Source organism: Chrysoperla carnea, chromosome 2 (assembly GCF_905475395.1).
Source record: "Chrysoperla carnea chromosome 2, inChrCarn1.1, whole genome shotgun sequence".
Lineage (NCBI taxonomy): Eukaryota > Metazoa > Arthropoda > Insecta > Neuroptera > Chrysopidae > Chrysoperla > Chrysoperla carnea.
The window spans coordinates 43,744,185-43,978,093 of record NC_058338.1 but is presented as its reverse complement, the minus strand read 5'-3'; the positions used below and the strand labels follow the sequence as shown (position 1 = coordinate 43,978,093).

General features: G+C 28.9%; 1 protein-coding gene across 1 annotated transcript; it reads right to left on the bottom strand.

The window, feature by feature from the left end:
* Window positions 1-295: 295 nt before the first annotated feature.
* LOC123293717 (arrestin homolog) lies at window positions 296-136,973 on the bottom strand. The gene is made up of 7 exons (XM_044874619.1): window positions 136,895-136,973; window positions 133,364-133,487; window positions 46,241-46,388; window positions 7,058-7,140; window positions 4,564-4,567; window positions 1,100-1,245; window positions 296-863 (listed from the first exon to the last, which is right to left on the bottom strand). The coding sequence occupies exons 2-7, from the start codon at window positions 133,460-133,462 to the stop codon at window positions 384-386; spliced, it is 960 nt and encodes a 319-aa protein (XP_044730554.1). The 5' UTR covers window positions 133,463-133,487; window positions 136,895-136,973; the 3' UTR covers window positions 296-383.
* Between the last annotated feature and the right edge of the window lie 96,936 nt (window positions 136,974-233,909).

The window sequence follows — 233,909 nt, the reverse complement described above, 5'->3', positions numbered from 1 at the left end:
TTACATTGAACAACAATGTCACTAGGATTATCAACAATAATATCATTTAAGACACTATTTTTTCTTTTAATTTTTTCACTAATATCAATTTTTTCATCACAACTAATAATTTCATCGGGATTGACAATCGATGCACCAGGTGATGGTGAAGATGATTTTCGATTATATTGGACCTTTGTTTGTAATTGACGACTACTACTTGATATTTCTTCTAAATGTGGTTTATTTATAATAATTTCATATTCAGTATTACGTCGATATGGTGATGGTTCTATGGTTATTTGATGTGTGGTAATTTTATTAATATTATGATGGTCATCATCTTCAGACGAACAACATTTTTGATCATCATCAACGGTTGAAGTTGTACCCGGTACCGGATCTCATGTGTCATCAGCAGCTTTTTCTGTGAGAATATTCTCTTTTTCAAAATTTAACGATGGTAACATATTCGCGGAGATGGTCTGTTGAACATCATATTCCATTCCAATTGAATCAGTGCACGTATGCATTAAAGTAAAAGGTAATTTTAAGGACACCTCCGTTACGGTTACAACACTTATGATTAATTTTATTTTCACATAATATGATACGTAAATTGCAAACACGTTGCGTTCACTAGGCGTTCCATCTGATGATGTAGGTGTTACTGTGGATGCTAAGCTTGTGCCCAATTTACTATAACTATCTTCCAATGCGATCCAATTTTTTGTCGAACTACGTACAGGTTTCAATGCATATGTTTTGGTATATGTAGTGTTGGGTTGAATGGGACAACCTTCTTTCGAATCAATATTTGCTACCACATTCTTGAATTTACCATTAGAAAACATACACACATCGACATGTTGAACTATAAATGCCTGTAACAGAAGGAAACTTTTTTAGTCAAACTTTTGCTTGCAGGTAGATTAGTGAAAATACTTTTGTAGTTTGGAAATTGTCCTGGAGAGTGGAATCTCCACAAGCAATTTCCCCTTTAACGACTTTCAATTTCAAGCATAAGAAATTAAATGGTCTGTATAAGAGACGCCACTTCACTTAAGATATTCCACTTCAACATCTAAGTAAATGTATCAAAGATTATGATGGGGCTCACCTTAATTCGTCGAACAGTTTTATGGCTACGATTATTTACTTGAATGTTGACAAACACTGATTCGCCATGTGAATAAATTGACTTGTCTAATGATCCTTCTAGTTCAATTTGACCTTCTGACATCATGAAAGTCTTCACAATTGTTCCTGAAAATGAAATAACATGTATTAATTTAGTGAATAATTTTTTCGTAAAAAGTCCATCATAATAGTATAAACAATTTGAAAAAAATGGGAAATAAGTAACTATTAGTTGATATTTTATTGAATGATTTTGGAAATAAATTCTACTAGGGAAATGGCTCAATCTGCGCCCGACTGCACGGAGGTCATAATTTGGATAACGTCGAAATTGAAGGGGGTGAAAAGAATTTTGAAGAAGAAGTGCTAACAAAGCCATTCTTTGCCCGTTTAATGGGCACCGTAAGGTGAAGGAGAACAATAAGGCAGATAAATTGCCCAATACAATATTCTCACCAACAGTGTATTAAAGAAAATCGTCGTTTTGCATGTCCCATCGCCATTTCCGAAAATGTTACCATGAATGGAATGTTTTTGGACGAAAAAGCATTTGTTGAAGAAAATAAAAGAAACATAATTGCCTTGGATACTGCTTTTTTAAAGGGAATATTTTTAAATTGAAATTAAACACATAATAAGTGAAATTACGTACGTACGACACCCTAAAATCGTACTTGAAACGTATCTTAGAACACTCTCCATTAAACTACCTTTTTCCTTAGATCCTTCTCTAAACTGAACCGGTTTTGAGTATCGTCGGTCGTGAGGCATCATCAATGCGCCAGTCATTAATAGAAACAAAAAAATATTATGAAATTTCCAAAAGACCTCTCACAAAGAATGGACCAATGCTAAACACAATTTAAATAAATTTCGTAACAGAGATATGTTATGAAAAACTGGAGTAGAGAAAATCAGTGAGCTGAAATTGCTGGGACGTTTGCTGGGAATGAATGGGCATCTGACGCGTCTAAATAATGTTAGGTGTGCGAAGATTATTCCTTCATAAAGACAGTGGCTTGACCCAGGAATCGGTTCCATGACATCATAGTTCATAGTTCATATATAATTTTAGTTTGACATAAAACAGGTTTAAAAAACATTTAAAGGTTTATTTAATAACTTCATAATATGTAAATCAATTATATGAAATTTGATATAATTTGTTTTTTCAATAGTGAATGTGAAAGTCATTAAATTTTATGATCAATTTCAAGCAAAAAGTACATATTTATCATACATGTATTACGTATACGTGTATGATATGTTAAATGATAGCATCAGCTCATACTCAACTCAATATTACCCATTATTATATTAAAATTGATACCATAAATTGAATGTGTACTTAATAGACTACAAGCCCATGCAAAAATTTTCGTGTGAAATGATCTACCAGGAATCGTGTTGACAATGATGGTCATATATGCAAAAGTAAATTTAAGCAACATGGCGTTAGCTTTGCGTGGTTTATACGAGTACAGGTGAGAATTGAATGTCACACCTCTTGTACCAACAAATATGTACGGCGTTGCTGTATACTAACTCTATATAAGTATTCGAAGCAAATTACATAAACGCCGTACAAAAATAAATCCGGTAACTTCAATACCGCAAGTTAAAAAAAAAATTTTATCTCCTGTAAATTTCCAAAGCCGTGATTTATATTTGTACGGCATTTATGTAATTCGCTTCGAATACTTATACAGACTTAGTATCCAGCAACGCCGTACATCTTTGCTGGTGCAGGGGTGAGATATCAAGGGGTATGCCGTTCAAATTCTCTTCAGTACTCACCTGTACCTCGCAAAACTGACGCCATGGTGCTTAAACTTACTTTTACATATAGGAGTATTTTTTCAATATTGTGATTCTTGGTGGGTCATTTCACCCGAAAAACTTTAGCATGGACATGTGGTCTATAAATGTTTATACATTCAATAGATATTTGATGTCCTCTGTCCAATGTCTTGTCAAAAATATGAGTCAGCTATAAAATGTACAATAAATTGATACGAAAATCTTTTGTTTGAATACTCAGGGAGTAATAATTTCTAGTTTAAACCTTAGAAAAATTACAAAATCGGAGAGTATGGAAATCTCTGGTTTAAACAAATTTTTAACAAACTATTTAGATTTTTTTTAAATAAAAATTACGCGCCATTTTTTAGGTGTATGTAAATGAAATACTTTAATAAAACATACAAGTGTAATATATAGAAATTCTAAATAAACAAATATAAATCTGTTTAAAATACGGGAAATTTTTTACCGGAGATTTAATTTATCGTCCAAATAACAGTCCAAAACCAGGGAGGTGGCAATCCTCAATTTATGCGACTATTTTCCTAGAGTCTTCACTTTTAAAATTAATTCATGATTAAATCTATATTTATATCAAAGTATCGACTTAAAATTTTCGAAAAATGACATTGGAAACTGATTGACCAAGTTAGGCAATGACCTGATTCAATTCTAATGTTCTCATGTCTGAATATCAAACTCATCAATTTCTGAGCTGTTGTGGAGCTGAAACGTGGGCACATAAAATTGCTTTGTTACAAAAAATAAATAATAAGGCCACAATCTCAACGAGTTTTCCTGTTGGTATATTTCGGACTTTAATAATAAAAATAACTGAAACTGGAGATTTTAATGTTATTGTTTTAAATGTATCAAGTGTTCAAGAAAATTTGTGTTGGGATATGTATTAAGACTACTTTTTTCGTTAATTTTTGTTTCTAAATTAGCAGTTATTTAACTTAGATTTAATAAATGTTGATAGAATAACATGATCTTCCATTATTAAAGCGACTTTTTAAACTAATTCTGGACGGTATAAATGAATATAGGAAGTAAACTTTAAAGCCGTAAAAAACTGAAAAATAGCATTGTTCTAGCTATAGAGTAATTTACTTTTAATAGCATTTTTCAGTTTTAATCAAAACGCATAGAATAAGAAACAAATATGTTATGGAAACAAACTATCGTTTTGTATGTAGCCACTCTTTAATGACGTATTTCTTTTAAGGTAAGTTTAATTTCTTTTAAGGTAAACAAAATGTTTCATAAAAAAGTTATTCGTATTACATATGGCATCTCCGAAGCAGCTTTGATGGGACTTTGACCTTGAAGGTTAAAAGTGAACTCGTTTTCATTTCGGGTAAGCGATAGAAGGCAACTTTAAACTAGAAATATTTTCCATATATCTACACCCAACTAATGTTCTTTCTTTAAACATTTCTTTTGAAATATAAATAGATTTGCAAATTGAATGAAAAAATGTATCTATACATGAAAGTATCTCAGAATTTCATAACTCTGTTTGGTTATGAGATAAGGCTTTCGGGATACCACTTTAAATGTAAATGTTTCTTTTAGCTACAACGTCCCCATAATTAACAATTGGATTTAAAACTTTTAATTTTGGAGCACAAGTTTAACTGTGCTAGGAAATTTTTATATTTGAATAACTGTCCGAAAAAACGTTTAAAAAATGGTTTTTATAAAGAAAAACTTGCTAATATAAAGCTTATCAGCTTATCAACGAAAACAAGTTGACTCTTAACTGGCCTTGAAGTTCAATTCTGTGAAATTTCCTTCCCATTTTGATACGAACAAATTTTACTTGTTACATTTTTCTGTAGCTTATTTACCTTGAAATAAAGATCTAATTAAAAAGTGGCTTAGGGCTTCTGGGACAAACTGTAGTATATTCTATTTAATTTTATAAAACAGAACTCTTCGAATGAGAATACTATAATATGTACGTGATTTATTAACGAAATACCTGTGAAAACTCTTTATTATTATCGCTTTATTAAATCTTTCAACCAAATACACATAGAGAAAAAAGGTCAAAATTTATTACCTATAATAAGTATATTATGTCCAGTAATAAATTCAATCAAAATTATATTTTATTACACATTCTAATAACGATTAATTGTCAAAATAATTGATGGGTAAGTATAAATGCCTTTTATATCATTCTGATATTATTATTAATATCATTTTAATTGTAACATTTCATTACGAAATTAAATTGATTTATTTAATTATTTCCTAATGACCTGGAAAGTGTTTGAAATGTCTGAAATTAGGTATATTTTATTTAAAACGATTTCTCTAAATGTAGACCAATAAAGAAAAAACCACGTATGCCCTTCCGGATTATTTTAAAATTTGAAATGTATTGATTTATGATTACTAGGTAAACAGAACAATAGGTTAAGGATTCATGTCTTTTGAACTTAATGCCAGACAAAAGAAAAAGAAGGGAAGATGTTATGGGAAATCCGGTGTATGTTGTTTTCAAATATGTTTGTTGACAAATTGTTTTGCTATTATTTATGTATTTATAATTTTAAAAAAATTTAGTTTTTTAAAATTAGAAATCACGTCTACGACCTCATTGAGAATACAATTAATATATCAAAATAATAAACTAAAGATCGCTCGGTAGTTGTCACTTTTTTTAGTAAAACCCCATCCGCCAAACACGCGATAAGAAATATAATTCCAAAAAAAATGAATGAAATGCTGTTTCTTGAAAAGTTCATACAAATACTGCAAAAGTAGAGAAAAATGTATAAAAACAACTAAAAAAAAAAAAAAATTAGCCAACGTGAAATGGTTAGTAAGTGTTCTTTGAAAAAATCATTCAATTGGAGAAGTTAATTTCACACTTCGCATTGGACTGAAAGTTTGGGTATACTATTTGAATACTACTTATATTAGCATCAGCTTGAACTACGTTAAAAGATTGTAAAATATGAAAGCATGAAGTATAAAAAATAAGGCAGAAAGAAAAATGTGCGCTTAATTTGGTGAAATAAGAATTGCTGCATTTGATTTAAAAGTAGTATTTGACAAGAAACATTTATAGATGGTTGCAATTATAGATTAGAAAGTCAGGTGAAAATTGAAAAATATTCCAATAATGAATGAATAGTCTAAGATTGTGACCACGAGCGACGAACGCAACATTGTCAAAAATCGAAAAAACCGTGAAAATATTGAAAACTCTTTTTGCAGATTTTTACGATTATAACCCAATAAAGGACCAGTTTTTGATAGTATGTTTCCAAGACGTTTTTAAATTAGAATAAATTTGCAGACCCAAGAGTTTCCGAGTTAAGGCCTTTCAAAGTTTATCATTTTTTCGGAAATTTTGCAATATTCTGTCATTCTGACATAAACCAAAGTAGGCAATTCTAGTCTCATATTGTAGCAAATTTAGTCTTCTTCAAAAACGTCTTGAAAAACAACCATCAGAAACTAGTCCTTTAGGGCTATAATCGCCAAAATCTGGAAAAAGCCGTAATTTTCACTGTTTTTTCGATTTTTGACAAAGATGCGTTTGGCGTTCAAGGTCATAAACTTGTATTATTCATTAGACCAACATCATAAACAAGTCTGCAAATCAGAACTACCGGACTTGCCGCTAGCTCTGACGTATAAAGTTACTGGACTAAAAATAAAACCTTGTCATATTATAAAATACCTACTCACCTTTAGGTTTTGGTACACTATCATTTAACTTTTCAATATCACTTTGTATATCCCTAAATTGTTGTTGCTTATCAGACTTTGTTGATCCAGTCAATGTGGTATTTCGATTTAAATTTGATTCTTTTAATAACTGTTGATTTGTGGATGTTGGCATATTATCAACATTTTTCGTTGGCGTACTATCCGTTAAACATGAATGTAATGTAATTGTTGATGCTTGATGACTTTTTGATTTTTTCGAAGATTTTTTACGTTTCATTGTACTCTCTTTTGAACTAGAATTTTCTATATCGTCTATATTCGATTGAATTTTTTGATCAGCTAAGAATTTTTTCGATTTTTGTTGCGTGGTGCTTGGAGGTTTATCTTCCGTGTTACTATAGAAAACATTTCCCGTTGTACCCGGATTATATAGAGCTGGAGCTGGTGGTATTGCGGCATGTTGCAACACACGTAAGCCCATTCGTACTGTTGAGCGTTTCTGTAATTTTTCATCAGCTCGTTCAGCTGAAACAAACAAATTGTCTAAATGATTGAATTGTTTTGAAGAACTATTATACATAATATTAAATTACGGGAAATCGACAAAACCGAAAAAAAATTCATTTGGAGATTTTTTTTGCAACTTGTGAAGGTTACTTAACCGAACGATGAACCGGTAATGGCTTAAAACGGTTTCGTTATCGATATAGGGAATTAGCTGAAATTATGTCCAAACTGTGAGTTTAATGCAAAAATATTTAACGCCATAAAACTGCAACAAAGTTTCCAATTTATCTGTTATATTGATGAAAACCATATGGTATCTGGTATCTGTTATGTTGACGAAAACCATCAGGAATGATGGTATTCACGTTTATAAAAAACAAGCGTCATGATATCCTGGATTTCGTATGACCCAAAAGAGGAACAAGCAATTTTTTATTGCAAAATGCACACACTTAACTTGGCCCATATGTTATGGTGATCTCCTTATCTTTTTTTCTTTTTTTAATTTTTTTTTTGGTAACGGTGGCACAGAAAATTTGTTGTTGGAAACTTTTTAACCTGAAAATCAAGTTAAAAAGTTTTCAGCAAGAAAATTTTTAACCAGCAAATTCTCAAAAGAGTATAGGTTTTTATTTACAGATTCTTATTTTATATTGAAAAACAAATAAAAAAGCAAACGATTTTTTTAACTACAGATGGGTTTTTTGCGGCAAAGCATAAGAATCTAAACTAAAAATATGTAGTTCCATTTCAAGAAATTAAACTTGGTTCCTGTTTGACTGAGGACGTTCCCATATATAAAAAAAACTAAATACAGTATTTTCATTACCCCTAAAAATGAGTTGCTACACTTTAACGCGTTTTTTTTATTAGCCATTCCTCATTCAAAATACAAGAAATAGAAATTTTTTTAAATGGCTTGAATATTAGGCAGATTAAAATTTTTATATCAAGTGTTGTAGAATAGCATATTACACATCTAGGGGGCAAAAGTAAAGAATGTCTCAGATTTTATGTTCATTGTCGCCCGAGGAGAAGAAGAGGGAGACAAACATGAGATCTTAGACATTCTTTACTTGCTCCCGTGGTGTGTATACAATTTTTCTGCCCGGCGAAAGCAGAAAGTGGCAACTTCGTTTTGCATACCGGGACGAAAGTTTACACTTTCTGCACGGAGGTAAGAAAAATAAAATTATTATAATACCAGAAGTTCTCTTAATATTCTTTCTAATATACGTTCAAGGTTTTTAAAATGCCTCTGTCAATATGAAACTTTAAATTATGTAAAAATTTTTTTTTTCCTACGTTGCTTACCATTAAAAGTTTAACTAGGCTATTCATAATCGAGCAACTGTCAAAATTACAAGCGATAATTTTCATTTCTCTGTAATAGTAAATCGGATTAAAAAATTGTAAAGAACTTTTCAAATCGTATCGCTATATCACCCTGTTCTTCTAAGTAAATAGTTTCGGAATATTCTATATATGATTATTATTAGATATTATTATTATAATCAGAAATTATGTATTTAATGAATTAGTGCAGTTATAGTAAAATAAACAATAAAATTGCCTAGGGCTCAAATATGGTAAAGTGAACGATTGTAAATATAATTTTTGGTTTTGAATGCAAAGTTATTAATTATTATTAGTTTAAATTCGTTATTTTATTAAAATTATTGTTTCAATTTGTAATCATATTATTAATTAGTTTGAAATAATAGCATTAATTAATTTCACAACAGCTGCTCTCTTGTTTAAATAACGTCATTCATCAAATAAGCATGACTTATAAGGGATTTTTATAGTCCGGTATGGTCCGTCTTTCATTTTTCTTTTTCCACACCGACCATTATATTCGATTAGAAAATCTATGAGACCGTTTCCAAGTAGATTTAGATAACCTATATAGCTATTCATAACACAACTTTAAATTAAAAACCTTCAAATAAAATGTTTGCTTCTTAATGTCAATGGTTAAAATTGAGCTAATCATTATTTGCTGACTAGGTATATGACGCTTTTTACCCGACTGTCAAGAAGTGGTTATGTTTTTCACATGTATTTTGTATGTATGTTTATAAATTTCGTTAATATCTCGTATCTTCCGAACGGCTTAATGGATTTCATAATTTAAGGCATCGTTATATTTGCCTCAAAAAACCAAGTGTTCTTAGATTTGAAAACCAAAAGGTTTTTGAAAAACAAAACATAATGACGAATTTCTGAAGCGAAATAGTAATACGTTAATTAGAAATATTAATTATCGAGTAGGGTATCAGAATAAAGGAAATTAAACGGAGATTACAAAAATATATATAAGTTATATATTTAAGTTTAATTAGGAATAATAAATTGATTTAAAAGTTTTAATAGAGTATGGTGAGAGTTAGTGCTGGGACACTAGAAAGTATAAAATAAAATTTAAAAAAACCCGGCTACGTTGAATAAAATCTGAAAAGAGACAAACAAGTCCAGTAAATTACGTAGCGACTTTAACAGTTGGTATCCATTGAAATATAGACCAACTGAAATCATCCCAATAATGGGCCCCGACTGTTAAAGTTGCTATGTAAACTACTTGACTTATTTCTTTCTTTTCAGATTATTTAACGCGGTCAGGTTTTTTATTTTTTTTTATTATTTTATTTACCTTATATTAATTTTAAATGGCTGCTTCACCCAAAATTTCACCTTCTTATGGGTGATATGCGTAATGTATTTCCCCCTCAAATGAGTCAACTTTCGTACATAATATATATATATATTTTTAAAATGTAACCCTGAAAACAAAAATACCACCAGCTGGGTTTATTAAAAAAACAATAAAACAAAAACAGCAGAGCAATGGGAATGTCATCACCCCGCCCCGAGAAAAAAATGTCCAGCGAAAGTGATTTTATTGCAAATATAATTACGTAATACAATGCCCCATGCTTGAGGTTTGTGTGCCAAATTAGAATTTGTCTACGCAATCGTTTTAGCAATATTCACAACAAAATTATTTTCCCTAAGCAACCGTTTTAGCAATATTCACAATAAAATTCTTCTGCCTAAACAACCGTTTTAGCAATATTCACAATAAGATTCTTTTGTGAAATTCCATTGCCTCGCCTCGTTTCAAGAAAAAGACGTTTTCCTGGCTACTATTTGATGAAATTCTGCTGTTATAACTTGGACATATATTAAAAGTTTACGTAGCGCACACGAGTGTAGCCTTAGACACAACTACTATATTGTTTTGTTAATCAAGTGTTTACATTTAGAGTAAATATATTTTAATTATTAAATAGTAGTCAATAATATTAATAATAAATTACTGTTTCTACTCTAGTTATACCATGTATATATGAAATATACATATAGTATATTAAGTTTAGTCCCAAGTTTGTAACGCTTAAAAATAATGATGCTAGGAAAAAAATTTTGTCATAGGTGTTCATAAAATCACCTAATTACTCCATTTCCGGTTGTCCGCCCGTCCGTCTGTGGACACGATAACTCAAAAACGAAAAAAGATATCGAGCTGAAATTTGTACAGCGTACTCAGGACGTAAAAAGCGAGGTCAAGTTCGTAAATGAGCATCATAGGTCAATTGGGTCTTGTAATCTTGTAAACCGTTAGAGATAGAACAAAAGTTTAAATATAAAAAATGTTCCTTATTAAAAATTAAACAACTTTTGTTTGAAACATTGTTTCGTTAACATCACTGTTTACCCGTGAGGGCGCCAATTAGGCGGAAATTTTATAATATGTACTATACTTGATTATCAGTTATGTATGAGTCACATGTTTGTATGTGTAATGTGATAAAGAAATCAACACTGACTATGCATGGTATTTCAACAATTAACTCAGTCAATTGTTTGTTTTCACTTGTTATACAAATAAAATAGGTATAGTATTAGAACAAATAAATACTAATAACGTTTTCAGAAATGCATTAATTTATAGATTGTATTTCTAATTACCATTAAACAAGGTGACCTAAAATTTTTCTAATCCTCTACGTAAGTCAATTGGGGATATTTTAATTATACACGAAAAGGGAGGTGAACGTTGCATCAGGTATTTGTTTTTTTATATTCGCATATTTTTTGTATTCGCTTTGGTTCGGATCATTTTTTCGTTAACATCACTGGTTTTTGAAAATTTAAGAAAAATTATTTTCCACAAATTTTTTTCGTTTTTCCAGAATCTTTTACAAGGCCACTAGTTGAAGCTACCTCCAAACTTTCAAATCACTATCTTTTATTGTTTTGAAGAAAATGAACACCAAAATTTTTCCCTAATTTGCGCCTTCATGGGTAAACAGTGATGTTTACGAAAAAATGTTTCAAACAAAAGCTGTTAATTTTTTTATAAGAAACATTTCTTACTCTTAAACTTTTGTTCTGTCTCTAACGGCTTACAAGATGAAATTTAGCGAAAACTTTAAAAATAGACTTTGAAAAGCTGTATTTCCGAAACTATCGGTTTTATAAAAACCGGTTTGATCTCAAATTGTTGCAAATTTTATCTTTTTTAAAAATATACAAGTTTTTGATGAAAAACCAGTCCTTCCAGATCAAAATAGCCAAAAACTCTCCCGAGGTCGAAAACTTGTATTTAACATTACCTTTACATTGCATACAACATATAAAAAAAAATGCCTGATTTGATGCAAGGTTCAATGTTTAATTTGATTGAATTATAAATTTATTTTTGTATTTTAATTTCATATTTAGGTAGGTACAAATAATGTAATAATCATATTTACAAGTATTGAAAAATGGAATAAACTTTGAAAAGATAAAAGTTATAAATATAAAAAGTTTAAAATCTAAAGTTACTTAGTTAACGAAATTCAAATAAAATTAAAAATGTTTAATTTAAGCAATTTAAATAGAGAAATAATAAGCGGATTCTATTTAGGTATACTTTTTTAAATGGATAAGGGGCCGAAACACTCGAAGGGGAGTTTTAAGTTTTGAGACACCTTGTAAATATTAAAATAGCTCTGTTATTGACTACAAATGACAGGCAACAACACGGTGTTTTAACTATTAAAGCGTGAAATACAGTATTGACTGATTTTGCCATTTTGTTCCCTCATTTTTTCACGTCTGCCATGAAGGGGACTCAAATTTATTTCTGTGATGTTTATTATGTGGATAAAGTTAGTAAAGTGACCTATTATTAACGAACCTAACAATAGTTAAAGACGGGATCTGTAAAGGTACAAGGGTTGCTAGTGACAAGAGAGTTGCTAATTACAAAAGTATACATAAGTGTTGTACAAAAGTGCGAATACTTTCTGCATTTTAGAATTTTGTGAAACTTTAAAATGCATATCCTGAATCCCAAAAACAATATTGGTCAGTGATTTGTCCAAGCCTAAAGGCTAGAAAAATTGAAACTTTAGCCACGCAATTAATTTTCCAAACTTTTCCTAATGTTAGTTAACATTGCAATACCCTTCAATACTCTAGAGCAGAAGCGAGGATATGTTGCTCCCAATTTTTTCAAAATCTCCTTTTTTACTTTTGCCTTAAGCAATCTTAAAAGGCGCAAGTTCGTGCAAGATATTCTTTCACAAGCATATTATAGAATAGTGATATTTTGCTTTGCTACAAAAAATTTTGCCCGACAAAATATGAAACATAAACAAAAAGCTTTAAGTATGATAAACTTGGCACTTTTTTGAAAGACATTGTTGATTTAGATCTTCATTATTTTTCGATGATTTAATTAGAAAAAAATTTACCAATAAAGTAGCACCAACAAAAGAAAAATAAAATGTAATTGAATATAAAACTATCACTGTTTTATCAACGTTCTTTTAAATACCATCTTGTGTTCAATGATGATCGTGAATGAATATGTTACATGGTTAGAAAAAAACGTATAAGAAGCAACAAGTATTAAACCGTAGTAGAACTATGAAATAAGAAGTATTTTCTTCTATAGATTATTATATTAAACTACTATGTTCAGTGTACACATCACAAAAAAAGTGTGGCAAACTAATTATAAATCAGGCGTATTCCAGTATGTTTGTAGTTTTTTGAAGATTGCTTTATAACAAAAAAGTGCCTTAACGTAAACGGCTCCTTTTTTAGAGTAATCGGTATTTCCAAGCAATGCCTAGTGAGCTCATTAACGCCAGCATCGTAACAATTCTGTGCCACTTTGTTTCTTTTGATAGTAATGGAAAGCCAGTACTACTATCATTTTTGATTGTTTCCAAAAATTTGAGAACGTATTTCGTATACGACGTATTTCCTAAAACTTTTATCTCCTCTCCTGTAACTAACGTGTGAGGTTCTTTCTTTCTCCGATTGCACACAATAATTTTTTCATGCGTTTGTCGGAAATTTTAAAAAAGAAAAAATTCTAAATAATGTTAAGATGATTCTTGCAACAATACAAAAGTAAATAATTTGAAATATTCTTTAATACATAGATAGACCACAAATTAAATGATTTGATTATACTTGAACCCTTAAATAATAATTTTAAACCCTTTGTAGGAAAGAGATGCCTTTTTCATTTGAACAATTTGTCGGTGTAGTACATACGAAGGGCCATACCTAAGTTTGGATAGACATTTTTGCTACGCTTCAGAATCTGATTTTACCAAAATTCTTCCTGATGAAATGTACCTTTTGCTGCTTGAGTTAGTACATGTGTAATTTTAATAGAAGTTGCACTAGAATAGACGCATTTTGCTAAGTTTTTAATATTAAAAATAAAAAAACTTCAACCAAATTATTTATACTAATTTAATTAATATCTACAACCTTTTGCGTAACTCACTCACGTACTCATATATTTTGGTATAAGGAACATATGCATACGCATTACAAACTTTGCATACTGTGACGACTTTCTACCGAATTTGGGGTTCCGAAAAGTTGTTTCGAACAAAAGTTGCTTGTTTTTTTAATAATAGTTTGGCTATTTATAGTTTCACTTTCTCTGTAACCGATTGTGAGAGAAACTGACAAAAATATAAAACAGAACTGTTATACAAAACTTCTAAAGCCTATATCTCTGCGAAGGAGTACTTCCGGACACATATGTGTTGTTTTTCACACGGAAATGTTTGTTTTAGTGTACATTATTACCTAATAGAATATAAATAATTTTGCCTTATACAAATTCGCGGTATACAATTTTTAACTTACAAGCTAGAAGCATATAGGTACTGGCTAAGATGTTACAATATGAATTTAACATATACGATAGACAAAACCAAATTTTCGCACAACTCAAGTTACAGTTTCAATTTATTCCACTAATTCCATACTCAAGCCACAGTTCCAGTTTAACTTTATTACAGCCTCAGTTTTACTTTATTACAAAATTTACCTTTATCTATCCCCCAAAATCAAATAAAATTAATATTAATATTTTTATTTCCTTAATAAGACCCTCTTCCACAATCAGGAATGTTTTGATGACATAACATGATGCATACAAAAATGTTCATAGTGTTAATAACAATCGATATTTTTGACTGGTATGCTCGATTGTCATTCTTGATTGACCGGCTTGGTGTATTCAATTAATGAAAGTTCATTTTTACAAAATGCCTAGTCTAATATTCTAAACTAAAAATTATGTTACTATTGGCTTTCTACATAAACACTTGACACATTCACACAATGATTAATTCCCAAAGACCAGCAATTGAAAATAGGTATAGATAGATACATAGATAATATGTCAGAAAAAATGTCTTTTATCTACGTCAGTGAGATAAAAAGTACTTTTCGCACTCAGGATGCGTGGGGAAATAGTTTATTATTGCACTAGGGTGGTAATGAATTCATTATCGCACGAGTATCGCAATGAATTCATTCATTTCCTTACTCCAAATTACTGTCAAAATGTAAACTAATAACAAGTTATTATAGTAACTTGTCTCATTTTCAATTTCTCTCAGTAAGCCATTACAAATTTCAAATAATAATAATTAACGTTTATTTTCACATTTTAGAGGCGTGGGTAAAGTTTTGTACGATACTAGTGTGTTAACTGTCCAACTCGTGCTACACTCTCGTTGAGCAAATTAGGTAGGTATAGTAGGCGTGCGTTAATAATGATGTTATCCCGTTAGTATCATAATAACTAAAACGTTTTATTTTATTTTATTTTATTTCAGATACATCTTATAAAATAATTTTACTATATTTTCTCAGTGGTGGATAGTAAATAAACAGCAGTAGGTATAAGAGCCTTCGATATCCAATTTTGATGGAATGAAAAATTTCTTGCGTTTGTGTAAATCAACAAGACAATGATCTTTGTGTCTTGAATTTAGGCTACTATATGTGTCTTAAACTTAGTATAGAGTGCAATTTTTCAGTTTATATTAGCCAAATGGAAATATTTAGTATGTAATAAATAATGGCGTAAAACTAATTTTAATCATCAACGTCAAACCCAAAATTTGGAATTTCTCGGTAAAAAATTTTAAAATTAAAATATTTTTCTGTATCTAGATATAAAATTTTACTATTCAATGGAAAATAAAGTTCATTTATCATAAGTATTTAGAAATAAACTGTACAATTTAATTCTTTGATCAAATGTTGAAATAATATTTGGAATATCTTTAGTTGAAATTGTTTTTAGAAAAATACAATTTTTAAACAAATTATTATCCATGGGAAGTACTCTATATGGACAGTTTTTGGTCTGGCTAGTTGTTCTATTTTTACAGTTTTACAATTACATCATAACATGAATGGAGCCTAAATTTCCCTGTCGTTTTTACTCTCTTTCTTTAAACTCGTAGTATCTGCGTGTCTTCTTGTTTACCGAAAAAACTTTGGATCGATTTTTAACCCTTTTCCCCGTGATCCAATCGAGCTGGAACTTTGCAGGCAAACTCGTGGCTACGATAAAAATTTTCTTTTAAAAAGATTTAAAAGAAGGGAGTATGATAAAAACTTGATTTTTATGGGTCAGTCTTTTATTCCGCTAAATATCAAAAACAGCCTGTGTATGATTATCATATGCAAGACAGAAACATTGATCACATACCGGAGATACTAAAATAATTTTTGTCACGTTCTTTACCATCGACTGGACATGAAGTTTTCAACACATCGAAAAAAATTTCTAATTTGTAACATAAAACTTATTTTTCTAAAGAATTCAAAAAATAAATTTATAAACGTGATAATAATGAATAAATATTTACAGCCTTGAAGTAAACCCGTATGTTACATTTAATGTTATTAAATTTGACAACAACGTTCACCATTTGACAACATGTATAATAGTATCATTGTGTAAAACAATTGCGGTTTACCGCTCTCCCTCCGACGGTGAATGATACGGTCGATGCGCGATAACCGGCGGCCATTTTCTCTCATACACATACCTGAAGATAATAACAAACAACAACAGTAGTGATTGTAATTGTATGCTAAAATGTTTTTGTAGAAACGGTTGGTGAATTAATTATTCAATTCAATTTTCTATTTATAGAAATATAAAAAGAATATCATTTATATTATTTTTTGTTATTTATAAATTCACTTTATTTTTTTACAGTTAAAAAAGAAAAAAAACATTTCTTTGTACGAATGGTGATGATGATAAGCGGTTAATATAGCGACTGAATTTTATGTTGTATTATTTGTTTTGCTCTTATCTGATTTAATAATAACGTGTGTTTGGTATTAAATAAGTAAACAACACTGTTTGGGTCTTTTTTTTCGAAAGGTAGGTATTTTTTGCTGTGTTCCAATAATATTAATCGCCCTATTAGCTCAGTTGGTGGTTAAGACGTGACCCATTCCGTCCGCGCTTGCTTAGGGTAGCGGGTTCGATTCTCACCGTCGCAACAGAATTAATTTAATTCAAAGTTGTGATATGGGCTGGTGTAGTGCATTGTATATGCATGAAGGAGGTGCACTCAGCCTGTGAAATTGAGGAGCTGATAAATGAAATTATCAGCGGAAAGGTGGTAAAACACATATGGTATCACAATTGGCTCTATAGCCTAAGTTTGCCCTTCACGGAAAGCCAATATAACCTAATCTAACCTAACCTAACCTAATCATAAGATTATATTCCCCAAGTATCCCAAGTATGTTTGGATGAATAATAGTACAAGGATGAATATTAAGATTTACATATTATTAGCCATTACCTAAAAATCGCATGCTTTACTTAACAAAGTATTCTGAGTAGGTATAGACTGAGTAGCCTAGAGTAACAGCCTTAACGTGCGGCGATATTTGAAAGAGAATATTTAATCACTAAGATTTCTATTAATACTATGTTTGCTTCTACTCATTCTGACTCTTGCGTAATAAAACATCTAACTCATATTTAATACAACTTCTGACTCATGTGTAACACATTATTGCTTTTAGATCCAAAATATTCCCCGATTGTTTGATGACCCAATTTTATCATGTACGGCCAGAACACGCGATGGCCTCAGATCTTTGGCATACAAAATCTCAAATACAGCAAGTTAGTTTTCTTCTTTTATAAGAGAATAAAAGCAAAATAAAAAGAGTTTGTTAAAATATCGCCAGTCTGCCGGATACTGGCTCTTAGGCTTTGGATGATATTTTTACCATAGTTATTTCATTAATCAAACAAAACCACATACTGTTGAAGGAGTTCATAATGCGAACTTAGTGGCCACTAAAGCGCCAACTGTACTACGCTGTTGTCGTTACGATCGTTACGAATTTTGGAATACGAATTTGGACGAATTTGGAATGGTATACTTCTAAAAATTGTGAATGATCATTAAATTAATTTTTTTTTCTTAATTGTATAAGACATTTTTATATTAATAATACATGTTTTCTAGAAAGAAGGTGGTGAAACGCGTTACGCCTCTTAAAAATGAATGAAGGACGACGATTCATTGCAGAAGTGAAAAAGCACGAATGCTTATGGCAAACGTCGCATGTAGCGTATGGCGATAAAGATGTTAAAACTAAAGCATGGCAGCAGGTATTAGAAACATTATATCCTGAATGGGATACTTTACCCATTGAAGATAAAATGAATAAAGGTAAATAATATTGTTCAACTAACAAAAATAATTGTACTTGTAGTGTTATAATATTGTTTTCAAAATTTCTTTTACTAATACCTCTTTCTATTACTAAGTAGTGCAAGAGAATTAAAGTCTATATTTTTCTGTCTATCTATGTTTTGTATTTTTTCTAGCTCTAGGATAAATAAAATCACGTATATCGTGTAGGCCAAATGAATATTGTGAAAAGTAGTTTCATAATTTCAAAAATAATAGCTTTTCGAAGAAAACTTTCTTATTTTCTGACTAAATTGTTCATTGTACGCGAAAAAATTATTTCTATCCTCAAACTGTTATTTTTGAAAATGTAAACTAAAAATTTTAAATATGCTAAATTTTGGAAAAATTTTCAAACACTATTTGTCATTCATCACGTAAAATCAATATTTATCGATATAATTTTTGAAAACTACCTACCTACCATTAAAATTTCTGAAAATTTCGTTTTAATGCAAAGCTATGTATAATTTTAGATAATGTATTATTAATTCGATTTAGAATAGAAATAGTCATTGTCGCAAGATATTCATGTCATTGTCGCAAGTTTTAATTCTTTAATTTTATATTCTTAAAACTAGTTGTAAAACAAAATATAATGCAATAAATCTACTAATACATACAAAGATAAATCAAAGTGGCAGACTACATTCTTATTCCCTTTTTTGTATTATTTAAATAAATAAAAAAGAATATAATTAAAAATAAATTAATATTATTAAATAGGAAATGATGTACAACGTAGATGGAAAAATATTCGTGATAGTTTCAAAAAAGAATTAAACAAACAACAGCAAGCCAGTAAAAGAAATATAGAGAAACGGAAGAAATATAAATACTTTGATGATTTACTATTTCTTATTCCACAATCGTAAGTAATCTAATTAGTTCAGTCTATAATGAAAAAATAATCCTTAATTGATTGTAATCACTGGATTTGTAAAATTATTATCATTTCAAGAACAAATACAGTGCAGTGTGTTTAGAATACCGATACTTTAAAACAAGCACATAATGACTTGAAATTTGGTCAGTTGACTGCTTTAATGTTACTGGCTTTTTGTAGACAAACCCTTCGCCAATATTTTTATCAGCCTCACAGAATTTACCATTATATTTATGATTGCTAGAACACTTTTATTGTACTTATAAAACTTATAAAACTTTCTCTAAAACTGAAAAGTTGGAAACAAATGGGCTTTCTAATGTGCGCGAACTTTAGCTGCACCATCTTAGAAAACACGAAAATACGACAAAAATAGTAGGAAATTTTTATTGAAACTGTATATAACGTATAGGTTTTTATTTATAGCCTGATAAATCTTGCTGCTCGTATGTTAACAGTGGCAATAAAGTGTTCAGAAAAGTTTCAATAAGGTCGAGTGATCTAATTTAATTTATAAATAGTGTGGGGACACCTAATCATTTATCGATCTCCTATTAGTCCTTAATGAGTTTTATGAGTCTATTTTGACGGGCATAAAGGAGTGGCTATTTTAGTTTCCGGAACAAAAGTTGGACCTCTGACTGAGTTATGGCTTATATGAAGACTCGGAAAACAATATAACAAGCAGTTCACTTAGTTCAATATTTGATTTAAAATACTATTTTTCAATTTTAGAGCAGCTTCTGAAAAATCAATACAAAAAACATTACTAATCAAACAGGAATATAATGTGGACGAAAGTGACGAATGTGATTCTAATGATACACCACCACCAATAAAACAAATGCATCGCGAAAGGGAAGGAATATCAACACCTAATGATTGCGTGGACACTAATAATATAGCCCCATCTTCGTCGTGCGAAAGTAATCAAAAAACTGAATCATTTGAAAAAATCCTTATAGATTTCTCATCAAATTTTGTACAAGAATGTCAACCGGAAAATGTTAGTAATAGTCGAATTGGTACCCAAAGTTTTGAAGATGTTGCATTCTTTATGTCTCTTGTTCCTTCCGTACAAAAATTAAACGATGATCAAAAACTTACTTTTCGAATGGAAGTATTAAATGCATTGAAAAAAGTACGTAATAGTTGCCGTGATGGATACAGTTAAAATGTTTGGAGACAGTGCAATATTTTGAGATAAATTTGTATTAGCAGTTGATCAATACAAACTCTACGTCACATCCTTTTAAGTATGATTGAATTATTACAAAATGTTTGCTTTTTAGCTGTTATTCCTATGGGAAAACTTAATGTAATCTATTTTTTGATTTAATAAAAAATTATTTTGATAAACTTTTGTAATTTTTTCCTTAAAACATTTTTTTTTTAAAAATCTACAGAGATTGTTAAATTTTAAAATGAAATTTTGAATAATACTCTTAATAGGAGTATTAAAACTCCTATATGGTTAGCCACCCATTTGAGCACGTAAGAGGAAAAGTCACGAGAAGAGTGAGATGTAAGTAGGTAGCTTTTACCTGATAATTGCGCGTATAAGACATAATAAACACGAGAACCGCTGCATCGTTCGAAATTCGGCGGACCTCTCTCTCGATTTGCCATATAGGAGGAGTATATAACATATTTGTTTTTTACTTCCAGTCGACTGAAAGTAAAACTTTGAATTAATGCCAAATTTACTGTTAATAAATCCAAATTCTATTATCTAAAAATCCCAAGCATTGGAGAAATATCCAATAATGCCCCACAGCCATGGTGGATTGTATTTGATGGTGTTTTATTTTGGAAATTGTGTTGTTTGATGTTAATTTAGTACGAGTGATTGTAATATGTCGTCAAATTTTATTGATATAATACGCCAGAATGAATTTTTTGTTTTTTCGTGGTGGATGTATAGTATTGTTATTATACATAGTTGTAGGCTGATGTATAATGTATGATGTCCTCCTACGACATAATAGGAGTTAATATGTGTAGTTCCGTATGCACTAGAATTCAATAGATATTATTTGTTATTTCCATAGAATTGTGAGTTGATATTTTCGTTTAGTCGTAAATGTGGCATCCACAATCGTGTTTTGTTTGTATTGGAAGCTTTGTAGTATTTGAAGAGGCATTTTCTATTAGACATTAGAAAAACAATATTCATATCAAAGAACATAAAAATACACTTCACAAGAATAAAAAACGCAACACTTTTGTCTCATTGCTATTCTTTTGGGCTCTACTAGGGTTATTATTTTATGTAAATAAGTGACCTTAAATATTCGCTATTCCAATGTACTCTAATACTTTTCTCATGGCAATATTAAAATTCCTTTAAATTTTGATGTGTGTTCCCTAGCCGCATGAATTTTCTTATCGATATATGGGCTTATTGTCAGCGTACCTTTTATCTTAGAAAAATCAAAAATTATTATGCAACTTTTCAATTACTATAGATTTCAGTACAAAATATGGTAAATTTTGAAAGATTATTTTTTTAGGAATTTTAGGTTCTTCAAATTTTTCATATTTCGAAACAACACAAATTGGAGGGAAGTTTATAAAAAGTATCAACAGTTTTTATAAAAAAAGTGGGACAAAGGCGGTGCGTTGTGACAAGCTTATGTTAGGTGAGGAGAGGTTAGGTAAGGTTAGGTTATATTGGCTGCCTACGAAGGGCACATTTAGACTATAGAGCCCATTGTGATACGATATATGTGTTTTACCACCTTTTGGGCTGATAATTTCATTTATATGTAGCTCAATTATTTTGATAGGCTGAGTGCACCCACTTCATGTATATACCATGTAGTGGTGTGTATATACCTAGATATTCCACGAACAGATATGATTACACTTTATCCACCTTTGTGGTTGGGACAAATAGAACAAACATTTTTACTTTTACAAATAACGTTAATTTCTTTGGCCATCTACTACAAGCTTACTTATTTAATATTAAAATAAGCTTTGGTAGTACCCAAAAGAGACAAGGATAACACAATTTACATCTCTATAAATATTCGATTGTTTAAATGAAACAAAAATGTCGCGTTTTATTTTTCCGAAGTGTATAATATGATTTTCGATATGAATATGAAAAAGCAATTACCAATACGCTGGATGTGCTATTACTGTTGTTGAGAGTGTTAGAGATTGCAAGCGAAATGTGGGTTTATATTTAAACCACAAATAGAGTAATAATAATGTAAAAACAGTATTGAAGTTACATTACGATACGATATATATATAAATGAACTTTACCCTATTGCATTTAGTCCAAGAGACATAGAGAATCCTATACAGGAAATAAAAACAGGCTAATATTGACCTGAAGCAAGACTGGCTGGATAAAGTTAAACATCTTGCCGAGCTTGGAAACCGCAAATGACCCAATTTCGTATCAGCATCGAATGATAACATCGTTTCAATGCTGAGTGCCATATTTCTTTTTATACATATTAGGTCTTTAGTTTTAATAAGAGTTTGCCATACGCTGGCTTTGGACCATTGTATGAGTGTGCTTGCTTTAAGTCAGACAACTTGGCTAACACGATCAATATCAATACTATCATCTCTATGTACAATATAAATAACGACTGCAATACCATTGCTTGGCAAACAAATTTTGGCCTAACAATGGGCAAGAGGCAAACCAAGGCTCGATTTGTATTTTTCCTAAGAAGACAGAGAGGGAATAACGGCTCTGCAGTTAAGAACTGACTTTTTGTCTTTCCTGTCTATTCTATTATTATTTAACGCCTACTGAAGTTGAGTTTAAGCGGGTTATCATGGTTCCATTTGAATCCTCTGATTGTCGCATGGCCAAATGACTATCCCTATACAACTAGCTATAAGATACGTCTAAATTTCCATTTTTTATGTTCAAAATCTATCATAGTAATATTAGAGCAAAGTCACCTTCAATTCGACAAGTATTTTTCATAACTTTGAAGTTGGAATACCCATTTCTCTCGGGCTATTTTATTAACCTACACAATTTATTATTAGCTACTTGCTCGACCCGTGCTGAATTCAGCAGTACAGTACCCGTACCTAAAAACAGGCTACAAAATTTATAGATATATGAGTGAGCAATTATTTTTATTTATATGCAATTTTATTACAGATCTGATATACAAATTACAATATAAACTCTAGACTGTTTTTTTCCAAGCGGTACATTTCTAGACCATGAGTCTATTTTTCGTTATTAGCCTGCACGATACGCTTGAAAATGAAAGGTAAATCATTGAATTTGATAAAGGAATATAAAAGATATCCCGTGGACTGGAATTAACATGCTAGAGAAATTAAATATAAGGTACATATGATATTTATTCAGGCAAAATCAAATGTCATTATTTATTCGAAATAAAATATGCCAAATGAAATTTACATGACTGTGAGGAATAAACTTCAAATCGCATCAAGATAAATGAGGGATGTTTTGTAAATATTAATATCGTACACTCGGAGTACACCCGAATTTAGTAAATTCAAAAGTACAATTTCTGAGACCAAAACTGGTCAATTATTAGAAAATCATTAACATTATCAATGCACCAATCACGACCAAGACGGAAACAAGCAACAAGCAAAGTGTTTTCACTTAGTTGATATAGAATCAAGGTTTCTATTCGAAGTATGCATTAATGGAGATGACTTCAACTGTATGCCAGTTATGAAAACGGATGGGTTTATTTGCAAAAATGCAATCATACAAGTAACTGCATGTGACCAGTAAAAGAGTCATTTAAAACCGATTATTCCACCAACCTCTCACTTTGCATAAAAAGTAAGCTTTTGGTGACATATAGAGTTTGATGAGTAGAATCAATTAAAAAAGTATATAAATCTAATGTGAACTATACATAAAATTTTTAGACCTTTTCTACCCAGAAATACATTGATAGTAAATATCATCAAAACTATTTGAACAATATTAGTTGTATTGCTTATTACAAAATAATTTAGCATGCAGTTGACACCTGCCTATAAAAACTAAAGATTTGCATGTAAATTTCACTATCTCCGCACGGTCTTATCAACATCCCTGTACGATAATGTGTATGTACTTATTCCCATATATGAAATATCAGCATCGATAACATCAATGATAACATCGTTTCAACATTGGATGCCAGATAAAAAATAATTTCGCTTTTGTTTTGGTTTATGGAACTATCATAACTACATAAAAGATTAATATTTTATAACAGCAAACTTGATGCATTAGCCTTTTCCGTTGCTTGGGTAAGGGTTGGAATACCAAAGTACCGCAAACGGATGATGGCTCAACCTTTGGCAACGGTTATCAAAACCATAAATTATTAGCCTTGATCAAGACTTAGTTAAGAGTTCGCAAGACAAGACTCTAGTCAAAGTCAAAGTACTCGGTCAAGACTGCCAAACCAAGACTTGTTAAATCAATATTACCCTATCCTCATTTTAATCATAGGCCTTAGCCAATCCTACATAATTTGCTGTACTGGTAAGAAGGGACTCACACTCTAATTGCACAATATATTTGTTTGTTTTGTATCCTAGAGTATTTATTTATTATTTATTTATTCTGCAGAAAAAGTCTTATAAAAGTGTAATAGCATTATCCTTTTCTACTGACACCCTTTGTACTATACCGAGGCATAACGATGATTAACAAACCTTTGTGCAGTGTAAGCACTAAGACCACATGGTGATAGTCTAGTGTTTAGACTTTTTTCCAACATTGCTTATTAAATGTTTGAAGTTTCTTCAAACAGTATTTACGTTTGATGTGTGTTGGATCTATATTGCATGTACAGAATGTTCGATTTACATCTAGGCATATAAATATCACGAGTATGACAGAGTATATGCGTTAGGTAATGCATCTAAGTAAGAGGTATTAATGGTGTTATATGAAATTACAAAAGTGTCTTGTATCATGGCTTATCTGTTGTAGTTCATCTATTCAACTAAGAAACTATCACTCTCCAAGGGTCTTACAACTATCTCAACGCATATCGAAGCTTCAACACATGTACATAATACCTCTCACTTAGGTGCATCGCTGAATGCATGTATTCTGTCACACTCGTGATATTTATAAGCCTAGATGTAAATCGAACATTCTGTATACTAGAAACAAACACGATAGCTGGAAATAAATCCCGCGTATCTTCAGTGTATGCTCAGTTATGCTCTGTGTATGTTCCGTTTGGGACGAAATGAAGTATTTAATTTTGTTAGAGCACATCGCTTTAAAATAATGTTTTTTATTGTTCCTATCGACGGTATACTTGGATATACATGATATGTATAGATTTAAATACAAAAATAACCCATGATTACGTGATAGCTGATATCGGGATAAATTGTTTGAAGGAATTGACATATTTGTAGGTCGTGGAAATTCTACTTTTATTCTTTACTATGGATTGCTTACCAATGATCAGGGATAACAAAGAATGTATGAAATAAGGAATAGCCTCTAGTAATGTAATATAAGAATATATGGTATATTGATAAACTATTAAAAAAATCAATGTTATATAGACATTGAATTTTTTAGATGAGGAAGTTTTTACACATATAGGAAGGTCTATATGTGTTTTCAGAGGTTCTTGTCATAACTTCCCTTTATTTTAAAATAACTTCCGGGTGAGGTAGAGATTTCAAATTTGAATATTGATAAGAACTTCTACTAAACTACTAAACGATGAAGGTTGAAAATTGTGCTTTTAAAAAACATAACAAATATTCGAAAATCATTTATATATAAAAATAATATTAGGATTTTCCTGTATACACATACATTTATAAGCCTGTTTACATCTATATATGAGTTACAGGAAAAGTCAATTGTTGGTAAGAGTTGACTCTTACTTAAAACATCAGTAACAGAAAATGAGTAAACACGCTTTTCCTAGAATGAGCTGACTATGCCTGCTTGAAGTTTTTTTTAAACTTCTCTATGTACACTTATTAATAAAAGTCTTTCTTACTTGTTTTTTATTAGCTGGTAGACCGTTTCCTTGCAAAAAGTCAACTTTTTCTACTTCAGGGCAAGGATAGTATACTTAACCTAGCTAAAGTATACTCTGACTAGTACATGTTCATCAAATTTCCACATTTTTGGGTTTTAGTAAACTTTTACTGCAAAGATCAGTAACAGTCGACTTTACCCAGAGAGTGTCAACTCTTACTAGACGATCAACTATCCTGTAAAATATACAAATTTTGAAAATATATAAGTTTGAATTAAAATTTCTGCATTCAAGTGATATAATGATGATAACTTATCTCATTTTTATGTTCTTCTGTAACTACTTTAATTCCTGGCGTGTGATTTCAAAGTATTTGGATAATCAAACTGTAAGCTTCCAACAAAGTTTCTGTTTTTTGATGTCGCACATTGGACATTGAACACAATTACCTATACTAGTCAATTTATTTCCACAGAGCAATGGAATAATGTATTTCAAGTACACGTAGTTCATAAAGTAAGCAATAACATGGTAGATAGAAGTTATTCTTCTATCTAATATACAAAGTTCCAAAATAAACTTACAAGATCAAAATCAAACTTAATTACATATCTATATAGGTACGGTATCTACTTGTTACACATTTTAAACATAATAATTTGAGTAAGCAAACAATTTATGAAATAAATCAAATAATGCATGAACTGTTTTAAGTTCATTTGTAATTACTGCATACCTACATTTTACCGAAAAACTCCGAAATGTTAAAGTATTTACATTTATTGTATCTAATAAAAAAATGTTAACTGAATAGTAATAATAATTTTATACATATCATACCAATATTTAAATTAATTTCGAGCACCTTTTCGTGTGTTGCGGTTGATGTGATTCTAAGAAGATAATAGCTCCCTATTAAATGAATGCGAATAATCTAAATTATTACTACAATATATTTCTTGTTAAAATCCTGCTTGTGTTTTTATATCATGTATATGTATAAATATGAAATATATATCAATGTATACTAAGTTTAGTCCCAAGTTTGTAACGCTTAAAAATATTGATGCTATAAACAACCCTTGCGTAATCAACACTGTCTATACATGGTATTTCAATAATTAATTCAGTCAATTATTTATTTTCACTTGTTTTTATTGATTTATTTAATTATTTATTTTATTCCAGGTGTATTATTCCTACTTAAATTGTTTTGATCAAATTTTGTTGGTTACGATAGTTTTAAATGTTTTAAAAATAATGGTAATGGAATAGTTAAGAATTTTAAGTAAATTTTGATTTTCTGATACTAGGTATATCCACAAAAAAAAGAGAAATTCAAAAAATTGCTTCATCTGGCTTTTTAGCCTGTTCTTTTTATTCGTTTCAATTTCGACTTTTAACAAACTTTTCTAGTACCTTAAGCAGCTACGATTAAGAAATTTAGAGAATTCATTTTCTGCATTTACTAAGTAGGATTGAAGAATATAATTTTTTTGTTTTTCTTCAGAAATTTAGAAATAAACAAAAATGTTAATGAAACCAAATCAGAGTCAGTATTTGCAATACCCGGATCGATTTCAAAAATTTTGTTGAAATAGACCATGGCAATTTAACTTTTGGTACCTAAAGCTTATTTCTAAAAAGTGATCTTTATTAATTAAAGAAAATCGAAACAATAGCAAACATATTATCGTTATTTTTTTACTTTTAAGTGCATATTAATTTGTTTTGGAAAAGTTTTCTTTTGAAGTCGGTTTTATTTTTGTTAAAAGTTTTGTTTATTTCGTGATTTTTAGTGAATCTGATATACTAACTAATTTTTCACTAAAAAAAGAATCATCGAAATCGGTTGGCGTGATATTGAGTTATTCGCCCTTGTGCCGTGCACACTTATTGCAATTTAAAAATTTTATGCTTTTCTCGTGGATGCCGTTGTCAGAACCAAAATTAAATGGGACCACACGGGAAGCACCAGCTTTCAAGTAGATAAAGAATCATCAAAATCGGTTCACCCAGTCTAAAGTTCTGAGGTAACACGCATAAAAAAGAAAAAATACAGTCGAATTGATAACCTCCTCCTTTTTTGTTTGAAGTCGGTTAACAAATAAAAAAGAAGTATTACCTCTCATCAATTAGTGGAGCTATGTCAGAAAATTGCTTAGAAGTTTTCTTAAAACATTTTTTTGTGTCGTTAATAATTTACAAGTTACAGTATTATAATCGAAATCTAATTGAATAGCAAAAATATTTTTCTACCCTCTCAAAGAATATAAAATACAAACGACCAAACATAGATGCGAGCAGTCTCCAAGTCTATTTATTAATGAATAAAATAAAATTATTATAATTTGAAAGATATTTTAATAGAAATTCGGACTAATACTAAAATATTCACGTAGATTATTTCCTGTTCTTTAGTTATCCTGACATTAAAGAGAAAATATTGTCGTTTGTAATTATTTTCACAGCTTTGATGTCGATTGGGTGGTTTAGCAAATCAGCAATGAGGAATAACTATGATATATTTATAAAAAGCATCAACTCAAACGTAAACTAGTTTATTACTTCAATGAATAATTTTCAATACCAATACAATATTTGATTGATTAATTAATATTCGTATAGAAAATTAAATAAGATATGACGGGTATGATTAGCACCTATCATTTCAATAAATTTCTGATTAAGTTAAAATTTGGATTATTTTTGTCTGCTTTTTGTATTTTTATACCACGTATATGAAATATATCAGGGTATAATAAGTTTCGTCCCAAGTTTGTAACGCTTAAAAATATTGATGCTACCAACGAAATTTTGATATAGGTGTTCACAAAATTAAGTAATTAGTCCATTTCTGGCTGTCCTTCCGCCTGCGAACACGATAACTCAAAAACGAAAAAAGATATCGCGCTGAAGTTTTTACTGCGTACTCAGGACGTAAAAAGTGAGATTGAGTTCGTAAATGAGCAACATAGGGCAATTGGTTCTTCGGCCCATTTTGTAAACCGTTAGAGATAGAACAAAAGTTTAAATGTAAAAAATGTTTTTATAAAAAAATAAAAAACCCTTGTTTGAAATATTTTTTCGTAAGCATCACTGTTTACCCGTGAGGGTGCAAATTAGGCGCCAATTGTATGGTATGTAATATATGGGGATATCAGTTATGTATGTGTGACATGAATGTACGTGTAATGTGATAAGAGTCATCAACACTGTCTATACATCGTATTTCAACAATTAACTCAGTCAATCGTTGTTTTCACTTGTTGAGCATCACGAGTTTTTCAATTTTTGGGTTCAAAGACAACCACAATATCTAAAAAATGGCAGGATATCTGTAAATTTTGAAAGGGCGAAAATACGGTGACTTAAAAAAAATTTTTCTTCGTTTGACAGTGGAAAATTTTCTACCATTCGTTTACAAATAGTTTTGTAAATTTAATTCTAGTATATACACGCTTTTATTTACAATAACAAGATAATCGAGTTACAGAATCCCACTTTGTCTATTTCCCCCAACCTTATCAATATCAATCCACCCAAGTGCAGGCAAAAAGAATCACAAAATTGCCACTTCATTATGGATTTATTTTCTATAATTTATTCTGAATAATTTCATTTGGCATAAAAATTTCTTTAACATAAGCCGCAAAACTGAAAATTTTGTTGGAAAACATTAAAGCCGTAAATATTATTGTCATTGATAGTCTTGCAGAAAAAATGATCTATAAATTATGCAGAATATCATTCTATGATATAACCGGAGAAATTCGGGAGTTTGTATTTATTTTCGATATAAAACTTTTGATATGTAAAATATATTTTATATTCCATCTGTACTCAAATCATATCTAATATATTGTAGTTTCCTCTATTTTATTGATTTCTAATTTTCCATCGGAAACAAATATTTATTGAATCACATACGTTACCACTATAAAGAAAATATATACATAAATAGTTTATAAGCTTTGTAAAGCATAACTTTACTCGTGTGCATAAAGTAAATACGTAGACTTGCATAAGTGTATACAGAAAGTAGTAGGTATGCAAAGAGTCGGATCAGAAAATTTGTTTATTTTTTGTTTATTAGATATAAACAACTATAAAATGATATACGTTGTGTTCCATAACCAGGTCCTTCAGAGATTCCTGTTCAGAATATACATAGTCTCAGGATAAAGTTCGCAGTTATTGAATTGGATGTACCAATAAAGAGATACATCTTGGTTAATCATTACTTAGTTTTGAGAATTTTTCGATGAGTATAGGTATATTAGTAAAATTGACGTTTTATAACCAAAAAAAAAAAAAAAAAAATCCAACGTTCTAAATGATTAAATTTTTTTTCGAACGATTGAACGTAAATATTTGTTTATACTAAATAAAAGAGGAAAAATATTACGACGGTAAACCAGTAGCAAGATTTCCGACTAAGCCCTGTGATTTTCCTTCAGTTAACTTTTAAGTTACTTTTTTGGTGAAAAGACAACCAAAAATCTGTGGAAAGTAAGTATTTCTAAATAATTCTATAAATTCTATTGTATAAAAACACTTTCTGTGTTCGATCGATGCATGTACAAGGATAAATGTTTTCCTTATCTGTGAACTACTATCTCTGTCTCAGAAAAACAACCTATTCTATTTTAAATAAATTTTTAATGAGAAAGTATTTTAGTTGATATATGTTTTATTTTCTGAAAAAAATATCATAAACTATTGTATCGTACCGAGATAAATATTCCCCTCAATTTTGCATTTCAACGATACAATTCGAAATAAGAAAAATTCGCCTGATTATGACCAAAAAATAAAAATGTAATGAAATCAATAGGCCTTATAATCAATTAAAATACTTTTTTGGGGATAAGGTACATAAAGAATTTCCTAACAGATGGCAATAGCGAAAAATAACACGTTATAAACGACCTTTTTTTCTTGAATATTCAAACTATAAATATTACAACGAACATGGCAAAGAAGTATGAAAAAGTAGTGAAATTACAAGCGTGGTAATAAACCTAAATCTAGCGTTATTCCCAAAGTTAAAAATGTAACTGTTGATTTAAAAAATTAGCTAGGTAGAGAGGTGTATTGTTAAATTTGCAGTTAGCTAGTGAATGTACTGGGGGGATACCTTTATTTAATTTAATCTACCGTTTAATTTTTGTTATTTCGGAGAACGTATTTAAAGAGCTATAAATCTCTGACATTCATTTTAAAAGTTAGAAGTAGCTAGAAAGTATAGTTTTAAAATTTCTAATAATATTAAAAAACAACATAAAACTTATGGAATATGCAGTAGTATTAAAATAAACTTAAATTGAAAACAGAATTGCTTAAATATGGATACATACACATACGAAGTGGAAATACAGCTTAGTTTCTGAAAAAAATTCTTTCATGGTTAAAACTACAGTTTAGCCTTGCTCTTATATAACCATGCTTATACTACTTTTAAAATGTCTTGTTGAAAATGATAGCCTTATTTGCGAATACACCTCCCCCCCATTTTTAGACAATGATATCATTTAGCCATGTACCTAGAAAAGGAAGAACAAATGCAATTTTCTTTCTGATGACGTCCTGTCAAAATTTATAAAAAATCACCTCTAACTTTCGAGAAAATTACTTTTTAAAAAATGACAGGCTATTCAAACAAATAATATGCAGACATCCTTTACTGTTGCATTCTGAACTGTGCGATGAAAACACAGATGCGGTGCAAAAGGGGAGAACAAGGCAAGCTTTTCACATCGGATATCACTCAATACACGTACATTTAGCACTACATTTTGGCATGTAAATGAAACGGGATAAATTTAAAATTTTTTCTTCAAAGAAAAAGGCGTTGGCTGATACCGAAAATCAGCCATCGTGTTCACTCATTTCGGCCCACTATAGGGCTAGCCATTTAGTACAGTGGCCTTCTAACCAGTGATTTTAAACGCTGCTACTATATACTCTGTAAATGCCTTGTGAAGGGAGATAATATAAAAATGTTTGTTTAATGTAACAATATCAGTATTTTACAATTAATTTTATCATATTGTGGATCTTATAAAATTATTAAATATAGGTAAGATTCATATAATTCATTAAAAAAAAAAATTTGCAATAAATAGAACCGACTTAAAAAAGTAAATAATTTTAAAAGTAATGATTTCAATCAATCATTTCCTTGTGAGCAATTATGCTTTGAAGTTTAAACTAACGAATCGATTTTTAGATATGGATGTAGTTAGCGTCGACTCCAAAGCGTAATTTTTCACATTTTCAAGATATTGATTGGAGTCGGTACTAAAAAATGATATTTTACTTTTTTGAGCCGGTTTTATTTTTGACGAAACATTTTTATTTTGAATATTGAGTGAGTTATGATCTACGTTCGTACACAATAAACAAAGTTACTTACACGTAGTAGTAGTCTATATCTAAAAATAACAGTACCGATTTTGATGAAATAATTATGGAACCGCCTGGAGAGTATACTCCTTCAATTCGAATTAAATATGTGTGTAACTTTCAACAGAATTAGTTCATAGATGAAATTTTTTTGGGAATAATCAATCATTTCTTATTTTATTACGCTTAGAGGCAAGTTATTTTTGGTATCAACTTTCAAGTATACTGTATCCAATAGTCAAAATTGGACTACCCTGTAAAAATTTATGCTTGGCCATACATAAAAAATAAATTTAACTTACGGGTTGAATTAGTAAGCACATCCGCTTTTTCGTTAGTTAAAAAAAACAATCTACGATGCACTTTTTTAATAAAATTATCATTACTGTTTTTTTTAAATTTATAATAATGTTTGTTTTAACTATGTTTTGTTTCTTTGCATTATCAAACTAACCTTCATGGACTCGCGTACAGTCAAAGTCGAGTGTGTCATAATGAGTATTATCTTTTGTATTCGACAATCTTGCTAAGGAAGATTCGATCTACCGATTTTAATTGGAACCTTTCTACAAGTCCCTTTACAGACATCGAATTTTATGATTGTTAATGCTATTTATAGTTAGTGATTTTTGGTTTGTTTTGGTCAAAAATTTTTTTAAATATCAAATAAAAATATACCTTTGAATAAATATTACTGTGTAGTTCCTAAGACAGAACAAAAAGTAAAAAGGAATGGGAAATAAATAATCTGAAGCGAATTTTGAATGGCTAAACTGGCAGCAATGCTCATATTAAGAATGAAAGCCAGTTCAATACATTTTACAAGAAAAAGATAACACGGTAAAGTAAAAAATAAACAAGAAATCAAATTTTAACAAAAATTATAATTATCAACAACACAAGAGAACAATCTTCATTCATTCATTGCCATTTTCAAGAAAGTAAGCTTTCAAGTTCGGGAAAACTTAAAAAAAAAAAAAACAAGTGAAAACCAACAATTGACTGAGTAAGAAATTGAAATAACCTGTGCAGAAAGTTTTTAATGCCAGTGCTTGGATTATTTTTTATAAATTAGAAAAGTTTAAAAAACTAAAACAATTATGGCAGCCTTTAGGTTCACTTTTTAAATAATAATTAAACAATCTAAATATAATAATTAAAATTTTGTTTAATGCCTTATATTTTAATGTGATTTAAAAATTATGAAACTGATACAAGAAAATATTAATAAATATTATTATTATTATTATTATTTTGTTATCTATTTATTAAACAGTTCTTTTGTTGCTACGTTATAATGAGTCTGGTTTTTAACCGATCGATAAAAATTGTTACAGTAATGAGAGTATACGCGAGCTGACGAAGGTTAAAAGAGGAAAAAGGAATAGTACATCACAAATGAAATGGTTCATGTTTTATACACTTTTATATGTATACAAAAGCAAGGCGAATAATAATAATAACTATATATAAGAATTATTTATATTACTAGTAGTAGGTTTTATTTTTTAATATCGTATTTATATTAAATACAGTACGTATATTTTACGAATGATCGACAAATTTTTTATTAAGACAACATTTGTTTGATCGGTGTAAATTGGTATCTATTTAATGCATGGAGAACACAATTCTAATCCTTATAACTCTTTTTAATAGATCAAAAGTACATGCTAAAATTTTTCGGGTGAAATAATCTACCAGGAATCATTTTGAAAAATATGTTCCTATATGTTAAAGTAAGAAATAAATTCGTAGAAAATATTTTAAATCAATTTATTGAGTACTGTTTGTACAATCCATTCGTTTTTATATCAATTACATTGACATTTTCTTTGAATCCTCTGGGGGGGGGCCTGGGGGGCCCAGAGAGAATCACCTAGTGGCTCAGTATTGAATCTACTGGGGGGCCTAGTTTATACATAATTTTACAAAAATGTATGTATTTAAATTTTGTTTTTTTTTTCCTTTTTATGTTAAAAATATTTTAGTCCCAGTAGTTTCGATGTTTAGAGGTCAAAATGATCTATATTTACACATTTTCCTTCAAATTTTCAAAACAATATATTTAAAAACTTAAAATATGTTTGCATTCCTTATTAAAAGCTCTTTTAATGATACATTTTGGATAAGTATCATTGACTATAAGAAATTTAAGTTAGAGTTTTTTGACTTTCTAGCTTATCCCTTGAAATTAACCAGAAAACTAGTCTTCTCGAAATTAAAACTCGGCTGTTTATACGGAAACAGAATGGGTTACCAAATTTGAACATTTTTTGGAGAAAATAGGCAGGGCAGTTAGACATAAGAGTGATATTCATTAATGGCTTTTTCATCTTGATGAAGGAACCATAAAAATGTAACGATGTAAAGGTAGAAAAAGTATCTAGATATACACGCTGTTAAAAGGTCTAATCAAGGCTCTACGAGATATAGTACAGCTAGTTTTACATACCTTTTAGGAATACCCTGTATATGCCTATAAGATCCGAATTATCTCATATCCGAAATTTTGTATAACTGCAATCAGCCTTAAATTTCAATCAACCTGCAGATTCTTTTAGAAAATATTATTTTATTTTCTGCATTCACTCAAAAGTTCCTTTTGAGTGTTAGGAAAAAAATATAATTATTAATTTTTTATATTGTTTCGTCAGCATGAAGAGTAAATAATTACTTTGTTAAATCGTCACAGCCTTAAGGATCGTGAAGTTGAAAACCGTATAGAGAATACAAAATAAACGTACTTTATACTTTGTATATATCGCAGCCGTATAATCAAAACTCATATAAAAGAAAAAAGATTTGCATTAGTGAGCTACCCAAGCATACAATACCTCATAATCATTCTGAATTCACACAAAAGGTACATACATAATATCTGTATTATTTTCTTTATTTTTGATTTGTTTCCATCTTATTTTCTAATTACAGTCTAATTTTAATGAATTACATATTCTGACTGCAAAATTATTTAACTTACAAAGTTAGTGCAGATTTAAAGAAAATAATACCTCGATGTTAAGGTGTTCTCTAAAAGCCATTTATTATATTTATCGATACACATTTTCCACGTATTCGAATCGTTGGGGAGATCCTTTTGTCTATTATGTGGTGTTCTATTCCAAAACATATATGTTACTGCTTCTAAGGAAAATTGTTTGCACGGTGGCCTTCTAATGATATTCATCTGATGACTAATAATAGGGAAAGGTGCAGTTACTAGAATCTAAATTGACTAGAATTTAAATTAAATTTTTGTATATTTTTGAAAACCATTCAATGGAAATTGTCTCTGTTTATAGTACTGCTATTCCTTAACTATATGTTTCTTTAAATTGAGACGTGAAGTATTAATCAAATTTCGATAAAAATGTGTGAACCGTCTTATATGATATATGTAACTATGGTACAACATTATATTGCACCCAGGTTCATTACCATAATGTACTAAAAATCATTTATACTGATTTTACTTGAACGCTACCTTTTCAACTTATAATCTTAACGGTTCGCAATAGGGAACATATTATTGAATGTGTTTTATTGAAGAATTGAAAACCCTGCAAATTTCTCTTGTAAGCGTCACTACTCTTAGTGTCCTGTAATTGCTTTAATTGGTATTTTTAACGACTCGAACTTTTCGCCCTTAAATTTCCCTCATCTATACTTAGCAACCCATAAGACAGAAGAAAAATAAAGAAAAATTTAATACTTAAAAATAAATTTTACACTCGAGGTACATCAAGCTGTTAGATCCAATGTACATTACTTTGCGTATTTGAAGCTTTATAGCTCAAAATTAAACGTTATGTTTAAAGCTGGAACCAATAATTTACCTTGAGTAGAATTTATGAAACAATTATTGCAATGGTCAAATAAATGGTCCAAAAAGTGAAAATATTTTACTAAATTCCTTCTCATAAAATGCCTTCAATTCAATACAAATTATGTCCAGTAAATAGTAATATCTACCGAGAAAGTACAGAAGATTTAAGATACATTTACTAATGGGTAATATGATCTCCCTAATTACTCATCATGTTGCAGATCTTGAACGTGATGATTTGATTTTATTCTTGATTTTTGGGTTGATATTAATCGTTCATGCAACATAAAATACCAATTAATAATTTGTATGAATTGTTTAGAGTTGAATGCAGTGGAATCATTATACTCCTTTATTTTTTCTTTGAGAAAATATTGAATAATTTGAAAAAAGATTAACGATAGAGATAGTAGAAATCTAAAAAATTTTCCATGATAAAGTTAAGCATGACAAGCAAGGATATTTTTGCTGTAATACACATTTTTTCTTAGGGCAATCATTTTCCTCTAATATTCTCCATATATAAATAAAACACTACACAACCAAACAAAGCTCAAGTATTAGACTTTACATTAAACATGAAATGAAAAAACTCTAAAACTTAGTTTATTAAATTTTCGCTGGAGTTATTGTAGTTAAACAGTTTTTTTACAATATATAATTTATATGTTTCATAAATGTTTTATTTCCACAATTTTTATGGCTACAATTTTTACAACATAAAATATTATTTCTTTTTTCCATTTATACCATCTTTGTTTGTTAACATTCGAGCATACTAACAAAAGCTTTATGCTGAAAAAGAAAATTATATGGATTATTACCAACGCTTGGATCTATGTTAACACCAATATAAATTATACAAAAACTGAAAAAAGGAACAAAAAATAAAAAAGATGTTGGCTAAAAACTAGAACTATTTTTGATCGCTAGGTAAATCGGTTCTTATTACCGAAGCCATTTGCTTAAAACCGAAATTCTCGCACAATAGTAGTAATGAATTCGGTTACTATAATAACTGTTTTAATTTTATAATTTAAATAATAATTATCGTTTATTTTCACATTTTAGAGGCGTAGATAAAGTTTTGTACGATATACGTGTGGTATACGTGTGATGAGGCGCATTATTAACGTACTTCTGAGATTGTCCAATTCGTGCTACGCATTTGTTGTAAAAATTTCGGTGGCGTACGTTAATTATGATTTCATCCCTTGTATCTTGTATCGTAAATAATTAGTAAGCTAAGCATGGATACTATTGTATCTGTCTCTATACCATACCATCATTGTAGTAATCGCCATGCATTTCTTACCGTATAGGAACTTATTGGAAATATTGCAAAATTATCTAATATTTAACTTTATAATATTGTAAAGAGTAAAGCTTTCATTTTTACTATGTTTGTTTGTACAAAATTTTTGTAGAAGAAATGGATAAACTCAAAAACTGTACTTAGCCGAATTTACAAATTCTTTCACCCATAGAAAGCTACATTACTTAAAGCATACTTTGCCGGAAAATTTTTACTTTAAATGCAAAGACTAAATAGTTTGCTTTCATAATAAAAGTAACTTATTTCCAGTGTGATGAGAGGGGGGGAGGTTAGTGAAAGCAAGAGTGGTGAAGGCTAAAACGTGGTAGTCTTCAAATTTATAATTGAAATTGTCCTGCAAAGCTGGTAGATAACTGCTAGAAAGAAGATGTATCTAAATACGTCTTATAAATCCTTAATGTACGAATTATAATTACAAACAATATAATTAAAGTTATACAGAATTTAATGTCTATATTTTCTTTAATTATGGTTCAGTTATGACTCATAATTATTAAAATTCTTTTCATTAAAATTCAACACGAGCATATTAATTAATGAAATAATAATGTGGGTTTACAGAATGGAAGGGAATAGACTTCAATATGTAGTAATAAACTACGATAAGCTACGATTTAACGAAATATTTGGGATGTGAATAGTATTTACAGGCTCGTAAAATGGCAAATAATTAAGGTTTTCCAAGTCTTTACCAATAATGAATTGAAACTTTTGATAACCTGTTTTATTTAGTAGTTAGCGAGTAACGATAATTTTTTAAGTCATTTAAGGAACTTCAAAAGTTTGTCCCATCATTACCCTTCCACCTGGTACAATCATAATATTTAAATTAAATTCAAATAATTATCGCACATATTCAAAACAAATTATGTAATAATTAAATTTGTTCCTAAAAAAAAATATTGAGGAAAAAACGAAAGTTCCATGCTTGGTTTGTTTTTAGATACAGCAACCAGCATGAAATATTTTCCATAGAAATTGTTTCTGTGGCTTTTTTAGAAGTTATCGTGCTCAGGTTACTCTACGACTGTTTTGAAGGCTTCAAAAATAACTTAAGTCTGATTAAGTCAGAAATACTAATATATTCCTATGCAATCTCTATAGCAAATGGTTTTTTTTTTTTTTTTTTTTAAATTTTGGTGGATCGAATCGGTTTTTGCATATTTCATTGACATTTCAAGAATCAATCGTCCTCAGCTCATTGCTACACTTAGGTATTTTTTTAATTATTAATTAAAGAGGTTAATTTCACAATTCTTGCTTAATTGTAGTATGATATATATTTGGTTAGACAAAAATTCTAGAAATTTGAATCCCTCTTTCCTAAATATTATGCTAAATTATTAACAAGTGATAATAAATATTAAATTATCAATTAATTTTTCAATATCAAAATTTAAAACTTTCCGCTGCAAATAATTTACATCCAAAAACGGGATTAGTAGTTTGTGTATTTTGTAGATGAAGCAACAATATATTCCTGTACGACTATGTAATTTGTTGATCGAAGCGCCAGCCGTGATCCATAGGAGTTCGGAAATGTGTTCATTCTACAAAATGCGTTGTTAAAAATAGAGTTTCGCAGAGCCTGTTGTGAGTCTGTTTTGCTGATTTCTGTTAGCTGTTTCAAACGTGGGTGTTAGGCATTGAACCACCTCTGGCTTTTGGTTTTTGACTAAGCTTGGGATGAATGCGGTACTACATCTAATAAATTGATTAAAAAGTATTGAAAAAACGGTGTGTGGAAACCACATTCGCTGTTTGAACCAGAATTATGTACTTTCTGTAAATGAAATGTCACGAGCATTCTCTCTATCATAAGAGCAAAAACAATAATGTAAATTAACAACAAATTTGGTTCGTTAGGTTTGACTAAGACTTGAGCCTGGACTGACAAAACGATATATGTATATATGGTTTAAATAATAAAATTTGAAACACTTTCAATAACTTGATTAAAATTTATTTATCGAAAATATATTTTACGTATTATTTATGCTAATGGATGCCTAACTTCTCAGTAATAACAGTGTGTCTGCTATAAAATGAAAATATTTTATTCTGTTTTGAACCCTAAAACTATTATTATATGAGTGATATTACTTACATAATAATGTCATGAATATATGTATGTTTTCAAAATTATATTAATATACATCTAAAAACATTTTGTCTATTGATTTTATTTAAATTGGGTTATGAAATTATTAGTAATATAAACTCATTTATATAAACTTATATAATATACATAGTATCTCTACCTATATACTAACGTACCGTTCTGTTCAGGATCATTGTTCTTAAGGATTAAAATTATATCTAAGGGAATAAAATAAATATTTCACTTCTAATTAGATTGTTGATGAACAAGATAAGCAATAATTATACTGAAATATATAATTCCTTGAATATACAAATTATTTCAATTTATTATTGTTGGTAAAGTGACCCTAATCCTTTTTAGTAAGTAATTAAATACTCGTTTTGAAATGTTGTTCTATAACTGAGTTTCTTTTTGAGTTTTTAAGAACTCTTTTAAATGCCTTTCTTTGGAAAACTCTCAGAACGTTTGTGTCAAGGACATTTTGTCACTACATAAACAGAATTCAAGATTCTTAAGGAATGTCGAAAAATTTATTGAATTAGTTATACGGTATTATTATTTTGTATTTCAATTTATATTGTCTACAATGAAAAAAACAATCTTAATATCAACCGATATGGGATGTATCAACCTCATCGCGAGATCAAATATGGCGAATGAGGGCGACGAATGTGATACAACTACCGTACGGAGTTGATTGGTGAAGTTGACACAAACGTATGAGTTGTTTGTATGCAAGTAATATACTGTCTAACAAATTTTATATATTGTTGTTTTGAAATACAACATTGTGTTAAAAAAAAAAGAATTTCTTCGAGTCGGATTTGAACCAGCGATATATTGATTGTTATTGGTTTTAGCGTCTTGGGTCCACTGCTGTACCGACTGCGCAACTGATGGTTTTTATATATTTTTACGCAAACATGCTATATATTATAAAAATGATCCATAAGTTTATTTCAAACTCACTGTAAGTTAGTAACAACAATCTTTATGTAGTTGACACAATCGCATATGGACTAGACATGACAGCTATGAGCTCCAACCAAATCCAAATCCGTAATAACCAAATCCTATATTTAAAGCAAACGCAAAGAAATTTTCTTTTAATTCATGGATTCGCTTATATATTTTCACAATTATATATTCCAACTAAGTACAAATTTATTTTCCATCAATAAAACTGTACTTGTTCCAATGATTAGGAAATTGTTAGAAAGTATTTTTACTTTATTTCAATGAAACAGCCAACTTCGGGATGAGGTTGTCATTATTTTAATTTTTTTCAGTGCATATATTTCCCAACTTTGAAAAGTTCAAAGTTATAGAACAATGTAATTTGTGCAACGAAAGTACAATTGAAATAGTTCCACCTTAGCAGGCTTAAAAGTTGACATATTTATTTGTAATAATAAAGCGTATACAATGTCATATTATGCTGACGAGCATCGCAACCATGTTATATGGAATTTTTTTAAAATTGTAATGATTGTTACAAATTGTCACGAGTAATGGCCTCTCCATATTTTCATCATCTTGTTTATAAAGTTATGACGTAAAAATGTATAAAAAGAAAAACCTTATGCACACTAAGCACCATCGTAAACTTTCTACTTTGTGGTGATTTAATTTAAAGATAAATTGCTTGATATATGGGTATACTGTAGCTGACTGGAAACATTTACAATCAACCAGAGTATTCTAATATTATTACGATGAAAAAAAAAACATTGTGGTGTTGTAATATTATGCTATTAGGGTCCGTTGATACAAAAATTTCATTTCTATATAAATTAAACTTTTTAAGCTTCTCAAAGAATTTGAACTAATACCCTAGTGGAATCATTATTTGACAAATTACATTCATGCAAAGGTGAAACTCGTTTCATAAGGGTTATCAATGACATAAGCCAAAAAAAATTGGATATTATTTCGAATCTTGAATTGAAACCTTAAGCATGGTTCTCAATTAATAAATCAAGATTATAAATTTTGAAATATTAATTTATTCTCAATTGGAATGTTTTTATTTTACTTTTTATAAAAATAAGGGCACGAGGAGTATAAATAAAATAAAATCTATTCAACATGCCTTAAATCTATCAAACAAAGCCTAAAATGGCATACTCAGGATAAAGTGTACCAAATAACATAATACAATAATATACTTATAGCAACTATTCTAGATACACGGTTGAGCTTTTAGAAATAGCAAAAACTTGACACAAAATGCCTTAAGCATGCAGTTTTGTATAAATCTATTGTATTTTGAATAAAGTCAGTGGAACTACAGTTTTTTCTAGAAACAGGGTGATGGGACACCCATAACTGGTTTTCGTAATTTGTCAACATAGGCTTTAAATCATGAAGAATATTCTTTAAAACATCCTTTTTCTTCTATATTTTCACGATTATAAATTTTCTAAAAATTCTAAAATTTCAAAATTTTGTATCTAGAAAAAGACGCTTTTGCTACTCTAAGTCTTGTTGCTATAATTTGGATCATATTGTCTAGGTAACAAGAATTATAAATCACAGCCTTTGAACATCGTTTTCCAGTTCTTCTTTCTCCAGCTTCAAACTGAGAAAGTAGGTACATTTTTTTGTGAGAAATTTTTAGGAGTTCAACTCGTTTTTTTGAGCTTTAAACTGAAAACCAGAAGTATTCAACATTTGATAAATTATAATATCGATAATGTTTTTACAAATTTTCAAAAAAATTACGACTTTTGATTTTCTAAAAATACGCCACTTAAAAAGTTAAATATATATTAAAAAATAAAGATCCTAACATAATGAACATGCAAAAAGATCCTTAATAAATTTTAACCCCAACGGAAATGCTAGGAAGTTGTAAAATATTCTCATAACACAGATACTTTAAAACTCTCATTACCTAAAAATGATACATACTTTCCATTTTTCAATTATTTTAGTATTTACATGAAAAGCTTAAATCTGAATGTTAGTACGGAGGCTCTAACATTCGAAGCAGGATCTCTTATTATCGATATTACTCTTGTTTTCCATGCTAGAGAAAATGTCAAACAGAATCTTTTGTCCTAAAGTATGTACCTATATGAGTGTATGTCACTAAAAAAAATAATTATTTTGTAAATATTAATGGAAAAAAGAAAGGAATTTTGAGATGAGGTTTGTCAAGCTTCCATTACTTATACCTATAAAATTAGGTATTTTCAGAAAAAAAGCCTAGATGGAACTCATATTGTTCCTCAATTATGAATTAATAACTTTTTGTTTTAAGTAATGTAAAAGTGATATGAAAATATTTTGAGAAAGTCTACTCTTTTATTAAGTACTAGCTTGAAACCCGACCGCTTCACTCGGCGTAAAAGTAAAAACCACCGCTTTAGCCTCCACCTCTCTTGATATCACTTATCCCCCTTCCATAACACTTGAAGGGATTGTTTTACCCAGCTAAAAGATATGCATAGTTTTCAATTTTTTAAATTGTAAAATACTCATAGTTGATTGAGTATATCAGAAAAGGTGGCCATGATTTGTATGACATTTATTGTTTTAAAATTTTACAGAAATCTTTAATTTATGATTCAAAATGATGATCATTTTGCTCCATCTGTGGTCATTATTTTGAACCATAAATTAAAGATTTCTATAAAAATTTAAAATAGTAAATGTCAGATTAAATTTAATTTTTATAATTTATAGCTCATGTGTTATTCTGATGTATGAGCTGTATTGCTATACAGCAGTGAAAGCGTAACAAAAAAACAATTAAACATCTTTACTTTCACATTTATAATATATAGTTATAGGGATAGGAATAGGGATTGCAAAACAACGCCTTATTTTTGCTTGTATTGTATGTTCTTAAAGATTCATTGTAAAAAGCTGTCAAGTATTTTTACTGAACCATTCATGTGTGTAGCCGCAATTATACGTTTTTGACCAACTTTTCTTTCTAGTTCTCTTTTTTTTCATTTTATATATCCTATCAATGTGTGTTTTGTTTATTGTTATAAAACAAAATGATATTCTTTTATCTACATTGACATCGTAGAATTCATGTCGATAATAAAAAAATATAAACCTTTTAAGAGATACAGATATAAATCGTCATTCAATAGAAATTACTTTATAGAATTTTAATTATACAGTTTTGTGTGTGTGTGTGTTTAAAACAAATGGTATATTATCATAATCGTTTTATTTTTATATAAACGTACCTACCTACCTATTTTATTACTGTCTAGTCTTTGAAGTTTTACCATGACAATTTCATAATATCGCATTCAATTATTGTTTGTAATATGAAAATTTCATTCATTCTTTGATGAAAATAATATGATAATGGGGTTAAACCTCTAATTGCAGACTTTAAGCCTTTTCACGGAGGCCACATAATTTTTTTACCTTTATTAATGAAGTATGAACAGTCTCTGCACCCATTTAATCACAAAATGACAGCATATAATGCAATGAATCATCGTGCGCTATCCTTTCCTCTGTTACCAGAAAAGAGAATTGAACACCATTGAACACATTGCTACACAGAAATAAAAACCTAAAAATTGGGACGGTTTATCCTACGGAGAAATCACTACAATGTGAGATTATCACCTATTGCGGCCAAATTTCGGAAAAAATGTGCTGCGAGAAAATCAAATCCAAGTAGCGTTCCGATCGACCACATCTTTAGGGACTATGGTCTTCAATAACAAGAAAAAGATGATGCAATGGAAAAATCTGGTATTTACAAAATGACGTGTGATAATGTTGGGGGATATATATAGGACAAACTGGGAGGTCTTTCAAGATTCGCAAAGAAGAACATATAAATTCTTATAAAAACCGAAAAACGGATTCTACCTTTGCGAACCATTTAAAAGAATTTGACCTCAAACCAAGCTTTAAATTGAATATATTCCACACATAAAGTGAAAAAAAGACTCTTTTTAAATTGTTAGAGGTTCATAAACAAAAAAATGGCCCTAAAAAACTTTTAAATGACCAAACGGACCTTGATATATTCTTCCCTTTATGAAACACTGTGAAACCTTTTAAAATATACTATGCTCCATTGCATTATTTATATTTATATTTTTGTTTATTATTTTGATATGTATGCTTAAATTACATGATTTATGTTTATTTAATCATTGTGTTACATATCATTATTTTATACCAGTTCACATGGTTGCTATATATGATTTTAACCCAGATTATTTTGTCTGTGATGTATTATATTTTTGCCAATTGTTTTTTTATTTATTTATGTCTTTTTCATTTTAAATCATTTGTTTGTCCAGTCCTAATTATCCTAATTGTCCAGACCCAAGGCCCAATTGCCCTCACTTTTTAAACCCTGAGCAGGCTATAAAAATTTTAGATTGATATCTTTTTTCCCCTATACCAAAATTTTGTTCGTAGCGTCAATATTTTTACAAACTTGGGACTAAACTTAGTATACCTTTCATATACTCATACACATGGTATAAAAAGAAGCTAGTATAATATAAATCATAGCTGGACAGGCTTTGATTATATATATATATATATATATATATATATATATATATATATATATATATATATATATAGTATCTCTAATATAAGAAATTGTCCCGGTAATGTACTTTATTTCGTAAACTCATACTCACATACATCTAAATTTTACTCCATGGTACTTCGTCTATATATTATATTCGCCTATAAGTTGCAGTACTTACCAAGGAACAAAATTTATATGTATGTGTCTTTTAAAGTAAATTTTTAAAATATCACAATGGAAATAGTCAATTGACTTAAATTGAATAGGCGAATATAATATATAGACGAAGTACCATGGAGCAAAATTTAGATGTATGTGAACAACACACATATAAATGTACCATGGATCATGGGCATCGTAATGTACATAAAATTACTCCCCCCCCCTTGATTGTACCGACGGTGCTCTCTTCAACATACGTATATACATACCTAAAGTTTCTTTTTCAGGCATCCTTCAACCGGGATGAATGTTCTCACTTTTACTACGCAAACCTATAATTGGTAACCTTTATAATAAAGGAAAAAATAATTTTGAGAGCAGAAATTGTTTCATCCGCCATATCACACTGTGCTTTTTTAAAAATTTTACTTTCTAAACGTTTGGTGTTGTGTTTCAAAATGAAATATAACGTATAAAACTATCCACCAATAATAAAACATAAAATTCTTGTAAATATATTCATTGTAAAAGTTAACTTTTGTACTTAAAAGAAAATAAGAAATCTTATTTATGCACATGGATAATCATTATTTATGTTGCTTGCCTTCTAGTAACTCAACTTTATATCTTATAACAGGAAATTAGAAATGAACCAAGGTACAAATATTATTACGATTCACAAGACTACCGACAATAGGTAAGGTATTTATGTTAAATAATATTAATTTTAAAACAAAGAACATTTATTTTTTAAACATAAAGAGAATAACTTTTGTTTTCTTTGATATAATAATTACTGAATAAATACAATGTAACTTACCAACATAAGCTCTGACGTCATAGCTTGTACCTATTGGAGCACCTCGATATTCTTTAGCTGGAACAAGTTGTACAGATGGTGGAGCTAATGGTGTTATTTCCATTGTAAATGGATATGCGTTTGGCCCCAAGCGTTTTATCAAAGCTTCCTAAAATAACAAAGAATAAAATGAGAAACTTTTTTTTATATACGTAGGTATTTAAATTATTATTATTCAGAGAAAAATGTTTTTCAAATAATTTTAATCCCGTGTTTTGGTTTTAAACATTCAACGTGTTCTTAAACGAAAATAAAATTTCGATCTGATCAACGTTTTCGATCTAAAAGATTAAAAAATCAATATTTTAACACTCGTATTATAGTTTTTCTATCGAAAAGTGTTCATAGTTAATTAAATTAATAATACCATATGAACAGGTTAATCAATATAGGTAATCGCCGATCCATTAACCAATCGATAGGCATAGATATTGTATAGGCATAGATAAAATATTTAGTTAGATTGTAGGTATAAGCTTTCCATGAAGAAATCGTTCATGGAAAAAATTGGTTAACATAGATTTATTTAAAAAATCAATAAAATTGAATAGAAATATGATTCATCTGGTTATCAGGTGGATGAAGATCGACCTTATAGCATCTCTTAGACCAATATACTCAATAGTTCAAACAACTCTCAAAAAATACGAAGAATGTTTCAGAAATGGACCCAATCCGCCACAGAAAATAAAACAACATATTTGACCATAGCAGTCTAAATATTATTGACCATAGCAATGAAAGTTGTAAAGCTCAACAAAATCATCGATGCCACGCATAGTACAAAGATACATATATAAGGATGTTTAGGAGATGGTGTTTTACGTTAAGATGTTCCACCACGTGGAATATGGAATCAATTGTGGAGTCAATAGAAAACCTACAGGCAATTGAAAATCCAAAAGTGAATGATGTACCTATCTGAGATTACGGGAACGTTTCTAGTTCTTGTACTTGCCCACATGTTTCAAACCTAAGCTCTTTTAGACAAGATGAATGTGTATTCATTAGGCCTTCGGAACAAAATCTCTGATAAAAGTACCATTTCTTAAAGAATGACAAAAAGTGTTCGTAGCTTTCATAATTCTAAACTATTTAAAAACCATAGATACAAATAGAAAAAAAACAATATTTGTATGCAACTTAAATGCATGTACACATGCATCCGAAACGATAGCACCATCACAAACCCTTAATAGATATATAATATAATATCTAAAATTTATCTATCATTAAGAATGAGACGCGTAGCATAATTGATTCGTTTGGCTCGTTTTGTTTGATTAAAATTATACGTAGCGTCTCGTTCGAATAATAAAAGAAAGACACTCCAAAATATAAGACGGCCGATAAAGGTGCGTGTGAGTTGTTATACCGGAATTTAAATCTCTAAACGTTGTGAAGCTAAAGTTACTATAAATTATTTACCAACTTTTAACGAGACACTTCATATAATTTTGATCGAAATTCACCGGTCTTCGTTGATCAATCTATCCCAACTACGTCTCAATTAATATTATAATAAATATGCACTTTATTTTGTATACAGCTATAGCCTACATAATATGTACATACGGTTGAATTTATCTGAAAAGAGTCTTTGATAATATGCACACGAATTAGCATTTATAAAATGAACATCATTAAAACTACTATAATAGTTTCTATGTATTATTAAATTTGCAATGCATTCTTACGTGTTAAATCTCTAGACATCAGTTTATTTATTAAACATGGGGATCAATAACAAAATTCCAACTATTGTATGTATACATGCAGATGTACCAATATCATACCTTTACCTATATGTACATATTGAATACAGGATGTAGCCAGTCTTTAAAGTATCTAGATATGTTTGTAAGTTCAGGAGATATGCAATGATTGAAGAATGCTTGGGATTTCAATAACACTTTATGAATACATTTTTTGATTGCCAAATTTTCCAAAATCACAAAAATCCCTAGGTCATCGGGCTTTTTATTTTTATTTTATCGTTCAGTTGGCTGCAAAAATGATGAATCATATATGTTATCCTTTTCAATTGGATATTTCTTTATTTAAACAATCTTGTAGTTTATAATGATACCATAAAAATATAAGGTAGCCGATGGTATAAAAACAAAATTTTAATTTTTGATGAACAGAGACGACTATAGTTAGAATATTAATGTTTGAAGAGCGATATCTATATTATCAAATTTATAAGCAGCATTTGCATACAATATATTATATATTTTTGTAGTTCCTTGGTATTGTAGCTAAAAGCAAAAAATAACACATTTGACTACAAAGCACGTATTTGGTTTATATGTATGTACCGTGCAATTAACTAAAACTGTAGGGTAACAATCACCTTAAGTATCTGTTGATTAAGATCCATTTTTCTTGTTTTAGATATATGTATCTAGATACTTAGACCATTAACAAATAAAAATATTAATACAATATAAAGTTCTAAAATTAAAATCCCGCTAACTACAAAATCACGACCAGCGGACGATCAATTGGATGTATACGGCAAAACAGATATGGTCAGAGTGCAATCGTATGTGTTTTGATTGTATTTGATCCCTTCAAAGAGGCGTTGCCCAGTTAATTAATTATTATTTTAAACTTCTTTATCATTTTAAATTTTTAGTGTTTCTTGGTTAAAGAAATTTTTATAATAAGCAAAATTTTAGACAATTAGCAAGTTCATTATTTACAGAGATGTTGTAAAACAGTTACTTTGTAGTTAGTTTCAACAACTTTGTTTTTTTATAAAATTTTCAACCTTACTAACATTAATCAATAAATTCTCAAAATTAAAACTGTTTATTAACAAATCCCTAGCTCGTTAATGCTATAACAAATCAAAAAACTGCTAAAGATGTTATAATCCTAGTATTTCTCGATCCTAATGATTATTGAGAACCCAGTACATAAAATATAGCGGTTATGACAACGCACTGGCTGGAAGATAAACAAACTGAACCTTGTGCCCACCGATTGAACAAGAAAACTACAGTAGCCACAAAGAAGAAAAACAGATACGCTATCCCTCTTTTTGTTCTACTGGTAAAAATATTATCCATGATTCTGTCTATGTTTTTTATTCACCATCTATTACTGCAAATATTTATGAGATTCCAATGTTTATGTTCATTCTGTATACCAGGTAAAAGTACATATACCACAGGTAAGTGGTATCTACATAGCTAAAACAAACTTTGTTCGTATGCTTAATGCATAAAATTATTCATGAAACAAATTTAGTATCATTGAATAATAAATTGGCTTCTCTATTTATCTCACATGAGCCATAATAAATGTTAAAATGAAACAAATGTTTGAAATTTTTGAAAAAAAGATTTTAATTTCAGGTCGTACGAGCGACAAGGGAAGTTTAGACTTGTGGTTGAAATTATTTTTACTTTATTTTCAACTTGGATGATGAATTTTGTTGTTATTTTGAAAACCAAGTCAGATATCGAAAAATTTTATTCTTATTTTTCATCTACAATCATGAAGTTGATGGTGATATCTTTTAAATGATACCAAAAAAATTAAAATCGGTTCATCCGTTTAGGCGCTACGATGCCACAGATAGACAAACACACAGACACACCACACACACATATCAGTCAAACTTATATCACCCCTTTTTTTAGTTCGGAGGTTAAAAATAGTAAAAAAAAAGGAAAGGGCTAATTTATTGGAAAACGATTGCATTTGTTTTTATTTCATCAAAACTTTCAGTCTTGGCGAAATAAAGCAATTTTGGTTGAAACGAGAACTGAAAATATATTAAATCGATCCAACATAGCTGATTTAATAATCAAAGATGTTAAGTTTCTTATTCTGCTATGTTTTCGGTCTCTATTACCATAGTTGAACAGGCCACCAAAGGTTTTAGTTGACATTGTAACTGAATAAATATTTCATAATATATGATTTCTCGTCATATGTTGAATCTAGAAAGCTTAATTTTCCGTGTGCTTGCATTTTAATCATTGCATATAATATGTACAGTTTGACACATAAATCATATATTGCTCTAAATATTTAATTTTCATCAACTAGGTACGTTATTTTCAAACATTTAAAGAATTTCTGATTAGAAATATTGATCCATAACAATATTTATCTACATTCATTGAATATTTATTACGTTTTAGTGGTTTATAACCAACATAACCTCTTTAAAAATTGCTCCTAAAGAAAATGAGAGAAAACAATTATTACTTTTAATTATAGTTGTTTCTTTTACATACAATATATACACTCGGTGCGACGAGTAGAAAACGATAATAGTCTTATGATACACTATACTGTTTGTAAACTGTATCGTTAGCTATTTATGTTATATGAAGTAAGAAGAGTTCTATATGAACGTTCTTGTGTATAAAATTAAAGAGGGACTTGAAGTTGTACACATACAATACCAATCACACACAGTTACACATTCCCATAACACACATACACCCTCTTTGTTTTATACATGAGAGCGTCCATAAAATCTCTTCTTACTTCATATATTCTATGGCCAACGAGAATGCTTACAATCGGTATAGGTAATTATAACTATTTTTTTCAACCTACACCCCGTGCAAAAAGTGCTGGCAAAAGAAATGAACATTATAAGTATGAATCATAAACATGAATCATATTAATTTAAGTTTCCACATATGTATTTTTAAGCTTGAACCAGAATGAGCTTGTAAAAATAATCCACTAGCATCCTTAAACTCTTGTAAGTAATTTTATGATCACAACATGTTATGGGCCACTAGTATATTTTGTTTTTATAAATAGGATAACAATTTGTTCTCATGCATCAGTTAATAAATAAAATTCTTTTAAGAAAACATCAAACTTGATCTGTCGTGTGAATTAAATAATAATAAATAAATTATTTTAAAGTGATATTAATATTTGATTTAATTAAAACTTCCACATCATTTCCAACAATAAGTACCTACAATTATAACCTAGAACCTAGCTTTTTGTTTCTACAATGTAGACCCATCGGAAGTCTACGGATTGTATAAGTGGTGCCATTGCCTCGGACATCGTGTTCGAGAAATGAGGAAACAAGTTTCTGAAAACTTAAAATTTATGTCTATTTTTGTGTAATTTATGTATGTGTTTTTTGGTTATTAATTATGGTGGATATTGGTGATTTTACTATAATTGATTGTTGTATGTTTAGGTTAGGTTGGGATTTGGATATATTTGGAATAGCAGGAAAGCTTTGATGTCAACGGATTTTGGGTCGTAGAGGTCGTCAAAGAAAAACTGGCTAAAGTGCGCCCATCTCCTCATGGCAAGAGCTGGAGAGTAACAGGGAAGATAAGACATCGCCTCTTCCTCTTCTCCACTGTGACAGTTCCTGCAATAATTGCGATTTACTGTCTGATCCAGGCGTTCAGCATGCCTGTCACCCAGCCAGTGTCCTGTTATAGCCGCAACAATTTTGCTAATAAAATCCTTTGGAAGCGATGTTATAACTCCGGAACGCCTACGAATATACTCAGACTATATCTGTCTTGTAGTACCACAACAACGTTCGTGCCTCCATCTAAGATTGGTCTTTATAAATATATCCTCTTTAAGGAGCAGCTTGCAGTTTGCAAATGGAATATCCGGATACCTATTGATGCTTGTGTTTGGCATCATTGTGCCATTTCGAACAAGCTCGTCGCCTTCACAATTTTTGGAATGTCCCTGTGTCCCTGTACCTTTACCAGGTATACATTAATTTATTTTGTCAGCTCATTTAAGGACTATGACAGTCCTGTGCTATCTTGTTGTATGTTACTTCTATTTACAAAATCCCATCACTGATGACAAGGCAATTTCCTAAATCGTATTAAAATAAGGTAAAGATAATAAAATAACTTAAGCCAGCAACTGATTTAAGCAGATTTAAGCACCATCCATTATACGAGTAATTATTTACGATAAAACGTCACTTAGCCCTTTATATAATTTATACAATAATGGTACAGAGAAATAACGAAGATCAATCTGTAAAATAATAGAAGTATATGTAGTTACTCTTGAAATGTTAAATAACTTGACGTTTGTAATATTTATTATGCAATACAATTGAGATATTTACAATGTTAACCAAAAGCAAGGAAGGATTAATAAAAACAAAATAAAAAAAGCGGTCTACGTGCGACCCGAAAGGTCCACACGACTAAATTCCCAGTGGAAAGGATTTTGTATCAGTAGAATTATTTTATATCGTATTTATTATTATTTTTGTAAATTCGCCCCCCAGACAATTGTTTATTTTCACTTGTTTAAAATAATTAAACATTCGATATAAACTTCATTTGACCTTTATAGTTACTAATCCTCCAAATGATAGTTAAAAATTTCGGTTAATTATGCTCCCGATTTTTACATTGTTCAGATAGAACCTTTGCTTTCTAAAATTGTACTTTCTTTTAAAACACCTGGTTGTATTATCTATATTTACTCAATCCATTATACATACATACTTTATACAATGGACATAATAGTTTCGTGACTTCGAATTATTTATTTAGCCTTCTTACTATGTATATTAATTATTTGAAAATATAATTCCGACATAGAATATTCTAGACGAAATGAAATCATTTTCAATATTCACTTCCTCTCCTAAAATAATAAAATTTTTATACCCATGCATATTTTAGAGAAGGGAATAATTTTTATATAAAAACAAGTGAAAACAAACAATTGACTGAGTTTATTGTTGAAATACCATGCATAGTCAGTGTTGATTTCTTTATCACATAACACATGTATAGACAGTATGTATAAAATGTATAGACAGTGTCATACATTGCGCACTCATTTGTTTTTTTGACGTCACGTAAATAACAAAAGATATTCACTTTTAAACAAACACACATACAACATACAAATACTATAAAATTTGCACCTAATTATCGCCCTCGTGGGTAAACAGTGATGTTTACAAAAAAATGTTTCAAACAAAAGTTTTTTATTTTTTTATAAGAAACATTTTTTACATTTAAACTTTTGTTCTATCTCTAACGGTTTACAAAATGGGTCCTACGGACCCAAGACCCAATTGACCTATGATGCTCATTTACGAACTTAGCCTCACTTTTTACGTCCTGAGTAAGCTGTAAAAATTTCAGCTCGATATCTTTTTTCGTTTTTGAGTTATCGTGACCACAGACGGACGGACGGACGGACGGACGGACGGACGGCCGGACGGCCGGACGGACGGACAACCGGAAATGGACTAATTAGGTGTTTTTATGAACAGCTATGACAAAATTTTTTTCCTAGCATCATTATTTTTAAGCGTTACAAACTTGGGACTAAACTTAATATACTATGTATATTTCATATATGCATGGTATAATAATATACCCTCAAAATTTATTATAAATTCTAGCAGTGTTGTATAAGATATTTGTTTTTAAATATCTACATAATACAAATACAGATACAATGCTAAAAATATACCTAAATATATATAAATTCATTTTTGATATTTAAATAGAGCGCCTCCAGCATTTATGAACAGCCGTATATAGATGACTCATAGAAAAAATTATTTTCTTCTTTTGATTGTAAGAAAAGCTTATCGTTTAAGAAGTATTTTTTATTAAAATTTTTAATTTAAAACTAAAAATGGGAAAATCAGGACGTCACTAGGTATTGTCATCTAAAATAAACGTGTATACAAAATTTCAGCTCAAAAGGTTTCAGTTAAAAGCTTGCAAAAAAGAAATTTATCAATATTTTTTTGTAATCTAGTACATACATGCATTGAAATAAGTTTTGGTATAGGCATTTTGGTCGAAAAGGGTTAATTTGTCATGATGTGTCGACCACAGCGACATGATGTGTGAGTCAGTCAGATAAAAATCGTTTCAGATTGTTTTGACCCCTACAATCCCAGGCATAAAATATTGCCTGTTCAATGTTCTTAACAGGACAGACTAAAGAAAGCATTGTACAGTTTCTTTTCACTAAAAGAGAATTGAATTTACATTTTCAATATTTTACAATATATTAACAATACATTTATACATGAAATTATAATAAATCAATATAAATTTTATTAAGAGAGCTTTATATAAATAAATACCCATTAAAATCATATAATATCTATTCCCTAAGGAAAAAGCTTTTTTACAAATTAGTTTTGTTTATATAATAAAATTTTTATATCATGATATATACTTATTTTATAAACTAAATCATTATTAAAGAAGAACGTAATTTTTTGATGGATTCCGTGTTGCAAAACTAAGCTCTGATTTTCTGATTGAAATTTCTATGCTTGTTATCAGGCTTTCGTAAAATGCATTTCAATTTATTTTACATGAGTGACGGGAAATGCATGAATAAGTAGCCAAATACAGAAATTATATTTATAATTATAAAGCAGAAAAAACTGGTTTAAAAGAAAAGTAAATTTAATACTATAACAAATTTTTGATGCTTCCATTAATATCCTCGACAAAATATTGCTGCATAAAATAATCGGACGACGACCAAATATCTCTAGACAAAACATACACAAGTATTAGCATAAATTAGAAAGTCTTTAAAAATTAACCGCTGAAATGGAACAAATATAGAGTAAAATGTAAATGTTTTTGTGGAAAATCGTCAAAATCATCTTTACGTAATTAATGAATAGCTCCTTAGGATACAATTGACAATTTAATCACTTATACAAAACACTGAAAATGATTCCATACAGACTTCTATAATCCCGTTTTGCATCTACTTTTAAATTGTTTTTAATCTTCGCTTAAGATTTTGAACACAACTTGACTTGTAAAAACTCTTAGGGTCCGATTTCGGCTTTTGACCAAAATAGAAATAATTTAAAATTCATTTCGAAATATGCATATCTCTCCTAAAGTATCAATATAAGTCACTTGTACAATATATACTAAAATAATGATGAACATACGTTGCAAATACTTGTGCAACATTTTTTATGAGAAACAATCTGTGATGGCGTTTTCACATATAGGTTATTAATTTTGATTGAAAGTTTTCAAAAGACGTGGCAGTTCAAAAAGTTGTTACCACTTAAATGGGGTAGACATGAATTTTAGAAATAGATAGTAATAATAGAATTTTACTAATAGTAGTAATAAGTAAATAATTTTAAACATATAATATAATGTTACTCTCCCATTTTATATTGGAAAATTCGTTTAAACATCTTTTCGGTTAATGTATCTCTACCATTTAACTCTTAAGTGCTCGTGTTGGGTGTCATACGGTCTTATTAAACGGGTTATTAAATGTCTTAAATGAGACACACCGTAAGATGGGTGGTTTAACTAGAGTCTGAAAAAATTTATGCGCATTTAATGATGCATATCTCCTAAATAAAAACAACTTAAGCAGAATTGTTCTTTGAGGTGCTTGGTTTTGCTCTGTACTTCTTTTTTTTTGTTTGAAGAAATATAAATGATATATATAGTTCTAGTCACAGCATGGTTAAATTGCAATGGCGGATGCAAACGATTACATTGCTCCCGCGTTCCAACCTCTCTCTTGACTGTTATTCATTTAAATTTAGAAGGTAGGTATCAATAAATGCGTACATAATTTTGTCCAACTAAAGTAGAATCGCCCAAATACAGACATCTTTTAAAGACATCTAAAATAATTCCGCATTATTTTTGTAATTCATAAATAACAACTTTGAATTAAAATGGTTTTTTTGCAAATAAAATTACGAAAATCAAATAATTTGTTAGGCCATATAACACTTCAAAATACCTTCCAATGTATTTATTACAAAAACCACTACTCATCATCCTATTTAATTTCATATTTTCAATGGGTAGTTTCTTTTGTTCCATCTTGTATTTTCAAGATTCTAGTTCCTCTCTAACAATATTTAACACCCCTCCAACTATAACACGCAAGTATCTATCAAGGGAAAAGTTTTAGGAAATATATTTATCTATAATTGTCAATAATTACAATAATTATCTGAAATAGGTATGTTAATAAAATGGTCCCTAAATGTCATATACACCACGGCTTATTTTTTTTTATACAGGCCAGTAGAGACACGTTTAATATTTTAATATTAAATGACGAATATTTGAATTTTTTCTTGAATATTGTACACTAGAATTCATCTATACGTTACTAATAAGAGTCTTTTATCAAAATGTTTAGGACAAATTGAATTTGTTCAACTGAAAATTTTTATCATCTTCATTTATCTTATTAAGTGGATTTTTTTTTAGATAAGGTAGTTTTTCTAATATACAGAATCTTCAAAGAAACAAGTGCAAACAAATCATTGAGTGAGGTAATTGTTGAAATACCATGCGTAGATTTGCGCAATTGTTTGTTTTTTACGTCATAGAAGTAAAGGAGGGCAGCCACTCTTACACACAAAATAATAAGGGTATCTTTCAATTCTTAATTCTTAGTTAATTCTTAAGTGGATAAAGTATATGCTATAAAGCCTATAAAAAAACATACATAATACATATGTAACGTATAAATTTAAAATATATGTATACAATACCTGTATACATAATATATAATGTTCGAACTTTATTTGCGCTCTCACGGGTAAACAAAGATTTTGACCAAAAATTATTTATTTTTTTAAAAGGAACGCTTTTTAAATTTAAACTTTTGTTCTTTCTCTAACGGTTTATAAGATGGGTGCTATGAACCCAAGACACGATTGATCTGTGTTGCTCATTCATGAACTTAACCTGACTTTTTAAGTCTTAAGCACGCTATGAAAATTTGAGATTGGTATTTCTTTTCGCTTTTGGGGTATCGTGATCTCAAGAATTTTTGGTGAAGGTGCAATCAATGGACGTAGAAAAATTAATATTTTTGGCATTTTCGAACGTTTTATAGACTGCTCAAATTTGTGTAGTAGTAACAGAATTTTAGTATAAATAAAACCTTTGTATTGGATAGTAGGTTCTGTTTTTGTTATTATACAATTTATATTTGTTTGCGAAATTACTCCATTCACTTTAAATTCGAAAAAGAGGAAGATAATATAATGTTAATAAAATAGACATAAACAATTTAACCTATTTGCTTGGAATGTAGGCATTTCTATTTTCTACGAAAAAAATTTTGTATGAAAATAAACTTCTATATAATATTACAACACCTGTGTAAACAAAGCAGGTATGTTTACGTATTCTGACTGATGAGACTTCGTAAGGTGGCAAAGGTGGCAGTCAGTTTTTATGTACATACTTTTTCGTACTATTATTTCCGAAAATATAGACTAATGTACTGGATTATATATAATGAATTATATAATGGGCGTCTTCAACGATCGCATTTTGCTCAAATGAGCTGAATGCTTATATTAACTTCACTTGTAACTATTTGACTATGTTATAAAAAAATCTTTACCAACTTCTAATTTTCCGAGTAATTTGAAAATCTGCACATATCAAAGTAATCGATGAAAATACAACAGTTAAACTAGTGTTTTGATCGCGATCACCAAGATTGATTATTTATTTTATCTTTATTACTTTTGTTGATTGAATCAATTTAGGTAACAAAATTACCTGACGCTGTAACGAATCGAATGTCGAAACTCGCATTCAAATCCATCTGTTTCGTTCCTGCGACTATTTATTAGTTCAGTACTAAGCACGTAACAGTAAGAAACATTAAATGAGGGGGAAACATTACTTTAGCGATGGAGATTTGTTGCACATGAGCTTTTTATATATAATTCAAATAAAAAAAAAAAGAAAATTTATTACAAAATGATATGATACTCTATAATGTAGGTAGGTACATATGAAACAAACATTTGTTTTTCATAACAATTTTCTTTTACTTATGTAATACGAACGACTTCCTTTAAACAGGTATACCATGAGGCATTTTACGTTTGACTCTTTAAATATTTTATAATTCAATAGTACTGGGTTATTCAAGAGAAATAAGAAATGTTACAGGGTGTTATTATAGCACAGTTGGTGGTCTAAATTTCACCAATTGTTTCTAGAAAGTAATGAAATTTAACTTGAATTTACACAATTATTAGTATTTATGCAAATTCTTAATTCTCACCTTGATGCTGTAAAAGAAAATAGCTAACAGGAAGTATGGGACAATTAATGAAACAAATAGCAAATAAAATTTCTTAAAAGATTGAATATTACAAATGAACAAAAATGATTAACAAGGATAGCTCAGTTTTGTCCGTTATTTTATTTTCTAAGATAAAATGTAAATAGCTATCTGCAATAGTGTTTTCTGAATAAGCGTATAAAGATGAACGAAAAAACTTACAGGAGATTCAGGATGTGAAAAGATTTTGTTAGATGATTTTGAGGGAAAACGAGCAACATAGGCCAATCGGGTTTTTGGTCGAACTTCCGAGCCGTAGGCGAAAAAACAAATGTTTAAATGCAAAAAATATTCTTCATACAAAATAAAAAACTTTTAATTATGGAATTAATATATAAGGTGGAATTAATATAGGAGTTGATATACAAGGTGTTCTATAATTGACTCCAGTAATTTTAACTATCTAAGATAAACGAAAAAGTTATTTTCTAAATTTTGACATTTTGACCTGAGGCCCAACTTTCGAGATGATTAACCAAATCAATTAGAAAATTTATCCAATGATAGTGCGCTTAGAAATATAACGATGTCTTTATCGTTGCATTTAATTATCATATTATCCATCTCACTTTTTAAATTTTTATTACGTACCATGGCATATACTTGGGCTTAATAAAATTTTAAAAGTGAGATAGCTAATTTTATAATTAAATTCAACGATATAAACAGCAATAATCATTGTCATATTGTTGTTGTCTTTATCGCTGCATTATTTTTAAATTTATATTCAACTTCACCCAGTCACGATAAAGACATTATTCTATTTCTAAGGTCTTTGTCATTGAATTAATTTATTAATGGATTTTGTTAATTATTTCGGACACAGATCGAAGTTTGGTTAAGAGCTTATTTGTTCGTCTTAATAAGCTTATTTATGAAATCAAGAGTTCTGTAGTCAATTATAGAACACCTTGTATAGCCATATACCTCTTTCTTCCACCAAGTTCCTTTGGTCAAGCTAAATTGCCTAAATAATAAGACCTCTCATTAATTATATACTGAGCAGATCTAACCTCCATATATCTCCTCCATTAGTGTTTTAATAAGATAGAGTGTAAATTACACAAAGTAAATTTAACAATGTTTGGTTTACCATGGATTACAATGCTGACATCTGAGTTTAGCTTTATGTAAAGTATGCTATAGATAAATATCATAACTTACCCAGTAATACCAACGTAAACGTTGATAATATCCAGATATGAAAATATAACACTGGAGAAACAAAAACTTACCTATCTGGATATTTTCTCATGCAATGTAATTTCTTAATGGATAATATAATATCGTTTCAGTGTATACAAAACGTGTGATGTAAGTTATATGCAACTGCTTTTTTCTATACAAGATGCCAAAAATAGTAAGTTTTTTTATCTTTTATCTTTTGATCTGGTGCATCATTTACAAGCTGGGGTTTCGTCAGTATAGTTTCGGAATCTAAGAACTTCTTGATTAATATTAGGAAAACTTTAATATTTTTAAACTAAAGAATACATAGTTTTAATGTTTTTCGAAAAAAAGTTATATATTTTTAGAAATAAATACTCTGTAAATACTTAGAGAATAATAATCTGATAAGTTGTATTAAATTTAATTTCTAACAATTGTTCTTACCATAAAAATTTCCGATTTTTTTGGCGAGAAATTCTTAAACCAAAAAAGAATACCAACGAATCTTTAACTCGTTAACGATGCGGTTTACGATAGGTCAAATCTGAAAACAATAAAAAAACTCCGTCCTAGAATTCCAACTTCTTTTGCTTCATTTTTCTAGTGTACATGATTTTTGAGATACACAGTATTTCGACGAATTAAAAAAAAGTTGTAAAACTTTTCCACATAAAATGTTTACATTATAAAATATAAATAAGAGAACACACGTATAAAATAATATTATAATGGGTGTCAACAGAACCGTTATTAAAAAATGCTTTAAAAACGTAAATTTCATTTTTGAGTTGAAGCTATAATAGGTAATAAATCCTTTTATATTTTTTGAAAAAAAGGAGTGTAATGCAAATGTGCACGAAGAGGGGGTATTATCAACCTACGCATATTATGCAGCAGTCGCTTGTCATGGCACTAGGTATCTTTAAGTTCGTTTTGGAAAAGAAATACTCAAAAAAATGCTGGAAAATCATCCAGGCAACCGGGGACAATAGGTCTAAGCGGAGCAGACATGCAAAATTTTTTTGCTATGATATGATCTGTGGCTGGTTTTTTGATCGAATGTTAAAAATAGTTTTTACATCAGCTAGAGATCCGGAGACACCTCCGGATCCAGGCAATTTCCAAGTGGAAAGGTTGATCGGATAAAAACAACGGTACGGATATGTCACTGATGTTTTTATAAAACGTTCAAAACAGCATTTTGAACGTAAAATTTGAACATCAGCCAGAAATCTTGGGATAAAAGATTGGAACAATTTCTCGAAAATTTTTCCTTCAGGTCCGATGCTCTAGGCTATCGTCTCCGAATTTCTAGCTATTTAATTTTTTATTTAATAATCGGTTGATTTATCACAATTGTTTATAAAGTATAATTTATTGAATAATCATTTAATTTTATAAAAAACATTACGGCCTATTTCTTGCGATATTACCAAACATATTCGCCAAGTCTCAAACAATTAGAAATTAATTTAATGCATCGAAAATTTAATACCATTACATTCAAAATAAACAAATTCAATTCATTCTATCCCCGATAAATCACCTCCGATTATTGGTTTTTATGTTTCGTTAACTTTCTCTATAAGATTGTTCTTCAGCATTTTCAGAAAGAGTACTAGGAAGAATTATTTCAATTTTACATAATCATATGGAAAAAATTATAAGAGTTAGAAATGTTGAAATTTGTTTTTAAAGTTAATTAAACACATTTTATTTGCTTAATTAATATTAATAACTTCCACAAATTAACGCTCTCAAACTCTAGATTTACGGTCTTTTCGCTATTTGCGTTTTCTATTTTTATTATTAACGGATATAGGAGATGTATAACGATTTCGTTGACATCCTGTACATATATAATCATATATATTTATATCAAGTAATTAGTTTTTCATATTATACTTTTTTAGTTTTTATTTTTTTCTACATAATATGCTTAGTTGTACACATAATTGATGCATGATAAGCTTCTTTAGCTTAAAAGTTACAATTAATCAAAATATTTTTTATTATTTTTGCTTTAAAGTGAATTACTATTACTTGCAAAAGTGATGTATACAAGTTTTCAAATATTTACAGTCGATTTCAGTTCATCGCATTCGTGTGAAAAAAGATCTCGTACAAAATGATCGTCTTTAAAACGTTTGGCTATAAACTGGGAGGTTGTGAGTTCGAATCCAGGAAGCGGCAGTGTGAGAAATTATAACTAATGGGGCGGTAAAATTCATCACACTGTCGTCGCTTTTATAAGAACGAAGTAACCGACTCCACCCACATCATAAAAATTTAATTATAGGGGATGTAGTGTAAAGTAAAATAAATAAAGATTAAAAAAATAATAATGTGAGTGGCCTCTGTTATAGATCGATTTCTGAAAAAGGGAAGTTAAACCCCATTATTTTTCTCGTTCGAAAGTAATTCATTATAAAAAGTTTTTTTTTGTATTATAACGACTAATGAAATATTCTCCGGAACGAAATAATAAAATAAATGTCATAATATGGAATTTATTATCAAATGAGTATTTTTTTAAAAGTTCGTTGCCATGGTAAATACATCAGACACAGCTCGACGTTAATATGAAAGGCCGTAAAATGACAGGCCATACATGCCATTAATTACTTATATAATTAACATAATGATGTGTCCGTTACAGTAATAAATTCAATGCATTGTTTACAATAAAAATAAATAAAATTTGAGAAACGTACAGCATTTTTGAACCCAATAGTACATCTGGAACGAAATACGTAACATTGAAATGAAACTTCCTTCAAAACATTAATCTTTTGTTTTGACGTCACGCTAGGTAGTTAAAAGTGTATATGAGAAAATTATCCATATCCTTTTGGTAGCGGTAGGTAAACAACATTTTCGGATTAATACAGACATTATGGTGGAAATTATTCTAAAAAAATTTTGTATATCACAGTACGACATGCAACACTTTATCCATTATATTCGCCTTGTTGATTACCCCAATAGAGAAATTGCATGTTTTTTATTTATTTATTTATTTAAGTTTAATAAAAATTAGGTACTCTTTTGTTTAACTAAAATTAAAAAAAGTTTTTCTTTGAAATTAAGTTTTCATGTAAATTTACAATTGAAAATGGTTTTTATTAAACTATAAATTCAAACGGCAGTGGCATCAACACTTCGCTTTCGTAAAGTCATCGCACGGACAAATGAAAAAAAATATGAATAATGATAAATGGTTTGTCTTTTATCTGGATTTCACCATATTATAACGCATATTTCCATAGTAACCGATATACTCAGAGCCTCAGCGGTTGTAAATACGTCACTACCTTGGTTTCCGCGTGGTTTTATTTGAAACGCGTTGTAAAAATATTCGGAAATGATTTTTCAATCATAACTTTATTTAACAACAATCGAACTAACCGATTCTATCTAAAAATGATCACATCGGGTACCCGAGAAAAACTGGATTATATATCCGGATATCTCCAATCATTTCTTTTGACTAAAAAAATGGTAAAACTGAAATCATAATAGATCTAGTTATGTCTTGGTAAATGTATATTTTTTTGCCTGTGTAGATCAACTTACATCTCAATTGATGTACAGTAGGCTTATAACTGTAAATATTCTAAATTTACAATTCGGCGAAAAGTGATGAAAATAATTCCAAACTTGTTACTCCGAGGTTTTTGGGTTCACTGAACACGATCGGTGCCCAAGGTGAACGGTATCCCCGTCGATATTCGTGTTTAGTGACCCCAAAAACTCCCGAGTAACAAGTTTGGAATCATTTTCATCACTATAACGGAATTGTGCATTTAGCATACTTTCGGTTAACTTAAAATGCAATTATAAAATGCATATTATTTATTAAAATTGCATTGTTTTTTGTTTGCATTTCTTATAAATCAATTTAGGTCACAAATTTCCTGACGTTCAGACAAATCGAATGCTAAAATCCGCTTTCAAATCCGACTTACTTACTGTTCAAATTTTTCGAACATCATTGCATCGTCTCTGCGACAAGTATAGTAGATTATAAGGGCAGGTTACACCTATACTAATATTGTTTTTCATAGACAGACAATACAAATTTTTCATACTGTTAAGTCAATAGATTACATCTTACTAACTAAGAATAATGCAATTTTGATTTTGGTATTAATTGATTTAAAGCATTCAAGAGATTATGTTCCTGTAAAAACAAAATGTTTTGCTTGCACTGATACAGAGTGCAGCCAAGTACTTAAAATATGACGTTAGTTACCTTCTATAATCATCAATGTCTTGAAAGCAGATATTATATTTAAAAAAAATTGATTCGTTTTTTTTTTTCATAACAATTTCAGAAAAAGAAACTTTACCAAATTAATTTTTATTTCAATTAAATTTGCATTCTACCATGGTAAATTTACCCCAACATGAATGTTATTATTGTACTGAATTATTTATGTTAAATTTTCACAAGATACAAACTATTTTGTAAAACTTAAAGTTATTCATATAAAGTTGCGTCGACCTTTCTACAACTTTATGAAGTGGGGTTACTTGTGATCGTAATCTACGAAAACAAATTGGGTATGAAAGAATATATACTATATTGGGGAAGAAAAAATATATAAGAGGTTTTCATTGGCTTGAATATAAACAAAATATAAATAGTTATTCAAAACTTCACTTTTTTGCTTAAAATTTGATTGTCCTGACCCCCGAATAAATTTTTTCTTTACAATGTATGTGTATGGACACAGAAAAACGTTAATGTTTGCCTTCGACAAAAATATGAAATTCAGAGTAAAGGTGTATTATATGGGAATATCAGCAATGAATGTGTGGCTATCTAAGAGTGGATCAACATGGTGTTTCAACAATTAACTCAGCCTATACATGGTATTTCAACAATTAACTCAGTCAAATGTTTTTTTACACTTGTTTTTATTATTTTTGAATATTTTTTTATTTATTTATTCGGATCATTTTGTTGTTAAAAATTTTCTAATCATTCGTCTTACTTTAATATCTGCAACAATTAAAAGCCGATTATTTTAATTCGAAATATATTTCACTTGTCAACATATAAAACCACAAACTAATGTAAAATAAGCAAACATACGTGCAGAAGCATAAATAACATGAATTTTCATGTATGACATACGACAATCAGAATACAATAACATGTATTTTCGAAAATAACAAACAATTAGAATATAAAATTTAGTCCGTAGGATGATGGCAGATTAAGGTATTTTCTCGCTTCTACCTCGAATTTGTTCGAAATGCATATTAATATAATCGAAAAATTTCCCAAGCTTTCGACGTTTGTAGGTACATATTGAATAAATAGTTGATAATTTTCGAAACAGCCTCGATTTTTTTCAGATCCATCCGATTACCGAATGATTTATATGCTTGAAAAACGATAGACCTAAGAATAGCAACTTTTCAAGTGGACTTCCAAAAACGGCATTTTTTACAGGTGTTTTTATAATAGAAGTCTGGAATTGAATAAGTAGAAGTCCGTATTCATGTGGCAACCTCAGAAGTTTTTTCCCTTTCTACTTAACTATGAAACTGCTTTTCAGTCCCCGATACCAGGCAGAAATAAGAAAATGAGGTACCCAAATTTATCACTATTTTCCGATCTAGTGGCATTGTATTAATTAATTGCGTGATTTAAAACATTTATTTTGTGCATGTATATAAATGAACATAACATGTGAGAGGGGAGGTGGTAAAATGATATAACATTTATTAATAAAACCACAATCTACTCATGCATATCACAGGTGTCGATTGTGTTCACAAAATATTCGAAACAACTTAAAACGTTTAGTTAATTCTGTTAAAATTATCATCGCATTATCTCATGAATCGCCTGAGTACATATTCCATTTAATAAATGAATTTTATGAAATATGTGTAGTGAATCACTCAACGGCTAAGTCAGGACCGTGCACAATAATTATCCAAGCGAGGGGTTCAAACTGTTGTTCACGATGTAAGGTCAATGAAAACAAAAAATGTTTTTTCGAGTGACAGGACATTTAATTAGGTAAAAAGGTGATATTCAGTTACTATTTTTTAATAAGTTAATTCTATGTGGTGCAGAAAACTCGATGACTTCTACACCGCGATGTATATTAAGCGAGGGGTTAACTGTTCAGTCGATCTTCAGACATTGTCGATCGGTCGGTATGGTTTGAGACGTCGCAAGGATGAAAAGGATCATTCATTCGTCGCTGTTGGCACAGGTAAAACCGCTAGAACGCGAAGCATTTGGTAAACATTCGGAAACGCATCTTTATTGCAAATATCGAGTACTTCGAGTGAATTTTTGGCCAGTCCGGCAATGCATTTGCGCCAAGTTTGAACTTCGTTGACTCAGATGTCGCGGGAATTGTGCAAAATTGAATGAATAAAAGATATAAAGGTAACGTAGCTATGGGGTCTGTTACGAAATTATTAGCTTACGCAAAATACGTGGAATTCTCGAGTACAACTTTTTTACTCTGGATTGTTGTTAATTCCCTTCTGTATTTTGTTCCAGCTTGGTGCACGCGCTATCTAAATGAGATCGAAATGAGTTTTTATGAGTAATTACTTAGAAATACCCCTAGCTATATTGTGAGCTTGGAAATTCAATAACTAAGTGTTTTTCCTTGCGATTGAATAGCAAACGAGATCAATAATCGTAAAATTCATCATGAAATTATAATAGGAATAATTTCATCACGAAGTTTTAATATATACCGAAGTAAAATGGTACCATCAATAGAATATTACCTTCTACATTAATTAAAAATGCAACATAGACGACATGAAGTTTTAGTATCAGAAAGGAGCTTTCCCAACAACAGCGTTTTACATGTAATAACTGTAAGAGCTATACTTTATAAAGTGTAAGCTCTCTTACATCTTTTGTACAGAATAATTTATACGTTTTCTTATTTTACCGACTGTTGACTTTTGTGACAATGTTAAAAATAATGAATTTCCTGTTTGATATTTAATAAATATGCTTTTAAAAACAATTTTTTAATAATTCATAGATAAAATAAAAGCATGGATTAAAAGAAAAATTTTTTACTTCGATTAAAATTCCAACGAAATCTGGAATATTCAATCGGAAAATATATACTACAGTCATATAAAACACGATCAAGTTATTTCACAAACATCTCACTTTTTGCAAACTTTTGGTAGTTCTTACTGTTTGATGATCAGAATGTCATAAAAAAAGCTTACATCTCTATCGTGAGCCTTTTTCAACGTAAAAATTGTGGGCCTATTCTACACACAATTAAATTATATATATTATTCCATCGTACCCATAGTCCATAGTACTTGAAAGTGCTGAGTAGTTTCTAAGATAAAAATCGAAGGAAAAGCTCTATTTTTCAAGATATTGAAAGATTTTGTTTATGAAATAACGTTGGTAATATGTAGGTAGTTTTGAGTTGTTGAGGTATCGTTCCTAATTTTAGGCGATTCGATAATATTAAGGAATAGTTTTTTAACCTTTTTGTTGCTTACCAAAAAGAAACAGCATCTGCCATCCGGGTACCCGTCTACGAAATTCTTAGTAAGAGTTCGTTGTAACTAAAAATAATTATCTGTATTCGATAAATATTTAATTTATTAATATTCTAGGAAGGTTATTTGAATATAACAATTAAATTATTTATAGTGACCATAGGATTTCTAAACAACACTTTTAAAACATGAAGACACAATCTAGCTTTTATATTTGGAGCAGTAAAGCCGTATATCTCAGTACCTACCATGCACAATGATGATACGATCTCTGATGCATCTCACCAGAAACCAGAAATGATTTGGCTTACAACAAAACCAAACCTGATGTTGATGCTTTGGATAAAATGTACATGAGATATTATACCCATTTTTTTTTTTTTAAATTTTTTTTTATGTATTTGTATATTACTGTGCAAAAAACGAAAACTCCATGATTTTTGTGCAACATTGAAAAATGAGATAGTTATTATTTATACAAAACCTTTACCGCTATTTAAATATTTATTATATTCTTACATAAAAGGTTTTTTATGTTATATATTTTCGAAAATTATGCTTTTTCTACCGGGGAATAGGTTTTAGCCGATCATTTTCAAGAAAACAATTATTCAATAAAACGTACGCCGGTGGGTACTCGGGTGGCAACACAAGGGTTAGCACAATATACTTTGGTGCTACTCATTTCCGAAGAGCGATGACGAAAAATTTAACAATTACACAAGTTTGTTTATTAATACAGCTTGCTGGAGTTTAAGATTGGGCGCTCTAAATGTAAAGCTCAATAATACGAAGTGTTTGTGAAAGAAAAAGAGTAAAATTATCTTTTGTGAGCTATAATTTTGAACGCATCTATGTGGAAAGCATCATTTTATTTAAAAGTTTGAAAATTGTATCTAAAAATAGTATTTAATTAATAACTGAATAAACTTTTCAGTTCATGCATGATTTAAATTAAATGATGAAAATCTTATAATAAATTATTATCGATAACTTTTTTGAATTTAAATACAAGCAGCGTAAACGTACACACTGGTAGCGTTGTTTGGTATGTCGATGCTGGTTTATTGAATTAGCTGGATGTTTGTAAATGAAATTCTATTATGATTTTAAATTATATTTATCGTCAGGCGATTTTCATATTAAATCAGTTTTGTATTGTGTACCAATTTCTAAGACGTCACTATTTACTTCCATGTTCAAATCAGATTCGTTTGGCTGGTACAAGGTCAAAAGATGTTACCAAGAAATAATCTATACTAGAAATTAAACAAAAGAAATAATCTAGACTAGAATAGCTCATTAAAAAAAAGGCTTATGCCAAAAATAATCTTACAGTTGGATAAACATCGCCCAAACAACCGTTTACTTTAACAAAAGTTTACTATAAGAAAAAATACAGAATATTCGATTTACATCTGGGCATAAAAATATCACGAGTATGACAGAGTACATGCGTTAAGAATGCATCTAAGTAAGAGGTATTATAGGCGTTATATGAAATTGCAAAAGTTACTTGTATCGTGGAGTATCTGTCTATTCACTAAGAAACTCCCACTCTTCAAGCGTCTTACAACTATCTCAACGCATATCGAAGCTTCAACACATGTATATAATATCTCTCACTTAGATGCATTGCTTAATGCGTGTATTCTGTCATACTCTTGATATTTATATGCCTAGATGTAAATCAAACAATCTTTATACGCGGAATAAATATATGCTAGCGTACCTGAATCAATCGACAACCTAGTATTAATAACTAACAGAGCCGTAACAGGATAAACTACAATATTGAAAAACTATAGTAATAGTATAGTGTATTTATGGAAGTATTATTATTATTTCGTTTTTCTTTCTTGTATAAACATTTTCCAGGTACCACACAATAAATGAGAAAGAACATTATTATCGTTAGATTAAAATGAACTCGTTGTAGGTTAAAAAAGATTAAAATTGCTTAACATGAATATTTTTTTATTTACATTAGGTACTAGTTCATAGAGTGCAATCATAGCTAAATCAAACCTACGAAAATCTTGCAAGGCTGATCCTTGATATATACAAGTATTATCTTAAAAAGGCTTTCTATTCTATTAGCCTTTTTCCTCTGAAGATTAAAAATTTTTTACTAACTACACAAGATAAATTATAAACATTATCATATAATCATTAAATCCGGACATACAATAATTAATAATTTCAGGCCTTTTTCCTCTGAAGATTAAAAGAAGATCCGCTAGATGGCAACACTAGGGGGGGGGGTACAAATATATCCTGCCATCTAGAGGATCTTTTTTTAATCTTCAGAGGAAAAAGGCTAATTGAAGCTTATCTTCTCTTTTATTGACCGATTTATACTTTTCAAATGTATTTGTAGTCCGATAAAATTAGGAAACATCAATTAAAATTTAAAATAAATGAAAAAAATTTACATTAATAGGTATTCGACGACGAAAGAGATTGACTTTAATATTTATAAGCACATGCTACTAATTTGATTAAAAGCTGGAAGGTATTTAATAGAAGTATCTTATTTTTTATAATTGCCCAAAAAGAGGTAAAAACGGAGCCTTACAGTTTTTTGAACTTAGTAGTGTCTTGCCATAATCAGCAGTAATCTGCAGTTAAGGTAACATTTACCAAGGTATGTTTTAGTATGATAGATTTTTTTGAAATGCATGAAGTCCGAAGGAAACGAAAATCTGTACAACTTTGAGGAAGCTTACGTTCAATTTTCACGTATTAAGCACAGAAACTGCATTTTCTGTTTCTTTATAGGCTAAAATTTCTTCATCTTAACTGTTCCCCAGTAAATGTAAAAAAGTATTTTCAGAATATCTACCTTTAAGGTTGTCCCGTTTTTCTAAAGTTTTGACTGCCATATAATATTCTAGCTTACAATATTTTCTGCTGAATCTCAAAGAACAAATTTTTTTGGTTTTATTCCCTACCTTTTTACTTAGTAAGTATGTAAAAATGTGTGGTTGTAAGAATACAATTTGTATGATTGAATTGATACATTTTTTCTTGTTATAAACCACGAAGGGAATTTGAATTAATTTTGTTGATCCTACAATATCAAAGTAACAGTTCTGCTCTTGGTATTAAGCATACCGTTGATCTTGACCTTGGTTTTATACCTTTATCCTAGAAAAAATTTTAAGAGAAGAAATACAATAAAAGTTGCGTGGGAATCAAACTATTTGAATGACGTTGGAACTTGGGCGGTATTGATATTTCCAATAATCTCAATTGTCCCCATATATTCCTTTCACAACATATAATATTACAAACATTACATGTAGAACTTTTTTTTCAAATTCAATTTTATTTTCAAATAACAATCATAATACCTACATCTATATACATTATGTTTCAATCAATAAATGTTCAATCAAAAATCACAAATAATCTAAATTCAATTCCTTTTTGCAATTTGTATAAAAATTTAACCAATCTCATCCTATGTTAACCATACGTTGTTGTAACAATTTTCATTATACTTTATATTGAATTGATATATTACACAAGGATATACTTTGTATGGGTGAGTGTGGGAGTGTGTGTGTATATGTTAAAATGGGCATGATTAAAAGTTGAATAGTTTGTTTTAATCGATTTTTCCATGTTTATTGAAATTTTTTATGTAGGTATATAGTATTGCTAGTAAACAAAAATTAGTTTAATAAAATTTAATTTAAAAAAATCGAAATAAAAATTTGATGGAAACATCATCTATACTATGAACTTATAATAGGAAGTCCATCTACGTATGTCTGTCTGTCTATTTATCCGCTAACTTTTTCAAAAACTGCTACGGATTTTACGAGTATAAATTCACCATCCACGTATGTCTATCCGCAGGTCCCGATTCAGGGGAGGGAGGCAAGCTTGATATACAGTAATTTGATATACAGTATTCTCGATAATCGAGACTCAATAGGACCAAGACAATTGCGATTGTATGAATTGCATTTAAGAATTCATTTTAATTTATAAATCAAACTAGCTTTATACCCGCCCGCTTCACTGGGCTTAAAAGTAAAAAACACCGCTTTAAAGCCTCCAGTTTTTAATTTTTAAATTGTAAAATAGTCATAATTCATTTAGTGATCATTATTTTCAACCATAAATTAAATATTTCTGTAAAAATTCAAATAATATCTTTATAATTTATAGCTCATGTGTTATTCTAATGTATGAGCTATATTGCTGTACAGTTTCATTAAAAACCATTTGCTAGTTTTGGCGGGAAAGCGTAACAAACAAACAAACATCCTTACTTTCACATTTATAATATATAGAGATAAAGCACTGAGGAAACACCATTCAAATTTATGTATTTAAGCGAAACATATATAATGCATATACCCTGTATACAGAGCAGAATGTTTTTTTATAGTTGACAAATGCTTGAAACTCTTGCTTTTAAAGCTTGAATATTAAGTTTTATCAATAAAAATGCTTCAAGTGAAAAATTCTGGACCAATAGGCGAACATCTTACGTTATTGGTTAAAACAATAACGTTTTATAGATGTCTATTTATAAGAGAGGCCACCTACATCATTATTTTTTAATCTTTATTTAATTTTATTTTAAACTATATCCATCATGCAATTAAATTTTTAAGATGTGGGTGAAATCGGTTACTTCTTTCTTATCCAAGGCACGACAGTGTGATCAATTTTTATCGCCCCATTAATCATAATTGCTCAAATGCCGCTGCCTGGATTCGTACCCGCATCCTTCCAGTCAGTAACCGAACGTTCCAAAGACTAAAGACTATTTAGATCGCACAACCACTGTACGCGCGGAGGCGAAAACTGTACACTCTTCGAAACAAATTTTCAAATAAATACAATAAATTAATTTTATCGAGCGTTAAATTGTGGAAGTCTTTTCTACTTTTTATTTATTATTTATCAATAACAACCACTAATATTTTTTATAAATTATTTATTTAAAATTTATAAAATGTTGGCGATCGTTTTGGCTTGTTTAAATAAATAATTTATAAAAAATATTAGTGGTTGTTATTGCTAAATAATAAAAAAAAGTAAATAGTAAATCCAATAAAAGAGGTTTGTTTTTCTATAAAAACCATTTTATTCAATTTTTTTAAACTAAACTAACCGCTTTATAGCCTCTACCTCTCTTGATGTACACAGTTTTCAATTTTGTTAAATGTAAAATAGTCATATTTCATTGAGTATATCAGAAAAGTTGGTCATGAGGGGTTTAACATTTACTATTTTAAATTTTTACAGAATACTTAAATTTATGGCTCAAAATGATGATCTGCTCCATCTATAATCGTCATTTTGAACCAAAAATTAAAGATTTCTGTAAAAATTAAAAATAGTAAATGTTAGATTAAATTTAATTTTTTTATTTATTATTTTAAATATATCTTTATAAATTATAGCTCATGTGTTATTCTGAAGTATGAGCTATATTGCTGTATAGTTTCATTAAAAACCATTCACTAACAAACAAACATCCGTACTTTCGCATTAATAATATATAGAGATGGTTTAGACTAGCTGAGTTAAAAATTTGTGTGAAGAAACTCCTAGAACAAGTACCCTAACCATACGACCATGCTCTTCTTGATGGTAATATTAATATTTCAAGATAATATTATTATATTTATAAAGATCCTGGTCAGGATTTTAGGATAAAATCATTAAATTTTTGTATTGTGATCAAGCTTTGATACGTTTGCCAATTTTCAAGATTTTATTACGTCGTTAGTTACAAGTGTTGTTAATGTAAGAGTGATAAAAAACGTTTTGATTATCATGTTTTTTTTTTCTTCTGATTAGTTGCTCGTGCTAAACAAAATTTAATATAGAATCGACCGTTATTATATAATATTTTATTCCAAATTTTAACAAGCATGTTCTATTTATAGAGTTTATTTATATTCTCACTATATTTGTGATATATTTGAGTGAGTGAGTGGTCAATTGGAAAGGTCAAGTACCTATATATCAAATCTATCTACTTATATATTGAGTATTTTCGAATTTTATGTACTTTACGTATACCTACAACGTGATCCATGCTGATTTTTTATGATTTTTCCATGAAAAAATTAATTTCAGAAACAGTATTCTTAAAAGTACTAAGAAATGTAGTCGAAGGTATAAAACTTAATGAAATACAAATTTATGATATAAGACACGCTAAAGATATTGTGTTACTAGCCAGCAGGAATATGGGTTACAAAAAATGCTTAAGTGTTGATAATGTCAGTGAAAAATTTTTCTTAACGATGAACAGCAAAAAGGCCGTTATCTCCACAAATTTTTTTTTTTTCACTTAATAAATTTCTAGCTAATGCTAAAATTCATAAAAGCTTCATGCAGGGTCCGATCCAGCTATTTGGCCTCTCCGGACAAAAATAAAATTTGCCATCCTTTACACTCATACCATATACAGGTGTTTTTTTTTAAGTTGGCATATGCTTGAAATAAATTTTATCGAGGAAAATGCTTCAAACGATCGTACTATGGCTATTCTTGTTAGGAAAAATAAGCCCTTGAAGAAGAAGAGTGTTTTATTGACAATGTTTCCAACTTTGAATATTTTTGGATTCCCAAGTTGTGTTTTTAACTTCGATTATAGATTTTTTAAGAGTTCTAAGTGGTGGCAATTGGATTATGCTCTTCTCCAGAATGCAAACCGATTTGGTTCTTAATTTCATTCGAATAGACTCGAATAGAGAGCTTATCATGGAAAACAATAGAACGTACAGAAACAAAAAGTCTGCTTGTAGTCTATGCCCATAATCAATCCATTCTAAATCTACTTTCCAACAGTCTTGGTGTGACTTTTATAAATGTTGGTATATAGAAATTTTTGATTTAGACACGTGCAAAATATAGTTGTGTATTGTAACACGACATAAGTTTCCCATCAATTATCTAATTAATTAATAGTGTTTATAGTCTACCAAATCAGGTATTGCTAGTTATAGTAGTTACATTTAATTATGGTTACATGTTACGTAATTAAATTATTAATTAAATTAATAATTATGCAATTTAATTATTAATTCAATAATAAATTATTGGCATTTCAATACAAGTTTTCATATTCTCTGATATTTCAATTATTTTTGACGCTATCTCTAAGTATATAGTATATATACTTAGTATATATTTTAAGTACCTCTACAGCATCTATTTTGTTGTACTTTCTTATCTTTAGCGATATCAACAATTTGGTATAATTGAAATTTCATCAATTTTATCAATTCAGGTGAAGAATTTTCCCTGCACGAACCGAAAAATTAATTTGGTTTTTGTAAATTTTAAAAAAGTATGAAAAATATGAACGTTTAAAACTTCTTGTAAAACAAAGAAGTAGATACTTTAAAAATGATATTATTGTTGAGTATAGCCATAGAGATTATATATCTAAAACTCTGTTTTGTAAGAGAGAGACGTGCAAGAATCTTTGAATCCTTATAATTTCTTCTTAATTTGGCAAATTGAATATCACTTATCTACCCAATTGTATTGTATCTTGAAATTTTTCACTAAGCATCTTGTTATACTTGTCTTTTTGGTAGTTTCTTGCACATAATGATATCTCTTTTCGATTTCTAGTTTGAAAAAGACTTATTCATTTTGACCATTTATATTTTGACCATTTTTGATTATTTTAAAGTTGTAAGTTCATAAGGAAGTCATGTGGTGCAAATCAGATGCAGCTTTAGATAAAATATATTTAATATTTTTTGAATGGCACTGTATATTATCAAACAATTATTTTGGTCACCATTTCATATGTTTTACTTCTGACGATATTTCGATAAACATATTTCGTTTATATTCATATATTTTTTATAATATCCATTATATTTAGGATTGCTATAAATATTTTAGAAATCATTATTCATTAAAATAAAATCTTCTTATAGAAAATTCGAAAAAAAAAACCAATTATGTTTTTTTTTCGAGAACATTCATCGGAAAAGGTATCTTTCCACTCTCAATAAAACGGTTAATATTTCAATCATATTGAATTTATTGGTTTGGATAGAACATTTATTTATTATGAAAGATAGCTATTTAAGCAAACATTTATTGACCCTGTTATGGTGAGGATGGTGAGTTCCATAAAATTTAATATCTTATTCTTAAAATCTACCTACAAAAAAAAATTTACCTGTATTTTTTTAGTCATGTTCTTCCCGAACATATAATCAAACGTAATGTAATTAAGGTCAGTCTAAACAGGTGGTTTTTATATACCTATGTATATAAACAAATTTATATATATATGAACATTAGCAAAATTTTTTTCATAATTCCATTCAAAAGCTATAGTTCCGCATCCTTCGAAAGAAATTCTCTGATAAAAATGTTATCTACATTTCTGGTGTTGCCCCTAATTTGTTTGCTTCAGAATTCCTTTCAAAACAACTACACTTCAATGGTCATGATACTCAATCCTAGTGTTAAAGTTCGATCCAAATTTATGAATTAACAAATCAAACATTTATTTTGTACTTCTTTTCAGTGAAAATTGGTTTGCTACATTAACTTGGAAGACATCGACTCCAAAAATAACAATAATTGCCACCACAATATGTTATCGTTATTTTTTACTTTTTAGTGTATTTAATTTGTTTTTGAATAGTTTTTCAGTTTAGAGTAAAATGAAAAAGAGAATTTTCAGTTTAGAATAAAATGTAATTAATTAATAGAATCGTCTTTTGCTTAGAGTTACAGTTTGTGTTTCTAAATAGAATTTAATGTATTTTCATATAGAAAAAGCAATATTTTTCATCTAGGAAAATGCATTTAAATTAAAGAAAACATTTAAAATTAAACCTGCGTGTCAATAAGTTTCTGCTGGCAATAAAGTTTTATATAGAAGAAAATATATGAAAACTGTAAAGAAAGTTTTCTTAGTATAATTAATTTTCTTCGATAACTTATCTCAGTTTATAGATTTTATGAAAAAAAAAAATGTTTAGCGTGGTTATGCAAAACATATTTTTAAAACTTTCACCGTTATCAATCTATTTCAAGTAAATACCACAATTTTATTCAATAAAATAGAATTTTATTAAGATTTTTTCATATATTCTGCATGGTCTCAAAATTTAAGCTTCATGATGTAAAAAGTTTTTATTTAAGCGTTGTTAATTTCGTGAAATTTTTATCTGACCTTGAATTTGATCTTTGATCTTGGCCTTCATTTAAATCTCCAAAACGATCTATACTTTAAAAATCAAATTAGGTTCATAATTGATATGGGTAAGTGAAACATGTCTTAAATAGAATATTTACTATATATTAAAAAAAAACGAGTTTTTGTTATTATTTTCTTCGTTATTATATTAAAAAGGATTTCTAAAGGATTTCCATCCAAAAGTTATAGATTATTTCTAATGATCAAACTTTTAAGCGATACTTAAACTCATAGGTAGCATACCATTTTTGGGCTTATATGTAAGCAGTCAAAAGTTGTGTGGCATAACCCTGAGGTAGTCTAACATCACTGATAAAAGTTTTATTGAGAAAGCTGCACTTTTTAGGTCCTGAATCCCGAAAAATTTAAATTTCGTCTCTAACCTAAAAATGACGAATATTTCTTTTTTTGCTTAATCTGTTGCTTAATCGACCTTTTGACACGCTGCTTAATTGAGAGATGGACAAACATCGATAGCGTCAGATAGTCGATTACCTCCCTATATGAGTAATATATAGAGATAATATTCCTTAACATTATGCCGAGAGTGCTTAAAATTTTCCACGTGCAGAAATTTCCTAAATAGCCTTTTTATTGTTGTTGAACTATCTAAGGACTACGCTACCTCAATTTTTACTTATTGTAAATATGTACAAATAATAGTCGGTAGCTTTATTATAAAAAATTAAAAATATATCATTTAATTTCTATCGTCTCTTTTGAATTTCTAAAAAATGTTATTAAAAAAAATTTTTGCTTGTTTATATAAGAATCATTTTGTTTATATTAATTTGAAGTTTTTCTATTTCTCAGATCTGATTTAATTTTTAATCGTAAAGATTGGACATTGAATCGTTTCCATTTTCTTTTCTCTTTCTGACAGTTTTCTAGAAAAATAAGCTACAGGGTGTAATAGACCATCTGACTGTGGTTGCCTCAAAGTCGCTCCAAGTCCTTTTTGACTAGCGTCTGTGTCAATGTAAACATCTTTTTCGACATCATAAATTGATAAAATTGGACGGGAACACAGATATTCTTTGATCATGGAGAAGCTGCGTTCACATTCTTCCGTCCAAATAAATTCAGTATTTTTTTTCAGCAATCTGTGAAGGGGCTCAAATTTTTGAGCACTATGATCGATATATTTTATAAAGTAATTTATTGTTCCTAGAACACTTCGAACCCCAGATTTATCTGTAGGTCTTTTCAAATTTTTTATTGCCTTTAAATTTTCTTGTGCTGGTGATATTTTATTTTCTTCAATGTAATGGCCAAGATACTTAACCGATTGGGCTGCAAATTTACACTTTTCGAGCTTTAATTTAAATCCTTCTTCTCCTATTACTTCAAGAAATCTTGAGATATGTTGCATGTGATCTTTCCAATTGCGTGAGAAAATAAGACAGTCATCCATGTAGTTGACGCAAAACTCATCTAGGTTATTTCGTCTTATAATATTTGAAAGTATGCGTTGAAAGATTGCAGGAGCATTTTTCAATCCAAAAGGTAATACTTTGAACATAAATTTCCCGTACTTTGTAACGAAAGAAGTTTTCTCACGGTCCTTTTCTTTTAACCTAATACACCAAAAAGCGGAGTTTATATCAACAACAGTAAAGTATTTACATTTCGAAACTTTTTCCGTTATATCATTTATTGTTGGAAATGGGTAGCACTCTGGGATAGTTATTTTATTTAAGTTTCTAAAATCGATGCAAAGCCTTGATTTTCTTCCATCTTCTTTTTTATATGCGAGTGTTACCGGTGATGCGAACGGTGAATCAGATTCCTCTATTAGATCGGATGCTAGTAACTTCTGTACTTGATCTTTGATTTCACGTTCATCTGGTATAGAACATTTATAAGGGCGGGCCGTAACATATTCATCTCTCATTAACTTTATTTCGGCCTCTCTAGACTTTACTTTACCGACATCAAATTTATTTTTGGCAAAAATTTTCTTGTGATTTTCAATAATATTTAAAAGTTCTACTTTTTTTTCATATCCATCTATGTGATCTAATTTAGGTTTGAACTGATTTTCATTAGTTTCTTCTTGATGGTAAATTCTAATATTTTCAGTGTTTTTCTCTTCTTTTTCATTTTCATTGATTTTACCTTCTTTATTAAAATTTTTAACATCTTTATTATCTTCTTTCTTTACATCTCTATTATCTTCTTTCTTTACATTTTCTTTATCTTCTTTATTTTCATTTGTAATTATTTTGTTAGAAATTTCACAAGATTTCTTCTGATTTTGATTACTTCTTATTTGGAGCATCTCATCATTTTTAGGTTTTTGGTATATGTTTAAATTCTCGTCTTGAATTAGTTTAAATTTTTTAATAGCATCTAAACCTAGTAACAGGTCATAAGAAAATTCTGAATTTTTAACTACAAAAGTATTCAAATTGTTTGTAATATTTCCAATTTTAAGCTTTATGTTTGCCCGGGCCGAACTAAAATTGAAACCATTAATTGTCTTGAATGCAGTGTTATGCTTTAACAAACTTGTTTTTAATACATCTACAACTCTTTGATTAATTAGACTCACGTTAGATCCTGAGTCATACACTGCTTTTATTTTCATTTTATCATCAATAATTACGTTTACATGAATTAATGGAATCAAATTATCCGGGCTCTCTAGTTTAAAGAATTTTGGTCAATTTCCATTTTCATCATTTCAGCCTCATTTTCTGAATCAGATTTCGTTTCAATTAAATTAGATTCTTTTTTCTGAGCGTACAGTATTTTATTTCGGCATTCGTTAGAGGGATGAAATCGATTTTTCCAACCAAGAGCTTCACACATGTAGCATGGTTTTTTCAAGGGTATATCAATTTGTTTCTTTTTAGTCGATTCTCCTAATTTTGTTTTTTCATGCCGATTATCATATGGTTTATTTTCTTTCGAACGTTTATTATATTGACCATCTAGCTTTCGGAGTTCATTGTATAATTTTTTTATAGTGTTAATGTCTTCGCGATCTAGCTCATCTTGAACTTGAGATGGTAAACCCATTACAATCAAGTTTATTCTGGAACTCATAGTACTATCACTTTCTACTTCTAAACATAAATTTTCTTTTGTTAAAGCGTAATCGATCAATGAGCCGCCTAAGTATTTATAGGTATATGCTTTTCTGACCTTGAAATAATTAACAAGTTGCACAATCACTATGGTCACATTGGTGTTGCACAAATGAGAAACAAAATACGACAACACTACTATTTCAAAAATTTAGATAAACTTATCATTGACTTTTGTAAAGGCTGTGTGACATGTAGGCAAAGTAAAACTCGCCGAGGAAGATTGATTGGAAAATTGTCAAGAATTGGACCTGCAACAGAACCCTATGAAATATTGTCCATAGATACAGTGGGTGGTTTTGCCGGAAATAAGTCTATAAAGAAATTTATGCACATACTAGTGGATCATTTTAGCAGGTATGCTTGGATTTCTACTACAAAAAGCCAATGCGCAAAAGATTTCGAATCGTAAAGTTTTTTTTATTTCTCTTCAAATTATCCAGGTATTGTAGTCTCTCATAATTCTTTGTATCTCTGTATCATGTAGATGACACGTTCAAACAATCATTTAATTCAAATAAAATAAGCAAATAAAGTTTAGCTTTTGATAAATTAAAAATGACTTGTGGAACTTTCACCTGCAGTCACAGAAATTGAATATCAAACGTTTTACGTCGGTAGTACACCGTTTATAAAAGTGTAAAAATTTTTGATTTGTAAGAGTTTTAGCATAGGTTTTTCAGTTCGATTTTTAGGCGTTTACATATTCGTTCATCTCGAAGTAAAGTAATTTCTCAACAGCAATGCATAATTTTCTCTAAAAATAATCATTAATTTTTTTGCGGTTCGTGGATTTATTTATAACGTCAGTATTTAAAATGAATTAATAATATTCCCCAAATACTATTTAGTTTCAACTATAAAATAAATTAGTTAGAAAATTTCAATCAAAAATATTATGTATGTACATGTGTACATACATGCTTCTGGTAAGAAAATGTGATTAACCTATATGAGGTAATATATATTTTATTAAACTTTTAAGTACCATCTTGGTTTTATGACATGAACATAAAAGTAAAACTATTTGGTACACATTCCAGAGTTAATAACATAATCAATAAAATTATTGAAATTTTTAATTCAGAAAAAGGTAAATATATTTCCTATTTATCAATATTTAACCCAGTGCTTTTTGCAAAGAACAATCAACTTCTAAAAAATGATAAATGGAAAAAACCAGCTTTGTAGAAAGTTGGTTATCAAATGTTGTTCACGTCACGAGTTATATGTACGGAGGTCAAGAAACAAAAACTTATTTTTCGTCGGAATTATTTTTACTATTTGTAGTCTTGATCAAAATTGTTTAGAATCATTTTCGAGAAACTGAAGAGAAAACTTTTGATTCTATCGCTTATGATATTTTGAATCACATTTTGACCAGTTGCTTGGGTTTTATTAAAAAATAATTTAGCATTAGCTTATAACAATCATCCTGAGTAACATTCCAGTAGTTTGTAAATGATTTACACAAAATTCCATTAATTCTAAGTGTAAATAAAATGAATATCGAACATTAAGTAAATTAGGTAAGAATCTTCAGATAGAGGCAAAAATAATGTTTATATTGATAATCCCAGTTAGATTGATTTTGGGGTCCTATTAGGCCATCGCCTTTTTTCTTCTTAAAAATTGTTTAATAAAAAATACTGTTTAAGGAACAAGCTTTTATTGTACTAAAAAGTAGAAAATATTTATCATACACTCTATATACAACTATTTGTAAAAGCTGGAGGCACTCAATTTAAAATTTCAATCAAATTTCGGATTGCTTCAAGCTTTTACAAATACTCATGTATAGGCTATCCCTATTTTTGACTATGATAGTAAGAAATTGACTATTTTCGCCGCTTAAAATTTAATCTTTTTTTAAGAACATCGAATTTTTTAAGTTTTTCAAATTTCTGTATATTATTTTTTATATATTTTTATTAGATATCTTGTATAATATAACAATGACCTATAAAGGGTTCTAGGTCGATTCTAGGTCGTAATAAAATTGTCATATTTATTTTAATTAAATAATTATTTTCCTTGATTTTATAGTCTAGACGAAATTACTATACACAAGTCAAAACATATTTTCTTAAATTACTGTTAATTAAGTACAACTATATAAATTTTTCCAATGCCATTGTTATATTTACCTTTATATTTACACCAATTTTATCTTTTTTTTATAATTTTTTTCCAGCTTTCCATACTTCTACTCTAACCGACTTTTCTGAATTAAATTAACTAGAAATTGTAACTTTCATATACATACGATAATCAGTTCGAGAGTTGGTGGTGGAAATTTTTTCTGATTTCATTGTATGAGTAAAGGACAAAATTATGAATGCGTTGTGTCAATAAGCGAGAACTAACAAGCTAAACAGTTTCTGAGGTTAATTAACAGTTAAAGAGATACTTATTTCAAACAGTAAATATGGTGTTACAATATTTTAAGTTATTAATTAAATAATTCTGATCCTCTATTTGGTCCTTTTCAACTTAACGAGGGCTGTCAAGTATTCTTTTATCCAGAAGATCTATTGTGGCAAATAAAATTTCCATCATTCGGAAAAGAAAACAGTGAAAGTGAAAAAACTCTTATAGAACGCACATAGCTGCTTCATCGTTGTACCGAAGCTGTGCTAAAATATGACCTGTTTAGAACTCATTCCAACGCTTCTGTTTCGAAAGATACTTGGGGGAAATATTAGTATTGTATCATCATAATAGAATGAATAAAAAAAAAATTCCCAATTCGAATTTTGAAAAGTCTTTTAATCACTTTTGAAAGCTTTTTATTTTGAAATGAAGTAATTTTTATCGATTTCATGAGACAACTACGTATTATTTTTTGACCAAATTTTAGTAATACTTCTATTGCCCACCGGAAAACAAATAAATAAATGTTAATAAACAAATATATTTAAACAAATAAATATATGTTACATAAACTTAACCCATCGTAAAGGGTTTTATCAAATTTTTATAATATATTTAAAGTACGCCGGAAAGCATCCTTGACATTTCCTTCCAGCAGAGCTCAGATAAGATCGAATTATTCTGCGTTCTTCAAATCAATTATGATTTTGTTTTTCGTATTTTGAATATATTAGGAGATATTTCAAGATATTATCAAGTAAGAAATAATATGGTTGTTAGAATTTAATATTTTTCCGACATATGTTGACATTTTATATCATTATTTTATATTTTTAGTTATTCAATATTTTAATGAGATAGGTGTTCGTATGTATCTAAAGGTGTCAAAAGAATGTTTAACAAGTAATATGCAAATTATTTTATTAAAAACTTTGTATGCTTTTATTTAAACTTACTCGTCGAACGTCGACAATTTTACACTGAAAAAAAGGTTGACTATATTCGATATTATAGTTACTAATTTTGATGCTGCCTTCAGTTCTGCGTCGTTGGGCTTGGCAATTACGGTCTCTCAATTAAAGAAAACTTTCTTTGACAAATATCCAAACCATCTTTTAGGAAAAAGCCTTTTTGAAAATGAAATTACAGAATTGTTGAGTTTAAAATATCAAAACAATTGGGCACACAACAAACCACCAGTGAGCAGACCGTCACCAAATTAGCAACGAGTAACAAACAATATAAGCTTCAATATGATTAGCTAATTTATAGGGATGATGACTACATGGTAGTTAAAATATGTATTAATATAATACAAAAAATGATCTTGGGAATTTATATAGAAAGACTATATCATCAACATACATAATAATTTTAACTTTCCTGCCTCCCACGCATGAACTAATGATATTAAATTGATACAGAAATTTTGGAAAACCATTATATAAATAATAAACATTATTGCATGCAGCTAATTGACAAACTTGTCTCGAACCAGGCTCTGATTAAAAATTCACTGATATTCCATTATTTAAACCTCGATAACTAAAATGGTAAATGCAGGATAATTAAACAATTAACTCATTATATCGAGTTGTCACTTAAAGGTATAATAATTTGCTTTTGTAATGCGAAACAGACATCGCTGAATATCATTTAAAATTATTATGGAAATTAATCATAAACAAATTTCATAAAAGTGTTAACATGTAAAATTGCGAAAATAATTACATTTGAATCCATGAGCTGCATATTTAAATTTTAATAAATATTAACTAAATTATTATATTTGTTTGAAAAATATTTAATATTAAATATTAAATAACCTTTAACATCATTATTTATTTATTCATACATTATAGTTTACAATAAACCCTGCTGGAATTGGTGTTGGGGGCCAATTACTTTCTGATAATAAAATAAATATGTAATAAAAAACATTAAAATTGTAAAAAGACAAATAAATAAAACAATAAAAAGTGTAAATATTTAATTAAAATTTTAAAAACTCTTTGATATTATTTCTATAATTCCCTTTCATCGTGAGATCTTTGATTTTTGATTAGTTTTTAATTAAATATTTACACTTTTTATTGTTTTATTTATTTGTCTTTTTACAATTTTAATGTTTTTTATTACATATTTATTTTATTATCAGAAAGTAATTGGCCCCCAACACCAATTCCAGCAGGGTTTATTGTAAACTATAATGTATGAATAAATAAATAATGATGTTAAAGGTTATTTAATATTTAATATTAAATATTTTTCAAACAAATATATCACATTGGCCGCAACTCCAAACATTTTCCAAATTTAGCGATTTCGAATCTGTCTGAAAAAAATATATCTTTATATGCTCAAAATTCGATAAAATTGTGTTGATATTCCTAATTGCGTTAATATTTCTATTGTATTGATTAGCCCTAATTCCAGATTACAGTCGTTTTTGATACAGGCTAGAGTAGCTGCCCTGGGCTGGGCGTTATTTAGACCATAAAGTTCATTTTGATACCGAAAAGAGCGTTTGCCTATCTCCGGCTTCTACTCACAATATGAACAATTTGAAGCTGTTTAGGAACAGCAGCATTTTTTTTTACAAACTGTTATATTTCACTCTTTGAGAATAATTCTGGAACAATAACTTTCTACCAGACACTTTATAATTACAAAACATTTCTAGGAATTATATTTCAATTCATTACTGTACACAGGTTAGCTGACTAGCTGTCGGAATGCAAATCATTATTTAATTAATAAACAAAATATATGATTGATTGTAAACCTCGAAAATCTAAATTATAAATTTTATTATATTTCTGATATTATACGACGTGTTTATCAAATTGGACCGCAGAAAAAGAGCGTTAAGAGAGAGATTATATATAAACCGTTTCCTTAACTTATATAAAGTCACTAATATTATATACCTACCATTTATAGAACCTGGCCATTTTTTCTGTGAATCTAATATTTCATTCATTATTTATAGTTCCGAAACATTTTTTATACGACATTATATCATCAAAATTGACTTTTGGTCATAATAAACTCTTTTCGAATCTATGCCAAGTCCGTTAAATTTTACAAGAAGTAACTTTTGTTCAAGACTTCGTTTAGAAAATTCCCCGCAAATGGTTCAAATTCTTAATGATGCGCAAAATTTTTCTTGCTTTATTAGCTATATTATTCATATTGCTACTGGAAAACATCATGATCTGAGAATGACTAATGGAAAAATATGTTAAAATAATAAATTTTATGTATAATAAAAGTTATTTAATTAAAAATGGTAGTAATAGTGGCAATCCTTGTTAACTAAGTGTTCATATTTAATTAGAAATTTAGTTAAATATAGTGGAAATGTTTAAAAAAATTAATTATTAAAATTTTATTATTATTTACAGTGTGTTGCGTACCGGAACACGGGATGTTTATTATAATTTACCATGTTTCTTACATCAGCAAACCATCCAGAAACTATTTTATAAGAAATGTTAAGACGAAAACTAAATTGGTGTTTTCCTGCGAAAAGCCAAAAGTATAAGAATAAATAAAATTTTAGGAAATTTACTATGAAATTGTTTTTCTAGATGAATGCATTTCAGAGAAATTTACGTTTATAGTTCTAAAATAAATTATTTTCAAAAATTTGATTTCGATAAATTTAATTTCTAAAATTTTTGCGACTAAAAGTTCAAAATTTCGAAAAAAATTTCAAATGTATCTAACAACTTTGAACATAAATTTGTAAATAAAAAAAAAGAATATGATGAATACCTACTTAGTAAAATTTATTTCTACAACTTTGCTACTGATACAAATTTAAGTTATCGTAATGTCGTCTTAAAATTGAAAATGTTAATTAACGAAGCACTAATCGTTTACGGTGCCCAACATTTTATAAGTAATTCAAAATCCTGGGTGTTTCGGTGATAATACTTATTACTGACTACACACATACAAGTACAAATAGCTTTTTACATATGCGACGGAATCTCTGTGCCTCAAACATTGGTTTCCCTCTGGGACCCGATTATTATAGTTTTATTTTCAAAATTTTTTGAAAACACTAATAATAACGCATTTATATTCACAATTTAAGTCAATTTATAAAATCTACTGAAATACACCGGCATAAAACATTGATCTGACACCAAGCTATTTCAAACTTCAGATAAACAAGTGAAAACAAACAATTGACTGAGTTAATTGTTGAAATACCATGTATAAACAGTGTTGATTACCCAATCGTTTGTTTTTTTACGTTATGTCGTTATAGAAAGAAATCATCCACTCTTAGATTGCCACACTTAATTTGTACCGAATTTTCGCCCTCGCGGGTAAACATTGTTGTTTACGAGAAAATGTTTCAGGCAAAAGTTGTTTATTTTTGGATAACGAAGATCCAATTTACCTATGTTGCTCATTTACGAACTCGACCTCACTTTTTATATCCTGAACACGCTATAAAAATTTCAACTTGATATCTCTTTTCGTTTTTGAGTTATCGTGTTGACAAAACAGGCAGACAGATAACCGAAAACAAACTAACTAGGTGATTTCATGAACACCTGTACCAAAATTTTGTTGGTAGCATCAATATTTTTAAGCGTTATAAATTTGAGACTAAACTTAATATACCTTGTATATATTTCATATACATGGTATAAAAATAATATAATATATTTATGTTATGATAAAAAAGACTCACACAGTCTTAAAAATAATGCTCTAAGATAATAATCTTCTCATGGGACATACATGAGAAAATATGTATGAATGTATATATATAGATATATATATACAGTATTTTTTAAGTTGAAAAAAGCTTGAAACTCGAAAAATATCGATAAAAAAGTTTCGAGTGAAAAATGTTGGGTCTATAGACGAACATCTTACACAATCATTAAGCGTTACGTAGTTTTACAAGCTCACTCTACTCCATAACTGGAAATTGATAGAAAAATTTAAATTAGAAAGTTGCTATCGATTAAAAAAAAGTTACATTTTTTGTTCGAAACATTTTTCAACAAATCGTATAGTTTTGGCAAGAACGGACTGAAAATGTTTTTTTTTCTGCGAAATCTAGAAACTGCTCGAAAAAAACTTTCTAATAACTTCAATAAAAGTTTTTTGTTCAAATTGAATGAACAAACGCACAAAGTTTGGGTATTTATAAAGAAAAAAATGTTTGCGTACATATGAAGAACAACTTTCTAATATTTTTAAAGCGTTCATTTAGTGTTTGTCAGTTATGAATCAGAGAGAGGTTTTAATTGTACAAGATAGAAGTCGATTCCAGTATAAGATGTGTACCTTTGAAACTAATTCATTTATCGTTTGAAGCATATTCCTTGGTTAAATTTATTTATTGAGTGTCAAGCGTATGTAAACTTAAAAAAGCCACCCTGTATATTTTTTGATTGATACATTCTTTTGTAAATGGAATGAAACGTATATGTAGAGAATAGATACAGTTCACTATCAAAATATGCATTACAGGCTGTTCAAATAAAACCTATAAACACCTTTAGACTGTGGACAAATTGCGAAACAGCTTGAAATAATAATAATAATAACAATAATAATAATAATAATAATAATAATAATAATAATAATAATAATAATTTATTTCCAAAATATATATACAATTCTGTACAGAAAGTCTTAAACTTTATAATCACACCTCTCAGTCAAAAGGTGACGTTATGTACACGGAAGTGGTAAGTTTGCTAAGCCCGCCAAAAGGAAGCCACTCATGAAGCTTGAATTATGTATTAATCATTTAACAAAAAGAGTGTTGTCCCACGGGCTATAAATGCCACAAAGTCAAAAGTTGACCTTTTTCAACCAAAGAAACTGCTTCTCTATATTAGTTGCGGTCGAGTCACTTCAAGTCGGGCAGGTTTATTTTTCAAATTTTTCCTGATCGATATCGCACAAACAAAAAATGATATTGACTTCTTTGACATAATATTTTTTTAAACTATTTATTATGCTGGGAAGTTATTTCTATGGATTTCAAGGATCGCACCAGACCCTACTCACGGCTTGTTTGAAATTGGTCTGGAATCTTGATCTATGAAACTCGAAAAACCGTTATGTGGACGAACACTGTCCAATGTTAATCTATTTTTAAACAGTATATTATATATATATATATATATATATATATATATATATATATATATATATATATATATATATATATATATATATATATATATATATATATAGAAAAGCATTAAATAGGTTATAACATTTTTCAGGTTACAGGTGTAAAATATCTCATCTAATGTTACATTTATAATAAAATGTGTGCCATCCAAGTCGAGAAGCACAATATGAAATGATAAAATTTTATATTAATATGCTATAGAACTACATATATATATATATAGAACTACACTTGCGGATTGATAACATTATACCGATATCATACAAAAAAATGTCAAACATGGTACAATACGACATCCTTCAGAATGATGTATTATCAACAATACCTATATAGGTACCATTTACAGAAAATATCATTACATTGAAAAGTTTTTATACTTTATTTTCACTTTTAAAGGCTGACTATAATATAAATATTATCAGAGATAATAAATGAGAACTCTAGGATATTTCGAAATAAATTTCGATTTTTTGCCCCAATTCCCAAAATCAATTTTTTGTATTATATAGATATGTAGTTCGACTACCAAGTAGTCATCATCAGTATGAATTAGCTAATTGTAATTACTCTTATTATGTATGTTAATCGTTGTTAATTTGGCGCAGTCCACCACCAAATTAGCTTATTACGAGTAACATACACAATAGAGTAATTACGATTAGCTTCTTCATACTGATGATGACTACTTGGTAATAGAAATACGTATTTATATAATACAAAAAATTGATCTAGGAAATTTGGGCGTTATTTGATAAAAAAGATTAGAAATTTTATTACCTACAATAAAGGTTATGACTATTTTTGACCTAAAATGCACGGTTAAGGAGATATGGACCAAAATGATTCCAATTCCGTCCTCCCTCCAAATTTGTAAAAAATTTTGTATATATACATTCAGTACGTGATACTGTACTTATTTTTAAAAAAAATTACTCCTGTAATCTAGTGCATTATGTACAAGAGTAACGGGCTTCTATACAATTTATTTTATTTGTTGCCTGTACACCGATTTCTCTAATCACTACTCATTTAATTGCGCTCCCATCATGCTTAAACTTATATGAGAGAAGTTCTATTTTAAGTCTTGTTGTACGGTCTAAAATTCCGATGAAAATCTATGGAATTTATTTTCGTATAAATAAAAAACAAAAATTACGATTATATTTAATATAAATGTATTTTATATTTTATCAAAAGTAATTTTTAATATTTTTTTCCTTCGTTTTTCTATTTACCTTCATTATTAACAACAATATTTTTTTTCAATAAAACCTCTCAAGGATATGAAATCACTTAAAAGCAATAAAAAAATTATTATAAAATTCATGAAAAATAAAAAATAAAATGGTCTATTTAACACATATATTTACTATTACTTTCATTTTGAGAAAATTGTATTTTTATATTTTTTAAGATGAATATAAAAAATAAAAAAATTTTCTTTACTGTTTTTCAAGTATAAACTTAATAAACATAGCTCATAAAAAGTTGCATATAAATACTCTAAGGCTCTTTGGGAATAGATTGTAACATATTTATTTATATTTTTAATTCATTTTTATACCATGAATATATGAAATATATCAAGGTATACTAAATTTAGTCCCACGTTTGTAACGCTTAAATTATGGATGTTACCAACAAAATTTTTGTATAGGTGTTCATAAAATCATCTTATAAGTTCATTTCCGGTTGTCTGCCTGTCTGTCTGCCTAGAAGCACCATAACTCATAAACGAAAAGATATATTAAGCAGAAATTTTTATACCGTGCTAAGGACGTAAAAAGTGAGGTAAAGTTCGTAAATAAACAACACAGATCAATTGGGTCTTGAGTCCGTAGGACCAATCTTATAAACCGTTAGAGATACAACGGTTTAAATATAAGAAATATTTCTTTGAAACATTTTTGTTTGAAACATTATTTCATAAAAATTTCTGTTTACTCTTTATATAAACACGACAATGGCTATCTTTCTATACTTACTTGACGTAAAAAAACAAACAATTCCGTAAAAAACATTGTCTATCGATTGTATTTCAACAATTAACTCAGTCAATTGTTTGTTTTCATTAGTTTTATTTTAGTATTAGTTGAAAAACTAAGTAGAAAGAAGTAAATATTTGTTTTATTACTTTTGTACGTTTTCATCATTATTTGAATAGTAATTGTTCAACAACTGCATTCGAATCTAGTTTAAATTTCAAAAAATTAAAATCATAGCCTTTTTACAGAATCTAGGCAGTTGAACCTTGCGGTTTCATACTAATTCAAAAACCTTTTGCAGGCGAGTAGTAAGTACCTATAAAGTGACCTATGAGAATTAGTATTCTAAAGGAACGTACAACTGGTATGTGTGATGGACAATTCTGCCTGGTAAAATATGTACATTTTGGGATTGTAATTCATAAACCATCAGCGCACCTAAATCAAATGTCGTCTGAAATTTCAACCCCCCGCTTTTGTTTAACACAAGTTGTTGTGACCAGTTTTATTTTGAAGGCAAAGCAACATATTCTTGAAACATTTGGTCAAAGCCACCATAGCGGACTTTAAACTGTGAGTAAATTAAGCATTTATTGACTATTGATATATACTAACGCAAGAAGTCGAACTTGCGGACAGATTCAAAATTTGGCAAGCTTTGCTCCTAGTAGATGTACCAAGTGCGCAAATCTATTTCATTAAGATAGTTTGCCACAGTTTCAATTTTTTCAGCTTGAAATATTGTTATCAAATTATTTTTAAATTTATCAAATATTTTTAATAATAAATGTAGTGTCCTTTCAATGAATAATTTTAGGTTTATGAAAAAAGTTTGATGTTCCATTTTTTTTTAAATAAATGCAAATACAAATCAGTTTGTATTTAGGGAGATCTATCTCTTTATAGAAGTAGTAGTATAGAGCTTTTTATAAAGGTTTAAGAATGATGTTATACAACAAAAGTTGAGGAGTGGAACATTGATATATATTTTTTGTAAAAATAAGTCTATGTGTTATACAGAATGTTCGATTTACATCTGGCATATAAATATCACGAGCAGACTACATGCTTTCAGCAATGCATCTAAGTAAGAGGTTTAAAGAAACTCCCACTCTCCATGCGTCTTGCAACTATCTCAACGCATATCGAAGCTTCAACACATGTTTATAATACCTCTCACTTAGATGCATTGCTTAACGAATGTATTCTGTCATACTCGTGATATTTATATGCCTAGATGTAAATCGAACATTTTGTATATTTCACATTTATATATATATACATTAATATTTTTATATAATATATAGCATTATTTTTGCAAAAAATGTATATGTATGTACCATTCCTCAACTTTTGTTGTATATAAACCCATTTTTATTTTTATTCATTTATGTATGCACGACTCAACTGGTGATACGTTATACTGTTATATAAATGAGAGTCATTATTTTATACATAAATTTTCATGTAGGGTTATACCGTACTAACATAAAAAAAATTATAAAATAGAATCTTTTCAAAGGAAAATAGTGCATGGAATAATTGAAGTGCAAAAAATCGTGAGGTGTCGATGTCGGTGTCGTATTATATATCTAACTACGCTCACTTCGTATTATATATCAAATGTAAATAAAGCCTTAAAACGGTCAAGGAATTTGAGAAAAACTATTTTTATGCCAAGTAGAAAAAATTCATGTATGTAAATTATATAACATGGGGTTTGAAAATATTTTGTTTGATATGAAAAGAAATTTGTAGATTTAAAATGACTTCAATTAAAAATTTTAAGGTTCATATGGAAAATTGTTTGTAATACCCAAAGAAATTTCATTTATCTCTAAATAACAAATGAGTACAATTATATGGTGGTTAGTTTGTTGGCACCGTGCAGGAGTTTTATTTCAGGCTTGGAAACAGTAACCATAAACTACTTTATTAATATAATTGTAAGCATGGACATATATATATAAGTTTATGACTTGTATAAATATATGGATAACATTGAAAATTTAATATTATTTTATAACAAATTTAAATGTGTAATTATGTTCATATAAAAAATATCATTTAACCAATTTCGTCTCTTCTTTTCACAAACTCTAATGCAACAAGTTTAATTAATTGGTAATATATTTATAGCATTTATAGCATTTACATGTGAACAATTGAAAATTAGTCATATATTTTAAATAAAACGCATGATTTATTGCAAATTTTATAAGATAACAGCGCTACGATGGATTTAGCTATCCCCTCCACCTGCTATGCTCATTGCCAATATGTTGACAAAAAATGTCCGGCTGGGACAAGTATGCGAATAAAAAAAATCTTTTTTATATTTGTGTAAACATCAATACAAAGCGCTTAGTTTTGAAATTAAAATTTAGTTTCAACTCAACATTTATTGGGGCTTCACCCATTCGACATAACTCAGTAACGATCTAAAAATATTGATTAAAGAACATTTACAAATACTTTACTTACGTATGATAATTGCCGCTCATTAATTGAAAGCTTACCTGAAAAAAACAAAAAATCAATAGGTAAATATATCGCAAATAATTCCAGATGAGTGATATCTACGTTGAGATAGCTATACAATATTCGCGAAATGGATTAAAACTCGTACGTTTTTTGCCTTTTTTAGTTCTTGTATTCTTGAACTTTTATTTATTTATTTTTATGACATGCTTTTTATAGAAAGAGCACTGTTTTCCTTCTGTCTTGATGTCTTACATTCATTTTGATAACATAAGATCACTACACTTGCAAACTTGTGTTGTGTCTGTAGCAGAAGTTTCTCAAATTTACTAAAGAAATTATTTATGAAGAAATTAAAAAGAAATTAAAGGAAAAGCAACCAAAAACTATGCTAAAGAGTGATAAAATTCATAGATTTTTAAAATCCGTTCTATTTATTTCGTAAAAATTTACTGAAGAAAAAATAGACTGTTACTTTTTAACTATTTTGAAAAATATACACATTTAAAAAAATGTCACTTATATATATTTCTTATCACTAATATAATAATAAAATATGTTGTACATGCTGATTGTGTACCAATAACGAAAACTAAAAAAATTGACTAATTTCTTAGTTCTAGGAAGAAATCATTTAGAACATTAGATTCTAGGAAAAAATTTTTTAAACAAACTATTTAACGAATATGAAATCTCAATTCTTTGAAAACGATCATATTAAATGAATCTTATTATTAAAGATTTATAAATGAAAAACAATTTACCCGGAGTGTATTTATTAAAAAGTAAATAGTCGTTGTGATATATGAAATAAAACAAAAATCCCTCAATTTATATATCTAACTTCTGTATACATACCGTTACACAATGTGTTTACAAAAGTAAGTTCTTTTAAAAAAATATTAGTCATTCAAACTACTACAATTGTTGTTTTAAAATGTCCTGAAATAGCTGTCAAAGATCATTAAAAAAGTAAATAAAATAACATTATATATACAGCGTTGTACACTCCCCTAAGAAATCCCAATAACCTACCAAAAATAGCCTTATTTCTGAAAACCATGTAATCATCATAATTCAAAAACTATTTTTCCTACTAAGCTGTGGGTTGGCTTCAATTGTGTCATATTTAATATACTCTCAAAATGATATAAGAAACGAATGTCAAATGCTCATAGTTTTTGAATTGAACTTCAAAAACCGAAAAAAGACGAATTTCGCAGGTACCACTACTATTTGTTTGCAAAACGTAGTTCACACTTCCCTAAGGGGTCCAAATAACACACCAAAAGAAGGAGCTTTGCATGGCGTGGATGTCATGGATTTAAATGTAGGATTTGATCGAATACTAAAAGTCTGTATATAGAAGTTGTGTGACGCTCAAACCCTATTTTTCAATGTTTTTTTTTTTTATTACGTTATTAGTTTACTAGTTGTACCCCACCACACTTCGCTGTGGGACATTATGATTGTATGGAAATAAATGTGAAGTATATGTACTAAATTTTATTAAATTTGACAAACCCTTATAATAGAGCTCACAATTTTTAAACGGCTGAACTGATTTTCATGATTCTTACCTACAGTTTTTTTATGTATACATAATGCCCTTTTACTTGGAACTTGATTTAAGTTATAATTGAAAATATTCAATCATTCATCTCCACTTTCAACCTTCCCCACATATCCCCTTGCGTCGGGATAATAGTCCTACATACCACCTTGAGTGTATTAGAAAATATTCGATTGTTCATGAATAGGACGAACATGCGTGTCCATGACCGGAAAAAATTAGTAGACATTTTATGGAACCGTAGACATTTTATGGAACCGTAGTTATTAATAAAGTTCTGCATCAAATATTCATTCCATGATATTTGATTTTGTAAGAAAATCTTTTGTTTTTATCTTCAATGGCTTGAAGCAAAATAAAAAAGAAAATGAGAAAATCAAAACTAAATTAACGAGTTACGAGTTACGAAGTTAAGAAATGTGCTAAGGGCCCACCCATACAGTTTTCCGGGATAATTGTGCTATTTAGAGCCACCCTGATATTTAAACTGACAGGTCCAGAGGTTAAGATCAGAACTTGGATGTAATGTTTAGTGTTCAAAGCAAAGGCTTCATTTCTTTACTTTCCAAAAGTTACCGCATGGATTTGAATTTCACATCTACAAAACAAAATGTTGAAAAGGGAAAGAGTTAAAAACAACATCAAAGATAATTTTAAACTTGAAAGATATTTTATATAAACACAATCAAATACAACTTAACGCGTTAAGCGTCATTATGAAAATCTACAAGGCATAGAAATTGAACACATTAAGTGTTTACTGAATAACATAAATCAAATATTTAATAAATACACAAAATCTAAAGTGTTTTACAAATAAAAATTAATAAATTCTAAGTCATTTTTTTTTAACCTAGAAACCTTAAATAAACTTATATCAAAGTTTAAACGGATGCATAATATATTGAAATGAAAACCTTTCAAACTATCTCCAAAAATCCCATAATTATAATAAATCAAAACATACCAGATAATTTAATAAAAATTCACTGTTTGCTCATATATTATTTTAAGTATGCCGCATGCAAATAATTTAAAATTGTATTTTGAATGTAGGATCCATTACTGTTTTTACATTGCGATCCTCGCTGTTCGAGAGCCCAAGTCGAAGAGGATCATAATCAATACTTCAACCAGTAGGTTAGTAAAATTCCTCCGCGTAGCGACCAACTGCGCATAAGAAAGTAGATCTATAAATTTATGTAATATGTTTGTTCGTAATTTATGTACTCTAACCGACATAAATTACGGAACAGGCTAACCAATTTCCTCCGGTTCGAACTTTACATATATACCTTAGTAGCCATTGTTTCATTGAAATTTTTCCACAGCGATAAAATATTGTTTAAGATTTTCGATTAATAAAGAGTAGGAATGCCTCTTTATTATTCGAAATATATTGCTTGCGAGAAGTATAAATAAAATCTTTTGAAAATATTATAATAAATTTTGATCAAACATTGATCTGTATTTGCCTATAACATTATTTACATGAGTTTTCCATATACAAAATTCCATTCTCACTTTCACTGCCATGCATCCACCCCCTAAGGATTAAATATAAATAAATACCATGCTCGAAGCAGGCTGTATATCTTGTAAAAATTTGACCTCAATCGATGCAGTACTTTTTGAGTCCATAAGCCATACACAAACGAACATAATATTTTTATATATACACATTTTGTTTACTGTGGTACGTGATCAACACAATGCTAGTTGAGTGGCAGGGGCAACGGACGGTTGATATTATTACATTTGATATTATGGTCTACATTATATTTGTATATACGCACAGCAGGCGATTTTCTATGTATATAAATATTTTCACCAGAGCTACTGTGGTAAAGTAATAATAATCGTAATACGCTGTGGGTAATCTTATTTTGCCACGTTTATTAGTTTTTTTCCTTGTGTATTTGTTTATCACCAATGGGAGACTATGTCGTCAGTGCCACTGTTGTTTGGTTTTATTTAATTTATGAATGACGTTGATTCCTTTGATTTAAGAGATTATCATTGAAATTTGTCTTTTGTATGTTAGAAAACAATTTTTCTCTTGCTGTACAATTTACTTACGCTTAAACTGTGAGAAAAAGCATGTTATGTGGATGTTGATTTCTGTTCAATTAGTTGTACGATTCAAGTATTATAAGAGTTGTAAGGAAATAATAATGTTCCACAAAAAATAATTTTTTTTCGGGAAAAAATAATTTTTGATTGTTAAATTGAAAAACCGAGGAATTTCCTCGATTTTATGCTTTCCACGTCAATTTTGTGGAAAACATATAGGAACTCATTTTCATACTAAAAAACATATAGGCCCATAGACTAACGGAAACAGATATGGCTTAAGTGTTGTTGTCGGTTACAGGTCAGAAGTGGTATTAATCTATGGAGTGGAGTACTCACGTAATGGACCTGCCGAGTCCGCTCGTCCCGCAACTGGGTACTGGTGTTATTCAGCAAATTACGCTAAAAAAATTTTTTTGCTTTCTTTTAAGCGATTTAGCTCGTAAAGGGTGCACTTTAGGATACTGGTGCTGTGGAACATTTTGTTCCTTAGATATTTTTCTAGAATGAAAAAAAAAACCAAAAACAAAAACAAATTTTTTGTTGCAAATTTATGCGAAAAAATGCGAAAAAAATGCCGAGAAAACGCTATTTTTCAAATGAACTTATTTGTTTGCAGGGTTTTATCCCTTAACAAAAATTTTCCCCTTCATCGTGTACCTGATACCTCAAAGAACAAAATTAGCTTTGAAACGTTTCATTTTATCTAATAGTTTTTGCACAGTTCTATTTTGCACTAGGTGTCTGAAAAAAATTGATTGCAATCTCAATCAAGGTAATCGAAAGAGCAAAAGGTCAATTTCGTTTAGCAATTTTGTTGTAACCTTTTTAAACTCCTTTTCGAAAAAATTACAGGAGCAAAAAGTGTTTTATTTTGCCCGTTTTACTCTAATAAAGTATTTTCGAATATAAAAAACCACATTTTATTATTTAACAAATTAATTTGTTTATAACAATACTACCCGCACAAATTTGTCTTTTTTACCAATTGACTCCTTTTGGAAGTTTTATAATCGCATTCACATTTTTATTGATTGGTTCAGTCATTTTGGTTTTTCAGGGGATTGGCCATTTGCCTATATGTCCTATGAGAGAAAATGCTCCACATCGACTCAGGAACTTATTTACTATGCGTCAGACATTTAGAGATCATGGATTTTTTTACGTGCCATATCCTATAATAAAACTATTTTTAATCCAAAATTTTGATTCTGTCCATAGTCTAGTGCTGTTAAGTTAGTTTTACTAAGGAGTATAGTTTTAAAAAGTTAATAGAATTATGAAATTATGTTCAAAACATGGTCACAAGTGATTTTGGTCATTCTCGAGATTTAAGTATTGAGATCGTTGACTCAAGAAATACTCACGTGCTAGAAGAACGTCAGCAGTAAAGTATACGCGTTTACTTCAATTCTGTAATTTTCTTTACAATGTACATTGCTTTGTGACGCAGAGTTTATAAGTTATTATTGTAGCACATGTACGTCTTAACACTTTTATTTCTTTTCATTTGTAATAAATATAAGAAGGAATTTCCATTTCTTCTATTAGTAAAAACTTTTTCATTCTCCAATAAAATATAATAATTGAGGACATTATAATACAGTTTAATGCCAACGATCATTCAGTGCAACAACCTACTTTAAAGTACACACGAGTACCAACGACAACACATTCATCATTATTGTATTAGTCACAGAAACGAAACACTAAAAACGATCAAAGTTCGTAAAATTTGAATAGTAAGTCGGATTTGAATGCGGTCTGATAGAGCTCCAGGAAGTTTTGTGACCTAATATATGCAATTCGCATAATTAATATGCATTTTCGGTCGGCACAACTCGGTTAATAGGGATGAAAATGATTCCAAACTTGTTACTCGGGGGTTTTTGGGGTCACTGAACTCGAATATCAGATTTGACTCCGCGACTCGAATTAGCCATGGTGTCCGAGTGGCCCATGTACCTCGGAGATAAATTCAGTCGCCATATTTATGGTCAGCTACCCCAAATCCCCCGAGTAATGAGTTTACCGACCCCAAAAACAACCGACCAACAAGTGTGGAATCATTTTCATCATTTATTAACAGAATTGTGTTTATTTAATTTAGTATATTTACGGTCACTTTGAAATGCAATATAGATCACAAAGTTTCCTGACAAATCGGATGCCGAAAACCGCATTCAAATCTGACTTACTGTTCAAATTTTTCGAACTTCATTGCTTCGTTTCTGCAACTATATTTACATCTTTTATAGCTGATATTAGAGCAATACTAAAACCACACTGCTTATCATTCATAAAAAGTTCATAACAACTTCTGCATGAAAAGACACATTGATAACATCATCTGTTGTCACGATGTCTGATTTCCCAAAACAAAAAACACGGTAGACATTGACCTTAGTACACAAACATATTTGTACGAAAACACGTGCCGAATGTTATTGTCCTATGACGTGAATGCAAATCGTTAAAATATTTTTAACAGTTTTTTTTAAATTTGCACCACGGAGTATTAACTTTTTGATCTGCGTAGGAGTTTAAGAAATATTTAAATGGCGTCTATCATTATCAATCTACGACGATTTTCTGAATATAATTTAATGCACAATTTTTAATTACCATTCTATTCATCAGCAAGATAAGCTATTAAATTAATTTTCGGTAAGAAACACTCATATAGGTAGACAGAAAACGCCTTTATACAAAAATGAATGGATAGCGACATAGAGAAGTCAAAATAAAGAAATAATCTTGAAAAATTTGGAACTGAAGAATTTTGAACGAAGTAAAGAAGCTATTTTATAATAGACCGAAAATTTATATAGACCCGGAGTTTGTTGTAATTACGAGCTGATTGAGTTTAGTTTGTCGACTATAGAGGAGTTGGTTGGGTTCTGAAGTTTTTAGCCCTTGCGTTGAAAAATGGGATAATTAATTTGTTCTCTCACGAGAAAAACAATGATATTTACGAAAACAATTTTAAAACAAAAAATGTTTATTTTTTAATAAGGAACATTTTTTAATCTCTTCGTTTTTATGTTATCTAGATGACAGACGGACAGGCAGAGGGACAAAGGGAAATGGTCTACTTTGAGGTGATTTTATGTATACCTATACCAAAGTTTTGTTTGTAGCATAAATATTTCATATATAAAAGGTCTAAATTTTAAACGCAAGCTTGAGTAAAACAATTTGTGTGGTTTTTTCATTCGTCGAACGAAAAAAATTTTGCTATCCATGTACCTACACATACATCCTACAGTATGTATAAAATGTTAGTAAACACAACACAATGTAAAAGTGTAGAATGTTTTCGATATTGTTGGTTCAGAACAATATTATTCTATCGGACTTTTTAAATTCCTACCCCTATATATTACAAATGTGAAAGTAAACATGTTTGTTTGTTTGTTTGTTTTTTTACGCTTTCACGGTAAAACTAGCGAATGGTTTTTAATGAAACTGTACAGCAATATAGCTGATATATCAGAATAAAACATGAACTATAATTTATAAAGATGTATTAAAAAAAATTTAAAAAATTATATTAAATATGGCATTTACCATTTTATAAATTTTTACAGAATTCTTTAATTTATGGTCCAAAATGATGATTATCGATGAAGTGGATCTATGATCATCATTTTGAACCATAAATTAAAGAATTCAGTAAAAATTTAAAATAGTAAATTTCAAACAAATCATGGTCAACTTTTCTGATATACTAAATGAATTATGAGTATTTTAATACATTTAATACATTTAACAAAATTGAAAACTGTGTGTATCAAGAGAGGGTGGAGGTTATAAAACGGTGGTTTTTCCCAGTGAAGCGTGCGGATATCAATCTAGTTATATATAAATTGAACATTAAAAATCATTTAATATTTTGACACATTTTAAGGGCAAGCTAGAGTAAAGGGGTTCATTTTTATATTGTACGAAAACAACTATAAATGAGAAAAAGAACCATTCCCTCCAACATGATAAATGTTGACAATTTAGTATGTTGGAATTTTTTTTCATCAATCTTAATTTTTTCGCTTTTATAACATATTACATTGTTATAAAATTTTGTGTTATTACAAAATATTGGTAAACCTCAGGTATCGTCAACTCATCCTTCACTTTCTGAATATGATATATAATGTTTCATATATTTATAGTGCTATTAATATTTAAATGATACTAATTTCTCACAAGAAATCCAGTGTTCTTCTCTGACGTCATTGTGAATCTACTCAACTATACACTTGCTTTTCCTTTTATTATAAAACTCTTATTTAGCAACTTTTTGGATTTTCATTATTTTCATTATGAAACTAGTTGTGAGAAAAAGTGTAAAAAAATTAATAATAATAATTCAAAAAACTGTCAATTAAAGTTTTATTTGATGAATAATGGATGCTATTAATAGAATTTTTATTTTTTTTATTTTGATATACTAATATTTCCAAAGTATTCAAAGGTTCTAGTGTTAAAAAATTTTTAATTTACAAACTAATTTAATTAATACTCTCTCTCAATAATATATTATAAGGTGAAAGTTTGCATGGATGCTTGTTACTCGTTAACCGATAAAATGTATGGTTCCCGTGGGATCGATTTGTTCCTATTTCCTATGAGATAGCATACAGGAACCGTGTTTTTTAAAGCGGTTTGTGAAAGTTCAAGAAATAGATGTTTTCTCAAGAAGGCTTCATTAGCTTACACAGTAATGATAAAAACTTTCATCAAAATCTCTTTTAATTGCGGGTAACACCGCGGGGTGCAGCTAGTATATTATAAATTTGTAATTGAGTTTGTTTGTTACGTTTGAGCTATAATTTATAAATATAATTTATAAGGGGTGAACGAGGTACAATTTATGGCCATTTGTTCAACTGGGATTTTCTGATATACGCATCTGGCAACAATTTAAAATGGTATTTTTAATTACATAAAATTGTTATGATGCCTCAAGTACCTTCCAAAAATGTTTAACATATCTTATACTAAACGGGTTCTGTTATGTCTTATCATCCTTCGAGCTATAATCGATTTTTAAACCTCATTGAAAATCTAAAGCTACTCCCTTTTGAACAATTCTTTCAGACTTTGTATCACAAAATTAAATCACTATAGGGAGGGAATCAAGAAGTGAGCGTAATTGTGAAATAAGAAAATTAACACAACTGTTATACACGAATTTTAAAATGAAAAAAACTTTTATTTTAAAAAAAGTTGAAATTTAAATGAATATTATATGGACTTAATATGTTATTTTTGTTTGCTTTCGCGAGTAAATCCCGAATATAACACGCAGTATTTTACCCGCCCTCCATCATGATTTGTCACAGTTCAGGAAAGAGTAGGAACTAGGTTATATTATGTATACATATTTTATAATGAATAACAGACTAATGAGTTATTTAATTGTATTATAATGATTGTGTTGACAGTGCAATTTTTACTTTCTCTTTACGGTTTGTTAAAATATAAAGTTTTCACTTCCACATACAAACGAAACTGTTAAATGTAACATTTAAATTTAAATTTGACCTATGTAAAACAGTGTAAAAAAAGACAAAAATAATAATAAAATAAAAAAAATTTTAATGAATCTTGTGTTTATAGCGGACTAAAGAGTATAAAATAATTTTTCTAATCCTTATGAAGGATAAAATCCCATACGATTTATAACTTTCTATAAATTATCTTGAAAATTCACATTTGGTAACTTTCGATAGGGACAATCTTTTATTGTACATATGTAAATGGAAAATAATTAATTTTTATGTTAAAAGCCTTAGGTGCTCCGAATCGTCCTTGATATTTTAAAGTGCCTCCAGCTTTTACAAATTATCGTGTTTGAATGAATGACTCATAAGAAAAAATATTTGCTTCTTTCAGTACAATGAAAGCTTGTCTCTAAAAAATATTTTCTATTTATACTTTTTTCTCAGAAATGTACTCATAAAAGTTCACCTAGAAACATTGAACTGAAATTGTATTTCTGTATTAATGTTTAAAAGAATCTTGTATGTACTAGTCACGTGATTGTTTCAAACCAGATATTTGTACAACTTCTTATCATTTATTTTATAAGAGGATTATAAAGATGTATTTTTTATTTTTAGACATTGTGTAAGTACGTAGAAGAAAGAAAGTTCATTACACTTAAAAATTAGGGAGATTTGTGTAAACATTTCTTAAAATGTATAACAAAAATAATTTTCTTAAAGAAAAGTTTCATTTAATGTCAAGATTTGTAGTCCGCGGGGCAGAACCCTTTTTTTTTAAATGATCAATACATACTTGAAACTTCGTAAGTGCCTTCCTTTTTTTTTAAGTGCGGACATGTTCGAGGTGATAGACAAGCTTATCGGCGCAATATTTTTGTCGGGCTAAAATTTTATTGTTTAATAATTATTAATGTTATCAAGTGGTCATAGTGTCCGACAAATTTACTACTGCGTTTTTTCAAACGGATAGCTTAAATATGACGTTATCATGCTCATTTGAAGTATTGAAAAAGTAGAAGAGACAAATTTTGGGAGATTCGCCAAAAATAAGCAACTCACGAAGCGTCAAGTACGTATTAATCATTTAACAAAAGGTGTGTTATCCCGCGGACTATTGATTTTACTTTATTTTCTTATTTTATTACATATTTGTTTACACTTGTTTTGCAAACAACAAAAAATATTATTTTTATCTTAAGAATGAAAAATGAATTAATTAAATTCAATGAAATATATTTTGTAACGAATCGACTAAGAGTTATTGAACTTATTGTGCGGGGATTACTAAAAGTCTCGGCCACAACGATTTTATCCTCTCATTGAAAGAATCCGAATTTAATTGGAACCACTCTTTAATATAATTGATCATTTATTTTAATTTTTATTGTGAGGCAATTATTTTGAGAGCATTAAATTCACTAAAATTTAGAATCTTAAGAACTGAAAATCATTTCCTCGCCTTAAACAAATAATAGAAAAGATTTTAATCTCAAATATAAAATTATTTTTACTCTTTAAATATAAGAAAGTGTGTGTTATTTATATGTCAAAGCATTTACTGCTTAACGACAAATGCAATAAAATTTAAATCAATGTCCTTCAAAGTAAATCAATCCCTCACAACGCGACTTTTGAATAAGACCTTCAATTTTTCAAACTTAATAATACTCTAAACATAACATGTGAATATGGCAGTTTATTGTCTAGAGTGAAAAATCTTTTTGTTAAAACTATTTAAAAATTACATTTTTCACTGTCCTACTGGATTACGATGATAAAATTATGTAGCTATTTATTTTCTTAAAAGTAAAAAATTAAGGGATAATTTGCAAAGAACTAAAATTTTAATCATAAAAACTCTAAATTTTTTAGCAATAATTAATTACCTTTTATTTATATTTTGATTTTTAAAATTTTACTCACTTTTCTTTAAATCTTCTTATTAGTGAGTTTACAAACTTCTTCTTAAGAAATTTTTTAATAAATAATTCATTGTATATTATCCCAGGTTCCATTGCTTTTTAGGAAAAAATATCATTGAAAACATAAGACAATATTTTATCAACGTATAGATGCTTCAAACATTTTAACAGGAACTATGTTTTGTCTTATTTGTTTAAAAAAAAAAAAAAAACAAGTAGAATTATGAATCTGTTTTAAATTAATCGAAATAGTTAGGTATTTTCGTCGTTTTCGAAATCTTAAATATCTTGGCTATTTTATGTTTAACAAGTGAAAACAAACAATTGATTGAGTTAATTGTTGAAAAACCATTTATAGACAGTGTTATTACTCTATCACATTACACATAAATACATTTCACAACTATACAACTGGTATTCCCATATAATACATACTATACAATTTACGCATAATTTGCGCTTTCACGGATAAACAGTGATGTTTACGAGAAAATGTATCAAACAAAAGTTGTTTATTTTTTCATAAGGAACATTTTTTTCATTTAAACTTTTGTTCCATCCCTAACGGTTTACAAGATGGGTCCTACGGACCCAAGACCAAATTGATCTATGTTCCTCATTTACGAACGCGACCTCACTTTTTGGGTCCTGAGCTTGCTGTAAAAATTCAGCTTGATATCTCTTTTCGTATTTGAGTTATGGTGAGGACAGACGACAGACAGGCAGACAGACAGACAACCAGAAATGAACTAATTAGGTGATTTTATGAACACCTATATCAAAATTTTGATCATAGCATCAATATTTTTAAGTGTTTCAAACTTGGGACTGGTATAAAAATTGACTTCATATGGACAACCTTTAAAATATTTGCATGATCCTTTGTAATATTTGCATGTTCCTTTAATAAGGATTAGATTAGTAGAACTATGCCTGTGAAATTGTGGCAAGTTTATAAAAGCCACTTATGTTGTAAACTAGAGGGTTTTTTTAAACATGAATATATTTTGCGTTTGTAATTTTCTTCTATCTGTTGCGGCCTCATCGAGTTGTTTAATATTCTACCCGTATAATAATCCCATAAATAAGTGTTAAAAATGACAAATCAGTAATTTATTTATCTTTTCATAGTGCGTATGTTCGTATTTTTTCAACCAGCAGTCAATTTAATTTAAAATCTAACTACATGACACACGTGTACATGGAAAAATATACCTTTCGGCCATACATGTTTGGTGAAACATGTAGCTAGTACCAACGCACCTAAATGCATATTCAAACATTTTAGACCGTGAACCCATAATGAATTCATATTTTCATTATTATTTTTGTCTACCATTTTGAAGATGGATAAAAGTAAGTTTGGTAATAAAGAATTTTGAAGTTTTGATAGTGGGTCATGGTAATAGTTGAATTCATGGAAATCGAGTTTTTCGATTTTCATGTTCTTGGCGATGTTATTTTGTTTTCCGTATATGTTAAGAAAATGTTTTTGCAACAGGGAAAAAATGACAAAAAGAGTACAACTGTCGAGAGAATAAAATAAAATAAAGTTCAAAAACTAAAACCCCGAAAACAGAATCGTGCTCTTAAAAGTATGAAAACAAGAGAACACTTTCATCTGAAATTGTAATGATAAGTAAAATCGTCATTACAGTCGGGGGACCTCGAAGAGTAACTAGTTTTCCACAGGCCCGAAAAGAGGTCCCCCGACTGTAATGACGATTTTACTTATCATTACAATTTCAGATGAAAATGTTTTCTTGTTTTCATACTTTTAAGAGCACGATTCTGTAATTGTCGGGGTTTTAGTTTTTGTACTTTATTTTATTTAAACTATTTTGGGGTTATAGTCATTCATGAAATCGAAATTTGTTTTTCGATCATAACTTTATGTTCTCTAGAGGGCGCCAGATTCAATTTAGTGTGATAGCCTATAACCAGCGGGCAATCAAGACGCTTCTAAAGATACCTCATTTGTAAAATTATGTTAAGCAGTTTTGAAGCTAGGTGGGAACAGGCGAAAATACATACACTTGAAACAATTTTGCGGTCATAATTTCGTGATAAAGTATAACAATATATATATTTTTGAAAAGTGCTAACTACGCCCTTTAATTTGATACCAACACGTTGTCATTACATCGAAATTTGTTTTTCGATCTTAACTTTATGTCCTCTGGAAAGGTCTATAATTAATTTAATGTGACGCCACATAGCCTATAACCAGCGGGCAATCAAGACGCTTCTAGAGATACTTCATTTGTCAAATTATGATTAGTAGCTTAGAAGCTAGGTGGAAACAGATGAACATATATACATATGGACCAAACACATAACCCTCGCCATTGTATAGTCGGGGTAAAAAAAAGTCAGTCATGGAGACTGTAGAAGTGAAAACTAAAGGAAAAATTTGGAATAACTGGCCTTTGGCCTAGCATTGGGCCTGGCTGGAGCCTTCGGTAGTGGAGCGTGCTGCGCTCACATATAGCTCTAATACAAATATATTCACAATACCTGAATATCAATAAATAACATCTCAATATTATTCGAATAGCTGTTTATAATTCTTGAAAAATATGGTGGAAGCGCATATAAATATATTAGGATAGTAAGATATAATGAAAAATATTAATTATATGCGTTTCCACCATTTATTTCATGGGTTTTAATTTTTTGGTGTGAGATCCTCCAAATCATTTTGTGCTAAACCAAATTGGGAATCTAAACCATCCTCGCTTCCCCTTGAACACACACAAAATATTTGGTTAAACGCGGTCCATCCGTTTAGGAGGAGTTCAATTATAAACATACTCGATGACACGAGGTCCATTATTCTTGTTCACCCAAAAAGTGCTCAACGTGCCAAAAGAAGTTTTCATTTCAAAAAATTTGTTTATTCAAATGCATTCCATTTTTAATCCTTTTGGCAGTTGCTATTTTATTATCAATACTTGTCAAAAACTCTTTTTTAACTTATGTCATAAATTCGACATTCGAGCAACGTCAAAACTTCAAATTCTTTTAGTTCTAAAAGTATCATAGAAATATGGTTTCATTATCGACTCACGATCTATTTATGCTGGTACATTCAGCCACCACAAACAAATGTTACTTCTATTTTTAATTTAAACAAATGTTTCATGAAAGTATACGTAAATTTAATTACATTAAATAAAATAATGTCAAATTTCTATTGGGTTAAAATACAATGAATACAAGAAGTTTCAAAAGTAATGTATTTTTCACAATTAAGATAAGAGCACTGACTACGCGCTTCGTTGGGCATCGTCAATTTGAAATACAAAGATCATTGTGTTATAGCCTTTACTTCATTATATAGTACTATATATAATAATAGGTACTATAATGATATACTAAAATATATCATAAACGTACGATTTAATTTGGTAGTATATAAGGTAGTATATTCCTTAAGAGGGTAAGAATAGGGGATATTCTTACCCTCTTAAGGGTAAATTTCTTACAAACTTTTATTGTCTAATTTTGTATTAAAAAAAGGGGTTTACAGGGTCTGGAAAGTCTGGAAGTACCCTCAAAAGGCATACTATTGACACTTGCTCATTCAACAAAAAGATTTTTTCATAAAGAACTCTATCTCACTTTAGAGAATCTATCCAGATATGAAGAGCCATAAAAAATATCAAAAAGCACTGTTTTTCCGTGGGAATTGATTCCAGACTTCCCAGACCCTGTAGGCCCCCTTTTTTTTAACATAAAATTATATCTTTTGCGGATTTTAAGCCCATACACTTCCAAACGGCACGCCTTCGGAAATTATGTATAACTTTCTAAGAAATTTTGTAGGTCCTACAAGTCCCTGACTCAATTGACTTATTTTGCTTGTTTACGAACTCAGAGGCACCTGCAACGCTCAGCACACACTATGAAACGTTCAGCTCATTATCGTTCATCCTTTTTGAGCTCCCTTAATATGTTCCTGATATTTTTTTTTTATATTAACAAGATATACTCATTCAAATTAAAAAAATTTCGTTTGCGTAACTATCTAAGATGCCATGCATAAATACACAAAAAGGAGAAACAACGATAGTTGTTTTAATAAAAACCACAAATACGAAACGATGCGCGTTGATTAGACACCTTAGTAAATAAGATCTGTTTTTGGACACACTATTTAAAAATACTGGGTATATATAATATTTTTAAAGTCATTGTACAATTATGTTGAGAGACATGTTATGAATGAACCTGTATGCTGGTGTATATATATCGTACTACCTACGGTCCTAGATACTGACAGACTATGATGACAACGCTTTGTTTCATGTGTACATAATATGTATCTAGATACACACCCTACATATACCTACAATAATTTAAAGAGGTTTTGTCAAATATGGCTCTGTTAATATATTATTATGACATATAATACATAAGTACATCCTTAATAGACCGTAAGCCATTAAAGAAAGCGAAATTTCATTGAATTTGTTGTCCACCGAGACACGACTATCGAATTTTTGTATATCGAAATTTTCAGTTTTCGGATTTTGACGATATTTTTCCACTCTTCGACAGTTGTAAACATCCTGACCTTCGTTTCTATGTATTATGTTTTCATTTTTAGGGTTCTAAAGATGAAAAAAAATTATATAATCACTATTGTGCACGTACAAATGTCTCAGTCTTTTTTCTCCGGATTAAATAACGAAAAAAGTTGTAATTTTGTTCTAGGAGGGTAAGTAAGGAAGTAAAAACAAACTTTTCTTACTCTTTTTAATTAATCGCAACTCGCGTTATGAGCTTTTTGCTCATGCTCGATTTAAAACGTAAATAACTTCATGTAATTGAATTTATTTTCGACATATAAATTTTTCAAATTTTTCAACCTATGTACGGTTTTTTAAATATATTTTTTTCAAGTTCTTCAGAAATTGTGAGAATTTCTCTCATCACGAGAGTAAAGGTATAAGCAAAGAATTGTTACCTTGGAAAACTTTCGAGCTTACAAGTACAAGAACACTTTCGTTAGTTTAATATAAGTTATACTCACTTACTAAGTAAATAAGAGAAACTTGTGGTAGAAATATGGTGAAATTAGTTTAAATGAAGAGATTATAATTTACAAAGTAAAAGAATAATTAACACCGAGTCATTTGACATATGCTTAGAACGCGTGAGCCAATTTCTCATCACGCGATTAAAAATTTCCCGGTTGACGTGAATGCTGGCAAGTTAAAGCTATTAATTTTTCTAGTGTTGCTTCGTTCAACTACTTAGTATAAAATGACGGAGGAAAAATTGAATATGCAGCATTTCATTCAAAATTGTCCTGAAAACCCAAACGAAAATCTAGAAACCTAAATGAAAATTTGTTAATTAACTTAATTTTAAAAAAGTGTTACATTAAAAAAAAGTCATATTTTCAAGTAATACAAAAATCTTCTTGAAAGAACCCTCTCCAACCGAGTACAAGTCACACTTGACCAATTTTTTTTAAACATAAAATAGATAAACTTGATGTAGTTGAAAGAAATACACTCAAATCATAAAACATCACTTTTTCTGATTAAAAAACTTATAGTTATAAACCTTTCAAACAGACAAAAAGAACCATAGAAATTTTACTGCATTATGAGATCACGGTCTAATACAAACGTTGAATATACATTATACATACATAAAGTATCTAAACAATTTAATTTACGTTTTGTTTTTAATAAGAGCTTTACACGTAATATAATTTATGTTTATGAAATTTTACGTTTTATTAAACCACGCTATTTAATGAAATCTGGGATTCAAATTCTAAGAATAAATAAATGGGCTAAAAACCTATTATTTTAAAAATCCTTCGTGGGTTAGGTCTTTTTATGTCGGGTAAAAACTTATTCTGTAAATTATTAAATTTTTTAAATATAGTGAAATTTATATAATGTAAGTTTGTAATAGTAAATTCCATTTGATTTATCCAAATCGATATGTTAATAAAAACTTTCAGAAATTTTTGTGTTTTATTTCAAAAATTACTTTTGTTTTTTTGGAATTGTTGGTTTTTGAAATCCCCCATACACAAAGCTTACGAGTGTGTATAATTTTTTTCTAACTCTTTAATTGAGTTTTCTTTATAAAATATACATAATGTATTTTAAAATCGTATTTTATATTCAATATAATCAGGTCACTTCTTTATTACTAGCGCATACCCTAATTAAGCTTTCCAAACATAAGTTAAGCTTTTCCGGTAGCTTTTCTGCAACAAATAAAATATTTCGGAAGCTATTAATATATTGTGCAATAAATATGAATAAAAAGTAAGTTCCCCTTTACCTCCGACAGCAGAGTTAGCTCTTTTTTGGTATAATATCATACAACAAAGTAAGATCGCAAAATGACGCTAATAACGATGTCTCAAAATGTGAATTTCTTTCCACTATGTTTTGCCAACTTAGCCTATGTTTTACATTTTTTATTACCTTTAAATCTGTCATCCTCTAACGGTCCTAAATATTCTAATATTAATTTTAATTAGTGTTATTATTACGAGTTATTGGTTACTTTAGGGAATAACTAATAGTAGGCTGTTCATTGCCGAAAGTGAGGTTTTCATGACAAAATATTAATAAAGAGTGTTCAAAAATTAACGCAAGATTGGAATTTTGCGTGTGTAGACAAGTGTCGACAACAAAAAACAAAGATGAAGTCGCAGATAACAGCTTAGTATTTTTATAAATGGAGGACTGGAGGACTACATAAAAAAACAATTTACTGGAGGACTACATAACAAAACGTTTACTGTTGAGCATGGTTTTATGAAAAATGAAAATATATTGTCTGTTGCACAAAATTTTCTTGTAAAATTTAGTTGGAATAGTAATTCACGTTCATCGAATGTAAACATATAAATTTAAAAAAAAATCAAAGAATTTAGACAATAATTCATCGGTAAAATTATGCGAACACCGTGGATTTTTTGCTTGGGAGTTTAAAAAAATCTGAAGCAACGAAATTTTAAAAAAATCTGATGTCAACAAGCCCGCAACCACTGAAGATTCATGCCACATTTATTCAAAATGACTAAGGAAAAGTTTGGTAAAAAGCAAATATGTGGCAGGAAAGTCACGGAATTTTACCAGATATACCACTCCATATATAACCAACCCTATATTGTATACTATATTCTAAGTAAAACTTTTGTAATATATCACTTATCATTAATTTGTACTTCAATATTGATAAATCAAATATTATTAGTTGTAAAGTCTGATAATTATTTTGTATATAGTTACTGTCTGTTTATTTATGATAGTTAAATAAATAGATATTTATTTATTATATTTATTATATCTACTAATAATTAATGTAAAAAAGTTGATGTCACTAATTTAGTTCTGAACAAGTATAAATCATTATGTAATTTTATGAAGAATTATAACCATAGTTACTGCTAACTAAAAAAAATTGAATAAAAAAAAAACTTTTTAAGGGACAAGCTTTTATTTCACTAAAAAGTAGAAAATAACTCACTCATATAGTCACTCATACCCGACTATTTGTAAAAGCTTGAGGTGCTCAGTTTAAAATATCAAAAATGTATGTTAATTTCTCCTTGATATTAAGCGCATGAAGCTTTTACAAATAGTCTGGTATGAGTGACTTCTAGATAAAATTTTCTACTTTTTAGTACAATAAAAGCTTGTCCTTTAAAAAGCATTCTTTATTAAAATTTTCAATTTAAGACTAAAAAAATTTATATATCAAATATGGTGGAAGCGATGGGAAAATCAGGACGGCACACAAACTATTGCCATACAAACTAAATGTGCATGCAAAATTTCAGCTCAATTCGAAACCGGGAAGTGGATACAATTTGGCTTGCAAGATTTGATTACAGACAGACAACGGTATAGGTGAAACTAAATAAAATCTTAGATAATAGATAGTATTTTAAACTTTTACTTAAAACGAAAAAAATTCGTCATAACGTTAAGTTAACTGTTAAAATTTGGGAAAAACTTCGTAAAAAAATTTGATTTCTCAAATATTTTTCAGCTAAAATATGCATAAACAGAAACAGAAAAGATGTTGCCTATTTTGTTTTTGATATCTTTGAAATTTTTAACAGAATCGTTAATAAAAGTTATAAAAATGTCACCTATTGAGAAGTATTGAGAAGTCAAGTAATTGAGAAGTGTAAATATTAAACTACGTAAGATAAGTGTATAGTTATAGGCAAAAGATCAACGATTAAATCGAAGTAGAATATTAGATATAGCCATAATCGAAGTACCTATGTATTGAATTAAGAAAATGAGACACGTTATTATAATAAAGAGTACTTGTATCGAGAACATATTTCCTATTATAAAACGTAGTGGAGCTTTTAAAATGTTTTCTTCAACATTAAGATATAACATAAGTCATACTTGTTACCATGTTAAGAAAATGTTTTCTTCAACCAAGAAAGAACGCTTGCCACTAGTACTTTTTTACAATGCATTTAGAACTATAGAGCAGGTTTCATAAAAATAAATAACCACCAATTTCATCAACTATAAAACCAATTGGATTTTTTGCTTTTCTTCAATGCTTTTTAATAAAGTTATGCAAAACAACTGGTACGATAATGTAAAATATAGAAACTTTTGATAGCCAGAAAAAAAAACTCAACAAAAATTGGATCTTCCGTATAAACAGAAAACGTTTTACAATTCATTTGTCTTTTCTAAATCACACCAATAATAGCTCAGTAACGAACAAGAGCTATTTTTTAGCTCTCTGCATCATCTAACATTCACAGCTGCATAAAGTGGGCAGGCTTGATGGAAGAGTACCAACAAAACAAATTTCTATAATACGTAAATATAAACGTTAACATAATATTGAAGATTTGTACGAAAAAGCTATTTTTAAGTAGAAAACTGACGCCCTCTCGCCTTTGCATGGGTTTATCTCTCGTCACCAATTCAAAAAATTGGCTTGGGATCTGATGAACATACCTACGAAATGCTACTTAATCATAAAATGAAATATTAAAGTCGTCACTCTTTGCATTAAATTAAGCTTTCGTTTTCCCAATCAATATTATTGTTTATAAAAATCAAGTAATGAAGTACGACAATTTTCATTCTCTTCATGATGTTTAATGTGGAGCGAGTAACAAAAAGGTGTATAAAGCATTGAATTAAATAAAACGAATTATATTTATTTCAACTGAAGGATTTATCACAAGAAAATAAAAGAAATTCTTTAAAAAGACTTATCACACATTTATATTTATCATTATATATAAAAGACAGAAACTCTTTCACTGTAAGCGCATTATATGATCACTCAAACAAAATAGGTTTGGGATATGGGTGAGAATTGGATAAGCATGTTATAGATGTTTTTTAGTGTTTACTCCATTCTAAGTTTTCTTTATTTCGTAGATTTAAAAAAATTTAATAAACTCATTTGAGATATGTCAATTATTTAACAAAAATCAAAAAGTAAAATCCCGACAACCACGCTAAACTAAACTAAATCACGCTTTGAAAAGTATGAAACAAGAAAAACTTGATTATTTGATATTGTTATTATAATTATAATCGTATTATAGTCGGGAGACCTTTGAAATATTTGATAAGTTTTTCAGTGAACGGTCTCTCGCCTGTTATGACGATTTTTGGGTTATAATTTCGCGATAAAGTATAACAACATATTTCTTTTGAAATGTTCTAATTAATCCCTTTCATTTAATATTCAACATGGTATTATAAAATTAAAATTTTTTCCTAGCTCACGACTTTATAATTATCCTTAATAGAAAAATTCTTCCTGAAAAATATATTTCTCAAAATCAGATCTACACTACCTACCTAACTAATGAACCGCCGTTGACGTTATTGAGTTTTGTTTGCATTATCTGTGAGGGTATGGGAATCCGAGGCTAGTCACTCTTACATTTTTTTAACTAGCTACTGCCCTTAGTCGCGATTGTGATGGCAGTGGATGGAAGATAGCTACTAGTCTTCTAGTCTTCATTGAAAGTAAGAAAACAGTTTGATGGAAATATCTCAATAACGAATAACTATTCACTACCCAAAATCGTGTTTATATGATGGATGATTTACTATAGTATATCGCTTTCTAGGAAGGGAATTGTACCGGTGCATTGCAAAGTTTTACAAACATTACAGTTTTGGAAATTGCGAAACGTCGGTCATAATTGCTAGTTTCAATAACAATGAACGAGCATATACGGTATTTTGCAAAATAAACGGGAACGTTAAATATATAAAAAGTAGACTGCAATACCAGTGATATGTATACATGAACAAATTTAAAATAGGATGATAAGGGGTGTTGGTGTGTTAGAGATGGAAATATTCTCCTTTAATATATACAGATAAGTTTTCATTTGTTTTGATAACAATTCTATGTTTTGAATAATAAAGTTATACATTTGATGATGATGATAATAATGCAAGTAAAGTCTTTATCAATTTGTGTATCCCGCATAAGTCAAATTTTGGCAAATAGACGTTAGTCAGGCATATACTCAATGATAACATAATCATAACTTCTGTCCACTCACCAAAGGAAAATTGGAGAATTTGGAGGAATAGAGGAAACCATGTTATTGGGAATGATACCTGATAGTAAGTGCAGCAAAACCTTGAAAATACAAACAAAATAAATGATTTACTGGCAGTTTTTCTTTACGTCGATCTGCCTGTACTGGTGCACTTCGTTGTCAAAGCACGACAAAACCATACTGACCGGAACCATATCGGGACTTGATATCGACTAGATATTTCCGAACGGTTGGCGTGAGTACTAACGGGTTATATAAAAAAAATGTACAATGTTGTTCACTATTAAATTTTTCAATCGTATAAAACTACAATGTTATTATTGTAATTTTTCTCATATTTGCGTGTAGTTACTGTTTCAAAGATAAATGAAAATTTATCTAAATTTCTTCTTGCTTTCAACTACTAGTCACAATTAAATACGTAATATATTACTCTACATAACACAAAACATTGATACTAAATTTAGGTTATTGATGAGACACGAGGGTACAGAAGAGAAGTTATCATGTATGATATACTGAATATATATTCATTTGCGTATCATTTAATAAAACAATATATAATAGAAAATTTTAAATTGACTAACTATAAATTACACCTGTCAATATCTATGTTGAAATCATATTTTTTGTGTTATAAATTAATGAGAGTTTTTTTTCAGATATGGCGATCCTATATAGTCTTAACAGATCAATTTGATTGATTTATTTTACTTTTGTTCTATTTACATTTAAAAAAATGATAGTTCTTTATCATATAATCTTGATAGTTTTTTGAAATTCCACCAATTCCTGGCTTTACGTTGCATAATAAACACGATATGCAACATATGCTTTTTATATAAATCGTATAAATTAAAAAGTGAAAACAAACAATTGATTGAATTAATTGTTGAAATACCATGCATAGACAGTGTTGATGACTCTATCACATTACACATACATATATGTCACACATACATAACTGATAGTTCCATAATTACACACTTTACAATTTACGCCTAATTTGCGCCCTCACGGGTAAATAGTGATATTTACGAAAAAATATTTCAAACAAAAGTTGGTTATTTTTTTATAAGGAATATTTTTTACGTTTAAACTTTTATTCTATCTCTAACGATTTACAAGATGGGTCTTACGGACCCAAGACCCAATTGACCTATGTTGCTAATTTACGAACTTGACGTCACTTTTTACATCCTAAGCACGCTATAAAAATTTCATCATTACGTCCTCAGCATACAATGTTTTTTATGTCTAAAACAATACTTATGTCTATAACACAAGGTGACAAGGTTTATCATGTAATACTAATTGTATTTTAAGTATAACTATCTCTTTTCTCATCAGAAAATGTTTTTTTTTTTTTTTGGGCTTTTCGTTCAAGTTGCCCTGCAAATTTAATACTAACAAGTTCAAATCCAATTTATTGATTTCATACTGTTTCATCCCGAAGTATAAACCTCCTGGTATATACTCCCATATAGCCTAATTCAACCCAGTTACATGAAATAAATCGAAATCTTTCGAAAATCCAGGTTCAAAAGTCAATTCAAAAGATTTATTAACATAAGTGTTGACTTGTATTATGAATGATGGCAACTAGTATAAACCACTCATAACTAAGTTTTAAGTCCCTAATTATTATTGATAAGATATATATGCAAAAATTATCGGGTGCGTCATCGTTTTTATTGGCATGCGAAACATTGAATTACATTGAAAAAACAATCGATTTCAGTATAATATGAGACATTTTTAATAAATTTAGTCTTTTGCAATATATTTGGAACAGTTTTTGAATACAACATCAATCAAGTGGCTTTTTTGGCCTCTATTGCCCTTTTTGCTACTTTTGCCCAAGCAGTCACTTTTTGGACATGTAATTTTTCATGGATTTCATGTGTATTCTCTTCTCCTCAAATACGACAATTTTACTTATTAACGCCACCAGAGAGTGTGAAATGTGATGGTCAACAAAATTTGCTTAAAAAATAAGATTCAATGTCAGCCATTCGATCGACTGTTTGGTGACTATATGACACATTTGGACTCTAGGTAATGCTCTTTCTGATAGCTTTAACCAGTTCATTGGAACGCCTTGGTCGTTCATAAACAGTCGTTGACGATCTTCCGGTGTGCCGTGCTAAACAAAATTGAACACCAAACAATGAACAGTATTATCAAACGGTGTCTGTAGACCACGATATTTTCGAACATATGCATATTGAGTTAACTAACATAGCTAAACGACTATTTCCAATGTACAGCGTCAATATTTCACCAAGTTGTTTCGGTGTAAAATGATTCATTTGACATTTCAAAAAAGTATTTAACGTTTACATCCCGATACCAATGATGGTGCATCCAATGAAATCTGTATAATATAATTATTTGTAATGCGGACTAGAATATTTCACAATACACAAAATATAATACCTATAATATAATAATATGTACAACTCCATTAACCATAACACACACCTAATACCTATTCAATATGTAAACCATATATTTTGGGTCTGATGAGAACGCCCCATCATTATTACGTATTCTAATATACTATCCTATTATTTGAAAATATAATTGATAATTTATACATGAGCATATAGGTAACTCAAATACTACTAAAAGAATGCTTAAGGATGTTCCCTCGCCAGTAATATAAAAAAATAAATTAGTGGATAATGATCCGAATTTTTAGTATGTTATAATTCACGAAATATATTATTGTATAAAACAAAAATTTAGGTACCTTACCGTTCAATTAATAAAAACTCTCTCTTAACTATAACATACTAAAAATTCGGATCCTTATCTACTAATTTATTTTTTCTATTATTGCCGAGGGAACATCCTTAACCATGTACTTTTTTATGTTTTCAAGTAAAAAAAAAGTCCAAAAAGTTAAGACTTCTTGTTTTTCCTGTTAATTAACTTCCCAGTCTATAGGGAAGTTATTGTAATGGGCCCGATTTTCAAAAACCGAGGAAAATTATTTCTAACACACTTGGCGGATTTCAATATGTAAATTCCATATAGTGTAAGCAATTTGTTTTCTATAAATATTTGAGACGTACTAGGACCTCAAGCGTTGCACCAGTTCCCAAAAAAATGAGAGTATGAAAATATTTGAGACGTTTTAAATTTTGTGGGTGGATTCTGATTGAACCTACTTAAATTAGACGAAAGTTACGAATAAAATTTTCCGATATGTACTATACATAGTTACCTAATAAAATATTGTTGTTTCAAGATTTACAGAAAATCACTTATATGTATAACACACAAATGCCATTCATTTCATTACTTTTTTCTTTTCCGATTTTATCTAACGCAGTCGGGTTTTTCATTTTTTTAATTATTTATTTTAATAAATCTTATTTTATCTAAATCACGGATTATTGGTAGAAAATTTTTAAGTCATATTTCATTTTTGAAAATAACATAGAATTCTGAGGGGGTCAATAATGTACCTTGAACCAAAAGAATGTTCTAATTAATTGATCAATGTGGTAGTATGTACAGGTACTATAGTTTCTGTTATTGGTACCTACAGCTATTTTGTTATTTATTTATAAATCAGCATTCCACGTATTCCTATAAAACTAGTTTCCTAGAATTAACTCTTGTAATTTATAATTCAAAATGATGATCATAGATGGAGCAGTAAAATGTCAAATTTAATTTAATTTTTTTGGTTTTTTAATATATTTTTGTAAATTATAGCTCATGTGTTATTCTAATGTATGAGTTCTATTATTTTTAAGTTTCATTCAAATCCATTCATTAGTTTTTGCGTAATTAAACAAACAAACAAACAAACTTTCACATTTATAAAATATATAGGGATATAAGGATTACCAACAATATTATACCAATTTAAAATACTAAAAATAACATTATTAAAGGACCTCCCCTCTGGTTCAATCAATGGGGATAATCTACAAGAACATTAGAAGGATATGATTATTGGTACATCTAAGTTTGGTGTCATAAATCAAATACAAGTTGTGATCCAAGGTACAGCACTCTACCATACTACCCTATTATTTGAAAATAATAAGGGCAATTTATAGGTGGATAGATATACATAATACTAAACAACTAATTTGTATGTATTGTAATAATATTAATTTTGTAGTACTAGTACAATATGCTTCAGGCTATTTACATTCTAGAAGATGTTTGGATGGTTAATCAGATTTATCATCAACTTACTTGCTTATGAATATTTATAAGATAGTGATTGTAGTGTAATAATAACATTAGGATTAAACCTTTGTTCTAGTTCTGAATCTTCACAGCATTTGTGTTGCTTTTTGAAATAGCGTTATGAGTCGAATATTAGAAAATATAACTTTATGTGTAGAAAAATTACTCAATTTTTCAAAATTTTTAAATTGTCAACAAAATTACCCTATCTTGAAGCTCAAACAGTACCTTTTCAATGTTTGAACAATCGAATATTTTCAAATATACCCAAGTCTGATATCAAATTAAAGGGCATGATGTCCACATTAAAAAACTGCATTAAAATTAGATTAGCCGTTTAAAAGTTGTTGAAACTGTTTTGTCGGATGTTTATCAAATTTTATAAAATTTACTAGATACTTGTCATCGATTTCTATGCAACCATAAGTTCCCACAGCGAAGCGTGGCAGGGTGCGGCTAGGGCTTTTCCTCTCAAAGTAGGATTCCGAAACAAAATAATAAAATCGATTGTGAACAAAAGGAGGAAAAGTGACGGCATACGAATTTAAAATTGAAGTTGCCCAGCAAAGCGGATAGTTCACAGTTAGTGTTAACGTATTTACTTATATTTTTTGTGAATAAGATGAAAGTTTATTAAAACATATAACGACTTTTTCAAATTATGACATGCATATCATGTATAATCGTTAGTTACATTGCATACATTTATGTTGTAAAGTCAATGTATGTAACAGCATGTATGCTTCAGTTGCCTCCATATGGAAAACTTTTTTATTATATTAACAAAAAAATTATTCTTTATAAAAATTTCTGCTTTCAAAAATATAAACATTCAAATATTCACTTTTGACATTAAATGTATAGGGTGACACAAATTGAAATAGTTCGATAGGAATGTTAACGGTCGTTTAGAAATATAGATAATTTACAACATATAATAAGAGATACGATTCAAGAAATCACTCGCTTTTTCCTACCTAACCAGCCATCTACTGCTTCAAATGTACTTCAAATGTTTATTTTGTGATTTGAAAGATTTAATCAATGATGTGTAACAAAACGTTCTTAACGTAAGTAATAGCAGTTCTACACATGGAATTGCTCTTTTACAAAATTTTTTAAATACCCTCCTACATATCTCGCGAGTGACAGCTTCTTTGGTATCACAATAGGTATTACTGAAATATACACACACACACATATATATATATATATACTAGCGGCCCCGACGGACGTTGTCCCGTAAAAACGTAACTCCAATTCATGAATACCTATACTACGTTTAGCCTGTCCGCTAAACCCATCCCGCTAAACCCCAATTTAACTCCTATTTATTGGAGTGGCCTGACCTTCGACCTTTGGCCTGACCTTTGATAGTAGAGCTCGCTGCGCTCGCATATGGCTCTAATACATGCCTATTGACAATACCTGAATACTATTAAAAATACATAGTACACATAGTATACATAATGTGATATGATTTATATGCGCTCCCACCATTTAATGAAATTTCATTTTTTTGGTACGGAGCCCTCAAAAACAGTTGTACTGGATCAAATTGTAAATCTAAACCATTCTCGAATCTCCACGAACACACACAAAAAATTTCATCAAAATCGGTCCAGCCGTCTAGGAGGAGTTCAATTACATACACACGCACACAAGAAATATATATATTAAGATATATATATATATATATATATATATATATATATATATATATATATATATATATATATATATATATATATATATATATAAATAAGTTTAACATTAACATAATTGCAAACTATATTCTCGGATCAAGCAAGGTAAATTTTTATATTATTTATTGCTATCAAAATTAATTATTCAATAACAATATATTAATGTTAATAACAATAATAATAATTTATTTTAATCTATCAAAGATCATTAATTAGTCAGTTTTAGTCAGAGTCGAGTGGTTTTCATTTTTACTTACATGTGCTTCTGATTGGCTGATGATTTTAATTAATTTAATTAATAGCTAACTATCCGTGTTGGATAAAAAAATAGAAGAGGACTTCTCGTCTTAGAATTTTATTTTCAACCTGATGCAACAAAATTGTGCGGTTCTTACGCGACACCCTGTATATTACATGAATACAGGTATAAAAAAATTGAACCTGAAATTATACTATAACATTTATCCTACATTTTTAATAGGTATATCAAATAATTGCAATACAGCTTTGTTATATGAAAATAATGACCTTTAATCACCTAGTAATTTAAAATAACCTATCTGTCATAAACGTATCATCAAATTTAAAGCATGGACTTTGAGTATAATAAACTTCATTTATTTTAAATGTTTACAATAAATAGTAATTAATTTTAAAATAATTATTTATAATGTGATTTTAATGACACTACATGTTTGTAATTCAACACTGACTACGCATACATATTATCTACGTCGTAGAATCAACTATGTTAATGTGTATATTTGAGGTCAATATAATCAAACTTGTTAACGTGTAATAACTTGTTAACGTGTTACGTGTGCCAGCGTAAAAAGCTAAAAATAATTTAGTTAAAGGTGAGTCTAAAAATAAATAAGCCTAAGACATGAACCTCAAAAAAATTTAGATGAACAATTCCATATAGGTGGTTTTTAACGACATAAAGCTAGAAAAAAGCGACATAGAGCTATTTTTTGGACCATTGACCGTCTCTGTTAGCTGCTATAAACTTTCAAATTTGTCGTCAATAATCGTGAAAAAAGCATAGGAATTCATACTTTTTTGAACATTCTTAGTTTACGTTTTTCACCAAAAACTAGATATATGCAAAAAAAATAAATTAGGGATGTTAAAGCCAAAGTAAGATGTAAATGACTGTTTAGTTTACAAAAAAAAAAAAAAAAAAAAAAAAAAAAACATTAATTTTTGACGAATATTTAGTCTAAATGCATAACCTCTGTATAAAGGGCAACATTGTTGAATTTACTCTATGTGTTGTAACTACGAGATGCTGATACCACAGTAAACATATTAAGGCAATATACGGCAGTATTGATTGTAGTGTTGTCAGATTTATTTAAGTAATATACTATTATTATTTAAAGAACTATATTTTTATTCTTTTAGAGTTACCGAGTTCACTCTCGTGAACTTTTCGTTAGTTAGTCGTTAGTCGTTTCGTTAGAAAACCCTCAAACTATCACGCAATACTTCCCTTTCACTCTTCTTCTTTAATGTTCTTTGACTTGTCCACCCATAAAAAGAATGAAATCCAGAAAACAAAAAAAATTACACTTATCTATAGAGCGGATCACAAAAATCAAATAATACAAAGATCATTCAGTTTTCCCCAAATTTTCGAATTACTTTTTCTATTAAAACTTTATTCGGATTTTAATGAACGTTTTAAAACATAAAATAGCCAAGAAATTTAAGATAAAACGACGAAAAAAACTATTTCGATTAATTTAAAACAAAATTCGTAATTCTACTGAAAATAAAATAACGATGCGAAAAAAATTCACTATGATACTTGCCTTTGATTCAAGAACAACATATATAAATAATACACACATAAATGTTTGTATTAAAAGGATTATTTTGTTATAACTTTCACTTCATATGCCATCACTTATCCTCCTTTTGTTTTAGCCTCCTTTGTTTTTAAAACTATCAATGTTTCTCTACTATATTGTGCCTGTATTATATATAAAACCTATCTCTACAGTCACTCTATCTATCAGAAAAAACCACATGAAAATCCGTTGCGTAGTTTTTAAGATCTAAGCATACATATGGACATAGGGATAGACAGCGAGATGCGACTTTGTTTTATACTATATACTAATGATGTATATTACGATCAGGATAATTATCAACAAAACACAAACAATACTCAATTCATACAATACGAAATTGGCTTATTAACATAAAATCCATGTTGTTTTTATGTATTATCTCCGTGCGTAGTCCCGGTAGGAACATTCAAATCTACGCCAGCGCTTTCAGTGAATAATTTGGGCATTAAAGAGCGGTGTTGTTACTAATTTTCAATTCATTTCGTAACTTTTCATAATTTTCAATTTATTACATGTAAATTTATAGCAAATATCAAATTAAAAATATTGAAAACCAACAATAAAGGAAATTTGTCGCATTAGAAATTGTGAAAATAAGTATAAAATAACATAATTAGGAAATTTTTTTGAAAATAGTATTAAATTTTCAATGTTTTGCATACATGCAATCCATAGAATTATAATGTCCATCCACATTAATATATAATACGATTATATTAATAAAGTATTGTGTCGTTATCATAGAAATAAATACATACAATTTTATGGGCAAGTTTTCAACTGTCCTTTTAAAATTTACTTGGACTATACCGAACATTAAAAAAAATCAGGACCAAATTGGCTTATCCGTCTTCAAGTTATTCTTCCCAACACACAAAAATTAATTTTTATTTTTGTAGATTCCAATCCCGTTCTATATGCTCTGCAATTGCTCAAAAATTGACAAATTCCCGGAAAATCATGTACTAACACTGATAAATGTATCAAAATTATCTTCTTAACAACCAAGTGTTTCTATATTTTTGTTAATTATCCTTGCTATTAGAAAATTGTATTTAGTTATTTTACCCAAAATTTATTTGCTAATGTAATTATATTGGGATTTCTTGGGTGGGTACCACCTATTACAGTTTTAGTTCTATTCAAATAGGACTAGTACTAAAAAGACACATGTAAACATTTGTAGCATTAAATCATTGAATCAAAAAAAGAAGATTTCTCTTATGTTGAAAGTAGTCGTTTTAAAAAACATTAAAACATTTTCACATATAATCTTGACTATCGAAGCAGAAACATCTGGGTATAAAAGTATCAAAGCATCAAGTAACTGTAATTTCTATACATTAAAATATATTTTCAATCTTCTTTGAGGAGAAAGAATACACCGAGTAGTTTACAAAAATGTTAACTCTATGAAATTCATAGTATGTACTACAGGTAATTCAGAAGCTCGTTACTGTTGTCCATAATGTACTAAATTACAGGAGTTATTTTTTATTAAAATAGGTTCTTCTTAAATTTTGTTAAAATGTCGCAACTTAAGATATTAAGGGGTCATCTTTATCTGTGGTATACGTTATTAATAAACTTAACGCCTTATAAAATTAGACTATGCAAAAGAAATAATTTTTTTACTTTTTGAATGACCAACCGGTAAAATAAAATATGTACATACACATTTCAATAAGGATTAGTTGAAAAGATTGTTATTCATTCTCAGTATAGGAAATACACATATTTATGTCTTATTCATACAGGATAAATGGATGACACAAATGAGAGAGCCAATAGAATATTTTGAATAAAACCACCAAAAACTTTACATGAAAAAGCGGTTTTAGTTTTTAATATGATGAATTTATTATTATACTAGCTTGATACCAGCCCGCTTCACTGGGCTTTAAAGTAACAACCACCGTTTTGTAGCCTCCACCTCTCTTGATTTCACGTATCCCCCTTCGATAACATTTGAACGGATTGTATTACGCAGCTAAAAGATATGCACAAGTTTCAATTTTTTAAATTGTAAAATAAGTAGTCATAATTCATTGAGTGTATCAGAAAAGATAGCCATGAATAGTTTGACATTTACTATTTTAAATTATTACAGAAATCTTTAATTTATGGTTCAAAATGATGATCATAGATGGTCTAGATCTATGATAAATGATTTTGATGATAAATTAAAGATTTGTATAATAATTTAAAATTGTAAATGTCTGATTAAATTTTATTTTATTTTATTTTATTTTTTTAATATATCTTTATAAATTATAGCTCATGTGTTATTTGATGTATGAGCTATATTGCTGTACAGTTTCATAAAAAACCATTTGGTAGTTTTTGCGTGAAAGCGTAACAAACAAACAAACATCCTTACTTTCACATTTATAATATGTAGGGATAGGGATAGGTATTGATATGTACCTGCTATTTATTATATGTATATAAATAATCTATATAAATTCTATTTTATACAACAAATATATAAATGTCATAAATCACCTTTAGAATAATTTTTTGATACAGTAAACATAATAATTGTTTTCATTGATAAATTATAATAGTATATTTTCTACAATTTTGTTTATTATAAATATTTCCATTTTACTGATATTTTCCGATCTATTAGTCACTCTCAGTCTGAGTCGAGTGGTTGGAATTTTTAGTTACAATACTTCTGATTCGTATCAAAAAATGGAAGAGAATTTATCGTCTTATAATTTTTTTTCCTATCTGTTGCAACAAAAGCGTGCGGTACTTACCGGACACCCTGCCCTTAAAATTATAGCGACGTAAAATAGGTTTATTTTTCGTTAAATGTGCTATTGTATACGAAATAGCATGTTGACAACCGGAAATATTGTCGAATATTGTTTAAATTTTTAAAAACTGGCCCAAAATTGTTTGTTTCGAAAATAATACTATTGCATTTTTTAGGTCAAATCAAACAAAAAAGGGTATCACACATGTTTCATCTAAAAACTAACCATTGTTAGAAAACACATCTCAAAATTTAAAAAAAAATATCTACTATTTTCAAAAATCGAAAATGTGATGAAAGTTTTTTTCCTTAATTTATGCACATGTATTTGATATGTAATTGTAATTTATAATATTCCTAGAAGTTCTCAACGGTTAAGTTCACTTATTAAGAGATTTATGAAGAGTGGTTGTTTTTTGGTATGAAATATTTCAGTTGAATTTATTTTGAACTTGTTCAGTTTTCGATCTAAAAGAGCTGCGATTAACGTCACCAGAGATATGAAAAGAGTGCAGAAGAAAAACGATCAAACGTCCATGTTGTTATATTTTGTAATTTATTTTGTTTGCTATTAACAACTTCTTTTCCATCAAACTTACATTTCCTATACATAATTATAAAAAATATTAATATAAAAAATATTAACCAACATTTTTAACTTATTACGTAAATACACAAATAAATTCTGGTCTATCTGGTGCTAATTTTATTATATAAAATATTCAAAACTTTAAAAACTGTCTCTCTTAGTCTCCCATACATCATTTAAATATAAGCACAGCACATAATCAGTAATTATAAAATAAGTTCTTCTAAGTACACACCACAAAGTAAATCTACACAAGTTTAAGCTGAACAAATGTTGATAACAGTTTTTTTTTTTTTTTAACACATTCAATTTAATTTTCATTGCTGTTTTATTGCTTTTCCTTATGCAAAACTTTTCTTTAAGTTCGCCTACAAAAACTGTATTTTTAAGTTTACCATAATAAGTTATTTTATTATTCATAATAAAAGTTCATATTATTTATTATAGAACAATTTTTTAAATAATAATGATCATGTATGTCCGAGTTTTCCCATAAACTGGTTGTTCTTGCTAAGATAAATTATAAACAAGTGTAAACAAACAATTGATTGAATTAATTGTTAAAATACCATGTATAGACAGTGTTGATTACACTGTCACATTACACATGCATACATGTCACACATACATTCATGATATTTCTATATAATGCATACTATAAAATTTACGCCTTCTTTGCGCCCTCGCTGGTAAACAATGATGTATACTAAAAAATGTTGTTATAAACAAAAGTTGATTATTTGTTTATAAGGAACATTTATTACATTTAAACTTTTGTTCTGTCTCTAACGGTTTACAAGATGGGCTCTACGGACCCATGATATAATTGACCTATGTTGCTCTTTTACGAACTCGACCTCACTTTTTACGTCCTAAGCACGCAATAAAAATTTCATCGTCATATCTCTTTTCGGTTTTGATTATCGTGATGACACACGGACAGACAGTTGGACAATCGGAAATGAACTAAGTAGGTGATTTTATGAACACCTTTACCAAAATTTTGGTCGTAGCATCATTATTTTTAAGTGTTACAAACTTAGGACTACACTTAGTACACCTTGATATACATTACATATATGTATACATGGTTTAAAAATTAGGAAGCTACAATATAGGAGTTAACTTCACTCGTATACCACTAATATTGTTGTGTATGAGCTAACCGCAGTAAATTCTCACTGATACCATAAAGGTCCTCTGAATGATTGTAGGCTATCAATCTAAATTCGGAAATATGTCTAAAGGATTAAAAAATTCTTGCTGCATTTTATATCAAAGGCACTTGTTACTAGTTTTTATATTCTATGTTTTGTTTTTTTTTATGTTCACTGATCCTTTTGTCTCAAAAAAAGTGAAGGTTGAATTGTAATTAGGGTTTTCAGCTTCAAGATTTTAATAATAATATGTTTTCTAGATTCCATTTTGCTTAACTCCCACATCATTAATGTTAAAATGTAAGCATATGTCCCGTCCTTTTTTTTTTAAATAAAATTTGGGAGTATACTTATGATGGCTTAGAAGCACAAAATTAACAATGTAATTTTTTATAATTTCTTAGAAAAAGAATTCAGTAATAAAACCTATATTACAAATACAAACATATTTATTTTACCATAATCATTTTTATACCTTGTATATATGAAATATATCAAAGTATTCTAAGTTTAGTCCTAACACTTACAAATATTAATGCTACGAACAAAATTTTGGTAAAAGTGTTCATAACACCTGGGTAGCCCACTTCCGGTTTTCCGTCTGCCCATCAAGCTGATATTTTCATAGCGTTCCTAGGACGTAAAAAGTAAAATTGAGTTCGTAAATGCAAGGCAGGTTCATTGGATCTTGGATCTTGTGTAGGACCCATCTTGTTAACTTTTAAAGATAGAACAAAAGTTTAAATGTAAAAAATGTTCCTTTTAAAAAAAAGTAACAACTTTTGTTTGAAACATTTTTTCGAAAACATTGTGGTTTACCCATGAGGTTCCAAATTAGGCGCAGATTGTATATCACATGTTGTATAGGAATATCAGTTATATGTGTGTAACATGTATTTATGTGTGGCTATCTAAGAGTAGCTATCTTTTGTTACTTATATACTGTCTACAATTGGTATTTCAACATTAACTCATTCTATTGTTTGTTTTCACTTGTTTTATTACTTTATTAAGGTTACATGAAAATCATGAAACCTTGCCTCAGACCTTACAGTATGGCACACCTTTCAAAATAAATATGGTAAACAAGAAGGAGTTGTAATAGCCCGAAAAATGTATCATAGTATTCTAAAATTAATCCAACCAAAACAATTAATGATATTTCTTTTACATTGATTTCGTGAATTTTTCTTGCCATGATTACCGCCCAAAAAAGCCCGAATTATTTTATTTTATCTGAAGAATATTTAAGCAATTTTTTTACAAAAAATAATGGATGTTATTTAAACACATAATGCAATGATATTAGGTTATTTTGAGCTAATTATGTAGCATTTGTGTTTAAATAGTGTAGCCACACTCTGGCTATACTAATACTTTACTAATTAAAATAAGCTCTCCAATAAAGCCAATATCACAGTTATTTATATTATTTTTATGTTTTTAATTCAATTTAAAATTGATAGCTGTAAAAAAAAAAAAAATTATAAATATAATAACTTCATGGAAGAAAATTCATTATACCAATGCATTTATAGTATCTAAGATACAGGAGGCTATTTAATTCTCTAGAGTATTGTTTGGATAATCATGTGATTTTACTTCGTTACCGACTGATTACTGTGTGTCTATTTTATTCCAATCATTATACATTTTATATTTTCCCCGTTTAAAGTAATCTAAATGATTCCGGGTTATTTAATTCATGGCATTAACTACGGCAGCTACTACTTTTGCAGCTTACATTATTTCATATCATTTCATTCAGAGAGAACATTTTCACAAAAATTTTGCAACATCGAGATTTCACAGCTAACATTTCACACATAAATTGGCCAAATCTCTCGAGAAGTGGTCTCATGTTAGAAATACATTAACTTACTTAAATAAAAATCAGTTTGATTCGATTTTGTCTTTTTAACGAGGTTTATAGAAAATGTTTACAAATATACAAGGAAATTTAGCATTTTAGTTGCCTGGTGACCTGGGCAACCTGGGCAACCTGATTTCAAAAGCAAACTTTTTGAAAAAAAAATCACAATTTTTTTTTTATTATTCTTATTATGCTTGTAATAGTCATGGAACGTAGAGAAAAATTTAAAAAATTCATTTTCTAATCACTTTTTATTATGTTATATTTGCATGTTATAAAAGTGGGAATTATGCATTATTTAATGCCCAAACGAGGGAAATTATCTCCCAATAATCTTCAATATTCACAAAGTAAAAAAATACCTTCTTGAACTTAATGCAAAAAACAGCACCTCGAACCATCTTACTGCGGAAATTGTCGTGGTTTTACCCTTTTTTGTGTTAAAATTTCTCTTCTAAAAATAAATTTAAATAAATTCAAATTAAATATACAATCTTATTTATTGATATCCGGTAAAAAGTTTCAAAGAAATTCATTAATGCAATCATTTTTCTGATTGGAAAAGTTTATATAAATCAAATAAGTTGTTTTAAGTATCCAAGTTTCAACGAGTTTCTACTTCTGTTGATAAAAATGAAAATGCACTTATGAGATTTTGATGAAAAAAAATCACATATACAGGGAATAAATATTTTTTACATTGTAAATATGTAAATATAATACTTGAAAGTTTTGTATTATAATGAATGATGGAATCGATGTTTCGTTGAAATCAATTTTATTCAGTATTTTTTATCTTTTTATACCATGTATACATGCAATTTATCAAGGTATACTGAGTTCAGTCCCAAGTTTGCAACGCTTAAAAATATTGATGCTACGAACAAAACTTATAGGTGTTCATAAAATCACCTAAAGAGTCAATTTCCGGTAGTCTTTCCCTCTGACCACTTGTCTGTAGTAATTAAATGTAACGTTGAATTCGTAAATGAGCAACATAAGTTATTTGGGCTTGGGGTCCGTAAGACTCATCTTGTAAACCGTTAGAGATAGAACAAAAGTTTAAATATTCAGATATAAAACACCGTTTAGAGATATAACAAAAGAAAAATTTTCCTTATAAAAAATAAACAACTTTTGTAACATTTGAAACATTTTGGCGTAAACATCACTATTTACCTGTGAGCGCGCAAATTAGGTTAGAATATTATACTGTATGTATTATATGGGAATTTCAGTTATGTGTGTTACGACACCACACAAGTGGTATATATACACGACTGTGGCTATCTAAGAGTGACTATCTTTCTATACTTACATGACGAAAAAAAAACAAACAATTGTGTAAATAACACTGTCTATACATAGTATTTCAACAATGAACTCAGTCAATTGTTGGTTTTCACTTGTTTTATTTTAACTTTTTGTAACTGTTGATTAAAAAACTTTAAGCGAGGAAGATCTAGAATAATATGCTCGTTGCAACTACAAGGCATATTGAGGTAAAGTAATCAAAAAATCAATATTTTTACCTTTTAACTTAAAAACTGATTTAACCACCCCTCGTCCCTGCCCCTGATTTAACCAAACCCTCCCACTAGTATGATGTTACATATTTAGAAATAATTAAATTAAAAAAGTAGTTTCAAAATTTGTTTATTTCCACTCAAAAGCCGATGACATGTACGGTGACACTTGCAGCAGGTCTCACAAACAACGGACGCGTAGAGCGGTAGGACAGCAAGACGTCTTAAGCCTACTTAAATACAGATCGAGTTAGTAATATTTTTAAGTTATTTGTTTACGTATAATTTTCACGTTCTAACCAATTTTTTTTAGATTTTGACATGTAACGTGACAAAGCTTTAAAATCCCCCTACCTAGAATACAGGTTTGAATGTAAAAAATGTTCCTTATAAAAAGAGCAACTTTTGTTTGAAACATTTTTTCGTAAGCATCACTGTTTACCCGTGAAGGCGCAAAATAGGTTAGAACATTACACATATATTGCGGTAACTGAGGAAGTGAGAAGAAAGATCCTCTTATTACTTTGTGGTGTTAAAGTGACTATCTTTGTTTATTTACATGATGTAAAAATGAAACTACTGCGTAATAAACACTGTCTATACCTGGTATTTCAATTAACCCAGTCAATTGCTTGTTTTCAGTAGTTTTTGTATTAAAACTGTCATCTCGAGATCGAAGCGGTTTGGTGCCTACATTTACGATCTTAAAATGTTTGTTTTGATGTCCCCTATAACCTCTTAAAGTTTGTCAGTATAATTTTGAAACATTCTGTGTCCTCTACACACGGGAAGATAGTAGAGCATTTTATATTTATTAAAAATTACACTTTGTCATAAACGTAGTTAAACACAAAAACCTTTCTAAACAGCAATTTGTGCTCTTTTCCAAAGTAAAATGTTTATCGTATATCATTTCAATCTTTAACAGAAACAAGTCGAAGTGAGAAACTCTTTTTTTTTTCTCTTTACAAAGCTCGATTCAAAAACTTTAACTTAGAATACATTAAAAAGAATTGAATGGAAGCTTTCAGTTGATCAATTTAATGAAACAATTGAGCTTGATTGCAGTCCCAATGAATGTTTCAAAGGCAAACCAAACCCTGCCTAGGGAGGGCACATAATATGCGAGTATATGTGTACTTTTGTATCCGGTAGGAAAACCTTTTAGAGGAATACACAAGAAATACAAAATGTATATTCTATTTTAATAGTAACCATTTCCTTATTAATAAATATCAACAACCCTACTATAGTGATTATACCGTTGCTCTTCTTCTTGTGCTATTTTCGTGTTTGTTGTTGTATACATTTGATGTTACCAACATCGTACCACCATCAAGCTACCTTTTAACGTCTCAATGAAATATTTTTATGTTAAAGAAAATTATGTTTTTTTTATCTTATTTATTTGCTAATGAAAACATAAAAGAAATATACAGTAGGTTTCCAAATAAAATCCATATTTATTGAGAGCAGAACGCAAACGCACGCTGTCTTCTAAATGCTGTGAGTCTAATAATAATCTTATGCACAATTGAGTTTCCAAAAAGCTATAAATTTACTCAATATTAAATTTTTTTCTTCGAAATTTATATTTAATTTCCTCACAGTACCAACGCGACCACTCCCTTTTACAGTTTGAGTTGCTTCAAATCATTTTCGTTTAGCAGTTGTTTCCATTCAACTATTTATCTTTTTAATACCAAATTAGTTAAGTTCCAAGACCGGAAGACTAATTAAGATTAAAGTGTGTTTGCATATTTGATCCCTAACTAAAAATCAGTTAAAAACGAAAACTTCCCAAACATATAGTTTATTTAGAGAAATTTCGTACCTCATAGCTGCTTTTTGGCCTCTCTAAGCGTTGATTTTGATGAGAAGGCTAGATAATTCTCTGTCAGGTAGTATTTTAAAGCACAGCAAAGGCTTATCGAAATAATTTTTCTGAGCATTAAAAAAGGTCTCAGATTGGCCGTGGGACGTGGGAAGAAGTGACATTCTCTGACATAGATAATACGCATTGCTTTTGCATACAAGTACAATCCATTATTTAATTATCGAAAACTACAATACTGTTAAGATAAGTCTTGATTAATTTGCCTTTATTTTTTTGAATTTTTTTTTTTTTTTTTTTTCGTACAAGTACAATGCAGAATTTTTCAATGGGGTATCCTTGGCTAAAAACAGGCTAGAAAAATAATACAGAAATGATACAAAATATGAACAGTAATTAACTTTCTTTTTGTTTTGTATGGGCACTTTTGTTACAGACATGTTAAACAAATTAGAAACTGAACAAAATTAAATCTTAAAAATAAAATCGGTGCAACAAATCGTTGCGGTATATTTTTAAACCATGGGTCAAGTTTTTGTCATTAGCTTGCACGATTAGCTTTAAAATAAGGAATATCATGGAAATTGATGAAGAAATAAGGAATCTATAAATATATAGGAGACTTTCTATAGAAATAGATAGATAGATAGATAGTCACTCATCACGATATCTCTGGAACTATAAGACCTAGAGATTTGAAATTTGGGAGGAATATTCCTTTTGCCAAGTAGAGGTCAGCTAAGAACGGATTTTACGCAATTCCTCCCACAAGGGGGGTTGCGGGGGTGTTCATGAATAAAAAATTCATATTTTTCAATTATGACTTTTAATAGTTCAAAACTTGGTCAGAATGTTTTAAATTACATTTAGAAATTTTTTTAACCTTCGGAGGGTAGAAAGGTGTAGCGAGAAAGTGGGAAGGAAATATCGAATATTTACAAATATACCTAAGTGGGGTATCCAATAAAAGAGCATGACGTGTACATTACAAAACTGTTATCCAACGCAAGGAAATGTGGAGGGAGGGGTGCAAGTGGGGATGTTGCCCAGCAAAGCGGGCGGGTAACAGCTAGTAATATATAAGATTACTAAAACTTAATAAATGGCTCCATTATTCCGAGCTTATTATTATAAATAGTTTTTTAAACAAAAATCTGGAAAATGAGAAAAAAATGTTTCGCTATAATAGCGGTTTAAAGTTTAAACATTTCTCAATGGGGTGATATTTTAAAATATAAAATTTCGGATAACAAACATCCTGTTTTGTATAATTTTGGAAAAAATAACTCTAATATTTGTTTTTTAAGTATATTCGTTTTAAAATTAAAAAAAAAAATTATTAATCAAACTTTAGATTGTGCTCAATTAAAAAATTTCGAATTCTTCGAACGATTTTCACAAATACAATTGGTTTTTTTTTTCAAAATTGGTTTAGACTCTTCACTTACATTTGACAGACTCAATATATTCATGTGACAGGCGTGATTCAATTCTTCTACGGTAAATGTATCGATTATAAACGTTCAAATATGCCCTCATCAATAAAATGTATCAATGTAATACAAAATTTCTAAATTTTTGTAAGTAGCTTCATAGCTTTCTTTGATCACGATAGTATAAATTATTGATCAAAATTAAAACTTGCCATTCGTATACAGTCACTTAACCATTTTCTAGATAGACATTTTTAAACGGTAATTTCTTCACTTACACTACATTTATGATAGATACTTTGTATTTAGAAAAAGAATTATAATTTTTTTTGCTTACCTGTAAAGGGGTATTCATTTCTTGGCATGGTCCAAGCACACTTGGTGGATAAAGTTGAGCAAGGCACATTATTGCCTCATTACAAAACTTTAATCCCATAACTTCTTCATCTTCTCGACCATACCTGTAACCAATTATTCTTATTATTATTATTTATTTGGCGTTTTACATGATCAAAGACAATAATAATCACTGTTTGTATCTTGTAAAGGTACAAACTCAATTCGAAATATAAAAAAAAAAAAAACATTAAAATAAAAATAAAAAACATTTAAAACAAAAATAAATATCATCGATGAAAATACACACAACATTTGTTTTTTTATCCAAAATATATTTTATTTATTGGAAAATATGCTTAATTTTGGAAATACCGTGGGTGTTGAGAATATCGAGAGCAGATTTAATATTGAGATTCACTAACATATCTCGATACTCGCCAGCGGTGCCAGGATACTCCTCTAGAAAATGCCCTATCGACTCATTTATTTTTTTACTTTCCCATTTAAAGGTATAAAACCTGAAACTTGCCTATAGGGCTTGTAGTCTATGCACGAGTTGCCGCTAGTTGTAAAAAATTTATTTTCATTGTAGCAGATATTTTAAATAGGCCAGAAATAGATCTCATACTCATTTTAAGAGGAGGCTCTAACACCAATACTAAATATGATATGCCACTTCCTCTTACTTCTATATTCAAAATGTTGTAAAGTTTCTCAAAGTAGGTTATTCTAAGAAAATAAAGTTTAACATACAGCAATGTAATAACAACGTTCAAAGGTGTTTTGAAGCATAGTGTATATTTTAATGAAAGTCTTTAATCTTCTTATTACTTTCATCATTCATGTGTGTATACTTATTCTTAAAGTGCATTTCCGAAATCGATAAAGTTTTATCATTTACAAATTGGTTTTTATGTAGCAAGTTATTTTTTTTTAAATAAATGCCGTTGAAAATTTATAACTAATGGTATAGACGCCTATTTCTAAATAAACAGTTTAGAACTGTGTTACTAGCGTCTCTGAGAAAAGTCAGCCTATTTGTATAGATTTCATTGATAATTTTAATATTATTGGTCTTTATATGTCGTTTATGGCCGTGCAGTCATGACCGGGCTACTATCTAATACTATTAGATCATAAATGCTACTATTCAATCACATATCCTTAACATATACATAAATTTAAAAAAAAAAAAAAAGACTAGATTGAAAAAATTACGTTCCATGAATACTTTTACACAATTTTTCACAAACAAGTCACAAAGTTTCTTTCTCATTTCCAATAATATATTCGTTTCTATGACTTATGTGCAATTTTGATTTTTTAATTACTTATTGATTTCAGTAAAGACATCTTTACTATATATTGTATAATCAGAATCTCTTCCTGAATCACTAATAAGCACGTTTAGAAAAGTCTAAAGCACCTTTGAAGTCTAAAATTTAAAAAAGTTAAAAATTTGGGAAATAGACAAATAGGGCTTTTCATTATAAAATTACGATTCACTTGTGTTTCGTACACAATGATTGATAACCAATGTGATAAAATGAATATCAAATATCTTCTATCATAGTCTAACTTATTATTGTTTTTACGAAAAAACGAAGTCAGCGAATGATGAAAATCCCTATTCTTATAACATATTTGGCGGCTGCGAATGGCTTTCACTATAAACAACAACATGGTATAATTCTGCATATCTATGTTTTAGATAGCTTTATATGTATTATCTAGTAGTAAACAGTAGTGCCATCTAATACAAAGCCAATTACATTCGTGACAGTCTGTATATATGAGTTGAAACACTCAAATTAAAGAGCTAAGTGTATGATTTTGAACAACATGTAGGGCAAAACATGTAAACCTTTGGGGTTAACAACCATATTTTGTTATTTCGATAATTTGTTTTCGAATTTTTTCCTAAAGCATATTGATTGTAATTGGATGTACACAATCTTCTGATTTGATATTGAAGTGATTTGTTAAGGTCAAGATGTGTTAGTTTTAGAAATCAAAGACGGAAATGAACATGAAATGAACATAAAAAAATGCCAATACATGGAATAAAGTGCAGTTGAAAGCTTAGCTGCATTTACACTTTGAGAGAAAAGATTGAAAGCCTTCCACTGCATATGCTACTATTTAAAGATTGGATATTCAAGGTTCTTAAGAAATTACCAGAGCTACCTAAAAAGGCTAACCCTTATTCACTCAAACTGGATAGATTTAATGCTAGTTCGTTTAATTCGGGCTGGTCAATTTTGGGAAGCTCGCGTTAGGAGAGAGATGTAAAGATGCTGGACATTTGAAAATATTTTATAAGCGATTCTGCATCAATCACTAAAGAGAAGAAAATCATTAAAATTATTAAATAATATCTCCTATGAAAGTTATTTATAATCGGCCAGGAAATAAAAATTGCACGATATTAATATGATGATTAAATAAATACAAACATAATATGATTAAATTCTAGTCGATATTTCCTAACATAATTGATTGAACTTAATCATATTTATTACCTAAGATTAAATTGCACCATTTGGAAGAATATAGTTCATGTAATGAGTCATAGGCAAATACATAATTTTAATAAGTAAATTATACTTAAATATACCGTGTTATATAATATGATAAAACACGCACACACGCTAATAAAATAGTTACCAAATGAAAATATAATATAATTTTTTTATGAAAATAAATAAATTAAAAGAGATTAGAGTGTGTGGTACCTTGGTTACAATGCATCTTGGATCACCCTTCAGGATGTCACAGCAATTATAATCGGTATCGAAATAGTTAACTAAACCATGTGCTTTGGTTTTCATATAATAGAAACTAAAGTTTTGATGTTAATGTTGATAAAAAATTATCTTTTGTCTTTTGCGTGTTAAATCCACTGCATACTTTTGGTTGTACTGTTACAATATTTCAGTTTTAAACACAACTTAAAAGGTTGAGAAGATATATAATTTGAAAAGATGTACCGTTGTATTAGGTGGATCAAAACAACATACTGTACCAGTGATCATTTATTAGAGGTAGGAATTTAATGTTACATTTATTTTGATCACATTTATAAAATTATATCCATAGGTTAGCATATTTCAAGATCACATACAAAAGCTAAAGTGCTATTCATTCTTGGTCAATAAACAAAGTAATTGAGGCTGGAGATTCAAGGTACATTACGTTCTTAGATTCAAGGTTCATAATTTTGCGTATATGAAACTTTACTTCCTCAAAATTTATCGTTATGCTCAAAACTAGAATATGGTATAACAACTTACCTACCAATAACCAGAGAGTATGCTATGCAAACCAATCAATTGACAACTTGTAAATAAATAATTATAAAAATCCATATTTTCTAGTTTTCCTCATAATGTAAAGTCACAGTATATTTTCTTGGATCACATAGTAACATAAGGTTCATTTTTATCGATTGTCATTTAACAATTAATTTAAATTGTGATCCAAGATACAACACTTTCGCATGTAGTTCTTTATGTACCTAATTACTTACCGAAATGTTAATGTGATTTGTCCATATACTTTACGGTCTTCTATATATTCTGGGTCAATTAATAGTACACCTTGCAGTCTATCAATACGACCTCCAGATACAACCAAATCTCGACTACATAAATATAATGTAAGTTTATTGTTAGGAGATGATTTCTTAAATACTCTGTAACGAAAAGAAAAAAATGAGTAAATTAATTATTATTTTAAAAAGATTTTAAGGGAAATGTTTTGTATATTTGTATTAAGGGAAATTTTCTTTGAATGCATTATCATTTTTTAACCACTCCCTTAAGTATTGCTCAGTTCAAAATTTTTTTCCCGCCTATAGTAAAACAGATATTCGCTGTCAAAGCTATAACTTTTTTATTGTGTTAAACTTAGAAATTGACTAAAAGTCACATATTTTATATCATAACTTAAAAACTATACAGATTTTTTACTAATAATGCCTCTCTATATGAGCATATTTTTTGGTCTTGACAAACGGGTGTACAACTTTTAGAGTTAGTTTCTCAAGGTTAATTAAAAGCTGTACTTGTACTTTTGACGAAGAAGTTGAAGAGAATAACTGTTTTATAAGTTTAATATTATATTTTTAATTATCAACAAATATCCCAGAAGTAATTTTAGAAATAATTATAATAAATTATTAAATATAATTTACCTAGAGAACAGTCTTTTATTCCGCTTCGTGACCAAAAATAAGCATTACATATCGAAATGGGTAAAAATTAAGCATCAGGTATCGGTACAAATATATAAAATTGTTCTAATCGTTACGTAAACCGAACTCATGAACTGAAAAAAAGACTATTTTTCATTGATAATCTGAAAATGGAAATAGTTGTTGGAAATAGAAATCCTGAAAGAAAATCATGTAATGTAATTTATCATCTACCACACGTTTTGAAAGAATCCGCACATTTAACATTGGAATCCGCTCTTGATTAAAGATGCAGAACGATATTGTCCTTCTTATCAATTTTTCAAATAGATGAAGCACTATGAAACCATTTGTTTCGGAATTACAGCCCTTGAAATAACAAAAAATCGAGTTTCAAAATTTGAGAGGATTTTTGTTGCTGAAATTGATTCTTGTATATAAAGTCTTAAGAAGTTTTAACCAAAGATCATATCCAATATTAGGCGTACGGTATTCATTGAATAATTTCGATATTTCTAGGAACAATAAGACTATACACACAGGCACAGACCAATGGCTTATAATAGTTTTTTGGAGGATCCACTTAAAATTTATTATGAAATTTTCGAATAGAAAAATCGATTTAATAATGACTCGATAATAGAATCAAATTACATAATTGTTCACTATTTATATAGAGAAAACAATTTAATTATTAAGCTGATGAACACGAGTGGTTTACCGAGAATCTACCACAAATTCTATAAACAAACAGTAATGTTAAATTTCAGTTTCAGTTTTTAGTCTCCAAATAGTGACATCATATCATCTACATTTGTTTGAAACAATCTGATTCTGATTCTTATTTTGTAAACTATTATTAGAAACTATTGTGTTTTTCTGAGTGGCACAAATATATTTACTAGGTATAATAATACACATGTTATGTTCTATCATCGGAAGATTTCCACAAGAGGTCATTGTTCAAACAATGTAATACCATACCGGGTATGCTCAATCAAGCGTGACTGCACCAATTCTATAGTGAAATACTTTACTTTAAAGTCCAGGTACAGAGACTAAGTTGTTTAAATACACTGCTTCTACTTGAAAGAAAGCTTAAAAGATGACGTTCTAATAATTCCTATATTTTAGCTCTAAAAACCATTTTGGTAATTCAAAAGCTCGAACTCACTTTGAGACATAAGTAGAAATAGGATCAATTTTATCGTGTGTCACTCAGAAAGGTAGAGGGATGAACTGAACTGGATTTTAATAATTTCATGAATACCTATGCCAAACTTTTGTATCAATTTTATTATAGAAAATAGTTTTGTTTGACAGGATATGAAAATAAATATAAAACTTGAGATTTTAACATATAAGCCAGATGAAACATAATTTAAATTCGAGCTAAGTAAATTTCACTTAATACTTTCATAAAATATTTAATTTTGAATCTTAAATTTGAGTTCAGTTAAGGGGAAATGGTTATAATCAATCAATTTTATTTTAAAAGAAAATAGTTATGAAAAATATTATCTCTTAATTTTGAAATGGGTCTCATTGAAACTTATAAAATTGATCGAATTAAAACTGAATATATTTGTGTTTTTGTGCCATTAAAAAATCGAAAGAACTATCGAGCAAAACTCACCGAAAGCAACCAGATATTCAGTACCTGAGTTAATCTAAGTTAACATTATTAAAATGGAAACAGGAATCAACAAATTTAACTAATAAGTCAGTGGGTATTTACAATAAAAATCAATCTGCTTTTTCTAGTAAAATTGTAGTCTCAGTTCTAGTAAAGTTTTATCAAAATATGCGTTATTCACGATGACGATCACGAAAATCCCACCAGGATGGCGGAGCCCATGTAGATTTCACTTGTAGTTAAAAGTAACTCGTAGCTAAATACCGCAAAAGCATAGCTTCAATGAATAAATTGTCCAACCAAATACTTAAAAATTACGATTTACAAACCACCAGTTAACTCCTAGAATTGTAAAATTCTGTATTGTTTTACCATGATAATCCACTTTAAAACGTCGATTGGAATGACAATATAATAATATAATAAGTTTTTCCGATTATCCTGATCAGGAGTTTTAGGACGATTTCTTCAATATCTATCCGTTTCCACTTTTTGGGAAAATGATAAGGAATTTTACAATTCTAATTCAGGCAGTACGTTTTATATTGAAAACCCGGTACATTATTTTTTGTGTGGGAAACAAAATAATAGTATTTCTTTGGTGAACAACAGTAGAACAAAATTTTAGTGTATAATAGTGATAAGCAGGTTTTAGTAGGAGGTATAAACGAACATAAACACTAATGTTATAACAGTATGGTATAGTTTTTGTATGTTTTTTTTATTATACCTTTGTGCACTAAATGAATCTGTAATCGGTTGTTGCACCATCATTGATGGTGATAAACTTGGATCTTGTTGTTGTTGGTGTGACGTGATATTGTTACCACCACCAGTACTTGAATTGTTATCAACTCTGAAACAAAATAAGAAAATATCAATAGAAGTAGTATTTGACACGTGTTTTGAATATAAAGATGTTTTTGTTATTTTAAATCATTGTTATCAAAGATACAATCGAGTCAATGAACGGACGATTTTATATCCGATATCCCAGAAACTACTCCACACATGTCATGGTAGGTTTGAGTTTTGGTTAAAATTTCATAAAACTGTAGATATAGGACGATATTGTTATCCAGTCCTTAAAGTAAGCAAAAACTGAAGTTCGTTTTTTATATGAATAAATCATAATAATTATGGTATTGTAGCTTCAGGAATTTAATGCTCAATAATATCGTATATGGGGATAAAAGACATGGCAACTTATTTTTTCAAGGTTTTTTTTTTAAAAGATCAAAATTAAGTTTAACGTATTTTTACATTAATATAGTTAATTTTGAAATAAAGCAGTAGGTATTAATCCACTGAATATAAATAAATCTAGATATCTTTAATGAAAAACTTTCAGCTCCAACATACAAAATCAACTACTTCATTATTAATTCTGGCTTATACTATTAATCTCATTATCTCTTTCGCATTACTGAAAACAAATTATGCAGGTAAGTCCCTTGGACAAGCCGCGTAAAGTTGAAATGAATTTGGTCTAAATTTAAGACAAAATGTCTAGCTTTGTTTATTTTCATCCGATAAATGTGAATTGTTTTAGAAGGTTCCGCCCATTTTTAATCAGGATGGCAATATCGTCCTTTATCTATAGTTTTAATCCTTTCTACTCTGGAAAACTTCTGGCGATACACAATGAGTGTTTTCAATAACTTAACATAAACGACAAACAAAACCGTCGAAAAACACGACTTGCATTATCGTGACACTCGGATCACGTCTGAATTTAACTTTATTTAACTTAATTAATGTTATTTGATGAATCCTACAATAAAATCATAGTATTTTCTCTTTCATATGCGCTAATAGTCTATACTTGTAACGATTAAACAAACTGAGTTTGATAAATCGTAGTTTCGGTCAGAAAGGTAGAACATTTATCGGTAAAAAAACCAGTCTTGTAATTAAAAAATCTGGCCTGGAAGATAAACTTAACTTCACCATAAACGTACCGTTTGATATATTAACCTCTCTTATGAAAAACTCTCTAATGAAATTGAGAAATGGAAAGTTTTAATCTTGTTTGAAGCAATTTAGTTCGTAGGTACTTTATGGCCCAATCAGTTTTCAATTTAATCGCTATAAAAGAGATGAGATTTGTCTAATTTATAATGATTATTCTTGTCATTTAATTATCTAAATTATCTTTACCTTAATTTTATTACATGAGTTTTAATATATTGCATACGAAAAATTCGATTTCAGTCGAAAATTTCTATCAAATTGATTGTATGTAAAAAAACTTGCAAACTTAAGATGTTTGTCTTTATACAATAAAAATTTTTTTGTTCTCAAAGATTTTCTGAATGTCCCACCGTTTAAAAGTTTTCGATTTCGGGTTATACGCACAGATTACATCAGATTACATGCAGAATGAACAAAAAACTTGTTCAAGATGAAAATAGCTTACTCCAAAATCGAAAAATTTGATTAAGAGTGAAAAAACCGTACCTTATTTTTTGCATGTTTTCATATACTTTGTATGTATATGAAAAAGTTTGTGAGTGGGTTCATACCCATAAAAATATACCAAGATGTTTACTATAAATACATACATAGAGCATATGTCGCTTTTAGTTATTATTATAACTAAAACTTTTGTTGTTTTATTCTGCGAAATAGTAGGTAAAGAATTAATAAAAAAAAAAGAGCTTTCAAATACTTTATTACAAAAAAATAACCGTACTGGAAATTTGATAACAAAAAAGTTTTCATCTCAATACATTTTCAGCATATTATTATTTTTTATTTTATTTTACATAATATTTTACCAAATAAAATAATTAGTACCTATATTGCACATTAAATTCAAAAAACCTGAAAGGTTTTGCTCGCGAAATACAGTCGTAATTTGCTATTAACTGTTTTTTATTATTTACGAAGATGTATGATAATAAATATCAACAACAAAATTAATTTCTTCTTAACTTCACTTATGATTCGACAGATTTTTAAGCCATACTCAAAGATACCATTCTATATCTCGTGATTTGAACTAAGTTTCAAAGATTTAATATATTATTCTAAAAACAACTGAATTCTTAGATATATAGAAATAAATTCCATGTAATTCTAATATAATAATATTAGAATTACATAGAATTTATCTTCATATATCCAATTTGTTGAGATTTGTGTATAAAAAACCTTGAAGTTTTTTCGTCTCAACCAATTTGCTTTATATTTGTTTTATTTTGAAGAACACAAATAACACGTGAAGAACATAACTAACGATAAAAAGGAGTATTTTTCAAGGCAAAGATTCAAAAAAAAACAAAATTTTTAATATCGGTTTAGAAAGAATTCAGGTTCTTAATTATAAATATAAAATATTTAATAATATTTTTAATCTTTCTGCCCTCTAAAATAGTTTTTTTTCGAGCTTCAGCTGGTTGAAAAAGAGCGTAGATTTATGAGGTATGAAACAATTATCATTTTCTTCACCATAACGTATTGGAATTCAGCCAGATGAATATCTCGATAATGATAGGTACATCGAACCAAAAAACTTTTACTCTCATCACCCTCGATTGCATATAAAAGAACATAATCTACGCCGGATTTTTTTCGAAAAATGCAGTTATTAGTTTCTTCGAGAAAGCATTTCTAATTTCTTTAACAGCTGCTGAGATTTATATACCAAAACTTTTGTTTGACTCTAGTTTAAAAAAAATTTAACAACTCATTTATACACAACTTTTGTTTCTTGCAAAACGAGTTTCTCACTCCCATGCAAATAACATACCAAAACAGCTTTACATCGCGCTTTGCAATTTTAATGTAGAATTGGAAAGCGTATTATTTTACACAAACAACATTTTTATTTGATTTTTTCTATTAATTTGCCACATTATTCTGATTCTTATAACTATATCAATTTAAGAAAATACATGAAAATCATTTATTTAAAATGTTGTTATTTATTCACAAATAATCAATAAAGCGTTTTTCCACCAAAGCGTAACATATCTTTTTTGATAAATACAAAAACAAAATCATTCCTGCTACTGTGACTTAAAATTTATAATACTTTGAAATTATGTGGTATATCCGAAACTCGACGAAATATTCAAAGGTTTAATTCGGCTAAAATATTATTTCCACTAGGTAGGCCATGTTTGTTTTCTATAAATAATCTAGTTTATTAAGGACTTTCTTTCGAATTCTACTCTTACCCAATTTGCTAACATGCAATACTTTCAATGGTACACGAATTTAATTCTAAAAGTTATAAAGTATTCTTCGAATATAATACTTGAATTTGAACAGAAATAATAAGTATTCTTTGAATATAATATTTGAAACTATATCATCATTAGATAAAATAGTTGTCTGTTTCATGTTTAATTTAAGAAACATGATTCCTATTTTCCAAGTCCATAGAATACTATTATGATTATACATATTTCAGTTTACCTACTGGTTCAATATAACTGTATTTTAGGATATGGCACGTAAAAAAATCCATGAATCCAAACTTTCTGTCGCGTGGTAATTAAGCTCATGAGTCGATCTGGAGCATTTTCTCTTATAGAACATATATACGGCTATTTTCAAATTAGAGGGTGTAGAAATCTGGGGAAAAAAGTGACCACTAATCGCCTGGAAGTAACGGTAAGTCAAAGCATGTATTTTTTTTCAACTGGGAAAAATATTGACAAAACTTGTTGCCGATTTCGGAAGGGGTTAGGGTTGAAGTAAACTGGAAAAAAGTGGATAATAACCGGATAAACTCAAGTTCAATTAAAACATGCACTTTTATGGAAAAATAGTGGCAGTCACCGCAGACTGGCAGAATGACGGTAATTTGAAATCAAGCGTGGGAGTAAGCGCTTGATAAATAACTTCCATAACGACCGCACAAAAGTTAAACAATAATGGCAGACATTTCCCTCTTCTGCTTTAAAGTCTTTAATAAACTAGATCCACAAGCTCAAGCAATTTGTACATTTCGTTTTATGCATGCAAATGTTTGCAAATAAAGATTACTTTCGTACAGCGTTTACGAACAGCGTTTATTAAAGTAGTTTTTGTGTAGACATTTCCTTATTTCTAACAAAAATATTATTAAAATTGATATCTTTATGAAAATAATAATAATGTTATTCCCAAATACGTTTAAAAACCATGTGGGGTGATATTAAAGGATTATATCACACACGTCGGGAAATTCAATCAATTTTCTGGTCTAAGTTCGCAATATAATATTTTTTAATTCCAATTAAGTTCTAATATGGTAGACTCAGGCACAATTTACTAAGTTAAATAATATTTCCAGCAGCAAAATTCACCTCTTATAAAAAAAAATCAATAATTTCAAGTATTCTTCAAAAAGTCGTCAAATATAATATTGTATATGTATTTATATATATGTAGGTACTACGTCAAGAAACTCCCTCATTCTGTAACAGTTACTTCAAATTGTGGTATACAGTACGTATTGCTAAGGTTTTTATAACATGTTGGAAAAATAAGTTATAATTTCATCTTACTAGACGAGATGCAGTGCAATTTAACAGATCACGGCCCCTTAATAACTTTGGTAGTAATTATAAGAGATGAAACGGATAGTAGTTTGGTTACCCGGCTACCGGATATTCGGCCTGGCAGTTTCACTTTTTCACTTGTCGTCCTGATTTTATGTTTGATTGATTAAGAAGAAATGTCATCATAAAAAAAAAAAAACAGTGACGATAACAAGTACGCGGCATGTTAATTGTTTCAGGTTCAAATTTTTCGAGGTAGTGAAGGTAAAGAAGGCAATAACAGATCATCTGCTATACGAATGAAAGAAGATGGAACTGAAAACATCTTCACACGTGAATCTTATGACACTGGCCTGGTATACGAAGTCAAGCGGAGTCGCCTCTTACCCACAATTGCGAAAAGTTTGGTATTTATTCACCGGAATTTGCCACTTGTAAAATAACGATAATTTTATGAATTTTACTATCGAGAATTCGGCCTGACAGTGAAAACAAGTCGGATAGGCCGTATATCGGATAGCTACCGGATATCCGTTTCATCTCTAATAATTATATCTCACTTTTTATCTCAACATTTATGTATGTAATTGAGTACTATTTCTATGCAATATCTTGTTAAAGATGCACACGCTGTATATTATTGTTAAATATTGTACAGTCAAATACGCTCTTCTTCAAATTTAAAAAAAAAAAGTTACAGTACAATTAACATTAGATACTTGTTATACCATGTAATATGTAATATATATCAAGGTATACTAAGTTTAGTCCCAAGTTTTAACGTTCAAAAATATTGATGCTATGAATCAAATTAGTATAAAGTGGAGGGCCGTTAGATTTATACCTATGAATCCAGGGATAGTCAATGAATGTTTATAAAAACTGTTAGACTGCATTGTTTAAAGCTAACGTAAAGAAGTTAAAAACAAAAATTTGTGCGATCTTGTCCAGGGGGTGGGAGCCACCCCTTCTCGTGGGAGGAAAAGTTTATGTTGAAAATGACAACGGAAATCGATAAAAGAATGAATTCTAATTCTTCTTGAGGGGAAAAATTTAGCTTTATGCCAGCAAAATATTTAGCCTCTAAAACTTTTTTCTGTAACTAGACTTTTTTTAGAGTTATTTAATGATAAAGACATTTTTTGTTTTTTATTCGAAAAATTTTATTGAAAGTGCATTAATTAAAAAAAAATATGTATCTGAAGCTGTTAGAACTTTTTGAGCAAGTTGCCAGTATCTAAATAAATTGAAAAGCGGCAAGTATTAATTTTAGCTCCCGTGGTATATTCATGAGTTTTTGTGCTAACATAAAAAGAGAGGTACGAAAAACTTTTTTTCATTATAACTCCGTTAATTTTCATGCAAATGACTTTTTCCATTTTCATGGGTTTTTATCGTACTTTAAAAATTGTATGGAGTTCTGTCTTCAAAAAAACAAATTTTTCGGTTATTTGACGTTAAATACGCCGAATTTCAATCGCCAATAACTCGTATAGTATTGACTTTTAGAAATATACTTAAATGACTTTTTTTGCTTTAAATTCACCCTTCTATCGATTCCCGTTGTCATTTATAACATAAACTTTTCCATTTTAACATTTTTATACCTTACGGCTCTCTGTTAATAGGTACTCATAAAATCACCTATTTAGACCTTTTCAAGTTGTCCGTCCGTCTTTCGCTGTCTGTCCGTCAGTCATCAATATAAATGAACAACAAAAATACATTGGATCTTGGATCAGTAGGACCCATCTTGTAAACCGTTAGAAATAGAACAAAAGTTTAAATGTAAAAAATGTTATGTAAATTAGGCACAAATTTTGTAGTATGTATTAAATGGAAATGTCAGTTATGTATGTGTGCCATGTATGTATGTGTAATGTAACAGTGTAATCAAAACTGTCTATACATAGTATTTCAACTATTATCTCAGTCAATTGTTTGTTTTCACTTGTTTCAATGTAAATATTGTATTTTTATTTTTAATTTTATTACTTTTCATTGAAACTTTTTTCATTATATACCTGTAAATGTAGGGTGCCTACAATTTTTCCTCAAGCATAGCATCATTCAAAACTTAACGATAAATTATTTTGTATAAGGTTTCATAAAAAAAATTATTTTATTGGCGATTCTCGTTACAAACTTACAAAAACATATTAAAATAATTTTTTGCAAGTCAAATTATATTAACGGTAGAAATCAAATGTTAAAAGAATAAATGGATATTGTATTAGGTGAGTTATTTTTAAAAGCTCAAGTCATTCATAAGTAATTTTTGTAACGCTGTTTATTGTTAAATTTATGTGTTTAACTACACTGAGAATCGATTGTAGGTTTCCACGTGGCATTCCAATAAACAACCAACAGAAACAAGTTTTTATTAAAATGTTTAATGAAAGTTTAAATTCAATAGTGTCCAATTTTTTTTAACAGGGCGTAGCTTTGTAAAAAAAAAATATACATTAAAAGAAATAATAAAACTTCAAGGAAATGGGCAAAGACAACATAAAAATTTATATCACTTAAAATCGTTTATTATACAATTTTTAACCTAAATTTCAAAAAGCATCACTAGATTATGTTTTAGTGTAAGGAGTCGTCCATAAACCACGTAACGCTCTTAGAAGGATGACCATCAGTATCTAGATGGAGTTACAAATGGATGGAAGGTTTCGGCATTATCCTCATTACGAAACATTTCTTTTTTAAATGAGTTAAACTTATTTATCATCACTCTTTGTGACATTATACAGTCATTATATATGAAAAGTTATAATATTATTAATTGTAACATATTTAAATTATTATTTTTCATTATTATATACAAAATTTTTAACAAATGAATTTATAATTCATATCAAAATTTACGAGACTTTTAGAGGGGGATGGTATTCAGCTAAATATCTATAAGGTGCTGCATGAGGTGGTGGTGGTAAAAAGTTTCTCCTTTTAAGTTTATTTGCAATCTTAAATGGAATCATTTTATTATGCTTGTGAAAGTCTAGTTACAAACAAAAATAATGTAAAAAAAAATAAAAATAACGGTATATAAAAAAAAAATCATGGATTTTGTTGACAAAAATCATATTGTCTACTTTTTGTGACCTGATTATAATTTTCCTTCAATTTCATTAAAAACGAACCTTGTTGTATTTATAATAGTATAAGCCGTAGGCAGCCTTCACAAAAATATTATTATGCATTATTAAGTTATAGTTTTTTCTATTATCATTATAATTTTTAAATAAATGATATTTGTCATTAAAATAGGCAAAATCTATGTCAGAGGGAAAATTTTTATATACCTCTGATACAATACACATATTACATTGTATGTAGAGTATAGAAACTTATATTTGAATACAAAAAATTCAATCTAGTAACGTAACAGATTGCTTAGAAACAAACTGTTGGGTATCCCAGTATAATCAACTATCCTTCCCCGTATAATAAAGAGTTACAAAAAAAATAAAAGTACATTTATTAAAATAATGAACCAAATGTTATGAAATTCGTTTCGGATCATATTGCCGGTAATACACTTCGATCAGCACCTCAACGAAGTCCATATCATTTTTCGACAAAAACGTAATTGAAAAGGCTATGACATGGAACGAAAACATACATTTTCAATAATATGAACACATAACAAATAATAATGCAGAACTTCTTACTCGAAACTACAGGTTGATCAAAATAGGTTCATACATTTTTAAGTTGAAATAAAAAAACAAACATATTTCTTGTAACAGCGATGCCATTTTGTTTGTCAAATGCTACGAACCCCATTAAACTGTTAATTTTTATGATTCTGAATATTGTTAATAAACATTATCATAAAATAAAGAATCTTTTTGAATGCAGAAATAATCGCTTTTGAAGCTCAAAAAACACATGCTTTTCTACGGTAACATATTCATGAATCACGTTCCAAACATCCAAAGAAATTAATAGTTTGTAGTATGTGGTATCTACTATTTTTTTAAAAATTGAAATATTATACCTCTGTTTTTATTTCAATTTAAAAATTTAGAATCTTTATTTCATCACCTTTATTCGAACAGAATAAAGCACTATTTAGGAATATATATTTGTTATAGTATCCAATAATATTTTTCATCATACGGTAGGTACTACACGTATGGTATATATTACGTATATAAAATTTTATTGATATTTTTAATATCTATTTTTGTGTTAGACTCACGCAATGGTTTGCTTTGCAGTAGTTAACTTAGAGTTGATTCAAGTAAGTTGGCCAACATTAGAAAATTACATTCCATTAGTTATATTATCATCATATTTTATTCTTACAGAATGTATCAAACATTATTATACCTTCATTTAACTTTTGATAATTTTTTTAAAAAGTTCTCTTGAATGTATTTTACTTTAATCAAGAAATAAAGATTAGTATTGCGCAACTTATTATTAAATAATTAAAGTATAGTTATTTTCGATAAACAGACTTTAAACATCAACATAGAAGCTATAATGTTGCCATAAATTGGAAACTGGTCTGTTGTTATTAGTCGTTTTCGTAATTTCGGGTTGCTCGCGTGTTAACTACATGGAAAAATATTCAAGGTAATAATTATATGTATTTATTTTCATATCCTTAATATCTTTACTACTCTAATAAAGCTTAAAGCTTGTCCGATGTTTCTTTAAACGTGTTATTTTGGTATTTAAAAGCAACATCCTTAGAGAGTAACATGAACTGTATTTTATTTTCAAAAAAAATTTGTATTCCGTACCAACAAATTAAAACCCATAAAATTATTAACAAAAGGAACGAAGAGTGATTGAGTGAGTCTTGTGCATAATAACTCGTAAAACGAAAAGAGAGCAACATGAAAGTTTAAGACGTTCAACTGAAGAGAAATCATCAAAAGATCAACACAATAATACAAGTTACTATCAAACGCAATATAATCAACAATATCCTGCCCGATAAGAAGAAAAAATGTCATTAGAAAAGCTGTATATCTAAAAGTCAATTGCCTTCAAACCTGCTGTAAAAATTAGTCACCTTATCGTACAACAAGACCAAAAACTAAGATATAAAAAAATCTGCGTTTGAGCAAAAAAGACCGTTCAAATTGTTCAATCCAAGCCCAGCAATGGACTTAACCCAACTGAACAAAAATGCCATAAACTTAACCTTCTGGAAGCAATTGAAACCCATTAAAAAAAGAAAGTCAATCACGGAGATTGTCAACGGAAGTGAATACTTAAAACCTAATAACTGTGTCTTTTTATAATTTTTTACTTAGTTATAGTGTACGGGGCTAAATACTTTCAAAACTTCTTTAGATATAGATGCTCGTCGAATTGTATTTTTGCAATATACACAAATTCCTTGAACATTGTGTACTTTTATATATTTAATATAAAAGTATGTTAAGAAAACACGATTTTCTCATTTTCCCCAAAAGTTTAATTTGCTTGCTAAACTATTATTGTTAAGTAATATTAAGTACCATTAAAGATAAGTATATTAATATAAAATAATGGTTTGGATGTAATTTAATTTTTGTTAGTATAAGCTATTTTTGTAGGAACATACCTAAGATTATTTCTGTGGTTGTCTATTTTGGTAATCAAATGTCAAGGCTTCAATCTATAATAGCCCAGGGAAAAAAATTTTTTCTGCTTAAAAAATGCAAGTGAAGCTTTATCACCGAGATTATCTTTATTCGGATGCAAGAAAAGGGACTCGCTCAACCCATTTTCAATACATTTTTTTTGGAAAAGACGAATAAAAATCCTTTAATAAAATTAAAAAATTGCATTCATTTTTTTCAAAACTAGCATTGACGATTGCGTGACAACGGAACAATGACCGATGGGATTGTTAATGATTCAGTCATGAAACCGATTCTTTTCTGAAAATAATACAAAAACAAAATAAATAGAGAATGTTGTCATTTGTCGATAAAATGTAATGCATCGCGCATTTTTAATATGGAATGCCATTTGTGATTGTTCTTCTCAGGGCAATTTTATAAGAACATCAAACGTTTCAACACATCTCGATCAAAAATATTGGAAAACATGCTTGAAGAATAAAAGCTTCTCGAATCGATATCCAGATAATTTATTTTCTATTTTCCTGAATAATATCTATCAAAAAATGGTATAAATAAATAAAAATCTTCTAATAATAATGAAACTGACATTCTTTGTTGTTATTTCAAAACTAATACGATACGAATTTTTGTATCAGTCAAGGGATATGTAAGAAACATACAGTTTTTTTTTATTAATAATATCCATACATATTTACATTGAAATTCGAATACATAAAATAAAATTTCCTAGAATACGATGTGTATTACATAACAATTTTATATAATAGGATAAGATCAACTAATGTGCCCAAAAAATAAAGTGACATTTTATTTATTTTGAAAATTCTTTATTTATTCTTCCAAATCAATTTCATCCCCTTCAAAGTAATCCCCTCCCGATACAATGCACTTACGCCAACGGATTTTTCAATTTCCGAAATATTAGTTGTGGTCACTTTCCGGGATTGCCTTCAGTTACATCTTCGCTGCGGCTTGAATCTTCTCTATCATATCAAACCGGTGTCTCCGGAGCGGTCTTTTGAGCTTGCTGAATAGCCAGAAGTAGCACGGTGCCAGATCAGGTGAATACGGTGGTTGCGGAACAATATGGCTTCAGTTTTTGATCACGAAATTACCACGAAATATGAGTGCAGTATGGGATGATGCATTATCGTGGTGTAAAAACCATGAATTGTCTTTCCACAATTCCGACCTTTCTAGGCGGATAGCGTTACGCAAATGACGCATAACATTCAAATAATATTCCTTGTTGACTGTTTGGTCGGGCGGAAGGAATTCATAATCCACAACAAACGCGCGCAGTTTAAATTCAAATGTCACCTTTTTTTAGACACAGTATTATTTGGTAGAATGCAATATACGTCAGATTAAGATGTAGGGGGTTTTTTGGACCTTGAAAGCATTTTATGAGAATGCAGGTAGGCTGAAGATCACATACATTCTATGCTGTTGTTTCCTTTAGTAACCTGAATGACACTATTGAAGAGAGCAACTTCAGATACGGTCGATGAAAGTGACTCCAGGTACATTGGGATGTGGACTATGTAGTACTTTAATGTTGTACCATAGTTCACACATCAGGTTCAATGGATCAAAGAATTTTTTGAAATATGAATATATAAAAAAAACAATGTTAATTGTATTTATAGATTAAAATTAATAATATGATGGATAAATTAATAGATTATATCTACGATAAACAAACTTTTTAGTACACATAAAAGTAAATTTTTAGCGTACTTTTTGAAGCGGTACTACATCTTCCCATTTTATTTTCGTATATATTTATTTTAAAAAATGTATTTATAATTTAGTGGGCGGTCGATTTCACAATATGTTTTCCCTTTAGCATAAAATATTAAAATCAATAAATAAAAATATTTCCTTTGGTTGAATGCATTAAATTCTCAATAAGTATAACACTTGTTATTGTTAATTTAATTCATTTACATTTACAGCTTTCACCCTTGATATTATACCAGTGGTTTTAAAACAAATAAATGAAGTTCACGATTAAATGTTTTAAAAAATTTTAATTTTTTAATATTTACCAGAGAGTGTCAAGGTGCTGAATTTTTTAATTAAATTTTAACCATAACAATTTGTCAAATTAGACTTCGCTTCAAATACGATCATAATATATATGAAAATCTAACAAGATTATACTCACAAAAAACGTCCTTCAAAAATATTTTGATTTCTCTTTATTTTTTCTTTTCTTAAATAGACAAAACAGGTGTAAAACGAAAACATTTAAAATTTTAATCATTGGAAATTTATCCAGGTACATTTTCGTTCTTATTTCAAAGTAATAGTACCTCTTGACAGATTTTTAAACAAATTAAAAAAAAAAAGTATTTTAAATAGTTTTTAAAAACGTCATGTTCTAAAAATGACTAAAAATTTGAATCTGTTTTTTAAACGTAACTTTTATACTTTTAAGTATAATTCAATTTTTCACACTAAATAAAAATTCATTTTTTTTTTTAACTTTTAGATTAAAGTTTTTTCAAAAACGATAGTAGATACGAAAAAAATGCAATTAACCTTTTTTTAAATAAATAAATTAAATTTTTTTCGCTCTGTTTGGATTATTATAAATTACAACAAAATTAGATACATGCAGAAATAACAAAAGTTTTATTTTTACTCTTCAAAATATATTTTCACGCAATTTGATTATCTCTTAAACTATCTTTTTATAAAAAAAGTTGATAACTATAAATTTATCCATGGAAACTTCTTTAATTTTAAAGTCTCGATTTAAGAATTTCTAGATTAATGTGAAAGTTTATCATATTAGATGAAAACTGCATTTTTCTTCTTTCAAATTGAAACTGCATTTTCAATGTCAGGAAAAATAAATGCATTAAAATTTCCCAGAAAACTTTTGATGTGCACATTTTTATAAACACAAACGATAAATAATTTCCGATACCTTTTCCCACAACACATTCCCTTTTCTCTTCAAAAGTATACACTTACAATACAAAACATTGATAACTTTGTCCCCTTGATGATATACACATATTAGTTTTCTATCTCGTTCCAGTTCATAGCTTTCATCATACATCCCCCATTTAAAAGCCTAAAGTTCCAATGCTTTTTACACACACATACACATGGTTGAATATACAAAACAGTGTTTAAATACCGCTTCCGAGAAAAACTTGCATATGTATTATACCTAATTCAGATACTGTTATATATTAACCATAAGGTGAAATGATTCTGACTTTATTTATTAGTATGTAACGACATATCCGAATAACCGGAGCAAAACTTACCCTGTTCATACACAACACGACATTTACCAACTCTTATAGCTACTCTGAAATGTTATGTAAAATTTGCATATGTTATAGACTTAAAATTATATGGTGGTTATGCTAGGATTAAAGGTTGACCAGTTGACAATTGATAAGGAATAATATCTCATACATTGAAAGCAAGCAAAATAGTAGACCCCAATAAAAAACGTCCTTCATGATAACCATGAAAGAATGGTCCTACAAGATGGCCTCTACCCTTTCACTACTGCCGGTATTACACACTACTTCTATAAATTCCTCAATATAATTGTTTAAAATTTATTTTTTACGATAAAATGATTTTTTTGAATATAAAGAATTTTTTTTTACCTTTTAGTTCAGCTCCTTAAAAAAATATGTTTTTATTTTTTTTATAAACTTTTAGCGCAAATAAATGTATATATTTTAATACTGATAATCCTTATCAGGATAATCCAATAAATTTCGAGTCGATTCGACGTTTTGAATGGCGTCAAAATCATGTTCAAAGTTTCCGTTACATACTAACATACTAACATACTAACATACTAACATACTAACATACTCATTCTGAAATTACATACCACCATAAACGGGTTGTCACAAAAGTACGGAGAAAGTTAAACAACTCGAAAGGATATTGATAAAGAAAAATGAACACACCCTGTATAACAAGCACACACACGTGCATTTACCAATTAAATTATACAAACATAGTGTCATAATCATCAACAGTAAATGGAGGTAACGTAAATTTATATCATCTTCTTGTGTACATTTTATTTAAATTGCTATTGACATTTAATTCTTCTATCCACATAGCACATTGTAAAATTGACATTGCTATGAAAAGTAGACAGTGTACATATTTGTGCTTGACTAGCTCGTGTAGCCACTCACCCTATGTGAAAATAATATTGTTTGTGAAGTGTAAATAATAAAATTTTCTTTTTGTGAATCAATCCATTTTTTTGTCATATTTGATAATCGATATGTAGGCTAAAATTTAGATCCTCAAATGGACAGCGAATGTAATTAGCCAATAGATTTTTTCTCCACTAAAGTGAAATAAATGAAGTGTCACCCAGAAATATCCTAAAACTTATTCAAGATCTAAATCTTCTAGAACACCTTTGAAGAAAAGAAAATAGCATAGATAAACAGGCCGTTGAAATTTTATTTGTGTGGAAATATGGTTACGGTATGCTTCTTTAGTCATGTAAATAACAGAGTTGGTTTGTTTTTCAAGTTAAAAATTGTTGTTGATAAAAATTGCAAAGCTGGCAATGGAACCACACATAATACTGTTTAGATACACACTCAATACCTAACTCAAATATTCAGTTTTTAAAAACTTTTAACATAACGAAAACCGATTTCAAAAGAAAAACTTTTTCAAAAGAAATTAATATGCACTAAAAAGTAAAAAAAATATTTATAATATAATGTAGTTAAAATTATTGTGAGTCGATTGGAGTCGGTGTCAGCCAAGCTAATGTAGCAAACTTTTCTATCAGAGTTGTTTCTTTGGCTGACACCGACTCCAAAAATAACAATAATTTTAACTACATTAAATTATAAATCATTTTTTTACTTTTTAGTGCATATTAATTTCTTTTGAAGTCGGTTTTCTTTTTGTTAAAAGTTTTTTTTATTTAGTGATTTTTAGTGAATCTGAAGTACACTTATTTGTCACTAAAAAAGAATCATCGAAATCGGCTGGCGTGATATTGAGTTATTCGTCTTCTTGTCGTGCATACTTAATGCAAATTTAAGATTTTTACGGTTTTCTCATGGATGCCGTTGTCAGAACTGGACCAAAATAAAATGGGATCACACGGGAAGCACGAGCTTTTAAATAGATAAAGAATCATCAAAATCGTTTTACCCAGTCAAAAGTTCTGAGGTAACAAACATTAAAAAAAAAAAACATACAGTCGAATTGATATCCTCCTCCGATTTTGTTTGAAGTCGGTTAATAATAAATATGCAGAATTTTATTCAGTTAATAAATTACACATAAATACAAACAATTGAAATTTTCAATTGAGTTTAGATTTATTCAGTTGGCAAAATAATGATTTAATTACCCATTTAACATTTTTTGAAACATCTGGCTATCAAACTGTAAAAAAATTATTCGTTTCTAAGTACAGGGCGTCATAAATTAACATTATTTCCGAGACACTGGTCCTTATAATTTTCATAATTATTAAAAATTATTTTTTTTTTAATTTTAAAAGAATAAAAAAAAAACAATGGAACTTCATCGACGAATGAAGCGAACTTTATACTGAAAATTAATCGCCTTCATTTTTGAGGCCAGATAAATGCAAGATAACATATTTTTTATATATTATCTGGCATCCAATAGCAGCAATCGGATTCTAGGATGTATGGGCTCTTTTGATACAATCGGAAATTGGCTAGTTAGTTGATTTTATGAACACCTCAACCAAAATTTTGGTCATAGCATCAATAATCTTAATTATTACGCACTTGGGACTAAACTTAGTATACCTTGATATGTATTACATATAAAAAATAATTATAAATAAATAAGATCATACAGGTACGTACGTTTAATATCAATATTCTATTATATCATTCTTTATTTGATTAAATCAATTTATTTTATCCCTATAGGCACAATTTTTCTCATGGATTTGTCAAATATTGAGATTTGATTTAAAAAAATTTATTTTTCTAGATAATACAATTTTCGAAAATATGTTTGCAAAATAAAAACATTTTAAGCAATATCCAGTAAATACTAGCAACGGTGCTGAATCGTCTGCTTGATACGCGAGGAAATTTTTTTCTCAATCCTATTCAAAATAATCGTTGATTGAGGCTACGCATACATCATACGCTAAATAAAAACTGTCATTTATTTTTCCGTTCAAAACTTCACAATTATATCTCTATTAAGGGGAAAACTTTGCTTTTTCATGAATATAAATAATGGTAATGTGCAGTCCGCCACCAAATTAGCAACGAGTAACATACACAATAAGAGTAAATACGATTAGCTAATTCATACTGATATGACTACTTGGTAGTCAAAATACGTATTTAAATACAAAAAACTGATCTAGGAAATTGGGGCAAAAATCGAAATTTATTTCGAAATATCCAAGAGTTCTCATTTATTATCTTTGATAATATTTATATGAATATAAATGTTTCCATATTTCATTAATGCTTTTTTTTATTCTTCCTTACTTGCAAACAGTTTCACTTCTAACGCTGTTAATTTTTTATGGGCGCATAATTTGCCAATAATAAAAATGTCTCTCCTTGTTCATAAATTCAACCGCCACACATTTAACATTAACTTTGAAACATACAAAATAACTTAGAAAATATCAACAGTTTTAACATATACGAAAATCACCAAACACCAGCAAAATCGTTTAATATTTCACATCATATTTTTTTTAACTATAAACATATATCACCCATGTAATAAGACCTTTAACAGTTCACATCATAACATGAGATGCCCTAGAATATGTAAACATGTAAATTATATGTAAATTTTACCTACATTTTGACGGAAAATATCATAATTTTTACTTTGTACAAAATATTTTATTCAAAATATTACAAGAGATCGGGTTGAAAGCTTAAAAAAATGTGATATTTTATATAGTTTCATACTACAAAATAATAATAGATCAAATTCTTTTGAAAGTTATTAATGTGTTAATCCCTATATTTTATAAATATAGAAGTAAGGTTGTTTGTTTGTTTGTTTGTTTGTTTCTTTCTTTCTTTGCTCAAACAAAAATTAATGAATGTATTTGAATGAAACAATAATATAGCTCATACATCAGAATAACACATGAGCTATAGTTTATAAAAATATATATAAAAAAAAACAAAGCAAAAAAAAAACAAAAAAACAATTGAAAATATTTAATTTAATTGGACATTATCATAAATTACAGATTTCTGTAAAAATAGTCAATGTAAAACAATTCATGGCAATCTTTTCTGATATACTCAATGAATTATGATTCTTACATTTATAAAAATAGAAAACTGTACATATATTTTATCTGCGTAAATCAATCCTTACCATTATTTCGAATGTAATGGGAAGGGGATAAGTGAGAGGAAGGGTTTATCATTTTTAAACCCAGCGAAGCGGATGGCTATCATTCTAATTATTAATGTTTGTAAAATGAAAACAAATATTGTTAATGGTATTCTAGACTATTTCGACTAGGAAAATCCAACATTTGAAAAACAAAGTGATTGATACTTCTACCAATTTTTTTAGTACATACGAAGTGAATAAACAAAAGTTGTAAACTTAATTTTGTTATAAAATTTTTTAATAATTTTCAAAAATTTTCTGGCAAAGTTGTATTTACACCTAAATTGCATCTAAAGAATTTTTTTTCCCTAATTAAAATGTCAACCTGAAGAACAATATTTGGTAGTCATTTAAGTTTTGAGTAGTGTCTTCTTCACGCTGACTCGAACTATCTAAATGTATCGAATTAGCTGTATTTGCGAAAATACAAAGAACTATAAGACTATTTATAAAATCACCTGCAATACCTTTGGGTTAAGTACAGTATTTGTTTATTTTATTATTATTTACCATTTATAATAATGAAGATCCATGTATAATGTTATGTGAAATTATTAGAGTAAATAAATATTAAGGATATTATTATTCAAAAGAAAATTACCTCTCATATAGTTAAAAGCAAAATATTTCTTTGTCACAAAATGGTACTAAACTCATACATCTTCCGATCTTGAACAGATAAAGCATTATTTAACTAGTCAAGGTGTTTGATAAGAATAGAAGAAGATACATTAAAATGAATTAGATTCTCTGAAACCGTTGGATAGAGAACCGTACGAAAAGTCGACCGTCTGGTGATGGTCACTGAAGACCACCATATTATATACAGGTTAATTATGTGCAAGACTAAATTAGGTTTATTTTCAGATTAGAGTAATGAAAATAAGAATTGTGATATAAATTCCTTATTGCTTATTTATTATTCAATATCGATCATGTCGTTTGGTATAACTACTTTATGGGGTTCTAATAACTACGCCAAAAAAGTCTTTCTTTTACCAAAAAAGATTATTTGAAATGTATATGGTCGAAAAAAAACTGTTGCATAGAAACATTTTCAAAGATATGGGAATTTTGATATTTCACAGTGTGATTTAACTTGAAGTTTTTCTTGAAGAACAAAATTTATTTCTATACAAAAAAGTACAAAGCGTTACTAGACGATGGCGTGGTTATTTGTACGCCTGTTGCAATTTCAAATGTATTAAAAATTATCTATTCATTTGAGAAAATCGTTTAGTTTGACTTATGTTATTTACAGTTTCAGTTTACAGTTTTTTGTACTTCATTTAAGTACCATTTTTATTCCACATCCCTAACCGAATAACTCTATGAGTGATACTCGGGAGGCTTTTGAACTTGGGATTAGGTGCCGGTTGTTCTACCTATATATAGTTTTCCTACCATCAGGTTTGCACAAACGTTAAAACTGGAACAGTGCCTAACTAAGCCAGCCATAGGTGCATACCTTCCCCTGTCATCGTTTTTCTTTTCCCTTTTTAAGCCATGTTCTGTACAAAGTTTGTATTGTCTAAAAAAACATTAAATACCTAAATTGAATTGAATATAGAGATGACGAAGAGTAGAAAGGATAGAGCATGAAAAAACGATGGCTATTACAAATAGAAGGCTAAGGCTATTAGATATAATTACCAAAAGTTTGCAAAAAAGGTATTTTCACGAGACTCCCCACTACTGGATTAGATTCAGACTGTTAGAATTATTAAAATAAATCTACAAAAATTTTGGTCTTAATTGGATCCGTTAAAATTCATTTCACTAAGTTTTTCGAAAGATATGTTACAAAAAATTTTTGTGTTTAAAATTATTTTTATCAAATTAAACTAATAAAAATAAAAGTTATAAATATCACTCAACTTCTATATAGCGTTTACAATGTATGGAAGTGTTGAACGTCATTAGTAGAAGATCTTATCACATCAAATTGTATACTGAATTTTCGGGGTTAGTTATTTAGTAATTATATTTCAAAAGATGTCAGCTACGCTTTATAAGCTTGTAAATATCGTATAAATAATTCATAATCGTAGCTTAATTATAATGTCAAATTACAGTATGTTCGAGCTAATATTATGTAGTAAAAATGAAGTAAATAAAACTTTGTTTTTACTTTAGCCCCCCTTAGGCTAAAGGTTGAGTAAACGCAACCCAGTTGGGGTACTAATTGTGCTGTTTTAAAGAAAGTTTCTACTCTGTGTTAAAGATACTACTTACTCCTACTATATCGCTAACCGTGATAGAGACGTGGCGAAATTGGAAGAATAATGACAATATATTTCTCACTCGCACCTTTATTATTATAATTATTTATTTCCTTTTTGTAGTTTTTGATATCGCGTGTGAATGTTACAAAATTGTCTGATTTATAGTTTTGGATCGAAAATGTAAAAGAAAGATGACATTTAAGTACTATTTATGATTATCATAAGTAAATCGTTCTACATTAATTAATACGTTGAAGTGTAGATCAATATATTTAGGACTATTCTAAGTATTTATTGTTTCGTGATATTCTTTTTAACAAACTTTCGAAAGGTTATTTTCTCAAATTTCCTGATTTTTCTGCAAAACAAGATTGAGCAAATTTCTAGATGCGCACGCGTTCACGTTGAGCGTGAGAAACCTTTCTAATAAATATGATTCTATTCTACACACTCATACGAGCATTATCAACCATCATTTTCCATTATCAACATTTTTTAGATTCAATAAGAATTCTTAGTTAAGTCATTGGTCGCTGCCTTAGAAGCCCACATAACATAAGCTTTTGCAGTTATGGAGATCTTTGTTTTGATATTGGCGAGCTGTTCTTGAACTATTTAATAAAATTTAAAGATATTCTTTAGTGGAATCGATTTAGATCTCGATTTATATGAGCCCCAAGTCACCAATAGTAAGCGCTGTAACTGTCCCATATTTCTTATTATTATGAACGCTGTTGACCTTGATAAGTACTCATTTTGCCAATTTATAATTGCAGTTTTACTCTGTCTTTGAAGTAAATGAGAAAATTTAACATTTCATCTCATGTTACTACTTCGGTTTAAGTAAAGTCCTTAGCATGTTTACCCCTTTTTTCGCTAGTGTTTCAGCTCTACAATTACTTTGAGAGGCTGAGCGTTTATGCATACATCATTCAACTGGAATATGGACTAATATAAATAATATAATTTTGTGTTCCTATGCCTAAATAACGTATTTAAAAACCGTCATGTTTCAAGTAGAAGTGGAATAATTAGAATAATGCTAATAAAAAATACGACATCCTTTCCCCAGTATTAACGAGTTAGAATCGAAGTACATACTAGCACCATTATATATCATTCTGTAACTAATTAAAACACTTTTTATTCAAATCATATACAGATACACAAACGATACACCTACAACATATAAGGGAAACCTGGGAGAAATCAAGGAAAAGAGTATTACAAGATGAAGTAGCACAAATGTGATTCGTAGGCACAATTGAATCAAAGATATCGCTAGACGTACGCGATCAGTCACCTTTTTTGCTCAAAACCCATGCCGCTTATTGTTTTGGATTTGAATTAGAAAAATTTTGGAATGGTTTTTGAGTTTATTAATGAGCACACAAATGCATATTCAAAAAATTATGATATTTATGAAATCTGTTTTTTTAAGACAAAACCATTGATTATAGACTCGATTTATATCAGCTCCAAGTCACCTGTAGTAAGCCTTAACTGTCCCATATTTCTTATCTTTAATTTAATTGAGTCGAGTAAGAAATCGAGTTGTTGAATTTGATCTATACTCATTTTGCCAATTTATAATTGCAATTTTACTCTGCCTTTGGAGTAAATGATGAATTTAACATTTTATCTTATGTTACTACTTTTAAGTTTAAGGTTTAAGTAAAGTTGGTTCGAAGAGCATTGATACGCCGAAAAATTTAGATCCTATTTTTGTCCTTGGCGTTGTTACTCCTTTTTTCTCTAATATTTCAGCTCTTCAGTTACTTTGAGAGGCTAAGTGCACCTCGTTTATGAATACACCATATTCAATACACCAACCAATTCCAACTATTTAAGTTAATTTTTGCTGCAGCACCGGGAATCGAATACACAACCCGAAGAACAGCTTGTATATAAATTTTCATTTCACATTTTCTGTGTCAAAGATATAGATGACGATAGACCAAAATGCCCCAATCTCTAGGTTGAGGGAAACTCTACTATTTTAACTTGAACGAGGGGAAATTTGCGAATTTTACGCATAGCTAACATTTATTTTACTAAATATCTATGTTTTTTCGGCTTTAGTCTTAATCGTTTGAAGGCATTAATTGCAAGAAATATAGTAATTTTCTGTATTTAAGTGGTATCTGCCAGGAAAAAATTTAATAATGAATACCGTGAGGTAAAAATAAGATCTACGAATGTCCAAGTAAGATTATAGGCCCCAATGACAAAGAAACTGAAAGCGGCTTGCAACAAAAATTTAGTCAATATTGAAACTCTCTTCAACCTTTTCTGATATACAAACAAAACATCTAATTATGTCACTTTATTTTGGTCTGTTAACCATTATTCTTGTCCCCTCATTTTGGTCTGTTCTCCCCTGTACGAGGATAAAAATGTTTAGTAATTAAGTTTGTAGACTCCCCTGTGTAATTTTTTTTCTCGTTCGTCTGCATTATTTACCCAAAATTAATGTAATTCAAACAAACACCCCGTTTGCTCGTTCATACATACAGAATGAATGATGAGATATCATAATAATGTATTTTGTAATTATTATTTACTGTCATTATAACTAACATGCTACCACTGCCTACCTCTGTTAGAACAACAGAAAAACACAACAAACATGTTCAAAATATTTAATTAACAAATAATGTAAACATTTTAATTATAAATATGTAAAATACTTTTGTATTTGACTAGCTAACTGATGCTGCTGTTTGAAACTTCACACACTGCGGTAATTCATTTATATTTAATATGGCTGTTCAACAGAACGAATCATGCTTTTCATTCTAGTGAAAAAGATTTTGCAAGTATGATAAAGGTACTAATAGAAACTGTACTGTAGCTACTTATTTTTTCTGGCCCGCCAGTCATGTTTAGTATCTGCTAGTAAAAACTGATGGATTAGCTCCATTCATACGTTACGTACTTTTTCAAAGCATCTAGCTAATACTGGTTCTAATTTGTTAACTGCTCCAATTTAAGGTATTAGCTTACTGGGCTGTAAAATTTTTCAGATTTTGCTCAAAAACTCAAAAAAGTGATGTTATAAAATAATTATCCTGTATATATATAATAGATAATTATATACTATCTTATATACTAGCGGACCCGACAGACGTCCTGTGGAAACATAACTCTAACTCATTAGTATCTATACTATGCTTTGCCTGGGTTAAATTTCATTAAATGGCAGAAGCGCATATAAATCATATATTACTATATTATCTGTACTATACATCCCTTCCCTATACATTACAAATGTGAAAGTAATGATGTTTGTTTGTTTGTTTGTATGTTTGTTACGCTTTAACACACAAACTATCTTTATCACTCAACATAAAAAGAGCTACTGTTTGACATCGGAGTTTTTAAATCTCTAAAATTATACTAAATGTATGAAAGCCATCAAAAAAAGATCCCGTTGATTTTTCAACGGCTTAAATCATTTTTTATTAATATAAAAACAGAGAATTTATAATAAATTTAAATCCTCCTATGCAACCATAACATACTTTATACAAGGGTATGAAAAATAATTTATGCGAAAATTACTTCCGCCTCGATAATTTCTGTTGGAAATAAATATATGCAAGCATTTTCCATAATGTATTAAAAAAAAAATATTATCTATTCATCTGTACATAGAAAATGTAAAATTTCTATTTGAATTGTTTTCTTTAATATATTTTTACAAAGTTTTCAAAAAGTTACTAAACCCTTTTCTTTTCAAGCTTAAATGATCCATCCAATACCTAGAATTAATGTTCTTTTTGAAAACTTTTTGATAGTTACATAATGATTTTGGTGTTTTAACATAAAATGTAGATAATGCAAATTTTCGTATGCATTTTAGGACGTTCATTTGCCACTCGTTTTGCAATGTTCATTTAAGAAAGTAATGTTCAGAAACAGTACTTATGTAAATCTTAAATAATTTTTTATGAATAGAAAATCTGAAAATTTTGAAAACAATAATTGACTGGTAAAAGTTTCGAGTATAGACATCGAAGTAATTTTTGAGAAATATCGATTTATATTGTCCATTTGGTCATATATATAGCTTTGCTTTTAATCACTTTTTAAAGTTAAAATTCAAAGAAATTCGAAATAAATCATTCAAAATCAGTTAAATTCTTATATTATCTTTTTTTTTATTCCTCTATTAATATCGTTGACGAATGTACGCCTTTAAGGAATACAGATCGCGAGTCATATAACGAAGCACTATTTTTGAGATTATTTTTGTATGACATTTGGCAGTTTTGTAAAGATGAGTTCGTTAATAAACAAAAATGGAGATCTAATCGTGCCTCGAGTGTTGAATCTATGGAAAGGTTAGAAAATCAGACAACTCTCAGAAGTAAAAATATATTGGGATGGAAAAAACCAGGCTAAATTCAATGACCACTGTTAGGCATGGGAATCCCCTGTACTCCCAGGCTTTACCCGAAAGAAAAATATATAGAGCTGAAAAATACAGGCTAAATCCAGTGACCACTGTTAGGCATGGGAATTCCCTGTTCGCCCAGACTCCTACCGTCTATGATTACTCTTTTAAGTTTCAACTTAATAGGTACTATTAATTAATATTATTGTTATTTATTTTACTTAATAATAATAATAATAATAAATTAAGTCTGGTGCGACCCTCAAGGTCCACACGAAGAAGTTCCCAGTATAATAAAAAGTTATAAAAAGTACTTGTTAACATTTATAGACCATGTTTCGAACATGTTTTGCAGCTTATGTTGCAACGCTCATTATCTCCATAGATTAATGATGAGTTTCATCCACTTTTAAGATTCTGTTTATCTAGTTTTTCCAGTTTTTTTATTACCATTAAAAAAGGGCCGAACCAATTCTGCTGCTTTCAATTCTTAAATTAGCAATTACGCTTCGTATAAGCTCAGTCACGTGTTAATGTCATAATTGGTTCCCGAGATAATCGAGGCGAAAGAATCCGAACGAACATACGCACATACGTACACACACACACGCACACACACACACATTGAAAAGGTTTCATTGGGATATTAAGGCCATAAAACCGTGAAAATATGTAAAACTGAAGATTTTCAAAATCGGCCTCATTACATAAACTTCCTCTGAGAAGTTAATAATATTATTATTATAAACCATCATATTCTAACACATATGTGTGTATATTTTCAAGAAATAATTTTATGACTTTCATATTGTAAAAGGCAATATATAAAGAGTTACTCCAAATTTTGTTTATAATATCTTGTTATAAAGAGCAAATTTCTATCGCAATATCCAAAAATATCATTTTATTTTAACGAAAAGATAAAAAAAAAAACGATTTTTGTGAAAAGTTGCAAACTAAGAAGTTTTAAACTGCAGTAATAAAAATAATATAAAAAAACTAAAATTGGTTTTTTCGTTCGGTATCTACCGTACAATAGACACCTACACAAACCAAACTTATAATAACCCTTTTTTTGTCGGAAATTAATAAAAAAACTCTAATAACAAATTGATACATGATTACTAGTGACTGTTGCTTTCTTTCAATTTAATAAAAAACTGTTCATTACTGTTTTATTAAAGGTTACAAAAGAAACGAATCGTTAACGATTTTCTATGAAGTAACAAAATAAGTCAAAACAGATAGTGTGACATTAGTAATGATGAACGTGTTGTAAAAATTGGTTTAGAATTTATTTGTTACCGTCAAGTTTCAATTTAATTGGATACAACGTAGTATGTTATGTTTCATTACTTATAAAGTAAAAGTACACTGTTCATAGCTTAAATGTAACAAATATTTTGTCTCGTATATAAATAGGGTGGCCTACTGTTCGAAATTTCCTCAACAGTCCATTTTATATTATAAATATAATAGACTGTGGGGCACCACGGGTTTTTTAAAATGATAAATATATACTTGAAACTTCACGAATGGCTTCCTTTTGACGAGTCTATCAAACTTTCCTCTACGACTTTTTTTGAAAAGGTTGCGTTTTCCCTCACTATAACCACTTGATAGCATTATATATTACGTCCAACAAAAATACTGCACCGATGAGCTTGTATACCACCTCGAACATGCCGTACTTAAGTATTTTTGTTTTTGAATGCATACATGGTTCACTTATGCTGAATTGTTTAGTAATTATGAATATTATCAAGTGGTCATAAAATCCGACAAATTCCCTGCTGCGTTTTTTCAAAACGTTAACTCAAATATGACGGAATTATGCTTCTTTGAAAACGCAGCCCTTTTGAAAAAAAATCGTAAAAGGAAATTTTGGTAGACTCGTCAAAAGGAAGCACTTACGAAGTTTCAAGTATGTATTCATCACTTTTAAAAAAACCATAATATAAAGTTCTATTTAATTTGGGGCATTAAATCGCAAAAAAAAAAATTTTGCACATTTCAGCAATCGTTACCATTTTTCAGGGTTTTCAAATTTTTCAGTTTCTTATTTCTTTGGTATTCAGTACTCGAAGCAACCTTTTATTGCATTCTATAAATAAAATCTGTAAAGCTAATCTAGAAAAAAGTATACAAAACATTTCTAAAATATAGAGAATATATGTAACTATTGTAAGTATGCTGTAAGTGTGTTTTTTACAGGAACGAAAAACAAAATCGTTTCTTTATTATTTTGCAAAATTTATACTTAGCTGAATGTTGCTCATGCAAATGAACTGAATCACCATATAGCGTCTACCTACTTGTTCAAATATTTTGGGTAGTTTTTCTGAAGCAAGGTTGATTTCGTGTAATATAGTACGATAAAACCCCCAAGAAAGTCAAATTAGATTACATAAGTGCAAAGTCTAAGCTAGAAGTCTATAACATCAGGACTATTCATCAAAGGATACGTTAAATAACGGTAAAGTGTACTTTTGAAGATACAGTGTGTTGAAATTTTAGAAAAAATGGATATTATTGTCAAAATATTGCCAAATTTTGCAATGCCAAATGCAATTAATATTACCAAAAAAGACAAATTGGTAATTTAGTATATAATCCCTCAAAGTTATCATTTTATATGGTATAGTAATTGTTCTCTACCTCTGGTTTTCGTAATTTATCAACAAAAGTCCATAAAACATAAACAGGCGTTTTAGTATTATTCACAAGAATATCCTTTTTTCCCAAAATTTCAACAGCCTTGATTTAGAAAAGGACGCTTTCTCCGGTGCAAGAGTCTTGAGAATTGATGAAGTCCTACTGTTATATATCTTGTTATTAATGTTATATCTCCACTTATCTTTGATGTCTAGGTATAACATACCATGAATAATGAAATATAGAGAGATATTATTATTGGATTTAATAAATAATAAGGCTAACAACATTGATAGATACTACTTCAAATATGTATGTACGTCTTGTAGAATATTCATTGGGTACAGAACAAGTCAAGCGCCAGTAGAAGCGAATAAAAATCTAGGTACTTCACACCGTCTACTTCAAAGTAACTATTTTTTACCAAAAAATGTGGGTAACATTATTACTAGAATAATGCAATTATTGTGTACAGACTCTAAAAAATATAAAACATTTTCCACAAGTGATAAATATAATTAAATTTATAAACAATAATACAAATTGTACAAACATTGCTGTGCCAATGAACCTACCAAATAGTTTCAACGACTAGAAGAGCCTGGACAAAGTTTTAACACTATTGAAATTGTTGAAAATACTCTCAAAAATATAATTTTTAAAAGATAATGGGATATTATTTAAAAAATAATATTAAAAATTTTGTGACTAGGTTAATATTTTAGATTGCACGTCTTTTCAAACGTATATGATATACTAGAGTGATACCCACCCGCTTCACTGGATTTAAAAGTAAAGATTGATAAAGATTGCTCTTGCTTATCCCCTTTCTATAACACTCGAAATAATGGTAAGGATTGTTTTACAAAGGTAAAATATATGTAGGTATGGTTTTCTATTTTTTTAAATGTATAATAGTCATAATTATTCATTGAGTATATCAGAAAAGATGGCCGCGAAATATTTTATATTGACTATTTTTACAGAAATCTGTAATGTATGGTAATGTCAAATTAAATTATTTTTAAATTTTTTTTACTTTTCTTAATATATCTTTATAAATTATATCTCATGTGTTATTCTGAAGTATGAGCTATATTGCTCTACAGTTTCATAAAAAACCATTCGCTGGTTTTAGCGTGAAAGCGTAACAAACAAACAAACAAACATGCTTACTTTTGCATTTTTAAAATATAGAGATTATTTCTGTAGCCTGTTTTTTTGGCGCATGATGACATCTTCCTTATTTCTATATCAAATTCTATGATTTAGCCTTCATTTTAAAGCTTATGGTGCAGACTAATGACGAAAAATAGACTTACGGTCTAAAAATCTACCGCTTGGAAAAACAATATTAAGATTTTGCTCCTTACTTCATGTGTATAGAATATCTGTAATAAAATTGTCTAGAGACAAAATGAAAGTAAAATACTATATATAATTTCTCTAACCTGATTCTACCAACGTTTCCGATAGGCGTCGCTTAATTCGATTCTACACGCATCGAATACGAAATGTGATGAAATATATATATATTTATATATATTTTAAATCGATCGATTTTTGTTTTTGTTGTTTTTAGACTGTATGAAAAACTTTCATAAACAAATCCTTTTGCTCATATATTTAATATATTTTTGCTGTCGTATGAATTGTTAGTTAAGGAGAGGATGTAAGTTCCTACATGTTTGAACAGATAATCTGGGTATTGTTTTATCGAAATTGAATAGTATCCCGTATATATAACAAAATTTGATTGAAATCATGTGCATTATTTGAAATATCTCGGTATTAATGAAAGTTTAATCTCTTGTTGGTAGTGACGTGAGTAAAGTTTTGCTAAATACGTTATCAATTTAGAATAATCATGTTAAGCTTGTCTATTTCTATTTCTACAGAAAACGTGGGAGTTAATTTGAATTTCCTTTCTTTGAAATGCAATGAGAAACTATTAAAGATATATCGGATTTTCTATTAAAAGCGCTCGAATTTTATATTTAAATAAATCGAACTAAATATGACAAAACCGATGAATTTTGGGGTTTAGTAGCCTGAAATTTTTTACACATGTTCCTTAAGTAGCGTAAGTGAGCTCAAAAGAGGATGCGAATTTTGTATATGGGAACTGCATGTTAATAATTTTATAGACAAATATAGATCAACGTATCTTACCAACGTTTTTTGGAAATTAGAGATTTAAAAAAAATTTCGATTTTTGGCAATTTTTAAGGAGAAAACCGCAAAAAAATTTTGTTTTGGAATTTGATGAAACTCGGTGGATGGGGTAATTTTGATCCAAAAATAAAATCCATTTGGATCGATTTTAATCCGTATCTTAAAAGCTATTCGACCAGCCAACAAATGTACCCGATTTTTGTACTTCTTGGATCAAATATACCTTATATACTTAGTTATATCGAAATTGGAGATAAAAGAAATGTTTCGATTTTTTACAATTTTTTTAAGGGATACTGTAAATGTTTCCTCAACTACTCTCTGTACTTGTATTATTATTATCAGAGCTCCTACCATCTTATCTCTCGGCAACCGCAAAAAGAGCTGATAATTGTTAAATAACTGAACTAATCTTCGTCAAATATAACTAAGGTAAACATAGGTATGTATATGTAGATTATTATTAATCATACTAATAATATGAATTTTGAAAATGGAACGCATATGTCTACATTCTAAAAGTATTTAATTCAATCTGCTTACGTAATATATTAAAAATTCCGATTGCATGTATACAGACGACATTATTTATAAACATAAAATGAAAAGTTTATTGAAAAATTCTACATATGATGATAAAAAATCTGTTGAGGAAATCACATAACTTCCTTGCACGCTTGTAAATTTATGAAAATTAATAAGCAAACAGAATATTTCTATTGGAACCTGGCAATCTAAATTTTCGATATCCTTACTTAGATACAAACTTTGAACAATCGAAACTTCTCGGAATTATACATAGGTATACAGAAACTAAATAAAATTTCAACATTCTACAACTAAGGGTTTGCAACTGATGCGAAATATCTAAAAATTTCGGTATCGCTACATGACAAGAAGTATACAATGAAAAATGTACAACACAAATTACAATTGACAACTCACCACTTTGGCATAACGTCTGATGGTCAAAATTCTAACTAAAGTTCTTAAGCTTCATCCCATGCTGTCAGCAATTCTTAAATATTTTAAATGAAAACAATTAATTATTATCAAACTAAAATGGCAATAATCCGCCAGACTGCTAGATATATCTGTGATGTTAGGTTCTGTGGTAGTAAATATCATAAAAATCTAGATCTTATTTTTTATAGTTTCTCCAAGACTGCTTACAGTGTTATGCAAGTTGCAAATATATGTGGCAATTTTTAAAAATTAGGTAAATTAAAACGCTTTTTGAAATTAAAGAGTTTGCTTCCCAGAATGAAAGTTTACTCATTCCATTTTAATGAATATGATTTTATATTTTCAAGTAATAAATATACTCTTACCCAAAAAATATAACGGAATAGCAGACATCTAACAATTGATGAAGTTTAAAATTAATAAAAAAATATTTTTTATATTATTTTGTGAAACACAATTTTAGTCTCTTAAAATTTAATAATTGTGGTTTCTTTTAACTTATTAAGTTCAACTGAAAATTGATGTTCAATCACGTCAAAAAAAAATTAAACGAAGTATCACAAAAGTTGTAAATAATACCATATGTCATACAAAATTCATGGATTGTTTTTAAATTTGCAACCAAGTTCAAGGCAGTCTTTGTCTTTTTCGTCTATGTCAGTTGCATCAAAATTTCAAATGTTTACGATATATGACTTTATTAGTAATGAAGCAGCTACGTACAAAACAAACATACTTACAGAATTTCCACTAAAATGGATTCCGGGATGAACAAAATGAATATTTCGGTTGATAACATTGGCATCGAATTTTTTCGATCACAATGCTTCCTTACTTATAGCACAAGGAAGTAAAAAAATTGAATAACGGAATATTTCTTTTAAATATTAAAACAGAAAATATGTTATAGAATAGAATCTTATTAAATTTTTTGAAATGTTTTGACATTTTGTATGCCTTGAATCGGAATGATGATTGACAAAGTAAACATTCATCAATAGACTAAAGACTAAATGATCAGTTTTACAAAGTATAAAATTTTTCTTTAAAAAAAATAAAAATCTGCGATAAAACAAGCTTTTTGATGCTTTTAACATACCTATCATTTTAAAGAGTTAAATTATATAAAATAAGTATACAGAATGATTTATTTTTTAGTTTTGCAATTAATTCTTTAGAAAAGGGATTTGAATATCAAAAAACGATAAAATTAGGATCTTTAAATAAAACTATATACTTTTTATTGCAGGTTCCAGTTTTGTCAAAAAAACTCAAATTTTGTCTGAAATGCTACTCGATTTTTGAAATCCGATTTCAAGTATTTTGGGGTTTAAAAGTTGCCACCAAGAAATTTTCAAAAGAATAATTTTTTGTACAGATTAACTTTTATCGAAAAACAAGTATGATTTTGATTATAAAAATATGAAAGGATTCATAAAGGATTTTTTTTTTAATTTAGAAAAGTTGATGAATATTTTGAACACTTCGAAATCATCGATTAGATGACATCGAAAGGTTAATAGTCTTTGAACAGGAAATTTTTCTCAGATTCACCTGCTATTTAATCGTTAAATTAACTTAAGACTGTATGCATGGATTGGAATTGTCAAAAATAGTTTGTTTTCCCTCCTGGTGAAAAGTGTCAACTTTCACCCCGCTGTGCCAAAATAAGTTGCCACTTTCCGTCTCCACCAAGCAGAAAAGTATCGTCGAACATTCTTAACTTTCGCTCCCTATCACGGAAAGAAATGCATTACGTTCATCACAATGCTAGTATGGTATAAGGACAGATACTCAAAAAGTGTCGGATAATACTCTATATAATATTGTCGCCTCTAGTCACCCTAACTTTGTAATTTCAAATGGCACTCTCTACCTTGTTATACATCATTTGAAAAGGCATGATAAAATTCTCTCTGGATTGTAGGGACGGAACTACCTTATCAGTATAATTTTTAAATCTTGGTCAAAATTCGACAAACTTACACATGTTACATTATTACTTACGTGGATGGCATTATTCCATTAAGCCGGGCGTATATTTAAAAATTAATTTTATAGAAAAAAATTCGTATCTACGAAATCCGTTATACTAGTCAGTTACGCGTTATAGCGTACCATTAATTATCGAAGATACGAATTCGCAACTTTATCAACGGCGTTTATTTTCAACTACTTTGCCGACTACAAATTATGATAACTACGTCCAATTTACTTACAGAGGTCGACACTCTCGTTCCTTTATCTTGTTCCTATACTTTAACCATCTAGATAACAAAAAATATAAAATCATTTTTAACTAACGTCAATGAACAAGGTATTACTCAAACCTTTATATTAATTGGTAATAAGATATCTTCTGTGCATGTCTATAAATTCTGTTAAAATATCATTATTATGATCATCCAAATACACTTTTAGCCTAATTTTTCCCATGAGAATCCATTAAATATATTAAGTAACTTGATACCTAATATATGATAATATTATTTTATATTTTCAACCAAATAAATTATCTATTTGCACGCAAAAAATTGTTTGAGCAACTAGTGTTTTTCGCATGTCTGAACTATCTCAAATGGAAAAAAACTAAATAGTTTATAGATAGATACCGGGTATCCCAAAATAGTTTCGACAATGTTTTGCACGGTATTAAACTGAGCAAACATATTTAGGATGTTACCTTTGTGCGACATAATCTAACACGCAGTATGTTGGATAAACCTTCGAATTTTCTTGATAACACTTCCGTGACACAACCACGGGTGTACAACAGAAACAGGAAACTCGCAAAGACAGGTATTTTAAGAGACATAAAATTAATTATGTATAGTCAATAATCATTTAACATGTTTTTATTAATTCGCTTTTGTATGGCCGAGTGGAATTTTGGAAATGTTTTTAAACTAACTTCCCGATAAGCTAGAGACTTGAAATTTGGACCATAGCTGAGAAGTGAATAACAATGTATGAAAATGACAAAGAAGAGAAGAGAAACTAAAAAGAAAAAGCGAAGAGAAAGATGAAGAAAACGGTTTTCAGAGTTCGGATGGAAATTGGTAATTTATTTTAAATTAACTTCCCGATGAGCTAGAGACTTGAAATTTGCCTCTAGCTCTAAGCCAGTATTTAATCGAGATTTTAAGAAAACAGTTCAGAATTTAAAGAAAAAAATAGCGGAATTATTGTAACTGTCAAATGTGGCATGTCTTGTATGTTTAAAATATATACCTATAGATAAGCAGTTATAATTAGTTTGATACATTCATTCATCGTTACAAAATTTGACTTTTAGAATATATCAGGATTACTGGTCGGGGAGCTGCCAGAAGATAAAAATGTATAGGTGCCTTGCAATTGTTTCATCTACTTTCAAATAGTCTGTGTAATTCTATGATATACTTTGATTATATTTAACAATACTGTGGATTATCTTTTATAGAACCAAATATGGGCGTAATAAATAATGGTAGGTACATAACGTAAATGTTGTCAGATAATAGAATTATACTAATTTACCGCTTATTTTAATCATGTTTTATAATTTTAATGGAGTGATAGAAATTGTATACATTTTTTTGCATAATTAAACAGTAAAGGAAGAATTCAATTACGAAATAAAGGAACAATTGAATTATTTTATTGAAGAAGGTTTTTAACATGTTTATTTATATGTTTAAATATTCTTCTCTGAATATACATACACTACGCGATTTCACGCACAAAATGATAATTTAACAAGACTTAATTTAATCTTATAGAAAATGTAATTGAAACTTGAATTCATAAAACCATGTAATATATTTGTTTTTGAGTTTTTATGGTCACTTTAACTATCTGAGTTCTTTCATCAAACCCCAGTAAAATTTTTTACTATCCAAAAAATGTTTCCCGAAATACATGTGATACCTTTAGTCTAAATATTTTCTTTGTGATCAAAACCCCGCTAAATGTTAACCTAGTCTCACGGTTGTGTGAACTTAGAAAAGTGATTTAGCTGTGTTCTGATGTGTTTGCTTTGGTTTTTATCGAGATTATTGCAATTTGCTATTAAAAGCACCAATAGTTCCAAATCAAGGATATTCAAATATGTCCCCGAAAATCCTTAAATTGTCATCTAACGCTAGGGCTGTGTATACTTTCTCCCGTGCATCACTAGAATTACTTTTAGAAGATACCTCTTTCGTTTTTTTTTTAATGAGAAAATTGGGACGCCACTTATTTTATCAAGCATTGTCATCCAAACTAAGAGTGCATGTAAAATTTCAGCTCAATTGGTTGGCGATAACTACTTCAAAATTGAGCTGCAAGATTCCACTCGAACAAACATCTTCCGGAAAACTTTACTACGAGATTGCCAAATTTCGAAATACATGGTAAGTGGTGTCCTTATTTTCCCATCTCTTACACCATATTTGTCAATCTCGATCAAATATGGTGGAAACGATGGGAAAATCAGGACGCCACTTACCATAAATGTGGAAATGTGTTAATCTCGTCGTAAAGTTTTCCAGAATCAATTAAAGAGCTCCTGTAGCTAAATATTTAAATATTTAATTCTAGCCCTCGGTCCCAAAAATACTAGATTCGCCTCTGTGTACGAGCTACAAGTTACGTACAAGTGGTCATCAAATTGTTCACGTGAATATATCGTGAAAGCTCTGCAGTACAAATATTATGTATCTAATTAATTACAGAATTATTTAATGGAAACCGTATGAAATATGAGTTGAATAATTCATTTCAAAGACGAATAAATAAAAAAAGAAATCATTTTTTTCTATAATTTCATTTAAGAGGGTGTTTTACTTATTGTTACCCTCAAAAGAATATCTTGTATAATAGAATCGTGGAAATTTATTAAGCATTAATTAATTACATATTCAATGATAATTATCTTCAATAAAATTACTTTATAATTAAATAATAAATATATTTGTTAAATATATATTAAAATACAATAGCTTGAAACCGCACCACGTTAAAATATCCTCTTCATAAAGCACATATTATTTTTAATGTTAAACATAACAGCATTATTTGTTTTGACTTCTACTAATACAAAATAAAACATGACTCTCAAATATACGTACCTGCACTTCATGCATGCACTTCAGGAATTACAACTACAAAACCATACGGAGTGTTTATTTAACTTGACATATTTTTGTTTTGAAACTCGTTTATATGTTTTATTGAAAAAAAAGTTTTGTGCATGAACGCACATTTTATGATAGAAAAAACAGAAAGTTGTGCTTTACTAAAGGGCCAAAATTATTTGTTTGAAGCATTGAAGTGAAAACTTCTTTAGGCAAGTTGAACATTTTTTTGGCGAACAAAAATCATGGAACTCGCGCCATCGTCATCGACACCATCATTCCGTGTGTTTGTAATTGAACTCCTCCTAAACGGATAGATCCGATTTTGATGAATTTTTGTGTGTGTGTGTGTGTGTGTGTGTATTCAAGTTGATGCGAGGGTCGTTTAGATTCACAATTCGATCCATTACAAAATATTTTTGAGGGTTCTGCACTAAAAAGTTAAAAACCATAAAATAAATGGTGGAAACGGATTTAAATTATATATTACATTACATCTTCCCATTCAAATTTATTTATTTGCGCTCCCACCATATTTATCAATTGTGATAAGCTATTTAAATAGTATTGCGATATTATTTATAATTATTCAGGTATTGTGAACAGGTATTTAGTAGAGCTACATACGAGCGCAGCGAATGCTCAAGCCAGGGCGAAGACCAGGCCAAAGGAAAGTTATTCCAAAATTTTAAGTTTTCACCTCCGTCTACAGTCCCCGTGACTGACTTTCTTCTTGCAAACTTTAATTCTTTTTTTGCAAACCGACTAGTTTAAGTAGATTCAATTTCTACCTGAAAAGTCTACGCCTGCATGAATTTGCTAATGCAATTTTTGGAAAAAAATTAGATATAATTTTGGATACTACTTTGCAGCCAGTTATTGTCATAAAGTCTCAGTTGTCAAAGTCTCAGTGTCAAAGTCTCTCAAAAATGATTCGAACAAAAATGTTACCTTTTACATAAGGAGTATTCCTTTTTTATTTTTGTTAACGCAACCCTAGAAGAGGGCTTTTTTCATTACTTAGCGAAGATTTTTAACACAACGTAAGATTGTGTCTCGGATTGGACTAGAGATAGTTCGACTGATATTGAAAAGCGAAGACACTTGAATTTACCAGTCCGGACATAACAATCATCAAGACAGAAACGGATGAAAGACATTCCTACAGGAGTTGATGATGAAGCTTAGTAATTATTATCTGTTTAATATATATGAATTTCTTCTATTTTCTATTAACATAGTAATTATTCCTATGTATTATCCAATAAAAGAAAATTATTTGAGATTTTACATATATTTTACTATCTGTTAATATTGAATTTTGATTCAAGGGTATTCGAAATATATGTATTAAATTCAAGGCACATTGTAAATAATAAAAGAAAAAACACTGAAGTACGAGTATTATATAAAGAAATATAAAAATGCGAGAATAATGATTTTCGTTTATTCGAAAATTAAAAAATAATTTTTTTACGGCAACAGTTGTAAATCCGGCGTTTCATTAATAATTAAAACATCGCTACATTCACGTACTTTTAGTAACAAATTAAATTCAATGCGTAAAATGTTTTATTATATACTACTAAATACTTTACTATATAGTCTGGAGGCTTCTGGCTTTTATATCGACATGTAAAATGAAAAAAGCTTCGTAAACGTGGCCTTTGGGCAAGCTATTTACTATCTCATCTATAGTAATAATTTATTTTTGTAATTTTACTCATTCAAAACAGCAAAATAGTACATGACTAACAGAAAACCAAAGTATACCATATATAAGTTTAATATAATATTTATAAATTTAATCGATTAAAAGTTGATGTTTAAGGTTTTGAAAAATTAATTTATGTTTTTTTTATTCGCAATACAATCGATTTTGAGTTTGTATCGCTGTTTTATAATTATGAGTAATGATTCAAATTGATTATTTTATGCTTCAAAACACATTAAACAACCTTTAAAATTTCTTTACAAAATGATATAATCGGAACAGTAGAATGATTTTTAGAACAGTAGAAAAATTTAGTTAGATTCCGAAAAATATATTCAACAAAATATGTTATTCCTTTCATAATGACCAACTGCCTAATTTAAAAATGTCCTCAATCTCTTTCTATTATAAGCATATCAATGTAAAAACCAATTTCTATTTACACTAGTTAGGATTTTCAACTTCTGGCCTGTCTAATCTATTAAGTTCTCGAGAAAATACTTCGAAAAAAACTAATTCGTTTTATAAGAGGAACAATTATCTAATTTTAAAGTTTTCTTTCTTTCTTACCAAGTTAAAAAGGTTTAGCTACTTTTTTGTGACCTAAAAGTCAAGATCATTCCCTAGGTCAGAATTTATATGCGTTAGCTCTACAACTAATATTTGAATTAATTTTTTGCTTAACCAGGGAAAATAAAATTTATTTTTATTTTAGTTCATCCACTTATCCTCCCTCCTTAATTCTCAAAATTTGGAGTTATTCATTAAAAATTTTCCGCAGCTATTTTTCTATACTAAAAAAGCAGAAGTTTGACAATTTTCAGATAGCGTCGCATTTATAGTCTATTGATTCTGATTATTTAGTGATTCATACCCATTCGGTCATACAATATTAAAGAGATTGACACGGTTCCAAGTGTTTTAAATAACGGTACACTTTACTACCTACACCAAATCGAATGTATTTGGGAAAAACTTTATATGTGCTGTAAATATTGAAAATAAAAAGTAAGAAATACGAATGAAAGTAAGTCTGAGTCAATGCACCTTCCTATGAGTTTTTTTGCCGCAATAGCCATGATTTTATCTATTAATCAATTCGCGGCCTTGAACTATATTTTTACGGCCTTGTTATTTTTATAAAAATAATGCAAATTTATAAAAATATAATATCAAACAGTAAATTTTCAATCGGCATGACTGTTAAAACAAAAAAACTCAAAGCAAAGGTGCATTGACTCAGTTAATATTTACATATATATACAGGACATATATGTAAAGTTTTTATCAAATTATATATCCAACTATTTCATTATATTATTTTTTAAGAAGTTTTAAAGGTTGCGCGAAGAGCTAATCAAAATGCAATTGAGAAATGGACGACAGCAGCCAAAAATAGGAATAAATTTGTACTGTGAAAATCTGCCATAAGCCTCCTAAGTACCTACTACAATTAAATTCAAAGTTATTATTACTTTTGGTGTATAACATATCCACAACACGAAGTTAGGTACTCCCAGAAATAAACTAACTTACTAAACCCTATTTAAATGTAACAGAAAAGTATACTTCAACAACTTTACAGTATAATTTTCTGAGATGTTGTCAGAACATTTCGCATTAATTAAAAGGGATACAACATGTCCTTCCCCATATGATTTACACTAACAGTTTACAAACTATTCTTTTTACGGTTTCTTTATTAAAGTGGTATAATTGTCTAACGTTATAAACTAAGAATTTACTGTTCACGGATTTACGGTTTTCTGCGTTTTACTTGTGTATCAAACATGCTGACGGTAACGTTACTTGAACCATAGGTATTTGATTGTTTGTTTCAAAAGGTAATACTATACCGTAGACTAATTTAAATAAAACAGGGTAAAATGTAATACCTAGAATCAAAAACTATTATGTTTTTTTTAAAGCCATTTTTTTAAATATCACAATATAAATTTTTTCTGTTTTGTTTTGGTCTTAAATTAAAATTAAATTTTATTTTTAGTTAATTCTAATACAAAACTACATTGGCTATCAGTGTTCAGTGTGCGTGATCTAATAAAACAACGGAGTTCTACCGAGAAACTACCGAATCAAATACATTGTAATAAATATCCCAATGACTTGATATTAAATCATGATTGCTATAAGAGTTTAAAATGTCTGATAAATCAGTATCAACATAATTTTACCAAAATATTCTATCCCTTTTTCAATTTAAAATATAAAAAAGTGAAAATAAATGATGGACTGAGTAAATTGTTGAAATACCATGTACAGACAGTGTTGATTACACAATAATTTGTTATTTTACGTCATGTAAGTAAAGAAAAATAGCCACTCTTTCACACAAAGTAATAACAGTATCTTACTCCTCACTACCCCAGTGAACATAGTAATAGTAAACACATACATAATACAAAACATGTATACTTAATGATACAATACAATACAATACACAAATTGTTTATTTTGTTATTAAGAAACATTTTTTACATTTCACTTTCGTTCTAAGCACGCTATAAAAGTTTCAGGTTTATATCTTGGACAACCGCAAATGGATTAATTAGGTAATTGTATACCAAAATTTTATTCGAAGCATCAATATTTTTAAGCATGAACTTGAAACTAAACCTAAAATACGTTATATTTCATATATTTATGATATAATAATAAAATTTTGATAAGTTACTGTTTTTAAGACGATTTTCTATTATATTTTGTACATTCTCTGCTAAAGAAAACCACTCCCAAAGGGTTTCAGAGGGTGCACACACATGTTCTAATCGAAACAACTCTTTTGAACCTTATGACGTCATCAGAATCCAAAAAATTTTATTTTGCTCTATCACATCCAAATTTTATCCAATTTTGATAAACCAAATATGTAATCCTACTAAATTTTGGTCATGTTTTTCAAATTTGTGATCAAAATTAACCTAGCTCTAATAGGTTTCAAGAATTTGGAGTCCTGGTCCCGGAATCAAGCACATAAATGATAGCTAGGGAAAAACTGACATTACAGCTGAAAAGAATGACCCAAAATTAGTGGGTTTCAAAAAAAATTCCAATAAGATCGGATCAAATGTGCCGGTGTTATCACAAAAATCGAATTTTTGAACTTTATGACGTCATCAAAATCCAAAAAATTTTTATTTTACTCTATCACATCCAAATTTTAACCAATTTTGATAAACCAAGTATGTAATCCTACTAAATTTTAATCATATTTTCAAATTTGTGATCAAAATTAACCTAGCTCTAATAGGTTTAAAGAATGTGGAGTCCTGGTCCCGGAATCAAGCACATAAATGATAGCTTAAAAAAAACTGACATTACAGCTGAAAAGAATGATCCAAAATTAGTGGGATTCAAAAAAAATTCCAATAAGATCGGATCAAATGTGCCGGTGTTATCACAAAAATCGAATTTTTGAACTTTATGACGTCATCAGAATCCAAAAAATTTTATTTTGCTCTATCACATCCAAATTTTATCCAATTTTGATAAACCAAATATGTAATCCTACTAAATTTTTGTCATGTTTTTCAAATTTGTGATCAAAATTAACCTAGCTCTAATAGGTTTCAAGAATTTGGAGTCCTGGTCCCGGAATCAAGCACATAAATGATAGCCAGGGAAAAACTGACATTACAGCTGAAAAGAATGACCTAAAATTAGTGGGTTTAAAAAAAAATTCCAATAAGATCGGATCAAATTTGCCGGTGTTATCAAAAAAATCGAATTTATATACCGAAATTATATATTTTTTAACTGTTGGGTTGGGTTGGGTTGGATTGGTTTTAAAAGAAAAAATTTAATTTTGCTCTATCAAATCCAAATTTCTGATGACGTAACAACTCCTCTTAAACCGAAAGTAAGAAATTGAAAATACAATGATTTACAATTTAGTCCAAACGATACTACGGTTTTCGAATATTTATCAAAATCGAGATTCACGATATCACTACTACTTTTCTTTGACATTCAGAAAATCATAACATTAAAAAGAATTAGTGTTTTATGAACATGTAAAGCGTGAAATAATAAAAATATTAAAACGGATATATTTCGAAGATTATACATCCGCAATAAAATCAATTCATTTAAAAAAAACTACCGGGTGTTTAGTCAACCCGTTCTTCCACGCTAAATTCCTAAACATGAAATATATCTTCAAGAAACTTGAACTTGATATATCTTTCAAATAAAGTGTCTTGAATGACATCACTACTTGGCATACAATCATTTTTGTACATGCAAGTTTAAGCTGTTGTAATAAATTAACCTGCTTCGTTCTATTTAAATGTAATGTTGCTACCACGTGACTGAAGTATATAAAAATTATTTTATAAAAATAATAAAAATCCATATTTTTTTATGAAAAATAATTTTGTCTTTTGTTATCTACATATCATGATTAATCATTAAAAACTTTTATTCAACCGATTTATTCTTAATGGACAAAAGCCTATTTAACCTGTCGAAGACATTACTTCTTCATTATCTGGTGGCATTATATACCTAGTAATTATAGACAAACTTGTTTTTTAACTTCCAAGAGGCGAGCATTGTATAGCAATTTTTACAGTAAATTTTCATTTCTTAAGTTTTTGGTCAATTTGGTTACTGAAGAAGTTAGAATAGAGCGAATATGTTAGTAACGATGTATTCAAGTGATTTTTTTATCAACGCATCCATTTACCTTCTTTTTTAACAGCGTTGGCTCGGGCCGGAGAAGTGCCCTGAATAACTGACTTGATTTTCAAGTTCTAATTAATAAATATTTTGAAGATAAAGATGAAAAAAGGTCTTTATTGATAGATTTTTATAACGGGGGTTGCTTATTTTTAAAACTACCTACAGGCCCAAAATTTGCCAGTATCAAGAACGAAAATATGTTCAATTGAATCTGCATAGCGTGGTAGATACACTCAAAAAAAGATTCTTAGTTCCACATTCTACAGCTTATTTTCAGTTTTAAGAATCTAAGACACATGTTCGAGTGATGTAAGACACATTGTATAGTAAAATAAATGACATTAAAACAAGGCATTGAATCGTAATAATCCATTGATGTTATTAAAACATCAAAGTGAAAATAATTACTAAATAAATACACAATGCATATTATTTATTCTTTCACATGTTAGATATGAGAAACAAGGAAAGCATGAAAACTAATATCTATGTCAGTATGGGAACTAGAATTAATTTATTTACGCGATGTATGCTTTATGTGTTGTTTTCAACATAATATACATATACTTGTTCTCTTCAGAAGTATTTCTACTTTGTTTTGTTGAAATGCTTTTAACAAAACAACTAAAACGGAATAATAGTTCGTCGAAAAATTTCAGTGATAGTTTTAATCTTGGAATAAAGAAACCTGGTTACATTTTTAAAACAATTTCTTGGTCTTGAAAAATTATTTTCCCAAATATTTTTTCATTTGAAAACTCGTAACCTTTTAAATTCATAGATAACAAATCCTTATGGAACAAATTCCTAGCAGATCCTTGCCCCAAACGAGTATAAGACATTGGTTTAATAGCCGAAATGGAATCGTAAGTATTCTAGTAACCAAAATTTTTAGGAACAATGCCTATTAAACAAATTTTAAGATATACAGTAAAACAGAAGGTGCATCAACTAAGCGAATCTTCTCTTCACAAAAGAAAATTGAATCAACCAATCACACTTTATATTTAAAAATTATATTTCATTGGTAGCCCAAACTATATGTACAAACAATCTGATCTTTAATACTTTTTGTCAGAGTAAGAAATAAAATTGTATATTAATAAATTGTATTCTTTTATCCAGAAGAAAATTATCCACAAGGCAAAGTAGGCAATACGCAAAAATAGAGGCGAGATTATAACGCGTGCGTGGAAGTTTTTAGCAAATATATTTAAAAAAATATGACTAACACCTTAACGAAGTCGACATCATTTTTTGCTCGCGCGATATCGATTTGGAAATAATGACCACGAACGTATGTACTTACACACAAACACACAAATTCGATTTGGAAACGGACCCATTACAATAATTTTCTAGACTGGGAAGTTAAAAAAATAAAAATGATCACAAGATTAAAAAAGAGGTTATTTAGTAGGTTTGAAAAAATTTTTTATCGTAATTTATATCTATGAGTTGGGTTAAAATTTGGTATCGCTTGTGAAATGGGTGTGTCTAAGTGGCTAATCACACCCATTTCACAAGCGATACCACACCTGTCCAGGTTTGACTGTATAATTATAACCATACATAAAATTAATTAACCAGATTTATTTATTTTATGAAGCAAGCATGAAGTGAAGGTCAAAAATGGCATTTATACTTGAATAACTAAAATATAACTTTGTATATGTTTAATTAAGCTTTAAATTAGGTAAGTATGAATTTATTTTGTTTCAAGAACAATTCTAATTAACTTTTAATTAAAATATAAATATGTTATAAGAGGAATTCAATGTATGCATACTGTATATTATATTTATGTTTAGTGTTTTAACTAAGAGTATCATATGCAAAAAGTTAGTGTTCATAGTTTAATACTATTAGTAATTAAAAACTTTTAAAATCCTGTTAATAAACAAAAATCCTATTATCAAACTCTTAATTGAGTCTTTGAATATAATGCTTATATATTTTTTATTTATATCATGCACAATCTTAATGCATTAAAGGCTTCTAATATTGATACAAAAGTCACAAACAAATTCGGGTTAAGAAATAGACAAATATATAAATTCACCAACTTATCCCCTACTTTTTGTTAAACTTTCACGCGAAAATAATAATTGAATTTTAATTATAGGTACTTACCTACTTTATAATAATATAACTCGTTCATCAGAATAACACATAAGCTATAAATTATAAAAAAAATTTTTTTTTTTTAAATTAAAAAATTAAATTTTTTGTTTTGACATTTCATAAAACAGGGTGAAGGATGATACTTCTTATATTGAATTGAATTGAATTGAAAACCGTTTATTTTATACACATACTTTTATCTCTATAAAATAATCGAAAAAGTGTACTTTTGATTATTGCATATTCATTGAAATGTAGTAATAACCATTTTTATATAATACAATTAATTGTTTATGCAACGATTAGTTTTAATTCTATTTTTTCTTCATTTTTTTTGTAAGAAGTCTGATAACCTTGGTTGAACAGATGCCCATAAATTGTACCTTTTTCACCCAATTCGTTCCTTATTATTTTATTTACTTTTTAATGATCTTCTAATAATTCATATTCATTATCTTTCAACTGGTTCATCCCTGACCCATTTGCTGCTGATGTTTTAGGTCCCTGAATTTTTTCATTTTAGCAGGATAACTCAGTCTAGGATATTCCTTAATTTTAACAGGATCAAATCAAGTTTACCTTGCATATATGTATTAGCAGTACTTTACTTCGCACGATTACCTGTACATGTGATGTGATATATAATAGAATATTTATAGACTAATTAACTGAATAAATATATTGAAATCTACATATGCCCTATAATTTTAATGTTTGTAAAATGATTGGCAGTGTAAACAACAAACAAAATTAAAGCTATTTATATTTATTAATTTATTTTAAATGACATTCTTGATTTTCGACTGTACTCTCTATTTGTAGTGGACGGTAATTACGTTTAAATTGTAATGTTTTGCAATCGACAAATCAACCACCAACAGCGTGGTAATAGATTGGTATTTTCGTTTTTGTTTTCGTTAAAATAGATTTTCAAAACAAAAGTGTGAAATTGCGAGCGTTATTCAAATAATAATTAATCTTTATTCTATATCGTTTCGGAACAGTATTTAAACGAAATCACTGACCGTTAGCTGGGATTATGATGTATAATGGGTGAGCCATCTTTTATGTCGTACGTAAATGTTGAATAACTTATTCTCCTATTAAATTAAACTATTTCTGTACATGAGGTTTTTTTTTTTTTAATTTTGAATTTTGGACTAATAAGCAAATATTTGGACTAATTTTTGAAGACAACATCAATCACGTGGTTGTCTCTATTGGCCAAAACGAAATGAACCCTTTTTTATGCATTTTGGCCCGAAAAATCAATTTTTGGGCATGTAAGGTTTCATGGATCCTCTGTGGATTCTCCGTTTCTCAAATGCGGCAACTTTGCTTATGAACGTCGTGTGACGTTAAGAGAGTGTGAAATGTGGCCTGTCATCGAAATTTGCTTCTATTGTTAGGGACGGTACGACAATTTTGGGCTTTGGACAACGCTCTGTCCGACTGCTTCAACCACTTCATTGGTACGCGTTGGTCGTTTAGAACGTCATATTGATGATTTCCCCCTGTCCCGTGTTCAACAAAGTGTAACGACAATGGACAAATAGTGTTGTTATGCGGTGCCCTTTGGCCACGACATTTTGGACTATATGTTTACATAACTAATCCACTATTTTCGATGTACAGCGTCACTATTAGGGATCGTTGTTTCGGTGTGAAGCGGTTCGTGATTAAAATTGTTTCTTAATTGACGTATGAAAAGCATGTCTAATCAAACTCAATCGCTTGAATGATCTTAAAGTTAATCAATGTTTACATAACGAAATAAAATATGGCTCGCCTTATACATATAAACATGTGTAACATTTAGACAATATACATTATACAAATTTGAAACACAATACGTACTCCAGTAGAACTAGTATTTTATTCCGAACAAATTAAAATCAAAGTGAATTGTTAAGTCATTGGAGTAACATAGGCTTTGGAGTAACATTCAACCATCCTCTTTCACCTTAAGAATCCATTTTTTCGTTTTACTCTTTCGTTTTTGGTAACGTCAGCCTCGAATTGAAAATTTATGTTATTTTTGATTTGACTGACTTTACCCAGCTTCCTGCAAATATTTTATTCCGGATGTCACCTACACTGCACATGATTCGACAAATATTTGAAATACGCTCTAGAAGAAAACTTCTTTAATTACGAAACCTGTACATATAAAATGCTTTGTCCTAAATGGCTGACTGGCGGATCAACGCACAGTCTACATTCGTGATCGTAGAGTCCTGAAACTTGGAAGGTGTATTCTTTGAATGACGTAGGCATCTTCTTGTGGGTTCTTTGAATGACCATAAGAAAGGATTTTTGTACATCTACCCCTAAGGGGGTGAAAAGTGGGGGGAAAGTACGTATGGGATAACGTGATTCCTTGGTTCTTGACGTTAACTTTGAGAAAAAAAACGTACCCAGCTGTTGAATGGTGTCAGTTTTTCACAGTCAAATGAAGTCAAATATCTGGATATGCACCTTATCAGGTTGAAAAAAACAGTTAAACTTGAAGTTTTCAAATTTATACTGGCTTTTGGGTCAAAGTTATCATTAAACAACAAAGTTCTGGTGTACAAAACAATATTTAAACCTGTGTGAACCTACGGCAAATAACTATGTTGTTTCAGTGATAGATACTTGGCTCGCATTGAGCAGCATCCAAATTCTGGATTGATCAATCTCTTAGACAATTGTGATAGTGTAAATGGACTAAACTAAAATAAAATATTTATAACTTTTATCTCGTTTCATTATATTATTACTTTGAATTTCCACATAATATTAGTATAATGTATTTTCATAGGTATTAAATTTTTATTTATAGGATTTATAGGAGACTTCTGTGTCTATCCACCAAGAACTGCCAGTTTAACCGAAAGGCATTCCCGATAAAAATAGTGCAGCTCCAAACACTTTTTTATAAATATACATTTAAGATTACAAGATTACATATTTTCTGTTCATGTTTAATTATCCAAACAAAATCTGCTATGAATGTAAATTAAACCCAATGGTACAATTTGTATGGTGTTGTATTTTTTTTTTTTTTTAATTTTTAATTTTACTGTTTTTTTGTATATATGTTTTAATCCCTAAATTGGTTTAAACAAAAATGAATGAAATAAATACATCTGCAATTTTTTCCATTTATGTCATATGAACGAAATTTAAAAACATTCGTGCTATATTTAAAGCATACGATACGAATAATAATGTGGTTTTAACATGTCCTAATTTAAATATTAGTGTATTTTTCTTTTATTAGTAGTTCATAAGCTGGGCGTCGTTATGCAGAAAGTAAAAGCAAAATAAGACGCCACGTTGCAGTTTCATCTGAAGAATTGTCAAAACAAATTTTACTATTAAGACCTAATTACCGTCCATGGTACCGAACCAAAAGCATTCTTAATGTCTAGTTTAAAACTAACAAATAAAATTTCCTGTTGTTAAAGGCTTTCTTCTTTATATATATATATATATATATATATATATATATATATATATAGAAGACTAAAAAAATAAATTTTAACGATGGTCATTATTGACATCTAATAGGTTGGATCGATGAACATTTGAAGAATTTTTTCCATCATCAAAATTCCATCATCAGTGCAAAAGCAATAGCTCCATTTCCTTCGCCAATTCCCTAAAATTTGGATAACTGAAGCTCATTGTTGTTAGGCTTAGGGAAAATTGTAATTGTATTTTAATTTAAAAAAAAGAAATATTCAATATAATAAAGAAAATTTGTATTTTTCGGCTTTATTAGTTGAAATTATAATTTGAAAACATCAATTAGTTCGTTATAAGTTTCCTTATATTTTGTCCAAGCATTCAACAAATCTTTTCGAAAATAGCAAATTATGCTAGGATATTATTACGATAACTCGATCAGTCAGTTATTTGTTCCGGATTTAAACAATTAAATTATTTAAGCAACTGCTGTGTTTTATCATCGCTCTTTTTACCATAATTTGCATGTAGTTTTCATTAAAATCATAACTGTGAAACATAAAATTTGTTATATTGTTTAGTTGTTGAAATCGAGTAACTCGATTTATAACTTATACGTACGATTCTGATATTCTTAATTTTTAAGTTGAATATGTATTGTATTTGGTATAAATAATATACAGTGTGTTCATTTTAAAATTATCCACCTTTAATAACTCTTGATCTGATGTGATTATTGTTTTAAGTGAAAACACGTCGATTTAGATATCGAGAGGGAAGTTCAAAAATAGCCACCCTAACTTTGAAATTTCAAACAGCACCACCTATCTTGTTATATATTATTTGAAAGGGCATGCAATTCTCTATTTAACCATGATAAAAAATGAAATGGATCAATGGTACACGGAAGATGGAATTAATACCTTCGTTGGTTCAATAAATTCTATTTTTAGTAAAGATATTATAAATACAATTAGTTCAAAATTTCAGCAGCTATCAAAAAACTGTTTGTATTCGGTTTAAGGTTAAACTTGATGCATACTGAAGTAGAACTGTATCTATAATGGTACCAAAATAACCAAATACCCATGTATACAGTGTGTTCATATCGAAAGTATCCATCCTTAACAACTCTTGACTTGATGTGATTATTGTTTAAAGTGAAAACACATCGATTTTAATATCGAAGGGAAAGTTCAAACATGATACCTAAAGAATTTAAGGTTTCATACCTTCCCACCAAGCCAACCCAACTTTGAAATTTCAAGTAGCACCCACCTACCTTGTTATACATCATTTGAGAAGGCATACAATTATCTATTTAACCATAATAAAAAAAAATGTAATCAATTGATTGGATCTTATTGGATTTATGTTTAGTTAGTTTTTTGAAAATATCTGAAGTTTTTTTTTCTAGAATTATAAAAATTATTAAAAACACAATCTCTCCTAACTTTTAATTACCCGAACTTTAAATTTACCTCGAGTTAGAGTCCGTCAATCGACTTCAAATTGTTATGGTAAATGAATTATAATATCCTTAATAAGTATATACAAAATTCTATATTTTCTGACACTATGGCTATAGCGAGGCAAAAGCCTTAATGGTTTCAGAGTGACCATCGTCTCTGTAAAATTTATCATCAACAAACATGTCATGATGTATGTGGTTAACCAAAATGTATGTGGTTTTTAACTAAATTATTTTTTTTAATTTATATTTTTGGTAAAATTATGGCATACCATACCAACTTCATTTTATTTTCTACAAATATACATTTATTTCATATAAAAAAAGTATATATTATATGTTTTTAATGCTATTTGAAATAATATTTATTAATCTGTGTAGCCACTGGCGTTATCAACAATACTATATTTTTGATTATTAGTAATTAATCGATTTCAAACAAAAAAGTAGGATGTTTCCTCAGAACTTTCGACTGGGTGAACCAATTTTGATGATTCTTTATCTATTTGAAAGATGTTTCCGTGTGGTTTCTTTTCATTTTAGTCCAATTCTCACAATGGCATCCGGTCGATATTTAGGATTTTTCAAATTTTTTGACTTCAGATATGGAGTTACCACCAACGAAAACCCGCAAGACAATATTATTTTCTTCCATATATAGCTTAAAATTATGTATATATATAGCTGCTGTCATTTTGAATTATTACATTTTTAAGGCCAGATTCCTCGATGGTGCGTAATACAGTTAATCTTGTGTGACATATAATTAACAGTAAATTCATTTGGTAGTTTACAATACGCATGTAACAATCAAACGTTGCGCACGCAGTAGAATATTTACCACTGTACGGAAAATCAAGCAAAAAGAGAGACCTTATGCTGCATTCCTGAAAAAGAGATGTACTAGTACGGATTGTTATACAATATCGCGGATTTTTACATAAAAGTACGGATTATTGTACACTCGAGTAACACGTGTACTTTCTCCGTAGAATTGGTATAATATATGGTATGGCATCTGGGAACATCCCACAAGATCTGAAAGGTCTTATAAAAAGAAAGGTCTCGATCTAGTCAACTTTGAAATACATTTCAATTCTCTCCGAAAAAGAGAATGAGAAAATCAGACACTCAGATATGGGACTGTAACGGTTTATGACATTAAGCTATCCCCGGTACATTTAACACTTCGTAATCGCCTTATTACTAGTAATACGTAATACACTATTGTATTAAACATGAAATCAAATGCTAAACACAAAGCAATCAAATAATATAACAATTGATATAATATATCGTTTCAAATCGTTGTTGTAGGACATCATGATGACATACTGTTTGATAATACAGTTGAATTGTATATATACAATAGCAAATGTCAATGGTAAGGTAACCTGTAATACCTGGAGTCAAATGAACCTTGAAGCATTTGAAGTTTATAATGTATTGACATTTACTTGACAGCATTTGAATTGAAATGAGAATATTTTATAACACTGCGATTAAGCTGAAGACTGATTATCAATGTAGTTTTTTTTTGGAATAAACTAACAATAAATTTTTTTTGCAGAAATCGTAAGAAGTTTTAATTCTTGTGATTGTTTATTTTCAAGCTGTTCATTGAATATTGCTTTATCAATATCAATACAAAGTCGCTACCGTCTGTCTGCCCCTAATCCCTATGTATGATTAGATCTTTAAAACTACGCAACGGATTTTGATGCAGCTTTTTTCTAATAGATAGAGTGATTCAAGGGAAAGATTATTGTGTATAATACATACATAATATAGTAGAGTAAGAGGTTGATATAGTGGTTGAATGACATGTGCTTCAAAAACTTAAAAAGTTGTGCATCGATTAACCTCAAATATTGACAAGAAATACAACAGGTTCCAAGGCTTGTTTTTATCTTTTTTTAACCTTCACAAGTTGGAATGTAACGTGAAAGTGGGGATGAATAATCAAATATTTTTAAATATACTTACTCAAGTGGGGTATTTAATAAAAGAGAAGAGACGTGTACATTACAAAACTATAACCTCTACGCAAGGGGATATGGGGGAGAGGTGAAAGTAAAGTTTTTCCCCAGCAAAACGGGTAATTCACACCTAGTAAAACACATTTAAGGTGATTATAAACCTACAGCATTGTACAAAAGTTTTGGTTTATTGCACGGTACATACATATAAACCAAGGGCATGCTTTGTAATCAAGTATTGAGTTATTTTTGGCTTTACAATACCACGCAACTACAAAAATATATAATATATTGTGTGCAAGTGAGGCTTATAAATTTGATAATATAGATATCGCTCTTCAATCATCAATACTCTAGCTATAGTCGTCTCTGTTCATCAAATGATGGATCTTCGTAAATATATATTTTTTCCCTGGAAGACCAAATTACATCAAAACTTAAGTTTCCACTTTCTCAAAAACTATAAAAGATAGAGAGTTGAAAATCGATAGGTAACTTTAAATAGTAAGTCTATTGATTTTGATTTCATATTAATCCCACCCGATGATATGAACGGGGCTAAAAGAGTCAATTTTCGGTTTGTTAAAGAAAATTTTTTCCCAGGCGTTTAGATTGCAAAAAACTCAAAAAAAATCCCTTGAAAACTTTAAAGTAATTTTTATTTATAAAAATAATACAAGCATTGATATTCAACACTGTCTATAATAAAAAGATTCTTTCAAAAATGTAACATAAATAGTTTATCATCCAAACAATCGGTTTTAAAAAAGTTCTATTTGTTCACCATTTCCGATTGAATACTTTCAATTAACAATTACGGGCTTTTATACAACTGGTTTTATGTATACTTCCTAAAGCTATATGCATTGTTGTGTTATGTTTTAAAGTAATATTTTTAATTATAGATTCGGTGTTCATAATCGACTCGGTGCTTATTTTTGTGACTACTTTGAGTACTTTGAAATGAGTTACTTTCTCAAAATAATATAAATTACGAACGAAACCCGACTACGGGTTTAATTTTAACCGATATAGATGTGTGCATTATACCTATGTTTGTATGTATATGTATGGTATGTTCATTTGTGTCGTTCTAAACTACTTATCATATTTACACAAATGATATCGTTGGATCTTATTCGTGCGCTGATTATTGGCTATGTGACGTCACATAGCTTAAATGGTGCCAAATAAATTGAATATAGCGCGAATATAGGCATGTCCGATACTGTCTACTTCGTGCAAAAATATTTTTGTAAATTTTATTTACTTTACTATTTGATATTTTATTGTGCAAACAGAAGTATTTGATAGAATTATATAATTAAATTTCTATGTGATACAAAAGAATTTATATAATATAATCCCTATTAATATTATATGTGTAATATAATAATGTTGAAATAAAAATCCATATATATCATACAATAGAATATATAATCCGATACAGAGACATTGGTAAATATTGAATGGTTTCAATTACAATGGTTTCTTTAAGCTTAGGTATTTACTATTCTAGGAAATCGTTTATTTAGAACTTTGATCACATTTCAAACTATTGTTTTCTTGAACAAAATTCATTTGTTCTAGGAAATCGTTTATGCAGGAAATTGATCAAATTTCATACGTTTTCTCAAATAAAGTATTTATCCCAAGAGCCTTATTTGAATAAAATTTTCACATCAATTTTTCAAAAACCCCTGACTTTGATGTCACGAATTTTGTTATTTATATACCATTCCTTTTTTATCACAAAGTCATCCACCACATACTGGTATGAAGCTAATATAAACCATATATTAATCGCTTATTCTTTCTTGGCCCTCCAAAATTCGTCTTTTACTGCGCTGGCTAGTCTATATGCATTTTAAGGTAAGATTATAACATGTAATCTTTACTTATTTACAAGCAGTGACTCTCAAATAAGTTCGCTTGACATTTTTATTATTATTGTAAAAGAAAATATTTTGTGTTGGATTTACTTTATTTTAGGGATTTAATTTAGATATTTTCCTAGGGATATAACATTGCAGGATTTTGTTGGTTAGGATATTTTTAAGTTTTACAATTCTTTTCGTTTTTTGATAAACAGAATATTAAATGATGACAATCTTTGCATATTTTGCATGTTATATTTTTTATAAGCATGAGAATTTCTGACCTAATAAATTCACAGCAAGGGTGTATTCATGTATTGGAATTAAATTTAATCGATTGCAAGCAAGCAAGAGAGTATTTATAAATTTCATCGGAATTAAATGTTATGGTAGAGTTGTGTCTCTCCGTCCAAATTTTTAAAGAAAGTATAAAAGAAAATGTACTGTTTATTACATAAACCTCTGAAAATTATACGAACAAACTCATTGTGTTTTATGTTATCTTCACAATTTTACGAAATCTCTTTATGAAAAATCATGTCTGAAATATTGTATCTATGAAAAGAATTTTTCATAAGCTTTATTTTGTGTTATCAATAGATTTTTATATTTAAAAAATTATTGTTTTGTGTATTATAAATCCATATAACATACATAATCGATTTAAAAAATTTATTTTTACAGATACAGGTGCGTTTCTTTTTTTTTCTCACATTATTATAACATTTAAAAAAATTGTTAATAAATATGCTTTGAAAATTTCATTCAAATTAAAAATCGAATGTGGATACCACAAACAAATGTGGATACCACAAAAACTCAAAGATAGTCAAACGAGATTGAAATCTGGAAACTGAAATCACTATGTATAAGGAAGTATAATAAGGGATGCGCACAAGCAAATGTTTCAAAGAAGACAGTCTCAAACATCCTACGACTAATAAATCTGCAAATCGAAAATCTACGATTAAATCACGTACGAGGAATTACAAAAAGTAAGCACAGCTTAATGTTACAACGGTATATATCCAAAATTTCAACATTGTTTGCCTGAAGGTTATTGAGTTACGCGAAATAAGTACGTAGTCAAAATGGATTCAGAGATTTCAAAATGGATATTTTTGTTGAAAAATCAAAAACAAATCTTTCGCTTTATACGTCGTGGTTACGAACAAAAAAACCAAACTTTTCATTTAATATAATCGTATTGGGCATTGAATCAAAGGTCTTGAGGAGTTTTATTCCAATAATACTTATTAATTAACACTTTATAATTTATAAAGATACTAGCAGGTACTCGTGCGATTTGCTGCACGATTCTGAAAACTGCTGAATGGTTTTTTATGTAACTACATACATCAAAATAACACATAGGCTATAATTTATCATACATAAGATAACAGTAATAGACCTGTTTACTAGTCAATCTGACTCATCTCCCCATGCACAACACTCAAAATATATGTTGCATTTAACTATGACATAAAATTATTTTGCTTTTAAAATAGAAATCGTCTAGCGAAGCGAATGAGTAACTGCTATCTTTATATATTGCTATATTATTGTAAAATTTCATTAAAATCCAGTATTTTCTGAAATTGTCGAGCGGCGCGGGTGCTAAACTGCTGGTAATGTATAAATATTAGTTCTACGCTATATAGTATATAAAATGAAACTTACCTCCGGAAATTTAATAAAAAAGTTACCTTGTAATAGTAAAATTTCAAATAATTTTCCATGATGAAAATTACAAATACGCAGCCTTTAGAGAAAATCCTCTTCGCCTCTTCGTTAGAGAAAATCTGTATAATAACTAAAATTTTCTCTTTTAAACTATAATGAACATTATTTTTATACAGAAATAGGACCAATTAAATAAAAGGAAAGGCCATATACATAAGTAATTAGTTTCATTACAAGTCACACCTACAGTAAAAAACTGTATACAAGATGATTTTTCTTAAAGTTTGAATATTTTACGGGTTTTTATATTTCAAATCTTTTTATTTTTTAATTACCATGCAAGTTTTTGCATGGTAATGATCAAGCTTCACGACCCAACTCAAGTCGTTGATAGTGACGTTTTTAAACCCTTATTAATAAAAGATACGGGCGTGCTTTTTTTATATTGAACATATTAAATATTTATTTGATGTTTTTCAAAAGCGTTGTTCCATGAAATAAAAATTTTATTTTCCAGAATACACTAAAGCAAAAACGCCCAGCTATAATCAAATTTAAACATGGCTTTTATTCAATTCAAGAATAACTAATGACCGAATGTATAAACACATGTATGTTATTCTCAATCGATTTATAATATGACATGTCCGTCATATTATATTTTATAATAAAACAAATGAAAATTTGGTTCACAAAAATTTGCGAAAATATTTTTTTGATTTTTTGAGAACCACAAGCCCCTTTGTCGAAGCTATCTGTTAGTTTTCAACTGATTATCTTTTATATTTTTTGGAGAAAAAGGGCACAAAAGCTTTGTCCTAATTTGCGTCCTCGCGGGTAAACAGTGATGCTTACGAAAAGTTGTTTATTTTTATAATAAATGTTTTATAAGAAACATTTTTTACATTCAAATTTTTCTTCTATCGCTAACAGTTTACAAGAGTGGGTCCTCAGCTTACTGTTTACGTCCGGAGCACGCTGTAAAAATTTCTGTTTGATATCTCTTTTCGTTTTTGAGTTATCTTTTTGACTGACGGACAGATGGATGAGAGACGGAAATAGTATAATTGTGATTCTATGTATATCTAGCAAAATTTTGTTTTATCATCAATATTTTTAAGAATTATGAACTTAGGACTAAAATTATATTATATTATTCATATATATTTCATATATACATGGTATAAAACATGTTTATTGAAATTAAATTATACAAAAGAAATATAAACCCCATATACGTACAAAAGAAATATAAACCCCAAAATAACCTATAAATTAAGTTATAATAAGTACTGAAACGGGTTTAAAATACAGCTCTAACTTTCGCCTTTGACTTTCGATACAGTGCATAAGTGTATTTTCGGAGAAAAAATGACTAGTAATTATATACAAACAATATCTAAAAATAATACCCATCAGCCATTTTAGTACTAGTTAGTATGTATGGGAATCTTTTTTTTTTTATAATTACGAGCCAGGGAGAGAAAATTATTATTTATACGCCTCATTGAGTAGTAAAAAGTATGCTTTTGATCGAGAAAATCGAACCGCTCGCGCTGTGAATAAAACAATAAAATAATTGCACATTCTTCTCATAAATTGTGTCTTCAGATAGTTCACTCGTTATAGTTAAGTTCATAAAACATGATATTACATTTGTGTCAACAGTGTATAATACTAAGACATAGTATTTATACATTTACTTAATACAAACACACAACTGTATATTTGCACCCTGTATGACTGTGTAAAATTTCAAATCGATATTCCTATAAATAATGCAAATATGGGGGTGTCTGCATCTTAAATGCGACACACTCTGTATATGTTTTCATTTACTATAAATAACATGTTAAAAGTTTGTTTTTTATTAATTAATAACACAAAAACTCTTCGTTAGATTTAAAAAAATTATTTGATACGTATGAGTTAGTAGTTAATTGCATATCAAAAATTCAGATTTGAATTCTTATGCTTTGCCTCAATGGCCGATCAATCTTAAATAAGATGCCACCCATCATTTCACACATCAAGCCATAAAAGTGTTGTGACAGGTCTCATATCAGTTTTATTTGTTTCATAATTTCACTAAACTTAGCCCCTGCTGTACACAAGTTCTCATAATAGATTATTCAAAGTATTACAAATCAATAGATTTTTTTGTATTATTATATCAAGTCAAGTTATACAGACGTTTTATGCATAAAAATTTGGATAGTTATCAAAAAAGATGTTGTAAAAATCTACCAACTCAATTTTTTACGTGTGCGGATGTTATAAAGTGACAAATCTAAAAGAAATTACGGAAGGTATAGAAGCGGCATACTGCTTCTATTTTGGATTGAGGTTTGGAGATCTCGAAAAGTCGTGGACACCTCAAATGTTTTAAACCTTAACCACAAAATGCATTTTGGGTTCCTATGTTCTGGTGAAAGTCTTACAATTATGTAAATGATTGCTATTTTTGCACAGTAAGTGTCTTCGTAAACTCGAAGAAGACTGTTGGACTGTTTTCTTGATAATCTTGGTGCGATGACTGATGAACAAGGAGAGAAGTTCGATCCAGATGTGCGAACAATAGAAATAAGATACCAAGGACCGTGGGATCCAGCTTCGATGGTAGATCTTTGTGAGTTCCTCAAAAACGAAGAATCATCGTCGCACAAAAGGCAAAAGAAAAATCACTAATCAAATTAGTACTGTTTCTTTTAGCTCAAAATACTTTATAATAGTGGATAATTAAAAATTAATGCCACGATATTAAAATTTGTTTTTGATTTAAAAAAATTATTTAAACGATGTTTTTTGTTCTTTTTTCAATTTTTTCATCAAGGATCAAGGATTGCTGTATTTGTAAATTTAGACCTGTTACAATAAATTCACTTTCAGTTCAGAAAGTTATGTCAGGCAATTGTAATCCAAAACAATAAAAGTTTGTCAGTTGTATAAAAAAGTTTAAAATTTGTTCCCTTGTGTAATTTATGATGGGTTGATTTTTTTATAAATTAAAGTGTACAAGCATTAAACTAATATACACAGAGGGCTTTTGTTTTTGTTTTGTTCTATTTAAAAAAAAAAAAAGTAAAAACAAATATTTGACGAGTTTGCGAAAAAATATACTTTTTTATATATAAAAAATAATGATAAAATAATGGTCCTTGTTGAGTTGAATTGTTTGATAGGAGAATGATGGCGTAAAATATACAGTGCGTCAACATCTGAAGCTGGATTCTGTATAAAAGTCGGTTGTGTTATTTCTGTATAATATAATCTTGGACCAGATTTAAGGGAACTAAATTAACTCTCTCTTGATATTCTACTGAATTAACTTAACTTTTGGTATTCGTTCAAACAACAAACAGCAACAGTCAACAATTTTAGTCTACTCCTACAATTTTTATTCTCGTTTACTTCGAAAACAAGAATCAAAGGTTCTAAAGGCAACAAGAAGTAAGTTCACGGCGTTACAATAACTGACAATATCGTCGCGACCATTTTTTGAAGAACTTTTTATAACAGATGCACGATTTTTTATTCTAGGTATTCACTTCGGAAAAAAGCAGCTTTTTTAGGATTAAAATTTGTGGTTTTAGATAATTCAAGGGTATACTCCCTTTCAAAATTAAATTAACGTTCTGCTTATTCTGCTTCGTACAAGGAACAGAAGCAATTGTGTTTTTTTTTTTTTATATTTGTGAAATTATGGATGAAATATCTATATCAATCCCGTAGGTATATATTTACAGTAAAATCATATAATAAGAAAAAATGAGCATTAAGAAATTGTTAAACCTACATTTTAAGCATAATAGGTATATAAGTAGTCAACCTTTTTCAATAAATTGATGTTGACATTTTTAAATTTTTGACAATTGACAATTTTCATTTTTTTACCCTTTTTGGGTACTGCGCAACTTTTTCACAAATCAACTTATATTGTAGAGAAAATATTTAAAGGTAAATTCTAATAATTTTTAGTTAAATCGAAGGGTCCCATAATTATTGCGAAATAATTCATATTTTTAGTTTTTCGTTATCAGCGGACGATAAAAAATAATCGTTAGCCAATAAAAACAATTATATAATTTGTATATAATTATATAACATATGTGATATATGTTTTATTGCCAGTTAATTCTTCACAAAGAAACATAAAACTATGTTAAAAATTACAAATATTTCTATTTTTAGGCAATTTTTTTAGAAAGTAGCATGAAATAATACTACATATGTTTGTCTCGTACTCTCTTATGCAACCCTTCACTACTAAATGGGGTCTCATTATTCTGCCCACCAGTTACTATAAAGTTATCCAAGCTGTAAAGTGTAAAACTTAAAACGAATTCAACGGCATACTCCCTAAACGTGCAAACATGGTTATTTTTAAAAGCTTGAGTCCCTCAATATCAATATAAAATTGATTTGCACATTTGATTTCTACCCAAATCTTGAACTCCTCAATCTTTTACAACTATTCATGTATATATGATTTATAAAAAATTATTTTTACTTTTTAGTACAGTAAAAGTTTGTCCTTAAAAAGTATATATATATAGTTATATTTTAGTTATATAGCTTCAAAATGCTTGCAAACAAAGGTGGAATTTTAAGTATCAACGCAAATTATTTTAATTGTTTTTACCATTAAAAATAATTCAATTTCACTGATTTTTATCTAGTGATTACACAATTCATAGTTCTAATTAGAACTGATAATAGTTAAAATTAGGGCGCTTAAAAAATCACTTTATCCAATGCTTTTTTAAGCATTGGATAAATAAGTGATAGTAAGTGATTTAAAGTTTAGAAAAGTAAACACTTTTGAATAAACTGTAGATGATCCAAGTTCAATAACTTTTAAAAGAAGTATTGCATTAATTGCATTTCTTATTAAGGATTTTAAAATTCTATAGAATTACTTTTCGTTATAAAATTAACAACAAGAATTGTTCTTTCTAGCTGTAGTGGTGTCCCACACTGTAGGTACTTATGTGGAATGAGTGATGATTATTATCAGTATTAAATAAGAATGTGAACTACTGTATACCGTACACCAATCAGGAACTCTATATGACGACGCTTTTTAACAGCAAAAATATATAAAAGCTTTTTTGTTAACTTTATTGACTTATACCATATAGGTTGTTTGATACCGTTTTATATGCGTATTCTATTTTTAAAAGTTTCTAGGTGTATGGATCGTACCTACTATACACCTTTGTATAAAGGTACGTTGTTATTATTTCCTTTTATATAATATACATTATTCTACAGAACAAGAGCTTTTAAGCCGAAGCAAAAAAAATATGTGCATATTCCTTAGTTAGATATAAGTAGATTACGAATACAAATATATTATTTTTTCTTGTAATTTTTTTATGGTATTGCAATTAATTTGCAGCTAATTTTCTCTATTTAACATCTCGAAACAACTGCGGCAGCCAAAAGTATTTTATTTTTATGTTTACAAACTTCAATCGGGTTAGCCCTAGATTCTAACAATAAATACCCTTTCTCTTTCAAAATGCAAATAAATGGCTCCGATTTTCCAAATTGAATTTTCTACGTATCTTTATGTTCCATGGTTAGGGTAAGATATTAAAACCAATTTGGACAAGAAGTATATGTGTGTGTTCGTAAGTATGTACGTATGTAGACATTTTCGATATCGCGCGACGTCGTCGATATCGCGCGAAAAAAAATTATAGCGACTTCGTTGAGGTGTCATTTTTGCCATTTTATGTTTTTTTACAGTTTTGCGGTATTTTTCATATTCTGTATGGTTTTAGGGGCTAATAGTGCTGCTAGTCCGAATTACTGTACTTAATATGGTAATTTAGTGTTTAGATATAATTTTAGAATTAGAATAATAAATACATAAAATTTATTATTAACTATTTATTCTATTTATAATAATAACAATAATAAATATTTGTTTTTTTAATGCGAACAGAATATTTATAATTGTTTTCTAGAATTCAATCAATTATTAATTATTTAATATATTTATCTTTTTAAAAATAAATTCATTTATTTATTTTAAATAACATTATTTTGATATTAAATATTTGTATATAGACAAAGGTCTGTTATCGATAAAAATCTAAGACCCTAAAAAAATGAACTATTATTTGGAAAATATTTCTCAAATCTTCAATATTATCATTCAGTGGTTTATTTATCGTAAAACCTATTATTAATATAATACCTTTTTACTACTCGATTACACATACATGCAGGGCGATTTTAAAAGTTTCCAATCTATTATTTCGAAAGTTCGAAAGCCGAATGGAAAATCAAAAAACATGAGAGTACGCACGAAAGTATTCGTTTTAGGAACCTTACAGGGCGACTTTGAACATTACCTACTATCATATTTAAGGCTCAGCAGACGGTTACCATGACCATCAGTAAATCATATGTACATCTCTCTAACTACTATGCAAGTCTAAATCTACTAAGGAGCAAACTCCTAAACCTGATAATTCGGAAATCAAAGACATTGTTAGTTTTTTCAAAAGCATGCAGAATTCAAAGGTTTGAAAAATTTATTAATTTGAGGTCATAGGTAAATTTTTTCTCTGAATAAAAATGTTTTATATGTAACTTATTTTCATAAACTCAAAAAATTTTACAAATTAACAATACATTGCACCAATTCTACCTACCTTCATTCAAAATACAGTAATGAATCAATTAAAAAAGTAATTTTTGCCTTAAAATATTTACTTATTGAGAAATTAATTTTTTTTAAATTAATTTTCTTCGGGCACTTATTATCACTTCCAGTCAGTTTATAGCTTGAATTTTACAATGACAGATAACATACGAAAGCAGAGGTTTCTCGCTGCACACGGTAAGCTAATGACATCGAAATCAACTTTTTTTTCTGCGAAATCCATTTTCATGTAAATAAACTTTTTATTTTTTCCATTACGTTCATTATTATCAGTCAAAAAGCTAATTTTGTACAAACAAAAGATTCGATCGATGTATCAATATTTATATTTTTTTAATCATAAAATGTTAAAATAAATTGTAATGATATCTGCTTGTACAAAATATTTTTATATTAAATTCCATGAATTCAAAAGTGTATAAATGAATAATAAAAAAAAAACTCGTTAACTCAAACATAATGATCACGAAGTCTATATAATTTTTTTTATATTAAATAAATAAAATTATTTGTTAAAAGTGTACAACAATACGGCTATGTACTTCTTCATAGCTTTAGGTAGATGAAAAATACTTTTAGACCAATTCTCATACCTACCAAATATACGGAAAAAAATTTCATTAAAATCTGTCAAGCCGTTTTGAAGTAGTTCGACCTCAAACACCGTTTCACCGGCTTTTTATAAATTAGATATATTCTAGGATATGGCTGGTAAAATATTCCATGATCCCTAACTTGCTTCGCAGTAAAGAAGCTCCTGAGTCGATTTGAAGCATTTTTCCGTGCCATATCTTGAAATATTATAGATGTAATAGCCAGTTGATGAGCTGCCAGTGCAACTTTATTTTAAAAATCATCAGCCAATCACTAAATGTTTTTCAGAGCTACGCAGTAAACCATTCATTTTTCAACTTTAAAATCGTGCTGCAAAATTTTAAGATTTTATACATGTAAATTCAAAATTTTCTTTTAAAAGTTGATTTATATATTTTCAAAGTTGAAAATATATAAATCAACTTTTAGAAGAAATTTTTGACTTTATTGCCACTCCACCCTCTTCGCCATGAGTTATGGCATGACAAAATTATTTTTCCAAACATAAAATAAAATATATGCAAAAAAATGCTAAAAAAACGCCAACAACAACATACATTTGTTTAAAAACCCCGCAAGGCGTTAAATATTAATATATTCTCCTTTTTCTTTTATCATTATAAACAGTTTAACATTCATTCGTAATTTTTAAATACCAAGGTGAAGCGAACTAGAAAATGAATATAAGCCGGATTTGTATTGTTCACCATGTTTCTACTCAAAATATCTAAAAAAAACTATTCAGTTACCAAAAATTCAAATAATTTAACCGAAATTTTAGAGGGATAAATAAATAACAGCAAAATATGGACCATAAAACTTTTCTTTTTAATTTTTCGGTTAATATTTTTGATTTTAAAAGATCCGATAGACAATAATTTCCATATTTATAGTAAAAACGTTACTATAATGTTTAAGAACTGTATCCATCAATTTTAAAAATAACATTTCATTTATAAACAATGCTTTATAATTTGTTTAACCTACTTTTTATCAAAAAACTTTTTGAAAACATTGTACCTAATAATATAATTGTAATTGTAATATAAATAACAATTTACATGTAAAATTATAAATATATTAAAATTATTTTATAGAATAATAAGTCAACATTATTACATTATATAATTAAATTTTATTATACCCAATGTTCCAAATACTGTGTATAAAATATATTGAGAAATTTTTAGTATAACTGTAATATTGTGGACAAGTATAACAAGGAAACCTAGGATATGGCCTTCAAGCTCATTTTCATAGTGAGACGACGGTCAGATTCTTTCCTAGAATTCAATTTTTCAAAATTCCTTTTTTTTTTTCATTACCTTTTCTTACTTTTTACAATATTTGAAAGGCTTAATAAAAAAAAAAACGTTTTTGTTTTGTTACCGATAAAACCTATAAAAAGTTTTCTCGAAATTTGAAATTAAGTTGTGTTAGCTTTCTCTTGTGAAAAATTTAAAAAATTGAAATATAAGAAAAAACTGTTTCAAACAAAAACATAATTATTTTGCCATCAAGAAATATAGCTTACCGTTTTAAAATTCACTTTCACAAAGAATCGACCTTCAAAGTCAAGTCCTGGCCATCCTTGTTATGCATTATGATACAACAACTTGTTCATAATTTTGGGACGTTCTGTATTTAAAGGTAATTATATTGTAATGTTGTTACTATTTGTTATTAGTTTTAATTTAATTAATAGCTATTAACAAATAAATATATAAATAAATAATATTTTCAAAATATATTTGTATATTTGTCGAAATTTTCTTTGACCATTTTGCATAACTGTAAGTCTTAATTTCGTGAATACAGCTTTAAATTTGGGCTTTAAACAAGGTGTAGGTGATTGAGAGCTTGTTGACATATATTTAAATTTCAAAAAATTACAAAGTCAAAAATCCGATGGTATTAAATAACATGATTTGGACTATCGAAATTTCAAAAAATTCCGAAAGAAGTAATCCAACGTTTTTTTTCTAAATTTATATTTTCACATTCGATGAAGATAAATTATCATCCAACCAAATTTTGCAATAAAATGCGTGCTGTAGGTACCATACTTTCAAACAAATAGCTTAAAACTCAGGCCTTTCGTTAATTTTTTTTACACCCTTTATAATAAACTTGTACCTAATATTTGTTATTTGGTCAAGTTTTTGCTTAGTTTTTGCCTTTTAGTCAATTCAAATCAGTAGAAATAGTGCTTTTTTCGGTGTTTTAAGAGCTTTGTGGGGGGGGGGCTGGCATGTTGAAAATCTGTATATAAGTTTCAATAGTGTAAAAAAAGTACTATTTCTATACTTTGTGCAATTTCACAGCCCCTTTTATCCTAAAACATCATGAATTTCTGCTGTTTTTTAAGCTTTGATCACTTCCACAGCCTCTCCAAATTCATCTAGAAAATTCGAAACCTGTATATAATTTAGTTAGTATCAAAATGATGCCTTTCGAAATTTTAAACTTACCAGCTTCTCTCCCACTTGTCATTTATCAAATTTCATAGATTTTTATCGATTTTAAGACTTTCCGTACCTCTACAGACCCACAAAGCATGCATGAACGAAAACCCCATTAATATAAAAAGCATCTTATAATAGAAGAAACGCACCTTATTAGTGTTTCACCGAGGCTACGAGCATCAGTACTCGGAGGCACCAACCGAGGCGAGGACCTGGAGGCGAGGCGGGGTATATTGTTCCAAAAATCGAAGCGAAACGAAACGAATTATCCCAAAAGCCTCACCTCGGGGCCGAGGCGAGCCCCCTTCCTACGAAATTTTTTTTAATATCCGAGGTCGAGGCGAGGGTTGTGAATATTCTACATCGACCGAGACCGAGACGAGGCAAGGATCATCATAAGAAAAGCGAGCCGAGGCGAGGTGATATCAAAACCTCGCCTCGTCTCGTACTTAATGAAAAACTATTTAAGTGAAGGGGCAATATAACATTAGTGATGGAGCTTTGTAACTCACGAGTTTTTTTATTGATTTTATTAAAGTTTTTTTTTTCTTATCTGTAAAATAAAAAAGTTGACGTCGCATTTTTAATGAACATATACAATATACATTGTTTATCGGTCAGTATACCTTAAATTCATTGATCTCCTAACACAGTTATAAATTTCTCTTTACAACTTTACATAGTAGATATTCGAGAGTTGAATGGCCCTCTTAAAAATATTTTTCCCAACGTCTAATAAATTAAAGTCAAGAGTAGAGTTATATGTAGGTATATAAAACAGCTACTACTAATTTTACGATCAATATTTAATATAATTCATCATATTTTCTAGGAACAATTTTCAAATTGATTAATTTTTTTAATAACGATACCTAAAACCCTCTGCTTGGGAATGTTAATGATAATAATATACTACAGGTGAGTATAATATAAAGTGTTGTCAGAAGGTTAAATTTCCTGCATTTTACGTAACTTCTTACCAACCCATGTAACTTATGTGTAAAAAACACTTTTACGTAATTTTTTATACCACATATATATAAAAAAAATCAAGGTATACTAAATTTAGCCCCAAGTTTGTAACGCCTAAAAATATTGATGCTACGAATGAATTTTTCATGCAGGTGTTCATATAATCCAGCAATTAATCTATTTCCGGTTGTTCGTCTATCTATATCTATCTGTCCATCTGTCACCACGTTAACTTAAAAATGAAAACATATGCCAAGCTGAAATGTTTGAAGCGTGCTTAGGACGTAAAAAGTGAGGTCGAGTTCGTAAATGAGCAACATAGGTCAATTAGGTCTTGGGTCCGTAGGATCCATCTTGTAGACCGTTATAGATAGAACAAAAGTTTAAATGTAAAAAATGTTTCATATAAAAAAATAAACAACTTTTGTTTGAAACATTTTTTAGTTAACATCACTGTTTACATATAGGGCGCAAATTATCTAGTGCATGTTATATGGGAATATCAATTATACGGATGTTAGTTATACATGACGTAAAAAAAACAAACGATTTCGTAATCAACATTGTCTATACATGGTATTTCAACAATTAAATCAGTCAATTTTTTGTTTTCCCTTGCTTAAAAATTATGTTTTTTTTTTTTTTTTTAATTATTTTACTATAATCTTGGTATTCACAGACTTCCGCGTTAATTGTTTTCGTACAGTTACGTAAAAACGTTAGCGTTGAATATATAATGTTGGTAGTGTTAAACAGTTCAACCAAAAAAAGTTCCTAGCAGGTTACGTTAGATTTTAGCGAATGCTCTAAAATAAATGTGTTATACAAAAAAGCGTTAATTAAGTACTAATTTTTTTTTTGTCAAACCATAAATAATATATATTATTATATTATTGATAAACAAATTCTTGTCTCTGACAAACATCATTAAAATTTAACATTAGTGCATAATATACGGATTCCTGATGAATGTCATTGAAAATATAAAGCATTAAGTCCCGCCTCTTAAGCAGATTTTCTTAATAATTAATTAATTACTTGTCTCACATTATCCTCGCTGGATAAAACACATACAGAAAAAAAAAAAAAAAAAACAAGAATGAATAATAGCTATTTTGTGAAGGGTCAATTTATTAAAAAATTTATTTTCATTTAATAAATTTCCATACAATGAAAACAATTTTGGTTGCACACAAAATTTAAATAATTACAATAAATTACGTTTTATTTATGGACGTTTATATAAAATCATTAATTTTCCGTACACAGGATAAAATATATTTCATACAACAACATAACATTAATAAAGATTAACTGAAATTTTTTTTTAAAGAGATTTTATGAAATAAAGAATGGCATTAATTAATATTTTATCTGAAAATGTCAACTGGATTATGTGAAAAATCTTTAATTATTATTTTTATGATAGAAAGTTACTGTTTTTAATGCAGAAATCAAAAATATTGGGTTTTTATTTGCGTGTGAGTGCTTCATGTGTCTGCCCACCTATTACAAATTTGTGAGTTACGAAAGCTTCTCAATTATAGTTGCAAAAAATTAAAGTTTACTACAAATGCATCATTTGACAAGTTAATTCTTCAAAACCGATCCGGTCTGATTGACAATCGACCAAATTATACTATATGTGCACCATAGAACCATTAATCAAAATTTATTAAAAATACTAGCACTTTTTATTAAAATAAAAAGTATAAACTCATTGCCTTTAAAATAGAAGTTTTAAGGCGAAGAGATTGGGTAACTGTCAGAATCTTCATATATTATAGAATATGTTTTATTTTGATGTATATTATTATAAAGTTTTATTATTGCGTGAATGTATATCAAACAAATAAACAAACAAATTTACTTTTACTTTTATAATATAGGCTTTTAAAAAAATTTTGTGTATTTTATCTCCAAAAATTACTTGATTCTGCTATCAATTATAATTTCGTCTTATATATTTTTCTGCCTATAGATAAAAGAAATGCATTTTCTTCTTTTTGTCTATTTCTTTTCTATACTTTCAATATTTATATTTTAGTAAAACCAATCTAAACATAAGTGGACATTAAAATCAATATTCTACGATACATCATTCTATATTCATTAGTGCGGGCAGGCTATGTCACTCTATGTATCAACGAAATGGTTTACCAAGTTAAATATCTATATACTATACACTAAATAGCTATTATTCACGTCAACCAACCTATTTACTAAATGCTTTTTACCAGAGGCGTATTTAGAGGGTAAATTTGATGATTTCGATTCACTTTAAGAAAGTTTAGTTCCTATGTAGTCGAGCACTTACTCTCTAATTAATATTAAGATATAAATATTATCAAATATAATAAATGAGAACTCTTGGATACTTCGAATTAAATTTCGATTTTGTCCAAGATTCTGAATCAATTTTTGTATAATCAAGAGCGTTCATCTAATGTTTGTCAGTTAGGAATCAGAGTGAAATATTATAACTGATATTCCTACATAATACATACTATAAAATTTGCACCCTCGTCTTTAAACAGTGATTTTTACAAAAAAATGTTCTTAATTTTTTTATAAAGAACATTTTTTTTATTTAAACTTTTGTTCTATCTGTAACGGTTTACAAGGTGAGTAATACGGACCCAAGACCCAAATAACCTTTGTTGGTCAGATACGAACTCGACCTCACTATTTACGTCCCAAGCACGCTAGAAAAATTTCAGCTTCATAACTCTTTTCATTTTTGAGTTATCGTGATGACAGACGGGCAACCGGATATGGACTAATTAGGTGATTCTATGAACACCTATACCAAAATTTTGTTGGTAGCATTAATATTTTTAAGCGTTACAAACTTGGGTTTAAACTGAATATACTATGATATATTTCATATATACATGGTATAATCAAGGGCTAAAATTAACGACTAATGATTGGCGGTAGACTCACGGTGGCTAAAAAATGATCTTTATTTATAGATTTTTATTATAGAGGGCGCTAATATTTGAAACAGCCTACAGGCACATAATTTGTTAATCCGCCTCTGATACAGGTATACTTATAAAGAAAATATCTAAATGCGTCACTGCTGAACACCTAACCAAATAATTATGGTTTTCGTTGTGTCATATACATAAAGACCACTTACTAAATAATTATTAAGATAAAACTAGACTATTGATTTTCATTATGAACATTTCCACCTGCCATTACTTTTTACTTTAGAAAAACAATGAATGCAGTCAAAATTCGGTTTAAAATTTTTAAACAGCAAGCCCATATTGAAGCGAAATTTCAATGAAAGTTAAATGAAATTTAATTAAAAAAGGTGTTTGCAATTCTAATTGTGCCTCAAGTGTCAAATTTATAGAAATCGAGTTTTTCGAGAAAATTTTTTTGTTTTTTTACAATTGCACTTGATCCTTTCAGCCCATTTTTTAGACATTTGCAAATTGTTTGCCATTTTTCACGCATACGAAAGGTAAAAAACAATCATCGACAATCGAGCTACAGTTAAACCTTCAAATTTTTTCTTAGTAAGATACCAAACTTACCTTCATAAAACCGCCAAAAAGGAGACGAATAGATCTTCAGCACGGGTAGATTTCCATTATCATAAATATACTTGCAATTGTATTTCAGTTTTACGGCTAATAAAAATCAAAATGAAACCACCGAAAATAATGAGCAACCGTAGCTTTTTTTCGCACCTTTTTCGCACATGTCAAAAGTTGTTTCGCAAGATAGCGGTAGGAAAAAATTATTATCTTTCATATTTATCAATCAATTTTATTTTTATTTCAGATATTTTCGTTTTTCTTTGTCAAATTTGAACGAAAGAAGCATTAAAATCGGCATCTGGGCACTGGTCTGTTATTGTACACATCACACGATTCAGCCCCTTTGTGATAAAATACAGAGTTGTCCTTATGTGATAAAATTGAACGATAGTTCAGTGTTCGTAGCAAGACTGTTAGATGAAATAATTTGATAAAAAATCAGAATAATTTGGTAATCTTGTGTATCCAGCTTGTATTCTAAATTGTCTCGTATAATTACATAATAAAAATTCAAACAAAAATAAAAATTCAAATGTCAACTAAGCTTTGTGTTAACAAATTTTACCGCCAAAGGAATACATTTTTATTTGAAGATAGACTCGTTTATTATATTATAACAATCAATAAAAACTAATTATTTAGTTATTTAAGTCATCAATACATAATATGAAAGAAAGTCGCTTCCTGCTGTCTGTCCCTATGTCGCTATGCATGCTTAGATCTTTAAAACTACGCAACGGATTTTGATGCGATTTTTCTAATAGATAGAGTGATTCAAGAGGAAGGTTTTTATGTATAAGGTAGGGACATGCATAATATAGTAGAGAAACACTGATAATTTTAGAAGTTAAACGAAATTGTGAACAAAAGGAGGGTAAGTGACGACATATGTAGTAAAGGTTATAACACAATAATCTCTGTATTTAAAATTAAATTTACCCAGCGAAGCGGGTAGTTCACAGCTAGTATAATAAGATTTTTTTATCTCTTATTATGTATATAATAAGATTTTTTTTAAAGGGAGTATAAATATTTTGCTCCCAAATAATCCCCAATTAGTTCTGAAAACTTGCCTTTATATTATATCTACAAAAGAGGCTTTTTATTTGTTCTATTAAATAATTATTTTAAGTACAATTATTGTGGCTTCACAGTTTCTTTTCAACGAGTTACATTTAAGTTATTTTAATATAACTGGATAGAGTATATTTTATACATATGTTTACATAGGTATATATTATGTCAAACATTTTTCTATGTGAAATTTGAATGCCCGAAGGACACTATATGTGCTTCTACTGTCATATTTCTATACTGTAAATTGAAATATATTATCGTTTCATATGAAACATAAAAGTCAATTGCATTAATATCATACATATACGAAGATTGTAAAACAGAATGTTACAGCGAATACTTTCTACATAATATTATTTTGTGAACTTTTGCATGAAATTCAATTCATCTTTAACGGAAATGTGTGTCAGTGTGTACGTACTGTTTTCTAATGAAATTTTTGTATATGCAAAACAAAGACTTAGACAAAGTTTAGAGCTTGGAAAAATTCCATAAACCTTGGTAACTGTCATCAAGTCCATCGAAACGGGAGGAGGGGAGAAGAGGAGAAACCTTCCGAGTGCGGACTCTGCAAAGGGGCTCGTAAATCGGAGGCACGAAAACAAATATTTTGGGTTTTTTACTATAACAAGTGAAATTTACCAAATTTTAAAAACCCCCGACAAACTTTTCATGTACGGAACCCTTAACTCGCACTTGAAACATAGCTAAGGAATTCTATTAAATTACTTTTCAAACTAAACCAAAAAAATAAAATCGGTTCATCCGTTTAGGAGGTACGATGCCACAGACAGACATACAGACAGACAGACATACAGATACACAGACAGACACAAACATAGTGGTCATTATTATAACACCCCTTTTTTTAGTTCGCTATAATTATAATAGATTTTTTCCATGATTTAGGGATTTTCGACTTATTTTGTTGGTACTGTAGATACGTGACTATACCGTGTGTCCTACAGTGAAAGTACATAGCAGCCATTTGTATTTTGCACTATACGATGATTTTCCCTTCGTGAATTTTACACTATACCTCTATACCTGTAAATGTCGCCATTGCTGAACTTTCATTCAGTGTTCTTGCTCGAATAAAAACTTTCATCGATCGTGTTCATAGTGTTTTTTAAAAGGATTGCGGGAAAGAAATCGAATTTATTCATCCCCCGGGTCCTGATTGTCTCTTTGTGTCTCTGACGGCCATTATGGCTAAGTAACAAGTTAGTTGAACACAATAGAGAGAAGAATTCTCACTTCACGAATAGAAAAGTTAAGTTGGTTTTTAAAAAACTTTTACTAGTATATAAGATATGAACGTTTAAAATTCCTAATTTAAAAAAGAGGAAGATACACACTAGGGTATCATACGTGGGTATCGCCATAGAGATAACATATAAAATATTGTTTTGCTAAAAAGAGAAAAAATCTTTGAATGCAATCTTTGAATGCTTACAACTTCTTCGTTTTTTAAACAATTTGAATTTCATTTTAAAATTTTGTCATGGTATCAAGTCAAGTTTCATCAAGGCCATACATTTTTATGGGTATACCCAATTCGACATCAGGATTATCCCCTATTGTTGTAGATAATTACGGGTACTTAAATGCCATCTTTTTATATTCAACCAAGTTTCAACCTGTTATCGTAGTTCTTCTTTTAGAACCGGGAGCACATTCAAAATGATTTTCGCAGTATAAAACGTACATACTTGTGCGCCGCATACTCCATCTATTTCAACTGAAACAAGTTTTACGAAATACCATGTATAGACAGTGTTGATTACTCTGTCACATTACACAAACATATATGTCACAGTCATATAACTGATATACCCATATAATACATACTATACAATTTGCGCTCTCACGGGTAAACAATGAGACGAAAAAATGTTTCAAACAAAAGTTTTTATTTTTTTATAAGCAATATTTTTAACATTTTTACACAACTTTTATTCTATCTCTAACGGTTTACAAGGCGCAATTGACCTGATGTTGCCCATTTACGAACTCGAACTCACTTTTTACGTCCTTAGCACGCTATAAAAATTTCAGCTTGATATCTCTTTTCATTTTTGAGTAATCGTGATGACAAACGGACACACATAGACGACAGACAGACAGACAACCGGAAATGGACTAATTAGGTGACTTATGAATACCTATACCAAAATTTTGTTCATAGTATCAATATTTTTAAGCGTTACAATTTTGGGACTAAACTTAGTATACCTTGGTATATTTCATATACATGATATAATCATAAAATTTTTGGTACACTCTATACACAGAATATTTATGAACGAATATTTACGGATATGCATTTTATGTAGAATATTTGTAATACTTGTAAATAAAGTGATTGATATCCTTCCATAAATGTTTACTATATGTAAAATTTTCATAATTTTCAGCGGTAAATTTTCCAAATAACTTATATAAGTGTATAATGTATACTTTATATATATATTATAAATGTCTGTCTCAATTCACATGATAAATAAGTTTCGGAGAATAAATTTTATTGGTTAGTATAGAAGAAAAAATCTCAAAAGGGCGGAGGTGAGAGAGAAAAAATTGAGACACATTTTGCAGGTTTTTCACTTTTTTATTTTTGTTTTCCACGTTCTGGAAAACACCAAAACAACAAACTCAACCGCTTTTTTATAAAATTGGAAAATTTTTTTGGTAAATGTTTCAACCAAAGTTGTTTATTTTTTATAAGGAACATTTCTTACACTTAAACTTTTGTTCTATGTCTAACGGGTTACAAGATGGGTCTTCCGGACTCGCAATCCAATTGACCTATGTTGCTCATTTACGAACTTGACCTCACTTTTTAAGTCCTTAGCACGCTGTAAATATTTCAACTTGATATCTTTTTTCGTTTTTGAGTTATCGTGATGATAGACGGACAGACAGACATACAAAAAGGCAGACGGACAACTGAAAATGGACTAATTAGGTAATTTTATGAACACCTTTACCTAAGTTTTTCCTAACATCAATATTTTTAAGCGTTACAAACTTGGGACTAAACTTAGTATACCTTGATATATTTCATAGACATGGTATAACAACAAAATATACATTTGTAGAATGTCGCAGTTGTTTCACATCCTAGTCAAGAAAAGAAGCCTCCGTAGTCAAGAAAAGAAGAGATTCGAACACTCGATAGCAACTATATTCCTTTCGGACCTTGGTACATTATAGTACGCTGTAGCGCTAACTTTTTTATTTAAAAGATATTTTTCTGAAAATTTCTTATTTTTTGCTTCGAAGTCTATACTTCCAGGTTCAACGATTCCTGAATTTACTGTACCTAGTCAAATGTATTGGTCGGCCATTAAATAATTATACCTGCTCTCTTTATCTAAAGTTTGTCTAAATATCTAAACTGTGTGATCAAAAGATCTCATAGATCCTCCATTTTCCAAAAGCACAAATCATAAGGGCTTCATTAAATTTTCGAAGTACAATAATGTTCAATATTCTACTGTTAGTAAATTAACTACAAAATGATTGTACAGCCTGTATAAAAATTATTGAAAAATTTTCATTAATTTCAAATAATACGAAAATTTTAGTTACCTTTGCGTATATATTTTATTAGCAACATAAACAATAAAAAAATTAATGTGACAACTTTTACTATTATCAATCAATCAATCATGAATATATTTTTCGTGCACGATATTTTCCATTAAAAAATATCGCTGTATCATTTGTGTGACACGATAATTCACCTCATTAACGAAAAAACATAAAATAAATTTAACCTACATTTAGAAGAATACGCTCTGTAAACCTGAAACGTTACATAGTCTTAAATTTTATGAGGAAGATATAGTACACTCTCTGGGTTCGGGGAAAAAAATGGTACATGAAAATTATTGCTTGAGAAATATCATTTTTATCTGTCAAGTTTTTATCACTTGATTGCTCATATTCAAATTCTAAACCTGCAAATTCGAAGAACACAAAAATGATTTTTAAAGAAATTTGGCATAAATTTTCCTAGAGATTTTCTGAAAGGCCCAAATATATTCAAATGCACGTGTTATTATTTTAAGTTTATTTGTGAAATTTGAATAACATCTAGCGTTTGTCGTTTGAATTTCCCGCTCAAGTTATGCTTTGAGCTGCAAGAATTACATAATATTGGAATAAACCAGTATTATAAGTAATTTAAGCAAGCGAATGGTCCCCTCCCTTAAATTAAGTCCTAATGAATTTGTATCTGTATGTAGAAGTAAAATATAGATTTTGAAACGTTTGAGACTGAACAGTTTAATATGGCTCACTCGATTTGTCTTTTTAATGTCTTCTTCTTAAATTATATTTGTTCTAATTTTTTTGCTGTTCATGACTTTGGTCATCCCGTATTTGAAACTAAAATTAATATTTGTATGCTGCATTTTTCTTCTCATATCATTTTTATCAGAAAAATATATTTATTGTTTACAAATGTATTTCGTTAATTGTGTCTCTTTTAGAGCTGCATTTCGATATATACAGTATGTTTTCCGATCGTGTTACTAAGAGGACAAAACTAAATTTCTTATTTTACCTGCTAAAAAAGTAATTCAACTTTAAAAACAAAGACTACTGTGTTATAGCCCTCACTTTCTTTGAATTCACTTATCTTTTTCTTTTGTTCACAATTCTATTTTAATTTTTTGGTGCGGAACCCAAATTTTTTTTTAATATCAAATTTATTTCATGATACTTGCTGATAATACAACTTTCTACAGGTAAAATAATTTAAAATCGGTAAAGTATTTACTTCAAAAATGACGAATTTCAACTTCGATGCAAATCACCCCCAAAATAGCTTTCTGCCCCTTTTTAACACTGTTAGGCGATGAGTTTCAATACAAATTTGGTACAGTTTTTCATTTCCTTAAAGGTAGAATTTAGGGAAATCTTTTCTTATCAGGTGCCTATGTCATATAAAGAACACACTCTCCAAGTTTCAGGTCTCTACGATCAGCAGTTTAGTCTGTGCGTTGATCCGCCAGTCAGTCAATAATTCAGAGCAAATATATATTATAGATTACCTGCTATCTATTTACTATAATCTCTATTTGTCGAAAAAGCATTATCACATCTAACCAGAATCAAACGTTTATAAGACTACAGATTGTTCAAAAATTGCCCAATAAACAAAAAGTATTAAAGAGAAGATTACTCTTAATCATTTAGAAAAAAAAAATGAAAAAATTTTTGTATTTTCAAAACATAAAATAAGTCTATATTACAAGACAAGTGGAAATAAACAATTGACTTAGTTAACTGTTGAAATACCCTATATAGGCAGTGTTTAATATCTGCAGTACTTGTATTAATTTGTTTTTAGAAATTTTAAAAAACAAAAAGATCCATGTTTTCTCAAAAATTTGTTTGCATTTTTTTTCGTTTTTTGGAATCTACATATTTTGAAACGAATTTTAAAACAAAAAATCTTTTCCCCGAAAATTGACCATTTTGACCCCTGTAATATTATCAGATGGGTTTAACATGAAAAGGAAAACAACGGACACACTATTTGAAGCTACTTTTACCAATTTTCAACTCTTTATCTTTTACAGTTTTTGAGAAAATTCAAATACATTATATTACACACGGCGAAATTTTATGCTATTAAAATCTTAAGTAAATGTTTTATTAATAATACCGAAGGATTACAATTGATTTACGCCAACAAAAACAACAAAGTGATTACTGAAGATGTTTGTTTCTTGATCTCTCTGTATTTTATAAAAGTTTTAATTGAATTTAATAAATATATTATTTGTAAAAAAGATTAAACTTTTTTAATTAATAAGAACAGCTTTTTATATATTTATATTTTATGAAACAAAAAAAAGCCTTTGTAATTGATCTAACTTATAATTACTGACACACTGGTTAAATAAAATTTGTATTATTTTTATCATTTACTTTGTTTTTTATATTATATGCTATCAGACACAAAGACTAACAATAGAGTAGTAAACAGTCACTCTTTGACACTTATAAATGATAAAATAATAGGGATTATTTTATAAATTAATTATTGACCCATAATCTCATTTCTCATCAACTTTTAAATATTTTTTTGCAAATTTCCTGAGAGAAATGTTTCATATAAGTGCTGAGTATCTCTTTCCTTATTAAAAACCTCAGGTATTGTAGGACGACATTTGCCTTACCAACTTAACTTTTCTGATTCTTTAATGATAATGTTCTCTCCACATGGCTTCACAAATTTCTGGGACGTGTAAACTATAAATCGCAAACAAAGTATAATTTTAAAAACAAATCCAAAAAATTATTATATTTTTATGTTTCTTGTTATACCATGGATATATGAAATATACATAGTATATTAAGTTTAGTCCCAAGTTTGTAACACTTAAAAATAATGATGCTAGGAAAAAAATTTTGTCATAGGTTTTCATAAAATCACCTAATTAGTCCATTTCCGGTGGTCCGTCCGTCCGTCCGTCTGTGGACACAATAACTCAAAAACGAAAAAAGATATCGAGCTGAATTTTTACAGCGTTCTCAGGACGTAAAAAGTGAGGTCAAGTTCGTAAATGAGCATCATAGGTCAACTGGGTCTTGGGTCCGTAGGACCCATCTTGTAAACCGTTAGAGATAGAACAAATGTTTAAATGTAAAAAATGTTCCTTATCAAAAATTAAACAACTTTTGTTTGAAACATTTTTTCGTAAACATCACTGTTTACACGTGAGGGCGCCAATTAGGCGGAAATTTTATAATATGTACTATACTTGATTATCAGTTATGTATGTATCACATGTGTAATGTGATAAAGAAATCAACACTGACTATGCATGGTATTTCAACAATTAACTCAGTCAATTGTTTGTTTTCACTTGTTTTGTTATGTATTCAAAACCTTTGTAATTTGAGTGGTTAAAAAATTAATTAAATAATTTTAAATATATAATTTTTTATAATTGTTTGTTGTTGTCCCGCTTCGAAATATCTCGGAATGACTTTTTCAAAGTTGGCAACTCTACACATTACTCAATTTAAGGTGTTAATAATCACTTTTTTTAAACTTTAAGTAAATGCAGAAAATAGTAGAATGTTTTCCATATTATAAAAATTCTATTTATGTGAGTTTATCCATAAATCTTTCTTTCATAAAGAATTTTTGGATATTAGCCAGCAGATTAGATTTTCATTTCAAGTGATTTCATCTTATTTTGAAATAAATTTTGTATTAGTTTCTTCAAATTGACAAATTTTGATCCACAAAAAAAAAAAAAAAAAAAAAAAAAAACAGTAGAAATTTTAGTATACTTAGACTACTGCTGAAAATTGAGTTATCTAAATTATCTAAAACATTTTTTGGGCAGTATTCTTGTAAATTGCTAAATTTGTATATACAATGAGTACATAGGGGAAGTCTCGTGGCTCAATGGACATAGCTTAAGGAGCGTTTTCTTTGGATAATTTTAAATCGAAAGTGCCTTAGATACTTAACTCCGAAACTCATTAGTTAAGAATATTATGTTTCCAAAGATAATAGTCAAGAGGAGTAAACTTAAAAGTAAATTAATCTGGTAGGTCCTGTATTTGTTTTGCCATACTGTTATTATGGTGACATTTGATTGTTTATGTTTGTGTTTTTTAGTTTTAAGTTGAAATTTTTAGATTAATTGAATAGTTTGCTATGTTTACAAACCAAGAGTATGCCTGCATTCACTTTATTTATATATGAAAAGTATTAGACCGTCGGACAGAATAGGGGCTTTCTTAAATAATTAATACATAATGTCTGAGCCGACAAATTCCATGTCGCGTTTTTTTAGACCGATAGCTTAAAAATGGCGCAATCATGCCCATTTGAACACGCAGCACTATCGAAAAAAGTCGTAGAGAGAACGTGATCGCACGTTTGTATTTTGATTGTCGTGCCTATTAAGAATTTTGGCCGAATTGTACAAAATCTCACTGTATGAACTAATTTAACCGAGACCCAATCCCCATAAGATTAGTACGGGGTCCTTTCTTATCTCTGGCGCTAGTTCTGTTCTAATCCCAACGAATTGAAAGTATAAAAAAAACACCTTTTAGATAATCTAAAGTAGAAATGTGTTAGTAGTAGAAATATAAACACATAGATACTTCTGTTAAAATCGTTTGATCATTTTGAATATGAAAATCGTCACGCATGTTCATATCTTTTCAAATACGAAGGTTAAACTATTCTACCTTTATACAGCTTTGTATATTTGTATTTTCAATTTGTTAACTCGACAATTTACCTATATAAGTTGATCTCGTAAACATCAAAAGATTTAAATACACCATTAGTATACAGGATGATTTGTTTAAAGTGCTAATTTTTCAAAAAGGTATTATAATATCAAAAATCAACAAAAATTATTATTTTCGGAAGGAATGGAAAAATGTGTGTAGTTTTATTTTTCAAGTGTGGCTTTGTCAACTTTATTTTTCAACGGATAAACGAAATTTCCAAATTTTTATAGCAGCTCTCTCTGATTCTCTCTCTGATTTATTGCATCCAAAAAATCAACTTTGATTTGAAATATTTTTTTCCTAGGATTCAATTTTCGGTACCTGATTCTACAGTTTTAAGGCTAAAAGTTGTAGGACTAGTGGGTATGGGAAAAAGATTTTGTTGACAAAAATTATTTTCGATAAACATAAAGAATCTGTACCAAAAAAAAAGATAGTCAGTCATGGAGACTGTCGGAAGGGAAAACTTAAAAGTTTGGGAATAACTGGCCATTGGTCTGACCTTCGGTCTGGCTGGAGCTTTCGGTGGTCGAGTGGAGCTTGGTGCGCTCGCATATATCTATTATTAATACCTACTCACAATACCTGAATAATAATAAACAATACCTCAATATTATTCAAATAACTGTTCACAATTCTAGATAAATATGATGAGGGCTCCATGATTTTGTTCACCCAAAAAGTACTCAACGTTTCAAAAGCATATGCTACAAAAGTATGAAAATCCATTTTTAAAAACCAAGTTGATCCCTGTTGTAGCCAGAAGGTTCTCTAGACTCATTTTTTGCATTCGCTTCGGCAATAAAAAAACCCATTATATTCGCTTTTTTTTAAATTAACTGGTAACCTTTAAAAGAATCATTCTGTATACCAATATCTATTTCATTCTACTTAACATATGACAGAATTAATGCCTGGGTCCCTGCTACAAATACATAAAGCTTAATATTGTAAAGGATTTATTTAAACGTCGGTTCAGAATTTTCCACCTCTATATACAAAGTCGAAAATGTATACAGTGTGTTCACGTACAGAGTAAAAAAGGAGCAATTGAAACAATACTACAAATATAAAACACTCTCCAAAATAGCATTGAATAAACAGAACCCGGAGATTCCACTATTTATTATCACGAGTCCGATTTATCTCTACTATTTGGAAACTGTCCTGATATTATAGGCGCAGTGGAATTGCATTATGAACTCAAGAGTGTAGTAAATCAAAAGCATGGAGGTCACTCGGCCGATCACAAATCTAGAGTAGTCGACTGGTATAAAATAAGGTAGAACTAGACCCTCACCAGTTCAGCTGATCAACCGCCGACTACTCACCCTTGACCGTTGTATAGGTTATATTGGTTATGATTTAGTGCATTATTTATTTTTTTTAAGTAAAAAGACTTTAAATATCTGAATTAGTTATTGTTTTTCGCTGAAAATAAAAAGGTGACAGGCAGAATTTGAAAATGAAATAGATGTTAAGTTTATTTAAAATAAGTGTTCGATGGTGTTTTCATTTAATTTAATTAAGTGTGTGTTTGTTTCTTTTATTTTAGTCAATTGATAAATTTTATTTACATTTAATAAGTGATTGAAATAATAATACTAGTTGCAATAAATACAATTCTAAAATTGTAATTTAGGATGTTGTAGAAAGTTTCGAACTGAATATTTCAATAGTGAACAAATTAAAGTGTTAACGCGTTAAATGAATTTATTGGTACAAGTGAGTATTTATTTTTCGCTGTATGATGTATTGGACCGTGGTTGATGAAATTAAACAAATTAATAATTGACGAATATTTGCACAAGAGAACGATGAGCTGTGAAAAAAACACAAATATGGACCAACTATCCCATAGCACGACACGTTCGGCGGTCGTCTTTAAAGATGTTGCCATTTAATTACACGGACTACAAATAAACGGATTGAATTGTTTTAAAAATAAATCGAAGATCTTTTTTCACTTACCATGAAACATAAATATTACAAATGAAATTTTCCTAAGGAATTTATAAATTTCAGGTGATGGCATACGATTTTATAAAATCTTCATTTTGGTTTGAAGATAATTTCTAGATAATACTGAGTACGTCCTCACTTTCCACGTCCTGAGTACGCTGTAAAAATTTCAGCTTGATATCTCTTTTCGTTTTTGAGCTATCGTGTCGACAGACGGATGGACAGACAACCGAGATGGACTAATTAGGTGATTTTATGAACACCTATACCAAAATTTTGTTCGTATATCATATTTTTAACCGTTACAAACTCGGAACTAAACTTAGTATACCTTGATATATTTCATATATACATGGTATAAAATGTTTTTTTTTTCAAAATTAAAGTTATAATAATAGATTTCCAGAGGCATTTTTACCAATTATAAATATAAGAAGTAGATTAAAATCCTGGGGGAAATTAAAAACTATTTTAAGTAAATTTAATATTACGTACCAAATAAATAACATTTTCCTTCAATCATATAGAAATTACATCACACGCACGACAACTTTAAACAACGAGTTTGAATCTGCAAGGAACAACAGTTCTGATAAAATTCGATAACGAAATTATATCGAATCATAATGTAATTGTAAATGTTTATTTTTCTTGAAAGATTACAGACTTATATAGAAAAATAATAAAATTCGTAGGGCAGGAGCTGCGTTAGCTAAGCGAATTCCTTCAAGAGTACTTTTTTGCTCAAAACTGATTGCAAAAATTCAAAATTTTATACTTCGCGCAGACATTTCGTTCCCTGCTTGTTTATCTGTCGACTTTTCTTATTAACGAACTTAATCTTTCTAATACCAAAACCCTTCTTGATACCAAATTTTATTCAAATCGGACTTAAATTGCGACTGCTAGAAAGGATACAGACACATAAATGTTTATAGATACATATATATATATATATATATAAATTTTAACGATGGTCATTTTTGACGTCTATTAGGCAGTATCGATGAACATTTGAAGAAATTTTTCCAAAACCCCACCATCAGTACTAAACCAATTGCTCCATTTCCTTCGGCAATTCGCTAAAAACAAATTTTCATAAGAAAGAATTCCTGGTTCTTATCCTTGTTATCCATAAAATTATTTTCGATTTTTGTATTATCTATCGTACACAAAAAAAGGAAGAGTGATAACATTCTGTTCATTATCATTCTCAATTAGATGATACTAAACGAAAATGAACAATGTACAGAATGTTATAATGTAATCTTTGCTTTATATTATTATTATGGATTAAGAGTCAAGCCAAAAAAAATTCTTTGAATTTACTAAAGCTGATCATTTGAGGATTGGTTATACTACATACATTGGTTCTAACATTTAACTGGCTGACTGTCATAACTGTTATTTATATGCAATAAATATACAATATGTATAACAATTTTCAGCTTTAGTAAATTCATTTAAATACCACGGAAATTATAACCATTTCAATAGGATATATCTGACCCCTGTTCTACCGTTTACTTGACTGAACCACGTATGTGTGTGTACACAACTAGTATAACCAATCCTCAAATGATCAGCTTTAGTAAATTAAAAAAAATAATTTTTGGCCTGGCTCTCCTAGTGATGTTACTGTACATAATACTCGGACGTTATGTCTAGTTTACATACACTGTGTAACATAAGTAACGGGATGCCCAACTACAAGATCAAACAAATGTATTTAGTGTGAATATAAGTGTAACATTGGAATGACCATAGAAGACCCTAAATTCTTTGTTTTTAGTTCGCGTAAAATACCTTAAAAGAAACATATTTTATTCAAAACCTTTTTTTCTAAACCGAATAGTGGTTCCTAGCGAAATCGAATGCGATATTTCACCTATGGAAATAGGTGGTTATATTTTTGTACCCTTAATTTTGACCGAAACATTTTTACTTTGCAAAAAGATAATTTGAAGATCAACTTAAAAAAAATTAAAAATCCCCTTTTGAATTATATCTCTTAATATTGAATTAGAAAATCATAAGAAAAAAAATCTCTATATCTGTCTGCTCCTTTAATACGGTGATTTTGGGACACTATAGAAAATAAAACGAGCATTTCTTCATATTTATCAATCTTTCTCGTAACTATCCATATTTATTTTTATTACAAAAGAAATAATAAATTCAGTAATTATTATAGAAGTAATAAATTCAGAAATAATATATAATTAATTACAAAAGAAATAATAAATTCAGTAAATTAATGGTGGAAACGCATTTAAACTAATCAATATATCCATTCTTACTATGTAAAATGCTTTTACTTGCGCTTCCACCATATGTAATATAACTTGATGTGTCAGTGTTTGATAGGTTTGATATGTATGTGTATGATTAAATGAAGATGCTGTGGCATAAACCATTGTTAAATCTTGATTCCTTAATCACATAAACTTTCATCTCTTAATTTTTCAAATACGGTGAATTTAAGTAATCTTTAAATCAAAAAGTTTTAATACAAATAATAGAATTCAATTTAGCCAGTAACACGTGAAACATTTCGTACATTTTTCTTGTAAAGATTTCCTTTTTTTCTTCTAAAAGAAATACTAATGTATTATCTATTAAAAGTGAATGGTGAAAGTATTTTTCGTATTTCTTTTTATTATTACTTGTAGATAAATTAGCTTGACGAAAAATGGCAGAAGAAATAAATGGATTTAGAATGATTTTTAAATGTATTATGATAAAAAAAAATAAAATTAATTAAATAAGAAGCGCCAAATTATTTCTTGACTTTTTGTCTCATAATTTTCAATTCCAACAGCACAGCAATGGCAAAAAGGATTATGAAAAAAAGAAATGATATTTATATCACATCGACGTAAAAATACCAAAAATATGAAAATTTTTGGGTAGAATCCAATTAAAAAAGTACATTTAAAATCCCCGGAACACAAAAATGTTGAGATTTTTTTTCACGAAAAATTTAATTATAAATAACTTCCAAAATATGAAAATTATTCAAATTAAGAAAAACATATAAATTATACATTTCTCTACAAAAAACTTTCTTATGATCGTTTTTGCAATTTTGCGAGAAGCCCAAATAAACTGTTAAACATTTTATTGTAATTGTGCGATCGCCGTCTACAAAACCACTCTTGAAAACTAATAATCTAAAGGAAATAATATTCTTATGAATACAAAACGATCCAAATTTTTTTATTTCTATTAGAAAAATATAGCTTAAAATATTATCGAAATGAAAAGTATCTTAAGTACCTTAGGATTGCGTTAATTATCGTTTGACGTTTTGCAAATTTTCCCATTAATATCAGTTCAATTGAAGTTTTCATAATAAAAAAAATTGTAGAAAAAAAAATTTATCACGAATTATCTTCTTAACATTTTTTCTCTTTAATATTTACGGAGAAAATGACGTTTAAATTTTTAAAATACAAAATTTTATTTTTTGTTGAAAAATTTCAAATTTATGTATTTTAGAAATGTTAAATATTTCTGTAAATATAAAAATCAGAGAAAATGCTAAAAAGATAAACTGTAAAAAATTTCACTTTCTACAGTTTCTTCTATTTCAAAATTATAAACCACAATTAACGAACCACAAAAACTGCAAGAGAACTTCAAATTTTAGCTTCTGTTTAAAATGATATCTCTTTATCAGCCTGCTACTTTTATACGGTGAATTTGGGACACTATAGAAAATAAAACGAGCGTTTCTTCATATTTATCTAAATTTATTTTCTAACTAGCAAAAACCCGTGAAGGTGCTTCTACAACCACACAAAACATTTTTTTTTTTTTTAAACTAGAGCAATAAAACTAGAGGAATATTTTCCTAGAATCGCTATCATTTTTTTATTACTAGATATAATTGGCATTTTTCTAATATTTTTGGGATATTTTTTATCTGAATGGATCTATGAATTGATGATGTGGATGGCCTCTATGATAAGGCCTATGTCATAAAAACGGAGGTTAAACGCCATTAAGTCAATAGAGTGAAAGGAATTCTCATGAAGCATTTTAAAACTAAACATAATACGGTCGTAAACACTAAAATGATCCACAATAATAAACAAATTTTTACAAAGGAAATTTTCATAGTTAAGTAATTGACTTGAATGACATAATCGATACCAGATATTACGTCAAACAACAGGAAAATATATAGGGGAAGGTGTAGTTCCTAGAATAAAAATTTACATTTGTATGTTATTTTAAACTATGTGTTTCAGTATCACTATTAAAATTGTCTCTATTTATTACACTTTTATTCGTCAAAACTTTTTTTTTAATGTTTATCATAATGTTTAGTTTACACCCGAGCTTGAGTTAAGCATGTAATCGGGAAAGTTCACTGTAGAGAATCAATTCCTAGAATGTTTGTGAATGAAACATTGAAAACCGTACATGTTTCTCTAACAGGCACCCACAACTATTAGCGTCCAACAACAACTTTAACTGATATTATTAATGACTCGGGGTGAACGATATTTCTTTTTCTCACTTATACTTCGCGTGCCTATATTTAGAATATCCATAAAAAAAAGAATATAATTGTAAAATTTAATGCATACATGTATATGGTACAGTTCTTTTACTATATATATACCACTTTGCGTTTATAAAACATTTTTTCCTCTCAAATTTTATCCCTTTATTTCCTGCAATATGATATAACAACGTTTTCATCAATAACCAAGGTTTGCGCTCGGAATGAATTACAAACCATATTGACAATCAGAAGCTTTCCAATTGAAATTTATATACAGGGTGGGTCAATTTAATCTATAATGATTAAATAGCCCGTTTTGTACACGGGGCATCATGTTCCGACATCAGTTTGGACCTAGTGCTTCGGGTTTCTTTAATAGCTAATTTAGATCCTAAACAGTAAGAGATAGGATAACACTTTAAATTAGAAAGTTGATTCTCATTAAAAAGCTAACATTTTTCATCTAAACTATGGGAAAACACCAAAAGTTGTCAAGGGCAATTGAGGACATTCGCTGTGTCCATATTTTCTTTCGATTAAAAGCAAACAACCCAAAGAACTAGGTGAAATCTGATGTAAGTTATTTTTTGATTGGTTAGCTACAAAACAAACTATTAGCCATTATAGATTAAAATGACTCACCGTGTATATCACTTTGAGTATATGAAACTTTTTCTTCTCAAAATTTATCGTTTGGCCTAAAACTGACCTATGTTGTAACAACGTTTTCGCCAAAAACCAAGATTTGCGTGATTTAGAAGAATGATTTACAAACCACATTGACAATCAGCCTTCACATCAAATAGTCTACCTGCATTCACACAAAATACCCTCATTTAATTCAAAAGCTGTCCAGTAAATATCAATATATGTAGTACAGAATGATTCAAGGTAAATTCAAATCTAGGCACTACATCTTACCCTATAATACAAAAGCTGTGAAATAATAAATAATATAAATAAAATATAAAATTATAATAGATTATAAATTATAATGACTTGTAGTGGTTTTTATTGCATGAGAGCTATTATTATTTATAATAATAATAATGATTATTATTTCAAATTTATATATCAAATATTTCTATATAATAATTCAATTTTATAGGAAAAAAATTCCCGATTCAATGTGTAAGAAATAAAAAATGTGTACATTAAATTGGATATTAAAACTCAAATCGATTATTATTTGATGGCTTTGAATAAAAAAGGCGCCGTTCTCAATTTTTTCTGTGTAAATTTTTAAAAAATTCAGTAACGCAAAAGCTGCATCAACTAATCGAATTTTCTCTTAAGAAAATTGAATAAACCAATCACATGTCGCATATAAAAAGGTTATTCATTTGATTGATAGTCTTGTTTATATGCAAGGAAAATAAATTATTCACTATCAAATCAATAAAAACACAAACATGTGATAAAAGTCTTACAAATTTTCTTCAAAAGCAAAGAATAGTTCCAACACAGTTAATTGTTTAATTACCCTGCATATGCTTGGCTTTCAATGTGAGAACGGTTTAAAATTCGTGAAAATTTTTAAATTACAGAAAATACGTTCAGTTTATGTATCTTTATGCGTCTCCAAAATACTTTCAAAAGTTTCGAAAGTATTTTCTGGAATTATTTTTTGTTTTTCTAAAATGTTTCACAAAACCATTAGTTGAAGTTAATCTGAAAATTTTCAACACACTTTTTTTTATAGTTTTGCTAAAAATGGACAGTTTTTTCCTTAATTGCGTCCTCACGGGTCTCAGTGATGTTCGCGAGAGAATGATTCAAATAAAAGTTATTATAATTTATTTATAAGGAATAACTTTAAACCTTTGTTCTATTTCTAACGGCTTACAAGATGGGTACTTTTTCATTTGATTGAAAGAGCAAAAAAAAATTCCAATTTAAAATTGACATATTTCGGTCAATTTTGAAACTACAAAGTGGAAAAAAAAATGCACAATTAAATAAGGTAGAACTTTTTGTTGAACTTCTTTATTTGATATACAGTTTTTTTGTAATTTTTAAATTACTGATTAAAACCCTCAACTACCCCCCCCCCCCATAAAGAGGGTTAGGTGCGCCCCTGAGAGGTCGATTTTTTGCTGCGAAGTTATCATAACCCAATAAACTGTGGAAAATTTTCACAGTTGCATTCATTCCTTTTAGATATTTAGTTTAACTGTACTAAAAATTCTACCCAATATTAGTTTTTTACATTCCTTGAATTTACAAAGCTAATAAATAAAATGTTTATCACTAAAAAAGTAGGGCAGACTACAATATACAATACACTGCCGTAAAATACTACTGCCAGTCGACATAAATAATGGAAACATTTATATTTACGACCCGTTTTACCTGGTCGAGGTAATAGTGACCATGACCTTTTCTACTTCATATATATATTTTATATATTTTATTGTAATTTTCACAATAAAAAAAATAAAATTACTTTTGTCAATAAAGAATTTTTACACTATTATTCAGAAAATGTATAAAAAAATGAAAAAAAGAAATCAGTACTTTTTAGATACAAAAAAATACAACAAATTTCAAAAAGAAATAAAAAATCATAGACAAATATAAGAAAAAAATTTAATACGGTAAGGAACATATAAAGTATAGAAAAACAAGAGGTCTCAAAGAATTTTTAGCTGTACTTAAATGTATTCTTCTGCTTAAATGCTGTACTTAAATGTATTTTGCTTTAAGCTTAATTGTATTCTGCTTAAATTTGAGGAAGGAAAATAGGAAAATTCACTTGAGTCACAAATAACCGTAATTTCGTGAAAAATTAATACAATTTTTACCCGATCTAGTTGAAATTTTCTAAGGTTTCTAATTTTTTTTTAAATTTTCTTTCTTTTTTTCAGGCTATATAAAAACTCTCTTTTTTTTTTGAAGTAGGTTTATAAAAATGTTAACAAAAGTTGTTAAATATTTACTGACTTTATAATACCTAGCTGATATTTTCGATATTTCGAAGATATATATATATATAATATATATCATTTTGATTCTAAAAACGTAAATTTTATTACCTACTTTATAAATAGATCTTTAAAATGTGAAAAAAATGCCATATCTAATAAAAAAAATTTATGTATTCTTTTTGAGGTTTAAAAATTACGCAAAAATTGGTATCAATACAAAAAAATTATATTTTTAAATTAGAATTATAGTACCCACCTACTGAAAACTGTATTTTTTTTTTTAATCGAATTAAGACAGGATAAAACTTTCATTATGGCTGTAAATTTTGGTATTGGTGTTCATAAAATCACCTAATTAGTCCATTCTCGGTTGTCTCCCCGTCTGTCTGTCGACACGATAAGTCACAAACGAAAAAATTTATCAAGCTGATAAATTTTCCCAGCGTGCTCAGGACGTAAAAAGTGGGTCCGTAAGATCCATCTTGTAAACCGTTAGAGATAGAACAAAAGTTTAAATGTAAAAAAAGTTCCTTATAAAAAAATAAACAACTTTTGTTCAAAACATTCTTCGTAAACATCACTGTTTACCCATCAGCTTGAGTTTGTGACATCTGGCTATCTAAGAGTAGAAATGTCTCTTTACCTACATGACATGAAAAAACGATTCCGTAATCAACTTTGTATATTCATGGTATTTCAACAGTTAACTCAGTCAATTGTTTGTTTTCACTTGTTTGATTATAATTCTATTTTGTTACCCAAAGCGTACACAATCTTTTACTTAGCGACTATAGTTTAAACAATTAAAAAAGCTCTCTTAATTTTACTAAATGTTGATATTAATTTTAATTGTAATGTAAAATTCAAGACGTGAATTTAGGATTTTGATGTTTAAATTGAAATTATGGGAAAAAAATAATAAATATGTAGTTCAAGTATTATTTTAACTACAAAATGCCAGTAAAATCCTCAACAAGGTTTTATATTATTGCAGCTTATACTTGTTTACAAGAAATGGAAAATGAAAATCATTAAGTAAAATATTTCTAAGTAATCACTAAGTAAATAATCTAAGTATAAAGTATTCTTAATTAACACGACAATGCGAGTATCCAGCTGTGTAAAACCTACAAATTCAGGGCTCGAGGCCTATTCAATATTTAAGTAACGCTTACTACAAACTTTTATTGCACTTAATAAATTTTACTTGAGTCATCTCTGTTTTTAGATGAAATGGCCATAACGAAAAGCTTGAGGTTACACGGGCCGAATTGATTAAATGTTATAATACATTTTATATTTAGTACAATAAAAGCTTATACCTGTTACCATATATTTTTACTTAAATTTTTAATTCGAAGCTAAAAAACCTTGTAAGTACAACTATTTTAGTTTTACATGCCTTCCACTGTATTTATAGTATTTTTCCCATTATTACGTTATTATAAAACACTTAGTACAAACTTTTAGTGCACTTAAAAATAATAAATTTTACTTGAGTCACCTCAATAATAATATTGCATTGTCTGATTCACACTTGACCTGCGATTTTCAACTCAACTCAAGGAAAAGTATTTACTTCGATTTCCAAATACGATTATATAATAATATCATTTTATTACAATAAAATTGGTTTAAAAGATTAACTAATAGAGTTATTCAAAATTTCAAACACTTGTAGAGATAGATACCTATATCATAATAGGCACTAGGCAGGTGTAACATCATACCAAGAATTGGTTCAAATAAAAAAAAAAATTTTTCCGAAAATTGTGGATTTAATGTTACAATGCTTTTTAAAATAACTGTAGCTAAATTATAAAATTTGACTTTAAACTAGGGTCATTGTATTAGATTGGATTGGACTAGATCTACGAACATTTTATTTACTTATCAAAATTGAAAAACTATGCAGAAAACACGAATTCAGTTTACAATGTAGGTAACAATCGAAAATTCGTCAATTTGTATTTGGCTTTTATGACATTGTTCTAATTACCTAACTATCAACAATACCTACTTTTTCTTAATAGGTAAAACAAATTTTATAAAATTAAAAGTCATTGGAAAATAAACTAGCTAATTTTTTTCATTGTGATTTCTAGATCAAAAAAAATTGTAGAAAATTCTATAATATGTATTAAACTTTTTCTTCGTTAATTGTATTAAAAACCAAGAATCAATTTTCTTGAAAAACTAATTTTTATTATAAAATGTTTACCTTTTACTGGTATTTCCAACTGAATCATTATCTTCCGTCATATTTATATTAAAATTGATTAACAATTTCTTTTAGAAATACTCAGAGCGACGCACGCCGCAAAAACACTTTTCAACACTTTTATATTTAAAAACAACAGTACTTGTTGCAAATAGTTATAAAACAAACTTCCTGAATTTTCAAACACTTTAATTGGAATAAAAAATATAAAAAAAATTCACAATAGTTCACCAAAAGGAAAAAACAAACAATTCAGTTCTTTTTTTTCTTCGGGCTTAAAAAAAAAAAAATTTCAAAAATTTTAAATTTCTATAAAACACTCATAATAAATTTTAATTGAATAGATTTTTCAAAAACTTGTTAAAAATGTTGGAAATAAGTTTTCCAAAAAAATTTGTAACTTATTTCATAAAACGTATTAAAAATATTTTTGAATAAATACACGCATTGCTTATTACATTCATGTATTACAAGTTGCCTATCACTGACGATCCTCGAATGAATTTGATTGTATATATTGTAGCAAAGCTACGTATTTTACTATAATATATGTATTTGCTTTAGGACAGACAAGAAAAAGAAAACTATTATGGGTATATATCCTTGTTTAACGACGCGTGCTTGTTTGTGTTTTTATTTTAATCAAAAATGGACTTTTCATTAAATAATTAATAAGTGAAACTTCTATTATTCTAATGTATAATAAACGTATTCGAGCCGTATAGTTTCATTAGTTACTTGCATAACCTTAGTGAATAGCCACGGAAAAGTTACAATTTTCTATTTAAGTACTATGCCTATTTCACATCGCATTACTTTTAATAGTGTTGATTTAAGAGTGATAGAAATCTATTCTTACTTACAATTGAACATCGGGAATATTTATATTTGCTGGTCTGAAATATTACAATAAAGTCAAGTTAAATTCTTAACAACTAAGATATAATAAGAAAATATGTAATAATAAAAGTTTGTTTAATAATAAAATAAAAAAAATTTACCATTTTTAATGCTCAAATGTTCTATTTTTATTAACACGCTTATATTAGCTTCACCTGTATGTATGAATGTATGTTTATATGTTTGTATGTAACTCTCTAATATCAAACCCAAGCATAGGATATCATCAGTTATATACATTTATTATACTACCGACAAACATACTATACATATATACTACTGTACCCAAAAAATAAGGTGACATTGTATTTATTTTGAAAATTCTTTATTTATTCTTCCAAATCAACTGCATCCCCTTCAAAGTAGTCCCCTCCCGATGCAATGCACTTATGCCAACGGATTTTCCAATCTTCGAAACACTGGTTGTAGTCACTTTTCGGGATTGCCTTCAGTTCCGTCTTCGCTGCGGCTTGAATCTCCTCTGTCGTATCAAAATGGTGTCCCCGGAGCGGTTTTTGAGCTTGCTAAACAGCCAGAAGTCGCACGGCGCCAGATCAGGTGGTTGCGGAACGATATGGGTTGAGTTTTTGACGAAATGATCACGAATTATGAGTGCAGTATAGGATGGTGCATTAGCGTGGTGTAAAAACCATGAATTGTCTTTCCACAATTCCGTCCTTTTTAGGCGGATAGCGTTACGCAAATGACGCATAACTTTCAAGTAATATTCTTTGTTGACTGTTTGGCCGGTCGGAAGGAATTCATAATGCACAACAAACGCGTGCAGTTTAAATTCAAATGTCCCCTTATTTTTTGGACACAGTAAAGTGTTGCTTGTACTTAGAACAAGCAACAAGCGTGTTTTTTATTTTTTTAAATTATATTCTTATTTAAATGTACTAAGTAGTCGAAGGTTTCAAATGTTCTAAGTAAATTTTTATTTTGGTCGGATTTTATTAGCAAAAAATGTTTTTCAAATATTATTATTTTTTGTATTAATGACATTTGGGTTTTTTTCCTGAAGCGCTTGGACACTTCCTTTGCCTGATCTATGTTCTTTCTAACTACTACTAGCAATGACGACAGACTTCGGTGAAAATGGGAAATGAAAATTCAATTGTTTTCGATTAAAATTCAATGAAAAATACAAACTTTTTTCAAGTTTATGATGTTTTGTGATTTTATTTTTTAACATTATACGACGTATACATAATTGTTTTGCGCGCTCTAGTGACGAAAATTATAGACCGTAAAAAACAATATATACAAAACGATAGGAAATTTTACACTACACTCTACATCTTTAGACTGGAGTGTTCTTGCTTAACGATGTTCCAGCATGGTATTTGCAGTTTCTATGTTAAAGCAATGGTACAATTTTTTTTTCGACAGAATTTAACGAAAAATTAAATTTAAGAATTTAATAATGCTTACTATTAATTCCCAAAGTTTCAGAAATTTTGACCGTTTAAAAGGGGAAATAATTATGCCAACGTCCCAATTTCGATCAATTTACGTCAAAATTAATATCTCGAAAGTGAAAATTAATTTCTAAATTTTTTTTTTAGAATTGTATTGTATAAACATTTTTTTCTACTTTTTCTTCAATATATAATAATATCATAAAAAATAGTTGGAGAGACCGGACATTTTACATGCTTTAAATGGGACATGACCCTCAAAATCGCGAACTTTGTCTTTAAATATCTCGCAATCTAAACGGTCAAAAATTATGAAATTTTAGGAATTCATAAATAAAGCTATTATAAACCCGAGAAAAAAAATTCGGCCAAATCTGTCGAAAAGTGATTTCATGCTGGTACTACCTTAAATACATAGTTTTTGAAAGAATTCTAAAAAAATTCGGCAAAAATGCCAAAGATTGGAAAAAATAAAAATGCCATGGGTATTGGTAGGAAATTTAACGCTCCCCTATTATGGGCTAAACTATTTCTTCTCTTAAATGTATAGTATTTCAGTAAAATATTGAAAAAAGTGACGGTTAAAGATTTAAAAAAAATTTTGTTTTGTTTTATTTAAAAGATACTTTGTATGTAATAGGGGAAGGTGTGGAACATAATAATATAATGGGTAATATCCATTATAATATAACCTACGGCTGTCGAGACACATGCGGCTCTTTCAAGGATTATTTGTGCCTCTCGATAAATGTACCCGAGTTCCCTTTTCATTTTTGTGTTATTTAAAAAAATTATTACCGTTCCGCGTGTGTTTCAATATGTCTTTTAAATTACTGACAACAAATATAAAAGACTAAGTGCAACGTTGTAACAAATTTCATTTCCGTCCAAATTAACAATGATATGAGTCATCGAAAACTGCGCGAAAGAACATAAATGGTGGCATAATGATCCGTAATCGACCGAGTCCAGACCTATTTTGAATTTGTAAACTTTCATTGCAATGGACAGAACAGTTGTAATTTGTAATCTGAAATCGAAGTATCCTAAATTAAAAAGGGCGGCTTATCGAATTTTTTCAATATTCAGAACAACGTACTTTTTCCACTTTAAAATTAGTGAAATATAAATACTGAAAAGTGCTATCACCAATTATTATTCACCAGATTTTAAAGAATTATCAAGCGAAGTTAAATTATATGTGATTAATTTATAATATTTAAATTCAATACACTTATTTTCAACTTTAAGTTATGTTTTCAATAAATATAATTTCTGTAAAAAAAAAAATTAAAAATAGATCGGACATATCAATGGAGCTTGGCCACCCTTGTAATATAACAATGAAAATTGTCCCTGTTTATAACTCTGTTATTCCTCAAGGGTATGTTTTATTTTTTTTGGGGGGAATTTTAGTGTTTAACATTTATCGACAAAAACCTGTAAACCACATAGTACCTGACATAGATAATAAATATTTATATTATACTAGTACCTGATATGTGAACCAGGATGAAACATCGTCATGTACAATGGTTCACAATTTAAAGCACCTAGAATCCCTCTATCTACTTAACAGCAATACAGCATCATATGCATGTGATTAAATCATTGAAAATTCATTCTATAGGCATCTACTATCAATTACTCTGAGACCAGCAACCGCTTCAACTGGTTTTTCACTTATATTTCGCTTAGGCAGTTATCTACACTTGGTAACCAAACAGGAATATAATTGTAAAAGTTGGTGCCTACATATTTCTATGTATCAATAGGGACTACAAAGCACGGTACCCTGATGGACACAATTACAGCACTTGTAGCGATCTGAATCAAAAAAATTTGAAAAATTCTTATTTAATAAAGATGTTGTTATACAAAGTGGCGTCGAAATAAAAAAAAAAAAAATCATTTTTACCACTTCTTTGTTTACCTTTTTGAAATATTTAAAATTGATATTTTTTAAATCCGAATTTCAGACGATTGAAAGATTTATAAAGAAGATTCCCAACAAATTTCAAATAAATCGGTTGAATAGAACTTCAGATATCATGTCAACCTCCTCCAAAAATCTAGTTTCAAGAAAAACGTATTTTAAATTTATTAGTGTCCGACCGAAGGTCGATTTTTG

Excerpts from the sequence above, each read along its gene's own strand:
- LOC123293717 (XM_044874619.1), bottom strand. The coding sequence starts at position 133,462 with ATGGGATTAAAGTTTTGTAATGAGGCAATAATGTGCCTTGCTCAACTT. Across the intron at positions 7,141-46,240 it reads TGACGTCAGAGCTTATGTTG|CTGAACGAGCTGATGAAAAA; the intron begins GTAAGTTACATT and ends TGTTTGTTTCAG. Across the intron at positions 864-1,099 it reads AAACTGTTCGACGAATTAAG|GCATTTATAGTTCAACATGT; the intron begins GTGAGCCCCATC and ends CTTCTGTTACAG.